We start from the raw sequence: 288,358 nt of genomic DNA, 5'->3' as shown, positions 1-288,358 counted from the left end.
CATCAGCCCTTTGCATCAGAGCACTGAGGCAGCTTTATTGACACAGGGCTCAATTTGTTAAAGGAAAAGGCATGTTTCACATTAACATAGAGCAAGGAGGAATTTTTCACAGCCAAAACCTATTTTTTTTCCTTATTAAATCACAAGTGATACTTTTTCAGCACCCTGAGCATCTTCAGGGGACAAAATTTACAAGACAGGAACAATAAAGAATCAGGACAAGAGAAGCAGAGAAGACCATAATCAAAATCCTTTCCTGCTTTCTATTTGGTGAGATAACCAATAACCAACTATTGGAATCAGTGTAATCTACACACCTACTCCATATTTACAATGACTTGTTGATTCCCATTTCAGCCTTTTCATTTAAAGCTCACCTGTAAAGAAAAGACAATAAACACATATGTGCCCAAATATTACTTTCAAGTAAATAGAGACAGTTTTAGGAGCTTTTGTTGCTAGTTACACACTATTTATGCATTTATAATCATAGCAGTATCAAGACATCTCACAAGTTAGACTCATTCTGAAAAAGCAAGTTCTTTTCCACCTAGCAAGAAAGAAGTGAAACACCAAATAAACCAGCACTAAGAACTTTGGGTCAGCACAAGCCACCCACACAGGAAGACTCCAGGCCAGTAGTTTCAGTCATTACACGTTTACAGGGAATATTGAAACACATATCTGATACATCCTAAGCATTTCATGTGTCCCATCTCACCATTCCTCTGGGCAAAGCAATTCCTCAGGTGAGCTGCTGGTGGGTTTGAAATATAAGCAGCTGTATTTGCTTTGTTTTTCATTGTTCCTGATCCTGACATTATTCACAGCAGTACTGAGCCTAAAAGTTTTCATAGCTAGTATCCTATAAAGTCTGAGGCTCTCACACAAAAATGTGTTCTATGCATCATAAATGTCCCTCCACTTTTTCCACCTATTTTTTAAAAGCTTGCTGCTGAAAAATGAAACAAAAACACTAATGTGTGAGCTGAGTGACGAGGCACACACCATGGAAATTCAAAATGAGCAGCTCCCAAACAATCTAATCATGTAAATGTATTGGCTGAGCTGCCTGGCAAGTGCCTGTAAATTACAAAAAGATCCCTAGAAATCAATAGCCATTTTCAAACAAACAAACCAAAAAAATAAACTAAATTGATAACAACTATTCTGAGCAGACCAACTCTTTCTAACAGTAAGAATACAAATCAACAACAGATGCAAATTCTGTCCAGAAATCTCACATCACTCAACTTCTGAACCCAAAATGACATGCTTTCACACTTCTGTTTTAGTCAAATGGAAGCTGTACTGAGTTAACTGAGGTTTAAGTGATTTTGCTGTGATTTTCCTCATTATCTGCATCAGCCCTTTGCATCAGAGCACTGAGGCAATTTTATTGACACAGGGCTCAATTTGTTAAAGGAAAAGGCATGTTTCACATTAACATAGAGCAAGGAGGAATTTTTCATAGCCAAACCCTATTTTTTTCCTTATTAAATCACAAGTGATACTTTTTCAGCACCCAGAGCATCTTCAGGGGACAAAATTTACAAGACAGGAACAATAAAGAATCAGGACAAGAGGAGCAGAGAAGACCATAATCAAAATCCTTTCCTGCTTTCTATTTGGTAAGATAACCTAGAGACAAAAAATCAAGTATCATGGTACCTCTGCAGTCTTTATCTGAGCAAAATTCTCACTGAAATAAATGGACTTTGCAGCACAGCATGGGTACACCTTTACATTTCTGAGCAGCAAAGCACAAGCCTTGAAGAAATGATTGCTCCATACTGAAGACAATGATTGAAAAAAATTACCTAAATACATCACATGCATCATTAATATGCTACTGATATTCACATGTGCTGATAAAAATGTCATCCATGGTCATGGCCTCCTTTGCAGCTCTGCCCAACACCATTGTGATCAGTAGGCTTCACCATGATTCCTGAGGCACGTGGAGCCCCAGCAATATTACAAAGCCAAGGAACTACCTTCACTTTTCAAAAGCCCTAACAACTTTAACAAAGGAGAAAAGAAGTATAGGCTGAGGGGATTTTTTCATTTGCATGATAGAAGACTTTCATATCCTGTTTGTAATATTTGCAGCACATTCACAACTCTGCTGAATGTTGCTCTCTTGTTATTGGATGTAGGGCCCGACACATCCAAAAATACTTGCAATTAATTGACAGGTTTCTTATTTTTCTGCATGATCTGGCAGCTTCAGTGTTTCTGCACAAGTACATAACCATTTATAACACGTTTTACAAATAAATCATAACAAAATTCTGACCTGAGCATAACAATGGAGATTCATATATGCTACCGCAGGTTACAACCCAGCGCAAATGAAACTGAGACTCCAGAGGGAACAGTGGTATTTCCTAACATCAGTAGCACAGAATGTTAAAACATGAAGGAGACTGTTAATTATCATTTCAGTAGATCACTGCAGGTAGGTATAGGAAAAACCCTAAACCTGCTGGGCCCCTGGTTACATGTCTTTAGGTGGAGAAAACAGATGAAGAAAACAGCTGAAGAACAGCGGAGAAAAGGATGGGACATCTGTTCAGGAAGAGTAGGGGTTAAAGGAAGATAAATGCTTTTATTGAAAGAAAAGGAAGGAACAAGAGAAAAAAATTAAGAGATTACAAAGAGGAGAGAGGACAGGTATGAAAAAAACATGACACAAGGAGGCAATAAAGAAATAAAAGACAAGGTACAGAAAGACAAGGAAAACAACAACAAAAAGGTATAAACTGCAAATTTTAGAGATTGGTATGTTTCTCTGGCAGGAGTTTTATAATGTCATAATTTTAGAGGGTATTAGACAAAATCTAATACCCACTAACCCACATTCCAAGTGTCTGTAGGGCAGAACTAACCTGGTACAGGAACTAAATATATCATCTCAAATGAACTAGCTGTTTTGGTGAACTACAGTGGCACAAGTACAACCATCTTACTGCTAGCCGCAAGCACTTCTACTTGGTATTGACACAGAAACAAAACTGGTTTCTGAAGTTAGACAATATAGGACCTGTAGAGAACTCCATAGACTTTCTTAACTAGAATGTTGAAGAAAGGAAGTGATGTCCTTCTTAATATGCCACAAATGAATACAGCTGAGAATCAGAACACATCTAGTTTTCATACTCATGTAAGCTTTTTCCAAACGAGCTACACAGACAAGTGTAGCAATCTTCCTTTATGTCATCTGTGGTTTGACTACAATGCATGACTTGGAGATCACTGCCAAATACATCTGGCTTCTACAGAACTTTCATCAAATCAAATTTACATTATAAAGCAGCCTTTGTGCAACATTCTAGGGCACTGAATAAATTCACTTTAAAAATAAATGCAATTGAATATTAATAAGTCAGGCCAAACAAGTTATTTTGGTTTATAGTTTGAAATACAAATAGGGATTGCATTTCACAACCAAAGCTCACACTAAACAAAAGTATGTGGGCTCCAGCAAAAGAGATACCCTGGTGAAAAACTGCTTTGGCTGCAGCTCAGGTAGAATGAAGTCAAGCTCTGAGCATACAATGAATTGCCATCAGTCTGGCTGTCGGTCAGTGCTGCTGAAAACCTTAATCCAAGATTTTCAGACACATGACTAACGTAGAATGTAAATTTACTAATCTGAGCTACAGGCTCATATTGAATGTTACCACATGGTAAGGTGAGTTATCACTAAACACCAGGCTATCACGTAATTAACAACACAAGAGAAACCCAAGATGTGAAAAATAGATTTACTGATCGCAGGGCTCTGTTGGTCTGGAATTGATTGTTGGTGTAAAATTTAACATCTGCCACCACACGAATGCAAACAGCTGCTCACTTCTGTAACCCCAACTTATTCCCGTGCCTAGAGATCTTAGCTATCCACAGGTGAAAAATACACAGTCAGGTGTATATACACATGCACATAAACATACTAAAAGGCTTGTGTTTTGAAAGACTCTGAAATGTTACAAGAATGTCTATTCCTAGGAAAGTCAGCTGCTACAAAGGTTACTAGATGTGTTATGAATAAGAAACTTCATTACTGGAATAGAAGAAATACATGTAACCAGCGGGACCTGTGATTTGGTATTTGTGCAGGCAGAAGGATCCCTTGAATTTAAAATCTGCAGCTACAGTCCACCAAAATATTTAAACAGTTTCTTACTGCTATGTGTGAGAGAAACCCTATGAACTTCAAAGGTGCTATTCAAAGCAGGTCTTGAAGAATATAGTCTTACATAGTAGTGGAACACTGGAACAGGTTGCCCAGGGAGGTGGTTAGGGCTCCATCCCTGGAGACATTCAAGGTGAGGCTCAACAGGGCTTGCTCATACAAGTCCCCCAAAGAACTTCAGAGACAGAGTGTGCATCATGCATACTGGCATCTGAGCTTTTCCTCACTCTTTTCTTCCTATTTTCCCCCCTCATGTCTGAGAACATATACTAACCTCCCAGGATTACTGCAGAGAAGAATACGGAAAAATTCATCCTTTTTTTCCAGAACAAAGTCAGAGATGGCTTGCAGACTCGGGGGACCTGAAAAATCAACCCTGCAGGGAACACTGCAGAATCTAATAAAATACTCTTGTCTGTGCTCTCCTCAGCCCTGTCCTGTTACTTAGATGTAACTGAAAATATTTAAAAGCAACCAGCAATGCAGGTAATGTGTGTGAACAGCCACAATTCTTGACTTTCATGAATTCAAAGTAATATCTGCCTCATTTTTTCCAAACATCTTAGCAATTTAAGATTTGAGTGAGGCCTAGAAAGCCACAAACAATCTTACTAAGGCTATACACATTTCCTGGAAGGTAAATGTTACACTTGTGACAACTGACTTCAGGGAAATTTGTTACTAAGAGGAAAGAAAAGCTTCTGAGAAACAAGATTGAACAAGATTTTACAAGAGGAATAATTTGGGATAAACACTGTCATTCAGTAAAAAAACCTCCTGTGAGGTATAACTGTCCTGTAGAAATCAAAACAGAGACAACAACATCCATGCTATGTGATGCTGGTGTTGGAGTCCATGGAGCAGGATTTCGGGTCTCAAATCTGCTAGGAAGTGACAGTAATCTGTACACAAACACATCATTACTAAAGGTCTAGGGTTTTGTATACTGCATATGCAATGCAGTTAAACCCCTTGATTTCCAGCTAGTACTTGAAGAATTAAGACTGTGATTCGGGTAATACTTGTTTAAAGTTACAAAACTATCGCCAGCAAAAGCAATTTATCAGAGCATTTGTCAAGCTATTTGGCTGATTGTTTTTGACATGGGTCTTTTGCAGCCTGAATCATTCAGATCAGTTAAAATGAAAAGCACTCTCATTCACTAAACATTGTTCTGTGGAGGCAAAGTACTTTGTGCTATTTTTCATGCTGTATTTCTGGGTTATTCCTGTAACACCTAGCAGAGTTACAATTATAGGGTTAGATCACAGAGTTCTGGATCTTTGTGGATACAGTGGCACAGCACAACGTTTTCCAGAGCATACCCAATACTTACCCTTTTCACTTAATCTGAAAATCGTGGACTGCTTGCTAATCTCAGTTGAACTAATGACAGAAATGGAGTGTGCACCTACCTAGAATAATCTGTCTTTGCATGTTTTAGAAAAGAAGAAACTCTGCATCTGAGCCTCTGAGAATTAAGTATGATCTCCACATTCTCAAGACAGCTTAGTCAGATAAAGGACAGTTTCTATCAGCCACAATTTGTGTCAGATCCTGGATCAGCAAGGTTTTTTGCTTTTGTTAGTAGCCCAGAGATCCTTAGGCCTTTTTAAGACCTTCAGAAAAATCCTACTTGGCCCACAGTCCTGCTTAAAGTATGCTTAGTGTTCAAAAAACAGGCAGATCTCACTAACAGGGCATGCCTGTCAGATAGGAAGGCAGGCAATAGAGCTAGGACATAAAGAACACTTGTTACAGTTGCATTTTGTTACCACTTTCTTCCGTACTCTCAGACATCTCAAATGTTCATCGAATTTTTGATGGCTTTCACTTGAATACAGACGTCTGATTCACTGAAGCTTGTTTTTATCTACTGCAATGATGAAAACAATTTCTTGAATAAATGTTAGATCAAAACCCCAAAGGTTTAAAATTTAAAAAAAAAAAAAAAGTTTCATCCTCTTTCCATTATGCTCAGTTTTCAAAGAATATATAACACCAAGTGGTACTAGTTTAAGTCCACCTTGTCAGGGGAAATAGTTTTTCATTCTAAATCTATGTCATCTGGCTCATGAAGACTCAGACAGTTCTGCTCCATCTCCCCAAGATTAAACACTACATACTACCTCTGTAGTTTGATCCCCTTTAACACACAGCACTTTTTACCATTTAAATCCAGGTTCTTCAACCTCTCTCAAGATACAGGACCAGCAAAAAGCCACTCTGCTGATTTAAAAGGCAATCAGTGTAGCCCTATCCATCATTTTCATTGTGCTACAACTTCATTGATTAATAATGAGACATATCTACTATTCTAAGAAAACTAAAAGAATTTTAATCACCCAATTTCTATTTGAAGGCTCTGAACTGAGAGATGATGATTAGCTTGTTTTCACTAGGGTCTCCCAAGATACTATTTTCTGCCCTTAAGCATGCTTTTGTCTCATGGCTTATCCATACACTTTGTGCTATTCTGGCTACTGTCTTTTGAGCTGTGACCTATTTTAGCAGCCCTTACCAGAAACATGTTGCATATCAAGGAGTTAGATGTTCACCTCACAGTTAACCTGGGTGGGCACAAGCTTGTGCTGTGCTATGCCACATGTAGAACTGTGCCACCAGGCCTTGGCTGCAGGGTAAGCTCAACCAGCTATTAGCAGCAGAGCAGCCTGTAGGCAGCTCCAGCACCGCCCTGGTGCTTACCGCCTGCATGGCCTCGCATTTCTCCAAAACTGCAGTAACACCATCATCTGAACATCATTTCTGCCTGACAGTAGAAATAATGAATTGTTTTCTTTCCAGACATTTTTTAAAATTAATATTTTGACCAAATCATGGAAAATTACCATAACTTAGGAATGTCTGTTTTGACATTGATATGAGGTGTCTGGCCAGCTAATAGCAAGTAGGACTTCTTCTGTAAACGTGAAAGCACAGTGTATTTCATGTGTAGTTTATTGAGTGGATGAGCTACAGAGCCTTAAGCATATGTTCTCCTTTCCACTTCTGCTTAGAGTCTTCAGGATCTGCATTTTAGATAAAAGCAACAAAAGCCCAGCTCTCTCAGAGCCTGCAGAAGGCCCTGTCACTCACACTCGCCTCACAACACTAAGCCGGCTGCTGTGCTGTCCTTCAGTTCAGTACCGACTGGCTAACAGAGGAGTCGCCTTGCAAAGAAACATTCTGCCAAACAACACAATTTTAAATGGGGAATATGACATGAGAGCTGTTTGGAGAAAATATTAGTCACACAGCACCACTACCAATTTATTCTGTAAGTGTTTGAAAAAAACAAACAAACCAAAACAAACAAACAAACAAACAAACCCCCACACCACACACGCACCAAAAAAAAAACAAACCAACAAAAACCCACCACCTCTTGAAGCTTTTAATTCCAGTGTAATATTAAACTGTTGAAGATGGTATTGCATAATTCAAAAGTAAAAGTGAATGTGCTGTAGAAAGGAAATTGTATAATAGGAGCTAAATGTATGAGAAGTCAGCATTATCTGGACCTTTCTAATCGTAATTTCAGTTGTTAAAGCACCAGGGATTCCATCAGCATAGACACTATATTCTGATTCAATTACATTATGCATTAAAAACTGGTGGTTTACAGCATCCATTAGACTTGTTATTACCCTTGTGCCATAGTCAATTGACCAAAAGAAAAGAAAGCTTTCTCCTAAGAGAGATAAAAACAAGAAAGGGTATTCAGTGAAATGCATAGTAAGTACTCCCCAAGAGAAGTTTCAGTTCATTTCTTCCAGAGATAAGTATTCCTACAAAATGCAAAGTAAACATCATGCTTCATTACCTGTTTACATTTGCTCAGCCCCCACATACATAGGTGTAACATTGATTAATGGAAATCAATTACAACATTCTCTGGCTCAGAATGAGTGACTCCAAAAGCTTAGTAGGACTAATAACAACAACAAAGACTTAAATAAAACAAATTCAGCAGGAAGCTATTACAAGCCTCATCCATAACATCCAGCATCTCATTTTCCTGTTTATCTCAAGCCTCAAAGTAATAAAAATATAATGCTGCCATTCTTAGCATTGCAGGTGATAGCAAAGGCCATAAGCTGATGTTCAGCTTTGCTCAAAGTGACAAGATGCTATTTGCTGTTGTTACTGAATGCAAGGTGCCAGCTTTGCAGTTCACCAATTTAGCTGTCATTTTAACTTCATCTGCAAGACAGCATTTTTTTCTAACTGACCAAAAAAAAAAATCATCTGTTTCCAAAATCTGTGTAGGATTTTTCAGGCATCAGCAACCTTTAACTACCAGCAACTGCTGTGTTAAAGCCACTCCACTTAGTATTCATACTAGATTCAGATTAGATTAGATTCAGATTAAACACTTTTAGAGTAATACAGCTACAAGGTCTTTTTTTATTTGGTTGGTTGGTTGGTTTTTTTTTCAGGTAAGGAAGGTTATGATTGTTCATATATTTATTACTAAATTAACAATTGCATTACTTTGGTTTTCAGGCTTTACTCAATCAACAGGAATGAGCAGAAAACTTCTCCCCAGTCTTCTAAGAGTTTGATATGTAAAACACTTTGCATTAAACAACGAAACAAATTTTTTTTTCTATGCTACTAACTAGGCAAAGCACAAGCTTTAAGGATCAACTGAAATGCTTCCTTTGATAATTTCAAAACGTTGCAATATCTGTTAAGGAATAGCTGGAAAAATAAATTATGTCAAATAACATTCCATGTGAAAACCAAGAAATAAAGAATTAAATTACTGGGCGCGTGTGGGGAAGGAAATATCCTCACCAAAATACCACCTTTTTATGCAGTTTTCTTTTGGGGTAATGTCATAAGTTCAGCTAAAACCAAAATTTCACTACTCCATAAATGCAGAATACATAATGTCTTTTCACTCCTTTGTGGCAGATGCAGAGCCTTAATTCCTCCCTGTTTCTATGAAAAACCTTCCTACCAAAGTCATTCTTGGTCATCAAACACAGACAACTTTATTCAGTAGATAAACATGAACTGGAACCTGTCATTCTGTACAGCCAACACTTACTATGTCTCTTACTGCTTCTCTTCCCCACTGTTGGTTCTGATGGCACTCACCGCTCATTTCACAGCACTACAAGCTGACAGAGCTCTGCCCATCTGTTTCCCTGCTGTAATGGATCCCTTTCAGAGGCATCATGCAGCACAAGGAATTCCTTTTCCAGATTGCTCAGAAAAAACGTCTGCCTGAGAAATGCTGCCTGCTTGACAATACTGAATACTGTTTACAAACTGTAGCTACACTGAATCAACACAATTGTCCCCAATTCCAAGACACAATCATGATTCATTCCAAGTCTGCCACAAAATTCTTGTTGAGATAGACTGTGGTCCATGTAAGCATAGACCCCATTCCTACCGCAAGCTCCACTCAAGTGGGGTCATCTGCCCATTCTCAGATCCCCACCAACAGAACTCCATGCAAATTCTTGGAGTAACTGTTACAATTCACACAATCACAGAAAACATCTGGTTAGAAGAGACCTCCAAGCTCATCCAGTCCAGTAAATTGTAGAGAGCAATGAGGTCTCCCCTCAGCCTCCTCTTCTCCAGACTAAACAACCCCAGATCCCTCAGATGCTCCTCACAGGCCATGTGCCCCAGGCCCTTCACCAGCCTCGCTGCCCCTCTCTGAATTCTCACACTGAAAGAGGACATTAGTGAATAACTCCTCAGTATCAATACATAAGTAGTCCCTTACATATGCATCTTGCTTTCTGCAGCTTATACCAAGGCACACACCCAGCATATCATACGAAGACAGAGTAAAGCAAAAATGCTCTCTTATTTTCAGTGATGTTATGCTGGTATCATTAAGCATCTGATTTGTTACTTGTGTAGGTCCTATTCAGAATCTCCTAAGGCATGCTCTTTAATCTGATTAAAAAACAAACAACAATGACAAAAAAAAATTCATTTTTTAAAATTTGTTTTAAAGATGGACTTTATAGAGGATTTTGATGTCTGATTTTAAGGGATTTATCTTTGGTTGGTTTTGTTGGTTTGGGTTTTTTTTTTTTTTTTTGGGAGGTAGGTACAGCTTCCAAAAAAAGTATTTTTGTCATAACATCCTTAAGAAAGCATTTCTTAATAGCAGGAGTAACCAAAGGTTTGACTATTTTAGCAGGTCATTTTAAGTTTGACACCAACCATTCCTTTGCCAAGGCAATTTGCACAGTACCCAATGGCAGATGCCAATACACTATTCTTCTATGTCATTAGACTATTGCTAGAATAAAAATGCCCAGAATCAAATTAGATGCAAAATAAGACTTGACTCTGGAAAGCTAAAAATGACAAACCATATACTTATTTCATCCCATCAGATACTAAGAATATAAAACAATAGCACCCTTCATATGCCCAAAGATGGCTCAGAGCCATTGGCTCAGGAAAGCAGCAGTGCAGCATTAGCAACAAAGCACACATTATTATAGAACTTGGCATTTCTCTTCCATTCTTACTGTAGAACCCTGGTTATGGTAAGTTTTTTTGGCAAATTGCATCATTATTATCTTCCAGAGCTAGTGCCTCCAGATGTTTAAAATACACAGGTGTGCCTTGCTCTTTCAGTTCCAGCAGTATATTGATTCAAAATCTGGGTCTCAGAACCTGGTGATGATGAATTCTTACTAAAAAAGGAATTATACCACTCCATTGTTCCACAGTACAGAAATTGTGCTGAGCTTTCCACACTCAGATTTAACATATCTAATGCAGAAATAATTTATCTGCCTGTCTGTGAAACAGTATTGTTTAGCAGAGACCCAAGAGCCTATAAACCTTTATGGCCCAGTTAATAAAGGTACATGTTTGTGACCTTTGAAATCCATCTTCTCAATTTATTCAAATGCTTACTCAATTGTTCTCTGAAACTCTCTTTGCATCACCTTCAACAGAAATTCAACTAAGTTCAGATGCAATAAAGCTAGACAAGACTAGAAATCTCATGGGAAAACATTTGTCTAGCAAATGTTAAGGGAAAGTGACGGATTTTTTTTTTAATAGTGTATAAAGATGGGTGAAAATTCCAAACAAAAGTGCTCTGGCAAGAAAGATGCATCCTGTCATTGCAAAGAGCTGCAGGAGAACAAGTCCTTCATCAGCCTGAACCAAACTGTGGCTTTAACTTTGCATTCCTTCCAAACCCCAAATGAATATTCTTTTCAAGAGATGTAATTATTGCAGGACACTTTTGTCATTATGAAATTCTTAAATTCTTGGTTCATGCAGAAGCATGGTGCTATCATGCTGACATTACAGTTATTCTTACAAAGCTTGTTTCTGACCCGTCACAATAAAAACATTACAGAAGCATTGGTTTAAGGAAGTCAAATCAACAAGTAGAGTTAAAGTTCATGGCTAAAAACAAATGGGTTGTTTAATCTTAAGTTTAAGGCAGCATAGAGAAAGAAGGTTGACGTGGCAAAACTACCCACATCACCTTCAGCAGTACTCCACAGATCACCTCCTCATGTATTAATTCTCTCCTTCCATATCTTACTTTGAGTGCATAATCACGCTAATATATTTAAAAAATTATTATTGCTTAGCCACTATCATTACATTTAGATAATAATTTGTTATTGCAGCTTCTATAATACAGCAATGATACTGCCATAACTGGAGGATATTGGTAGCAAGGAGTTACCCACAGCATTGTGCCTCTATCTGTCTGTATGCACATCCGTCTTCTAGTGATCACTTATTTTCAGAATGAACTTATTGACCCGAGAACTGAAACACAAGACTAGCTTGTGCACACAAAGCACAGTTAACCACAGCCTGAGTGACATCTAGAAAAAACAGCTGTTGTAACAGCAGCCCCCAAAAATGCAGGCAGAAAAGTACAACAGAGGCCTTGAAATAGCCAGCACAGGACAGTAACAAAGACCACAGAACTACCAAAATATATCACAAAGATTGATTTGCAGTCACTACATCTACACAAGATTTGGAGCCAGGTAAAATCTATTTTATGAATACCAAAGAACAAATATCCAGCATATGTAAAAGTAAGACAAATAGCAGATCTCAGATATAACATCACAGTATGAATCAATGGAGGAAAAGTTAAGTGTTTAAAGTCATAGAAAAATGCAAAACCACAGAGAAAGAAGCCATTGTTACATTTCCCTTGGTGAAGGATGCTGACAAAATACTGTAAAACCATGTCCTCTTCCTTTCAAGGAAAATCAGTTCACAAAACTTAGGACCCAAAGCAGTAAGGGAATATGGGAATAGATCATAGGATCATAGAATTATTAGGGTTGGAAGGGACCTCAAGGATCATCTAGTTCCAACTGCACCCCCAGTGGCAGGGACACCTCATACTAGATCAGATTGCAGGAGGCTAACACACATTGTTTCTGTTATAATTGCAACTAGCTGTGGTGAATAGATCATTTAGATATCGAGTGTTAGTTTTGTGACTGTACTAATAACTCTTTGATTAGATGGTTAATACTGTACTTTGGTTAACAATAACTTCTTGGCTTCAACAACATGTCTTCAGTCTGCACAAAATAGGGTATTTGGCCTGGTATCCTGTCTTTAAAGGCTGGCTCTTAAATAGGGATGTGACTTCATTATCACATTACCATAATCCTACTAGAACTTAATTTTGTTGGGATTAATTTTGGTCAGTAATGAAGTGGAAACAACTTAAAGCCTTCCACCTTGGCAAAAGTTGCACGGCTATTTTCTTTCCTGCAGATGAAAACATTTCTACTTTTCTGGATGATTAAGAAACTTCTCACCCTGCCCCTTGCTATTATACACACATACACTAATTGCAAGTCATTTATACAAAACTTCTCACAACTAAGTTTCCTCTGATCATTGTCTGTCAATCTAAAACATCACTTTACAATCAACCCACATAAACACTTTTTGAAGTCTAAAATACTTAAAGGACTGGAAAGCTATTTTTGCACATAGTGTTACAAACATTATAGAGAAATGCCATGCTCCCCCAATGTAGTACTCCAATAAAATTACTCTCCTGAACCTAAGAAGAAACAAATACAAAATTAACATTTCAGCTGAGTCACATTTTGTTTGATGCTAGACAACACCATTACTTGTTCTGGAGCAACTCAGCTGAGCTCTTGCACAAAAAATGATATGAAGACAATGCCTCTTCTACTTTCACTTCTCACCACTATAAGCTAATCTAAAAATGATAGAGTATCTCCACTTTAAAAAATATTTGGGGCAGAACTGAGCCCAAGCTGAGCCATTAAACTAAACCACAAGGAAGGACTGACTCAGAGAGCAGAGGAAAGGAGAAGTGGGGGCAAACAGGGAATCCCACATTTTTCCTCCTCTTTCTGTTACCATTTTCAATTGCACTGTCCACAAAGAAATTTCACCTTCACTTTACACCTTATGTCTTTTTTTTTTAATTCACAACACATACTGGGGAAAAAAAAATAGGTCATAATAAAAACAGCCATAAGCCTCCTGTGTCACTTCCCATGCTACTTGTGCTGCACAATGCACTGAGTGCATGCACCAGTGGTTCAGGAATACAAGCTCTTTTGTGGCTTTATCACTTAATTGGCAATTATAATCCTATAATTAACTACAGAAAAAAAGCCTCTGGCAAAAAGAAGCTGGGCAATTAAAATATAAGATATAAAGTTTCTCCTAAAACCAGTCAGCTTATCTGCAAATACATAAACAAACTCCACTAGAGAGCTAGTGCCACCAGCTACTGCACCTACTCAAACCTCCAGCCATCAAGGGGCCACATCAGTTCAAAAGTGACACAAAATTGTTGCAGAGCAGCCATCAGTCTGATACTCGACCAAACTGATTGTCAGACATTCCTCAAAAAAAATCAGAGAAGGCTGAAAAATCCTAACATCTCTTGCTGTAAACACCTTGATATAATCTCTTAGTGGACAATTGCTTATAGAAGTAGTGGTGCAAGAAACAAGCTCATGAAAGTGTCACTTCACAATGAGATGTCAGCAAGCCAAAAGTGAAGCCTGACTGGCATCCTTTCTGCTGCACTTGACTAAATTCTTCATGTCACACTGCAACGATAGTGGTAAGAACATGTGCATCTGCAGCCAACCTATTCTTTTTATGAGAGTAGCAGAAGGGCCAAACCAGTGAGTGACAGAAAATAAAATCTAGTATGATTCTCCTCATCTTCCTTTTCTGATATTCAACATTTCTTCACCCTATCTCCTCACTTTCTAAACCCACCACTGAATTACTTCTCTGGATAGATGACTGCATAGTGGCTCTTATCACATGCTACAGATCTCTTAGAAAAACATGTCTGAGCCCAGTCAGCCTCTTATCAGACCACTGAAAAAACATTTAAGATCAGGTAGCATAAAGCAATGAAATTTTTCCTTAGCTTTTCATTTTACAATCTTGGTAATTGTACTCACCAAGCAGCTAATTCCACGGTTCCTCAGAGAGACTCCAGCCACTGCAGCTAGCTCCAGAAAGACAACACTTACATACCAATTCCCATCTTCTTAAACCATAAATTAAGTAAACCTCACAGCTCCTTCTCTAAAGCAGAATGCATCAGTTTGTATTATTTGTGACATCAAGTGTTTCACTTATCTTTTAAGATAAGGGCTATATATAAACAAACTATTTAAAAGATGATAGAATTGTGAAACAGCAATAAAAATGGTTTGGTACAAAGATTTTGCTTACAAGTTTAACAAAACAAAACACCAACCAAAAACTCAAACCACATGCACCAAAACAAACAAACAAAAAATCACAACAAAACACACAAAAAAACCCCAACTAAAACACATTCTTACTGTGCATTCATAACATTAAATAAGAAAGGTCCCTTTTCTAGTTCAGCAAAAAAAAAAATACAGCATGGGTCTTAATAAATTTTCTGTTTTCTCAATTAAACTGAAAAGAATAAACTTCTATTTTAGTCACATAAATATGTAGTCATGTATAATTCAGTAATGAACGAAGGTAAGGAGAAGATACATGGTGGTATCAGAGATGCACCTTTTCTCTTCAAAGGCCCAAGTCACTTTGCATCTAAAGTACCAATCAGCAAGTCAAGCTGTCCACTGGTCTGAGCTGGGAGCCCAGACCCCCACATTTTGACATATGTAATTTGTCACTGGACAGGAATTCAAGCATCCTTAAAGTAGTACCTCTACTAAAGGCTCCAGGGTTATCTCTGCCCTCTTGCTCTATTTCTCAAATACCAGAAAAAGCAGAAGCATTTCCAAACACATTCTTCTGCTTAGGGCTCTTATAATTAAGATAAGCACCCTAAAAATACTTTTAGAATTAAAACATCTATCTCCCTCATCTGGACACAATAACTACTCACAGGAGTTCAGTAAGACATGCTGTAGCACCTCCAGCAGCATTTTGGCTTCCTCCTTGAGCAGTGTTTCTAGAATTACTCATGTAATTTATCTTCCCTTGCAAACAGGCTCAAGATTAAATTCACCAAAATGTGCAGCTTGTCACCATGGCCAAAATAATACTTAGTCCAACATTATTTAAACCTCCCATTTCTTTCAAATACTAATTCATGCAGCTGCTAAAATAAGATTTCTTGTTGTCATAAATACATTGTAATACCCTGAAAACACAGATTTTTGACGACTAGGAGTTTAATGATCTATACTGATGGTATTCAGTGTTCATTTGTCTTTTTCTTTTCAAAGCCATTACTCTGTATGATGAAATTACAAGTTTCATGCAGGTTTCTGCCTGCTCAGTTTTGTTTTGCTAGCACATGGATATATGGAACTAAGTGAAAGACACAACAGGGGTCACCAGAGACCTTGACACAAACATGTTTCATGTACTCAGCTTCAAAGCAGCTAAGTTAACACTGCTCCATGCAGACCAAAATTAAATACTTTTCCCGAGACCAAGCCTGCAATCAAAGTGAAAAATCTTGGATAACATGGAAGGTTTGGGTAAGCCAAGAGAGCTTTCTGAGGTTTGTCACTGCAAAACTAATATGCTGGGAAGATTCAGAAGAAAAGTGACTTACTGCAATGGACAGTCAAGTTACTTCAAGTTTCTGTAAAGTCAGAGATTGAATGAAGTGGGCCCAGTTCTGTGAGATTTCGCCCTACTGGAAGATGATGCTCAGGTTTCCATTGACTAAATACTGTGAGTCAGAAACTTACAGCTGAAATTAAAGTGACAGAACAAGAGGGACATTTTACTAAAAAAAAAATTTAAACAATGTTTTTTTAAAATCAAACCAGCTTTAAAAAAATGTCTGAAATTAATTTCATTACAAAATAACATTCAAACTGATCTTTTCAACAATGTCAGGCACTCATTTAGAAAGTACTTGTATAGCTGCTGCATAAAAACATTTTCTTAAGCCTACAAAGAAAATTGTTTTAAACTGTTATGGAAATGCAAGCTTTTGTATCCATCTAAAAGATTCTTTACACCTCTTAATTTTTTTTTAATGTGTTGGTTCTATTTTCTCTCCAAATGGAAAAAAGTATCTACTTCCTATCCAGCTCTACAATTTTCCCTGGATTTAGTCCTTTTCACAGCATTCATCTCCTTGCAGTCTCCTCACACGCCATCCCACTGATCAGCTAGGTTACAAATGTGTACTCTTCCATCTTCTCAAAATGCCACCCTGGCTCCCAAAAGGCAAAAGACTCATGTGAGATTGCCAGTAAATTCCAGTTGACTGCAGTGGGAATAACTTGTGCACAACTAAAGAAATGAGGTATTTGCTGTGGAGCACAGCAGACAAAACAACAAAATGTTGGGCTTTGTGGTTTAGTTTTTGTTGGGGGTTTTTTGTTTGTTTTGTTTTTTCACATCAGCTTGGTGATAGAGTCCTGCCATCTACCCAACAGCATCCAAAGATCTCCTTTGCTCACTGTAACAGTCCAAATTCTGCTCTGTGTTGGAATAGCACACATGCAGTAATGCAATCATTTCACCAGTGCCCTGCCAGAATCACAGAGGTATGTATAAGAGAGGAACTTGGCTCGAAGGAACTTTCTTCGTTGTCTTTTTCAGATTATTCCAGTCTAGGAAGAGTATCATATTCAGTGCTGCATCACTGTGATGACCTTAGTAGCACAATTCATCTCCTATAATTCAGTCTTCTCTTTACATTCAGACTGGCTGCTCAGTTCAAAGACCGAAACTCATTTGTTTCTTTTGACATGTGAAGATGTAGAGCGCATCACTCAGGAGGATGCATTACTGGCAGCAGGAGAGGTCACCGAGGCAACTGCCTCTCTGGCAACAGAAAAAGCAGCAGCTGGAGTTAGCTAAGGCACTGTCCTTTCCTCATCTCATAATATGAATCAGATCATTACCAGCTGACAGTGCCGACAAACTGATTTTGTGTGCTTTTGAATATTCTGCAAGGTAACATGTTCCTCAGACCAGGATAATTCAGTAGATACATCGAAGAATTTAGGCACTTTGCATTTAGCTGAACATCAGCTAGATCACAGGAAGACTCAAAGACAGAAAGAACACACAAGTCTCATCCATCCCATGTCCTCCATTTGCCATCTCTGGGACTTATCATCAGCTGCAGTCAAGCAAGATATAAATACCAAGCACAAGTGGAAAATGAGGGGCTTACGCTGAGGAAGACTCAGCTTTTCCCTCCTAGGGGAAAAATGTAAATCATGGAAATGCTTGAAAATTGGGACAGCCCCAGACATGCTTGCCCTGCTCATAGTCCTTAGGTACCAGGTGTGGCCAGTCTTAGGGTCAGAACAATGTATTTGCAGAAACCTTGGTCTGACCCTATACAGCCATACTCATGCCTCTATCACTTAGAAGAGCTGTCTGAGCAACTGAGAGCAGCCATACTCTCTCATTGATGGGAAGAAAAAGGAAGCATGTTCCTTTATCTTTCAGATTACACCTTCAGTTCCCGAAGGTAAGCAAGCTCCTTCCAGGACGTGCGGTTCAGACACACTTGAACTCTGAGCAAGGGCAGGTGTAGACTCATTTTATGGCATGACCTAACTAGCACATTCACACTGACAGTCATACTGATGACACTTTTAGGAAAGCTCAAGACAAAAGGGACAGAATTCCCACCTCCTTTTTCTGAAGAACAGATTACTCCAACTGCAATTAAGGGGCAAGAGGGACCTTCTTCACTCTTTTCATCTGCAAGGTGAGTTTTTCTCTCCTTGCACTCTCTTTCAATTTAGGACAGAGGGTTTGTGAGGATCCTAGAAAATTCAAAACATATCAAGAGATCTCAAAACCCTCACTTGTGGAAGACCAGATGCCCTAGGTAAAGGTAGAAACAGGAAACAATCCTCTGCACTCACAGATGTTAGTACTTGTCAGTAGCACCCAAGACTTATATTTTTCTATTTGAGCTGATAGGTAAGTGAATAACAAACCACATTAGTAAACCTGGGGTTTCAGGTTCTATTTTGCTTATTTCAAGAAGTATTTACTTCCTCCCTTCAGAGGAAAGTAAACTATAACAGGGGACAACAGGATGCATTTAGGTCTTCGTTTAATAATCGATGTCATATAATTAAGCAAAGGCTTCATGTTTACCACAGCACACAAGGGCTTGGCCAGTGCATAACTTTTCTTTTTCTTCCAGAAAAAGGAAGCTATGAAAAGGAATCTATGAAAAGGAAGCTCTGCTGCCATTCTGCCCAGTAACCTTTTCCCTTACATGTTTTCATCACCTGAGCAGTTCACAAAATGAAGTGTAATGACTAGCACCTCTGCAGCAACCTGCAAGAGGCACCAAAATGAATCTGCTGCAGCAGTGTTCACTGGTTGACAGCTCTAATAAATTAAATTGCCTATCCCATTCCAATTCATTATACCTTCCATTAAAAAACCTTAGATGTAAACCAAGCTATTAAAACCCACATTCTGCATTTCTGTTAATCTACCAGAGTTCATTGTTTTCTATACTGTAAAGCTAACAACCCTTGTCTGGCACAGCACTGCATCACAGCATAAAGCTATAGTGCCTGCCCAATGAGAAGGTACAAAGAAATAATGTAGAGACCAAAAAGATGTCATCTTCTAAGGCTGACTTCAAAGCCACCAGACTGTGAAAAATACTGCATTTTTTCAGATGCCTTCATGCACCTGCCATATCTGTGCCATTTAGTTCCTAAATGAATCCAGTAACCTTTCAGTTTCAGCAATGGAAATGATTCTTCACATCAGCAGTGTTCCTATCTCAGACTGTTGCTCACTGCCACCTGCTGGAGTTTGGGGAATGCTATAGTGGAAAAGAAAGAAACAGCAGTGGCCAATGAAGCTGGGGTATGGGCGTGCTTTTATTTACCAAATTCACCAACAGTGTCTGGCTTCTCTTTCAGAAGATGAACTGTTTTCAAATATGTTTTACATAAAAGCTTTGACCTCTCTCACCCCATGAATATCATTACCTGCAGAAGCTGGATGACTTCAACCACCCTGACATTTGCTGGAAAAAGAACACAGTGAGCACAAGGCTCCTGGAGTGCCTTGATGATAACTTACTGAGACAAGAAATAGACACCCCTACCCAAGGGGATGAAATACAGGATCTACTGGTCACCAGTGCAGGTGAGCTGATCAGGGATGTCAAAGCTGGAGGCAGCCTGAGGTACAGCGATAATGCACTGGTGGAATTTGCAGTACTAAGAGAGTCAAATCAGTCAAGGAGCACAGTCAGAAGCGCAAAATTCCATCTCTTCAGGTAGTTAGTCAATAGGACATCCTGTGAAACAGGTCCTGGGAAATAGGGATGAGGGACCAGAACAGAGCTGGCAGATCTCTAAGGATGTTCCACAGAATGCAAGATATGACAATTCCCAGGTACAACAAATCCAGGAAGAATGGGAAGAGAACAGGGTGGCTGGGCTGAGACATGCTAGTCAAGCTAAAAGGCAAGAAGGAGCTACACAGTGGAAGCAGAGACAGGTATCCTGGGAAGAGTATAGAGCTGCTGCCCAGTCATGTAGGAATGAGGTCAAGAAGGCCAGGAGCTGAACTTGGCCAGGAATTAAAAGAATAACAAGGGCTTCTACAGGTACGTCAGTAAAAAAAAGAAGGTTAAATGTGACCATTTTAGGCTGTGCCTTTAAGAAAGGGACAGTTACTGGAACACTCTGGCTGAATGTTCTGGTGTAAGAATGAAAACAAAGATAATTCTAAACAGATTTCATTGGTAGAATGCAACTGTAAATTTTAGCTTTAGTTCAGTTTGAGTCTCAGTCAGTTCAGTCTGTCTGTTTCAGTCTGCCTGGGCAGTGGCTGTCTCTCTGACCTTCAACTAACGAGATAAGAAGCTAATTCTTTGCCTAGCACACACTTTTAACTAACAGAATTTCCTCCTAAATAATTACTTCTCTCTCTCACCCTTTTTGGGAAAAAAGGGAGGAAGGGGGAAAAGGGGGGTTTTGGGGGGACCCTCCTCACTGGAGGATTTCTGCGTTACATTCTTTGCTGTGTATTTTTTTATATATTGTAAATATTGTATATTGTGTATATATATTCACTGCATCTCATCCTGCTTGTAAATATAGTTTTTATCCATTTTTGCTTCTCCAACTGAGTTAGCCTAGGCTGTTTAACTCTTTTGCCAACTCTGGTATCCACAAAACACTGCTAGCACACCCCAAATGTCATGAAACTCCAGTGATTTAGAACAGTATCACAGCCTTCTTGGGAGACTTGAGGAACTGACTCAGTTTGCCCATACAAATAGATGAAGGGTACTGTAAAGTTGTTGCAGCAGTGAGGTGCAAGCTTTCTGCATTACCTGCTTAGTCATGTAAGGATCAGCATATGGAAATTTCCAACATTTTGGCTGCTCACAACAGATTGAATGAGACAGATAAGATCTGATAGCAAAAAATTCATCTAGACAGGAAGTCTTATCAGCTTATGAGGAAGGGCCTAGGCCTCAATACTTCAAGAGATTTGGATTGTATTCTGCAATCTCAAAGATGTTTTCAAGAACCTAGAAAATCACCAGAGAAAGTGGAAATTGAGAGCTGAACCTCTCTGCTGCCTGTCCCTCTAAATCATTAGCACATGAAAAGTACAGCACTGACAGCAAGACCAAACCACTGAAATGACACATAATGAAAAAAAAAAAAAGGTTAATAAACATATTTTTAAGTTAACTGTATATTGCTGTGACAATGCCCAGAGATCAATGGAGAATAATCTTGTGTTGCCCAGAAATGTACAAACATAAAATAAAGTGACAACGACAGGCCTGACAAGTTTATGGGCTAAATAAAAAGCTTACAAGGTTAAAGAGATCTTTTCCATTGACTTCAGTAACCTTTCAGCTGTGCTTTAGGGCATCTGTGATGAGACAGCCACAACAGTCTCCCTAAGCATGCACTCCAGTAGCTTTCTGTGCTTCTACCCTCGAAGATGGAACAGAACAGAGCTAACCAGATAATTTAAACACTATTTGTAAATGCATTCAGACACATGAAGAAACGTAAAAGTGCCTGGATCCAAGACCATAAAAGTTATTTGTGTACACCAAAAGAAATGAACTGGTCCCACAGAAGTTTCAATATCCAAATACCTTTAAAAACAGGGATCTTGGTTAAACAACCACAACTCTCCCTGACAAAGCCGTCAACACGGCAAAATAAAAGCTCTTCCCTAGCTGCTTAAGAACAGCAAGGGATAGATCCTCACTTTCCATTTGAAAACATTGAGAATAAATGCCTATCACTACACCACAGCTCTGCCCACTGAAACACCAAAGATTGTATGCCAAGAGATGCCTCACAGCACAGTACCCAGTTAAAGATCTAACTTTCATAGTCTTTGCATGACTACCTTTACCTGCAGATCACACTAAAAATTCCTGCAACCACTGTTTACACCAGTATCTGCTTTTTCTTGGGAAGTGCCCCTTTGGACTTCAGTGCTGAAGCCTTTACTCAGATAAAAGTCCCACTGAACTCACCTGAATACCTCGATTTAATCACTGGAAAAGAGAGCTCCTTAGCATTAGGATTATAGCACATAGTTCAATATTTATAAAAATGCCTGAAGTTTAAATTAAGGATAGGACTGAAAACATGCTCTTCGACTCCTTTGCTTTACATGGATTATGCCACATGCTCAAAACAACAGCTGAAGTATTTTGCTTTCATTGTAACAGCTTATATTAAACCTGAGCTTCCAGGCTCCAGCTGAAATAATGGCTAATAAAATATGCTGTGTATCTGAGAAGTTTTCAGTAAACAAAGGAAGTGAGGAAGGAAATATTATGCACATTTTACAGATGAGACACTGAAGCTTGGAATAATGAGGACTCCTCAACTGTACTGCAGAGCTCACCACTACCACCAGATCCCTCAATCCTTAGAGCAAGGCTTTACATTCAAGACATCTTTCATTTCCCCTGTTTTCCCTCATTTAATTAATTTGCTTATTCATTTATAATTAGAGATTGGCAAAAATACTGCTTAGTAATGTGAGAGGGTAACCCTAATACTCTCAAATTAAAATAGTGCAGGAAGCTTTTCCATCGTTGTATTCCCAGAGAGCAGTAAAATGCACTTTGTCAGCGTGCGCAGATTAGGAACACTAGAACAGCCTCTGCGGATCAGAATAGAAATTCATTTAGTCACCTCCTCTTCAACAGTAGCCAACAACACATATCCAGAAAAAGCATAAAAGCAGTGTGAAAGTTCAGTGATATTTCCCCTGAATACTCCCTCAACTCCCAAAAATCCATGGTTCTAGGACTTTAATGCTGAGTATCTTGCAATAGGCAGGTTTAACTGTGTTGCGTGGTGACACCGATTACGTGATATGGAAAAATAAGGTCAGAAACTCACTGCAACTTTAAAAAGACATCAATCCAACTTTGAGGCAGTAGCAGAGAATGTCCTTTTTTACCTTGGATAGCTTGTTTTTTATCTGTTGTTTTGTATATTTGTATGAAAATCCAAGGCTAAAACATGCCATTAGTACTGAAAGGCATTACCATCAAGTTGGGTAGCTGTTTTGGCAAGTGTATGTTTATACACCATTAAAGACATCACAATTTTTTAGTACAGGGAACAGACAACTTTCTAGCTGTAAGTATAAATGGAAATAAATGTTCTGAGTACTCTACTAACTCAGAAGAAATGCAAGGGATGGCTAGTGTTTACAGGGAAACAGGAGTTCAACACAGCAAGGAACAGAAAGGAGGTCTAATGACAAGACAGAAAAGAGATGAAACATCCAAGAATGAATTGTGGAATTTCAGCATAAACACACAACATGCAATAATGTGATATTCTTTAACTCCATTACATGTTGCATAGATTATTGTATAGTGATTCAGAAACACCAGCTTTGCATGACAGATAAGATGCGACTCCACAGTTCAGCTAAACAGCTGCAGGTAAGAATTGCAAATGACATTATTATATTAGAAGCATACTTCAATCCTGTCTAAATAATTGCTAGACTTGGGACCAATGGTTAATCTTGTAGGTCATTCCATAAAGCTCTACCTCAAACCACAAAAGAGGTAAGTGAAACAAATACATTCTGAGGAAACAGAATGTTAAACCTTTATTTGAATTCTGCTTTGAAATGTTAATGATGTTTTTGCAGCTTAAGTAACACAGTAAATTATGATTCTCCAAAACCACTCTTGATACTCTTTCAAATCTCCCGAAGCAGCCATTTGCCATGATACCCATCTAAAACCTGGACAACGCACAAGCAGCTGCTGCTCTCTGATCCTCCCAGTGCTGACCACTCTCATTGTTCCATTTTTCCACATCTGCTGTACCCACCTGCTGCCTGTTTATACACAGATTATAAAGTCTTTAGGACAGAGATTGTGTCTTTGTACTATATGTGTACAACATCTGCCACCTAGTAATTGACTACAAACTGAATTACTTCCCACTGAAGAAAAAAAAGAGATAAATATGCAGATGTTGCCTAAAGAGAACTGAGATTTGTTTCCTACTTTTGCTCTCATGGTCAGACACATTCTATAGAAATGTTTCCCAAGTAGATTTGTTAATTAGTTCATTTTATCAAGCCACCATGAGGCAGCTGAGAATGCTATTGTTCCACATGCTATCAAAAAGACTCCTCAAATTACAGCAATTATTTTGCACTGCAACTCTTGGAATTCAAAGAGCTTGTAATGAAAAATAGCATGAATTGGAGTAGCATTTTAGTATCAAAATGCTTCTCACAGTAAAGTGAGATGAACATTGTCTGACATTTCAGAATTCATCATGCATCAGAAACTGGGGGGGAAAGCCCAAAAAGCTACAAAGACTTCTCTCTGCACTTGGCACTCCTGAAAATAAAACAGAGTTCAAGTACTGTGATACTGGATGCTGAGAAATCAAAGCATCCAAACTGCTTCCAAATCTCAGTCTTTGACACTAACTTCTCATAAAATTACCTGTAATTACTGGGAACGCAGCCTGGATTCTTCTATTGTCAGTGTGTCATTCTCCATCCTATTCAAGAATATGTCATCCAGAACAAGCAGGTCAAATTCAAAATGAGGATAATTATGCCTGCTTTTAGCAGCGTCCCATGCTTACACATCCTCTACTGCTGGCACACTTTGGTGTTTGGATTTGTTTGTTTGGGGCATTTGTTTGTTGTTTTGATTTGGTTTTTTTGTGTTGACAGACTTTCCAGAAAGTCCCTAATAGGATGACGGGAGTATAACTCGTAAGTATATTACATCATATGTAGCCTTAAGGTCTTTGCCTTTAAGAATGTACCAAGGCAAAACGCAAGTGGAAGAATTTCACCTGTAATTCAAGGTTCAGGCTGCATATGTTGTTTAGAACAGGTAGATTCTTGGTTCTTCATGTACATATATAGCTTCTATTTCTCTGTAATCTCCTACTCTCTGCTATTTACTAATTAGCACCTTCCATATCAGTAACTATAAATTACTACACAGCACCAATTTGCCATTTTTCAAGCCCACCTTTGAAGACCTGCTATTTCACATTAGAAGACTAGGAAAAGGCATGATACAAAAATCAAGTGAGAGGCACCTGTGTGTCTGTGCTTCAGCATACTACTGTTTTTTCCCACAAACTTCTCAGAGCCATATTGCTTTCATATTACGTTCTTTTCTCCACTTTCTTTCCAGAGATGTTCTTATAATATACTGCTCGACCTCAGAAAAAAAAAAAAGTAGCCTTGCCTGAGAGTGGAGCTGGGGCCTGCTTAGGTTGATACAGGATTACTAGAAAAAGCAGTACAAATGGTGAATCATGGGACCTTCCATTGCTTAAATTATCATTACATGTTTCATGTGACACATTCAGGTCCTTTTCTTCAGTCACATAAAAGTGAAAAAAAATTACTTACAACCTCTCACCACTAACCACAGAGTAACAATGTAAGCTTCTCACATTGGATTTAGTATTTTTTTCCTGTTTTATTAACTTGCATAAACTGTCACAATTAAAAAAACTGAAAGAAGTCACTAAACAAACATTATGTTGTCCTCAACAGGCCTGCCTCAGCACCAAAAAAGATCACCAGACTCCAAAACATCATCTTTGGTGAAGTCTTGAGTTAATAGTTCCATTATTCCAAGGAAGCTGTCATAAGCAATTCTTAAAATACTTGCATGTACCAGAAAATAAACAGTTTAGGAAAAGATAAACACACATTCAATATACTTCCTGTAATGAACCAGCTTTTCCTTCATCTTTGTTTTCCTAGGGGCACCAGCAACTTCTTTAGAAGGACTTGTGAAGTTAAATGTGGAAGTGTGCCATGAGTGTCAGACTAGCTATTTCAGACTGGAAGAGACAACCATAATTCCCTATATGGAATACAATGCCACATGTTCCTTTTATTTTATATTGCAGGAAACCCAGACTCTGGGAATCTCAGCTGAGGTAGGATACCAGAAAAAAAGAGACCATACCTTTTTGGCTTATGTGCTCTGGTATAGCAACAATGCATTTTCAACACTGTTTGGATGTTCTAACAAGCACTACTACATCAGATCTAGCAAGTTCACTCTCTGTCATAAAGAATCATAAGGATGCCTTTGAAGAGGCTTCTTCTTTCAGCAGGTGTCAAAAGGACCGAGTTCCCATTGAAAGTTCCTAAGCAACTGCATGTTTTCATCACAGACTGGGAATAGAGCCATCCTATATTCCTCAAACTCCATCTTAATGGCCTCACATTAATGTGTATCTATATTGTTAAATATATATACATATACATGTGTGTGACTTTGCAAGTAGCTGCATTTCTTTATGGCAAGGAGCAAAGCTGAAGTGATGTTAATTCCCAGTACTGACAGAATGACACATTATCCTGGCAGATACATTTTCCTGGGAGGTGTTATCAACACACATTTCCCATCCATAAGTTTGGTAGTCAATGTGTTAGCTGTGATACATCCTAGCACCTTACATCATACAAGTCTGTGATGACCCTATAAAATTACTTCACATCCGTCTGAAATGTCAATGGCAAGAAATATTTCTGGCGTAACCAAGGGCCTGGCAGCAGGTCTAGTAATATAGCACTAGGTTTAAAATGCTGCAGTTATCAGTTAGTCACACTACAAAGCAGGTCATGCATAGCAAAGAACTGTTTTATTAGCTCAATGGAATATGCAGCATGTATGAAATGACAGAATACAGCTACAGGGTAAAAGTCAAAGCTGATGCATCATGGCCCAGACAACACATACCCTTCACCATGATATTAAAGATCCATTTTAACCCCTGCATGTTAGTTAATGGTAAATGCCTGAAGGATTACAGTTAGGAAGCCATCCAGGCTCAAAACCTAATTTTGTCTTCTTTCTTGAAGTGAAACAAGAAAATGGAACTAGGAGGAGATAACACATTTTTCTGCAAGGTGCAAAACATAACAGATATGAAGATGACTTTTCAGAGGCAAATTTTCACATTAAGTGTACTAGTGATTTGCTCTTGCTCCACTCTCCTTAGGCTCTCTGTCCTCTTCCGTAAGATCAAAATACCCCTCCTCACTTCACCAGCCAAATAGCAGGCCCTCCATGATTCAAAAGGCATGAACCAGTTATTAAGAAAGTGAAAGGAATGCAGCCTATTTAAGGATATAATAGAGAATGACTACAAGCAAGGGACCTCCTTAGCTAGCTAGCAATAAACAATTGTAATTCACTGGCATTAGGCTACTTTGTGCAAACTAGCTAGCTTACCAAAATGCACTGCATACAATGATATGCATTTATGAGATAATCTGCCTCTATAGACAGGCCTGAAAATTGCAGTGTTTTCCTGGGTCTTTGCTATAGATTTCTATTAATCCTGTTACAAAAACTGCAAAGAGGATGGCAAATGTTAGGTGCTGGGATGTTTTTCCTTGCAATTCTCCCTGGTTTATTGGGGAAAAAAAAGAAAAGGAAAAAAAAAAGTATTCAAAAGCCTGCAGGAGTTCTACCAAAACAGTCAACAAAACTTGAAGTTCTGTCTCGCTTGACATATGCCGGATCCAACAGCAAGTTTTCGTCTTGATTTAAAAATATTATCTCACGTTCTGATGTGATACAGAACTTTATTCATAGGAAGCAATTCAAGTTGATAGGTTTTGTACCCTGCTTCTTCCAACATCAGCCCACCAAATCACTGGACTGCACGCTTAATATAAATCAAAAGACTGCATTGGTACAGACACAGGGAACAATCTTCCAATACAAAACTGGAGTCATCACAGAAGGGATGTTAACTGTAATCAAGAAATGCATTAGCACTAAGGGTAGAATTATATAACATTATCAACAGCATCTACCTTTTTTCTTATTCTCTGGTAGAAAAAAAAATACTAGATCACATACATTGCTAAAGCACTGAACACGGCAGTGTATTTGGAGAAGAGACATCCTAACTGAGGAACACACAGAAAGGCTGTGAATGTTGTTTATCTGGACTTTAGTAAAGCCTTTGACACCATTTCCCACAGCATCCTCCTGGAGAAACTGGCTGCTTATAGCTTGAATGGGTCAACAGTTTGCTAGATTAAGAATAGGATGGCTGACCAGGCTCAGATTGGCGGTGAACAGAGTTAAATCCAGTTGGCAGCCAGTCACTGGTGGTGTTCCTCAGTATTGGGGCCACTTCTCTTTAATATTTTTATCAATGATCTGGATGAGGGAATTGAGTGAGTTTGTAGATGACACTAAACTGGGTAGGAGCATTGATCCTCTTGAGGGTAGGAAGGCTCTGCAAAGAGATCTGGACAGGGTGGATCAATGAGCTGAAGTAATTTGTATGAGGTTTAACAAAGCCAAGTGCCAGGTTCCACAGTTGGGTCACAAGAACCCCATGCAAAGTGAGAGGCTTGGGGCAGAATGGCTGGAAAATTGCCTGGAGGAAAAGGACTTGGGGGTGTTGGTTAACAGATGTCTGAACATGAGCCAGCAGTATGCCCAGCCAGCTAAGAAGGCCAACAGCACCCTGGCCTGTATCTGGCATGCAGGAACAGTGTGGCCAGCAGGAGTAGGGAAGTGATGGCACCATCACTCAGCACTGGTGAGGCCACAGCTCTAACACTCCATTCATTTTTGGGCCTCTCACTACAAGACAGACATTGAGATGATGGAGTGTGCCCAGAGAAGGGTCTGGAGAACAGGTCTTACAAGGAGGAGCTGAAGTAACTAGGATTGTGTTGTCAGGAGAGGAGGAGACTGAGGGGAGATCTCATTACTCTCTACAATTCCCCGAATGGAGGTTGTTATGAGGTGGGGGTTGGTCTCTTCTCTCTAGTATCAGGTGATAAGCTGACAGGAAATGGACTGAAACTGTGCCAGGGGAGATTTAGACTGGTGATTAGGGAAAGAATGGTCAGGCATTGGCAGGGAGGTGGTGGAGTCAACATCCCTGGAGGTTCTAAAGAAACATGTGGACATGGCACTCTGGGACATAGTTTAATAGTGTCACAACCCGTTATCCTAAGTCAAACCTGGGCAGCAGGGGAGGTCCTGCTGAGATTCAGAAATTTCCTTGGAGCAAATTAAAGTGAATGCAGTGCAATGTCTGACGTAGGTCTTTTCCAGGGCACTGTTGCAGTGGTTCTAAAACAATGACAGAGGAATTCCCACCTCCTTTCATTGCTAAGCCATTCTGCCAGGCCAGCAGCTCTTCTAGAGAGCTCCTGGAGGGCTATCAAAGCCATCACTCTGTCTATTCAGACCAGCTATGTTACACACAGACAACAGAGTTATTGGGCTCTCACAAATGGCCATGGTGGTGTTAGGTCAGTGGTTGGACTTGATTATCTTAGAGGTCTTTTCCAAGCAAAACAATTCTTTGATTCTGTGATTCTATGAAATTACTACATTTTGCAATCATGAGCTGCATCTCTAAAAGTTGCAGTAAAAGTTGCCCTGGTGAGACTTCACCTGGAGCACTGCAGCCAGCTCTGAGCCCTCAATACAGGAAGGACATGGACCTGATAAAGCGGGTCCAGAGGGGGGCCACAAATAATCAGGGGGTTGGAGCACTACTCATGCAAAGACAGGCTGAGGGAGCTGGGGGTGTTCAGCCTGGAGAAGAAAAGGCTCCAGGCAGACCTAATAGCAACCTTCCAGTACCTGAAGGGGGCTACAAGAAGGATGGAGAGAGACTGTTTACAAAGGCCTGTAGTGATAGGACAAGAGGCAATGGCTTCAAACTAGAGAAGAGCAGATTTAGATCAGATGTTAGGAACAAGTTCTGCACCATGAGGGTGGTGGAACACTGGAACAGGATGCTCACAGAGGTGACCGGGGCCTTGGAAATATTCACACTGAGGTTCGACAGGGCTCTGAGCAGCCTGATCTACTGAAGGATGCCCCTGCTGACTGCAGAGGGGATTGGACAAGATGACCTTTGGAGGTCTCTTCTAACCCTCAGCATTCTATGATTCTATGAATTGTACTACATTGTTGCCAGAAATCATACAAATGAATGCGAGTGACAATTGATTACTGGTATTTTAAACTAAAATTATCTGGTTTTTTTAATTCTCTTCATATCAGAGTGTCAGAATGTCAGAGACCTCACAGCTTAGTCTTGTTTCCTGTGCCCTTTCAAGCATGGCATCTCCTTAATTTTTCCAAAGGGGAAACACGTAAAGCAATTTTCTCAGAGTTGGCTCTGTTTTGTTGCAGCTTTGGGTGATTTTAAGTATTAGGGGTGGAGAGAGTGTTTGTTTTTTGGTTATTTTGCTTTTGTTTTTAAAACCTTTCTGGTCACCCACTTATTCCAAAGACTCATGTTTAGTAAAGTATAAAGATACAGATAAACAGTTTCCAGATCTCTACACCCTAAACCTACAGCAAGAAGTACACCCTGATCTGGAAAATACCTCACTGATACCGTTGCTATGGCGAAGTTTAATACAAGTCTTAGGCATGCAGCCAAGAAGAAAACGGGGAGGGCTGACACATGACATTTCCCCTTTTGTTCTTTTCACTAAATTTGCTTTCTGCAGCTCCTCTCAAGAGCACAAGAATTATTTCAGCTTCAATTATCACCACAGGATCTTCATTCCCCACCAACACCACCCCCCCCTTATTTTTCTCTCTAAAAGGACATTCAGAGCAATTGTGACTTAGATTCCTTTTCCTTGAATTCCCAACAAATTACCTATGTGTTCATAGTAAACAATTCCTGCAAAATTCCTACAAAGTCAAAGCCCCAGTTCTCTACAACAGAATGGAAATTGACCTTTGTACCTGGCAACTATAAACTCATCACACACATTTATTATTCAAAAAGAAATTATTCCAGCCATTTGCCATTTTGTTCTCTCAAAGTTACCAAGATTTCCATTTTGTTCAGATTCCAAACTGAAGTTTCAAGTGCCTTTCAGAGCAAAGAAATTTTCTGTCTCAAATGATTTTAAGAAATCCATGGCAAAAAGGAAAGGTTTGAGCTGTTCCACTTTATTCTGTGCCCTTGCAGTAATTAGTTGTGAACCCAGACTTCAAAACTCTTCCATACAAAGAAGTCTATCAGACATGTCTCTTTCCAGGATTTGTAGCAAACAAGTAAACCCTTTGAGAAGTATCCTAAAACTCCGAAATACTTTATACCTTGCACCAAAGAGGATCAAGAGGAAGAAAGTAATCAATAGCCTAGTGCACAGCAAATAAAATTCTAAAGGAGTTGGAAGGTCCATTGAAACTGGGAGCTCACAATGGCAGTGGATAGAAACAGGAGGTACTTCTGAACTTCAGTGTATAGGACAGTCACTACACTTAATTAAGAGGACAGATGTTTTCCCTGTCACATGAAAGTAAGTAACTGGTTATTCAGCAGCCAAAGTACCTGTAAGGATGCTATAAATAAGGAGTAACTGACCCACAGGCAGGCATTACTGACTAGAGCAGCAGCACTTCAAGATTTAATATTTTAATAGGAATGGTGACAGTGCTCTTCTGAAATGACTGAATGTGGACTTCATTGAAAAAGAGCACTATATACTCTACTGGCTTTATGAACATGATGAAAACATCACAGAGCAGTACAGAAGTGTTTACAATTGCTGCAATCCACTTAGCCAGCTGCCCAGCAAAAGTTCAATGTAATTAACAGTTTAAAGACATGTAATGGAAAAGGCTTTACATAAAAAGAGCATCTAAACCAATAAAATACTTTTATTCAAGAGATAGTACCATTAATTTACTCCTGAAAGACAAATCTATGTCCATAATAAAACACCATAGCAAAAGGTTGCTATGACCCTTTAACAGGTGCTTCAGACTATTAAAAACACCAAGGATGTCAAGCTTAAGACCTAGTTCTGGGACATTAGACCATATTATGCCGCTTACAGTCACACATACATTTCATCAGACACCACAACACATTCATGCAATGGCTCTAAAAAGCCAAGTCTTCTACCCTTTCAACCTCTTTCTAGGTTGCCAACTTGAAAACATCATTTGTATTTTTAGCATATTATTACATCAGATAGATTCAGGAAAACACAGCAAAGGTGATGACAAGAAATTCTGGAAAAAATAAACAGCATTTAAAGGACAAAATGGATAAAGGCCAAGAAAGAGAATTGTTTAGGTTACAAATTCATATAGCTGAAACTACAAGGAAATATTAGACAGAATCACAGAATTACTGAGGCTGGAATAGACCTCTGAGATCAAGTCCTGCCTCTGACCTAACACCACCACATTGGCTAGACCACTAAGTGCCACATCCAATCTTTCCTTAAGCACCCCCAGGGATGGTGACTACACCTCCCTCAGCAGTCCATTCCAGTGCCTAATTACCCCTTCTGTGAGGAAGTGCTTCCTAACATCCAATGTAAACCTCCTCAGCTTCAGGCCATGCCCTCTCATCACATGTTGCCTGGGAGAAGAGCCTGACCCCCACCTTACTACAACTTCCCTTCAGATAGTTAGAGACTTCTAAAGCAGCATTGGTCTACAGAGAGCAAGTGCTCAGACTCACAGTATTCATTCCTCCATTGTTGCTGTCTAGAGTAAATTCCTGTTCTCAAATATTGACAGACAATTGTCTGCCTTGGACAAATTTTAAATAAGGTGCATTTATAGGAAACCTACACATGGCCTCCTGCTCCTGGCTATCAAGCACAGAACACCACATCACATCAAGTGCAGTAGTGCTTGAGAACTGCAACTGGTTTGAAAATACCAACATTACCACCATGTATATGCTTAAAGCATTCAAGCTGTGTGGGCCCCAGACAATTAGAAACTCTTATCAATGCTAAGCAATCTCGAAAATCTACCAAGGTAGAAAAAGCAATCACATCCAGGAAAACTCAGGTGTAAAGGAGCCCCAGGTTAAATGAAAAGTGCATGCACTAGATTGTATTTCCATGTTCACAGTTGCCAAAGGGCTGTTTCCTGGGATCTGCTAAATTTACATCTCCTGGTATTAAAACATGGTGAGCACATACTACTTGCAGCCACACAACATTCAGCACAGGCCCCACTCTATAATTTGCACTGCTGGCCACAGCAACAGACCACACCCTCAGAGACAAAATAGTCCCACCAACCCAAAGAGGCATTTAAGATGTGGAAGAGAAGGCTCAGAGTTTAAACTTCCTCCTTCCAAAAGACCAGAAGGATCAGATCTGTCACAAATTCAGGAAGGCAGCAGCTTCAGTGAGAACAAGTCTGACGCTTCTGATAAGTTCCAGCCAAAGAAAAGCATTCAGACTGCTAAGTGATTGCAAGAATTAATATCCAGTAGGGAATTTCTTAAAATTAAGAAACAAATAAACCAACATCAACAAGAGCAACAAAAATAAAGTTCTTGAAAAGATTAGGCTGCCTAAATTCAATCCTTACTTGGTAGAAATTCAAGTTCACTGACTTTTCTCTGGTTAAATGAAACTTGGGACACAAACAGGTAAGCTCTGTGAAATTTCAAAGGAATTAGGCACACAAACTTCTATAGGAATTTATCTGCAAACCCCCAAAGTCAGAGACTGACTAAGGATCTCTACATAGGGGTTTTGATCAGACACAAATAGCTTTCTCAAATGCCCTGTTATGTTACAAAAATAAAAGAAAGGCATAAAAGCTATGGAGTCAGGCTTGCCTTACCTTTAAAAGGTTTTAGCAACCACACCAAGCAATTAGAAACCTATATTCCACAGGGCTGAATCCATAAACTCTGCTTTGCTACCCATGCAAGAAAAACGAGACCTCAAAATGCTAGGTGACAAAATGGTGCCTTCTTCTGTATGTGAGCAGCTCTTGTTTAGATCTATTTAATACACAGCAAAAAATGAAAAGTTGTGATTTTATGACGGATCCTATCCCACTCCGACTTCCAAAACATTGACAAAATTGTTAGTCAACTCCTACAGCATCAGAACACTCACAACGGTACAGCTAACAGCTGTACAATTCAGCTTTACCCTATTTACTAATGCAGAAAGGCTTCTGCTAAACTGCTCACTTTCAAACTTAATTCATCTACAGGCTGCATCAACAAGTTTTGTTTCTTAACAACATTATCAATTAGTGTAAGTTTTGTTTAAGGACTGCCTGCGTCCCAGGTATTTCAATACCTGTTACTAACAGGTGCTCTATGACAAGTGAAGTTTTCAAGAGGTTTTAGGAAAGCAGAAGAAAACACATTAAAAAATCTCAATGCAGACACCACCATTTTCATTAAGCAATGGGGGAATCTTATTCTGACAGCGCGTGCCGCAACTAACATTTTCTGTAGTAGTATTTTTATTTAAGATTATCAAGCTTATCGTCCTAGAGCCTACCAACTACTGCTCTGTATTTATGTATAGGAGCTCCTTCTACAATGCTCAAATCATCAATCCTACCACCTACCAAGCAGCTTTCCTGGCTTCAGACACTGAAAACAGAACTTAGTTGTCTAAGTATAAGCATGTAGCATTATTTTGGATAACCAAAGTCATCTCAGACAGAGTTATTTTTCATTAGTACCTTATACTACCCATTCAGTGCAACATGCCCTGGAACTCAGAGCAGGGTCTCTGATTTATCACTACTTTTCACTATTTTTCTGCCTTTTGATGCAAAGCCCTAAATAATGAAAGGACTCTAAACCATGCAGAAAGCTGTCATTGCCACACTTTCACAATCCACTTCAGATTTCAGGGGAACTATCCACTCCATTGTCAAATCTACCTTGCCTTATTGATCTAAGCAGTGGTGAAAACTGCACTACAGTCAAAACTGAAGTACAAGAATTTTACTATAGGTTAAACTCTGAGTAAAAAACAAATGGGTCTTCATATCCTGCAGCTATTAATGATGAAAGACTTGTCTGCTGCCATAATCAAGGAAACAGCAGCTCAACTAGTTAAAATACCACAGTAAAAGAATGCTTGTCTGCTACAGTATATTAACTTCAGGTAGTATCCCTGTAATTGACAAAATAGATAGCTATTTCACAGAAAATCCTCAAATTAGCATTTTCTCACTTACTGGATTTATGTGATTTAACATGGAGTCATTTTCTTAGTAAGACTTATATATCCAGTACCTGAACAAGTGATTGCTGCATTTAAACCACAATCAAGCTTTTCTTTCCTGGTACTCTTGCCTGTAGTATCCAGAGCATGCAATCATTTGCTTTTAAAAGCCAACATGCTGTAGGTATCAGCCATCCTTAAATTACTTCACACATCCAGCTGTTGTAGGAAACAGGTACCTACCAGGACCCTGGGCAGAGTGTGTCATTAAACGAGTCAGCTTTTCTACAACTTCCTTAACACAAGCCAAGCAATCTCACTGCAGATATTCTATATCACCCTTGTAAAACCTTTACCCTCAAACTTTTAGACTTTCCTGTGCTGTCTCTGGGTTTGTGTTTACCAGATGACCCTATAGCAATGACAACTGCCCCTCAAGTACACAAATCCTGAGTCTTGGACCTGGTTGCTGCCAAGTGGCATTGCAGCCTTCCTCAGGGCAGCTGGAAACAGCTGTGTGTACATATGCACATGTTGCCACAGCTGAGGAAGGAAACTGATTGTCAGACCTGCTGATAAGATTAGCAAGGACTGCTCTGGAATTAGCTCATGTCACAGAGATAACAAGTGACTTCATTTGCTGAAAGAATTTCTTTTTTCACTTCCACTTTCAGAAAGAAAAATGTTTTGCCTTGCAGTAACAGTAAAGCATTGGAAGTTTTGATTTACAGAGGTGAATCTCTTTACATAGGAGATTCTAAGAGCATCTCGGATGAAAAAAATATCAGAGATAGTAAAGACCAGAATTTGTTCACTTACAGCTCACAAGCGTCACATGATTTGCAAAGCAATTTAGGCTGCTACCATATCAAGCTATCAAACTGCCACTGGAATAAGCAGCTCTTAACAGCATCATACCTCCCCAAACGCAGAATTGTTCTTCTCAAACATCATGTAATAGTCCAGCTTTCAATATAAAGTAGCAGGAAAACAATATCCAGATCTCTTTAAGGATTAGTGTATTCTTAATTTTCATTTGGTAGAGTAGAGCATGACAGGCACATGCCAGGTTGTGTCCCTTGGGAAAAAGGCAGCGCTCTCTGAAGCGTAGAGCTTTCAAGTATGCACAAGTGTTTCTAGCACAACTGGAACCAAGTTTGAAACACATCATAAAAATAAGATGCTTTTAAGAATACCATGTTTCTGTTCCTCATATTCAATTAATTCAGAGGAAATGATGCCACATATATCCAGGCATCAAACAATGCTTATTGCTTGCCTAACAGTAAACCTTAAGTACATTTCATCAAAATGGTGGATATTCATCTATCAGAACTGCCTAGGTAGCATAGAGGTTTTGGGGTGGAGTAGGACAGGACAACACACAACCACACTACTGTGAAGAGCATGATTCAAAAACTGAGGCACTGAAACCCACTAACCACATTTAGAAGTCCAATTCTATATTACTTAGCCAACCAACCATACTTAATGGGAAGGGGAAAAGAAAAAAAAAAAAAAAGGCACTCTGAGTTCCTCCACAAACAGTCTAAAAGTTACCTGTTAGAAGATCTACTCAGTAGTGACCACTGTGTTACAAGAGGATCTACAGAAGCTGGGACTGGTTGGCAATTGCTTTTAAAGTTATGTTAGCAAAGTAATTTGATCAGCTCTAATCTCTATCACATAACGGCCCTGATAATGAAAAGCCTTTTTCCCCTCATTTATAGCAAAATGAGATACAGTATTTCAGTGCTGTTCTCAATAGCTAGTCATTGCTACTACACTGAACAGATGACATAGCTTTCACATTTACAGAAAGGCTATTAGTAGACAAACTAGTAAGGGACCTCTTGACATCAGTCACACTCTGACTTTTCATTTGATTCCCATGTCTTTTGTGGCCTATTCAGTATTTGTGAAAACACCCTAAAGCTTTCAGTAACAGTTCCCAAGTTCCTCAAGGATTTTGAATTATAGAGAATAGAATGCTACTTTATTCAGATATTTGTATCCTTTAATTAAAAGGTATAGCTTTATAGCAAGGAAAAGCTTATCCTTGGGGTCACAGAAACATCTACCTAGCAAATGTGTTTGCAGGTTATGAGGAATGCCAGCAAAGGTGCTGAATGATCATTGTAAACAGCATGTAATGGGTGCTAGAAACAGAAAAGTGAGTTGTGGTTTGGGGTTATTTCACCACAAAATTACTTTAGTGACAAAAATTCTGTGTTGTTAAAAATGACCATTGAAGAAGTCAATAGTCACAAAATCCAAGTGGCACAAATCCTCCAGCTTAGGGTACTTCTACAGCCCTGGAAATAGCCAACCCCCATCTGAGAGCAGGCTTTCATTGACTAAGCTATTGTTACTGTGTTTTGTCTGAACTTACTTGAGGCACTGCTGGTTTCTTCTTTAGTTGCGGGGGGGAGGGGACAGAATTTTCTATACAATGGATTTGATCCTTCACAGCTTTCCACCGAAACCAGTTTCCAACCTAAATGTTCCATAGAAGATTTTTTTTTTCTTTTATATAATTCACAAGCAATGTCTCCCTACAAAATGCTTCCTCCTCCTTGTGTGAGCGATCCAATCAAGCATAATATCATCTCTGAGAGGAAAACAGAAAAAACCAGCACATCCTTCCTCATTTACAACACATGCAAGCACCAACACAATCTCTCTTGAGACTACTTAAATGACAACAAAGCTACACCAAAAAGCCAAAATACTTCTCCTCTACAAATTGTGTATTGCACATTTGGCATTGCTGTATCCAATCATAGAAACATAAAAGCAAGGGTCACTTTCTAGCATCACAGTTGACTTAGCCATGATTCAAAGAGCTTACTGAGGTCAAAGGAGGGAAGAGAGTTTGCTTATGTCTCAAAGTAATGTCCCTGAACTGTGAGAACAATTCTTCAGGCAGATCATATGCCACAATATTGCCTTTTAAACTTCTCTCAGAATATACTAAATTCTCTTCTTACAAAACTACCACAGACTATAATCTATGATGGTTAAGACCACATCTACCACCACATCCTACTACAATTTCAGTGTGTATATACCTTTGGGTTAGCTGCAGCTCCATAGTCATGTCGACACTGGCATGAGAAATCCATTTATGATTGTTCATCCCCACAGTCATCATCAAATGTTTAACTGGAATCAGGCAGAAACACAGCCTTTTTTTAACCCTGTGGGGTTAAAAAGAGAAGTCTTTCAGAAAATGTCAACACAAGGACACATAACCAAGCTACTGCTAATGGAGTGGTTGAGTCACAGAACAGAGGCCCTGCAGATCAAAGAACTGAAGGACACTTGCAAGACAGCCAAGAACAAATCAAAAGACGACAGACTTCTGGCAATGATGAAGCTCCTTGTCAAGGTTACAGAACACAGACAGAATCATCTCCCAGCTGAGAGGCACAGTACATAGGTCAATGAGAACACAGAAATTCCCAAACTGCTCAACTGATCTCAACTGCTACTCCCCTGCTTGATGAACACATGAGCCAGAGGCAGTCTAAACTCTTGGAAACATTTAGTTAAGGGCATTGCACTGCACACTGGGGCAGGAGGGGAGTATTTCATAGCACTGCACTTCACCACAGTATGATGCACAGGCCATAGCACTTCATCCTAGCATTTTAATAAGTGCACTTTATAGCATTTGAACAGAATATTTCAGGCTGCAAAACATATTAAGATGCAGAACAGATTCTTTTGGGAGAACATGATATAGCGGCAATTTGGATTCACATGAGAATTAACAAAAACAGAGACGTATCTCTATGGAGGTATCAAGAGGCTAAGAACACTTAATCCCTCCTGTTCAAAGCATTTCATGCAGAAATTTTACCCCATTTGCCAAAGACATAAAAGAAATTTTAAGAAATGGTGGTTTATAACGATGGTAACAATACAAAGTAGCACTGCCCTGACACCTGCTCTAGACACACAGCTATGCTTTTTCTGCACCTTAGAGGAACTAGTCTGGCAAATTATTTCATTCCACATCTTTTTTTTTTTTTTTATAATATCTAGACAAACTCCAGCCTCCTAGGCACAAAAATAAAGGTGTAATAAATGCTTCAAAATAGGTATCTACACTACTATCAACCCTGCTAATGCAAACTACTAACTCCTTCCCACCCCTATTCTCCCACTTAAAAAGCCTCTCACAGCCCTGCTACCAATCTCAATGCCAGACACAGGCACATGCATGTACACCATATGAAGACAGAAGGAATAAGTTTTACTTCAAACAAAAGCTGCAAGAGAAGATATATTAACAAGCAAAACTTCCAATCTCAACACTGGGGGGAAAGCCATAAGGATGGTAGTGCAATTGCAAGGTGTTGGTCTTTTTTAATCTGTGGTTGAATTTGGAAAGAATAACAACCATCTGCTATTTTCAGTTCTCTTGCGAAACCTGTAGTGAATGAAGCAGAGTTTTGCCATCCCGAGCTTCAGCAGGGGAAGATGAGAGGAGAAGAAAAGAAATGAGACTTTGGGATTAACTTCAGTCAGAGGGCCAGACAGTTCAGCGAGGGACAGCCCTTGGACCTGCCAAGAATGCAGCAAAGTTACTCATCAGGACCCCTCCACAGCCACACACCAATCAGCCCGACTGCTCAACAGCTCCCTCCAGAGAGTCTTACTGTGAACCACCACTCCATGGAAACCATCTATAAGAAGTAGTTCATGAACAAAAAAGCCACTTGACTTGAGATCATGCTCCAGGCAGAGGGGCTCTGCTTCTTCAAGAACAGCATTGTTGCAGACCCCCATCGCTGAAAGCGGCCAGCCCCAGTTTCTGCTTCTGGAAGCCTGAGACCCCTACTACTGCCCAAAGCACCTCTGGTGTCCCAAGCCATGTGTTGGTGCTTACTGCCACAGCTAACCTAGATTCTCTGTAGAAGGCCAAGCTGAAAGGCAGTTACACGGTAGTAACCCCAAGGCTAATTGTAAATGTTTTTGTTTTTTTTCCCCCAAGCTCTGGCATATTCCCGAACTGTATCCAAACATGAATACCCATACTATTTATTTCCAACTTCCGTCATTTTGACTGATGTTGATTAAACTCAGATATTTCCACTTCTATACCAAAGCTTTCACAAAACTCTAATAATTCCATTCAGTAAAGCCAAAAAACAAATACTAATAGCTTTATTGTGTTTGTGTAGGTGCATATATATGTACATATACATATCTGTACTTATGAAAAGGTACTAATGTTTCATTCAAGTTCCATAAAAATCAGGCTTCCCAAACCAGGGCTGGAATTATCAAGCAAGAAAGAGAATATGGAAATTAATATTAAAAATATTTACAAATCATTCCATACCATCATCCTTCACATTTCATTATTTCTGATATTCTGTGAAAATGAAGAGAAAACAATAAATAGAACTTTAATATGGAGTAAGACAACGCAAAACAAATAAGCTGCAACATTTCATGAAGTTAATGAAAAATGTTCACTAAGGACTTACTAGATTACATCCCCATTACCTTTGCAACTTTAATAACTTTTTATTAAAATATAAATGGACAATTAAAAGAGATGAAGTCAGAAGTCTAACAAACTCAGACAAGCTTTTCAGTCAGAAAATGTTTCAGAAAATAGCTCATACTAAATGTCAAATACAATTTTCATGTAAAAAAAATAAAATATTTCTGGTTTCACAAGAATACTCAAGAAATACTATTCCAAAATGCTTTCATGAAACATTGCTGATGTTTTCATTAAATAACTTCCTCAGGCATTAAAGGAGACATGCCATAGCTACAACTCCAGCAGCCACTAAAATCTATGTGCAAGTGTCCTCAGACACTCTTGGTTGGACAAGGCTGTCTCAGCATCTGCTTACAGAGGCCTACCCTCTCCTTAGTCTGCTAATTATTGTCACAGGCTAAAACTGTCCCTCCTCAAGGGCCCAGCACACATCATTATCCTGCAGCAGCTTAGATATGCACGTTTTCTTGCTATGACTGAAATCAGCAGCAAGCAGTGCTGAACTGGATGGTCAGTCTTCCAGAATAACAGGGCTCATGACCATCACTCATATCCCTAGCAGTCAGGGCAACAAACCCATAAACAAGACTATGCTGGACCCCAGAATCCTGAGTCTTCCTTGAAAAAGAAAGCAGCATTTGATCCAAGAGGACTTTATTGCCCAAAAGCTGGTGCTCTGACTTCAAATGTATCTAGAATCATGGTGTTGGAAATGGAGCTCAAGAGGCCATCAAGTATACATATATCAATCCTGACAAATACCTGTCTAATCCAGTCTAAAATAACCTTCAGGAAAGGAGCTCCAGTACATTTTCATGGGTGACAGGTTTCCTCTCTGCTTGGAGAAAAAGGGTCCTCTGGACAGAAGTCAGAGCCAATTAAAAAAAAAGTGATATAACAAGACAGCCAGGAACACATGTAAATACTGATTTACAGATAGAGAAAAGCAATTACAGCAGTGTGATCACTGAAAAGCCCTCACACAAGGGGGATTATCCTGGCACAAAGATACTTTCCTAATCAGTTCAGCTAAGCCTTGAACCCACATTATACTTGCACTTGTTCCTGTGGTATTTATTCATATTCTGCACGCTGACCCTTTCCTAAACTTTAATCTTTCCTTGAAAGCAATAGTAAGTCTTATTCAACCCAGTTATGTCCAGTTCAGCTATGGCAAAGACAGCTTCCTGCTTCACTTGATGTCATATTCATTTATCTTTTCATTCCCATCAGCCCTCAGAGAGGCTCACAAGCAGCCCCTGGCAAATTGCTCAGTCTTTCCTTATCCCTATGCCAACATTTTAAAAAGCTCTCTTTGATCTTAGCTGCAAGTCTAGGACAACTAAAACTCATTAGACTAGCAGAAGCTACAGAAATAAATCACAAGCTTTTTCATTGCTTTACTGTCCTCAAGGACCCTGGCTATTTTCTGGCATATATCTTCTCATAGCCACTCTTCCAACTCTAGCTAGTTCTAAGTTCCAACCCTGTTCAGTACAACAGAAAGTCACATGGGTGACCCAAATACTTGATGTTCCTTGAAGTTAGTGAGATGCTGTCTTGTTTAAGCTCACTGTCTGAAGAAGCACTTCATTCACCTGGAGGAATTACAGACAGCAAGGAATAAACCTTCATTTGGTATCAGCACACCCATTCATCTTGGTATAATTAAACAAAGTCGGAAAGATAATATTTGGTGAAGATGGGACAAATGAAATTGTTTCTCTCTGTCAGACTAAATATTTTCTCTGTGACAATTCTCTGTTAATATTTAGGATTTATTTTTTCCCCAGCATTTGTGTGGAAAGAATTTTACTCAAATGACAGCATGGCTGTCAGGAATTTGCTCTAACAGGGAGGGTTTCCACTGAACTGATTCTATACCACTACTCAATGTGTTATATAAATGAGATGGGTGGTTTTCTTATCTAAAAGACATTCAGAATGCAGCTAAGATTGTGCTCCTGTAGAAATGGAAACAAAGAAAAAAACCTGCAAGCCACCTGAACTCAGAGAAAATTAGTCTCTCCCAGAATTAGGTCTTTGCAAAAGCAATTGTTTTACAGCAACCAGAAAACAAAACACAACACACAATACCTCCCACACTACACCCCACCACACCCCACACACCAATATATTCAGAGAAAGTTCCTAATAGCAGACACCTCTAACACACCCCTCAAGTATGTTCAGAAGGCTAAGGTTATTTATACTATCTTCCATCCAACCAATTTTTCCATTCCTGTTTTTCCTTGTAGTTATTGCGCTTTTCTGGCAGCATAGTTTATTTTGAACTGGTTTAAATTTACATGGCGGGGGGATGAAAACAATGTAACATGAGTGCTTTCAATACAGTGACCCCTGCCCTGTTCCTAGCAAAGCACACGTTACCCGAGCTATCTTGCCAATACCACAAAGTAAAGGTCACCATACCAAGACGCTTGCACGTTTTCTGAACTCTGCTCTTGAAGCCATTTGGAGAGACTTAAAATGTTGAGCTATCACAGCAGAGAAGAAAGAAGGAACACTTTCAAAATCTAGTCCAAAACTCTCTTTGTGCAAACAGCCTATTCTTAATCTCTGGCATGATTTGATCCAATTTAAACAGAATATAGTCTGGCATTTCAAATACCTTTGAAAACTAATTTTATCCCTATTGTCTACTTTTTCATCTCCACAGACAAACTTTTTGAACATAAGAAAAGACCAGTCTAATCTATACAAGCATTAGCACCACCCAGCATTTTAAATTTGTGGTCTGGAGCAATTAACTTGGAGCAACAGTTTAGTTCACAGTGTTTTGGAAATGACACAGTGTGCAGACAGTTTCACAGCTCATCAGTTTTAGAGCATTTTATGAACAATGCTTGCAATTTAAGATCAATTCCGATCTAATTCATGTATGATTTTCCAGTGAAGTCAAATTATTAAATAAAAATGTTAAAGATATTTATTCCCAGTTAGAAAACCAGTAATAAATTAAAACTCTAACATGTTTCCAAAAGTCCTTCATTCTTTGGTGCTTTTGGCTGATTACTGAAGGCAAATTTTTATTTATCTGCAGCCTACACTGTTGTATCTGAAAGTGATGTGCCACGAATGGAAGAAAGTTTATTTTGTTTGGATGTTTAAATCAAGTTTGATTTTTCTGCAAACTTTAGTTATTTGATGAAAATACTTTTAAATTCTGCATAGACCTTTTTAATAGGCAGCATTTATTACCAGCACACTTCTGATTGAAATTGATTTATTTCTAATTTCACACATATTATTGGCAAGTTGTATTTCAGCCTGACCATACTCATATCCTGGGTTAACACAAAGCAACCAGATTTTCTGCATGCACAATTCAACGCAGCATTGTCCTAGTGTTAACACAGTTGGAAGACAGATAGAAAAAATGACTCAGGAATATTCTCAGTAGTGGTAAATAGAAGATAACTGCCAGTGCATGAACAAAGCCAGTTACTTCTCTGTCCCCCTATGATCTGATATTAAAATTGGATAATCACTATGTGACTCTTTTGTCAATGTCAGAATTAAAAGAGTTAAGACAATAGCAGGCATTTCTCCAAAATCATGCTAGGACTACTTCTTTTCCTTGTCCGTTTATGTGCAAAACAACTGTATACTCAAACTGCCACTTCTGGAGCTTACAGGTATCTTCTAGTGGCATCAACGGTGCTTGTTTACATGGACAAAGGGCCCACAAAGACCATTCCCTGCCAAGTGGTGGTCCCATTTAAAACCTATGCATAAAGAAATGTAGTAATGCAGACCTGTGATGTGGCTGAGTAACATCAAGAGAAAATCTTGGAGATGTTGAAAAATTGAGTGACAGTGCTTGGGAGGCAGTGGGGTTTGAGCTGCTTAGTGCATGCTGCCTAGCCTTAAATTACTAGCTGGCACAAGCTTCAGAAAGGAATTGGTGTCATATCCCCTTTCCATTCCCTATAGCAAGTTTTGTTTGGACACTTAACTTCCTCATTAGAGCAGCCAAGATTGTCGGAGCTCTTTGTATGACTTTCTAGCATGCCATGTAGAAGAACAGACATAAAGAAAATAGGGAAAGGCTAAAAACTGTTACATGATGCAATCTAAGTTAAAATAAAAATTTAATTTTTAAAAAAATAATAATTGAGGGCTATCTGCATCTCCAGACTAACAACCATTAGTGAAGAAAAGTTACCAAAGATAGATGTGCTACTAGGCACAGCCCCACAATAATTACAAACAATGAAATCCCACCTGTCATTTACCTGGTTTCCAGTTTCCCTACAAATCTCAGCTGTGGAGGATTTCCCTGGGATATTATCTGGAGTTCACAAACTTTTCAAGAGACTGTAGAATCCATTCCAATAGACTTTTATTTCAGTCCTGCAGAACAAACTAGCTATGTATACCTCTCTACCTTTTAAAAAAATGTCCTTACAAACTGGGCACTCCTGCTATTTGTATCTTTACTGCTGCCAGTGTCATTAAAAAGTCAGGGCTGGCAACATGGAAGAGAAAAACAGCTTTGATTCATTTTTCTTCATCATTTTTTCCTGTTTGTAGAAAGGGTTGGTATGCCAGTGTGTAAGCATAACAGAATAGATTTTTGACTAGATGCAATCTCACAGAGAAGTTTAAAATTCAATAAAAGTTTAGCTTTCTTTCAGAACACCTGATATTTGCATCAGTCCTAAACAAGATCTTAAACGCAGCTCACAGAGAAACTGTGCCATGTGTCTTTCTATTACCATCAAAACGGAAGGCTTTGGCAGGAAGAAAGAAGACTTTGCTCCAAAGCTCCACAGTAAAAGAGTACCTAAACCTATATAGAAGCCTTTTATTCTTTATGTAGCCTGCGCAAATCAAGAATGATTCTGTTTCCTAAGAATAACCCAGACTGACACTGTGATGCAGTCTGAAAGAGACCAACCATCAACCAGAAGAGAAAGAAGTGGTTTACATAACCACTGAAATTTTCACTTTGTTGAGTATTCATCCATATTTTTAAAGAATCAGTGTTCAGCTTATTTGTATCACTGAATACTTTGTAGACCTTTACCACTGGACACAGATGCTTATGTTTTTTTAATCTGATAGCTGGCCTCCATGTAAGGCTAAGGAAGAGGAGGTAATGGCTACTGCCCCTTATTAAAATGTGCTTTTGGTCTGGGTCATGTTTAGCCAAATGCCACAAACTCCACAATGAGGAAGGTCACACCATCTCCTGCTGCACTGGGGTTCAGCAGAGGCCCTTGAGGGGGGAACAGCCTTACACTGCAAGCAGAGCTTTTGTCTCAAATTTACTTATAAGCACAGGACTAAATATACCATAGGGCACATATTGAGGATGTATAGCTCAATGACTCTCAATCAGGCTTACACTGCAGCTAACACTTGCTTTAATCTGTGTCATATCACAGCAGGCTCTGCACAGACAAGTAAGTGGGCTATGGACTTCTTTGTGCCCCTTCTCATCTCTCTGATCATGAGCTGAGCTGCAAACTCCAAAGGCTTTCCCAGAATACGGCAGTGGCTTTAACAGACTGCCTCAAATCCTAATCTGTCAATTCAGATCTGACTAGGTCATTATTTATTAAGTAATAAAGAGTATGTCAAGAATGTTGGTGGGTGCTGAAGCAGGCACCCATACAATGTTGTTATTAACCTGTCTGTGGCAGAGAGACACCGCAGTAAGATCCAGTAGCCAACTCTCAGGCAGGCAGTGTTGGCTAGCAGCATTTGCCCTATCCCCAAAGACACTGGCTTGCTGAATATTTAAATGTCACAGTACTGCTTACTAGCAGGAATTTTTTTTTGAAGGAAAGTTGAGTTACTGTCACATAAAACAAAAATTCACATTTTCTCTAGCTGCTAGTAAGCTTGATTAGGAAAAAACAGGTAACTCTTTCAGTGGTTGCATAATTAAAGACTCACGCTGTTCTTCCTGTGGTTTTTCATACTTGTGATTTTCCATTGTAATCCATTAAGTGCTACAGTATTAGCAGGGATTTAACACACTGGATTTAATCATGAGTACTTCCCATACATCAGAATTGTGCTCAGAGAACTGTACATTAAATAGTAGTTTAAGTGAGTTATCTGACCTTTCCTTCTCAAATCCACACCTCTAATTACAACTTTCCTTGTTTTGGTACAAAATATTGGCAAGGTCAAGCCTTGCCACAGCACTTGCAGATTTTCTCAAGAGGCTCCCAGAAATGGTCTATCTCCTTTTACAAGCCATGTCTGCAAAGGTGTTTGGGCTATCTACATATTTTGTATTCATGAGATTTACAGTTCTAGCTTGCAGCCAGGAAAATTGCTTTGATTTTTTGTAAGTCTCTGAGCAGAAGGCAAATAGAATGTAGAATATGCTTACTACCATACAGAGTTCTTTAAACTCCTGCTGTTTCCCCTGACAATTCCTTTTCTATAAATCCTCCTGTCCTGTAATATCTCCCTGAACTTTGCTAACATGGCAGCAAAGGACATCTTATGATTGACATATTCTAAAATTAATTCTACTGAAGACCATCTCCCCGCTTCTTTTTTATCTAAAAGCAGGTGGATTTAATTCTGGATCAGAGAGAAATAAACAACATGAATGGTCTTCAAGATACTGTTTGTTTGAAACATAGGGGGTAGATTTATCTAATGGTAACTTTACAGTCCAAATATTACCATAAAGTCCAAATACTGAGCCCTGCACAGTCATCAGGCTAGCAGGAGCTGACCAAATACATTCCTCCACTTACACTGATACAGGCTCAAATCAATAAAGTAGAGCTTCATGGAGAATGAACCATGCATCCATTTCCACAAAACCACAGGAAAAAATGAGCCACCAATAGCTCAGGTAGGGCATTCAGACAGGCCATAGAATACCTCCAAGTGCCCATCCTGTTCTGGAGCAATTAGAGATTCTACATAAGGTCTGTAACATTGCTCCTTTGCTCCTGGAGTTTGAGCAGGACTGAAGCTTATGGCAACACTTACAGTCCTACCAGTGGATCTGAACCAAGCTTCAAACATGCAACCAACCACTAGCATTCCCAGCATGTATAAATGCTGTTTGTCCCCTTCTCTGAAAATCAGCTGAAAGGCAGAGATAAAAAAAGCAAACTCCAGTCTAACTGGCTGGTGCTTCACTCACTGTACCTTATGTCTGTGTCACACCCCTACCTTACCTACCTTCCACATCCCCAGCCTCTGACTGCACACTCCTCTCCAGGCCTTTCATCAGGAAAACAGCAAAATAGCATTGGAGGCTTTGCAAGTTTTCTATCCTGTACCACGATTTAGCTTCTGGCATCTCATTTCCAAATACTTCAGTTTTGGCTGGCCAAAGAGTTTTCAAACATAAAGTCTACTACAGGAGCCTGCAACATTATTTTTCTTCTTAAAACCCTCTGCATAGCCAGTTTTATCTAGGAGAATATTAATCTAGTTTGATTAAGAATCCTGAAATCTCCATCCTTCTCCTCCATTTTGAGTCTTCATTTCATATTCTAGCTGTAAATACCTGACCTGAATTTCATTAAGATGCTAGCATGGATCTGAGGCCCCATGAAGAACAAGGCAGTATTTCAACATCACTATTTATGGAATGCTAATATTTCTTTGCTGAGTGTATTCTAGTCCATTTGATAATTACATCCATCACTATGAAGTGCAAAATCCAGGACATAATGCAGAGTATAATTGGTATAATTGCACTTCAGTAAATATCATATATACTACAGTCAAACCCTCACCCTGAGGGTGAATTTTAACAGCTTTTTCTCCATAAAAAGACTCCAATAACATTATACTGTTACTTCATTTTGTCCCTCTATGACATACATCAGTAAACGTGTTTTAATAAAAGAGAGTGCTTGTTTAGGCAGTAAAGGGAAGCTGTTTTCTTGATTTTGCTTATAATTTGGAAAGGCTACAATGAATACAGTACTCCACATGCTTAAGCAAAATTGATTTTAAAAGAGGCCTTCTTTCCATAAAACATGGAATGACCTTTACAGACTTATGTCTACAGAATGCAACACTAAAGATGGTAAGGACAACAGTCTGCTCAGCGTCACCTTTGATCTCATTTGTTCCCTTTGAAGACTTAAGACCTCAATAGACAATGCAGAAGATTGTCTTCTGCTGCTACTTAGTAGCAGCAACAAAGTATTTCAGCAACTAAGGAATATTTTTCTAAAGCTGTAACAAGTAGGTGAGAAGTGTGTGTCCTGGATGCAAAGTGAAAAATTAAGTTAAATGTAGCCATGTTTACTGACTGTTGACATTGCCACCAGAGAAGGCAAGCTGCAAGCTGCCTGTCTTTTCTCCCCCAAATGGTTACAAGGAGCTTGCTTTCTAGGAAGAATCCACAAAGGACTACCACTGTGGCAGCCTCATGAACTATATTTAGAGGAAGTAGCTAAAGGGCAGCAAGCCCACGTTGTCAGCACACAGCAGCACTGCTGCCTGTTCCTCTGTCAGCCAGGAAATCCCCCACAAGCTTCTGTCACAGCTTTGGTATTCAGAGCAAACATTATATACAGAGAAGATGCTGAGAAACAGGCTCAAGGAATAACCACAACTGCTGAGTTTTGAAAGATGCAGGAGAAAGAAACAGTGAGGATCAAAGGTAGCCAAGAAGGCATTGGAAGCATAAGACAACCTGGAACTTGACCATTAAAAAAAATAATTGTTAAAAGTAGTGAAGTGCAAATTTGAAGTGAGATTCATAAGTAATAGAGAAAACAGCTGTATAAAGCGTTTCCCAAAATGTGGAAGCACAAATATGGGAAGACATAAGAAAAATGTGAATATTTGTTCTTTCCAAAAGTAATTTCTTTTAGAGTGACATATAAGCCCATTGAATGCGGACAGGAATGAGATAAACAAACAGTTCCTTTTTTTAAAGAAAAAACTCCCTTCTGTATTACAGCTTCCTTGCAACTCAGTGAGGGTCATTTGAACAACACAAACCAATACACCTAAGTCACTTTCCAGCAGACCAAATGATCTCACGGTTCCTTATGCACTGGGTTTATTGCTCTTTATATGAGCTACCGAACCTGAAGTTCATTCAGACATCTCCATGCTGCACTGCAGTCAGTTCTTACTACAGCATTACCATAACCAAAGTCTGTGAAATATGAGCCCTTGCAGGTACCTGTAACACCTTCAAATCCAGAAGGCCTGTCTTCCCAATAATCTGGTGTACAGGCTACTGTGCTTCACAAAGATGATTTGGTGGAGATGAAAAAAGCTATTTGTTGTCATAGAAACAGTAAGAGTCAGTGCTACTGTGCAGGCCGATAAGTAAGGATATTATTTTTTGGCTTTTTTCCAGGCAACCAGATTGAGAAATGCTAGAAAGCTTTTTAAAGAGCCCCTGAAATTTTGCCAAGCAATCAGATCCACAATTTTCACAAACACATCCAAATATTTACCAATTGTTGTGGATAAATTTGAAAAGCTCTGAGTATGGGGCTGAAACACAAGGGAACGAAATATATTTCTGAGCTAAAAAAACAAACCAAACCAAAGCAGAAAACCCCACAAACAAACCATCACAAAACCACAAACCCCAAGCAAAGCTACAGGAAATGTCCAAAAATAAATTACAAAAATGCCATTAAGACAACAGCAGATTGTCTTCACTTCCCACCAATTAGCTGAGGCTAGTATTTCAAAAGCCTATAGTGAGTACAGTAATCAGGGTCAGTACCACAAAAGGAGCTATCTCAAAGAGCACCACAAACTAAAAGCAAGGCAAAGTGTTCAGGACTTTTCCTGCAGTTTATGTCCTTTGTAACTGGAGAATAACAGCATCAGTAAATCGTTACACAGAACCCGCAGTGTTACCCAACCTCCTAACACTACAGGTAAGCAGCTGCACTCCCTGTTCCTGAGGGAGTATGTTTACACCTGGGTTAGAATTCATGGGCCACAGAAGCATGAGGAAATCAGAAGGGTTTCAGATCACCACATTTATTTTGGACTGTGACCGTTTGACACTGTGCCTTTAAGAACAAGCAGTGCTGAGACACTGGCTAAATGTTTTCGGTACTAGAACCAAAACATTCTGATATTCTAAACGAATTTCATTGGTGGATAAATGAAAATTCAGCTTTAGATTGTAGAGCAGTTGGAATTTTTTTTTCCTCAGTTCAGTTTGGTTTGGGGAGTTGGGGGAGTGTGGAGTTTCAGCCTGTTCTCCCTACCTGCTTCTCTGTGAACTGCTGGAGTTGGCCTTCAGATAAGCAAAAACTAATCCTGCATGGGCTTTTGAAGCTTACTAACAACTCTTTTCCTTAGTAACTTGCCTTTCTCTCTCTCTAACCCCTTTTTGGGGAAAAAGGGAGGTAAGGGGGGAGAGAGGGGGTTCCAAGGAGGGGATCCCTCCCTCAGGGAGGGATTTTTGCTGTGTTTTTTCTCTTTGCTGTATATTTCTGTGTATATATTGTAAATACCTGTATATATTGTGTCATATATAACCTGCTTTCCATATATGCTTGTAAATATATAGCTGTGCTCTTTCGACTGGGCTAGTTGTGGTTTCTTACTCTGTGGAGGAGGGAGAGCTAGGCCCTCTCTCAACCTACCACATGGACAAAAGAAGTTTCCTTTTACCAGACTTTTTTCCTTTTTCTTTCACAATTTCTCATAAAATACCCACATCCTCCACTTGCAGAGCAGTATTTCTCAGTTATGACAGTATGGAAAGATAATTCTGAAGATGAAGGTATTATGGGTTCACAGAAAAGGTGGATTTTTTAACTATTTGATTTAGAAAAAGAATGAGTATGACTAACAGTATGCCAAGCTGGCTGTAGGTTGGACACAGGTGGAAGAAAAAAAGCAATTTAGAATATAAAGGTGACCTCTTATCCATCTGCATTGAAATTTCCCATTCTTATCATAACAGTCCAATTTTCTCTCCATCTGTTCCAAACAGTTCAAAACCCTGTCCCATTTAGCACAGCAATCACTACTCCCTCCCTTGCTGGAAGCTAGACAAAATGATCCAAATGGCCTTACATGTCCTGTGTGGGGAAAAAAAAAAGGCCCTGTCACTTGCAAACAGCCTGTCTCTGTCATAGAATCACAGAATGGTGTGGGTTGGAAGGGACCTGCTAGTCCAACTCCCCTGCAGTGAGCAGGGACATCTTCCATTAGATGAGGCTACCCACAGCGCTGTCAAGCCTCACCTGGAGTATCTCCAGGGATGGGGCCTCAATCACGTCCTTGGGCATCCTGTTCCAGTGTTCCACCACCATCATGGTGTAGAACTTGTTCCTAACATCCAATCTAAATCTACTCTTTTCTAGTTTGAAGCCATTGCCCTTCATCCTATCACTGCAGGCCTCTGTAAACAATCTCTCTCCACCCTTCTTCAAGGCCCCCTTCAGGTACTGCCTGGAGCCTTCTCTTCTCCAGGCTGAACAACCCCAGCTCCCTCAGCCTGTCCTCATAGCAGAGCTGCTCCAACCCCCTGATCATTTTTGTGGCCCTCCTCTGGACCTGCTCCATCAGGCCAATGTCCTTCTTATACTGAGAGCTTCAGAACTGGATGCAGTATTCCAGGTAACATCTTACCAAAGTGCCAGAATCCCCTCTCTCCATCTGCTGGCCACGCTTCTTTTGATGCAGCCCAGGCTGCCATTGGCCTTCTGGGCTGCAAGCTCACATTGTCTGCTCATGTCCAGCTTCTAATCTACCAGAACCCCCAAGTCCTTTTCCTCAGGGCTGCTTTCTATCACCTCCTTCCACAGCCTGTATGGATAATGAGGATTGTTCTGGCCCGGGTACAGCACCCTGCACCACATGAGGCTCACCTGGGCCCACCTCTCCAGCTTGTCCAGTCCCTCTGGATGCCATCCCATCCCTTTAGCATATCAACAGCACCACTCAGCTTGGTGTCCTCTGCACTTGATCCTGCTGTCCTAATTAAACAGTACAAGTCCCAGTACAGACCCCTGAGGGACACCACTTGTCACTGCTCTCCATCTGAACCTCAAGCTATTGAGCACTACCCTCTGGATGCAACTGTCCAGCCAATTCCTTACCAAACAAAGAGTCCACCCATCAAATCTGTATCTCTCCAACTTAGCGAGTAGGATGTTGTGGGGGACTGTGTGTGAAGGTATGACATCATCTGACATCTATGAGTTAATGTCCAACTGCCCATAAAAATATTCACTGTTTTCTTACTGAAGGAATCTGCTTCTATAAGAGAATATATCTTACTTTTCTCCCATCTCCACAGGAACAGTCAGAATGCCTTAGCAATTATAAACACGCAATTATGCAACTTTCAGCTCTCCCAGGCCATGAAACTGGACAGATGTGACACTAAACTGAGCCATGAGGAAAGTGAAGCAAAGCTGGAGAAGCAGTTCAGGTTGGAGTGCTTTTCTTACATTTAATGTCTGTTTTCTCCTTGGACAACAAACAGCCTAGGGCTGCAGCCAGCCAAACGCCTCCTCCTATGCCACATCCAGCATCCATTCTCTAACCCAGCCTCCTTTTGTGGGTTTAGGCCCTTCCTATTCAATGTGATTGCCAGCTCCAGGAGCAACCTAATGCCAGGCAGGAGGGCATAAGCCTCTGGGAAAAGGAATAGCAAGTGAGAGACAAAATTATCAGTCATTTTGACTGCAATTGTTTTTGTATTATGTGTATAAGTACATACAAGAGAACAGCAGGGTAAATGGGAGGAAAAAAAAGCTGCCATTTCCTAGATTCTCTTTCATTGACTATCCAGGCTGATGTCACTTGTTAGAGCTGAACAAAAGAGGGGAACCGAGAAGCCTGTGGTGATACTATTTCTGACCTAACCACAGAGTGTAATTACAGAGTGACTTTTAGCCTGCACTCCCCTTCAATAACAACCCTGTATGACCACCAGCTGTAGAAAATTTCCCTCCATATGCTAAATAAGTACTTTTTAAAAACAAAGGGAGTTTGATTAGATATGCTGCTTTTTTTCTTTTTCTTTTTTCTTCCCCAAAAGAGAAGTTATGACTTTCAAAGCCTTGAGTTTGGGCTACATACTTGATCAGCAAAATAATCCACTTGTCGAAGTCTCTGATTATCCAAGCAAAGTAGCACTGGATGCTATTCATTAACTTAGCCTGTAGTTCTTCACTGGACTACACCAAGGCAGAGATGTCTATGACTGGTATTTGCAGACATTATGATGATATAAATAAATACAGACATCATCATGCAGACATACATGGCAAAATCCAGCTGGTTTTGGAATTAGCCCTCATTTACCAAAACTGCAATAGCTATTAACTGACATAATATACTTTTACTTTGCAGAAAGTAAAACAATTATTTCAATGTGATAAAAGATAGTTTGATCTGGAGTCCCTGGACACTCGGAGATGTGGAATGCAGTGAAAATACAACTATATGGCATCTACAAATTTAAAGACCTGTAAGTCAAGTATCTTTCTTATTCTTGTGATAAACTTAATCTTTCTTAGCTAAAATCCAGCAAGAAATAAAGGTCTATTTCAAATACACAAAATAACAATATAGGCATTCTTAGGTCTCAGAAATTATAGCACATGGCCACTTCAGGACATACAAGGCAAACTACAAAGATATCTTCTTTCTCTGAAGATATTCAAAGCCCAAATCCTGTGCAACCAGCTCTAGGTGAACCCACTCTAGCAGGGGCATTGGACTAGGGACCTCCAGAGGTCCCTTCCAAACCCTGCCATTCTGTGACACAGCAAAAATTACAGTGCTCACATTGTATGCAATTGTGCCATTGTGAAAATGAGCAAATAGAAAACTTATTCAGGCCAACACTTCTTCAGAATATTTTCTTAATGGTAAAAGCACATTCTTGAAGGCTGCATGGTCTTATTACATCACAGGAAAAATGAAGATGGTTTGTAAACAAAAGACCAGGAGCCAGACTGAGACATAAGCAGTAGGTGTCACAGGGCTGAAGTGAACCTCTGAAATTTCTCTACATGAGAATTGCAGGCTTGCAAAATTTCTGCAGCTACATTATCCCCTCCTGTAATGTCCTGAAGAGAGGCTTTCCCTGGCTGCAGAATCAATTTTCTGCAGGAAGCATTCTAATTTCAATGCAAGAGTGACATCCTCCCACTCTCCTAGAAACCTATGTTGGCAGACACCAGGACCTATAGGTCAGCCTGGTGAATTATTGAAAAAGCAGGTCACATAAATTGCTTATAACTAACTGCACTGAAATGCACAGAGATAACTCTGATTTTGATTCCAGAAAAGAAAAGTAATGGGTGACCAAGGGAGAAGCATGTGCTGAGCCTGGCTCACATGATAAGTGCTGCAGTAACAGCTGGAAGAAATCTTATGGGTAACCAGAATCTGCAGCTACAGAAAAATAAAGAGCAGACCTTGCACAACAGAGAACACTGACAGCAGATATAATTTCCCCTTCCTTATGTATCATTAATGTAATGCTAAGAAATTACAGTACTAAGACAGAAACAGGTGATGTCATAAGAGTAAGGTTACAGATATTGAGAGGCTAAGGTTTAAAAAATTACGCCAAAGCATCAACTGAAAAGCTGATGTGGCAAATTTTGGCTCCTCTTTGCGTTTGCTGTTATATGAAACGCTTGGTTTTGATTTTCTCCTTCTTTTTACAAATTCGTAATTTATTGCTGCAATACATAAAACGTGCCGCTCATATTGCTCAGGGAAGCTGCAAAAGGCATCTTTCTGTGCCCTCTGCTGGAAACGGAGAACACTGCACACGGCAAACATGGTTTCTCCTCCACATACAGAAGACCAACTTGAGCTGTGCTATCAGACCAACTGATTCGATAGTGAGACACAGGCTGCACTTTAATTAACCTAGTCAAAATGAACTTTATCTTAATTATCCAGGATTGATTTCACTCTACTGTATACCTGCAGTACTGTGTCCAGCTCAGGAGCCCTCAATACAGGAAGGGCATGGACCTGATGGAGCAGGTCTAGAGGAGGGCCATGAAAATTATCAGGGTCTGGAGCACCTCTGCTATGAGGACAGGATGAGGGAGCTGGGGGTGTTCAGCATGAAGAAGGCTCCAGGCAGACCTAATGGTGGCCTGCCAGTACCTGAAGGAGGCTATAAGAAGGATGGAGAGAGACTGTTTACGAAGGCCTGCAGTGATAGGACAAGGGGCAATGACTTCAAACTCAAAAAGAGTAGATTTAGATTGGATGTTAGGAACAAGTTCTGCCCCATGAGGGTAGTGAAACCCTGGAACAGGATGCCCAGGGAAGCGATCAGGATCCTGGAGATATTCAAAGTAAGGCTGGACAGGGATCTTGGACAACCTGATCTAGTTGAGGATGCCCCTGCTGACTGCAAATGAGGTTAGATTGGATGACCTTTAGAGGTCCCCTCCAACCCAGACCATTCTGTGATCCTGTGATTCTATGGTATAAATGCTAGGGTCCAATCTAATGCAAATTAAAGTGGAGTAAACAAAAAGTATCTCTGTAAAAATCAAAAGAGTTTTTCAATTCTTCTTGTAAAATTTTACAATTGTCTAAACAAAAGCAGAGCTATACTGTTAGAAATGTACTTGGTAAAATATGGATCAGTACATTCACAGATAGCGAGAGGCACTTTACATAAATTATGTATGTGTCTCTGGAAATACAGTACTGATTCCAGTGGATAGAATCCTAAATCACCTGAAATTATCATCATCAACAACACTAATACCAATTATGTTAATAGATAGTATATAACAATAATAGTAAGAACAACAGGCAGAAATCTGATCACTCTTCATAATTTTTTTTAAACTTTCTGCAGACACTATGTGTTTGAGCCCAACCAGCTTGTGCAGAAGTACTTGCCACATACAGAATCATTAGGAATGATTACAGAATCATTAGGAATGACTGATCAATTTAAAGATTAGGATCACAAAGACAGCTTAGTGGAACCACATTCAGAAAGGAACTGACTAGTAGTCTGGAAGCAAAGGACCTGACAAAACCACTGAACACTTCCAGCCCCTTTATCACATCTACCATTCAGAACATGTTATTCCACCTTAAGCATTTATTTGTATTTTAACTTCCATCAATTGCTTTAGCACCTTTTTGTTTTGTTTTGGTTTTGTTTCAAGGGAAGACTCCTACAAAGATTCAAGCATCTGAGTCAAACATGCACTTCTCCAGCAACTCTGGAATAACCTATTAGTGATAGCACTCACAGGACAGATTTTCTTGCAGTATTACTATTTTTTTCACCCAGGTCCAGTTGTGGTATCTGTTAGACCGTCATCCTAATTCAGAATTCTAGTTATAAGAAAAAGCACAGTTAGTTAAAACTAACAGAAACAACCCACTAATTAGCAGGCAGACTGTATTCTAAAAATCACACTGCTTCTTTTGCCTGTTCTAGATTTAGCTCATCTCCTCTTATAAGCTGATTCAGACCAGCCAAACCTCAAACAGCCCAGATGTTTTACCAAAGATGACCTTTAGGATTACAAGGCATAAATGCAGCATTGCTCTTTGTGCTTCACTGTCCTATGCATTTTACATTAATGTGGTTAGTCCATATGTGGTAGCAGAGCTCCAGCATTCAGAGGCTGTATCTTATCAAAATGAACAATGAAAAAAAAAACTGCACTGGCCATCATGCAGCACTTTTTCCTGGGCATAGCCTCATTTAGTGAAAGACTTCACCCTTTGTGGGTTTTTTTCTTACTGATAGAAAACTACACCATATTCAAAACTAACACAATTCTCTCCGAATTTTACTGCTATAGATGATGCTTTGATCCTGCTAGGCTTACATTTATAAAAGATTTTTTTTTAATAGCCTTCCTCAAAGAAATATATCATGCCCTATGGAGGCTTTGACTGAACTGTGTTCTCTGGGCTTCACTTTCATAACACTGGAGAAACACAGGATGGTAAAGACATTTAAATTAAACATCAGCCTGTCCTCTTCTACCTTTCATGCTCTTATTGTAAATTAAACTTTAATCAGTTCGTACCCCAGATACATTCCTCCTTTAAACGTACACTTATCACGTACTGTTAAAAGCATTTCTAAAGGGACAATTCAAACGTGGTGCCAAAGCTGCTTCTTAGAAGCCCTCTAATTCACATTTATCTCTGGTATCAGCTTCAACCACGAAGCTCTTCCCTTTTAACAAGCTTCCAGATGCGTATTCAAGCCGTGCTTTGGATTACAATCCATTTCTGCCTTCTGGGCTTGCTGAAAGGGATTCTGTATTAAACACAGGGGCTTTCAAAGCTACAAAGAGCAGTCAGGAATCCACCTACCACACATATTTTACAAAGTCCCTCCTAACATTTTATTTGTTTTTAGAGATACAAATTTTAAAACAAACAAACAAAACCACTCAAACACACACACACAACAGAAAAAAAAACCACCAACCACCACAAAACAAGCATGCAACTAGCTACACTGCTATGAAGTCTGGGCCTGTTCTGTATGACTGAAGCTTTCTGTTACATAAAAAGGAGAGAATGATTCATAACACACACATGAATAATTACAAAATATACAGACAATGCTGCTTAGCACTTGTCTTTTCATTGTCAACTCTCCTGTTATTTCTCATTTGCCAAACTTTAAGCATTCCGCTTTCATTTACCACGGGGCCATCTGCATCAGAGTAAGGTTTTTGGAGGGGGATGGGAATGAAAAAAAAAAAGAAAAAAAATCCCAAACTGAAATCCATGTTTCTTATCATTGCAGATCTGTCACTTTCACTGAGAAGTTCTAACAGGTTTAGCTTCAAAGTGGGTCCAGCTGAGAAATACACTTTTACCACACTTTGTCACCACCAAAATCTGACTAAATCCTTCAAGAATCTTAACCAATGTTGGATCAGTAGAAATTTAGTGGACTGGAAGCTGAATTACTGAAGTCATTAAGTCATTCCGACTGAGCACTTTCCAGCACTTCATACCAGGGAAACAAAAAACCAACCACCACCACACACATAAAAACACCAGCTTACAGACAAGGCTGCAGCATCCTGCACTTCCCAAGAATCACTTGCTGAAGCTGATGGTCCTAGCTGATGCAAGGAGTACTCTGGGCTTTCTGACTTTGTGAGTGTTTGGCTTTACAAATTTACAATTTCAATATAAAGCAGCATTTCACTATTTCTCACTGTTTCAAAGAGAAAGATTACTTGCTTTCAAGGAAGACAGTGGCCCAATGCAATACTGAGAAACATCAGTAGCAGAAGAATAAAGTTGGTATATGTATTTTCAACAGTTTAATACTGCATCTAGGTACCACATACAAAATCTCCTTAAAAATGCTAGGAATCTGGGAATTACTGTTTCTGATGAGATTGCATAAGATTCAATGTCACATTCTGGTAAATCCAGAAATAGATTTGCAATCATGGCCTCACAGGTCATTTTTTTAGGAACTATTGCCTAATCTTTTCTATTGCCTTTACAAACAAAAGTCTGGTAACAGAATCCCCTCTTCTGTTCACATCTCCCTCTTTTCCTAACTAGTTCAGTTTAGGCAGAATAATATAAATGTTAAATGGTAAAACCCAAGACCAGAAGTCTGAAATCTTGCCCTAATAGAACAGGACTATTCTAAATCCTTTCCCTGTACACATTTGATTTTGTACCACTTTGCTCTCTTTAGCAATATATCACACAGGACCAAGTCACTGCCCTACACAAGCCCTTGCCCCTGGCACTAACAGTAGTGGACTATACGAACAGTGAGGCGGAAAGGTTTGAAGTTTCCGTGTCCCACACCCAATTCAGCAGATGAAGGCGACAGGGCCCAGCTCCGGGCCGCACTCCCTCCCCGCCGCTAGGGGTCGGGCACGCCCCGCCGCAGGAGGGCCGAGGCAAGTCCGCGCCAGCAGCTTCGCCGTTGGCATCTCCGCTGCTCTGCAGCGGCGCCGAGTGCTCAAAAGACAAGCGTCGCTGCAGGCCTTCTCGTAGATAGCTGAGAAGACGAGGTGTACTGGGAAATATCCATAAATACTTCTGGTCCCGCACAGTTCCCTTGGCGAGAGCATCCTCTTGGTCAGCGCCTCGGGGCCGATGCCGCGGCTGCGCAGAGTTAGGCGGGTGCGCGGTGGAGGGTGAAGCTCCCTCTGCGCCCCGGCGCTGCGGCCGCGGCCAGATTTTGTTAAGACTCTCGGCCTAAAGCGAATACGGTCTGCAAGCGATAACAACTTGGAAGTGAACTCATTTATCCATCAATCACGTTACCTCATTACATACTACCTAATCGCAGACTCAAAAATTAACTTTCGCCCTTATCCCGGGTGTATAAATTGGCCAGTTAGTATCTAAGTAAGGTTAAACTGCTTCTCGACAGAACTCAGGGGTGCAGGAGGGTAACAGTGATACAATAGAAACTTGACAAGGACTACTGACAACTCTTTCAGGCTGATAGAAAAATGAACTTTTGGGATAGGAGCATTTTCCCTTTTCCAGGACAGGAATGCACTTCAACTTTTCCCCCAAACCAATGCTCTAAGCATCCCTTCCTGTAAGCTCTCTTCTGCCATACAAAACCAGCACTTTTTAATGGGAAAGAAGAAGAACAGACTAGAAGAAGCGGAGGAGCAAGCACAGTCAGATGGTGAAGGTAGGAGGACCAAGAACATCCCAAAGCAAGTGGGCTTTGCTCTGATGCAGAGTCCCGCAGGAGCCCCGCCCCTGGCTGCTGTGGGAACACTGCGATGTCACGGAGGCCTTAGCAAAGATGACGGTAGCTGAAGGTAGCAAGCATACAGCACACATCCATATTCCTATTGCCTCCTGCAGTCACAGAAGAGTGCGGTTTTAAATTAGATTTGGGGGTATAAAAACAGTGAAGACAGGAACCTGTTTGCTAATTTACCATAAGCTGAGCTGATTGAGCAAATTTTCTAAAATCTTTACAGGTGACAGGCTGTAAGTGCAGTGCCAAACAAGAGCGAAAATTCACTTATACTAGCATAGAATTTCCTAAGTTTTCACTAGCAAGTACCAAGAAGAACCAACGCAAATCCAAATTTATTCAGGAACACTTCTGCTTTTATTAGAAAATTAAGTAACCAGTTTTTCTCATTCACCTGAACTGACAAAAGAGATTTAGGTAAGCTGATGAAAAAGTCTGCAACTGGTAGAACAACCCTGCACACTTCTCGTTGCTATTGCTTGTTAAAAGGGGTCACATTCATTCTAAAGCTAGTTCTAAAGCCAGTAACATACTGTCTTAACATAGACATAGGTATGCACAAAACTTTGGTATGTTCAAAACTTTGTAATGTTCAAAACTTTGTAGTTTATTCTTAAAGCACGCTCACATACTAATATCCAATTTAAGAGTGTCTGGGGCGGGGGGAGGGGGTGTTAGGGTTATCTTTGAGGAACAATTTTATCAACTGGGATCAAGTTAGTCTAAAGACTAAGAGAATGAGGTGGCAGACTGACAGATTTTTAATACCTAAAATTTTTTCACAAGTGCAAATGAAAGTAGGCAGTGTAGACGGAAAAAGAAGTGATGGACGTAAACTGCAAAAAGGCAGTTTTAGAGATTTTAGTGATAAGGCCAGCAAAGTGCTAGGATGGATGGCCTGAAGAACTTTCAAGCCTTCCCCCAGGAAGAGCTTCACAAACAAGTTGAAATTGTTTCTAGGATGACCTTGCATACTTATCATGACTGAAGGTATAACAATATGTTAGATGGCTTTTCTGTTCAGTGATTTCATGCAACATTTAGACTTTTAAGAAATTGCAAGTTTCATAAAATACAGCCTTTCAGACTGATTCCTAATCCAACACATAGCAGTGTTTCCCCTATGTCCAGCCATGCTATAGCCCCAAGGGAACATTCAATTTTATGGACCTTTGCCATTTCTCCTTCCATGCCTGGCAGAAAAAAGAAAGGCAGAGGCAAGTTCCGAGGGAAAAACAAAACAAAAAAAAAAAAAAGTAAAAATTGTAGCCAAGTTCCTGGAATCACCTAAATTTAAGAATGAACAAAACTTTAAGACTCAGAAGTGGTTCATAGTCCCCAAAATCTGAGTTTCAAACAAAGATGCTAGCACATTCTTGGAGATTAAAGAAACCCAAAATATATGTAAGTGGCTATTCCCATCATTCACATGATTTGTGAAGGCTTGAGACAGAAAAACTCCATTTGGCACACAAAATCAGTGGAGTACTGTCACCCACAGGAGAACCTGCAGCTTCACCTCCTAAACTGCAATGAAGTTAGCTGTTTAGGCTCCTACAAGGTGTGAGTTGCAAGCACCTGAACTTACTCCTGTGTTGTTGTTTTTTTTCTTTTTCAGTTCTTTTTTTAACATACATGAAAGGAACACCACATCAGAGTACTGCTCACCCAGACCTTATTAGAACCTATGGTTTTATATGTAAAATGCAGTAATTTGTCTATTTGAAAAATAATCCTGTAATTCTGCAAAATCACAGTAAAACTGTACTCCAGTTGTGTGGATAACGTGGAACGTTTACCTCAGAGCCTGTTCTGAGCCTGCAGCTCTTTCTCCTGATCTTCTTGTAACTTTCAGTTCCCCAGCAGCTGCCTGCCAATCCACCTGTTTCTGGTTACGATTTTGTGCAAGTTAGCCAAGTTAGCTCAGGACTTAATTGTTTAGTATTAGTACTTAACAATTAAGTAATGCATGCAGTACACATTCTATACCATAAACTGGGGCATATGTTATTTCACGAAGTACCTCTATAACTGTGACATGAATTCCATCTAATGGAAAGAAATAAGCACTTGTACATCCACCATTCACTTGTTTTGCACTATTCTAGATTCTCAAGAATGAACAAACAAACCACTTTATTTCCTACTGATGCAGACTTTATGGGTTTGCTCACATAAACTTTCATCCCTGCCTAGTAGGGTGGGGCTGAAGTTTGGGTTTTCTAAACATCTCATATTGTCATTCTGAAATTTACAGTCGTGCTCAGCTTTGCAGGATTTCCCTTTCATGCTGTGAGAAAGGACTGAGCCAGCATGCAAGGGGGAGCACAGGAAAAATTAAGAAGTGCAACAATCATTCATTTTTCACTACAGTTACAACACTGCTCTCGTGATAACTGATGGTAAATCTTTCACTGACAGCGAAAGTTCAAGGTCTGACCCAAAACCAGCATCAATGTATTAGGCTGTGACCACTGAGAGGGTCAGGTGAAGGTCTGGTAGAAGTGGGCTGAACTTTTAACAAATTTGATAGAATTTCCACCACCTTTTGCCAAGAATAAATGTGATCTGAGCATAGGATCTGCATTAAATGAGTGCCCTCCCTGTACAACTCTTGCAGTCTTCTTTCTGCTTTACAATGCTTTCCATTCATAGTCCCATTGCTAATTAACTGTTGTATAATAACAAAGAGCAAGTGTGCCTTTTAGTGACCAAGCAGCAGGATCCTGTGACAGACCACTGAACAAGGAGTAATGGGGAATGATGCCTGACCTGCTTAACAAACCCAAAACAACAAAATAAAACACATAAGAAAAGCATGGATTTTAATCCTTCTCTAGAGAATACAAGTAAACAGTGTAATTTAAGCTTCCTCAATGCTTTACATATAAAAGCTCTCTTGAAATACAGACAGTAACCACAAACCGGAACTGTAGTAATGTCTTTGCAATCAAAACAGTTCTGGGTACATCTGCGTGCCTGGGGGCAGATAAATTAGAGTATCTAAGGCTGGCAAGATGCAAGACAGATCAAGTCCAGACACCAGCTAGCCATGTTAGCACTGCTGAAACTAGTAAACCACACAAAATATGGTACATCTGCTTAGCCTGTCTTGTGGTTAATGCAGCCACACAGCTTTCAGGCTCAGATGCCCAGGTCAAAGCAAAGAGATGTGTCTGCACTCGACCTACCTTCCATGTGAAGGGTAAATTAAAATCACATACAAACCTCCAGAAACATGTAGCTACAAAGAGAAATAAGAAGGGCAGCCTGTTATTCTGGTCTTCTTTGCTTTCCATCTGACTTATTCTCCCAGATTTCACCTTTGCAAACTCTAATACACTCACAGCATGCTGTGGCAGCACTTTAAAGAGTGCTAGGATCGAGACAGATGCAAGTCCAAGCCTTTTTCCTAAATCACTCCCCGGGTCACGCTCATTTAACTCATATGCTAAAGCACACACAGCCATCCAGAATGAGGAGTCAAAGGCAAATGACTGACAATATTTACATTCTCCTCTCATGCTTCATCAGTACAGAAACTGCTGTTCCTCAGCCACAACTAGTCAAACAGGCCAGACATTTCTTTGTAATGGACACAGCTGTAACAATCTTCATGAGTGTGACTGGAACCCCTGAGTATCATTTTGACAACATGGGAAATCTGACCATTAACTCTTTATGAATTGTGTTTGTATGGCCAAAATTTGATTTAAATTGCAGGACTTGTCCGAGTCCTCCACTACATATACATAGAATACATAGAATAAACCAGGTTGGAAGAGACCTTCAAGATCATCGCGTCCAACCCATCAACCAATCCAACTCCGCCCAATCAACTAACCCACAGCACCAAGCACCCTGTCAAGTCTTCTCCTAAAAACCTCCAGTGATGGCGACTCCACCACCTCCCCAGGCAGCCCATTCCAATGTGCAATCACTCTTTCTGTATAGAACTTTTTTCTAACATCCAGCCTGTATCTCCCCTGGCGCAGCCTGAGACTGTGTCCTCTTGTTCTGGTACTGCTTGCCTGGGAGAAGAGACCAACATCCGTCTGTCTACAACCTCCCTTCAGGTAGTTGTAGAGAGTAATAAGGTCACCCCTGAGTCTCCTCTTCTCCAGGCTAAGCAACCCCAGCTCCCTCAGCCTCTCCTCGTAGGGCTTATGTTCCAAACCCCTCACCAACTTTGTTGCTCTTCTCTGGACTCGTTCCAGCAAGTCAACCTCCTTCCTAAACTGAGGGGCCCAGAACTGGACACAGTACTCGAGGTGCGGCCTAACCAGTGCAGTGTACAGGGGCAGAATGACCTCCCTGCTCCTGCTGGCCACACTGTTCCTGATGCAGGCCAGGATGCCATTGGCCCTCTTAGCTGCCTGGGCACACTGCAGGCTCATGTTCAGTCTACCGTCGACCAGCACCCCCAGGTCCCTCTCAGCCTGACTGCTCTCCAGCCACTCTGACCCCAGCCTGTAGCTCTGCATGGGATTGCTGTGGCCAATGTGCAGAACCCGGCACTTGGATGTGTTAAATCTCATGCCGTTGGACTCTGCCCATCTGCCCAGCCTGTCGAGGTCCCTCTGCAGAGCCTCTCTACCCTCCAGCAGATCAACTCCTGCGCCCAGCTTGGTGTCGTCAGCAAATTTACTGATGATGGACTCGATGCCCTCGTCCAGATCATCAATAAAGATGTTAAAGAGCAAGGGGCCCAGTACTGATCCCTGGGGCACACCACTGGTGACTGGCTGCCAGCTGGATGTGGCACCATTCACCACCACTCTCTGGGCTCGGCCCTCCAGCCAGTTCCTAACCCATCGCAGTGTGCTCCCATCCAAGCCATGGGCTGACAGCTTGGCCAGGAGTTTGCTATGGGGAACGGTGTCAAAGGCCTTGCTGAGGTCCAGGTAGACTACATCCACAGGCCTCCCCACATCCACCAGGCGGGTCACCTGATCATAGAAGGAGATCAGGTTGGTCAGGCAGGACCTGCCCTTCCTAAACCCATGCTGGCTGGGCCTGATCCCTTGGCCATCCTCTAAGTGTTGCGTGATTGCACTCAGGATGACCTGCTCCATAATCTTTCCTGGCACTGAGGTCAGGCTGACAGGCCTGTAATTCCCTGGCTCATCCAACCGGCCCTTCTTGTGGATGGGTACCACGTTGGCCAGCTTCCAGTCAGCTGGGATCTCTCCAGTGACATCCACCCTTGTCTAAAATTCCAAGTCTAACAGCAGGCCTAACAACAGAGTATTACCAGTCCTTAAGGGCTGTCAACAAGCCAACTTGCCATGTGCCAGAGAGAGTCACAGAGCAAAGCCAGCTAAGGGAACTAGCCACTGTGGGATAGAACTGGGCAAAAAAAACAAGACATGCTTGTATTTTGACATCCTTTTCACTCCTGTAGCACAAGGGGGCTGTCAATGTTACCTGAAGCTGAATTTTTAAAAAACTGCAAAAGCTGCAATGGGAAGTATGTATCAAACAAAGTCTCACAGGCTTCATTCATTATGTCGTCAAAAATCTGAACACGTTAAAGCTATCGTTGGACTACCTCTAAAACCCAGGCAAACATGGGCCTGCTTGACAATTCCAGGCAATGTTCAAAGGTGACAATCGTTTTTGAGTTCTCTGGCTTTGGTCTCATGCATGCAATTATATCAGTTGAAGTCCTACTTCTGATTTGTGGGAACTCCACTTTCAGTTTCATTAAACTGCTGCCAAATTATGATAACACAAGGAAACACAAGGTATTGCAGCTGATTGAGGGACAGGGGGAGAATTCCTACTACTGGTTAGACTGACTTTATTTTGTGGTTAATATTTGTTTCTTTCCTGACTCACTGTATCCTCACAATGGCATTAATTTTGAAGGGAAAGATTTTTACTAAGTACATTTTCCGTAACAGAGAGGAGAGGCTACACAAAGCTAAGGCTGCAAGTGGCACATACCAAAATGCCTTGAAATACAGTTAAAAATGCTTTGTTATTTGCTCCACTTTGCTCTGAAGTGTGGTTCAGAGCCATGCTAACTTCATTTTGTGCAGGGACACAGTCAAATTGGACAAAAAATATGACCTCTAGGAATACTGCTGCTTTCTCCAGCATAGCTGATCAGATTTGTTTGTTTGCAGTCCCTTCTATCCCAGCAAATAAACGTTCTGATGAAATGAAAAGTCCCAAAGAACATTCTTCAGGAAGAAAGATCAAAACTTCAGTTATTTTATTAATCTACACAAATGTATACAAGATCTGCGGAGACTAGTGTGAAAGATGCTTAATAACCTGTTTGAAAAAGCTGGATGCTCTGACTGAGTAAGCATTACTTTGCATCATAATTCTCATGGTGTCAAACTGGGGTGGTACTGACCTGCTCTGTGCCTTGCATCTTTAAATAGCCTTTTCCCGAGAGGCTGCCCAGATGGACCACAGACAATACTCATGTAGGTTTGGAGGACTGCAGTAGAGACAAGACTGTAGCACTTTGTCTGTGATCTGCACCACAGGTTCTGAATTTGTGTTCAGTGGAGTTTGTAATTAAACTCCACCTACCAAGACTGTATTGTAAGTTCGGGCTTTAATTTCATGTAGTATCATTTACTCTCACTGTACTTCAGCTGGGGAAGTATGTTGTAGCTTAACATACTTATACAAGCACACAACCTCACCTCAACTACTGTAGGTACATCCCCACACAAACACCACAGCCCGCCATACTGGGAGGGGAGAAATCATCCTAGACCCAAGGTCCTCCTTTCTTTTGGGCACAACACCCAAGGGACCCAGGCCTGCTACACCCAGCTTCCCTATGCTGGGCGCCTCAGCCCTACCTGCTCTCCCTCCTTACCGCCCCAGGAAACGAGATTCCCCGCTTTCTCAGCTACCGCCTCCCTCCCGGCAGCGCCTCATGCCAGGCTACCCACAGAGCATGGCATGTTTAGGGGCTTTTCCAGGCAGGCCCTCGGCCATACCACCTCGTACAGCCAGTTGCAGAGCCAGTTCTGCTTCAGCTAAGCGAAAATAAAAACGGCGATTTCAACAAAAATCTTTTCATAAACAAAGACCTGCAAAGCACTTCTGCCAAAACACCCCCTCTCCCCCCCTAAACAAACCCACCCCAAAAAAAATTTATGGCTGCTTTCACCTTACGCTAAACGCTCAGCCAGGGTTGCCTGTAGATATACGCTGACAGGTAGAGCTGGAGGTGTCCGGGGCGGGAGGGGACACGGGACACACCTTGCTGCCACCCGAGGAGCAGCGGGTTAGGACGGGCCACAGGAAACTGCGCCTCAGCTTCTTGCAGAAACACATCTATCCCCTCAGCCCACCGCTTTCCTTACCGCGCTTTAAGGGGTGAATTGGTGTTCAATTGGTGCAATTATCAGCAGTAAATAGAAGTGTTTAAGTACTTAAAACCACTGACTTTGAGAAGGCTTGGCCTGCTTCACAGCTGCTTGCGCCTAAATTCTCACCTTTAAAGTTCAGGCTCAACACCCATTAACGCAGCACTCATGGAGGCTGAGCGGTCCTTCACGCTTTCTGAGCAGCTGGTTCAACCTTCCAGGAGCTGCGAACGCCGGCTGGGGGCTGTGAGGTGAGGAGCGGGGACTGCGGCAGCCCGCAGCTCAGCAGGCAGGGGCACTCGCCGCCGTTGCTTACTGTGGGACTCTTCACACTTACCTCCCCGTTACAGCACGTGCTTTTGATTGATTTACTTACTACCGAGAGAAAAGTGGCTTTCAGGGGCGCTTTGCCCTTTTTTTTTCCTCAATCGGGGGGTGGTTTTGGTTTGTTGTTACTCCCCTGGTGCCGCGTCCCGCGAGCTCGGGGTTCCTTTTCCCGTGGTGCCTCCCGCCCGTCCCTGCCTGCTCGGCCCCGGCAGCAAAGCCGGACAGACCGTGGCGGGAGGGAAGCAAAGAGGAAAGGAAACGCGGCGCAGTAAAAGTCGGGCCGGGCCAGCAGGAAAAGCTGGGCGAGGGCAAGAGTAACACACAGGAAGGGGACCATGGGCGAGGGCACCCGGAGCGGTTTCAGTGGCCTCGTCGGAAAAGGCACAGGGAGGAAGAGAGGGTGGGTTTCGCCCTAGAATAAGCAACTGGAAGCCACCGTCAATCTTTATGAGGGCTGAGAGCCAGCCCTGCCCGCAGGTGTTGCGGCTTGGGGTGGCGGAAGCGCGGCTCCCCCCGGCGCCCCCCGAGGCGGGCAAACACCGCCCGCGGCCATTTTGTGTGGAGGTGGTCTGGGGCCTTGGGTGCCGTCGGAAAGATCGCACGTTCAAGTACAGCAGTCTTATAAAACCGCAGCAATCCCAGCCCTTAATTGTATTCCGAAAGGCTATGGTACTTTGAGTCTTCAAACATCAAGATTCAGGTAAATTGTAATCTGAAATACCTAGCGTGTTTTAACTGGTTCAGGTTCCTATAAACTGAAGCTGCTTTCTGCCTGGCGCTTTAAAAAGTTTTCTTTCTGTATCACCCAGCACACTTCCATGGCGTAGCTGCTAGGCTGAGTATTGTGTTTCCCCATTCTTGTCTCTGCGGTGGGAAAAGGCTTCGCTCACTGAGTCTTTTATGTTAGTTCATCCCATTAAAGCGCCTTGCTTTGTTGTCCTCTGAACCCTCTTTAATGCCCCTGCATTTTTCAGCAACTTTAGTGAAAAGCAGAACTTCACCAGTATCATTAGAGCCCTGAATAGAGCACTTCCACTGATGAACCATTTCAAGTTAAAAGATGAGCATTCACTGTCACCTTGGTTATGCAGACAGGTTCCTCTCCTTACGCCTGTTACTTATTAGGAAAATAAAATGCAGGCACTTTTGCATGGGAAATGGACAGCCTCCGAGCTGAAAGATTTCCTTGAGCAATGTGTGAAGTATGACAAAATCAGTAAGGTAGCTGATAAAATGCAAAAGAGTTTGAATTCTAAGACCGGCGTGGGGGAAAACAACGACAACAACCACAAACAAAAAACCTAAACAAACAACAAAACAAAAGTTACCACTTTTTGGACAAAGTTCTAGGCTGCTTTGAAGTAACATCTTTGTGCCAATGTAAAAGATTTGTTCAAAAGGTACATTGATCAAATAGCCCTGGTCAGAGAGAGAAACTACAGACCAGCTACAAGACATTTCTTATCTTGCATTTGAACCAGATGGAAATAACATCTAAAAGTGCCTGATGTTTGGGAAACCGCTCACGCGTGTTCCTTGTACAACAGACATCTGTATGGTCACCAGATTAGAAGAAAGCGTTAGACCATAGTTGTGTCTTCCCTGAAGGCGAGAAAGATAATAACACAGACTTTGTCAAGTTGTTTTTCAGTAATAGCACCTCTTCAGAATGTGTCTTTCAGCCAAGACCTCGATCCTTCTTCCAGCCACAACGGTGGACCTGCACGTATTTCTAGATACATTTTTTTCTCCTAGTAACTATAATACAGCAGCAGCCAGCTCATCAAAGCACTAGGAAATACTGCGAGTATCTAGGCAGTAAATGAGCTGGAAAACCACCCTCCGTATTCAAAATGCCACAGATACCAGCTCTTTAAATAGTAGCACAACATCCAGAATATTCTCTTGTAAACATTCTTATGTGTATATTATTTATATATCCTTGTGGGAAGGTGGAAATTCATGAGATGTTGCCTAGGAAAGAACTGCAGGTCTAAGGGTAGAGTTCACAAGTTTAAATCTTCAGCTTTGTGTCTGTTACAAGAGAGGATTCCTTCCTTTCATGTCAAGTAGATAATACCAGGACTATTGTCTTGATGCTCCCCCCCACCAATCCCAAACTGTCCCTAAAATCTTGTGCTTCCTTACACTCTCAATCAGCCTTGTGCCAAATCAAATGTTAACATAAAGAGAACTGTTACTGCAATTTCTCAGTAAACACATAAAATCTGTTTCTGTTGCATATAGCAATTCACGTCCCCACTTTCACATTGTACAACTGTAGGTGCTCACTACAGGCAAGAATTTGTCTGAGACAGTATTCCAGCAATTTATACCAGCATCCTGCTAAGTCAAGAAGTCTTGGTTTATGCCAACTGTATCTGTGCTTCAGAAAGCAAAACTACCTTTAGGAGAGAGATCAAGTCAGCACCAGGAAGTGTCAGCTATCAGCTGTGACTCAAACTACAGTTTTCCCAAGTAGCGATATTACTTTCATTAAAGGTTTCTTGGAGCCCATCAGACAGATAATTTTAACCCTGTATTTATTCAGGTATTTACATCTAGCCTGTGTTTTCCAAGTGTTCATTACTTATAAAAACTTGTGGAGCCTGTATTTAGAGCCCACTTTTAGCTGGGAAGACTGATTCTGAATAAACACTGCAAATGTTACCTACACGTGGTAATGTTTTGTGTGGGTCTGGTCACATACCTTTCCGATGAGCCATTTCAATGTATAATTACTGTACCACGTACTTAAAACGGGGTCTTCTCCAGGCAGGCATTTGCCTTTGTATCAGTTTTCCATTAGGCAAGTACTAAACCAGCCTTGGTGGAAGGTTCGCAGAGGGTTGAGGGAGCTTTGTCACTCTGCCTTATTAGGACTTTTCCATGCCAGAGCGTTCCTAGGTGTGGCTGATGGGATTTCCTGCCTTTTTGTCCCATGAAGGTAGCACGGAGTGTCCAAGTGCAAGGAAATGGTTCCTGTTTCACTCCAGTTAAAGATTATTCGGTGAAGTAAGAGACCTGGCTGTGTAGAGCATTGCTGGGGGCTATGGGAGTGGTGTTTATCAGTGGCTGCTTTGATAGGATTTCTCTTAATTTGTGGATCAGCAGGGAGGCACAGGAGGAATTCATCACCCTGTTCCTGCAGGGAGAGGGTCCTTAAGGTTGTAATTCTCTGCAGTGGATGCCATAAACACTAATTTTATTCCTAATTGAAAAAAAACCACACACACAAACCAAACAAAATTTAACTATCTTCATTTCTATTACATGTTTGAGTTTCAGATCTCTCCAGGCACTTATTTCATTGGAAAACTTGTACCAGAACAAGTTAGCTGTACCACATGCTCTTATATCTTAACTCGTGTGCAGAGTAAATTTGATTACTGTTCATTATCACAGAAAATCCTTTGCATGGAGTAATAATTGAAGGGAGATTGCTTGACTCGATGTAATTCTTGAAGACTTATATGGAAGAAAGTTAGTTTTATCAGACCAAATTAGACAATTACGAATGTGCAAACTCTTTCTGACCACAACAATGGAATTAGAAAAGTTTGTGAAAGCAGATTTGGGGAACTGAATTTAAGTGGATTTTGTTAGTTTCTTAAATCTTCACGGGTTCACTTGTAGTTGGAATCATTTTGATTTCCAAGAAAAGCAGAGTGTGGGGAATTACTAAAATACTATAGATGTTTTTCCTGGGAAATTTCAGAACGTTCCAAATGACAAAGCCTATCCCTGGGGAATTTCCAGCATTTCAGAGCTGAGTAGTTTACAAAGGCCTGGTCTACATAGCCACATTTTTTGATGCTTTGTCAATCTGACTCTTTTTACAACATCTGATAATGCCTCAGCCCATACAAAATGTAATCAGCACTGAGGTGTTCCAGGCCAAATTAAGAAATGTCGCAATTAGGCAATCCCTCTATCTCATGGGTGGCAGAGTAAGAGAGGGATGAATACCTCTATTTTTATGGTTTTCATGTCCCTGGTTTGGGTCCTGGCTGCCTGCATTGTACAGCAAGCCCAAGGTTTGTTCCTGCTGAGCTGTCTGTAGGGCACTCTCACCGCATCCCCCCTGTTGCACCAGTGTACGCCCCATTATACCTCAATCTCACACAGGCACACCTAGCCAGGGAGTTGTTGAGAGAGCAACAGACAGATTTGATCATCATTTTCTCTCTCTGGTCTGTTCCTTACACTGGAGGAACAGCTAGGAAACAAAGAACATACATCAAAGGGCCAGGTTACTCCAGATAATTCAGGCTATTTTATTTCAGGTAGGCATTTGGCACAATGCACCTTCTCCATTTTCATTTTATTTTCTCTGCCTGTTTGTCACATGGGCAACAGCAGGACAAAGCTGCACACCCTGTCAATGCATACAGAAGGTAGTTGAGGGCCTGGGAAGGATGCTTCCTACACTGCACACTTAAATACTGTGCGCTGCACTTCTGACCTTATGGTTGTGTTGGTGTATGATCGTGCATGTCTGTGGCCAAGGAGCTGCTGTTTCCCTGTAGTAAGCAAAGAGCAGAATAAATGGCCTGATTTTTTTTATTTTCCCCTTATTTTTATTAGTGCTATTATTATATTATAATTATTGTTCCCTGTCTCAATCTTGTCTACATGCATAGATGTGGCCAGTCTATGGAGGAAACAGATTTCAGTCATCATGATCAAGAGCATAGGAAATGCTTCCCATGGCCCAGTGCCATACTCTGGTGTTTGCTCTTACTGCACCGTGTGACTTACATACAACTTTGAGTGCCTTACCTAAACTGGGCTTCCATCACACAGTCACCTCCATAAGGGAAGCAGGCATTTTCCAAAAAGGCCTGCAGCACAGTTAGATAAGTGAGTGATGCAGAAACAAAGGCAAAGCAAAGGGAAATGACCCACCTGTGGGCTATCAACTATGAATACAGAAAGGCCAGTGGTAGCCAGGAGGGCACAGTGACAGCCTTGCTGTGACACAGCTCATGCTGTCACACAGCTCATCCTGTCAGAGGATATCAGACCAGTGTGGGACAAACAGCCTTAATGATTGTAAGGCTTCAAGAGCAGAAGTGCCCTTGTCTTTTGGGTAAAACCCACCTCTACAAATTCAGATGTCTCTATGCATTGCCTCATCCCTCTTACTTTTCAGTTACTCACTAGTAACTTGTGGGTTTTTTATGGTTTATCTACTTTCGGTGCTTTGCATAGAAGTGACTTCTTCCCTGGGACAAAGCAGTGCTTTCCCTCCTGACTGTCAGCACTTGGTGTAAACCAGCCCTGCCCAAATAAAGGCCTGAGCCAAGAGAGACTTTATCTTGTGCGCAAATACAGATTTGACATTTTTTCCAGCCCTGCTCAGGTCACCAATTAAAAGCCTAGGAAGTGAGCACACATGAAATCATTCCTTCCGTACTGGCAGACAGATGGAGAGAGATTCCAGCCTGCTTCCACTCTTTTGTCTTCAGGGCATTTTTGGAATTTCCTTCAGGAAGTGAGGTTGTGACCCAGAGCCTTCCTCGGTGAGCAGGCTTTCGTTTCCCACAGTAGACCTTGCACAGTGCTGACATAGAGTATGAGAAGGTGAGGTTTATCTCCAGACTCCAACTGCATCCTGTGCGAGTTCTGTGGAACTTAAAAGTAATACTGAGAGGGAATGGCCGCAAGAGAGGAAGTGGAAGTCAAGCCTGTGGAAGTAGTGCAGCACCTATTCAACTACCCTGCCACTTCATAAACTTCCTTGATGTGTGCAGTAAGCTAAGAGTTCCATTTAGGAATTATACTAGTGACAGATGTGAATTTTTTCACTTCTACTCTAGGCAGCCTTTGTAAAAGTGTCAGGCATGGTTTTTCTTTTGTTTGTACTTCATGAGCTGCTGGAGATGCATCGCTGCTGTAGAGATTCCAATGGCAATTCATCAATGGAGCATGCTGATGAAAAATGATATTCTAGTGTGCCTTTTATGTGTGACATCATGATCCTGTAAGTAGCATAATGCATCTTATGTTCCCACAGAATTGGCCTAATCCCAGCATGTACTGAAATCAAGAAATTCTTCCACTGTCTTCTGTCAAGAAGCAACCCCCATAACAGTACAAAATGACTAGTGATCTGATGACAAAATATTTAAAAAAATCAGTTTATTAATGTTTAGAAGTCAATAAAGCTATGTGCAAATTGAACAATAAAAGTCAGAAATGTTTTAAATACTATTTTTTTTTTTTAAACCAGAAAAAAACCCCCAAGAGTTTAATTGCACTGGAAATTTTACTACAAAGGCAATACATTTTCTTTACAAAATACCACTTCTAGGACTTGCCAATAACTGTAAATCAGTCAGTTGCTCTCAGCTATCCCAGATAGACCACTTCTGTTACAGTAATACTCTAGGCGCATGAAGTCTCCCACATCTTATTAACTTATTTACATTATACACATTCAACCCCATTAGCACAGGTTAGAAAAACAGAGGAGTAAAAATGATGCTGTAAAACAAATACATTCAATTTAACAACAGGTACTTCTTCCTGGAACCAATAAAACCTTTGCTGAAATTATTAATAAAATGTGCCAAGATGTATTGCATTTTGTAATGGAAGTGCATTTAGCTATAGTAATTTCACTTCAACTTTCCTTTTATTTTCCTGAAACTCAGGATACTCTCTTCAGACTTTTTCCACCCATCTCTACCCTTGGAAAGGCTGTGAAACTGACACTGAGCTGCCCCTGTGGCTTTTAAGTCTTCTTTACTTAGGCAAAAATTCTGCTGTTGTCAATAGTATCTTATACTATTAGATTTATTTTCAGACATCTTAAAGAGAAATTACCTTTAATTCTACCTTACATTTGTCATAGTGAGTTTGTTTAATGCTATAGAATAACAAGGTGATCAATGTATGGGGCCAAATGCTGCTTTGAGCTACTCCGTGAAATCTGACACAGTCAGTGGAAATGGCTTCCGATGTAATATGGACCAACAGCAAAAATGCATAGCTATGACTTTGCTTAATAAAACCCCAACAGCTTTGGACTCTGCACATAACACCTTAACTAAAAACTCTGAAAAGTGATGCCAAATTATGGTTGTACATTGTCTAAGTTGTATTTGTGTTATCTCTTTCCTTGTTATGTGCTAAACTGACAGTTCAGACCAACTATACCAGAGCAACCACTAAATTCACTACAGAAGGATCTTTGTGTCAGTGGTGCACTGCAAGTAAAGGAGAAATAACTTCACATTCTTCTCACATGGGAAAAAAAAAAAAAGAAAAAAGAAAAAAGATTCATTCTCCCTCCTCCCCCTCTCTCTTTCTCTCACACACACCAGGCATCATTTCACCAAGGCATCAGTCTTTCAGAGTTACTAAGGAGATTTCAGGATATGAATGCGCCTGACAATCCTGAGCTGCCTCAGTGCAAAGACAAAACAAGCCAGAACAGTCTGTCCCATTTCTTGAACTCCAGCCTTGCAAGTGCACCGTGTGCCCCATGAGAACTAAGGCTACTCACTCGCTTAGCCCAACACTGCTGTCATGAGCAGAAGGCGTCTCAGCTCCCCAGTGTCAGAGGAGGACTCTGAAATACCCTCCCCCCAGGTTACTCCTAAGAAGATGAGGTAACATTGCCTGAAGACATGATGGTTTCAGGACGGTCGCCTTCTTCCTTCTGTGGGTGGGAGGAGTTGTCAGACTTACTCCTGCTGAACTCCATCCCTCCGATGATTGGCCTCTTGAATTTGGTCCCCGAGTCTGCTGGGGGACATTTGCAGCAGCACAGAATCTTGATGAAAGCCCTGCGCATCTCTTTGTTTGTCAGGGTGTAGATGATAGGGTTCGTGGCAGAATTGAGCACGGCCAGTACTAAGAAATACTCTGCTTTATAGAGGATTGGACAGGTCTTCACTTTACACCCCACATCCAGTAAAAGCAGAATGAACAAGGGAGCCCAGCAGGCGATGAAGGCACTCAGGACTATGATCACTGTCTTGAGCAAAGCTAAGGACTTTTCTGAGCTCCTAGTAGCTTTGGTAATGTTTTTCCTAAATGTCAGCCTGCGGCTCCTAGTCCTCACCATGGAGTAGATCCTGCAGTAGAGGACGACAATAGATAGCAACAGACCGGTGAAAACTGTGGTGCAAAAGAGAATATAGTGCTTGTGGTAGAGAGGCAACACAGTGGAACAGTTGGATAAGAGGCTGATGCAGTTCCAGCCCATGATCGGGAGTCCCCCAAGTATTGCAGAGATAACCCAGCAAGCACTGATCAACAAGAAGGAGCGGAAGCTGTTGCTGCCATTGTGGAGTTTCATCTTCAGCATGGTGATGTATCTCTCAATGGCAATGGCCAACAAGCTGAACACAGAAGCTGACAAGGCAACAAACATGCTGCCTTCTCTTACAAACCACTGGGAGGGGGTGAGGCTATAGGTTTTGTGTCCAGATAGCAGGAGGTTGGCAGTGTAAGCCACACCAGCCAGCAAGTCAGAAAGAGCCAAGTTCCCAATGAAATAGTACATGGGTCTGTGAAACTTCTTAGTTTTCCAGATGGTGAGCAAGACAAAAATGTTCTCTAATATTATAAAGCAGCAAATGATGATAAAAACCACTGATGTCACTTTTATTCCACTGTCTGCATTCTCATTTAGCTTCCCCGTGTAATTATAATGCTCTTTGATGACATAGTTGACATCCGTGTTGGCAAGGCTGCTGACGACCTTCAGCGGGGTGGTGGTGCTGGAGCTCATGGTGCCCGACTGGGTGCTGTTTTCCCCAGTGGCCACCGGACGGTGACACTGAGCACAAACCCGGTGGTGGTCAGCAGCCACTTGCCCCCGCAGCCTGCCCGGCACTGCTGCAGTCTCAGAAGTCGCAGCCCTGAGAAAAAGAGGCACAAAACCCAGAATTAAAATATGCAAGGCAAACAGTGAAAAATGTTTTAAAACAATCCACTAGTTTAGTTGCGTGTCACAGCCACAAATGTCTTCACATAGGAATCCGTTTAATTCAGCTGCTAAAATACATGTAAAAGATTGTTAGGTGCATTCAGTAGATGAAGCTAATCAAAGTCTGTTATGCAGAGCTGAACAACTAAATTGGAGTCGGCAAGGACTGTTAATGGAACTTCTTCCAATGTGAACGATGTTAAAGCTTCCCAGAAGTAAGTTCTAGTGTACCTTCAGTGGGAAACACACCTTTTAATAAAACAGCAGAGATTTAGAAAGGGAAAGAGGTTGATTTAACTGCAAATGTGTGGAAAGTCTGCACAAGAAATTACTTGACAGGAGCCCTGTCTTTTCCTTCATTAATAAAGCCTGACTATGCCTTGGAAGGGGCAGTTATGCCTTGACGAGTGATGAATTCACAGATCGATCTATCTATCTATAAACAAGAGATGATCTCAAAGCTATAAACACGAACAGGGTGTCCTCACTAAACAGAAGAACATGCTTTACAAAAGTATGCCATGTAAAAACGAGTACAAATTTTAGAAAATCAACAAAATATGGAAAAATCAATGAAATACATAAAAAGCCTATCCCGCGGGTCTGAAACAAAGAATGGCAAAAATCGCCCACCTTGCATTTGAATATTAAGCAATGCAAGCTTTTTAGATCGTTAAGGAAAACAGAGATAGAGAAAACTCCCTTTACACGTAAACATCGTCTAATGAACTTTGCAAAAGAATTAAGGGCATGAAATCCCGCAAGAAAAGAGCCGGCAAAGTTACAGCTTCAGCTGGGCAACGCAGGAGGTACGATGCCAGCAGGCACAGCTCCCCACTCCAGCCCGCACCGCTCTTGTCCCGCACCGCTGCCGGGCTCCAGATCGCACCGGTCCTGTCCCGTACCGGTCTGTAGCGCGCACGGCTCCTGTCCCGTGCCGCTCCCCGGCTCCATTCCGCGCCGCCAAGCCGGGCACGGCGGGCCCCAGACAACTCCCTCGCCTCTTTTGTTTCGGGAGTTCCGAGGGAAGCGCCGAAAGGCGAGCCGCGGCGCCGGTACTTCGCGGTGGCCCCAGGCTCCGCAGAGGCGGCCCCACGGTGCGGTGCCCGCGGTGCGGTGCGCGGCCGCGGCTCCACGAGCCTTACCTCGCTCAAGCGTAGCGCGGAGCCCACATCGGCCCTGCGCATCTTTCGCGTTCTCGCAGAGTAACTCCAGCGCCCGGGCCGGGGGGTCGGTGGTTTTAATGTTTCTGTCGCTGCTGCTCTCCACCCCGTTCCCGACGATTTCCCCTCTAACTCCTCCCTGCCTGCGGCGGCGGGGCGGCTCGTAGTAAGGACCCGCATGCCCAGTCCCACACGGGCTCTCGCAACCGCCCCGTCGGCAGCCGAGGCATCCTCGCCTCGCCGCGCCGCCCCGCCCCACTCCGCCCGGCGCACCGGGGCCGTGCCCGCCGGGAAGGGAGCAGCCGCGGGCGCTGCTGCGCCGGGACTTTTATAGATCCCCCAGAGGCCTGGGGGCGCGGGGAGGGGGCTGCCCCGGCCGGGCTCCAACCCCTCCTGTGCTAGCCACCGCCGCGCCTCACTCACTGGCCCAGCGGTAAGACGGCAGCTAGTACGGGGAATGAAGTGCCGGCTCTAATCGTACCTGTCTTTCATCCCACTTTGAACAGGCACAGAAGGGACAAAGCTCGGGAAGTATCCTATGTGCCACCTCGGGCCTTGCTCACGGGAGACATAAGTAACGTTAAAGAACATAGCTGGAAGAGGCTCTGCCCTTTTCTCACTGAATAAGCTGGGGCCGTGCAGAGCTGTTTTTAACTGGGCAGGCCTGCTGGCTGCAGTAGCAGCCATGAGGAGTCACCTGTACTTGTGGCCCATAGAGTCCTGTGCAGTGATGGACAACTCACCAAGCAGCTTGCCTCCCACAGCACATGCACCAGGCCCTGGGTGCTGCTGGCTGCCGACTAGCAGCCCACTGCAAAGGCAAAAGTCAGCACTGACCCGGGGCCAGGAGAGGACTCAATTCATGCCACTGTCACACATGACCATGTGGTAGTGCTTCCCGCATGCAAGTAAGTCTTTGGATGGTCAGAGGATGCAGTAAGATACCAACATGTTTGCAAAGATGAAGAAAAGTTTAAAATTAATTTTTGAAAACAAAGTGCTGACTGTTTAAAAAACAGTGCTGTGACAGAGAGCGAGTTTAGGTTTTATAATTGTTTCTCTCTTCAAACTTTCAAAAGAAAAAAACCCTCAGTGTAGGTGAGAAGGTTAATCTACAGTTCTACTTACAGAAATTCCCCTCTTCCTTCCTTGCTGTTCTTTCGCTCCACTTCAAAATACAAGGGAGTATCTAAAGCTCAATATATTAGGCCTTTTAGTTCACAGCATCACACCAGTTGTTACGGGGAAGCAGCTTTCCTCTGAAAAGTCTCTCTTATTTATACTAATAGTCACGCTTCGATTGCTCCACGCCTCTCCCAGAATGACTCAGATAAATTACACTGGCAAGCACACGTTACTCTTCTACCACAAAGCTAGAAACTTGAAAAGATGTTTAGCCTCCTGAGAGCCTGGAGGAAAATACAGCCGTTAAACTACAACTGTCAGAAAAGGCACATGAGATAAATCATGCTTGAGGCTGACATATGCATCCCCTGCAACTGCCTGACAGACCCTAGATATCTCAAGCTTTCCCCTTTATTTAGCTAATTTGTAGCAAATACTGAAGTGTATTCAGTAAGCATTTTCCTCTAGGAAATAATTCTCATGTAATTGTAAGTAAGAGAAGCATATTAAAGGGACATGCTTTAATTACAGGACAGAATGACTCAAGGTTTCAACAGCCTGATGCTTTCATGTTTAGGTCATTGGCCTAACCAGCTGAGAGGGCTCCAACTTAGAGATGCGACATCCAGCAAATTATTTGTGAGAGGCTGTGTAAAATAGCTGGGCAATTTCAGTTCCACACCAAACACTTGGGTATTGGTATCACAAAAAGCATCACAAAAGTTAGATGATCACGTACATTTATATATCTATTGACGTCTTGGCTGAGAGAAAACTGAAATACAGTTTCATTCTTAGGCAAATGAAGCCAGACCAGCTGGATTTACACTGAAGGCTAAAACCTCAGCGGTAATAGGTTAATGTGGTTAAGTAGGTTACACAGGCTGAAACTCAGAGGTAAATTCAGGTTGGTCCAGCCAACTCAAAAGTATGTTAGTAAGTGTTTAGTGAGGTGATTTACACCAGGGTTATACTCCATCCCCAGTGACAGAACAGGAACTCTTTCCTCAGTAACTTCCCAGTCACTAGGTCCAGCATTACAGAAGCTTTACTTCAATGCAGAAATCCAAGCTATATAGAGCTCCTTTAAGAACCTGGCTCTGGAACTGCCTGGTAAGAATAAGGAGAAAGGACAGCACAATGTTTCTCATCTATCATTTCAGAAACAACTGTAAGGCAGGCCTCAGATGAACACCAGCAGAAGGGCTGCACGCATCAGAACACCAAACTGATATTAACACAGGAGACACATGACCTGGTAACAAAAAAGTTCCTGCAACTCATCTGCAAGCATAGAGGCAGACACTGTTGTTCACAGGGATCCCAAACATGTGTATGCTCTTGGGGTGAGCAGACTCATGGTTTAGGATCTGGCACCAAAAAAAGAGAAATTTACTGCCTATGACAATCAAAGTTGTTGTGGAACTTCCTATGAGAACTTAGTGTGGTGGTGGTACCCAGAAACCTGGCTAGTCACTGGGCAGTTTTCTTGCAGAACAATGCTTTAATCTCAAAGTAAATTGTAAGTTGGAGTATTCCCAAAGTCTGCATACTAATGGATCAGTGGCCTCTAACACCACCAGCAGACCGCAGCCTCTTAGTGCTAGCACTGCTGACCAGGAGCGTTTGAACATTATCCAAACTGAAAAGATACAGAAACTCTGCAAGGCAGATAAGCAAAGGACTTTTCTCCAACAATTACTCATCAGTACCTTCAAAAATCTTTATCTATATTAGCACAAAATACTTTTATTCATCCTGACACAACTTAGGCTGCAAAGGAAAGCTACGTAAAGAGAGGGGATCCTTGAAGCAGTACCAATGGAATAGGTCTTCTCACCAAGAAAGTATCAAAAGTGCTCTGCAGCATTCCCCAGAACTCTCATTGCTAGAAGAGACATAAATGTCTAAAGTCAGATGCAGATTTGTACAGTAATCCCAGAACAGTCTGTATTTTGAATAACTTGTCAAGGTTTACAGACACTCTAGCATGCCCTAGTCTGTGCCTTTAAGTAACTAGTACTTGTCAAAATCTGTAAGGAAAGACAAACAGCCCCAACTTGCTTGTTCAAATGGGTTAAAACAACACTCCAAGTACATGCAAGCAGAAGAAACTAATATCATGAGATAGCTCAACCCATGCCACAAGAACATGGCCAAGTTTCCAGAAAACAGAGAAAATGCTGAAAGAAAGCAGTTCTGTATCTGTAAGAACAGCAACAAAGAGTGAATTAAATGAGTTTATTAACTTGTTAAGGGTAAACACAAGCCATTGATACCATTTTATAAGCTGTATTTTTCAGGCACTGAGTACCCAAGAGAACAAGGTAGATTTAGCATTCAGTTTAAAATGAAGTCATGTTTCAGTTGGATCACCTTTGCACTACGGAGCATTGTGGTTTAAAATTATTCTTTCCAAAGGATAAGGTAGATGAATTAATTTTTGGTTGATACTTGTAGTGTTCAAAAATTCCATACATTCTTCTTTCAGATTAAAAAAGAGCCTGGTTTGGAGGGGAAAAAAAAAAAGTCATGACAAGATGGCAAAGACTACAGTACACATTTGGTTAGTACTAGCACTCTGTAGTTTGGAGGTCTGGTTTTATTTCAAGTTCTTGATATTGAAAATAACTAAATGGTCCTTTTTGTTTTAAAAGGCTATTGTAAAGTGTTTGCTGTATTTATTTGTACTTTAAGATCACTAATCTGAAAAGTTTAAGTCTAAGTGGAAAGAACTGAAGTAGTTGAGAAGATGACATGCACCCCAAACTGTAACACGCTTCAATAGATGTAATTATGGGTTTATCTTGGGGTGGTTTATTTCTGTTGTTTCTTTTCCTTCCATATGTAGTAAAATGTAGCAGGAGTTCTATAGTAATGAAACTGCATATTGCAGTATCAGAAAACTTTGTGAAGGTTGATTTTTTTTATTCCAGTGATAGGGTTCTGTCAATTAAAATTCTACTGTTTGTTTTCTTCTAGGGTAAGCTGAAGACATTAATGGGGCATAATAACTGACCCAAAGATGCTATTCTGAAGAAATAAAAGTCTTAGATGGAAATCTGCAATTACCTCCTGATTACAGATAGAACTTGTAATATTAGAGAGGAAAAACAAGGAAACAATAGGATGATAATGCTGCTAACATACTCTTGAAATTTCCTATTAGTAGTTCAGCTACAGAACAGTTCTCCAGGGACCCTGGCCAGCAATGCCACTATTAAATTTTCCTCTTGGGCACAGTAATTGAGATTGGTACAATAGATCTGCGCAAAGCTCCTGGGAGAAGCAGATACCTTAATGCTGAGCATGTCTAGAATGACTTAGAAGTGCTATGTGTCATAACACTGGGAAGTAGTATCAGTGTCATTGATTTATATTCATTTCAGGTTTTGTGCTTCTGTACTTCCCCTCCCCCACCATGGGTAGTTGCAAGATTCAGAGATGGTACTTATGCTTTAGAAGCCACTACTATTCTGTAATGTCCTGGCAGTTGTCATTAATCCTAGGTCATGCTACAGATGGATAAGCAGCTACTCAAAAAGACAAAAAGTAAAGCTGCATCAATTATATCCTAAATATAACATAACCTCACTACAGGGTACTGCAAATAATCAACACTTTCTTTCAAAAGTGCAGGTCATTTAATGGGGGCAGTGAAAAGTGCCAAAAAGTTAACTATGGAGTCCCAGCACAGCAGCAGAAAAAATTGCCAAAACATTGGGTTATGTGGTATCTTCTCCCAATACACTATAGTCAGAGACAAGCTCCAAAGCTTTGGAAGGGGTATGGGATCATGGAAAGAGTTAACTACTTGGATTCAGTTACTGCCAACAAGAGTTACTCCATCTATGACCCCATTTTCAAAACCATGGGGCTAGCACCAGCTTTCCTGTCAGAACAGTTCAGCACAGCCATTTAAAAGAGAAAAATCAGCTGGTGTTACCCACAGCACAAGAAGAAGGATGACTATTATGCAGTCCACTTGGCTTTGGTGATTTGTGAACATACTAGTATTGCAGTTTCTTACACATGCCAGTCAGAAAAATAATGTCTTGAAAGTTATGTTGGGGGTCAGGTGCTGTAGAAGTACTTCTGCAGCCTGATTTAAAAAAGATAATAAATCCTAAAGTATGCAGTTTGAAGCTAACAAATTATTTTGGAAATTAAATGCTCTTAAGTGCCTTCATCTGCAGTACTATAAAAAAAATGAAATTCAGAAATAGGTAAGAAAAAGGAAAGGGGGAGCCACTCAGACAGGAAGCTAAGTAACTGCATAGAAAATGACCTTACCCTTTCCACTAGCTTTGAGTTAGTTTCCTTTCTCTATTTGTTTCATGGGAGTTCTCTTCCATTCATGGTTTGTACTTGGGTAGCTGACATTGATAAATTGTATCTTATTTTTAAATAGTGGTTTATCTTACCTAGAAAGAAGTGCCCTAATCAGTCCTACCATAAAAGGCCTACATAACATGGAAGAATGAGTGCTTTCCATTTTCAGGTGTGTTCCCTGCTCCTGTTGGCAAGATGATGGGTGGATTACACTGGATGCATTGCTGTATCTTCAACATACTCATTGTAGAAAGGCAAAAAGTTTTCTCTCAAGAGAAAGCCTGTCTTACAGAAATCTGGACAGAAGGATTTCAGCTTGGGGAAGAACGTGCATGCAATTCCAATTCCATGAATTCTAAGTTTTAAAAGTCTATATATATAAAAATGTAAACAAAGAGCATGGTGTGACTGATCACTGGCAAAGGAAAAAGCTCAAACCTGCATTCACACAACAAGGCTTGGGTCCCAGGAAACATGTCTTCCATCATGCATTCCATTCAGAATTTCAACATCATCTTCTGCTAAGGTAAAATCAAACACCTATAGGGATGCATATATGGTTAACAACATAAACATAATAAAGAGCATTGCTGTTATTTAAACTAACCAAGATTCATTTAAATATAAGGTAGATTTTTTTTTTTTTTTCTGTATTTTTTCCTTCTGGAAATTCTTACATTTTATCATAGACAAATATTCCATTAAGGTGACAGACTTCACTGGCTCCTTTGCTGCTTCTGCTACTCATTTGTATTCGTTAAAATGGTTTGTAGGGCCCTGGCCATAGGCAAAGGTCCAAGGCAATGGTAGTATCAAAACTGTTTCTGATAGCACTTCTTACAGTCACTGCAAGAAGTATATGAATATCCCAACTGCAATCCCTCTGGAAACTTGAACTCAGCATTTCACTTGTATCCCAATGTTAAAGCATTATAGTTCTTAGAACTTTAGCCAAAGAGAATTACTGGAAGTTACCAGGATGGTCACAAAACTAGCAGACCAAAAGCTAGATCTATCTTTTCTAGGTATACTTAGACAAAACACTCATGGATCAGCTAATACACAAAGAGATACAATGCTACAGTGCCTCAGTGTCAACTTCAACACAACCTCCTGTCTTCATGCATAGGTTCTTACAGGCACTAACTTCTCCTATGGCAAGACCTGCAACATGAAGGATGGTGTCAGCATTTGCTTAGAAGGTGTCTTACTCAGTTTCACTTCAGAAATGAAGTTGCTTTAACTTGGTCTGTTGTTTTCATCAGAGCTCCTCCATACTCAATAATAAAGATCCTGCAGAGCCTGAACTACTGCCAAACGAGTTCCTCCCATCCTACATTATCCAGAAGTCAGTGTCTGCTGCAATGACCCTTACAGTCAAACCTCAGTGCTCAAGCTTTTCAAGCCTAAACCAAAGACCAATCACAGAACCAGAAACTATATATTATATTACATTATAATATTATACACTGAGGGCTGTGCTACTTCTACCCTCCTCCTATCCATCCTAAGTGTTTTAAGTTCTGTTGCAATGCATTCCGTCAGTTGTGTGAAACTAATTGTTGGGCCATAAAATAAACTGCAAAACCCAGAATTAATCTGGATTTAAAATACAATTGAGGAAAAGAAAATAAAAGGAAAACGGAAGGATTTAAAATCTGGTTTTGCTCTCTGCTCTGGTTCACAATACAGTAAAAAAAAAGAGCTGTACTTGTACCACAGAAGGCAGCGTGCATGTCAGAATAAAAAGTAGGAGCTATGTAAAAAGGAGAAATCCTCATTATAGCTATGTTGATGTACTTCCACACATACAGTGACTTAAGTAGCAGACATGTCTATCACAAAAAGGATCAAACTACGATCAGACTGAAATATGGTTCAGTCAGCTGAGTAATAAATAAGACCACTAGTAAGGAAAGACCTTTCTGATGATACCTTTTTTTATATACAGTGGTTAACTCTCCAGTTGATTTCTGACATGTGTGAACTATGGTTTTTCTACCACGTTCTAGTAATTTTGTTACTATAATTTGCCAACTTTAATTCAGTTGCCCCAACACAAAACTAGCATAGGAAAAAAGGCAAATCAAAGTATCAACATATCAAACCCAGTAATTTGGATGCTAGTCAGGCTTGAATGCATAAGCAAATCTTACCTTGCAGTTTTCCTGTATCCTTTCTGTGTTTGTGGACTTTGGAATAGTGACAATCCCATTCTGAAAAAACAATGCTTCCCACCATTAAAGTTTAAGCCATTTCAGAGAAAATTCTCTCTCTTCAAAATACTCCAAGACATTGCTTCTGATGTTTTAATTTCATTTTTCAAAGGACACTGACATTTCTCCATGCTATTTTTAATTGCAGTTAATACACTGCATTCAATTCCAACATAGATGACATGGTTTATGTCAATTTAATAGACTATTACATTGTTTAGTACTTTGTGTTGAGTGACAGAAATGGAATGATGCCCCACACTGCTTGTAGCATTTGGTTTGAAAACATCACTTTTACTGATGGTTCTTTTTATTCTTTATGATCACATTGCTTGCATATTTGAGATACAGCCAAGCTAGGTGTACTACCTTCCAGATTTCCAGTACAGTATAGTTCATGAGTATCAACATACTGAAGGCAAAAATACTCTGTGTAAATTCTTGTCTAGTGCACAAAATCCAAAGTACTTGTGAGAGAGAAGGTATTTTTTTATTACCACCCTGCATTACCTGTATGCTCCACCGGATGCAAATCTGTGCGGGAGTCCTGCCGTATTTCCTTGCCAGCTCAATGATACTAGGGTGAGTGAGGGCTTGCCCTTTGGCTAAAGGACAGTAGCCTTCAAAAACAATCTCCCTTCTCCTACAATAATTGACAAGCTCCTGAGGTCTTTGGAAAGGGTGGTATTCAACCTTAGATAAAAAGAAACAAACTTTTAGTAAAATCTTTGAGAGTACATGTAGCAGAAAGCATCGAGGATAAATGAAAATACTTTTTCATTTTAAAAATACCTGAGTGAAAGCACTGCTTCGGGGAGAGACAGATGCAAGCTATCAGTTTCGTAAGACATGTGAAGGGTATTAATCCACAAGCATTTTACCATTAATTGGCACCATAGTTTACTATGTATTTTATACTTCTCCCAGAAGTAAGGTGTATGGTGCACTTATCTGCCCTACCTGCAACTGTAAGTGCACTCCTCTTCTGTGTTTGAGAAATTACCACAAAGATAGTGGCAAATATAGTCCAGCATCAGGTAATTTTTATTGGGGATCTAAGACTACCTTATCTTCCCCAAAATCTGTTTTCTTTCCTGTTTCTTTACTAATGATCTCTGAGTTGCACAGGCAAGGGGAGGGGGCTGGGCAGGGACTGAGTTTGCAAGAGACACAACAAAATGATTTGTCTAGGATGAGGGCTGGACCTTGGAAGCAAAGCCTGTTGGCATGGATTGCACATAAAAATCCTTTATTCTGTGTGGGCTGTGACCAAGAGATTATACAGGGAAGCAATCATGCTGTGGAGTGAAGTGTGAAGGAGACTCTTTGTAGGAAGGAAGATCACAAACTGCCAAGAACCAGTTAAAAGCGGAAAAGTAACAGACGTAGCTGTTGGAAGCAAAAGGAAACAGAAGTTATTGGAAAGTAAAGATCTCGGAAGAACCACATACTTGGGCATGTAGCAAAGGCCAAAAGAGAAGCTTTGAAACATTCCTTAATATGTTACTTAAGTAAGTACTTCAGTTTATGCATTGTAAGCAGCCTACCATCCTCTGCCTTCAGATGAAAATGGGCAGTGCTTAGTTTTAAGAACTACGTAGCCACATGATGTGTTTTTGTGACTGGCCATCACCATTGTTCCAGCAACATAACTCTTGCGCATTTGGAAGAAAAATACTCTTCTGAACGATTACCTCAACACATGGAATCTGGAAAATGTCTTCTGCCACAAAGAGGACAAATGAACATTTCCTGTTTCTCATCTTTAGTACACGTTGTCTTCTCAGACAACAATAGCTGGGAACAATAGGCTGGCAGCCATCCAATATGTGCTAAGAAGAAACTGTACCCCTCAAAGGCTGGGCTAAGTCAGTCTAAAGCTGTTATGATCTGAATTACTAGGTGGACTTGGGAACAAGGTTCGAGCAGCAGACATCCATGTCTTCAACCTTTGATGTTTCTTGACCTTTGCGTAGCTTTTGTATTTCATGTTTATATGTGTAAGACCACTGCTTAGGTCATACTAGTCACTTGTTTGTACCAGAGCTGACTAGAAAATACTCTCACTGTTGTTCTGCAAAACTGTGAGGGGGAAAAAAAGAGCAAGCAGGGTGTATGTCTCTATTACAATAGTAATAAGCAATTTTAGTAGATGTTCTCTACACTAGATGTAACAACTAACATAGCCTAGCAATAGTAAATAAGTAAAAGAATGATGCATTTAGAATCAAACGCTGAAAAGTCTGCAGTACCCCTATGTGGCATTTACTACTAATCTGATTGCAAGTAGAATTTAGCTGCTGGTCTAATAAGATTTCTAGCCAGCACAGTTCCAGGTTACACCAGAAATATTTAAAGTAAGAACAGCATGTTAAGATGTCATCTGCCTGCTTCACAAGCAGAACACAGAGTAACAACTACTTCCCACCTGGGAAGATTATACTTTGTGTCTTCCATGGAATCAAGAGACTTGCAAATTTCAGGCAGTCTTTCGGCCCATGCAGTTGTGTGTTGGTAGCAGCAATACTTCCCTTCCTAAGCATACCTCTAAAATAATCAAATGCATAAAACAAGGACTTCTGAATTTATTTTCTTGTGAAAACTTTCTGGAAGTTTCTAGCAGCACCTCAACGCAAGTGGCATCTTGAGCTAGAAGAGGCATAGGGTGAGTAGCCAACATGTGTTTCCCCTCAAAATAATAATTCCTGCTTCCTGGCTTGCCCCACCCTTTTTATTTTAGTCAAACCTTTCTCAAGCATGGGCTGTCCGTCACAAGGTGGTAGAGTAAGATCTTGATATTTTCTGGCACTCTACCCTGAGTTATTTGTGCATAAAACCCAGCATTTGATGAATAAAACAGTTTGGAGTTCACATTACACAGCTGCTACTTTGTCAGCCACAGGGGAATTCTATGTAAGCACTGCTTTTTACAGCAGTCATGGTGCAACAGGGAAAAGTTGAGCCAAGTTGATCCTGACACACAGACTTAGAAAATCATACCTTGAATGATGGTATACAAAAGTCTCACTCTTTCCACCCTGCTGTGAGTTCTTTTCACCAGGTGAAGTTTCCCTGCCTCTGAACTGCAGGCAGAATCTCAGTGGGAATGCACAGCCTTACAATTACTTCTTTTTACAATATTGGCATACAAGCCTAGCTCTAGAGAGGAACAATTCAGGTGACATTACATACAAAGATGTTTCCTAATGCTTCGAAATATTAAAATACATTTCTACCTTGTACAAATTTACATAATAGAGGTCAATACTGATGCAATTTTAACAACACTACTCAATATCTTTGAGGTCATTGCACAGCAATTTCCACTTTTATAAAAGTAGAAGAAATCCATGTGGATTTGGGAGCAGAACAGCAGATATTTGGGATAAGTGTACTGCTTTATGAAATGAAACTTACCTTAATTAAATTCTTAGAAAATGCAAATTTTTTTTCCTCTCAAGAGAGTTTAAGAGCCTTCAAAGAGACTTCAGTATAAATCCAAACTTATTGCTGCCAAGTCAGTTAGAAATTCTGAAATACAAACCTGTGACTTCGAGGTTTTAGGTTTCATTTTACATAGTGTTCAACAGCATTTTTAACAGTAGGATGCAATTTTAAAAGGTGCTTGCTTACTACTGAATACCATAACAATGCTATATTCCTGAAAAGATGGGCTTTTCCTGCATTTTTTAAAGCTATGATAATATTGCAGGCTGGTTTGTAAAACAGAAGCACTGCTTACGATCTGGTTTGCGAAGACTATAAAAGTATAACAAAGAACCTCCTCTCTTATTCCTTCCTACTTCCTCCATAGGAAAAAAAATAACTTTCCATTTTAACATCACAAGAACTATTGGAATTGTAAGAACACCTTGAATTCTTTATGCAGATACAACACAGCTAAAAAGGAAGTGATTTGCCTTCACTTGTTCCTTAAATATTGTATACAGTATTTGCAGGTTGTTTTGTCTTTAGAAATAAGCTCTTTGGAGTGTATGCTATTTCAAGGGGAAATACAGTGAAGATCTTTTGTGTTATAAACTCTGGACAGCAGAAGATATAACACTTCCATTCCCAATTTAAATTTAGGAATTCATTAATAGCTTGATAATGTTTAAATAATCTCACCATCAGACTCAGTGACATTCCAACACTAAGCAAGAAACACAATAAATACTCTTTTGAGGACAACCTGAGCTATGGTTTTTAAGATTCCTGTCACGCTAAGAAGTGTAAATTAATGCTTTAAGAAAACTGTTCAAAGGGGAGCAGTTTGCAATGGAATGGATTTTTTTGGTGGTGTTTTGGTTTTGTTTTCATTTGGAACAATGCCTGCAACACCTTAAAGAAATAACTACCTGAAAAAAGCAGGGGCACTCTCCCACCTCTCAGTATCATTTCTGTCTTGATTCTGCCTTCACTCTTCCAACCACAAACAAGGAGATGCCATCAAACAGCATCAAGAAACAACTCTTCTCCATGCACACTACTGACACAGTAAGACTGGTAATATTTTGGCATTGTGGCTAAGAGGAAATCTCAAAACAAATCCAGAATTATTTTTTCCTCTTACAGTGACTTAGAGTAGGCTGTTCTTGTTTAACAGACAGTAACAACCTATACCAAATTCCTGTGAGACTTTGAAGATGCATCTTTCTGAAAAGGAGACATAATTGAACCTTAGCAAACTCTCTGATGCTTAAACAGTCATCAACTTGCCCACCTTAATACATATTTCAATGGCTTTTTGGGAATAATCAATTTATACGGTTTCACATTAATTTAACATTACTTATAACTGTCCTTTAGCAACCTTTGGTCTAGTGGACAGCCAAAGTCAGAGATGTTAGGTGCTGACAGCCACATTTTGAGCAACCTTTTGTGGCTGTTTGTAGCATTAAATCATGAACAGCTGCCAGAAGTCCTCATCACCTGTGCAAAGGGGAAAAGCACGAGCCTGCACTTCATCCATTCCAGTTCCCAGTTCTATGTTAACATAAGCACACTTCCACTGGCAGGAGGCGGTAGGAATGGGAGTATGACCTTTCAAGCACAAGCTGTGGGCAGAAAACTGCAACAAGAGAATAGTTCTGAATGGCCTGGAAGTCTGCCAGTATTTAAGTAGCCATTTTTTATATTCCTAGTGCAGCAAAAGGTTTTTTCCAGGGCTCTCACAGCACCTTTCTAAATAAGAAGTTCATTGAATTTAATGTGGCCTTGAAATACGAACTTGAAATTCAAGGGAGCAGTAAGTGAAACAGTACTCTTGCCATGAGTATGTAATTACCTGAGGATTCCAGTGTTGCTTTGAAGAGTTATACATAGTATTTTAACACAGGCTCTCCAAAATGTTGTTCATTGTAGAGATGCTAAACTTTCAATGCTCCTTGAATTTTATTTCTAAACTGTTTTATTATCAAACACGTGGATCATTTGTTTGTGTCTTAAAACCAGCCACAAACATGCAGCCTGGGAGAAACTGGGAAAAGGGAAAGAGGAAGGACTCTTCCCTTCACCTCCCCTTCAGGTCACTTTCCTGACTAGTTTCCAGTATATATATAGGAACAACCGAGAAGAAATTGTACAACTAAGGCTAGTTTGGGCGGAGTCTTTCAAGGCATAGGGAGATTATAAACCAAAATAACCAAAGCAAAACCCCAAACCCAGATACTTTAAATATACTTATCCACTCACCTGATTAACATGTGGAGTAATCTCACAGTCTTCCTTTAGTTGCTCAAGATGACTGATAAGAAAGTTGCTTACACCAACTGATCTACACAAACCTTGTAAGAAACAGGACAAAGAGAAAGTTTTAGGACTATCCTGCCTATTTGGGAGGATTTGAAAAATATCAGGTTCAAGAGACAAACTGATTGTACATATCGTTTATTTGTAGCAAAGTACTGCAAATCAAAAACCAGCACCAAAACCTACTTTGACAGTATTATCTGAAAGCATGATTTGTCACAGTCACACTAGGAAATAATTTTATAATCTAAACATGCTGGAAACTCCCCAGTGTATAAAAACTCCAGGCTAAATTCTGGGAAAAGCTACAGTAGTATAAGCAAAGAACAATTGGACTCCACCAGCATGAAAAGAAGGAAATGGTGTTCCAAGCAGCTTGCCAAAAACTGAAGTGGAACACTTGCTGAAGACTAATAAGGTGGTGTGTGAGCAATACAACACAGGCACACAGCTTAAGTGCACTATGTAGCACTGCTTATATTGCTACTAGACCATTAAGAGACATGACATAAAACACAGCATAAAGAAATGTCAGTTAAGGGAATAATATCTAACAAGCACCAAGTTTAAAAACATGGCTAGATTTCTCAGCTCCTGTTGACATGCAAATAAAGTTAAGTGGCACATAGGTGACATGAAGGTTACGCTTTAAAATAGACCTTAAGTGTGTATGCACATGTATAAATTAAGTGGTGACAGTCCTGAAATCAGATGTGCCTCCTTCAAACCTCAGATACAATAAAGCACAACTCCCAATACTGGACTGCCACCACACCTCAACTCTGACTCATCTTTGATATTTTGGTCCTTGCTCTGTGCTCAGTTAAAGGGGAAATCAACTCTCGTCAGGCTAGTAGAGGTCTCCTTGGGCTGTGATTGCATGGACTATGAATCAGACCCATTTCCTCAGTATATGAACTTTGTCTTGCCTGGCTTGGTTTACATTTTAGTCTAGCTGCAGATCACAGAATCACAAAATACTAGGGTTTGAAAGGGGCCTGTGAAGATCATCTAGTCCAACTCCCCTAGTAGAGCAGGACCACCTTGAGTAAATCCCACAGAAACAAGCCCAGGTGGGTTTTGAATGCCTCCAGAAATGGGGGCTCCACAACTTCTCTGGGCAGTCTGTTCTAGTGCTCTGCCACCCTCAAAGTGAAAAATTTTCTCTTTACGCTTACATGGAATCTCCTGTTCCAGTTTGCGTCCACTGCCCATTGTCCTATCATGAGGCACCACTGAGAAGAGTCTGGCTTCATCTTCCTGACACTCATCCTTTAGATATTGATAAGCATTAATGAGATCCCTCCTCAGTCTCCTCTTCTCCAAACTAAACAGCCCCAGTTCTCTCAACTTCTCCCTCGTAAGACAGAGATGTTCCAGTCCCTTAATCATCTTAGTGGCTTTCCAGTGGACTCTCTCCTGTAATTCCTTGGCCTTCTTGAACTGGGGACCCCAGATGGAAAGTTCTTCTCGAAGTGCTTGAATACAGAAGTTCACTCACCGTTGTTAATTCAGCATTTGTGCAACTTCTATACATATGCATACAAATACTATAGAAAAAAAGAATGGAATTAACCTAAAAGTTACTGTTTCAGAGAAAAAAGTGAAAAAAAAAAGTCATTGGGCAGTTTCAGCTACTTGATATCAGAAGAATGATTTCTGGACTGAAATTGCCCTCATTCCACAGTTAGAATTGCCACTTTCTTGAGGTCAACAGGGAGCTATGTGGAGTAGCCTTGATTTGAACCTGGAAACAAACTTATTAATGCAACTGAGAGATGTGAATACATTAAATGGCAGAATTTAACATGAAATGAAAGCTAACAAAGTGTTGGAGAAAAATGTGCTAACCAAGCAATTATCCCTAAAATGAATGTTTTATGTATTGAAAAAACAAACAACACAAAACAACAACTTGGCACACCAAAAACCTCTCAAGTATACTGTAAATTGGCATGTAAAAATATGAGCTGTACGATGGCAAACTTGAATTTGCAGGTTAGATTTACCTGGATAAAACAAAATTCTCTAGCCTTTTGTGAAACTTTGAAAGTGAAGTTACAGTTTATTGGTAATTATTATAAACAGATTGTTAATGCCTTTAAAAACTGCCAGAAAAATCAGTTTACCATTAGAAAAGCAATAACTGTATAAATACAGGCAATTTGACTGCTGTGCTGCTCTCACTTGTTTTAGCAGCAGAAGCAGACAAAGAAGCACAGCAGCAAAACCTGCACACCTACCAGGGAGAACAATACATCAGCAACTAAAACACCAATTTCCCCTTACAGAAGTTATCACTGTTCAAGTTGTAGAACATAATGAGGTTATAACCTGCACTATAGAGATTTGCCTGAATTCTATGTAGTCTTCCAGAAGGAGCAAAACCTGGGCTTTTGGCTTATATTGACAAACAACGCTGGAGTGCCAACGCTAACAAATCATTACGCCAAAACAAGTCAGAAAAACACTTTCAGTTTTAACACAATGGTCAACCAAAATATTATACTCCATTGTTAAAAGCTAAGGAGTTTCAGAAAACATGCTGCTCTTGCCCTTGAAGAATAAAGCTTTTATTTCAGGCTGAAATAAAACAGCGCTCACAGACGTGAAAGATGAAAGTGCTCATTAAACTTGTCTACTTCCACAGAAAGCTTCAATTTCCCCACCAACCTACAGTATATTTTTAAGATATTTTGCTTCTAGTATACTTCTCATAGGAGATTTTGAAGTTTGTGTCATAGTCCCATTCCATTAATTGTTGAGTTTTCATTAGATTTCCCATCAAGAAATTTCTCATCAGTTATGTTTTGTCTTAAGTCATCTGAGTTATTCTTAGTAAAATCAGTATCGTGGCATTCCTGTGTTAAGAGATGTTGTACAGAGAACTCTAAATTCAAAATTGCCAAGAAAGTAAACATTGTCCCAGACAACAGAGAAAGAATAACTGGAGTTTCCTTTTTCTTTTTTTCCTCCCCAAAAGACAACACTATTAAAACATTTCACTTACATGAATCCATATATTTAATTTTGGTAAAATTAGAACCCCTTATTTCAACTTCATTGCTTTTAAAGTCCTAACTTCTTTTTAATGTAACCAGTTCAACTAGTCTTCTGAGACAAGTTTTCAATGTGTTAACTCCAATCCCTTCAGAAGGTACTGCCTTCTCTGCCCTCAGAAAGCTTTGAGGCAGGGAGCAAAAGCATCCTCCTTATCTGCCTGAGGAAATGAGTGGTTTGGCCCCTACAAAGCACATTTTGAAAAAGTGCCAGGTGCAATAAACAAAGAGTTTGCAATCCCCCATTAGCTCCCAAAGCTTACTGAGGCTTTGTCCTACTCCTTGCGACTCCGACTTCACAGGCTTGAAGGAAAACTTGGCAACCACGCTTCTTTTATGCATGCTAAAAATTGAGTGACCACAATGGTGGAACAGAAACCTCCATCCAGCTTTAAAAAATTATCATGAAACTGCAAGGCACGTTAGAAAACATATTGGCAAAACAATGGTTGATTATAAGGGGGAAAATGTACCATCTTTTATTTTCTATACCAAAAACTCTTGGCCTCCACCACATGGGTAGTTTCACCACACTGTATTACTCCCAGCTGCTGTGCAGCAACACATCATGTTAATAGACTGACTATTAAGTTTAAAGCTTTTTTTTTTTTTTCCAATGGCAATCTAGATTAGCTATTTTTTCTTCTATTTAGTACAATACCAAATTATTCAAAGTTTGATAGGCACTGTTAGTCTTGCAACAACAACAAAAAAAGCATAAACACACTGTTTTGGCACCACAGCACTGTTTTAGTACAATAGTGAACCTTATCTTTCTCTAGCACTGCTATGCACTTTTATCAAACTTCTAAATATCCTCCAGAATATTAAAGGTCCAAAGTTCAGATTATAAAGGTTTTTTAAAATGGCATAAGTGGATGCTAGGTTTGTGGAGCCCACTTTCCTCCCCCTCCCTAATGCTCTACATGAGTCAGAGCAAGGAAGAATTCCCACGTCCAGTGAACAGTGCCCATTCTGTTACATGTTCTATTGAGGCCACAGAATAAAACCAGAAATGGATCCACTTTCACAAGATGTCAGCTGCAGTAACTGTATCATTGTTAAAGAAGGTTACACAGGTTGGAAAGGTCCACATTCTCTCTGATAAGCACACTAAGAACTTCTCTGTGGGTAAATGGTATTACTCACAGAGAGCATGCAAGATTTGATTTCAGCACAGCTTGCTAAATCAAAGCTGTAGGCTGAGTGTGCCTCACATGCAGATTGCAAGCCAAAGCCTTGATAAATAAAACAGGTGACTTTGACAGAGCCAATACAGAATTAAGTTTGAGATCTATGAAATAAGTCATTCCCATCTCACAGACTAAAAGACCATAGATATTAAAAGCCTAAGTGCCCTAAGACACACAGGATACTGTGGCAAAAAATCATTGCTTCCTCCTGCAAAGGGTTTCTTATTATCCTATTCACGACTTCAGTATAGGTACTTATCCACTCTTTAAAATTGCTTTCCTGCTACAGATCACCTGTGAACCATGATAAACAGGAGAAGGGACATGGGTAGAAGTCAGCCTCTGTGATTGAAACATTCAGTTCACACAGCTATTCAAAGACCAACTCAATAGCACAATACAGCCACACTAGCTTAATGTGTCCTGGCTCTTTGACCCTGGCTGCGCCTTCTCACTACTCCAATGCAACACTGTCTTAGTTAATATATTTTTCCCTTGAGCTAACATTACAAGCTAGATTAGATTAACAAAATATCCACCAAAAAGGCTGTTTATCACTTGTTTTCAAAACTGAATCAATGCCCTGTATTCTTACGGATTTTCTCTTATTTTAGTTTTAAGCATGCACAATTACACTGTGAACAGAAAACAGGCTTAAAAAAAGGCTGAAAATACATTTTTGTATCTAGAACTTTATACAGCTGCACCTAAACAGCCAGACAAACAAAACTGCAAAAGCAACACCGTATACAATCAATCCCACCAACCTTAAATAAATATTGCCACCACATGCTATATTGTGAAAATGTGATCAAAATTACCAGCAACCCAGCTAAATACTTAAAGGCCATTAGAATATGTACCCTTAAAACTAGCCTTTTGAAAGCGTTACTGAGATCACAGTTAGAATCTAACTAGTTTGTCCTCACTGCAACTATTGATAGCATAGCTTCCTGAACTGGGACACTTTTTGGACTTCCGCATCAGATGTGACACCAGATTCCCAGCTGGTATGAGTAACAGTGAGCTAGCTGATGTCAATAAAGCAATACTGTTTTACAGTAGCCAAGAATCTACAGCTTGAATTCAACATATGCAAACCAGATAAATGATGACTTTTCCCCCAACCACTGATATGACTTCTTAAGACAAGAGGTTATTTCAGACATGGACTTTACTGTGAAATATACATCAGCACTGCATTCTTCCCAGAAGTTCATATATTCACACTGGGACCTCTAGGCACTTGTGTGGGTACACAAACGTGTACATTTGCTTTAATAAGTTAAGCCAAAAGATTTATCTAACTCTTCGAGAAAAGGGATTCACTTGGTAGCAGAAAAAGCAGAAACCATACACTCCAATAAATCATGAAACAAAGAAGTCTGAGGGCTAATCTTTACATTTGGAACTGATTTTAAAAGAAGAAAACCAAAACAACAACAAAAAAAACAAACCACCAACCAAACCCCAGAGGCAAAACATAACAAATGGGGATAGACAGCCATGCCAGTTCAGATTTGGTCCTGCTTCTACATCTGCACCAAAATGCCTTATTCTACAGCATGTTACAAAGCCTTCTTCATGATCTTCAACATAAATGTGCAGTTGTCTTTTTCTTTTTTTGCATACGTCTTTAACTGCTATCTTATCTGATCAACAGGGTGGGGTGCAACCAACATCCTCACAACTGCAACCACCTTCAACCCATGAAAACACATCTCTGAACTGTGTTTTTGATAATAACAAGTTCAAGGGATGTCTTCATCTGTACAAAGACAATACTACTGTCAATGTGCAAAAGCTGTGTTGCTCAGAAAATTAGTTACTTGCTTTTACTCATCAAAAGTTTGGTGCAACTTAAGTGTGCACACTCACATATGACTTCTACCAACATAAACACCACAGAAATATTTTGTGGAGGTATAACAAATGTTTATGAATTGCCAGCTGCTTATCCTTTGACAATACAAACATAGCTTTATTTTTTCATTAGAATAAAAGCAGAATGTGTCACCTTGGAAAGGATGTACTGGAAGTTTGTGCCACTCACACCGAGCCCTCACTCATATTTTTAACAGCTGATAGAAAATGGAGGAAGAAAAGATGATGCTTGCATTGGTCTGTGCCCAAAGATGAAAAGGACAAGAATGCTATTAAGGTTGATGAAATTTCTTCTTTCATTTTGAACTAGGGAAAACAATTTTTTTTTCCAGTAACATAGTGACATAGCTTCAATTACTGAGTAAAACAGTTTCTGGTCCTTAATGGGACTCTCTTCAAATTATACATGAAGACTATTAAACTAACATATTCATGGAATAATTGTATTTATTTTGAAGAGTGCTTCTCCATGGTTAACAAAATCATAAGTTAACACCTTAAGGAGTTTCTCATCTAAGTATGGGTATTTCATGTAGGCATGAGCTGCACTGCTTGCACTAAAAAGACAAGCAAAAGATTTCACTTCTAGTAAAATGGCACTGAGCGCCAGTGGGACCTGAATCCAGAAGCCTCACCATGTTACTCCTTCATGCAGAAGGTGGCTGGAGGCCCTCATTCTTCCCAGCGTTTTTAGATGGAAAGAGAAGTAATCATGTGCATGTGTGTACAAAAAGCTTGCCAAGATGATGGGCTAGCCACAAAATCACGGTCATTAAAGACACTGCATATGGAAAGGGTCATTTTGCCAGGAACAGACCAATTACCAGTGAGCATATATAATGACTATTCATGATGTCAAAGCAGCTTGCCACACTGCTTTCATCTGCCAGCAGACAAATGCCTATACAAGAATGTTGCAGCTGTCAAGGGAATATTTGACTCAATGTATGTATCTTGGAATGAGTTCTGTAGGCAGTCTGGCCTCTGTCCCGAGTTATTTGAGAGGCTAGTTCTACAAAATTACAATGTATGAGACCACAAAAATTCAAACCATAGCCTTGATATTACAAGAATCCTAGTTGATTTCAGCTGTTACAACAGAAAGAGCCAGTTATTATACACCAATGTGTCACTGACCAAAACTTTTCTCCCTTTTCCCTCAGAATTGTTTATCCCATAACTCCTTAAAGGAAAACACATATGCAGGGTGTTGAACAAACACACATATAGAATTCTCCACCTTTCAGCACTGCAGTACAGAGAGACTTCTTTACTCTTACTGCAGTCTTAAGACAGATGGACATACAGCAATGGAGTCACTCAGCTCCTGTGAAAACAGCTCCAAACTGGAGCAGATTAACAAGTTAGATAACAAAGCAATAAACAAAACAAATAAACAAACAAAACAACAAACAACAACAAAAAACCCAAACAACCCCCCCCAAGCCAACAAGAATGACAACAAAACCCCTACACCAACCAAAAAACAGAGCAGCAGCTCAGGCATAACAGCATTTAAAGAAACTAATTCTTAAAACTGTTGTCTTCAGCTACTAGAAATCAGCTTAACAATAAGATCTTTCCTGCTGCGAACAAAGAGCTATCACTTGGCCTACCATCCAGCAATTTTACATAGGAGTTTTTCATGCAGGTAGTGCCTTTATCATATACTATCAGGTACATACTACAATTCTGAAAAAACAGTGAAGAAAAATAGTAATCACCTTCCCCTATTAATTTGTTCCTAATTCTCTACATAAAGGAGATGCAATGATTTTCTGTTAGAAAAATCTTCTGATCATCTGGGCTGACTACCAAGACCAGATGCAGAATTCTGATCGCCAAGCTACTGTAAGAGATGGCAGTTTCCCCACTGAAAAGCAAGGCTGGGCCTAAATGCATGCATACCCCAACGTTTGAAGACTTATGGAAGACAGACTGTAAGACAAACTAGAACTCTCCACACCAGATCATTTCTCACCCAGCATGTGAATCTCACAAATGAAGCAGTGTTACATTTCACTAACACAAAGAGTGAGTGTTCCAAATGGACTTTTTGTAGGACTTGGGAGAAATGCACATACTATTTATACATTTTGGTTCATCTTTTGGAATGAACCAACTGTTGTAGGTTTGTATACCACTGTAAATGTATCTGCCTTTGTTGACCAGGGCTGTATGACATTTTTCCTTGGAAGAATATGAAGGGAAGCCAGAAGATTTTATGTCTGGGCTCTGGCTATACAACTGAAATACTAAAAAAAGCAAGCTAGCCTTGCCTCATTTGTAGGGAACAGAGGGCAGAGGGTAAAAATACACAAATTTCAGGTTGAAGAGGGAAAGATGTAGGCAGGACTTTTAGTAGACTCTAGAGCATAGTGCAAAATTTACGTAAGAGAAAACAAAAGATGAACATATTTAGCAAAAAAAAAAGCATCTGTATCTCAAGGGCAAACCAGAAAGACACAGCATCACATTCCAGATACAGCCCAGAGGGATTAAAACACCTGAAAAGGTAAAAACTTCCATAGATAATAAACGTATTAGTCATACTGTTGCACTAAAGGACAACAGTGGCTTCAAATCCCTGTGAGTGTTTTTGGGGATGCACTCCCATGTATCACAATCTCCCTCATGAAAAATCGTAAGACAAATGGCCATGATTCTGGGAAATTTTTAACCTGAAGGGAGATCTTGAGATAGCTGCTCAGTTGCATTATACAATTGAACAGTGAATAAGGGTGAAAATAGTGCTAAAATACGAATCTTTCTTTCAAGTGCGATCCTAAACCTTGGGACAGTAACCAGATTCAGTTTAGTTTCCAAAGATACAATGCACACTGGATCCAAGAAGTGCAGCTCAAAACTTCAGTATGGTAAGTAATCAAATGGAGATCTCCAGAAGATTCTGTTCAGATTCTTATTTTAAATTGTTCATGTTTTCAGTTCAAATTATATCAGGACAAAAGAGTCTTTTGAAAAATGTTAACCTCAAATTCCTTTTGATGAAACACAAACCCGGTATAGTGTAAGCCACGAGGGATTTTTCAGTGATTGCAAAGCATCTCTCTCATCATCCCAACCTATTATTTTCTATTTACGATAGCATTCTGTGTTACAGCTCAATTCCAAACCTTCATTAAGAGCACAGATAGCAAGCCATTTCTTCTACAACCAGAGGGACTCAGTAGTTCACTAAAACTGGATCATTACAATCTGAGGAAGTTTTAACTTTTTCATGCAAGTCTTCTGCTCCCCAAGATACATACTTAATAATGTTGAAAACTAATTCAGATTTATTCTATTTTTTTCCCCCGTCATGCAGTTTTTATTATCCGAGGACTGAGTCTTAACAAATACTGCATGCTGACCTAGAGAGGGGCACAGACTCAAAAAAATCTCTGGTCTTTCCTCAGCTGGGTGAGGAGACACCTCAGGCCTGAAGCCTGCAAGTTGTGCTAATGCAGCCCTGTGTCTTAGCTGCTATGTGCTGGATCTCACATGAACCTAGTTGAATCTATCTTTGTAGACATGACACAAGAACCCCCCAGCATTCTGTCAAAGCTATGAATGCTGATGCTAGGATTTCTCTTATGTTCTTGTACCAGCTTGTGGCCATCGTAACCAATTTAAAACTTCGTACAGTCTTTAACAAAAAAATCTTTATCAAAGACTTTCACAGTCATAGAATCATAGAATTGTCAGGGTTGGAAAGAACCTCAAAGATCATCTAGTTCCAACTACCTGCCATGGGCAGGGACACCTCCCACTAGATCAGATTGCTCAGAACCACATCCAGCCTGGCCTTAAAAACCTCCAGGGATGGGGCTTCTACCACCTCCCTGGGCAATCTGTTTCAATATCTCATGACGCTCATGGTGAAGAACTTCTTCCTAACATCCAATCTGAATCTACCCATCTCTTGGGTGCCAACAGTTTATTTGCACTCCTCCTAGGGTAATCAATAGTAACAATTTTGAAAAATAATATCAATAATTTGCATTATTTTAAAATGTTGCTTGCCCCAGCTAAGTGGAATTTTGCAGAATAAATATCAACCTGTATTTAAATTGAAGTTGAAAGAATGAGATTTTCAAATACCTGCACTCAAATGACCTGTGAATATAGAGAAATGATTAAAAAGACCATTTGAATAGCTCACTGTCTTTCTCATTAGGAAGATAAAGAGAGGAAAGTTACGCAAGACAGGCAAGATCAAACACACATGTGAAAGCAGAATAAAGCTACTATGATAGGAATAGTAATGAAAGGTGAAAATACCTTTTGGCAAGTTAGGACAACGTACCTACACACAAATGATATGCACTAACTTAAACACTCATCAGGGAAAAAATTATCAAAGATGAAGTACCTTGTTGAATCCTTGGACTTAAAAGTCCTTGATGCCTTAAAACATTCAGTCAGTGAAGTGCTTCTTAAACCCCAGAATGCTGTAATCTCTTACATAGCAGAAAATGCTCGTTTGCAATTTCCTTTATGTTTACCATATAGAGCAAGAACAAAAGATGTATCAAAGATAATTTACTTCTGTGTTTCCAGAGGCAGACCAAAAGCAACTGAAGTTGGAAATGTAAGAGAACAGGTTTATCTACGGCTCTGATAAAACCGGGAGTGGCACAGCCTGTCATTGCTGCAGTGATTGTAGCAGGACAGTTGCACAATTTCAGGTCTGGGTTAGCAGGTAGACTCCTTAATCCAATGAGTGTTCTCCCTGTCTGTAGAGCTCTGAAGCCGCAAACAGGGTGGTCCACATTGCCTGAGAGAATCTTACCTTACAACGCTATTTCTAGTAATGATGCATACTTGAGGTACAAAATCTTCCTCTTAAATCTACATGATAAATTTTGACTGAGGCCGTCTACTCTGCCATTTGTTCTGAATATAAACTGCAGTTCACAGTGCACCAAGAAGCTGTGAAGGGCAACAAAGCTGGTGAGGGGTTTGGCGCACAAGCCCTGTGAGGAGAGGCTGAGGGAGCTGGGGTTGCTTAGCCTGGAGAAGAGGAGGCTCAGGGGAGACCTTGCTGTCTACAACTACCTGAAGGGAGGTTGTAGCCAGGTGGGGGTTGGTCTCTTCTCCCAGGCAACCAGCACCAGAACAAGAGGACACAGTCTCAAGCTGCACCAGAGGAGGTTTAGGCTGGATGTTAGGAAGAAGTTCTTCACGGAAAGAGTGATTGGCCATTGGAATGGGCTGCCCAGGGAGGTGGTGGAGTCACCATCATTGGAGGTGTTTAGGAGGAGACTGGATGGGGCACTTTATGGCATGGTTTAGTTGATTAGATAGTGTTGGATGATAGGTTGGATGTGATGATCTCAAAGGTCTCTTCCAACCTGGTTAATTCTATTCTATTAGCTCTTTTCTTGGATTTTTTTGTTTTTCAAAATTTAGCACCAAAGAATCTGCAGTTGAGTATTTGTTCCTCATTTAGTCATTATGTTTTGTTGGCCTTTTTAAAAGCACAAATGGATCTGCAAAATATCACTGCATATGGTAGACTGGAAAATGACATCAAAAAACATCTGAAAGAAGTAAAACTTAGCACGATTTATACTTAAAACAGAGGAGGCTACTACAAAGACGTTCTGTAGTGGCATACACATTTCAATGTTATCCACAAATTTCCTCAAGAAAGTATGCACAACACTGTTAGTCTCATGGGCAGAACTTGACAATGTTTTGCGTACAAGCAACAGAAAGTTCTCATTTAAACTTACCAAAATGCTAATGCTGTGATTTCAGAGATTCACATAATTCATACACCCAAATCCCACTGAAACATGAGCATCCAGTTCAAATTACATTTTTGAACATCTCTCGCTATCAACTCCCTACATCCCCAAATGTCCTACAAATCCTTCTGCCAAGACAGGGTTTCATTATGATATCACCTTGCTCATAGAGCTCCTCCATAGCTCTCCAGGTTTCAGCTCGGACCTCTCGGTTGCTTTTGCCCAGAACATGTGTGTCAGGCCAGTGCATTAAATAAAGATCTAAAAGAGAAACAGAACCAGACTACTCATTACAGTGTCCAGAAAAAACAGATACCAAACCACGTGAAGCAACATTTTCCATCCATAATGGTCCCTAACATATTATGATGAAAATAGTTACAATTACTACCCCATGATCACTACCATACACATCCATTCAAATTTAATAACTAAAACATTTAATTAACAGCTAAGGTATCAGAAGCTGCACACAGGTTTACATCACTGCAAACAGAATTTCTGAGTCACAGATGGACTTAATAAACTTTTAACAGTAACAAGCCTCATATAAACCAAAGGGAGCTAACGGGGGATTTTGGTCACTGGAATTAAAATTGGACTAGTTCTGAACTGTAGTGGATCTGTTTTTTTCCTTTCTAAAGAATACCTCCATTTGTTAATTTCCATTGAAAATTACAGCCCAATCTTGCATGCAGGTTTTTGTTGTTTCTTTTTTTCCCCCTCTCTCTCTACAATTGTGTGGCAGCATTTGTGGTTTTTTTTTCCTCCTTTTTATATTTTAAGGGAAAAAAATTATGCTTTACAACATTTTATGAGATATCAGCACAATTTCAAACACAATTAAGGTTTACTGCTGATTAAATTATCTAGGCAATCACTTAAACTGGCTTATCAGGAAAGGTTTTTTTGTGTGTTGTCTCCATGCAAGAAAACGATCCTTCTGTTCCAAAAAAAGGAAGCATTTCCAACACAAATTGTTTAAAAACAAAAGATTTACATGTCTTAGACCCAGAGTTCCAAATTCAAAAATTATAGGTTCAGTAACTCCCTTGTAAGTTTGTAGGCACTGCTTGACATTCAGAAGGAGAAACAATTCCATTCCATTTAAATTCTAACTGCAGATTAAACTGCAAGCATCCTGGTCAAAGAGGCGGTGGCTTTTGCCACACTCATTAGTCCAACATGAAACAGGAAAAGGAAATAAACGCACAACTGATGTGCTCATTGTCTTTGTGTTCTGTAATATTCCTTTTTGGGCAGTTCAAAGATACAGTTAAATAAGGAAAAAAAAAATAGAGCAGATTTTTTTGTTCTTTGAATGCACCACACAATTCATATACAGCACTACTTTCTGGAAACACAGATCCCTTGGCATATTTTTTTTTTCCCTATTCACTTTTAAGTACTGCACTAATGATTACTATACCACTGGGCTGCTATATTAGTTTTCCACCTCTATAAATACAAATTCAACTTCATTTAAGAGGAAAAAGTAAAAGTTAAATTCACTGTAATAGAGCATTTCCCATTAGTGTGCGTTACTGTTGAATACAGTATTTTGCTTACACAAAGAATCCCATAAGAACAGTACTGAATTTTGAACAGTAAGGTACACTACGGATATATTAAAGAAAACAAATATTTTGGGTCTGTCACAAAAATCATGAGCCAACTGTGCACTTTTTGATATCAGTAACTCATGAGACTTTTAAACAATTGCACATAGATCACTCTGGTCTGTGGCCTTCCAATATCTTAAGGGGGCCTACAAGAAATCTGGGGAGGGACTTTTCAGGGTGTCAGGTAATTGTAGGACTAGCAGGAATGGGAAAAAAGTAGAAATAGGTAGATTCAGATTGGATGCTAGGAACAAGTTCTTCACCATGAGGGTGATGAGACACTGGAACAGATTGGCCAGGGAGGTGGTAGAGGCCCCATCCCTGGAGGTTTTTAAGGCCAGGCTGGATGTGGTTCTGAGCAACCTGATCTAGTGTGAGCTGTCCCTGCACATGGCAGGGGGGTTGGAACTAGATGATGTGATGGCTCAGGAAACAATTCACATGCAGTTCACTGATCTGTCAGTGAGGATGGTGACCTGCAAGAAGGATAGGATAGCAAGAAGACTAACAGTTTTGGCTGCTGGCGTTTAATCCCTCTTGGATCAGCTCTATTGACCATTTTTGTTGTTACAATCTGCAGTCGTGGAAGAGGGATGGTTGAGTACTAGGTTTGTGTCCTTGCCCATGGCAGGGGGGTTGGAACTAGATGATCCTTGAGGTCCCTTCCAACCCTAACAATTCTAGGATTAAAAAAAAAAATCCAAAAACCATGATGTCTGAGACCTCCTCACTGTGAACATCATTAGCCATTGGTCCTTCATTTTAGAAAGCTGCTATCAGGTATGTCATGCTCCTATCAATCTTGTGTCTTTTGAAATAAAAATTACTTCACAGAAATGCACACACTAGGGCTAAAAAGCATCTACTGGATCACAAAGTGCAGAAAGAGTTTGCAAAAAATGTGGGGCAAAGGTACCTTATCTTGGAGATAAAGAGTAGAATAGTCTTTCTTCCAGTCATCCATAAATCACCACAGCACAGCTAGAAGCAGAAGCAATACAATGTACCTTGCAACAAGCAATGGAGCTGCCACTCTATTTAGATAAACTAAGCATAGTTCTTTTTAAATTAGGATCTGCTTACCACTATTGCAGGTTAGAAAACTTTCCATAGTACCTGGCCAATAGAACCAGTAAGCAACTCACAAACCAAGGTCTGTGATTGCATCTTCATTTATAAACGCATTCACACGTCCACAGGATTTTTAACTTAAAATATTTCCCCTCCTGGGGGATTACAAGAACATTCCTTATTTCATTTTGGAGGCAAGAAATTAGTTTTAAATTATTTCTCAAAATAGCTTAAGGTTCTAGTAATTATGACAGACATTATTTATCACTGGAGATGTTTAAAAACTGACTACCTTTTTATCTGTTAAGAATGACAGTGTCATGCCTTGTAGCTACATCAGTACTTTGAGGTATTTTTAAAATACATGATTGGAATACAATTTTAACTCAAAACCAAAAAAGGTCCAATGATTTGAAGTACCAGGATGCACTTAAGAGACAACAAAACTCTCCAAACATTCACAATCAGATTTTGTCTTTACCTGCATTTTAAAGCATCCTTTACAGACAACCAAGCAGCAGTGGTGCAGTGGCAAGTCAGCACGTGAAGTTCAAATGTCAAAACGCAACGCTGCAGGAAAGCTAAAATGAACATGTGAACTGCTTTCACAGAGACTTAAAATAGGAGTGGCTTATTACATCTTAGTGGTTGCAGCACCTACAATCAACACATTTCCTTTAAACTCAGAAGCACAGGGACATTTGACACATTTAAAGCCAACTCCATGTTGTCATGGAAATAAGAGTTCGCAATTCATTGAAATTACTAGTGCAACACTAAAAAAACCACCAAATATTCAGGGTCAAAATTCACTAGAAAACCCACAGCTGTTAAGAGCAGCCCTGGCTCATGAACCCTAAAAGCACAAGTATACTTTTCAATGTTTTGCATACTTATCTTACTGCAATATTTGTGTTTTCCCTGCTTTTTTTATTCAGCACCGCACTTAGTATGCACATGATGTAGTTCTCTCTCCTGGCCAATCTTTTAAAATGCTCATAATTAAGAGACAATCTGAACTGGGTGTACTCTCATATTTCACAGGATTCATCAGTTCCATTGAATATGCTGGCAGAACATTTGTCCAACTCCAGTTGTGGATTTGTGATAGGTTTATTTGCCTGAATGTGGCAGATACGGAACACTCAAAAGGAAACCAGAATTGTTTATGAATTCAGTAACCCATACATCACATTCAGGAAGTTACTCTGGAGGTCTGATCCAAATCCCAAGGAATGTATTCTGCTACTGCCAAACCTTCAAGATTTGCTGCCATTTCATATGGGTTTACTGTGACTGCTAGTTGAGGACCAGATTTAGAAAAGGCAGAGTATGTTACAACCACTGCCCACATACAATACCAACTCGTGGCTTTATAACCTACCGATTCAAATAACAATCCTGGAACACTGATCTCCTCATACCACTTGCCCCAGAAATGGCTATCAGAAACATTTCCTGTGTTTTACATGGAACACTTTCTCTTAGAAAGCTGTGATTGTGTTCAACAGTTTATCTGTTTCAACAGCTGGCATTCTATATACTGCTAGTATTGATAATTACAGTTAGATTATTTCCCATCTCTAATGCAGCCTGAATGGATGTCTATATAGTCCATTACAGAATCACAGAATGCCAGGTCAGAAAGGACCCCAAGTATAACCTGGTCCATTCTTTTTGGCTAATGGTATAGATAAAATGAGATGGCCCAGCACCCTGTCAAGCTGAGTCTTCAAACTGTCCAATGGAGGGGAATCCACCACTTCCCTTGGAAGATGATTCCAGTGTCCACCATAAAATTAACACTACCTTCCTTGGAACAAAGAGCCTAGTTGCACACACTGTTTTTACTTTTTGCAGTCTTCCGAATTACTAACTTTCCCTCCAACATAAAGGTCTAATGTCACAGATGTATTATTTTAGGTCTATCCATTTTCTGTATGAATCAGGGATCTTTACAGAAATGCTGCGAACACCAACATATTTAGTTAACATCATATAATGAAACCAGGCAATTCTGATTTCATTACATTTCATTTACCTTTATTTAACATTCTTGTTTCACAGAAGAGCTGCCAGCTTTGCACAATTGTAACTAAAGAATTTACTTGCCTGAATAAGCTTAGACAAAAATGTCACTTATTACCAAATCTTTTCTTGTCATGGATTTCATGGCCTCTCTATGGTATTGACTAACCCACAGCAAAGGGACACAAAATGCAGGTATGAATAAAAACAGAGCTAGGATATCTACAGCTTAGTTCAACAAGCTTGTAGCCAGATTTTCAAAGCAATCTTCTGCACTTCAGCTACTTCTGTTAGACTTGTAATAAGCCTCAATTTACAATAAAAAGCTCTTACTCTAAGCATTCTTGAAACAGCTGAAAAAACTTTATTTCATAATACTGCCACTTTTTGCCTGAAAATCCTTTAACAGCACCTTCCAGCTCAGTGCTTTCAAGCAGGACTCCCTAAAGCACAATGTTTTCTACAAACTCCATGACACACAGCATGTATTGTACCTCCTCTAAGGGTCCACTTCACTAGAGTGTGTGTGTGTGTGTATATATATATATATTTATATCTCCCTATAATAGAATCCTATAATTGTTAGGATTGGAAGGGGCCTCAAGGATCATCTAGTTCCAACACCCCTGCCATGGGCAGGGACACAAACATAGTACCCAACCATACCTCTTCCATGAGTGCAGACTGTAACAACAAAAATGGTCAATAGAGCTGATCCAAGAGGGATTAAATGCAAGCAGCCAAAACTGTTAGTCTTCTTGCTATCCTATCCTTCTTGCAGGTCACCATCCTCACTGACAGATCAGTGAACTGCATGTGAATTGTTTCCTGAGCCATCACAGTTTACAAATCATCAAGTCAAAGCAAGCTGAAGCCAGCATTGATTTAGGTCACTATGTCAGATTAAGTGGTGGTTCAGGAAGAGCTTTATACATTTTTCAGACATTTCCACATCAGTAGAAGAAAGGTGAAGAAGTAGGGAAGACAGGTGAGGGTATAAAAAACCCCAAACCAACAGAACACAAAAAACTCCCACAAACAATAACAAAATGGTGTGACAGAAAACTGCACAGGCACTTGTACTACTCCTTATTTTGTCTTAGTTAACACTTTTTATTCATATATACTAAATCTATCTCATGAACTCATGTTCTGTTTATGCTATTTCAAGGATTCACTCACACGTTGACAGCATTTGTGCATTTTTTGCTCTCAGATACGTTTTTTCCCCCTTGTTTCATGTATTTCTGCTAGCAGCAATGTGCAAGCAGAGTATCTGTTTAAGTGCCTACTTTAACCACTGGCTGAGAAAATAAAAGCAAATTACAGTACCAGAAGGAATCAGCAAAAATTACTTCCTGGAAGTGAGTCAAATTTTCATCTCATCAACATTCAGGACCAGTGCCATAGCAAGCAGATGAAAAAAAGAAAGCAAGCAAAACATAAGGAAACAGCAGACAGGGGGAAAGATGTTTTGGTTAAAGAAGAAAGTCAGGGCTTGAAGCATTATGAAGTATCCTTGCAGAGACCTGTTTTTGCACAGGACAGACAAAAGGAGAGTTGAATTAGTTTTGTATTGTTCTGTACCCATGCAAAAAGTTAAGGGATAAATTCCCAGAAAGAACGGAGCCAAAGATGTACACACATTAAATACCTTAGTCTTTAACTGCTACAGTTTTTTTTCCCCCCTTTAATCTTGAAAAGTACCCAAGCAAAGCACCTCTATTGCTGCATTAATAGTCCATCCAATTAATTCTGGAAAATCTGTACTTCACCAAAGCCATTCATTTCCTCATTAAAGTTTATTTCATTGGTAACAGAGGGACAGGGTGAGGGTTTTCAGAACACTGACTACCAGATAATGTTTGATAGTGTATATGCTGATAACCAAGGAATGCTTGATCTAACTATCTCCACCAGTGTCATTATTTTAGATTATTACTTTGATCTTCCTTTACCTCTACTTCATTTTCATTGCTACAGCTAGAAAAGAAGCAGCAAAAGCATTAAAAGAAAAAAGGCATCAGGTACCTCCTCTTCTATGATCCATTGCAAAGAATTACTTGGTGTCATTATTGCAGCTCTTTGCCTATCTAATAAGGGAGTAACAACTAAGTTACAAGTGCATTAAGTCTAACTCAATCTTTTAAAGCCTTAAGGAAGCTTCAAGTGTTTTCCACAAAATATATTGCACCAGACTGGCAAAACCAAAGGCAGTTCAGAGTTTTTAAAAGTTAATTGACCTACAAGTAAGAGATGCACCAGATCACAGAAGAAATTAGGCATTTGTGTCACTCTGCTACCAATAATTTACTGTAAAGTTTATGAATTCTTGTTTCATAGGTTTCAGGTGTTTTCATTAAACTAGATGAAACTCACATAGTAGTTTCTCAAATCAATTTAACAATGATATCTGCCATTTAAAAAAAAAGAAAAAAGTATCCCGACCTCCTAAAAAATTTACAAGAAGGCAAAATCTGTGCTCTCAAATATATGCATGTCAACTTCCTAGAGAACAAAGCGGACATGAAAACTGCAAATGTGCGAATAAAGGCAGAAATTGGTTTCTGTGATCTATCTTTTCTTTCAGGAATTCATCCATCCTTGCAAAAACTCACATGGCAGGCACAATAAATGAGCTATGAAGACTCATACCAAGATACTCAACACCAAGTCTCTCACATGAATCCAAGCAGGCCTTTTTTGTGTTTTCATAGCCATAATCACTATGCCATAGTTTTGTAGTTATCCAGAGGTCCTCTCGCTTCACACCACTCTCTTTGATAGCCTTTTGGAGAAGAGATTCACAGCCGTATCTTTTTGCTGTGTCAATATGACGAATGCCACAGTTTTTCAATGCATGGACCACAGCATCATGGGAATAGCCACCTTGATGGGAGGTACCTGAACAAACAAAATCAGAAGGGAACTGTCAGCAGTGGGTTATGAGGGACACATTTTATCCTTCTTTACTTTCTGTTTTGCTTTTCTTGTATACTGTCACTGAATCTTCTCAGTCAATTTTCATTCCCTAATAGCAAAGAAATGTGAAAATATGTAAAAAGCTAGAATGTTGACACTGATCAGAAATAAATCAAAGAGAAAGCACATACTTCATGGAAAATTAGTATATGGCACTTAATTTTCATATAGGAATATAACATCTACAGATTAAAATATTGACAACAAGAAACAAAATACAAATTATTTACTTTCCAGACACACATCCCGAGACCTCTGCTCTGAAGTCCTCATAGCTTCAAGCTATTATTGCATTATACAAGCCCAGACTGGGCCATAGCACAGGTGCAATTCACATAATGCCAAGCTCAGCAGTAAACAAAACAATGGAATCCTGAATAGGCATACAGAGGTTTTCAGAGACAAAGTACTGTAACTCTCACTGTGTAGGTATTCACTGGATGTGTATTTTGCATGTCAAGAGGACGGAAGAAGGAGGAGACTCAGCAGGAAAAGCAACCGGCAGGAGGACTGTCAGATAAAGAACTGGGTAAGAGAAAGGAGGATGATGTTTCTACTTACTCTTTCCTGTTAGTTGTTTTTCCTGCCATGAGCCACTCACCCTCATTCACACAATTCCCACACAGTATTTTCTACAGTTTGTTGGAGGAGATGCTCGGTCAATTCCAGTCAGCTACCAAAGCCACCTTCTGAGATGATGATTAGCAAAGGCCCCATTGCTACAAAGTAGAGTCATCATGCAAATGGCTACATCACTAAGTCAAGGCAGAAGGGCCGTGGTGCAGCTGTGACAGCAACAGGGTCTTCAGCTACTGCTGAATCTAAACAAAGGACTCCAGGTCAAAGAAGACTAGTGAAATTTATATCTGCTGTTACCTTCCTCTATCATGCCAAACATAACATGTCTTTCTACATCAAATGCTATCTGCATGTTATGAAATTAACATGGCCATCCAGACTGACAGACACATGAAACAAATGAAAACACAGTTACTTTCACAGCTCATTCTTAGAACCTCCCATACCTAAACTGGATACAGAGCACCCATGTAGTCTTTCTCACACAATGCATGGAAAACCAAGAACTTAAAAAAGTCCTACTTGCAAGCCAGGTTCTCCTAAATGCTTATCATTTCTGCTCATCCCTAATCTCAGAAGGAAAGCCAATGACACCTCTTCAATCTTCCTCAGTACTTCAATTAATTTAAAGTAAAATGTAACATGAACCGGAATCTCACACATACATCTGAGGATTATGGCATACTACTCATCACAATGGGACAATTCCCATTTTATAAACCACAAACTACAGAGTACTGAATTCCTGATTTCACTTGATTTATCCTCTTCATGGATTTTAGAGCGATGGGATGATAATATATACATATTTCTACAATTTTGATAGATTTATAATAAGTATTTTACCTTCCAAACATAAACAAAGTTTTAATGTTTGAAGAGACAAATCTTCAAACCTTGTTTCTCCATAGCCACTAATTATGATTTGTATGTCACTAAATTACTGAGTCACGGCCCTATACCATCTTTCACATCAAGGTAAGTCAAGCTAGATCAACTTATGTTTTTAAAACAGCTATTTGAATATCTTCACAAACATTTAAGAATTTTAGATCAATGCAATGTTACTACAGTGCAAATAACACATATGCAATTCTTACACTGTTCAGATAACAAATAAATCCTTTTAAAGAATTACATAACTAGCATAGAAAAGTTACTATGCTTTTTCATAACAATCCCTTCACTTTTAATAAGCTGATACTGGTGCCAAATAAACAAGGTTGTAACTATTGTGTCTGTTTCTGGCTGAATGGACATTTCTAAGCACAGAATGAATGGAGTTCATTTAGAGGTCTTGCAAATGGACTCGCACTCTTTTCATACATAATGGATTTCAGTAAGAACATTTAGGACAAACAACTTTTTTTCCCCCTCTCTTTTAAACATTTAACCCTTTTAAGTTAGAGGGAGAGAGTGGAAGAAGGAAAATGCAGAATAGTTTTCTCATTGTTCCTCATTCAGTGATGGCACACACACCTATTTCACAAGAAACAAGAGACCAAGATCAGTCTGGAGAGAATTATCTCAATTTCTGTGCCTAGAAATGAACTACAACAGTCCTGATGCACAAAATAATAATTAAAATGAAAGCATAACAACAATGCAATGCTATCACTTTGCAAGTCAACTTAATCATGAGCAATGGGTTTCTAAGTTAATTATGCCACCAATGTAACAGTTCCTAGACTTTAGGAATCACTGTTTTCTTGTGTTTACTCATGTGACTAAATGTTAAAATTCACAGTCACAGAAGGGTGACAAAAGGAGGAGTGACTTCAATTTCTGGAGTTTTTTACATTTTAAGTTCAGACAACGTTATTTGAACACATTAACATTCTTACATGTCTGGGATTTCCTCTTTGTTCACAGTGTACACATTTATAGACAAAATCCAATTTCACATTTGGTTGGGAGGCACGAGGATATTGTAGTGGGAACATGTATATAGGTCAGAGGACACAAATCCGTTGAAAATCAGGCTTAATTGGTTATGTTGGGGGTTTTTGTCATGATTATTCATCTGTCTTGATATCCTGAAGAACACTGCTATCAAAACTGGGATGAGAAACATGCTCTAGTAAGCCATAAAAGCTTCCAGAAATTATTAGGAATGCAGCATCCTATTCACACTGCAGTTGCTCCAGGGGAAACAAACAAAACCAACTAGCGACCCAAGACAAACAAGACAAAAATCAGCATGCCCCCTTCCTTTGAAACACCAAAACGTAATACAGCTACCAAACCACAACACTATTCTGCCTCGCCTAGTTTATGAACCATCTCAGCTGATTTTCAGCCTCATTAAGCTTTCTGCTCTCCTTCACAGAAGCTGTAGAACTACACACAGATCCAAAGCACCAATAGCTTTTCAAAAGCGAATCAGGGCCTACTTTCTCTCCTTTTCTCTCTTTGTGCAGGAGTTTGGCTTCATGGACTTTGTGGAAATGTGAAAGTATTATTTATCTGAATATACAAAAATGTTCTGCATCATGAATAACCTTGGCTTCTTAAAATTATCAGTATCACTTATATTAGAATAATTCCTGTTAATGAAAGCACAGCCTGGATATTTAGAGATCATATCCAAGATTAATGATCTGACATCAGTACTCAGGTAGAACAAAGTCAATGATAATAGGAATATACTGAACAGACTTGTATTATGTAACCAGTGCTTTGGTCAGAACTGAAGCAACATACAGGTTTATCTAAATCTTGGTCGCCCAAGGCCACTGAAACTGTTTAAAAGTTGCAGGAATTATTGTAATTTGTGATGCTACGACACAAATGCCACTGCAGTGCTGTAACTCAGGTGCCAAATGGGGCTGTTGGGCACACATACAGTGCAATCTGAGCTACAGAAGTTGAAATATGGACATGAATTCACTTCTCCAAATCTGAGGACAGCAAGAACCACCCTGCCAGCATCACAGTAAGGAAGGTACTTACATACAACAACACGTTGGTATAAGATTCACCAGAGAATTCCTAATAGAGGTCTTTGTAGCATTTACATACAGTACAGCTGTAATGCCAGAAAATGTGGGTATGTGGTATTTTCACCTTCCTAAATAACACCACTGTACTAACAAAACAATGTTAATAGACCTAGCCTATGTAGTCTAAAGATTACACCATGAAGTTTCTTTTGCCTCTGTATGGATTATGGATATAATTTTTTTTAATAAAAAAAGCTTTTATTTGGTAATTTTTTTTCATTCATTTTGCAAAGTATGATCCATTATTAGTGCAAAGGGATCTCTCTGGGACTATTTTTCTCCTGGGTGACTCAGAACAAGCTGATGAGAGTTCAGTAACAGGGGAAGAAAAGCAGGCAAGCACAATTTTAAGGTCTGCGATTGTACTCGGGCAACTCTACACAGCACCAAAGAACAGAAGGCAGGAATACAGCTTTGCTGCAATGCAAAAGAGTAAGAGAGAGCCCTTACATGCTTATTATGTATCCAGGGAAAGGGAAGACAGAACTGCTAGATTTCTCTCTTCCTGAGAGGAAGGAAAAAATGGCAATGGGCCATTGTTGACAGAAGCACGCTATTCCCTCCATCTCAAAGAGGCTCTGACCATAAAGGTTATTCAGATGATCTACTGTAAAATGATCATACATCTTTGGTCACTGACCTACAATTATGTCATCAGAACTTTAGAGAAGGAGGTACTAAACAAACTTTTCAGAATGTATCACTAAATTCTGCAAAGTACCATCCATCATCAGTAGGGTGCTATGCTATTTAACTAGTTCACTAATGTGAACAAAAATACATAATCAGTATAAAAATTCAGTATTTTTTTTCTGTAGGAGTAAAGAGATTCATGCTGGAAAGAGCTATTTAAATTATTCAGCTGTTGCACACAACTATGTTTATCACGCAGACCTTCTCAGTTAAAGGACAACTCTGGAAAGTGATCTATACATTTGAAAAGCAGTTACGAATGTGTAATTCACGTTAAAATTTCATAAGCAGAGCAGCAGCACACATTTATTTAAATGCTTTTACAGATAGACTGCCAAATCTTGAAGGCTTTTATTTTGCTCCACACTTTCCCACCACCGTGAGAACTATTTCTCATTAACAACCAAATTGGTTTCAGATGCTCTGCTATAAGATGTTACCTTAGAAACCATTTGGTAAAAGACTGTGGCTTCCTTCCATAGAAATCTCAAGCAGTGAAAAGGCAGATTTTCTGGCATAAATCAAATCCAATTTCTAGGGTTCACTAAACCTTTTCTCCTCAGAATAATGTTTTGTGACTAGATCTTAGCAGTTAATAGTGTACAAAGAATTGCTGGTGTGAACCAGTTTTAAATGATTTTCTTTCTATTCCCTTTAACTCGATTGAAATGACGATCACTACTTATCATACCTTGCTAGAATTTTTAACTTAGTAACAAATCAGGATACTACTATGCACAGCAAATAAGCAGACAGGAAAAAAAGTACTACATTTATTTTTCTGCCCTTTAATATACCTCCTTAAACTGTTCTATCTGATAAACACTATGTTACTTGTTTAACAACATTAGACATTTGTAAATACCTCACAATAAATGAGACAGTCCTATGACAATATTTCTAACAACTTCTGCAAAAAAAAAAAATAATCAAAGACTGTAACATCCTACTGAAATACAGAGTATCAAAATCATTCCTGCTGTGAAAGTTTGGCTTATTTTTAAGTTACATCAATAATTTACAATTAAGCATAATCAGCATACAATTAAGCAGAGGGACAGAAATTTAAAAGAATATAGTTTACCATGAGCCAAGAAATTCAAAATAATTGTAAAGATGATATTATAGGGAGAAAGAAAGAGAATTTCAATTTATAGTGACTTAGAAGATGAAAATATATGTACAGTAACTTGTGATTGTAAGATCCTAGTTCAAGATGATATTCAAACTGATGACTAATCTTTGACATCGTAACAGTGCCCTTTATACCTACCAGACTACTTACAGAATTAAGTGCAATTGTGAATTGTGTCAAGATCCTACTCCTGCAGTATCATGTGATGCTGCAAGGTATGAGACTTGCAGTGTCTCATTGCTAATTAATTGCATTCATGAATTCAAAGGACAGTAGCAACCAAGCTATCCATAGTGCAAACTAAACCTGAACAATAAAGAAGGTTTCTGGTCAAATGCCTTTATTTTTTTTTCTCCCCCAAATCATCTAAGAATTTAAAATGCATTTTCTGAAGGTTTCCAAGACAAACAAGGTATCTTGTAGCCCCTCCTCTCACATGGCACACACAACCTTAGAATAGTACCTATTAGAATGCAAAGCACTTCCTTCCATTCAGGCGTTCAGCCTGGGGAACCGACTTCACAATTATAAAACATTTAAAGGCACCAAATGGCTTTCCCTTGCTCTCCCCTCTCCCCCCAACCCTCTAACAAGCATTTTATATCACAGTTTGTGCTGGAGGCACTCAATTTAAACATAAGGAAAGTTTAGGAATCAGTACCTCCTTCCTGCCCATTTGCAGGCATAAGGAATTACTGCAGTTTAGGTTACAGCAACATGTGACATCACCCCACAACGCTGCCAAAACTATGCTAGGGACCTCTGGCAAAGAAAAAGTATACTAACTAAAGTCTGCCACACGAAGCTTCAAAGCTTTTATTTCCCTCCCTCAGTCTGGTATCATTTTCCTGCACTACAGAAACACGGTGAAAGTTAAATGCAGCTTGCTTCTCTGTTCAAGTGCAAATAATTTGTTAATCTAGTGGGCAATTAAGCTTGCAATAAGTATTAATAGCAGCAGGAAATTTAAAATCATACACAAAGCGCCTCTGCTGATACTTGATAATGGTTTTAATTATTAAACAGTGATAGAAACATAAATGTATTACTTAGTTTTGTTTCTCATGCTGGATTCTGTTTGGTAATCACCCTGTTGCTGAAGTGACACAAATGAAGTTCAAATGCCCATTGCTATCTTACTGCTATTACATCACAGATCATATACTGAAATACAATTAAGATAAAATTCCCCACAAAAATACAAAAAGTGGACTTCAGATTCGTAGGTGTACAAAGACAGCAGAGACAAAACAACAATATCCCACAGGAAAAACCCAAACATTTCTGTACTGTGGGTACATTCCAAGTAAAAATTGGCCCAGCATTTTGCCTTAAATGCATCCACTATCATCCTTTAAAACAACATTTGTACAGTAATCAGTCTCTTTTTAAGGAATAAAACACCACTAGACTGGAAGAAGGAAAAGTTAGAAGAAAGCAAAGAAGGTAGGAGCTCAGCAGGTTCAGTCGGGTTAGCAGAGGATATGGCTTTGATCGACAGTGTACAAATACACAGCTGACTGGGATATAGCTGCATTTTCACATGAGAGCTGGGGCCCCTCAAAGCTCAAGTACAGCTTCTCAAGGTCAGATCTACTGAAACAGTGGATGAATTGAGACAGAAAGATTTATAGATGTGGCATTTTGTTTATCACAAGAGGCTATTAAGGCAACTTGGTAACCATGGGTGAGAAGTACAGAATAAAATTTTAAAAAAGAAATGGCTGAAACATAAAACAAAGGGGAGAAATAAACAGCTGAGTCTTATTAAAGGGAAAGATTAATAGGGTGGAGTGCCATAGGTCTTGGTATCAGGACCACTGTTACATAAATTTCCTGAACAACTAAAGCCATGAAGAAACAAGAGCCATGAATAAAAAAAAAAACAACAAACCCTTCCAGCGCCCCCCCCAAAAAAGGAAAAAAAAAAGAGAAAATAAGGAAGCAACAGTGGAGAATGACAAAAAGTGAAGGATTGACTCTGCTGTCATTGAATTGAAAAGCAAAATCTCCTTTCATTCCAATCCCAACAGGACTAGGTCTCTTTTGGACCCCAGCTAGGTTTAAGAATGAGAAACTCTAGGAAGTAGGTAACTGCATTAGTAGTATGTAATGAAAGTAAAGGTTAAAAAATTCCATGGAGCACTGTTTCAAGTAATGTGTAGCATTTTGATGAAAAAAGTAGAGCAATCTGATTCTATGTTTTTCTCCAGAAAAATCCCACTTGTTGTGAAAAGGACTGGGAACAAGACAGTAAGTCTTATATGGTTGCAATGCAAATGATACAATGTCTCCAGGAATGCAGACAGTAAAAACTTTTACTATTTCTTCACTTAGATAAAGCTACATCTGAGTATCGGAAATCTTATCTAAGGAACATTCATAAATGACGATTTTAATGGTTTCCCTTGAGCATGCAGGATTCTCTCTGGGTGTGTCTGTATTATTTTACTTTGTTAGTAGTGCAATATGCTGACAAACACAGTAAAAATGGAATTTAAGCAAGAGAGTAGTGTTAACTGACATAATAGTATTTATTCAGATTGACTTTTATTCCTCTCAGGCTTTGCCAATTGGACTAGAAGCTGCTAGAGCATTAAGTGCCTGCTTTCCCAGTTACAGTGCCTAGCATAATGGCACTGTCCATTCTTGAATGATCTCCATAAAGAACATCATTACTACTAATAAAATGCTCACTGTGTGAGACATGGGTAAGGCAAAAAAGAGTATAAAGACTTTATTATTTTGCTTAGTAATTGTCTGTCCTCAAGCCCAAAACAAGCCTGCAGTTAGTTTTATACTTTAACAGGAAGGGATCACTAAAGAATTTTTTATCTCATTTTGTTGTTACTAGTTCTAGCTACCCATAGAAAGCAACTTTACACAAAAACATTCTATTAATTTTTTTGTATCACCAGTACATCTTGTCAGGAATCACTAGCCACTCCATGCCCCCTGCCCCTCAATTTTCATTCTTACTGTCCCTAAAAAACCCACCCAACTAAACCAACCAAAAAAAACCCCCAACCAAATAAGCACACATCCCCCACCCCTACCAAATCAAGGGGATGAAGACAGTTTCATTACAGACAGACAGAACAAGCCTGAAGAGGGTCTACAATAGGTGTTCTGGGGACCTATCCTAATAAAGTTACATATATATTTTAAATAAAGCATTCAGAATGTGTTTGTAAGAGACTTTATCAAGTTTCCCTCATATCACAAAGCCCTCCACAAAGAGTGATGCTATGCTGAATTTCACCATTTCATCTTGAAAAAGCATTCTAATGTTTGAGTTACAGGAAGAAAAGCTTTTATGCTATTGAATGATATCCTTTACAGGGTAGGGTGTTTATCCATCAGACTTCAAATTAAAAAATAAGAAGAAAATAAGGGGAGGGGTGCGAATGAACACAGAAAAACGAAGCAACAACTTTCTAAGTGGAAGAGAAACAAGGATGCACATTACAAACTGCATGCATTTTTCTTCCAAAGCCTGAAGAGATGACATCGTGTGTATCATTTCAACAAGTGATTAATTTTTGAGGATGCCTTTTTAGATAAGCACCAAGTATCTTCTAGTTAAATTAAAACAACATAAGTATACTTAATTCTTTACTATAGTACAAAGATTCTCAAAGTATGCAATTCTTTGATACATAACTCCTACAAAAATATGTAACTGCATTAACTTCAAAACAATATAATTTTATATTAGTTATTTGCCCTATATTTCTAGAACACTGACAAAGTGTAGAATTATAGCTATCTTATTAGCAAGATAGGGAATGTATTAAATTTCTAAAGCAATCTAAAGTCATTATGAGGTAATGTACTCTCTGGCAAATAGCTTTACACTTGTATCAACTATGAGGGCCAAAATGTCAATTAATTTTAGACTTAAGCCTACTCTAGCTGAAAGCAGCCATTGTAATGAAAATTATCATTGACCGTAAACATGCCTACGCCTCTCTAGAGGGATAACATTGGCTAACACAATTGTCAGAATCCAACTGCAAGACATAGAAAGTTATCAGCAGGTTTTATAATCATAGAATAAACAAGATGCAGATTGCTTTTAAAATAAAAATTTTGCTACACAGCACAGGCTGCCTTATAATAATCAGCAGGCATGTCAGGAAAGTCAGCTTGTTTTACCACTGCTGGCAGACTTGTCTTTCAGCTGGCAGAAGATAGATAAAGCACAGTATGAACATGCATTCATGCACTCATGATTTTGGATGTACAGAATTTGGCATGTTATTCCAAGTAACCTTTCAGACTGATCATGAATTTTGTTCACTGTATAGTCTCTCCAGTGTACAGATCCATCTTTCTCACAAGATCTTTAAATGCAAATGGATTCTCCTCACTAAGAACAGTTTGGAGTGAGCAAATGCAGAGCATCAGAAAGGGAATGGTAGCCTAATGAAAACACACTTAACTTACTTCCTTCCTGTCTCCCCTTTTGCATCAAACCTCAACCAACTTACTGAATTTTGGCTATACAAATATGGAAGGACAAGTCAGTTGTGACATGGAAACCCATAAAACAAACAAACAAAATTATTCAAAAAGTACCACTACCACACCTTCTGGCAACTGAAGCTTGAACAGAAAGAACAGATATTTTTGACAGAATTCTATCCTAAGCTCCTGTTGCACACCTATGTAACATGTTCTGTCTGAGAAACACATTACATGTCTCCTGCTCCAGCTCTCAGCAGATACAAAACCAGTTTCATCACTTGGAAATAACCCACATACCTATCTGAGCCGCCTTCCAGTTGACATGACTGGATAGCTGCAACCCGCTTGACACAGAGTATTTATCTCTGTGAAGCTTTTATCTAGCAACAGAGACAACACACACATCTGTCCTCTCAAAGGCGATTTTTCATAGATAATCATTATGTCTGCATGTTTAAAGGGATAAGAAATGATAAAGAAACAATGAAATCATAAAGGCTGCAGAACATGGCCTTTCAGAAAATGCATCCTCTTTGAAGAAAGTTCTCCTGTACTTACTAGCAGAGTCTTTTTTCCCCTCTTTTTGTGCTGCCAACATTAGTTAATGCAGTCAGACTGCAACAAATAGAAGCCATTAATTTTTAAGAGCACATAAGTGGCAACACCTACCATAGATAAAGATCCCATTGTGTTAGGCTGCATGATAGTATTTACAGCTTGACCACAAGTGCCAGCGCAGTGAGTCTTGAGCTACTCTTACACCATAACCCAGCCCCAGTATTTCTTAAATGAGGGCAGTAAGGGCAGCTATCAACATTTTATAGATTGTAAGTACTACTTTTTTTTTTTTTTTTAAATCTTTTGGCTAATGTTGCCAAATTGCTAAGACTTTGTAACTAATATGTGCAGATCGGATCATGACTTTGGGTACTTAGTTTGCAGTGCTTGTTTCAGTCTGTTCACTTACTGCTTCTGGATGAGAAAACAGACCTATTAAAGACCCACTACTAGTAAGTTAGGTGGTTTCTTATGCTCTAAGATCCACATCTCACATTTTACCCTCCTTTACACTAATGAAAATCCTAAATAATTGCTCTGAAGTCAGTATACACTCATAGGATAATGATGAAAAGAGCATAAGGGTTATTTTATTTCACAGCTTAGCTTGGTAACTTGTGTGACTGATTAACTCCAGTGACACAAAGAATGTTAAGTGCCTTTGATTTGTATATTTATGTAAAATAATGGAAAATCTGGGAAACTGATTTGACCCATGATAATATGGTGTCCTGGAAGACTTATTGGAAAGGGTATTCATGTTTTAGAATACGTTATGAATATGTTAATCAAGAGATAAATTAACTCCTTATTTTTACAAGAAATAAAAACTAATTAATGTTTGCAATATAAAAAGACAAAAAAACCCCACCACAAACTAGAAGATGTGGTCAAGTACACAATGGTCATTTTTATCTGTGTGGTCTGAATTTGCCTTTTTGAGGCTCATCTTCCAAGCACTCTGCAACTCCTATTTTTGGGAGAGTAAAAGATCTCTGTTACATGTACAGCACAGACACCACAGAATCACTGGTATTAACCCTTCTACACTGACTTGGAAAAATGTCTTCTAACCATTTAATAGTTTGGCTCGTTCAAACTGTTAGCACATCCACCACTTAGCTGGATTTGGAGTTCAGAATAGCATAACCCTGATATTCCTATATACAGCTAAGAGGAGTATTCTGCTGCAAGCCAGTCTTGGGTTTACACCATACACAGCTCAACAAAAAAGAAAATCCCTTTCTCCTTTTCTCAAAGAGCTGAGGGAAAACAAATGCTTTGCTTGCCTTGTGAGGAAAAAAAAGAAATGTTTCAAATTTCATAGGTACTTTCATGCCCGAGTTCACACTGCAGAAGCATATTCTGGTTAGCCTGTAGTCTTGTTTCAGGAACTGAATGAGATTGCTTTTCTGAGCTACCACTAGCATTAACTCAGATGACTAATATGGTCTTATAAGGACATAATCTTTTCCCTGTCTTCACATTTTATAAAACGAGTTTAAAGAGTTTGATCAGCTCTACTGCAGAACTTCTCACTGCACAACCAACAATCAAGGGTGAATTATAAAGAAGTCAATTTCCCTTTGCATTTTCTTATTTTCAGGTAGAGCTTTTTCTCTGGAAAAGGTATTAACAATGCCATACACAATTGTTTAAAAAACAGAAAAAGCCATGTGCTTGTTAAACTTCAATATAATGTCACCAAACCTCGGTTTTCAGGAATAACAAACAAACAAATGTGTAACACAGCCCCCAGATTCTGACACCCTGTCAGGGTTTAACAGCGTTTGAGTTCTTTCAGCACACATATGAGCCATCTCTTCCTGTAAGCAAAGCAGAGGCCTTCTTGACTCTGAGGGTGCTGAAATTCCTAGAGGCTTGTGGCTGTAACAGGTGCAGCTGACCAAAAAAAAAAAAAATAATCCGACAACTTCCAATAAGATTAATTCAGGCTTGAAAGTCTGCTTTAAAAAAAACCCATCTGTGCTATGAAGTAAGTAAAAAAAAAAAAAAAAAAAAAATCCACCAAACCACCACATAAAACCTTAGGGATGATAGAAAACCGGATTTGTAGTCCCAAGCAGGAAAGCACCTGCTTGCCTTGGGGCAGGGCAGCAGTTGGGGCCCCAGAAGGTTCCATTTAACAGGGCCACGAAGATTCACCCAGTAATATGCCTCTGGAGGAGCACAGACGAGCTCCGCACCAGCGGGAGACTCAAGCACAAGCTTCCCCAAGGCGAGTCCGGGTGAGGCACAACAGCAGAGCGAAACTCCGAGGGGCCGGCTAGGCCTGACCTGACGATGACCGCCACCGTCTGACAACGGTTGTCGCGGGGAGGCGTCTCCGGCGCGAGTTTTGGCCAGACCTGGCGCGAGCCCCGGCACTTACCGAGCCCCAGTACCGGGATGCTCCGGCCGCTGGCGAGCAGGAGCGTAGGGCAACCACGGGCCCCAGCCCCCCGCGCCGCTGCCATACTTAACCGCTGCCCGCGCGCGCCCTACAACGAGGACCACAGCTCCCGGCAGCCCCCGCGCCGCCGGGCGCCGCAGAGCGCGCAGGGGGCGTGGCCACTCGCGACGGCGCGGCCGGTGGGAAGCAGGCGGGAGGTGGGCTGCTGGCGGCGGTTCGTGCCCGGGCGAGCTGTGTGGGGCTGGAGTGTGTCCTGGCGTAAAGGGGCGGGTGAGAGGAGGGGGGAGACGTGGGGCGAGCTCTCGGTGGCCGGCGGGGGTGGTGGAGTTGCGTGGCGTGGGGCTCACCGGCTGACCCTCGTTCCCCTCCTGTGATAGGTAGCCGCGACGGCATTTTCGCACCCCTCTCGCAAAGATGCTGTATATAGTCGGGCTGGGCTTGGGAGATGCCAAGGACATCACAGTGAAGGGGTTGGAGACGGTGAAGCGGTGTCACAAGGTGTACCTGGAGGCCTACACGTCCATCCTCACGGTGGGCAAGGAAGCGCTGGTAGGTGTGGCCGCCGCAGTCGCACGGAGCCTTAACGCCAAGGGGTGAGGAGGGTGCTGGGCTGGCGGGTCGGTAACGGCAGCTGGGGAAATCAGCAGTGAGGTTGTCGGGGAAAAGGACGCACGGGACCTTCGGAGGCTATATTTTATGGGAGAATTTGTTTTGCTGCTGTGGGAAGCCTGGGAGCACCTTCCTGCAAGCGGTGATGATAATTTTCCTGTCAAAATCTGACAACGTATAGAGATCCTGAAAGATTGAATGATTTGTTTAGAAAAATGTCTGATGGTTAAAAAACCAAACAAAAAGTAATCAAAAGACAGACCAGAAAAACACGTGGTTTGGAACCTTGAACCTCTGCGTATGTCTGAAGTAAAATGACTATCCATGTTTCCTTGTGGGCCAGGCAGTCTCAACAGGTTGGAGACTTCCAGACTCAGTCAGAGATGTTCTGTTAAGCAATGTGGCAATAAGTCATACTTGTTTGGGGTTTTATTGATTTAGTTCTTTTAGAAACTTTGATGTCCCAAAGATGGCATAATTGGGAAAAGCAATCAGTCAAAACAAACTAAAAGAAGTGTCAAAGTGCAGTTTGCACACAAGTGACAATACTAAATGCAGTAATCTGAAAGTCAACCTCCTCTAAGCAACATGAAAAGCTGTGGGAAAGCTGTCAAGAGATAAAGAACAAATTCTTTCCTGCAGGGATTTTTTTAGACATCCTCCTGTGCTGATGCTTTTTAAATCAGATTGTTAAGTTCAAATGACATAACTTGCTTAGTTTATCTCGTTAGATGAAAATGTACATTAAAAGCTGTTTGATGTTGACCATCTAAATTGGCCCTCAATTTGATGAAAGAACTGTTTGTACCCAGTGATGTTTTAGTGAGTCTGCAGTTTTGGTTTGGTTTTTTTGTCAGAAGAATGCCTGTTATATATTCTCTAATTAATGTGCTTTGATATGCATTGTGGAGCAGTCTCAAAGCATACAAATAGATTCCATTAGATGAAAACAAACTGAAAGGGGTGCTTCTGGGAATGCACTTTTCTGCACCGTAGTGTGTATCTGCTTACTATACTGGACTAAAGTTGGTTTGGTCCAGTGGTAGACCCACCAAAATGTATGTAGAATTTGTAGAACAAGAGGACACAGTCTCAGGCTGCACCAGGGGAGGTTCAGGCTAGATGTTAGGAAAAAGTTCTATACAGAAAGAGTGATTGCCCATTGGAATGGGCTGCCTGGGGAGGTGGTGGAGTCGCCATCACTGGAGGTTTTCAGGAGGAGACTTGATGGGGTGCTTGGTGCCGTGGGTTAGTTGTTTGGGTGGTGTTGGATTGGTTGATGGGTTGGACGCGGTGATCTTGAAGGTCTCTTCCAACCTGGTTTATTCTATGTATTCTATGTATTCTATGTCAGCATCAAGTGCTTTGCATTATAGACTGGCTGCTGTCATGCTGGGCCACTTGCTAATGAGCATCTAGTGGAAGATACTTAAAACAAATGGGGTGTCAACATTTGTTATTAGTTGGAGTATAGACCTGAGCAGTACTTCAGGGTGGCCATCTACCATTCTGAATCACAGATACAAGATTTGCTTACACATATATTTGGTCCCCTTTCTATCAAATCTGTGGGTTGCAGTCTTTCTCAAGGAAAGTAATATCCACATTTTACAGAGGTAGAGAAACTTATCTAAGAATGGTGAGCAAGTAATCTTTAGAACTGAACCCAGTAATGGAGATTCCATATTTATTATTCTAACTGTGGGATGGATTTTTGTGGAAGCTTCTCTACAAGTATGAAGGCTCTCTTGTCAATTCACTGTTCTTTGTAGGTGAATCTTTCTGGATCGTAACTCACTTAATAGTTTTGCCAGTTGATTAATGTTTGTAATACCACCCACATTTCCCAAATACTATTTAGAACAAAACTGCCTTGTTTTGGTCTATGTCCTGGGAAAAACCCTTTATCTAATTGTGTCATGAACATGTGAAATGTGTGGTGATACATGATGCCGATGTGCTCAGGAAGGTCAGACAACATGTTCTAGAACTAGCTAATGTTTTGTTACACGAGTTCTATTCTGGCAATAAAGGCATTTAAAACATACTGAGAGACATGATGATTACCGAGCTACTGAAGAAAAGTAAAGGACATGATCAAATACATGTTTATCTGTTTAGATAGTAAATTGTTTCTTGTAGAGAACAGAAGATGAATGATTAATGTGAAATCATTCCTTAATTGAGGAAAAACCTGAAAAAATAGGTTGTGGTACAGCTATTGTTGCATCTCTCTTGGTTCAATGTCAGTATTATAAAAGCTAATGCCTTCCAGTAGGGTAACAGCTTAAATTAACCATGCCTGGAATCCACCCATGTACCTTCAGTATGCAGGCGTGATTGAGCTACTTTTGGAGCAGCTCCTTAACTGACACAGAAGGCATAAAAACCCAGGTCAATATCAGAGTAATGTGCTTGACTAGTTTTTTTCAGCTTGGGAGATGCTTTATGGGAAGCTCAGGTGTTCCTGCAAGGGGTGGCTGGTTTCTCTAAGAAGTGAGTTGGACTTCTGGAGAGAATAATAAAATTGGTCTTTTCCAGTGTCCATTGCCTGTGTTCCTGAGTGAGCAGTCAGAGAGATACACAGTCTGAAGTGTCTTATTTTGGTATTTCTTATTAATTTCAATTTCTAGGAAGAGTTTTATGGAAAAGAATTGATTTTGGCTGACAGAGAAACAGTGGAACAAGAAGCAGACAGCATTTTAAAAGAAGCTGATGTTTGTGATGTCGCATTTCTTGTAGTTGGTGATCCTTTTGGGTAAGGCAAAGCAACTTCTTAATTGTTGCTGTAGCTTGATCAGTCTCTTTTTTCAATAGGAAAGAGACATGCTTCATATCTGTAATTTTTTATGAAGAAGTTGATTTTCAGTCCAGAAGCACTTTGTGCATTTTTTAATGGCATTAAAAATATACTCATGATTATCTACACTTTATCTTGCTTTGGACTTTCCTTACCTGGATATCCCTTATAGATAGGAATATTGATCCTCCAGAATGTATAAATCTTTCCTTCAGCAGTCACTTGTAATTTCATTCTCTATGCCAGCTTTTATGGAGAATATTTTGTTCCAGGTTTTACCTGCTAACAGAAGACATTCTAGGCTGTCACATAATTCAGAAAGGTGCTGTGTTTTGAGCCATGTTCTTTTAGTTGCTATTTGTACTTGCAAACTGCCGCTTTTATGTTCAGTTGTTTTAGAATGAATGCTGTTTGTTGGTTGTACAATGTTCCTGTTTTGATATATGATAGTTTTTAGAATCATTTAGGTCATTATGAATGTCTTATTATTTTGGTTTATTAAAGCCTTTTGTTTCCACTTTTTACTCCCGCTGAGGTGTATAGTCTTTTCCTATCACCGGAAGGATCCCCTTCTGTCTTTTCAGTCAGGCATCATCAATCTGTAATGTCAAGCCATACAGAGGACCTTTTAAGTCTCCAGCTGGTGATTCAAGATTCATACCACAGTGTTAAGCGGCACAAGAGAAATTGAGTCACTGGGCACCCTATTTGTGAGTGAAAAAAATGAGAGAGTTTATGAAAAAGAGGAGCAGTGTGCCCATCTGTCAAAAGCAGAAAATTTATGTAAATACAGGTTGGAAAGGAACTGGCAAGAGAATGCTTGATGCAACAATTACTACTTATAGGCAGATGATACTGCATTTCAGAAACATTAATTATACTTTCAACACATTAACATTAAAATTAGGATTCCTGTTGAGCGTGGAACCATGTTACCTATACCCTTGTGCTCAGACCCAGTGACTGATACAAGTACACAGATGGAATAAACCACAACACACATGCATTGACATGTAATTCCTACTTGTAAGCAGTATCTTGATCTTCCTCATTGGTTTTGGTGTCAAAATACTTCCATTCTGATTAGCATAGCACATCACTGCAGAGAGCTACCCTTTTTTTGAATGAATTGCTTCTCTATAAATGTTTATGTTCTTGGCTCTTTATATTGCAGCTGGAACTGCTCCTATGCCTACACAGAGCCCTAAGGATTTAGGGGTTCATGAGGTTACTGGATGTTTCTGCCCTAAGAGAAGATGGTATTATCTGAGTGCTCATGGACGTGCTTCTGCTTTTAGCTCCAGTCATTATCGACAGATCTATTAGGAGAAAATAATGGCTGGAGCAAATTTGAGTTAATGACGCCAGCTGATCCCCTGCTCAGTGTTAGCATAACCACAAAATCCTCCATTTCTCCTTGTCCTGTAAATGTGAAAGGAATATACAAGGCCATAAATGAGTCCCCTCACCTGTTAGAACAGGCATTCTTACATCTTCTCTGCTTATCTAAGTCAGGACCATAGTTTGTTTACTAACCAAAGTGTTGCATTCTCCTGCATCTGGGAGTCTTTATGTGTCAGGGTCTGTGATTTCCCAAATTCAGATTCAGAATTCCTTTATTTTCCTTTGCTCCAGTCAAACCGATTTCTTTTTCATTATTGAAAGACTTGTCAAAGTCTTTTTAAAAGTCATAATTGTGTTGGTGCTACACTTTTAGTGATGTCAGAAAATGGTAAACAACTGTGACGTACTAAGGATGCCTGTCTTTTCAACTCGGGAAGATGACATGTGGAAGCCTTACTGGACTTTTCCACAGCAATTAGTCAAGTCATTGTTGCCCTCTTGGCACTTCTGCATTGCCCTAGTTGTGAAGAGTTTCATACTACTTTCAAAACAAAGTGTAACACTAGTGATGCTTGGTCACTTCATTGCTTGAATGTTTTTAATTCCTTTCTCATCTTAACACAGGGCCACAACACACAGTGATTTAGTACTACGTGCAGTAAAATTGGGGATTCCATATGAGGTCGTTCATAACGCTTCGATATTGAATGCAGTGGGTTGCTGTGGTTTACAGGTAACGTTTTTGTTTATATTCTCTTCCACTACTGCTGAACTCTTCTATCCCTTTGGCAGAGCATGCTGTAATCTGAAGTTTGAAGATCTGCAGCAACTGTACGTTTCTTCTGCAGAATTTAACACTTCCCTTTCATCATGCCACATGTCAGCAAAAGTCCCTTTTGATGAGCACATGAATAGCAGTGTTTCTATTCTCTCTAACTTCCCTCTGTCCCAAGAGACTTTGGTATTTGAGTTACTTTACAACTAAAGCTTTGCTCATGTTGGCTTCCGTCTACTACTGATGGTCAGCTGAAAAGTTTATTCTTAAATTAGGTTGATACCCTGTTGAGAAATATGCTGGTCTTGTCATAAAAAGGAACATGCAGAAGCCTGTCTAAATGCCAAGTCTGTGTATGGGCACCCCCAAACCAAAACTGAAGCAAGTATAGGAATGTCAGCATATTACATACTAGATCTGTAGACTTGAACAGTAAGTTTTCAGCAGTGAAGGAGGAAGCATTCCTTCCTAGCTTAGTATAAAATAGCACCATATTTAATAATTTCAACAACTGACACCTTCAGATGTACAGACAAACACCAGTAGCCTTATTTCAGTGCTGCCCAGCAGCAGAAAATGTGTTGCATTAAGCTGGGTATTATCTCTGTCTCTGATCACATCTGAATGGTTTAGAAACCTGAGAGCCATCTGGTCTGGCATTTCAGCAGTGTTGCATTGACACCTGTTCTGAGACATGAATGCTAATGCTAAAGGGAATGCAGCACAGGATTCGCTCTGTGATTCTTCCCATGAGTACTTTCTTAGTGGTACCTGCCTATTGCTATAAGACTTGGGCAAAATTAGCTTTTAGGAAGGAAATAGGCTCCTTGGTATCAAACGTAGATGTACAGCAGCATGACAGATGTCACACAGCTGCGCTTACTGGGGCAGATAACACAAGAGTTGGGGCTGACACTCACCTTTTCCCCTTTTGGCAGTTTGTTTCTGCTGCCAAGCTGTTGACAAGCAGCTTCTGCTGCCCGCTATCTTTTTATTGTTCTTTTACATTCATTAGGAAGAACGATGTAAGGCTCATATTCACAAAGAGAACAGACTAAGTTTGCTTCCTCCACAACTCCAGCTGGGCACAGAAAGAAGGAACATAGAGCTTCTAGATGAATTGCAAACAAAGGAGCAGAAAGCTAACAGGGAATAAACTGCAAACAGTCCATCAGGTTTTTCACATATGCAGAGTTTTGGACATCAGTTTACCATTTCCTTATCCCATACTGAAGGGAACTGACCACAAAGGAAATGTGATGTTACTCACTCTGGCATTAGTCTCCTTTTCCATTCTAGCTTGGGGGTGGGCTGCCTTCTCACAAGTCAGCATTCCTCTTGTATAAAGCATTTTAGGAAATAGTGATCCTAGTGTATCACCAGACAGACCATAAACAGCAATTCATTGCTCCTTACGGGCAGAAACAGCAAGTGAGGGGTATTGTACAAAACAATTAGCCTGTGATTTAGTTAGAGTTGTGGTGGAAGTTTATAATCTCAACAGTCTTTACATTCATGGCTGTCTCCTGCCACCAATTTACTTTTGGGGTTATTGTGTTTCAAACTGCTGTCAAGTATAGCAGGGATTCCTCTTTTGCTTCACCACAGAAAAGGCTTGGCTTTTTTCCCTGTTTTAATCTGATTGTGATACAAAACCTCTTTCTTTCTTACTAGAGAAAAACAGGAAACACCTTTATACGCTATTCTGAAAGCCATGTGCGTAGTGAGCTGTAACTGCTGATTAGGCCTTCAGTAAACTGCAGCTACAGCCCAGTGTTCACAAAAGAACACGTCTCTTGTCATCAGAGCAGTGCTTCTGTGCAGCCAACAACATTCTGAGAGTTTCACAGTTATCCTGCACAGTAGTGAGTCACTGAAGTCAAAGTGATGGCTTTTCACATTCAATTCATGGATGTATTTCTTGCTAACTAGTAAAGAAGGTTGAATATCTTATTTTCAGATGCTTGTATGTTTTCTACTCTCTTGCCCAGTGTTTTGAAGGCTGCACAGGTGACTGTATTTGTACAAAGAAATACTGGGTTGTTTTAGGTTTGAAAACTAACTTTTTTTTTAACTTCTAGGAAGCTCCAATAGATTAATACAATGAGCCACAGCTACTGAAAGCAATACAACTTTATGACTTGCTGTGTGGCTTGCTCACACACTGTTCTCATTGTGCTTCGCTGTATCAGGTTGGGTTTTTTGTTTTGTTTTTTTTTCAAGACTGAGGAACATCTTTTCCCTCAAACACAAATGAATATGGCTGGGGGGAAAAGCCAGGAAAAGTGCCTCTATGTGAGTGCCTCTTAGCATGTTCTCTGTAGGTTCACTGCTCTTGTCTGACATGTAGACATGTTGATCACTTTGATTCCTGTTGTACTGGGGAATAATCACCGGTAAAAAGTCATGCAGTTTGCACACGACCAGGGAAATCAGGGCAAGGGAACAGAAGCCCCCAGAGGAGGACTGAAATTCTCAGCACTTCTAGTGGGTGGTAACAACTGAGACATTTCAGCTTTTCTCAGCAACAGCTGCACAGCAGTTACGTAGCTTGGGAAAGTGCTGTGGTTTTGGGTAAAGGCTTACCTCTGTTTCTACCACTGCCCAGCTACCCTGTGAGCAAGATATTGCCTTGGATCTATCCAACTGGGATTCTCTATACCCACACTCAGTTTTTCAGAATAGGGCTGATTGGTAAGGATTTAGCCCCAGAACAAAAAGGCAGGGTATCTCACAGGGTATCTAATTTACACCTTTTTCATTGCTTCCTAATCTGCATGACATCTGGGTTAGTTTGAGAATGTCACTGGCCAGAGTAGTGCTCAGAACAGAATTCTTTCTGATCCCATGCTGGTAACATATCTTTGAGGTAGCAGTATGGATGGTCGGACAAATTAGGTCTGCATCGTACAGACCTATGATGCACGTAAAGGAATGATGCAGCTTGAAGTGGCTTGAGGTAATGGCATTACTGTGAAAAAAGCAGAAACCTGGAGGCAGGCCATGGGATGAGACAAATGACTAAAACAGGCCACATTTCTGGAAGAGTGGTGTTGCTAGTTTTGAAAGCATTTACTTTACATTTTGGTAGGGCAGCTGGGAAAAAAACATGTTATGGCAAAGACCTGCCTTTATTTTGAGACATACCCACTTTCCACCTGAATAGCTTCTGAACAAACATCTTGTATGTCCCCTTGTTTCTTTCAGTGATTCATCTTAATCTGATTTTTTTGGTTTGCAATCCAGTTAGTTCTTGTAAGATAATTCCAGTCATAAAATAGCTTCATCTTTTCACGATTAGCAGGTCACTTAAATGCAAAACCGGTGCTTACTGTGTTACTTTTGAGTCTTTACTGAATAGTGAGTACATTTTCAGCATCAAGTAGGAAAATATTTATAGATAAGGAAGCTGAAGACTGCTGTCATTACTCACTGTGCTCATAGTCAAATAGAGAACCTGTAGTAGCTGCAGGAGCAGAACCTTATGGGTTCCACCCTCTTTCTGTGCTCTAATCTTCAAAAATGCTGTGTTCTAACAGGAGAGTCTCTACACAAAATGTATTTTATTCACTGCCAGTGAGTAAACTGTTTACCATCACTGGTTGTTTTTCTCACTTACTACTAACTCCCACCTGTGTACAACCTCCTTTCAGGTAGTTGTAGAGAACAATAAGGTCTCCCCTGAGCCTCCTCTTCTCCAGGCTAAACAACCCCAGCTCCCTCAGCCTCTCCTCATAGGGCTTGTGCTTGAGACCTCTCACCAGCCTCGTTGCCCTTTTCTGGACACGTTCAAGTGTCTCAATGTCCTTAAATTGAGGGGTCCAGAACTGGACACAGTACTCAAGGTGTGGCCTAACCAGTGCTTTGTACAGGGGCACAATGATTTCCCTGCTCCTGCTGGCCACACTATTCCTGATAACAGGCCAGGATGCCATTGGCCTTCTTGACCATGTGGGCACACTGCTGGCTCATACTCAGCTGGCTGTCAACCAGTACCCTCAGGTCCCTTTCTGCCTGGCTGCTTTCCAGCCACTCTGTCCCCATCCTGTAGCACTGAATGGGGGTATTGTGGCCAAAGTGTGGAAGACGAGGTGAAAAATGTAACTTGTGAAGTCCTTCTTGGGACTTGAAAGCCTCTTGGTATCTGTCAGTGGGATGTTATCAGGCTGTGCAGCATCTTCATTTGCAGAACACACCTGTCACGGGAGAACGACCTGCAGTGTAACCTGAGACCAACTGAACACAGAACATAGCTGAGGAGCATTTGGGTCCTGCCACCTTAAAGGCATTTGCATGTGTATACAGCTGTCAGGTCTGAAAAATGTAATGATAAGACTCTTTTTCACCTTCTTTCTCTGACATGTCCAGTTCTTTTTGGAAGGGAGGTAGGCTCATAAGTGAAGAATTGCTTTGTCACCATTGCAGCTGATACAGCAATAATTCTGGGAAAGATGCTATAAAAATAAATGCCTGCATTTTGAAATGTTTACTTCTTGGTCTCTCTGCAGCTGTTGCCCTACTGACCTTTAATATAATCTCACATCTTCTCTTCTGCTTGCTTTAGTACTTGACAGAGGGAATGGAGAATCTTCATTTTTCAATTTCCCCATTTAGTCTGTCAGCTTGTTCCTTATTTTTATGCTCCATATCTTTGTGGTGATTAGCCACACCAGTATTTTAAGTGAGGACTGTTGATGTGAACCACTTCAGGTATCTGGTGTTGTTCAGACTGGCCATAAACAAAGCTGCTCAGTAGTTTCATTGAAATTCCACTTGCATGCAGGCTTTTCAAGCTGAAATCATGGTACAGCACTTCTTTTACAGTTGATGCTGCCCTCTCAGCAGTCAATTCTGCTTATATAAACAAGTTAAACAAAGGATATAATCTGCAGAAGCATTAAAGATACTAACTGAAAACAGACACCTCAAAACCAAAAGCTGCCAGATATTATTTCATATTGTATTTGTAAATAAGATAGGAAGTTATAGCTTGTTCTGAGGTGAAGGAAGTGAAGAGTGAAGGGAAGAACAGCTTTGAGCAGTATTTTATGAGAAGCTTAAAACTGAGGCAGATAGAGCATTGCCTTGGAGCAGAGTGTTCTGGCTTCCTTTCCTGACTTTAGCTATTGCATTGCAAAATTTAAGCGCACAAGGCTTTGCTTAAGCCAATTACTGCTTGGGCGGGGGGAAGAGTATTTCCAAAGACTGAGGTCTTTCAAAATGACCTTTTGAAATTTTTCTGTGAAGTGTTTGGGCATTAGAGAGAAGGTAAGGTTAGTTTGCAGGCTGAGAGCGTGAAATATCTGTCCAACCATTTCACTGATCCCTTTGAAATTCTGGCACTTTTGTGCCTGAGCAGAATGTAGGCACTCTTACAAATCTGATGATGAGTGCAAATGTGATGCTTGAGATGTTTTAGCTTGTGCAGAACAGATCATGCCCACTCCTAAACCCCAGCTGCTTGTTGTAGAGTGCAGCACACAGAAGACCACTGTGAAACTTCATTTGTTGTTGCCTCTCTTTAAAGTGGTGCTGGCAGCTGTTCAGCATGATGGTTTCACTGCAAATACACAGAGCTCTTCGTTGTCCTATGAAACATCTTCTTAATAATCTCAAAGCATGACATTAATCCTCAGGTGTGTTGTACTTCATCTCAATTAACAAACCATGTGTTACAGTTTTATTGTTAAATGTCAGTGGGTTCTAGCTCTAGTGGGCCTTCTGTTCTCTGTAACTGCTGAGTCCTTAGAACAGTAGTGAAATTTTTGGTGTTTACTGCTCTCTCTTCAGTGAGTCTTTCCTTGAAAGCCTGGTACTACATGCTAGATTTAAAGAGGTAGAAATTAGAATGCAGCACAGGAAACTGTATTAGGGACAAACCAAGTCTGCAGGAGGTACAGGGAGAGAGTTAAAACTGTAATTGTGAGACAGTTAAGTGTTGCTTCTTTAATGCAGCTTTACTGTGGTGGGAAGAACAGTGCCTGTGTTCACATAAATGTCACACCTCTACGGACATCAAATACAGAAAGAAATACTTGTGTCTGTAGAAGAGCTTGTAAGGTAATTGGTTACAGCTAGTCCAGCACAATAGAGGTATCCATTTATTGTTACAGTTTCAGGGATTCAGAGATCACTGGTGGACTAGAAAGTTCCCAAAGCAGTATTTCCACTGTTTTTATTGTAAAGTATATATGCATTGATGTTAGGAAATCTATTCTTCAGCAGTTCAGTTAGTAGAGGGGTGTAAGTTGCAAAGACATTTCTGGGAGGTTAATAAAATATGTCTCATTCCATCTTGTTGGTGTAGAAGCCACTTCTTGTCCAGGTGTGGAGAAAGGAAATGTATTGTTGTGAGACTAGAAGCACAGTTTTGTATGATTGTATGAAATTTCAGTTTGAATGCAAAACCTACTAGACAAAGGACAGATTCAATGATTGTTGCTGGCAGTGCTTGCACAAAAGGGATAACTTGCTTAACTTCTTGCTGGCAGAGATGATGGAGAGTCTTTATAATGATCAATGGAAAAGAGAAAAATAAGCATCAGAACAAATGCTGTAGGGTATAAAGCTGAATGCCCAGCTTGTTTTTAGTATGTGGCAGGGTGGTTTAAAAGATTTAATTTCCAGATAGTAACAGTTTGCCCATTTCTGCATTTCTTTTTCTTTGGTAAAAGTTAAAAGGGGACATTTCTCTCCTTCAGGTCATTAGAATGCCAAAGGGACTGGGGTAAGATGTGAGGTTAATTGAGGTCACTTTCTGTTCTGAAGGAGGACTGCTGCTCTTTGGGAGGTAGCTGCAGTGGCTTTCAGGTGGCAGATGGGGTAAGCTAGTTATGTTGGTACTGGAGATTTCAGTGGTTGTCGATGACTGAAGGAAATTAAAGGTTAACTTGCTCTCAGATGCTCTAACAGTGAAAAGGAGAAACTTCTTGCTGGAATGTTTTTTCTTCAGATTTGCTTAAAAATGGAAAGAGTTCTAGCTAGCCCCATGAAAAACAGACAAAACAAAGCTGGGTTTATTTATTTTTCTAGAGCACAGCCTTGAAATAGTTAACAAGTTACATCAGGAGCAATTAATTTGGTTCAACCTATATTTAGTTTACTGTAAGAACCTTTAGGTTGTGAAATGTACACTGTGTGTTCTTGTCCTTGTGCTAGAAAGAAATGTTGAGAAGAGGAAATGTTTTCAGCAATATTCCAGGAATCTTTGAATCAAACAAGTGTAAATGGTTAAAAACTGAGCTTGTGGTCTCTTGAACAAAACAAACATGTTTCTGCTTTGATTCACATTCTGCTCTGCCAGCTTAAATGAGTTAAAACCACAACCTAATGCCACAGTAAAGTAAGTATGCATAGGGGAATCCCCAGATGGCACAGACCTGCTTCTACAGTTCTCTGCTAACAGCGCAGACAATGTCTCCTGTAGTAAGCTTGGAGAAGCAGTTTTTCCTTCCAGGTTTATAGAGAAAGTGGGGAGGTTAGTCTGGATAGCTGTTGTTTCTCTGGTGGGTTTGAGCAGAGTATTGGCAAACTGTAAAATTCATTTGGGATGGATCCATTCCAGAGATGAATTGACCAAAACTGATGAATGGTTTTACCCTTTCTCAAGTTGGTTGCAAAAACTTCTAGGCCAAATGCTGCCTTAGCTTACATACAGCTTTACTTTTGCAGCACTGGAATGATTGGCAAGACCATTGCTTCAAATGTCTTCACTGAGATCAGAGACTAATAAATGATAAGGCTGAGAATAAAATCAGTGAGTTTGTTTGACACAGAGTCCACTAGCAATAGTCTTCTTACCTTATATGCATAAAAAATGTTTCACCTCTCTGCTCCATGCACAATCTGTGCCTGTTTTCATATCCACAGTCTCTTTGGACTGGTACAACTTTCATCTGGTGAATGTGCTGCTTCAATGCAAATACTACTGTGCCAATAGAATCAATACATTGCAAGTATTATGGCTTTATTAGTGGATCCCTATCCTTAGCCTAAATAAGGAATAATAAGCATGAATTTTCATGCTAGTTTGCAAAGGTTTGCCTTTAAAAGGACTTCAGAATTATGTACAATAGAAGTTAGATTGAAAGTTAGTCAATATATATTGGAAAGGAGAGTGCAGAGATAGATAAAAGCTTTACAGGTAGTTAATTAGTCATTCTGTAACATGCTTTACTGTTTGCTGTGTAAAAGAACAACAGTACCATCTCCATTATGAGGAAGAGGAAACAGTTCAGTAATTACAGATTGTGTTAAAAAGAAAGGAGAGAGAATGCACTAGAACTAGTCGAGAGATACAGAGAAGCACAGGGCAGCTTTCTGAGAAGGAAGCATTATTTTAAATGCAATGGTTTGTCATGCATTTGTGGAGGAGCAAGCCATATGTGTCACTTAGTAGGGTACCCTCCCTGAGGTATCGAACTTCTTTAGGAAGTAGGCTCAGAACATTTCAGTGTTGCCAATTATTCATGATTTCTATAGCTTTTTTTTTTAATGCTGTGCTACTTTTTTCTTTCTTATTTTGTGTGTTATTGCATTTGCTTTGTTTTACAGTTGTACAATTTTGGAGAGACAGTGTCCATAGTTTTCTGGACAGACACGTGGAAGCCAGAGAGCTTTTTTGACAAGATCGAGAGGAACAGGCAGAATGGAATGCACACTCTGTGCTTACTTGGTGAGCAGCAGCTACCCTGCTTCTTTAGCTACCATCTCCTGCAGCGTCCAGAAGCAGTTGTGATAGGCATTAGATGATGGCTGTGATTAAACAGATCATAGAATCACAGTGGCCAGTTTGGGTTAGAAGGCTCCTCTGAAGGCCATCCAGTCCAACCCTCTCTGCAGTCAGCAGGGGCATCCTCAACTAGATCAGGTTGCCCAGAGCTCTGTCAAGCCTCACTTTGAATATCTCCAGGGGTGGGGCCTCAACCACTTCCCTGGGCAACCTGTTCCAGAGATTCTTAGCCAACATGTGTCTTTGGAAATACACCAGAAATTGGAATGTTTATGCATACTTAGAGTCAGTTCAGCCATTGTGCTGCAGCAGCCACAATTTCTTAATTCCTCTTCAAAAAACCCACAAGAAACCCTGTCTTTCTAGAAGTCAGATAGAAGCAGGAGGCCCATATTTGATCTAAAGATCAGTGTGTTTTTAAGCTAGATCAAGCTCAGGTTGCAGTGACTAGCAGCTATCTTTTATTGACTTAATTAGGTTAGAGCTCAGCACAATTGACTTTCTGGGGATAAATTGTGTATGTAACCCTGCTTGTTTTGCCAGGTGATACTCCCTTTCCTAAATGACCTCATCTAAGGATGTTTTGGTAAAAGGTGATTGTCATGTGAGAAGTTCCAGTGCTGTTAAAAATCCTTGCTGATCATGGAGCTGCAATGGAATGCTGCTCCCAGCTGAGCCCTGGCCCCAGGCTCTCCCATGGTGCTATCTGATTTTTATCCTACCCAACAATCCTCATCTGAAAGCCGCTGAGTAACTCTGCTAGTCTGGGTAACTTCTGAAATATTATGGAACTGCCAGCATATAAACTTAATAAGACCCTTGCAAATTTGTATATATAATTACATACCTTTCTGTATATAACTGGGATCTCTCACTGCTAAATAAATTAGTATTTTAAGTAAAAACAAGTTCTGTGGTAAGTGGAGGAATCCTGACCAGGAAACAATTTAAATGTGCAAGCATCATTGCACATAAAACTTTCCAATGCCTTCAAAGTTGTTTGTTTTCAACACTGGCTAAAAATCAGAATTCTAATGATTTATTTTAAAGACGATTTCATACGGATTGTGACAACTACAGTAAGTTTAAACAAAGTCTTTTTTAAGATATTTTGTATCATAAAAGTGGCACTTGAATGATCTCCCTCTTTCTGTTTGATTTTTGTAATGTGGTAGTGAGAAAGTTAAAATTTTGAAACAGTAAAATCAAATAATAAATCTCATGTTTGTGGGACAGTTGTGGTACCCACCTCTCATTGTAGATTCCCTGCTGAAGACTACCAATTTCCAAATTAATGATTCTCTTACTACTGCTTGGTGATGCTGGTCTGTGTATCAATTGTTTATCAAACTGAATGAGGTCACCAGATAAGCAAATGTGACATTAAAAGGGTTAGTGCTGATAAATTTCTGAATGCAAAGTGACTGCATGGGCCTGTAAGGAATTTGGGAAACTGTGCACTAATAGCCTTGCAGTCTCACTTTGGTTTAACTTAAGCAATGCTTTTAAAAAAATAAAATATATCCAGCTTTCACTGTGATAGTATTGGGGGGCATTTGAATACAGGTAGCACTTGATTGCCTCTTGGAGAGGCTGTGGGCCTCTCTACTATTGCAGAAGTACAGAATCTTACCTGACTCCTCCTGTGTTTTTGGCTTTCTGGTTTTTTCTTCCCCCTCTTACCAGAAGATTGTTCTAAACTTTGACTGGGACAGGAAGGAAATGCTAACAAAAGGCAGGTTGCTGCACAGCAGTGGTGTAATGGCTGTCGATCAGTCACACTGTTTTACCTTTTGTAACCAAGAACAGTCCCAATACCCTGAGGTGCTTAAGCGTGCTGGCATTTTGCTGCCCTGTGGTAAATACAACTGTGTGGTGGGTTGAAATTACTCCCCCAAAATAAGATTGCCAGACTAGCTCAGTTAGAAAGCAAATGAAGCTGTATTTACAAGCCCACTAAAGTCTAGAAATATGGAATGCAACAAATATGTACAAAATATACAATATTTACAATTTATTTACAACAGCACAAGAACCCCCTGGACAAAACCAGGGGGTTACCAACAGCTTCCTCCTCTTCCCTCCCCCCCAGACATGGGACAAGAGAAAGAAGAGCAAAGAGTAGCTTATTATTACCTAGCCATAACAAAGGAACACCGGCAAGGTCGGCAAGCTAGCAGAAGCACCAGCTAGGGCAAAGAAACAAAAAAAGAGTTAATTTACACACCTAACTTTATGTTAGTTTTCAGACTAATAGGATTATTTAGACCTTATCATTATTTTCCTCTTTACAGCCAATGGTAATTTATTTACATTCTACCACATTTTGCTCAAAATCTGTGGAAAATTTTCTAGGCATCAGCCTAAAAACTACCACAGACTGCTAGTTGTGTATTTAGCAGTATTTTTAGTCATCTGTGAAATTTGCTCCATCTTTGGGTGAACCCACATACATAACACCCCAGCACTTCGTGATTCATTTACACATGAAACAGTCAAATGTAATCTATGTTTCTTTTTCCTGTAATAACTAGAATGCTGTTATGAAGTTTATAGAATCTGCTAATTAAATTACACTTTACCTAAAAAGAAAACTAAGCAGGCTGTTTGTAGGGAATTCATGTTTTAATATGTTTTGTTCTACAGATATTAAAGTGAAGGAGCAGTCTCTGGAGAATCTAATGAAGTGAGTCACCGTTTTGAAAATACAGAGAAACACACAGTGTGTCTACAAAGGGCTTTTTTGTACAAAGAACAAAGGTGCTTTGCCCATATTCTAATACTGAACTTACCTGCCTTCTCCTCTTGTACTTCTCACTGGCCACATTCTTTTGTTTCTTACAAGGAGTGGCACTTTTTTGTTCATTACAACAGGACCTGGCTTTATTTTCAGTAATGGAATGAAGTTGCAGCAGAACATAGTCTTTTTTTTCCCCCAGCTTCTGTGAGAAGCAGCAGGTCATAATGGGGTGAGTTTGCCGCTTAGCAAGTGAAGTGTTATTTTCCTACTGTTCTGCCCCATCCTGAAATAGATTTCATAGCTGAAACAGCATTCTGAATGCATTCCTCCTTACACTGGCTAGAAGTAGTGCAAAGTGCTGAACACATACCACCATTTTTAATCAGTTAAATGGAAAATGCTCTCAAGTTCATTTAACTGTCTTCAAAAAGGCCCTTGCTGCATCTCAGTCATCTCTCTGCAGTCTGTCTGTTTTGCCAGTGGTGAATATAAATGGTTACTTTATACACATGCTGCAGCTCTGGTCTAAATTAACATTTGTGAAGGCTCATAGTATCATTGAGGTTTGTTTTTTCTGGAGTTGCAAAATAATATATGTTTGACTGAATCCAGCTGGCAAAGAAAGCTGCATTTCATTTAAGAATGTCTCCCTAGTCTGTAATCATCTGTCTACAGGGCATTTGACAGAAAAGCAGTACTTTGCCCTTGAATTAGTCTAATGCATCTTTCAGGAATAGCTGCAAAACCTGCATATTGCTTCCAGCAGATGAATTTGCTTTTAAGACTCAAATATCTGCCAGATGGAGGTCCTGCTGTTTCACAGGTGTGGTGAGAACACAAAGAGACTTCTGTCTTCCTTAAAATTTTGTTTCACTCTTGTCTGAAAGGCCAATTCTGAGATCATGGACTTGTTTAATTTCAGATTTGCTGGTCTAGAGGTTTCTTGAAATAAACTGCAAGAACACTAGGGATAATAAAATGGGTCATATGTGAAATTTCTCTACTTTTCTTTCCCTGCAGAGGTAGAAAGATTTATGAGCCACCACGCTATATGAGTGTCAATCAAGCTGCAGAACAGCTTCTTGCTGTTATTCAGAAAAGAAGGCTCCAAGGAGAAGGAGCAGGTACTATTACGCAAACATTTCTCTCTGCTACTACCCCTCTCAAATGAGCCTCTGAATTCTGTTGCCTTCCTAAACATAGCATTCTCTTGCTGTGCAGTGGTGTTGGGCTGCCTTAAACCTTAGTGATGAGATGGATTTAGCAGAGCTTGAACATAAGTGTTGTTCAGTGAGCATGGATGAACAAGCACTGGTGGCTCCTGGGGGTTTAGTCAGCGCCTCCGTTTGGTAACCCTGTACTGTTTCTATCCATCTTCAATTCTGAGGTCTTTGATCCATTGAAGTTGTGGGAGATGTGAGGATTCTGAGCATTTTAGATCATTTTAGAGGAATCTCTGCTACGTTTTCTTTAGACTGGTCACACTCTGCTCTGCATGAATAGCAGTATGAATCTAGGTTAGCTCAGCCATGTGGAACTATGATTTTGACCTTGAATTCTTAATACTAGCCAAGAGCAAACTATGAAAGATGTTTATGGAGACAGTAGCTATAAAGATGAGTCAGTTGTTTTGTCTAGCTATGTGCCTCCTTTTAAAGTTCATTCCTCAAATACTGTTAAAATGGAAGTCCTTTCATTTTATCTTTGATACAGAATCGATCAGAAGCAGCAGCTTTCTCAAAGTGAACACAATTCCTGAATGAATTCGTGTTCCCATTCTTGCTCAAAAACATCCCCAAGATACAGTTTCATTTCCTTTAAAGAACAAGCTTCTTTCTGTGCCACTCCAATTTCTTAATTGGAGGTTGAAGAAAGCAGCATTAAAAGTTTAAGCATTTTGAGTGCTTTTTATAAGATGACCATGAAGTCAATAAAAGAAGCATTTAATCTTCTTTCAAACTTGTTTCTTACAGAAATGACTGAAAGTACCATTTGTGTTGGCCTTGCACGTGTGGGTGCTGCAGACCAGAAGATTGTTTCAGGCACACTGTATCAGATGTCCACAGTGGAGTTAGGCGGGCCACTACATTCCTTGATTGTTACTGGCACTATGCATCCTCTGGAACTGGAAATGCTTAAGCTTTTTTCTGTAGATAGTTCTAGCTTTGAAAATAATGCATTTCAACAGACCAAAAAATAAAATGTTATTCCATCTTTATTTCCTGAAAGCATGAAGTTCCTCCTGTGAGTATTGCAAGCTTGGCCAAGTGCAGTCAGAGTGTATATTTTTCACAAGACAACACTGTAGGAACACAAACTCATTTTATCTGCACCTGCTGGCATCATCTTCTAACATGTGGAAGCTCTCAGAAACCTTTAAAACTTAAAAACTTTGTGTCTGATTCAGTTCATTGACAGCTGCATGTTGAGGATTATGATAGTACATGCCATCAGAGATCTGAAGCAGCACACCGGGTATCCTGTCTGCCATCGCGTGCTGTAATACATGACCCAAGCCCACCACCTATGTCATCGTAAGTGCATTTTACATGTTCGGTTCTGCTTTGCACCGTTCCAGAAATGTGGTATTCACCAACAGAAACCAGCAGCGTGCAAAACCTGTTGGGTCCGTATCCATCTTCACACTTGGGAGAGTATCTCACAGACAGGTGAGAAAGTTCTTATGTCTGAAGGAAGAAAACCAAGTGCTTACCTTTCGGCCTGTTGGTGAAACAGTTTCACATTTCAGAAGGCTGCAACACAAACTGGATTTCTTCACCTGTTAATGCTGGACTCAAACTGCAGCAGCCACAATTCACTTCAGCCAAGACTGCAAGAATTCTCACACTCTCTTGTAGATCAGCTAATGGGTTACTGTGGTTGCTAATTCAACGAGTTAATCTTCACACTATGTATGAGAACAAAGCACACCTGTATGCATATACAATTTTTTTTAACTGAAGATTTATTGGAAAGAAATTTTCATCCCTTATCTTTTCAGAAATAGAGGACACTTAACATTTTATATTCAAGTAGAAAAGATTACATTAAAAATCTAATATTGCACTTGGGACAAGTCATAGCTAAGCTACTAAACATTAGCATTCTAGACCGGAATCATATGCAACCTTCAGAATTTTAGTGAGCTGCGCTTCCCAGGTATTTGGATAGACTGCACTGTTCCACGGAAGATCACTGCTAAGAGCAATCCCTGTACTTTAAAGGTAAAGGCAATATGCTGTACGCTACCATGAATGACTGGTAGTTTCCTTAGTCACAATATTTCATACTTCAGCCAAAATAGTGTAGTGATTCATTTAACTCTTGTAGAAGATCCCAGCATACACAAGTGGGACAGGAAAGGCACAACAGATGTGTAAAAACACATTTTCTGCCACATTACCACATAGGTAGGAATCTTTTGTGAGTCGCTGAAACAGACAGGTAGACAAATCAACATTTGCACAGAGTGCAATACATGGTCTTCACAGGCCAGGCACAGCAGAAGCACGACTGGAAGCCTTTTCCCATTAGAGCAGTCTCTGGCCAATGAAGTCCCAGCAGTTACGGTCATGGCAACAAAGCCTGAATGGGGAAGAAATCCAAAAGGGAATCCTGGCAAGATGCAGATAGGGCTTTTCATAGGCATGTAAAGTAGGAATTAACCTCTGAGTCAGCCTTAGGGATCAGAGAAATGGATTACTAAAAAAATAATAATAAAAATTCAACCCAAATCCCTCTATACTCATTCCCAAACATGCTTACAAGGGGTGGGATTGTCAAGAATGATAGGAACAGGACCCTGATGGCTGCTGGGGAAAACAGGACAGGGCTTAACTAGTAACTTAAGCTGCTGCACTGAACTGATACTTAAAGATCTTTTTAGATGAGTATTGATCAGGGTTTGCATGTTATAGAAGCATGAAATCTGTACTGTGAGAGAAAAGCCCTGAACATGAAAATGTGATTGCACAGTGGGTGCAAAGAGTGGAAAACTAGTTCAGCAGCAGTTTCTCATGCCTCTTGTATTTTGTTTACATTCCCAAAAGAGCTTTACTTAAAACAGTTTGAGAGATACCATTTCTTTCCTTCACCTTTAAACATAAGCTTTACTTCTTCAGGGAAAAAAAATATGGCTGTTAAGAGCCAGTTAATGTTCATTTTATTAGTAGCAGCAGCTTCAATTTTTATATAAAAATAGTGTCAGCAGCTCTTACTAAGAATGCAATTAAACTTTCATTTGAGTAAGCAGTATTACACGTGAAGCAGAGTAATATTATTTGGACTAGCACTTTCTGTCTTAGTCCAGCAAATCACACAAGTCATGTAGCTGGCTGTAGGGGCCCTGTTGGTCTCAGGAGCAAGACTATGCCTATGCAGAGACCTACAAACTTAGCATGACCAGTTTTCTTCTACTGTAACACTTGGTTTTATCTTCTTACTGTGTTGTAGGTCCTTTAAAAATCATACTGTTTGCAGGCTTGGTGTTTGGGATAATGTGGTTCTAAGTTACTGTTTCCAGTCACAGAAAAGAAACAACACACAAAGACAGACCAGGAACCCCACAGTAAGCTTCAGCTACGTGAAAACATGAGAAAATCATACTTGGAAAACTTGGTTCAAAATTTAGTACTGGATACCAGGAAGCTGAGTTTTAGCAGATGATCTGCAGATGTTCATCCATCTCTGGATATCTTCATTCACATAAGTCTTTCTTCAAATAATGGCATCTCCAATGAAGTATTAAAAGCAAAGTGTTACATAAGCAGCAAAGTATTAGGTTATTAGCAAAACAAACTAATGGTGCTTTGACTCTCAGGACAAAAGAAGGTGCCCTTTCAATTGCCTGATCTGTACTTTCTCAGCAAGTATCCCCTTAGTAGGTGAAAAGAAATAAAAATCAGATGTCATTCCTTTTACTGACATACTAGATGTGACTGTACCTTACTGCATATATATCATCTACTGTCTTTTGTAGAATTTTGTGATGCTTACTTATCTTTTTCAGAAAGTCTTAAATGACTTCAAGTCTACTTTAAATATGACTTCTCTACACTATCCTCTATTACATTTAGCATATGATACATTTATTACTATAAAAGCATAATGTTGTCCTTAAAAATAGTGCAGAAAGTGCTGCCTTGGTTAGAAAACTCAAGACTTGTAAATAGGCTTCTGACAGTGGTGTAAGTCATAAGCAACAAAATGATGTCAAAAGTTACTAAAATCAGTATTGTGTAGTTCTAGCCAGCTTACAGACTTTGTAACTATGGGGAACTGAGTGCAAAAGTCTGTAGATGTAAATCTTAAAAAAACAAACAAACAAAAAAGCACCACACCACCATCAAACCGACCCAGCGCCACTTGGGCAGATTCTCAGCTGGAAGCAAATTGCAGAAGTTGGGTTTTTAGTAAGAAAACTGCAACAATGGCCAAGCTCAGCAGCTTGCACAGCACTTGAGTATTTCAGCAAGTTCAGGAATACTCAGTCCAGTCCCAAAACATGCTGGTATAGAAATTAGTTTAACCAAAGCCTGCTTGCCCAGTGCTTGCCTTTAACGTTATGAGTTCTCTAGCTTCAAATAGTAGTAACATTAACACCAAAAAAACCATAATGAAGAAATCATGCAGTGAACAAACATGAAGCAGTCTACGTGCAACATACTACAAACCAATACAAGGTACCCTTGCTCTATAATCGCCACCATATTTAGCTATTCTGTGCACATACATGCAAATGGTATCTCAAACTGCAATACTCAAATCTGTTCAACAAATTCTTGCACCCTACATGCAGTTTGTCTTTCAGATGCCAACTCCCAACCTGCAAGGTGTGACAGAGAGGGAGCCTGACAGGGTGCCATGCAGAAGACCAGAAGAGAAATATGTGGAATAGTTCAGCCAGCTTAAAGGGCACTCTGCACCTGCATCCTTAAGAAAAGCAAACAAGATTGGAAACCAGCAACAGGAATAAAGAAGGCTCCAAAGATTAGAGGAGACTGGAAAGCTTAGAAGCTTTTTACTTCTATTTTTTAATTACACTCAGTTTTCAGTTCCAAGCACAAGAGTACATGCCCAAGCTTTGTAGAAAACCGACATTCATATTGCAGTATCTCATCTGAAAAATTCAGGAACCACCTATCAGTTTGGCAATGTCGTGCTCTCAGCTGGGACAGATAATTTTCTTCCTAGAAGCTGGTGCAGTGCTGTGTTTTGGATTTAGCATGAAAATAATGCAGATAACACACTGATGTTTTAGTTGTTGCTGAGCAGCGCTTATCCTACATTACAGACTTTATCAGTTTCTCATGCTCTGCCAATGAGCAGGTGCACAAGAAGCTGGGAAGCAGCATGGCCAAGACAGCTGACTAGGTCACCACTAAACCATGTCCCTCAGCACAACATCTATACACCTTTTAAGTATCTCCAAGGATGGTGTCTCCACAACTTCCCTGGGCAGCCTGTTCCAATGACATTCCAAACCACAGAATATCAAGCTCAGTACATAAACTGGAGGGAGGTGGCAGTAGGGTAGGGGATTTGGGGGAAGCCAAAGGTGGCAGCTTGATGCGCAGGCATTCAGTCAGTGGGTGGTGTCCTGTGCGTCACTTGCCTTTTCTTAGGTTTTCTCTTTCTGTTACCTTCCTGGTTATTACAACTATAGTAATATTTCAATTACTAAGCTGGTTGATTTACTACAAGTTTGACTTTTCCTTTCCTGATTTTTCTCCCATTCCCACCAGGGGAGGGGATGAAGAAGCAAGTGAGCAGCCGCACGGTGCTTGGAGGCTGGTTGGTGTTAAACCGTGAAAGACAACCACCATGTTCTCATGTTAAGAGATGAAAATAGGAACACCAGAATGAATGCAAGAAACTCTTCATCTCTGTCATGAATTCAGCAGCATCAGTGGCAAACAAACCATTTCTTTGAAGGACTTTTCAGAACTCTCGTGGTGCCTAGCTATTGCTACACAGATAACATCAGCTTCAGAGGGCCTTGATTTCAGTATCACCAAAGATCAGGTATCAGAATACTGAAACACCATACCAGCAGTATCAGCCATGATTTATCAGAAACATGCCTGTCTTGTTTATTACTCCACAATGTTCTGCTAGTAAAACATAAATTTTCATTACTAAGTTAACTACTATAGCATAGTGGAATTATCATCTCTAATACCGTACAGCAGATTGTCTTTGAAAACAAATCAGAAAGAGTAAAATGATTATAAATGCTAGAAAAACATGACAGACTAATGTTTCTGGGGACAAAAAAGAAAAAACCCAAACCCAAAAAACTTACTGCACTACAAAGTTGTTATTTTTTTTTTTGCCCTCACAAAATACAGGAGGCTGCAGTAAGATAGTCAAAAGTATCACACTTGCCAGACTGGAAACAGCATCATCTTAAACAGCATGAACCATGGTCCTTATTTCCATTTCAGGTATAACCACTGGGAACTGCCACTTTCAGTACTGGGAAAGGCAAAAGTTACCTTGTCCATCACTTCAATAAAAATTATTGCAATCTATTAAAATCAAGGAGATTTCAGCTTTGATAAACAAATTAAGGATTTAATTCTTCCTGCCATGCAACTTAGAAGACAAAAAACTTCACATATTGCCGCTACCATCATCATCTTCCCTCAGCTACCGGTTGTTTCAGTGATTACAAGTTGATCATGTAATGTCTCATTACTCTCAACAGTATGAAGAGATAAATCTAACATTCTGACCAAAATAATTGCCACAAGACATGTGCAACAAAATACCCAGCTTGTTTCATAAGCAAACCTCTCCAAGACAGCTTTGCCTTTTACATTTAGAATTCTTCTGCCCATTTGGTAAGCTGCAGCTGTAAAGGAAGTCTAACATCTACAGTTATGCAAGTACACAACCCCCCCACATACATCACCAGTAAATAATCAGACTGTGTACAAGATACTTGTCAAAGTAAAAAAACCCCTTTGATGCTCCATATTTATGCTGGCAAATACCTCTCCTGATATAAAAGGCACTTTGAAAACCCAATATGGTTTGGTTCATTAAGTTTGCAAAGTACAAACAATTCTACAGACATACAATGACATCGAAGCATGTCAGCTGTAGTGACATTATCTACAAACCAAGTTTCCAATTGTTGGTAACACTGGGTTTATGGGAATCAGCAGTGGTTTCAGCAGCTTGACTGAAGACATGACAGTTTGCAGTACCACAATCTCGGTAAGTAAAAAACTTCTCAAAACCGTACAAGTTTAGGGGCTACAAAAAGACAAGACCCAGAGTTCATAACATTCATTCAATATTTACTCCTTTGAAGGGAACTTCACTCATAGCCCGAGGGCAGAAATCTATTCAGTCAATTCCAGAACAGCGGTGGAGGCAGGCTCTGTCTTGAGAAGTACTTTTGTTGTAACATTACAGTACAGAAAACTTTGGTCCAACAGCACAATTTCAGAGATGCACTACATGGCTGCGACATCAATCTGTATGTAAAGCTGTCTTACTCCTGCCTGTAGAAAAGAAAAGGAGAGTTAAAAAAACACCACCTGTAAAGCCAAAACAATTTAATCATCCGCAACACTCATCCACAAAAACTCAGTGTCTTCTTTTCCTGTAATTTATCTTCCACTTTAGCACATCACTCACTGAGATACTGGCAATTTGGAAACCTCCAGACTTTGAGGAGCTGTATGAAGGTACACAGGGAAGTGCACAGACGTAATTACACAATTAACAGTAGCTCTGCTACACTGCCTTTTCTGAGACATTCTAAATAACTGTCACAAAAGCTCTGTGAAAAGCAAGCTGCTTGAAGAGCTGTCAGTTTGAAATGGAGCTAAGCACAAGGGCATAACATGGAATTTGTTGTCTGAACCAGTTCTACCACCAGATTTTAGCAAGAAACAACAGCTACAGTGAATTTACATGACATCATAATCCCTTCATCTCAAGTTATTTTAGTGTCTGCAAATTGTACTGAAAGCATTTATCTCCTCAGAACTCTTACTAAGCTAGGCTAGAAAGATTTGGGTTTATCCTCATTCAGTATAAAATTACATTAAAAAAAAAAAAAAACCCAAACAAGTGATTCATTTTCACCTCAGCAGCAGGCCAGCAACGATGTCACTGGTTACGCAATGCCATCCTGAAGCACTACACTGAACACTGCTGCAGATCAGGTTGTGCTCAACTATCGTCAACTTTTAGCTTGGCGAGTGGCAAAACCAACTATCAATTAGATTAAGATTCATGAGGGCAAATATTACTGAAGAGAAAAGTCTCTACTTGCTTCAACTGTTCCTCCACTTATTATCATAGGTCAGAAAAGACCAATGATAAACCTCATTCTCTGAATTCCCTTCCCAGACCCATGGCTCTTGATACCGGCACAGCTACAGCAATTGTTTGGAGACTTGAGATCCCTGTCAAACTACAAAGAGCACAGAATAAGCCATGCAGATTTCTGCCTACTCAGTCTAGAACTCTACATGATGGAATCTCTCAAAAAGTATCTAACTTTCTGAACAAAGCTTTATTTTAGAACATTTGTAACCATAAATCCTCCTTCCCTACATCTCTAACACAATAAATATGAAAGAATGTGTTTATTTTTACTGAGTTCCCCATGACTGACTACTTACAAATTCCTTAAACTTTAAGGAGTTCAAAAGAATTCATGCACTCAGACAGAACGTCGGAGGGTTGGGTTCAGTAGTGCTTCTCCTGAGTCCAAAAAAAGGAGTATGCACAAGAAAATCTCAAACAAAATAATCCAGTCTGGAACTTCTAATAAATGTTATCAAACTGGGGGACGTGGGGGTGTGGGCTTATCAGATGCATAAACGATTCACTACACCATCACAGACACAAGCTGCCATGAGAGCAGGGAAAGAACATGCATGTAAGCACACAAGGGCTTTCCCCACTGCAGAAAGCATTGCAAAGAAGGTTTATGCAAGCACTAATTAAACTGCTGACAGAAGCATTTGGTATTTACAGTATTAAACATACCCGACCAGAAGCCTGCTTTCTTTACTGTCCAACTAACTTAGTGATTTTATGCATCCAAAATATTACCCTTTAGCTGACAATATTTTGTTACCTAAAACACTGATTATAAACTGGAGTATTTGTCTCCTGTTCAGCCACAGAATTCTCCTTTACTCAAAAGCAGAGAAAGGACATTATGGAAAGATAGAAAAGTTTTTTCAAATGCTGCTCTCCAATGTCAGGACTAACACCAGCATACTTAGCTCTGGATGGTCTAAGAGCACAGATGTTACTCTAAGACAAGAAAATATACAGCGCCCGTGGTTTCTTAGAGGAATAGAAATGAATGACAAAAATACAGCAACAGCACCATGGAAAACTTCAGTAGGTCCAGTCTGTAGCTGAAAGCCCTATCTTGAGGGAAGCCTCATCTTTTTTCATGCTTCCTTATAAGTCCATATGGAGCTTCAACTTCATCTGATACACTTCAGAGAACTACAGCTGTTATTTCCATTAAGCAGCATCAAAACCTAAAGCAGAGAGCTACAGTAATTCCATTTAAAAATTGTTGCAAACCACTGGAGCACAGAAGCACTTTAAAACTGATACCAAAACCAGAAACATTTAATTTTTCTTGGTAAGAATTACAATATTACATCACATGACAGCCAATTTACACTTTGGGATGTACTTTCCACTAATGAGACATACCTGAGTAAAAATATTGTGAGTTTGGCTTAGAATCCATCTTCCATCAGCATCAGGAGCCACTAATAATTTCAAAGTTCCTATGTAAACATCAGTACAGAGGGTCCAGAAGTGTGGATCATGTAAACTGTAAACTCCTTGCAATTGCTGTACCTAAAAATACAGGAAAAATCGAAAGGCACATCATTTCAGAAGAATGTTTGTTCATAACACATTGTGGGTTGGGGTAGGCTTGCTTGCTTTGTTTAGTTTACAGAAGCAAATTAACTCCTACTTGTAGCTTACTGCTCAACTGATGATGTTTCACTTGTACTCCTTATTACCACATTTCAGTAATTGTAAGGAAGGTGAAACCAGACAGATTGTATGGATATGTCACGATCTGGTACCTTGCTGTATTTACACTCTACATATATTTGACTTCTGAAAACAGTGATGTCCAAGACAGAAAATCTGGGGTTACTAGATTTGAGAGAGCATTCCATTAAAATAGCCATTTTTGCAATTGAAAGTATTTTTTCATAAAGCAGTCTGAGAGAGACTCCAACTATTAACAGAAATATAGTAATATTTCTGTAAGTATTTCATGAGGGTTTAGGTTTGCTCTGTCAAAATCCATTTTCTGCCCCCCCCCCCATTTTAGCAAACCCGCCATACAATTATTAAAATCTTGTAACATCCCAAGGGAAGACAATGCTCCTGCAAGTGCTTTGAATTACACTTGAAAAGGTGCTTCCATGTTCAGGTCATGACACAGTAATAGGAAAGTTAAACAGGAGTAGTGGAAGAGGCACTCAAATACATATTCTCGTAAATACAATTGCAATGTTAGTCCACCTCACTTTACTGAGAGCTAGATCCTAAGGGAGATAAAAACTGAACAAGACAGAGAATCATTACACACCTTGTATCTGCACAAAGTACTTGGAGAGAAAAAGTCTCAATACATTTTTCTAAACCAACATGGTGCATTTTAAAACACAAACACAGCTCAAGCTACAAAGAGTTCAGGGATTTGGAAAGATGAGAATCAAATTGCTGTCTCCATTTGTACGAGCTAGGGAACCTTTTACAGGCAGTACTGGAAAAACATCACAAAATATCATGATACACACAGCTGAGGCTCCTTCAGTCTAAAGCAAAACTGGCCTAAGAGCTCACCCTCTGGTAGCACTGAGGCAGGGCATTTTCCAGGGAAGGAGGAGTTCGCTGCATCAAAATCCCAATGGATTCTTTTAAAAGCGGAACAATACTGGAAAGAAAAAAGGAAGTTAGCTGCTATTACACTTCCAAAATGCAGAACAAAGAGCAGCGTAACATGCTTTCTGTGCTCTTGAATTGTTCTTCAATTGCTTCACCAGAAGCTGAGGAAGTTGCCATGTAAATCTGGTACAGAAAACAAAAGTGTTGACAAAATTGCTGTGCTGTCTTACTAAAGGCAGGATTACTTCTCCCCTATTTTCCAACAGAGACCACTGGTGGGCAGTTACAAAAGACTGGCAGCTTAATCACGGGATTGGAGATGAATTCTCTTCGTGTCTTAAAAGCAACCAAGCAGTTGAGAACTGTACCTCAAAATCAAAACCTACTTCAACAGCAACCACTCACAACTAACCATAAAAACTGAAATGGTTTTTGGGTTTGTGTTTGGCTTAAGGCATGTTTCTCTTATGAACTAAGATAATAATGGAGAGATCATAAAACACAATTAGCATGGACCAGTCCAGCTATAACAAAGCCATTTTGTTAGAAACAGACAACTTAGCATATTCTTGAAGTGAACTAAGTGTAGGGTCTCATCCAAGCTCAAGGATAAAACATTTGGAAGCAATCAGAGATACCCTTCCTGCCAAATGGTCTTGTTTAATCAGCAAACTAAGATGAAACTTAGTACACTTCAAAAAATTATTACTACCTTTTTAAAATAAAACCAGGAGACCCACAAAAGCCTCTACTCTGAAACTAACACTAAAAATTTATACTCTATTCAGTACTCAGTGTGGTGATTTTTTTATTTGTTTAGGAGTAGTGCATCAAACCTGGCTCAGTAAAGCATCCTAAAATTTCCAAGAGGATAACAAGTACCTAAAGCCCAATACTAGAGCTTCAATAGTAATCTCATTTCAAGAGCATGTGTCAACTAACAAACTAGACCAAAAATAATGATCTATTTCAAAATGTACAAGCTGAATTTCAGTGTTCAACACTGGTGTACCTAGTGACAGGGTAAAAAGCATCCAGAACACATTGGTAAGAAATTAATTGGGACACCTGTTAAAAGGAAAATGCAGCAGCTTTGTTTCAAATCTCATGAAGTGATGTAGAACACAGTGCACAACCCAGCTGTATGCTTGCAGAAAATGAACAGTATGACCTAACCGCTTCCATTTTTAAAGAGATAGCTCCATTTGTATGTGGAGGCAGCACTGGCTGACCAACTACTCAGCTCACTGCTGGGTTCATCCTTAGCCAGGGGTGGGAGGGAATCAGAGGGTGTATGACTCTTGTCTAATGAACTCCTGGAAAAACCACCACCCTAAAATTAAGTGTCCTTGCAGGCACACTGGTTATTCCAGCCAAATTGGCTGTCTGATGCACTCTCCATTGCATGCCCTCGTACAGCTGCACTGCTACCGAGGAATCAGCTCCGAAATAGGAAGATGCAATTAGAGGCAGGCAAGAGTTGCCTAAGCTGGACCCATCACCAAGACAATTAAACATTTAGCAATGCAATAACTGTCAATCTATCTAAAGGAAGATTAATTGAAATGTCAGTTTCTACAGAGAGTGGATTATAGTAGTTTAGGGGAAAAGGTTCCCTTATCAATGAACCCATCTCACTAAATAATGTCCGTGTCACAAGCATTAAATCAAAGGGAGCTGAAGCTGCCAAAATACTCCATTGCTGAATTGATTTCAGTTTAACTCATTATTTAAAATGCAGGTTTGCTTCTTAAAAAAAAACACCTTGAAAGACCAACACACAAGTTCAGAATGCAAACTGAATACAGAATTTTTGAACAGTGATTCCACCCCAATAAATTTAACAAAGGCCTTCTAACAGATGCATCCAAAGGCTTCAGAAAGCACAGGTGTATCAGGCTGCATGATTTTTTCCAGGACTAAAGGGATAGGGAATGTAGGAGCTTGCCACTAAGAGTGAAAAAAAGCACTGTGAAAGAAATCTAACAAAGAGAAAAAGACTGATTGGCAGAAATTATTTACATCAAATTTGCTTGATGGAATGGAAATGAGTTGACAAGTAGGAGATTTGGAGAAACTGCCTATGGCCATTTAAGACTAGCAGGCTGGGCATGTTAACCAATTCTAAAAAAGCATTTGGTCATGAACTTGTTGATTCCTTCTGGCACAGGATGCACATTGAAAAGAGGAAGTTAAAACCCTACTAGAGAGCTCTTCATTTGAAGGTGCATTTGACATTAAGATCTGTTTCATTCTGAAAACCTTGTTGCCTAAGAAAATGATCTTCCAAGGTTAAGTCTATGCAATCAACAAGGTGTGTTCAAGCATCAGAGAGTCTCTCTACTCACCAGGTAATAGGCTGCAGCTTTAAGCAGCAGGTGTTGGAACTATAAGCTCAAAATCAACTAATATACAAAAGACACACTACTCCTATTATAGGTGGCTCCACACTAAAGCTCCAAGAGAAAAACCTCCTGTGCAAGTTTTTGGCATTAATGCTACACAAGTTATGCCTGTATCCAAAATACACAAAGAAGCTAAAGTTAAGGTGTTGAGCTGAAACACTAACATCTTACTAGAGGTAAATCAGGATGTGGCTTGATACAGTAGTGAAAGTTGAAGTCTATCACAGGTCACACCTCCCTCCTCTAGTTTAGACACAGTGTTCAGCTACAAAGTTTTCTTCTGCAAATCTGAAAAGGCCAAAAGACAGCTAAATTGGTGTGATATGCCCTCAAAAATGCTGTTAGAACACAGAAGCCCGTGCATACAGTTCTACATCCAAAGGGGTACTACCTTACAAGGTAGTCTTTTATTGCAAGGCAAACTCATGTGACAAACTATAAAAATCCTTTTTTCTGATGTCTCAGGTATTCCACTGTTTCATGACTATTACTGAACTCCAAAACCTTTAATTAACAACCCAAACTCCAACAGTATGCTCTTTTCTCAAACATTAGCTAAGACCCAGTATTATTTAATCACCACGAGGCACTTAAAGTATATGTTCCATCTCATGTGACTGAAGAAAACACTAGGAAAGATGGCAATACCAAACAGGCTGAAAATGTGGTTAGAGAATTTGACCGAGCTCTCAGTTTTTGAGGGCTTAGTCATTAGTGCAAAATACACTTGCTTATCTTTGCAGCAGCTAGTGTGCTGGTACTTCCCCTTTGTTTAATTATTTACAAGAAACATTATTGAGGAAAATAAATAAATGCTGAGTTCTCACCAAGTGGAGAGTTTTTTCCAAACTCTGCTGCTGAAGCAGACACAATTTTCCAGTAGTCTCTGGTTACCAAGCCAACAATCTAAAATACTACACTCTCTTGCAAGACAGTGGAATTTCAAAGTGGTGCTAACCTAAAGCAGAACTTGGGACATAAACATATCCTCTCCAAAACCACAATAGCAAAAGTGGCTATGTGTGCTGAATGAGTTAGCAGCATATCACACTTTCACTTACATTATTACAGAAGTGAGAGATGTTCAAGTAGATAAAAGCTACTGACATGAACCTGATACAATCCATGCCACTACTACACATGGCTTCACTAACAAGGAAGAGTGAAAGTATCAGACTCCTAACTAATTTGTATCACGTTCAGGTAACTCTCATACCTATTCTGGTCCTATCCTGTTAATGCCTATGCTTTCTTCACACAGCCAGCAAGGCTCTGAAACTGTCATCCTCTTGGACAGAAAGGCTTAAAACAAATCCTAGGTAAAGAACCCTTGACAGTCATAGTCAGAGCACAGCAGGAAGTTAATTTAGTGCTCTCATCATTATAGAAAATAGAGGACACTTGTGGTAGCAGTGTTTGTTTACCTTCCACAATCTTAAGACTCACAGTATCACAGTAACTAAGGTTGGAAGAGACCCCAAGGATCATCAAGTCCAACCTGTTCCAACAGACCTCACAACTAGACCATGGCACCAAGTGCCACGTCCAATCTCCCCTTGAACACCTCTAGGGACGGCGACTCCACCACCTCCCTGGGCAGCCCATTCCAATGACGAATGACTCGCTCAGTGAAGAACTTTTTCCTCACCTCCAGTCTAAACCTCCCCTGGCACAGCTTGAGACTGTGTCCCCTTGTTCTGGTGCTGGTTGCCTGGCATATTCAATCCCCACAACTCAAGAGTAGCTCTGCCCCTTCAAATACCATAGCTGAAAATCTACAGCCAGTTCAGTTCTGAGCCCCTCACTACAGAGGCACATTGAGGTTCTGGAGCATGTTCAGAGAAGGGCAATGAGGCTCATGAATGGCCTGGTGCACCTGGCCTATGAGGAGCATCTGAGGGAGCTGAGGTTGTTCAGTCTGGAGAAGAGGAGGCTGAGGGGAGACCTTATGGCTCTCTACAACTCCCTAAAGGGAGATTGGAGCGAGGAGGGGGCAGCCTCCTCTTAGTCTCAGGAGACAAGACAACAGGAAATGGTCTCAAGCTGCACCAGGGGAGGATCAGGCTGGATCTCAGGAAATATTTTTGCACTGGAAGTGTTCTTGGACATTGGAACAGGCTGCCCAGGGCAGTGCTGGATTCACCATCCCTGGGGGCATTTAAGTAGTGCGTAGAGCTGGTGCTTAGGGACATGGTTTAGTGTTAATCCTGCAGTGCTGGGTTGAGGGTTTGACTGGATGAGCTTGGAGGTCTCTTCCAACCGGATGTTTTCTGTGACTTCAAAATACTTCTTTTTCCAGCCACCATCCACATCTGCAGTGCCAAGATTGTCAGCTTGTTTCAGAACTTTAATGATTTTTTTTTTATACCAGGCAATGGCTATTTTAATCACACTGCAGACTTAAGACAAGGAACACAGGTTTAATATTTACTTTTCCAATTTTAAATTGCCTGTTTTCATAACAATGTAGTACTCTGGTTCTCAAGCAAGCCTGCCAAGTACCCTGTAAATGAAAGCAGTGCAGGCTATTTAGCAACGAGGGCTTAAAGCACCACCAATGACCATATGCTAGTTTGGGGGAGTTCTGCTACAGAACATCCCTTCAAAGTCCTTCATCTTGAAAAGTAATTTTTTTAAATACTTTTATGCCCCAAACTCTACAGGTATGGCCTCCCCCAAAGCTCTTTCATATTATACCATGTTCAAGCAGCCCTACACTTTATTTAGAAATTATGTAACCCATGGAAAAATCTTCCCTACATGACTAAATTGCCTTATTTCGTTGTCCACTTAATATGTAGCCTGCATGCCCTATCCACTCTAGTATCATATTTAGTGTACAGTGCCTTTCTAGAAACATCTGCCTCCAATAGTGGTTTTGGACAAACTTTTTGCTCTATATGGGAATTGTGGCTTTTGCTTGATGACTGATCTCACATAGCTGGTTAAAATACTAAAGCTGCTTCACCATTTTATAATACAGCTTAGACTCCTAAGGCTAAAAAGAAATGAACATTCAGTTTTAAATATTAAATGCTGTTTGGAGATTTGAGAAATGACTTATTGATCTAGGCACATTAAATTATGAGGAAAACAACTTACGAAAACCTTAAAAAGCATCATCCTGAATAGCTACTGAACAGCCATGCATTTAAAAAAACATGAGACTTGAAACAAAATGCCAGTAAAACAGACTCATCCATTTTAAGTATGCCCTATTTATGCTTCATAATTAAAAAGACAATTGCAAGAGCACAGAAAGCAATCAAAGAAAGAATCACCAGATATCACTGGTAGCATCCAGGACTACTCAAGAGCTACAAACTCCCATCCACACCAGCTTCACCTTTCAGAACAGGCCATAGATTTATGATGCAGGGATTCTAAAAGGTAATCATCTGATGGAGAAACCCACAAACTACCAACTCCCCTGCTTGTCAAGACTCAACAGATAAATACATAAATGAAAAAAAACCAACTTTCTACAGCAAGTAAAAGAATAACAAAACTTGCCAAGTGTCTGACTTCATGCCTTTACGTCTCCAAATCAGAACAGTAATATGTGGGCTATTTTTCTTCCTCCAAAAAGGTAAATTTTAAAGCACAAGATGCAAAAGGTACTAACGCTATTTCTGTAGAATTCTACTGAAGACAGGCTTTTACTGTGATGCAGACAGTCAGTCTCTAGTAAGAGCCACCCTATTTCTGCTTCCACTAAGCTTTCAAGTGTATGTATTTGTCAGTGAAGACAACCTCAGAAGAATTTCACCCTCTATTTTCACTGTGCAGCCAGAATGTTCTGTGCAAGGAGTTCGGCAGAGAGTATGTCACCTCAGAGTTGCCTTAGTGAAGGATCACAGAAGCAACACAGAGCAACAGTCAGTAGGTCAGTCAGTTCCTCCCAACTCTGGCCTATAAACAGTTTTATTATAAAACCTTTATTATGGGAGATAGTCTTCTTCCAACCTCTACAAATGGAAGGAAAAGAAAAAACCCTAATTCTCATTTGCATGGTATTTTCTGACCAACACTCCACGTGTTCTTTGCTGCACACAAAGCCAGACACACAGTTAAAGTAAAAAGTGTATGTAAACTCATGTTTTACTCAACTGTGATCTCAGCAAATTTCTTCCTGCTTGGCCACCTGCACATTTTCTTTGCCCCTTTTTGAGATTTCAGTAATGGGATTTGTTTGTAATAATTTGTCCTTTACGAAATGACAGGAGGTTTAAATGAAAATACTATGCTTACATATTAAAGGAGTAACTTCACAGTAATCTCTAGCACATGTATTTTTTTGGACATATTAGTGCCTGAAGCATGTTGCCTTACTGTAATGAACAGGGAGATTCACATCACTAACTCTGTGTCACCATGCACATGATATAAACATACCATATACAGTGCAAGCATCAGTAGCTGGAGTGAATTAGTTGACATTCACTGCTGCTGCAGAGACAAAGGTGTTTGGTTATTTGGTTGTAACTGGAGTCGTGGCACTCTGCCCTATGCCACCATTGAAACTGCTGCCAGAAAAGCCTCAGTACCAGCCATCACTGAATGAAATGCCTGCTTGTCCAGTCTAGTCCAAATAGCTTTGCATTTACAGGGATCTTGGTAAGCAACGACCAGGAAAGCCTAGACCTACTCAGAGTGTTTCCATCAAATCTTACAAAGGAATAACGAAGCATCAGAATACAAATAGAAAAGACAGTTCTCACTAAGGAAAAAAAAAAAACAAATATGAAGTTTACCAGCCTTGATTTGTCAAGGACAAGGAGACACATCCTTTGCCAGCAGGCTCAACTCCGCTGCCCTGAAGCCATTCTGCTCCATTTACTGGAGTACATTGGTTTATATAAGCGTGTACTAAATACAGAGGGGAAGCTTTCTTGTTTGAACTCAAAAGACATTTCTGTAGTATTATGCAAACAGGGTAAAATTTAAGTTTTAAGAACAAAAATTGTAACTGTAGAAAAGGAAAAGAAAGATAGCTCAGGTAAGAATATACCAGAATATACAGAGCAAACATAACATACTGCTCTTGGAAGAAAAGCAAACATCCCAAATCATTCACATCACAAATGAAATTCTTCTTCTAACCTGTAAGTTGAGCTCTGCCTAGCAGCAAGAATACTACCAAACATCAGTGACAGCACTGCTTACCTTACACCTATAAGTAGTGCTATCAGCATTGAACAAATAGGATCTGCTATCATTAGACCGTAGTTCTGCATCAGTATTGCAGATATGATTACACCAATACTTCCGAGCGTGTCTGCAACGATGTGTAGAAATACACCTGCAAGAGATTAATTGAGATCACTACAACAGTGTACTCTTCAGGCTAAGGGAGTAGTTCACAGTTTACAGAGAAGGGCTGCAAGAACCAGGTAATACAATTTATGCTTGTTAAATTTATGGTCAGTTTTTGGTCAAATACACAGAAAGTAATGGCAGGATTTCAACAGATTTATAGTATATAGAGCATCTGAAGAATTTCTATTCTGAGCAGCAGTAAGGGGTATTTCATCACATGGCTATCAACTGAAGCAGTGGTAAAGGGATGTAGCTAATTTTCCCCCGCCTCTATTAAATACCCACCTGTATTACAGCAAAGAAACTCATGTTCTTTGATGCCCACAATGATAAAGACTGTATAAAATGGAAAGACTGTTACCAGAAATGGCTCTGTAAAGCTTTCTAAGATGGTAATTTTTGGGGAATGGTATCTTGTAGAAGTTATTTGCCAAAGGAATTCTAGACAAATAATTGAAATTTAAACACTACTGCAAACATTAACAGCTTTACTCTTATTTTGAAGAGCAACAGACTACTTTAAAAGATGCAGAAACAGGCACTTTGCAGATAGCTAAAATTTAGGCTTTGGAGCTCTCTACTGGCAATGACAGGAACAGTCATTCAGAAACAGCTTTTTTGATTACAATTCTCCAGACTAAGATAATCCTTTCTCACACACAACTACAAATCAACTCCTTCATGATTTTTACAAGTCTACATTTGTACTGGGTGTGGCTGGAAGAGAGGTCAACTTTCTGTATAGCAGCCTGCATGATGCTATGTTTCATATTTGAGACTAAAACTGTGTTGATAACGTACTGCCGTTTTAGCTATTGTCAAACTGCTTGCACAGCACCAAGGTCTTGTTTCTCACTGACCCCACAGCAAGCAGGCTGAGGTGGGCAAGATGCTGAAGGGCACAATGCTGGAAGAGCAAACAGCCAGGCCAGCTGATCCAAATGGACCAGAGGGAATGTTCCATACCATGTAATACCACACAAAGGAATAAAACTGGGGCATTGTTCTCCCAAATTAGTTGCTGCTCCAAGATTTCCTGGGTAGTGACCTGCTGGTGGGAGGTGGTGAGCATCACTTTGCAGGGGTGTGTCTGGGGTGTTTGTTTTGTCTGGGGTGTTTGGTTGGTCTGGGAGTTTTGTTCTGGTGATGGTAGGGTCTGATTTTTTTGGGTGATGTTTTGGTGTATTTATGGTGGATTTTTTTTTCCTTTATTTACTAAACCATCTTTATCTCAATCCAAGAGTAGTTCCTAAGTTTTTATTCTAATTCTCTTCCTTGTCCCACTGCAGAAGTGAGTGAGCAGCTTATATGTATTTAGTAGCCCGACAGAGCCAAACCACCACAGTATTGAAAAATTGTAACTATACAAAATTGAGTCTTCTTCCTATGGTTCAATCAGTATGGGCCTTTCATGGAAAGACCGACTTTCCAACATTTTTCACTGAAGTATTGAACATGTATGTAATATGGCATACTATACATTCTGAGAGGTCAGAAATGTTCCTTTTTGAGGACTACAAACAAGCCAGGAAGTCATGCAGAAAGAGACAACAGCATAGACATTTGGGTATGCCAAATAATTACTTAGATAATTTTCCCCCTTTAACTTCCGAACTCTTAGAAAAATTTAAAAAACCAACAACAACAAAACCACAACAGAAAACAAAACAAAAACCCAAGCTCAAAAATTACATCTAAATTACCAGTAATTTATTTACACTAATGTCCAGGAGATCATGGATTCTAACACTCCTTCATCAAGCAATTTAGAGTGAACTCCCATCTGGCCTAGATCAACTGTGATAGCTCGATGAAATACAAGTTTTAAGCTCAGGTACCCTTTAACAGTTATACCAACCCATATTTTCCAAATACACTCTACCTTAATAATACAATTTCTCAGTTTCCAGAGCATACACTGCAATTAGGCTCCTTAGGTTTCTGCTTTTAACTATTCTTTCTTAGATTTCCATTATTTGACTTTTTCAGCACCAGTAACAGAAGCTGAACCCCAGCTATTCCGATCTCCCTTTTACACTTTTACTCATTTACACTTCAGTGTGTGTCTCAATGCCTAGCCATGCAATGGGCATGGCACTGCTCTGTTTACAGTGGAAGTGGAAGAAAAATTTCATGTCTTTCTAATGCTAAACCCCAAGGCATCCTCTAAACCACCTGTGTGACAACAGTCCCAGGCAGGCAGACTATGGTAAAACCAGAAAACTTATTGTCATCATACCTTGTAAAATCTGTTTGCTGGATCCAGCCATCCCCTCAAGAGAATGGTCATCTGTGAAAACAATTATTGGCATATTAACCCACACAATGTTTTCTCTAATGGTATATTCCACAATCTTTCTTTCTGAAATGTCTTGAACAGAAAAACTGTTCACAAATGACTACCTTTTACTCTAGTTAATAAACAATATAAATACAAATACATTTGCTAAGCAGAAATGTTTCACTTAAGCAAGGATTTATACCTCGTATAAAACAACAAGGGTAAGACCTGGAGAAGGAAAAACTAAGAAAAAAACCCCAAGCAGATTAGTGCCTCTGTGGAATACATCAGAAAGATATTTTAAGAGTTAAAGGATAGCAAATGAATTGTAGTGAAGATGCATAATAATTCATACAAAAGTTGATTTGAATATAACATTGCACAAAACAGTTATATTCCTTGTCCCACTGACATGGTGGGGCATGGAGATACTTTTCCAACCAAACTTCCAGGAGAACACTTGGAAAACAAGCACTAATATTTTACTAAATAGCAAGGAAGGGACAAGCAAATATTTTCATATTCTTTTGTCACCTTCTGTCTGCAATTTACCACATTATTCTCCATTCAGAATGTGTGTATTTTCAATTACATTAGATTCTACTTTTTAGCTTAGGCAGAGAGGAGTGACAACTCTGCATTACAATAAGGCTTTGATCTGCATTGTTTCAAATAGGCAATGACCACACTGCTACTTCTCCCATAGTGAAGGCTACTGATGGTGTTTTTCATGGATGTCTCTTCACAGATTGACCACCTTTACAGAAAAGATTGAAGCGTAGCTCGGATACCAAGTATCTTTTTTCATAACCCGCTTTAAAGCAGATTATGACGGCACAAGACAGGGAAAAATCTTGTATTTGAGACCATAAACCATTGCTTCTTAACCTTCCCTAATATCTTGATCTGTAAAACTATTCAGAGGACACCAGCAAAGCAACTGAACTTTGTATATTGATTGTAATGGAAGACTGAAACAGAACATGAAGTAACTCATCATGTTGCTACAGCATACATCTGTTTCATCTTTTGGCAACACATAACACTGTGGTGAACATTAAAAAACACAACATAGGTAAAACAAAACCTTTAAAAACTAACTGTGAACACACTGCAAGTGAAACAGCACGTACCCAAAGGAGCTGCAGAGCATGGCGGTGGTGTAGCATACCATACCATACGTCTAGTGAAACTACTTCCACGTATGCTTGCGAGGAGCTGCCAGCACCCTCTCTTCTTTTTTCAGTAAATCATTAAGAGCAGATTGAAGTTAAAATGCTCTATGATGTTAGTTAAGTACTTACCATGACAATAATTCTGACCATGAGAGTGTCCGTGGCTGTGATCATGATCATGAGTGTGCCCGTGGGCATGTTTGTGTTCATGGCTGTGACCATGACTTCCATGACTGTGTCCATGGCTGAGACCACCATTAAATAGAGAATGACTGTGTTCATGCCCTATAAACAAATATCATTGTCAGAGGATAAATTCAAGCGTTGAATGAAAGTATGCTTACATCTCTTGCAAAGCTACTTGACATCTATTCATCTTTTGGGTGATCCTTAAGTATGGCTTTAAGTAAGTTAAGAAAATTAAAACAAGCTGCTTCTCACTTAAGCCTATGATGTGATGCTACATAAAATATATACCAGATTTGAGAAGTCAAGTGGTTTTTTACATTCCCACTTCCAAGACAAGTTGAGCTGCTCTCTCAGTACACATAATTAGGTAAGAGCACATAAAAAATATCTAAGAAACTACCGACTGGACAGATGGGCGGAGTCCAATGGGATGGCATTTAACAAGTCCAAGTGCCAAGTGCTGCACTTGGGCCACAACAACCCCATGCAGAGCTACAGGCTGGGGTCAGAGTGGCTGGAGAGTTCCCAAACAGAGAGGGACCTGGGGGTGCTCATTGACACCTGCCTAAACATGAGCCAGCAGTGTGCCCAGGTGACCAAGAGGGCCAATGGCATCCTGGCCTGCACTAGGAATAGTGTGGCCAGCAGGAGCAGGGAAGTCATTCTGCCCCTGTACTCTGCATTGGTTAGGCCACACCTTGAGTACTGTGTCCAGTTCTGGGGCCCTCAGTTTAAGAAGGACCTTGAGACACTTGAACGTGTCCAGAGAAGGGCAACAAGGCTGGTGAGAGGCCTTGAGCACAAGCCCTGTGAGGAGAGGCTGAGGGAGCTGGGATTGTTTAGCCTGGAGAAGAGGAGGCTCAGGGGTGACCTCATTGCTCTCTACAACTACCTGAAAGGTGGTTGTAGCCAGGAAGGGGTTGGTCTCTTCTCCCAGGCAACCAGCACCAGAACAAGGGGACACAGTCTCAAGCTGCACCAGGGGAAGTTTAGGCTTGAGGTGAGGAGAAAGTTCTTCACTGAGAGAGTCATTCGTCATTGGAATGGGCTGCCCAGGGAGGTGGTGGAGTCACCATCCCTGGAGGTGTTCAAGAGGGGATTGGACATGGCACTTGGTGCCATGGTCTAGTTATGAGGTCTGTGGTGACAGGTTGGACTTGATGATCTTTGGTGATTCTATGAAATTGGCTGTTGCTCACACATTGACAATTCAAGCTTAAATTGCTGCTTAAAGGCCAAAGACTATTTTCTTCAACCAGTCTATACCAGTTTCTGTGTTAAGCTGAAAGAGATAGCAATTCACTTTGCAAGAAAAAAAACAAACCACCCCAATATTTACTGAATATATTTAAGGCAAATAAATTCTTCACTTAAATTCAAAAGATACTAAGCTGAGAAGCACCTGAAGCTGAACCATCCCATACTTAGAATTTGGTTCAGACACAGTTTTGTAAATTTTCCAACCAAGACCTCACTTAACTCCAGCTTAATTTTGGCCAAAAGACACTCTGTAAATCTTTCCAATAAGGTGCAGAAGACTGCATATTGCAGAAAGCAAATTCTGTACTTCTAGGACTTCCAAATAATGGACACTAACATGACAAGTGCCACAGTAACATATTTGGGCTAGTAATAAAACACAGAACTCAATACAGCAATGAGTCAAATACACATTTGGTTAGGACTGCCACCAAAAAGATATTAAAATTTAATCCTGGGGTTCCCATTGGAGCCTTTTAAGGTCCTGGAACACAGGGTACCAAGAAAGGAAACAGTACTGAAAATTATAGCCATCCTACCAGAGCCATGTGAATGCCCATGACCTCCATGTTGAAAAACAAATATTCCTATAAGATTTACTATGAATCCTAGTATAGAAACAGGAAGAAGTCTCTCATGATGCACATCAGGAGGCTCAAGAGCTCTCTAAAAAAAACAAAACCAAAAAAACATCAAAACCCAACAAACCAAGAAGCAAATGTAGTTTTACAATCTCTTTACATTACTAAAAGGCACTGAAAAAACTGCTTAGATCCAGGAGTGTTCTCATACAGACACAATTAGAAATTAACTCAGGACTTCCAGGTTTTGGGATGATACACAGACTACTTCTTACCATCTGAAGTTGAAATTTGGTTATTCCAATCCTGAAAGTGTCATAGACCATTCTGATAGCCTAGCTTACTTTTCCCCTAAGATTTCATGGGATGTGCTCAACCCCATATAAAAACACTCAAGTTTGTTGTACTGTGTAGATTGCTGGAGTCATCTATAATGCCAGTTCTTCCTTTCTCCTCAGAAGGGTGGGAGGTAAAGGAAATGAAGACTGAGAAGAAATTGTAGCATTTTTCAGTACTTCTAAACCAGAGATTGATTTTTAAAAATGCTTTTCCCCTGACTTTCTTTGGAAGTTGTTTTTTTAATAACATATTGTAGGCCTAACATTTTGCATCTGAAGTTATGTGTTGAACAGTGTAAATTACTGTGGGTACTGGAGAGAAATATTAATCATCTGGCCTCAGGGATGAAAGGTACAGGCAACAGTCAAACAACTAAACTTCTACCACATGCAAAAATTTTAAGTGACAGAGGGAAAAGAAGTCACCATACAAGCAAAGGGTATATTCAGCATGGGAACTAAAACCAGCAGGAAAAGAACGAACTTTCAACATTAACCTTGACCCTGCCAGTAGTAGTTTTAATTTTTCTAGTAAGTTTTGTTGCTGTTTCTAGAATTGAAGTTTCCCTGAGCTTTCACACAATTTCAGCCCAGCATATAGATGTATTTGTGAAAGGTATTCCCAGATCTCTATTAAGAAAAACTCACTGGAATGTACTCTGAACTACGAGTCTAAATAAATGTTATCTCCCATTAAAAAGTAAAAGCAAACTGATCGGAGTCAGTTAGGAACCATACTCTTAGTCCTACCTCATTTTAGTGCAGGTGCATTTGATGCCTGAATTTTTGTCTTGAAATTATTACCTGAATCATCTGGTTAAAAAAATTGCAAAAAGTGCCCTTTAAATGTTAAAGCTATTACTAATTCCTATTTACATCAGCCTTCAAGATTTGGAAGATAAGACGCTTTCTTTAATGAGAAGGTTCAGCTTTTCATTTCTTGTGACTAACTTTGCTCCTCTGAATGACTAGTTTTAGACATTGTTTTTTGGCCTCATCTGTCCTTTAACAATGAGAAGATCTTTCTATGACATACTTAGCTGGCAGAAAATAAGACAGAGTAAATCTCACAAAACACACAATCAAAATGCACTATTTAAGAAGCTAATGCAGATATACTGAAAAATCTGGGCTTTTGTGTCATAAACCAGCAATTTCAGGAGCCTATTCACTGTTCAAATCAGATTTGTAACCAATTTTGAACACAATTTCAATAATTTTATCCCTATTAAATATGCTCCACAAATAGAAATATGACAATTGATAGTGCAGTTGATTTCATAACATACCTCAACACCTTCAGAAAAAATAAAGAATGCTGTGAAGATGAGGAATAAACCATTTACAAAACCAGCAAGTACTTCTGCTCGAACATACCTGCAAGAAAGAGAATGGCAACAGCAGGTATTACCACTTCCATTTAAATGCTGCAAATTAGAAGTGGAACTTAGCGACTAGAGTACAATCTTCCAGTTTTCCAGTACATGTATTACAGAAGGATTTGCTAAATTGAACATGCAGTATATAAACTACAGGTATGTACATGAAATTCATTATGTTGTATTTTGACAGAAATCCAGATCAGACATTACCTAATCTAGACGAAAGCAAACATCCAAATCTTCCCATTTAAGATCACCTCTACTGACAGTTATGGCACGTTTGGAAGACGCAAAGATGAGCACACAAAACGTAACCAGTGTCCGCTAGTGCAAAGTTCTGTTTAACATCAAACTGCCATACAGCAGTTTGATTTTCCTCTAGCAGGGGGGGTTAAAATAAAAGTTTGAAGTAGAAATTAATTATTTTAGCTGGTAATTTTTTAAAAACCAGAAACAGCTGGGTTAGCATCACATGTAATTCCAGTGCAGCACACATCAGACTGAACTGTGGCTGTTCTTTAATAAATGGAACTGCAGCTCTTTTAAGCCAGAGCAATAATTAATACAAATGCTGCTTTCACTGCAATGGTGCAATCAATTCTTCCTAAACTGGTTTCTAGGCACAGTAAGTTTCCACCTTAACTACATGATCCATGCTTAGGCAAGACAGCTGAAGCTAAAGGCTGACATTCAGGTCAGTAATGCAGCAACCCATGTTACAGATAATTTGTCATTAATTAATCAGTGTTAGCAATTAACAACATGGTACCATCAATACTGTTTTACAGGGTTCAACTGCAATGTGCAACAGAACCAAGTGCCCTTCAAACAGAACCAGATGCAGCAGCTATAGCCAAGAAAGGTGGCATGGGATGACATACCTCAGCCTTGAGGATCTGCCCACAGCTGTTGAATCCTGCTGGTTCTGAGAAGCATGATTTACAACCCCAGGCACAGCATCACTGAGACTTAGCTCCTTTCAGTTGTAACCTTCTACTCCAAAACAGGTATGAGGCACCAGCAGACTGAGGTTCCCTGCAAGGCATCTCACTGCACTGTGAGGACAAACTCATAATGCAGCTGCTCTTACTCAGCTGGTGCCCAGACAATACAGGACAACTTTCTGCTGCGCATCTTGTTTCCACTTGTATGATCACAGAGACCTCAGATGTTATAAACCTGTTCCCCAAATGCAATCTCTTCATAGTTTCACTATTTCTAAGGGGATATTAAAGGTTTATACAACTCACCTTAAAAAAACACACTTTCAACATAGCTTTTCCATGTTCTGCAAAAAAAGGTTTTATTCATACAGTGAAAAATTACCACCTAAACATTTGCTAAAATATGTTAAGTTAACAGCCTAAAGTTTCTTACCCATATGAGAAAGCATCGTTTGACCTCCATTTTGAAATAACGGAAGCTGCTAATCCAGCCAATAAAGCAGTACAGTCAAAAAACATGTGAAAAGAATCTGATATTAGACCTAAACTGGAAAAGAACAGAAAAGAAAAAATATTAAAAATTGTTATGTTCTATATGCTACATGCTGAGTATGAAAAACCCCAGCACTTCACTTTTTACACATTAGCAGAATATGCTGTGTGTCTAAGCTGTCCACACTAGATCACCACTAAAAGTAAGATGACAGAAATGCTTTTGCCAGCTTAGGGAAGGCACTTTAGAAGAGTGGCAAAAAACCTCTCTCCGAGCATAAGATTTTGGTGGTAGCAGCAGGTGGTTTCCATTGACACAAACCAAAGTCCCTGGAGTATATACCCACAGATGCATGTCTTGCCAACATCATTCTAGTGGCAGGTATAGGTTCTTATATTTCTAATTATCCTTTAATTGTGTAAGCAAATCCAGCAGGAAAAGCATATACACAGAAGTTGCCTTTAAATATCAACCCCACATAAGTTTGTAGAAACCATATTTCACATTGTCAAGGGTTGAGTTAAACCTGCTGCTGTGCGTTCAATACCATGATGCTGTCATGCCAGCTCTGAAGCGAAAGTGCTGGCTGAAGCAAGGTATCATGGGGCTTGAAGTTCACATTGTAACATGAGAGACTTCCTGTTCAGCTGCAGCTTCTGGTTTCTGGTTTTGTGGTGTTGGTCTTTTACACTGGGTTGGCTTTTGTGTGCTTGGGTGGGGGAAACCATTTTATTGCTGGCTTTTGCTGCTGCTGCTTCTTTTGCTAAGGTAACTGCAGCATATTATCTCATTGAACTCCTCATCTCAACTCTGAGGGTTTCTGTGTTATTTCCCCACCTGTCTGTGTGGACAGAGAGGGGCTTGAGAGAGCAGGCTGTGTTAACCCAGGACACACAACTAGTTAAAGAGATTGTGTTAAATACGTGTTACTTTTGAGCACATCTTACACGCATCATATATATATTATTTTTGTCATTTATGTGAGTTCAGGAAACAACTTAACTGGCAAACAAAATCTAAGGAGAATTAAGAAGAATTTAAACAAACAAAAAACACCCTGAAGATTTGTAGAACTTGTTGATAAAATTTCAGGGGCTGAAATCAGATATTCTTGTTTTTAAATCAAATCTTTGTCAAAGAACTGACAGCCACCTGCTTAAATTTAAATGAATAAAAGTGCAGTTTTCAGGACCATAATTAAAAAGTCTGTGGAAGCCATTGGAAGAATCACCTAAATAATCACAGCAGCCAGTTAGCCTTGCTACCTTATGCTCACTGACATTATCTAGAACACTAAAGATAATTCAAGATCATGCCTCTAATGCTTGCACCATCAGGCACTGGCCATACCCAAAACAGGCCACAGTGCAATGAAGAAGTGCTCCAAGATAATACAGCAAATCCCCTTTAAAAATATTCTATTTCTGCATCTCTCGTGTGGAGAGCAAAGGAGCTGTTGTCTTCAAACCCAAGAAACCATTTTTATAGAATGCTTTGGCTTGGAAGGGACCTTTAAAGATCATCTACTCCCCTGCAATGACTGGGACATCTTTAACTGATCAGGTTGCTAAGAGCCCTGTCCAGCCTGACTTTGAATGTTTCTAGAGATGAAGCTTCTGCCATGTATCTGAGCAATCAGTTCTAGAATTTCGCACCTCTCACATAAAGATTTTCTCCATAATATCTAATCTACATCTACATTCTTTCAGTGTAAAACTGTTAACCCTTGCCCCATCACTGTACTCCCTGATAAAGAGTCCCTTTTCATCTTTCCTGTGAGTCCTCATTAAGTACTGGAAGGCCACCAAGAATCTCCTTGGAGCCTTCTCTGCACCAGACTGAATAAACCCATCTCTCAGCCTGTCCTCATACAGGAGGTGCTCCAGCACCCTGATCATCTTTATGGCCCTTCTTTGAACCTGCTCCAACAGGTTCATGTATTAGTGTTGGGGTCCCCAGATCTGGACACTGTGCTCCAGGTGAGTTCTAACCAGAGCAGATTAGGGCAGCAGAATCACCACCGTGTCTTCTGGGTTATAAGTACATATCGTTGGCTTGTGCCCAGCTTTTTGCCCACCAGTACCCCTGAGTCCTATTCTGTAGAGCTGCTCATGATGATCTCTTCATCCCTCAGCCTGTACTGATACCAGGGATTGCTCCAACCCAAGCACAGGACCTTTCATTGACCTTGTTTAGCCTCATGAGGTTCACATGGGCTCATTTCTCAAGTTTGCACAGGTCCCTCTGGATGACATCCCTTCCCTCTGGTGTGTCAACTGCACCACTCAGCTTAATGCTGTCTGAACACTTCCCAAGCGTACATTCACTCCCACTATCTATGCCATTGATGAAGATACTTAACACTATTGGTCCTTTAAGCCTAACTCTTCAGTGACAAACTTCCAGCAAGCATCACTCCTGTTTCTGATTTTAATTATCTCTGATTCTGATTTTCTTCTGATTTTAATTATCTCATATACAGGACTTTTTCTAATACAGATTTAATTTCTGGTCACTATAAGTGAAAATTATGATGCTTAAAATGAAGATATTAAAACTCACACAAACATAAAGCTCTACCTGAACCACTGAGAAAAACATTTGCATCTTCTGAGCTACTAAAAAAATACATATACTTGAATAAATAGGCTACACATTCAATAATCCTCATACAATTGCAAAGTGAATCACATCAAAGCCAAACCAAAGCACATCCCAGATGATCTGCACATGACTGCCAGGACAGTGTGCTTTTTCCAGTGCTGCAACAATTACTGTAATCAAGGTTAAGAACTTTTATAGTACTTTGAGAGATTTAGAGAAAAATTATAAACAGCAGTATGCAACTATTTCCAAATCCACATTGCTGCTTTCGCTGAAGACTCTTAAGAGTCCCAGTAGTGTGTGTCCATAATCCACCTTTTGATAAAGGCTTCTTTAAGGCTACAGTGGAAGGACACGCTGTTGGGCTTAAAAGGCATATCCATGCCTGTCCACTTCAAACTTCAGTATTAACTTCGACTGAAATACCACCTTAAAATAATTCTATCAAGAATGATTGAAGTACAACTACCATTGTCTGGTTTCTACCTGTATGTACACCACACATCAATACTAAAGTTATTTTGCACTTCTGCTTAAATTTACTACAAAATTTTCAGTAACAATTTAGTCAAGTTCCCCATCTTTTTCCACCATTTACGTTTATGTGCTACCTAATGTACCACTCAGCTACATCATGATGTGTAATTACTGTTTACTACTCGGACACATGGATGTCTGGTGCAGTGCTGGATTTTGTGATCCCACAAACGAAGCAAAGGATCTCTGTGGCATGCAACAGGATGAAACGGTTAAAGCCACCAGGTCTGTAACTCACGCAAAAGGCAAGCTTTCTCCTCAGCAAAGAGGCGAGCAGCACCAGTTTCAAAGATCATTCCCTAAATGAGCCGAGCTGAGTGGCCAAGCCGAAGCGCCTCCCCTCTGAGTTGTCGGGGTCTGGATGAAGGGATAACTGAGCCGGTCACTATCGAGAGAGCGCTCCTAGTCTGGGGAAGCTCTCCCGCAACCCTCAAGGCTCTGCCGACAGGCCCCTCTGGATGGCGGGCAAGGAGACCGGGATGCACGGCCCCAGCCCGCAGCGGTCCGGCCCCGTCTAAAGGGAGACGTGGCACTGGCCGCGGCGGGAGCTGCCGCTTCCTGCGCGCTCCGAGTTGCTCCCGCCCCGTAGCCCCCGCCCCGGTACCTGTTACTCCAGATGCCGTAGAGCAGCTCCACGAAGGCGAAGGAGAGATTGAGGCAGAGGAAGAAGAAGAGGTTGCGAGAGGTCTTGTCCGCCAGGATGGACCTGCGCACGGAGCACACAGCGAGTCACCGGCCGCCGGTACGGCAGCGGCGGAAGGCCGGACGCGCTCGCCGGGCAGCCCAGGCACCCTCGGCATCAGCCTTCCCTAGTCCCTCCGCGAGGACTCGGCCTCGGCCCCGGCCCCTGCTGCTCCCGTCCGGTCTCCCCTTGGGCCGCTCACCTGAACCAGCCCGACACCTTCCTGAACAGGTTGAGCCTGGGCGGCTTATACTCATCGTCCTTGATGGAAAGGGGTAACATCTTCCCGGCACCGAGGCCGCGGCGTGCGCCGCCGGCAGAGCAGGCAAGCGAGGCGGGCCGGGAACGCTCCCCCGTGGCCGGCCCACACGCCAATCACACTTCCGGCCTGCGCCGTGACGGCACACGGGCCGTGGAGGCGCGGCGTTTGGGTCCCGTGGCGCGGAGGAGGCAGGGCTGGGGTGGTGGGGGTGTGGCGTCCGGGTGCCGTGGCGCGGAGGAGGCAGGGCTGGGGTGGTGGGGGTGTGGCGTCCGGGTGCCGTGGCGCGGAGGAGGCAGGGCTGGGGTCGTAGACGGGTGCTGCCTGCGCTTTGCTCACGCGGAGCTGAATGGGAGCTGCCCGTTGCAAACACAAACCAAAGCACACCCTAGAGTGTGAATTCCCGTCTGTTCTGGGCCTGCCGCCAGCGTTCTGTTTGCGATGCCTGGTGCTCCTAGGGCTGCTGCGGCAGCCCTCAGTGCGGGGGTGGGGTGGTGGCCCAGCCCCCGCGGCCGGCTGTGGTGCAATGCCACGCTCGAGGGAGCTGTGTGCTGGGTACAGATGCCGGAACCGCGCGGTGGGGCAAGCCCCCCTGCCCGCGGTAGGACCCCGAACTACAAACCGGGGCCTGCTGGGAGGAAACGGAGGGACGCCCCACAGGAAGCGGGGTACGGCAGCGCCGCTGTAGCGCTGTGGCGGTCCTCTCTGAGCCGCCCCTGAGTCACTGGAGCGGCCTGCGCGGGCGGGCCAAGCCGCGGGGTGCCGGGTAGGCATCTCCTCTCCCCTGCGCTGCCTTGCCGTGCGTCCTGCAGCCTCGCTCGCTACTAGCGGCGCCTCGGAAGGTCAGCCCAGCGCTGGGGAAGCGAGGGACTCTACTGGCCCCCTCCTGAACGTGAGCAAAATCGTGCGTGAGGGGCAGCTGGTGTGGGCGGTGTGCGGGGGCACGGCGTGCCCTGCCCGGGAGGGGAGCCTGAGCGCTTCTGCTGCGTGGCTCCATGTGATTGCTGCTAAGTGTTGCGATGAGGTGCTGCTCGCGAAAAGAGAGGATCCTGTTCAGAAGACTTTTTCTTGGAATGAGGTTTAAAATTATGTATTTTGACATCGTGTTTTTATTTTCATCTATTTTGTTTTGAAGAACTGATTTCTACAGGCGGTACTGTAAGAATTGTTGGGTCAATCTTGCGTTTCAATTTGATAACTTTATTGGCAAAAGTAGTGGGCACTTGCTTACTGGAAAGATTTGTGTGGGTATTTATATTAAATAAAATTATAATATCATTTTTATTTGTCATCACAGCCTATTGTACACAATTGAGTAAATGCAAGAATGTATGGCAAGCCAGGAAGTCATATTTCCACAGTAACACATAGGTATTTTCATCTTAATAGCTAGATATTTTCATCTTAAGTGGGCTTTTAAATTTTAACTAGGTTAATATTAGGGTAGTAGTGATAAGTATCGTTGCAACTAGGGAAGGAAAATCTAAGGTCGACCTTTTTAAAAGCACATGTGACCAAGATATGGCAGACCTCTGAAATACTGAACAGCTACTACTCCCCATTACTTTTAAAAGTCAGGCATGATTGTTTGCAACTGTAAAACCAAAACAAGTGATTCGTTTGTAGAAATAGTTTCAATGATCTCTCCAGCCTCACAAGATAAGGCAGTAGTAAAATCAGAACTCAGATTTGGGAAGACATGTATGTGTGGACATATTCTGATTGGTATATACACAAACCGTCAGTTCTGTACTTTTAATAAATAATTTTAAACTAATTACTTACAATTTGTGTAGATTCAATTATTAAATACCAGTTTCTTTCTAAACTTTTATATTACCATTCCTCAACAATAAAAAAATCCTTTCTTTGTTCAACAAGTTTTAATGGAACAAAAATCTCTCCAACAACTTAGGAGCTTTAACAGAAACCAATTTCTTAAGTTTCTGACCTGCATCTTGTGCCTTGTTCCTTTATGTGCTTACACTTGTATTTGCTTTCCTTTCTGCCAAGCTGCCAAACAAGATGAGAAGAACAAAATGCTGTGTCTTAAAACCTCTAACACAACTGGTAAGCTTAGTGAAAAGACAGTGTGAAAGGCAGGAGCCAGAAAAAAAAATAAATTACTTGGGACCAATTACCTGGCTGTGGTAGCCAAATATATATTTCAGTAGTGCTTAGTGAACAAAAGAATAGACTGAGATTCTGTAGACCTACTTTTATCTTTGTAGTTGACCTTAAGTATGGAAGACCTAGACATTGCATTGGTACAAAGCAGCAGTCTTACAAGCAGAAAAACATGCTGTGTTTTCCTTTCTAACCAATAATAAAGTCTAATAATTTCTTTCCAGAGTGTTCATTGAAAAGTAAAGACAATTATTCAACTGAGCAAAAGGAAAAGGGATTGGATAATTGCTGAGACTGTGTACATTGGTCAGTGATTGAGAGGAACATTTTCTTGAATGCTGGATAGCATATGGGGTAACTGTTGGTCTTCGGTTACAAAGTCCCTTTAATTTCCAGAAGATTCAAAGACCACAAACAACTGTCCTGTAAAAACAAAGGGGGAAATACAGTTCTACTTGGCAACAATGAGGTGAGTTGAGAGGGTTTGTAGACTAAAATAATTTATATTAATGTTTTTAAGCATGGTGTATGTACTGTGAGGAAAAAAAATTATCAAAAGTTCTGTGAAAAATATGCAGTCTCTCAAACAAAATGTAATTGGAGCTGTCCTGGATCAGTTATTTTGATCAGAATTCCAAAATTACTAATGGAGTAATATAAATAATGTGTGCAAACAAGTAATTGTTTAGTAGTAAGCTTAGAATATTCATCTTGTATTCATGCTAATCTTGCAGGAAAAGTGGGAAGAACAGATGTGGATGACACATCATTCGAGATGCAAACTATGGAATGCAGTGGCTGCTGGATCTTGCTGAGTTTACAATTTTTAAGTATCTGGAGAACTGGGAATGCTACCTACCTTTGTAGGATCTGCTTTTTAAGCAGATCTGTTTAGGTCCAAAATCAGGAGGATCCAGAAATTTATGCTAAGGCTGCTTCCCGAGTTAGCTGATACATAGCACCTAGCATTTCCAGTTTCTGCTGAGCTTTGGGTTTAGCAGACCAGTTGTTACTGATGTTGCTGTACCCCTACCTTACTCAATTTGGCATGTTTCTTTTGCTCCACTTGTCTTGCAGTATCAGTATAATCAGGATTGTATTTTCCATGTTAAGAACTATTATCAAGCCAATATACAAGCTATTGACAAAATGTCCAGCACATTGGTGATAATGATTGTTCCATCTATGTATGGTCCTTGGGCAATGGAAAAATGAAGAGTGTTTTACTTCTTCCCTTCTGCCAGAACTCTTGAGAGGCACTTTCTCGCTCTTTTACTTCCCAGCTAAGGCATAGCTTCTGCATTGAAAAATATACTTTATACAAACTTGCTTTCTATTTTAAGATGGGTAGGTTTGGTGAGATATGTATGAGAAAATAAGAGATAATGAACAATCTAGAGTCGGAGAATTCACTCTAAATTAATTTTCACAAAGCAAAATTCAAAGTTAACCCAAAAAAGTAAACATTAGAAGCAGACTACCGTAAAGTGTGTGTTGACAGTTGAAAGTAATTGGCCCAAATCCTAAAGTCCTCTTTATTTGTTTACTTAAGCTACTTGTGGGAGCATGGCTCAAGTAAGGGAGATACCTATATGTGGGATTAATGACTTTCCCTTTCCTGTTACTTATTTTAAAGGTATTTTCACTTGTGTAAGCTTCCAGGAAGAGTTATGGGAATCCGCCTACTACGCTTCACTTCTGTGGTGATCGTTGTCTTGCTTCTTGTGGCAGGTGCTTTAACAGCTTTGCTTCCCAATATCAAAGATGACAAAATGCCCAATCTGAGAAGGGAACCAAAATCCCAGAGTCAGTCTCTCTTGGATTCATTTACTCTTATTATGCAGACATATAATAGAACTGACTTGCTGCTAAAACTTCTAAATCATTATCAAGCCATCCCCCACCTACATAAAGTAATTGTTGTATGGAACAACATTGGTGAGAAGATACCAGAGGAAATGTGGAATTCCTTGGGGCCTCATCCTGTCCCTGTTGTGTTTAAAGTTCAAACTGTAAATCGCATGAGGAATAGACTTCAGAATTTCCCTGAGCTGGAAACAAAAGGTAATCATCTGTTTGTATTTCTACTAACACTATTTTCACACCTAAAATGTGAATATTAAAAGAGATGGCTTGCGTTAATATTACATAATGAATCCATGGATCTGCAGAGCCACTTAATAGAATGTAGGCAATGCAAAAGAAACCTATGCTATGATATCGGAGGCACACTACCACCAGCAGGGCTGAGGCTGTGAATTAAGAGTAAGGGGGAAAAAAGAGGGATGTCAAATGCATTTGGCTTTTGCAGCTGTCTGTTCTGAATTTCCTTTGTCAGGCAAACACAGGTAGTTCAGCTTCTCTTTATAAACTGAAATTCACAGTGCATGTATTTTTTCAGTCTCTGCAATAATATGGACTTAAGTTGTCTGATAAAGAGTTGATTTAATAATTCATTTCAAGACTAAGTTCTCAAGCATGTTTTTCTCTTCAGAGAAACTCCTCTGCCTCACTGTCTGGCTTTCTATCTCAAATTGTACATCCTTTTTAAGAGTATTTTCCCCAGTCTTTCGGCTATTCATCTAAAGATTCTTCCTAAGCTCTTTGCAGGAGAAGCACAACAATAAGTCCTGTTTGTTTCAAGTGGAAAAAAACCCCATATGTTGCATTACAGACCTGACCTTACTCATTGATTAGTGAAGGTAATTCTGTTTACTGCCCCCTTCCTAACATGCCTTGCTTCTCATATCCCATGACTTTGAGGAAGACACTAGAAAATTCAACTTCCCAAGTCTTTTATTTATTGTAATAGGATTTATGCTGACTTAAAAAGCTTTAATGCATTTGGAGTTTTGGTCTAAGAATATCCTTTTTCCACTTCTAGATAGTCTTGCCTAAAGATTCTGTAGTTAATCATACTGAGTGTTGCCTGTGCAGTTTATTCAGCTTGCTTATTTAAAACTTGCATGTCTTGAGGAGATGGGTAAAAATTGGTACTAAGAATCCTTCATACATCTCATACACTAAAGAATGGTATCTAACTCTATTTTGGTTGTTTCCACACAAGGTTAGGAGAAATTGAAGTAGCTTTGCCAAACTGTCCTAAATTTTCCAACACATATCCAGATGGTCAAAGGTTGCCGAATTCTGTTGCAACCTGGCAAATAATCTAAAATGTAGGTTTGCTTCTGGTTACCACAAAGCTGTGAACTTTCTTTAGCTTTAAAATCTAAATATGTGTTCTCAGTTGGAATTGAGTTGTGCAATTCAGCTTCACAGTTACAGAAATGTGACAGCTAACTTGTCAAATACTGTGCCTCACCTGTTTATTCTTTCGATAAGTTGCTCTTTTTTTTTCCTTTTTCTTCCTTCAGCTGTGTTAATGATGGATGATGATACACTAGTCAGTGCTCATGACCTTGCTTTTGCCTTTTCCGTTTGGCAGGTAATGTTTTGCACCCCAGCAAGCAGCATTTGTGAGTTACAATTCAGATTAATATTTTTGACAACAGCAATATGAAATCATCATGTTTTACCACTGATTTTCTAGCTGCATAGTTATTTTAGAATTGAAGCATTGAACAGTAGAAATTGCAAAAATATTCTTCAGTAGTAGCTATACCTGCAAACTGTAACTTCCAAGTTTTTAACCCTTGTACTTAACACTGAAGTTGCAGACTACTGAATTTATTTAACTTGATAATGGACTGCAAAACAAAAGTGTATGGGGGTTTTCTTTCTAAGAGGGGTTGTCTGCAAACTTCTAGTGCCTGATTCACAGCTGCAAATTGTGAATAAATGTTTCTTGGGACTACATGATGTGGAATGTGGCATGTTTCGTCAGTTTTGTAAAACTGTTATTTCACTGCAGTATCTATGCTGATACAGTTTCATCTTTCCTGCCAATCTTGTACTCCTAAAAAAGCATAAAACTCTTTTATGAAATACTTAACAGACATTTTTGTTTCATCTTATGGGCTGGGCTCAATTTGATTTTTAAAATTTCTTTTTTCTCTTTCAGCAATTTCCAGAGCATATAGTTGGATTTGTTCCAAGAAAGCACATTTCTACTCCTTCAGGTGTATACAGTTATGGCAGCTTCGAATTGCAGAACCCTGGATTTGGAAATGGAGATCAGTATTCTATGGTTCTTATTGGTGCAGCATTTTTTCATAGTGGGTATTTAGAAGACTTTCAAAGACAGCCAGAAGCTGTTTACACCTTAATAGATGAAACTCAAAATTGTGATGATATCGCCATGAATTTTCTGGTATCAAAGCATACTGGAAAGCCTTCAGGAGTGTTTGTGAAGCCAGTTGATATTAGAAATTTAGAAAAAGACACGAACAGTGGCTATTCTGGAATGTGGCACCGAGCAGAGCATTTGTTACAGAGATCTTACTGTGTAAATAAACTGGTTAATATTTATGATGGCATGCCTTTAAAATATTCTAATATCATGATTTCTCAGTTTGGTTTCCCTAATTATGCCAATCACAAAAATAAAATGTAAGCCAATGAATTGGAGGAGTTAGATTGTTAAACAAAACTCAAGTGAATTGTACTGAGTTCAAGGAGAGAAGAAGGCTGCATCTTGGCCATCCTGAATTTTTTCCATATTGCGTTTTATGGGCATTTTATGGTTGGGTGGTTGTTTTTGTTGCCTTTTCCCCCCCTCCCCTTTCCTTTCCTTACTAGTTCCCCAAGGTAAGTTTTGAGAAAACTTAAAGAATATATGTTAATGGTAAAGAATATATGCTAAAGAATATATGCTAATGTTAGCTGTGATAAAATCATCCTCTTTCCTTAAAACCTGAAAAATCTGTATTATTACTAATTAGGCAGAAATGTGCAGACAAAAATGCACTCCTCCCTTTCAGTGCTTATGTTTTGAGTTGGTTTTGTTTCTTTGTTTTTTTAAAATACATGTATCTAGTCAAATGAAGTCTAAGCATATTTTTGAATAGCTATGTGTTGAGATGCCTCCTTGCCTTCCCCCACCTCTCCTCATCTCCTCCTAGCCAGTTCCCAATGAAACTATAGAAGCACTACAGTAAACTGTTGGCCAGACTTCTAGGCTCCTGTACAGAACCCCTCTGAAGTTTGTATATAAGCTATTCTGTATACCGAGATGTTCCTGAAGCTGCCGTGAAAGCAAGCTAGAAAAAGAGTACCTCACCATTGCCTACAATGTCTACTACTGCTGAGACAGTGGAAAATGAGATGGCTTTTTTTCCTGTTACTAATATGCCTAGACTTGCCAAAACACTGCAAGCAGCTGAAAGGTAAAAGCTATTGGGAAAGTAAGAAACACAAACACAGAAAATAGGAAACTTGCCTAAGCAACCAGAAGAAATGGATGTGATGTTGCTACTCTCTTAAGTACTTCTATAATTAGTTTTATTTTGATATTTTGCATGTGCATTGTTACAAAAACATGCCTAAGAAAATCCTCACTTAAAAAAATGTCTTATTTACAATTCCTAGCAAGAGCAACCTATTCTACATTTATTATAGAATGTACATTTTGTAATATTACAGGTCTGCTGGTTTTTAACTGCTCTTTCACCTGAGTATTTACTTGACTTTTTGGTTCCTTTCATCTTCATTTTTGGTGGCTATGTCAACAGAATTAAAATGTGCAGCGAACAGGTAGAGCATTATAAAAGAAGTGTTTTTAAAAGCAGTGGTATTTGTCAGGGTTTGGATTGTTACCAATCTTTGAATTCCCTAGCTTCATCTACAGCAAGAAATAGCTATTACTAACAGCTTGTGTTAGATCAGGACTCTAGTTCTGGAAACATGTTAACACCAGACATACTTTTGCCTTTGCAGTTACAGAACTTTTGTGGTATAGAGGAAGGTACAAAAGACAGTGGTTTTCCTGCATCACACAGAGGAATCAAATCTGGCATCCACAGCAGATTGTTTCATCTACGTCAGTTTTTAATTGATTCTTAGTATCAGTTCAAAACCATCTACTGATAATCAATAATAGCTAGTACCTATAACACAAATAGCATCTGCACAAATGGTGTATATTTTTGGTAGTTAAGTTAGCTAAACAAAAAGTGATTGAAAAATGATGTATTCATTGCAGCAGGGCTGATTCTGAGTGTGAGTTTCTGCTCAGTGAAGTCTTCCTGCTCATTTTGTAAAATGTAAAGAGCAAAATATTAACATGGCGATGTAAAGTCTGTTTAATTGTGTTGTAATAGTGAAAAGTAGATTTTAATTACTGTGCTCTAGTGATAAGTAGTATACAAACAGGTCTGTGATCTTTCCAGAAATGCAACTTCCCTAGTGGTCATTTACAGCATTTCATTTACTTACTGGTCTGCAACTTCTGTTCTGTGCAGTATTAACTAGAATTGTGAAGAGTCACAGATGTTATTTAATGTCTAAAATGTGAAATGAACTGTCAGCTGGGCCAGATCGTTGTTTGGGTTCTTGTGGGGGGAGGAGTTGCCTTTGGGTTGCTGTTTTTTGGTCTGGTTGTTTTGTTTGTGTTTTGATGGGGTTTTTGTTGTTGTTCCTCTGTATCAGTGAAAGAACTAACAGAACAAGTTTTTATTATACTGGTAAATTAAAAATAAATAAATTACAAATGTGTTACATGTATTTTATTTGACAAGTTATTGACCAGGTTTTTCAGTGTTGGATCTTTAATGTGACCTCACAGTTTGCAAACAGATGACCAGCAATAAAAAAAAAAACACCACAAAAGTACTTGTCACATACATTCACTTGATTTAGGTAAGGCCCACTTATGCAGGGGAGAAAAAAAAAGACAAAAAACATCCAAAACCACAGACTTAAGCAGTTAGTCTTATATTGCAAAGAAAAGTCAAAAGGGAACCAAAAGGGTTTTGTTTATTTTTAAAAGCCTGCTGTTTATTCCTTGATGGTTATGACAGTGCCTCAAGATTATTTAATGAAATGTATTACTGAGGATTTATATTAAATAATACTCATGATGATTTCTTCTAAAAGATAACATAGGTGTCATTTTGGAGTCTAAACAGATTCATCACCACCTCTTAATGCTCTATATGTAAAAGATACATTTCCAAATTCTTGTTGAAAAAAAAAAATCAGGAAATAGTTGTAAGGAAGCACTCTTATTACAGTCCTATTGCATCATTTTACCTGCAGTTAAAAACGCCACAAGATGTCACTATAGGCCTGATACTTCATATCTAAAGTTAAGAACAGTAACTGGGATTGTAAAACCAAAATTGTATGAGGTGAAAAAACATTCTTAAAGCTAACATAATGTGAAATTTATTAGATAATTGTACTAAAGGCTATAACATGCAATATTAGAACTGAAAAAAAAAAGGTTATTTTGTACATTTTTCTTACAGAGAAGCAGCAAAAGGTTACTTCGTTTTTGTGCTTACAAAGGCTGTAGTTAATTGCCACCAAGAAGAACTCGTGTAAAACAAAACCACTATTTGTAATTTTCCAAAAGGTATAGAAGTGTACAAACAACATTTGACAGCTTCAGTTTCTAGTCATGTTTGCCTCCTAGACTCATCAGCTTAGCACAAACTATTTAGGGACCTAGATACTCATGAGAGCTAGCCTGTTACACTGCTCCATCTTTGCTTCTGTTGCCCAGGATGGCTTTGTTAAAGCTAAGAATAAAGATAGTATTTTCTTCAGAACAATAGTGGGGCTTAACACAACTTTCTACTCAAACTTTCACTACAGTTAAATGTAACATATTTCTAGTCTGTGCTGCACTCGAGGAGAATTTGCATGAGATCTCCTGCAAGCATCTTGTATGAAATAGTACTTACTACTGAGAATGAGATTTCTTACAGGACCAGGGAGTTGTATTTAGGAATATTATTTTCGGAGCTATGAAGAAAAGGGGGAAAGAGCAATGTAAGAACACGAGTACACATTAGAACCTATACTAAAAATAAGCAGATAGAAAACAATAGCACAAGAGAAATATTTTCTGTATAATTCATACTGTTTATAAGGCCAATCCATATTAGAAATTAAAGTCACAAGTGTTTTACTCTCTTATTTAATCTCAGCTGCAAACACAGTATAATTAATTATATGAACTGGTAGCTACAGTAGGTAGTTTATAACGTTAGGAAAAGAGTGATAATAATGTGGACCTGAGGGCTACTTACTGCTTTTTGTTACAATGTCTTCTTAAGGTGTTTCACGGCTGAGATTTGTTTGGTTTTGGAAAGAATTCTTGTTTTCTGTATCCTCAATGTACCTCTTCTTTGCATCCTTTTGCTTGTTTAGCTGTAAAAATTAGGTGGAGTGTCTGCTCAATCTGGCTCCAATTCTTTCGGAAAGGAGGGGTGGTAGAAGGAAGGCATTTCTAACACTTTTAATGCTTCATTTCTTTAAGTTAATTTCAAACTACAAGCTAATACAGCTTTTGCAAATGAACCACCAGAAAGTCAGTCTTTAACTTTTTAAAAGCATCAGTCTAAAAGTAATTTCGTATAGTTTTACAATAGCCTTAGAAGCATACATGAAATTCTTAATCGCTAGGGGAATTCTCAGCGAGAGGCCATAGCCCAAATTAGTGCATTAAAAGTTTCATGCAGTGAGAGGTGCAAATCGTCCTTTTCTGTTCTCAAGTGGCTTCCCCGAGATCCTGCTCCCCTCAGGCGACGCTGCCGAGCAGATACTCCTCGTCTGAGGGAGGTAGGTCCCAGCAGGTGACAAACACGGGCGGGCGCAAAGGAGGCGCTTGCGAGTGTCCGTAGGGCACCGCAGCCTGGGCTCGAAGGGAGTACCCGGCAGCAACCCTCTCTTCAGCAGGCGCCGCTTGCTCATTGGCTGCAGACGTAAGGCGACAGCTTTTCATTGGAGAATCGCTTTGTCTGTCACGGTGAATGATGGTGCAGGCCAGGCCAGGCCTGGCCTCAGGCAGTTAAGTGCTCCAGGTAGTGGAGAGAGAACAATGCTGGGGCAGCGCTTCCTTTTTCCTTTCAGGCTGCCTCCGACCCAGCTTGTGCGGCTCGCTCATCTGCATCCTGAGCTGGATCTACCCTGATGAGATACTAGTTCCGGCTCAGGTCTGCTTCACGCTGCTTCACGCCCTGCGAGCTGTACCTCAAGACCCCCTGTTTCCGTGAGGCATTTTGCTACGGGCCGCCCTCGGGTCGAGGAAGAGTAGAGAAACAAAGCGCCTCTAGGGCGCACATGGACTCACGCTCCACCGGCCGGTGGGCGTGAGAGTAAGGCTAAGGCGGAGGACGGAGCTGTGCCGGGTGCAAAGCCGCTGCCTGGCGGATCAGGGGCGCTGGCGCACTGCCTGCTTGGTGGCTAGGCGCTGTGCGGCGGAGGGCGGGGTTGCCGGATCAGGGAGCGACGTGGGGGGTGGGGGGTGCTGGTCACTAGCTCCTCTCGGCCCCGTGCCGGGCGAAACAAAGGCTCGGTAACGCAGTTGCTACGGCGCCGTCGGTCGCCTGGTAACCGCCCGCTGCCTCTTTATCCGGGGGCGTCTCCTGGCTGGGGGCGGGGTGGAGCTGAAGTCCCTATGGGCATCCGCTTGCTCTCTCGGCTGCTCGCCGAGTCTCGGAGCTAGTGCTGGTATCCGCTCCCATGCGGGCTTGTGGCAGTGGCGCTGCCAACGGCGTGGCTCCTGGTGGGCGGCCTCTCCGGGCAACGGGTCGCTTCCCAGCGAGCGCGCCCCGGCCCCGCCGGCGTTGCCCGGGAGCACCATGAGTTCGGAACCGCCTCGCGCCTCGCTCCTCCGCGCCCTCTTTAAGATGGAGCCGGCAGCAGCCGCCTCCGAAGTGCTTGGGGGAGCCTCGGAGTTCGTGAAAGGTGAGAACAGGCAGGGGATCCCTCCCCGTCCCCTGGCCGCGGAACTCCCGCTCGCTGGAGCCTCCCTCTAAAAGGAACCTCTCCTGGCTTTTTTTCCGTCCTCCCCCCCGTATTCCCTCGGCTCCGGGGGGTTTGCTGCGCTCCTAGCTCGACTTCGGCCCCTTTTGCTTTGCGGTTTTTGCGAGCTGCCTCTGTCGGCTGCCGCGGGGCACGCCTGAGCGGTTCCTTCCTCTTCTCTTTTCCGGTACGAAGGAAGGCCGACACCTGTTGCTATGTGTTGCTGCGTTGTAGGTCAGAAATTCTCCCGCCCTCCTAAAGTTGCTCCCGGGGGTTGCCCAGTCGGTCAAAGAGGTGCGGGTGGAGCGGGTGCCTGCGGCACGGCTCACGCAGGAGTGAAAAAAGACCCTCGGTGCCACTTCCTGGCCAGGATGGAGCCGCAGGGCGCGGTGGCCACCGACGGCGTGACAGGCGGGCCGTGGGGGAGCGGCGGTCTGCGCTGTCCATCCGACGCTGATGCCTTAATCTGTCTTTTCAGATCGATTGTACTTTGCTACTTTAAGAAATAAACCGAAAAGTACCGCCAATACACACTACTTTTGTACTGATGAGGAACTGGTCTATGAAAAGTAAGTGTTGTGATCAGTTTTGCTTTGGATATTCAAAGGGATCGCCTGAGATTCCTTCCCAACACACTTTAATACTAACTATACAGAATATTTTTGCCCCATTTAGCTACTAGCACAAAACATGAGCGTAGAGTTAGTCTGAATATATTTATACATTAGCTAAAACTAGTTTGACAAGATTACTACTATTAAAAAATCCCCCCAAAACAGCTGCAAGGCCATTTAAATGGCTTGAATTGTGGTTGAGCTGGGGGAAGGTTATCTGAGCTCTGTAAGATTTGTTTGTACGATGGAGACTATCTCTCTAAGACTAATTACTTCTTATTCAATGGAAGACTTAAACGGGAGATTGTTGTTTGCTACTAATACACGAAACAATAGTTCTATTATAGAGTAGAGTATGAGATTATCACCTCTTATACCGAGTCATAAGGATGCAAAACTTAAATGTGTTTGTGAAGAACATCTGCAACTTTTTTTATAAGTCTGCAGAGGGTTTTAAGATAATACTTCCTGTTGGCTTTTGTGGCTTTAGAACAGCAGAAAAAGTGTTTTCTGTGAAGTGAAAGCTTCCTATATTTGGAAGAAACAGCACATAGAAGTTCAAAAGTAAAATTTATATAGTTGTGAAATACTTTTAAAGGATATGAAATGCATTAAATAAAATAATTGCTGTGTGGTTAAAAATCAGTTGCTCTACCTTGTCTTCTAAGCTTAGCTGTTTCCTGTGTTACAGCTAGCCACTTGATAAGGTATTTGCTTACAGCACAAGGGAAACAAAAAATGTGGTCTTACTTTAAATATACCTTTCTGTCTGTATGAGTAGAACCTGTGAGCATCAGCCATTCCTTCATACTGCTTCTGTGAAGGTGTAAACCCCTCTTCCTTGGTTTGTAGCTTACTTTCTATATACAGCATATGGTTTTAGTGCTTCTTTTCTACACATGCTTTTGAGTCTTTTTTATTTTAGGCTGTGTCTTCTCTTGCAATTCTCAATGATTTGTTCCCAAAGTTAACTTTTGTAATTTACTATTTGGACTGGGAGTAGGTTCTGTAATGATCATTAATTAATGTAGCTTGGAAGGGACCTCAGTAGCACCCTAAGGCAAGGCTGACTTAATATTAAAAGCAAGATTCAACTGGAGATCTTAAGCAATTTGTTTTGTGTTTCATTAATTAAAGAAAAAATGTTTTTTCTATCTCCTTTTGTTTCTAATTCTTAATAGACTTGTAGAAAGGGTGAAGGAATCATATGTAGGATTTGATCTTGGGGGTAGAAAGGTTACAGCACAGTTCTTTACTATTAGTTACAGATTACTATACTAATCCAGGACTGTAACTGATTTTGTGTGAGGGCAGTTGTGAGTTTGTGGCTGGTTTGTGTTGGTTGGTTTGGTTTTGTTTTTTAAGGAGAAGTACTGAGAAATTTAAGGGGGAGAAGTAATGTTCTTTAATGTGTGTAATGGGAATGCAGTAAATGTAGTCCGTAACCCAATTATTTGTTAACTACATACCAGGGTATAACTTGATAAGAGATACTATGACAGGGTAATGGAAAGAAGCAAAGTTTCCTTTATATTCTATAATAATACACCTGCAGATTTTTGCACATGTAATTAATAATCTGTTTCCTGAATTGATAGTTCCTGATCTATTTGGCCTTTTTTAATGGTGTCATCCTGTATCTGATACTGTAATAGTGCTCTCTCTTTTGTGCTCTAGATTAGAATACTAAAACAGTAGAAATTAAGTGACACTTACCAGGTGGCATGAATGAATTTTGGGTAATAACCCAACTCTTTTACATAACAGTGCTAAACTTTCCACTGATACTTGTATTGCAGCACCCATCAGTGTATGCAATATTTGTTAGTAAAATGATGCCTTATTTTATTGATTTGTTTTTAATGTCTCTCTTCTCCCTCTAATCTCTAGGAGGTTTATATTGTTTCAGGGAAATAAAAGCAGGTATCAGTAAGATTTTTTTTTTTCTTTTCTTTAGTATCTTCCTGAAATGATTTGGCTAGAGGCAAAATGAGGAATAGATGCAAGTCTCTTGGTTCTTGAACATACTAATTTTACTATAGCTTCTCTTTTCCTTGTGCTCATCGGAGCTTGACATCAGTCTGTTATGTTTCACAGGCTGCAAAGTGAGGGGCCTGACATTGGGTTTTGGTTGTAAGTAGTAGTGGAGTCTAGATCCTTGTTTTCTCAAAAATGCAGCTGCCTTCCTGAGAAAGTGCTTAGAAATATTTGTTCTGTGATAGCAAAATAAATATTTGGAGGTGGGTTTTGAAGTCCTGCATCTCAGAACAATGGGGGTTTTTTGAGTTTTCATTCAAAATGGCCTGCCTATGCTGTTCTTGCTGATCAGAATTTCATGGCCACTTCTGCTTTTCAATCAAAAGATTGTTGCAAGGCAGAGAATGGATTTCTGCTGGGGACCAGAATCCTCAGCACCTGTGAAATATGTAAGTAGCTTTGATACTGTGACTGTTTATTGACTGAATTTTCTTGAAGTGCATTCTAATGACAAGACAAAGGTACTTCACTGTCAATGGAATTAAACTGCTTTTCTTTGGGCTGTTAGTCTGTTAACTTCAGTGATAAATATGAGTATTACAGGAATCTGTTTAGCTGAATTTACTGAGGAGGTATCATTACTGAAGCATATATGATCTGAAAACCTCATGAATATGTAGGCTGCTGATTAGAAAGCATGGTACTTAAAATGTCACCACCTTGCTTTCCCCCCCCCTTCTTAAAGAGACATGGGAAATAGTGTACATTAAGAGTCTACCCCATTCATTTAACAAAACAGCTGTATTGCTAGAAGTTTTATTCTGATAAATGTTGACTTTCTCTTGCAGCTTGTCATAGGTTTTATCACAAAATTGTAAACAGTGTGGTTATGTAATCTTGAGTGCTTTAGCCTTCAGATTTCACTTGAAGTTGACAACTGTTCTAATACATTCCTATCACAGTCTTAGTTAAACATTCACACTTTTGAGAGGAAGAGAGAGGCTTAAACACTTTTAAGAACATCTCAAATGTGCTCTGACTAGGAACCTGCTTCTGGAACTGTCACTATTCTAGTTTGCTGTAATTTAACCTTGAACTTATTATGCTAGGGAAATGGTGTGTAAATTCCTCAGTTGAGGGAACGAGAGACATGAATGAATTTTTCCACTTCTGAATTCTCTTTCTTGATTGTGCTGTTTCTGTAAGATTTTGTCAGCCTCTCTTGGAAATTCTCTGAGGTCCCTCCTGAGAGTGCATGCTACTGCCTGTAAGGGAATACAGTCTTTCAGGGTAATGTAGTGCGGGTAGGTACTACTGCAGGAAAAATGGAGTTAATGAGAAATAATCCAGCTTGATGAAGACTGTCATTTGGCAAATAGTCAAGCCTTGACTTGGCAAGACCTCAATTAATGAGTTAGGCACTAGTAAGAAGCTTTTTATTCTCTAAGAATAGCGTCTTTCATGTTTCACCTTTCAGTAAACAAATCTGGGTTGAGAATACCACACTTGACTGGTTAACTTGGCTTTCACGTATCTTTATCAGAGCAACTTTTTACTTCATTTTTATTGAGTAATTTTCTCAAATGAAATTACCATTTAGGTAATTTATCAGTAAGAGATCCCTGTTTCTCATTACAGTTGCAGCCTTCAAAATCATAATGTTTTTATTCAGTCATTTGTTCTTTGGATCTCTTGTATAAACAGCTTTTACAAATCTAGTCTCTGACATCTTGTGAGCAGCTGTAAAAATAAGCAATAGGATGGACAAAGCATATTATATGTTTTACACTAAAACTTTATTTCAAGCCATGGTATGTTACTTGCCCATCTATTATTTCAACTTTCTGAACCTGTGTCAGTGCAAGCCCTTATTAGGGCTTTATCAAATAATTTCAGTAAGAATTCTGGAGCTCTGAGGCAGGCAGATGTTGGGATCTTACCTGTAATGAGACATTCAGCAGTCTTAATGTTAGCTATGTTGAGTCCTAGCAGCAGTAGAGTAAGACTCTTTAAATGCTTAGCTACAGCATTATTAAATGAGTACTGTTTAAACTTTAGCTTGTAGGATTCCACCCCCCCACCCCCCCCCGACTGTGTATATGCAAAGAAGAGTTTCTCTTTATTGTGAGAAGAGTAAGGGTTAACGTGTTTATTTTCACTTTGGCTTCTTTTCTGTGGCTATCCAGTAACAGCACTTGCATAGGAAACCTGAACTTCTCTATCATTCTGTGGCTTATACTGTTTGAAAGGAAAAAGAAAACTTACACTTACCCTCCTTACGACAAACAGAGCTGTTGCTTCACACAGAGAACAGGGAGTTCCTTGTTCACTTTTAGCTTTCCTTAGTAGCTTTTGAAGACTTGAACTTGGCTATTGGATGACCAAGAACTTAGTAAAAATAATTAAAAAAAAACCCCAAATTTAAATCCTGACTTTTAACTTCTATCAATGTGAATATAAATACAGAGCAGGGAAACTTGATATACTAACACCACTTTTTGTATGTCTAATTCTTACACATTAACATTAAGAATAGTACTCCAACTTTATCTTGTTTCCCATCTTAAAATGACAGACTTAAATTCACTGCAAACAAAATTAAAAGATCTGCAAACTGGGACCCTTGATTTTTTTTTTTTTTTTTTTCTTTCAGACACAATCTACTGACATAGGTTTACATTTTCAACTTGCCAAATGCTGTTGACATCTGTGGCATTCTCTCCAGTTCAATAGTTTAATAAATGTTTCAAAGAATAAACTAGCACATTGCTTTGCCATATCCATCTTCACTTCTTTGTCTAGAAAAGATAAAAGCAATTGTTGAGTTCTAAAGTAATTGCTAAGGGTTTTTTTTGTGTTGTGTGGGTTTTGGGTTTTTTGTTTTGTTGTTATTAGCAGTAAAAGAGCACTGGGATAAAACAGAGCTGCTTCCGAGGCTCCAGTTTTACATTGGACAGGAGTGTATCTTAATATTGGAAACCCTGTATGAGAAACTTGGCCTCTGTCAAGATAACTTTTTCCCCAGGGAGAGCAGGTTTTTAGTACATCCTGAAGATTCTTTTGCAGGGAAAGTTTTTACAGGAGAACCTTTTCACTGATACTTTGTTCTTGATGTCAGTGCAATAAAAATGCATATATCTGGAACAGTGGTTTAATTGTAGTTGGGATCTGTGAGTTTTTGTTGAAATTTTAAGAATTGGGATCTTAAGGAGGATTTCATAGAATCGTAGAATTGTTAGGGTTGGAAGGGACCTCAAGGATCATCCAGTTCCACCCCCCCCTGCTATGGGCAGGGATCTGAAACATTGAAGGTGAAATGGAACAAAGGCCTGATGTTTTACATAATCAAGAACCTATGCATAATTTCTACCCTCAGTTGCAAGCAGTGAGGTGACAGATCATTTCTAGGGTTATATTTGCTGTATTATCCTTTGTCTGTTCAGAAGTGTGCAATCCCTAAGCAGTATTAAGTGTTAGGGATTGCATCTCACCCCAGATAAGAAAGCTCTTAGCAATTCACGTGTTACTGGAACTGGTGAGGCTATAGCAGGGAGACAGTGCACTGAACATCTGAAGTGCATGGAAAAAGGTGGGAAGTAAGAAGTAGAAACATGCTAGGAAACAGATCTTGGAGGATGAAGAATACATAAGAATACATAATATTTCCTGACCAGGAGTTAAGTTGTAAAGAATGTATGGACTGATTGCCCATTGGAATAGGCTGCCCAGGGAGGTGGTGGGCTCGATGTCCCTGAGGGTGTTTAAGAAAAGACTGGATGAGGCACTTAGTGCCATGGTCTAGTTGATTAGTTAGGGTTGGGTGATTGGTTGGACTTGATCTTGGAGGTCTCTTCCAACCTGGTTGATTCTGTGATGCACTTGACTTTCATCCAGAAACATTGTTGCATGTAAGATGTGTTCATTTTATGATTTGAATCATTTTCCTATAGTAGCTAGTTGGCCACTTCTGCAGTAGCAGATTCTTGTACTGCTTAACAGCTAGATTCACGGTATACATAGTAAGGGCCATACGGTGCAGTAACCTGAATCTTCCAGTCATCCATTAGAGGAAAGGGAAAGAGAACCTTGGCCATAAATAGGTTGTGTTGTCAGTATGGAGTTATCAATTGACTTCAGAATCTGTCTTTGACCACAACCACGTTCCATTCAATAGTTCAAAATATGAAAGTTGTTTATCTGCTATACTAGGCTCAATGGTATTCAAATGCTTAGTGAAAAAGTGAACTGAGCATTCACAAGAGGTGCCCAAGGCTTGACTTGATTCATGGAACCTTCATGTGGCATCCCATGGAACTGCAATGAGAAACAACTCTTGCTGTCCTGTGGAACAGTGGACTATACTTCTTTCTCCATTAAATTCCCTGGAAGAATGTACGGTAACTAAAATTAGACCAATCTGCTCTTTATGGGCTGGTGTTTCTAGGTGGGTGACCATTCCTGTAACACAATGCAGCAAATACCTTGGGTCTAATGCTATGAGAATGGATAGGAAGGAGTGGTTCCAGGTGTCTGTTCTAAGGAGAATGCAAATACAATACACATACTCCTGCTTTTAAGTAACATTGATAGTTATTTTGAAGCAGAGTATTTAAATATTCATCTTAGTGTATTGTGAGATTTTGCTCCTGTTTAGTTTGAGAAGCATAAGGATAGCAAGCTTCCATGGGATGAGGGGGAAGAATAATTTAAACTATCATCTAAGTACTCAATTAAAACAAAATACAATTAAATGTAGATTAATACCATACCTGTTTCCCACCTCCATTGTAAAGGACTGTCTCTCTTAACTGGCTTAAGCTTCAGAGGCATTCTGATTTTTCATTGTGTGTAAATGCTTATTAAAACATTTAGATACAAATGAAGTCTATTACGTGTAGAAGAGATGGAAGTAAAATAATATTAGGTAGAATGTTATCAGTGGCTGTAATAATATGATTTGAGTTCCTTTTACTCTTCACTATTGCAAGATAAAATTTATTATTCAGGTCATGGAATGGTTTGGGTTGGAGACTTTCAAGATCATCCATTTCAACACCCCTGCCATGGAGCTGCAAATGCACATTGACAGAATTTCAGAATGGTAGGAGTGGAAGGGACCTCTGAAGATCAAGTCCAGCCCTCTTGCCAGGATCATCTAAAGCAGATTGCATAGAAACACATGCAGGTGGGCTTTGATAGTCTCCAGAGACAGATACTCCACTATCTTTCTGGGCAGCTTCTTCCAGTGCTCTGCCACCCTCAAAGAAGCTCCTCTCATGTTTAGATGTTCAAGTTTATGCCCATTTTTCTCACTGAGGACCACTGAGAAAAGTCTGGCCTCATCTTCCTGACACCTACCTCTTAGATATTTGTGAGTATTAATAAGATCCCTCCTCAGCCTCATCTTCTCCAAGCTAAACAGACCCATCTCTCTCAGCCTCTCCTCATATGATAGGTGTTCCAGTCCCCTAATTACCTCAGTGGCCCCCAGTAGTTCTTTGCCCTTGTTGAGCTGGGGTCATATTGAGGTTCTCATCAGTTCTTTCCCTGCCGGGCTGTTCTTGGTCCATTCTTTGCCCAGCCAGTATTTCTGCTTTGCATTGCTCTGACCCAGGTGTGGGACTTTGAACTTACCTTGTTGAACTTCATGAGGTTGGCTTGGGCCCACATCTCAGGGCTGTTGAGGTCCCACTTGAAGGTATCCTGTCCATCCAGCATGTTGATTGCACTACAGTTTGGTGTCTTCAGCAAACTTGCTGAGAGTGCTCTCCACTGATACCGACTTGGTGTGTCATTTTTTCATTGTAGTTCCCACTTCGTATCTTCTGCTTACGTTTAACTCTGTTGAAACTGTTTTCTGAAGAAAATCCTCTGGGTGAGTTGGGATCAAGTGTCTCTAACTGAAGTGGGGGGAAAAAAACAAACCTGAAAGTAGTGACGGGTGTGCAAGGTTAATTCCTTCAGTTTCAACATATTGGTAACTAGTTAGTCCTAAGGATGTACAGTGAAGAATGGGGTTTTTTCACAGTATCACCAAGGCTGGAAGAGACCCCAAGGATCATCAAGTCCAACCTGTCCCAACAGACCTCACAACTAGACCATGGCACCAAGTGCCATGTCCAATCTCCCCTTGAACACCTCCAAGGACAGTGACTCCACCACCTCCCTGGGCAGCCCATTCCAATGATGAATGACTCGCTCAGTGAAGAACTTTTTCCTCACCTCGAGTTTAAACCTCCCCTGGCACAGCTTGAGACTGTGTCCCCTTGTTCTGGTGCTGGTTGCCTGGGAGAAGAGACCAACCCCTTCCTGGCTACAACCATCTTTCAGGTAGTTGTATAGGGCAATGAGGTCACCCCTGAGCCTCCTCTTCTCCAGGCTAAACAATCCCAGCTCCCTCAGCCTCTCCTCATAGGGCTTGTACTCAAGGCCTCTCAGCAGCCTTGTTGCCCTTCTCTGGACACGTTCAAGTGTCTCAATATCCTTAAATTGAGTGGCCCAGAACTGGACACAGGACTCAAGGTGTGGCCTAACCAATGCAGAGTACAGAGGCACAATGACCTCCCTGCTCCTGCTGGCCACACTATTCCTAATACAGGCCAGGATGCCATTGGTGACTGGCCGCCAGCTGGATGTGGCACCATTCACCACCACTCTCTGGGCTCGGCCCTCCAGCCAGTTCCCAACCCAGCACAGAGTGTTGTGGTCCAAACCACAAGCTGACAGCTTAGCCAGAAGTTTGCTGTGGGGGACGGTGTCAAAGGCCTTGCTGAAGTCCAGGTAGACTACATCCACAGGCCTCCCCACGTCCACCAGACGGGTCACCTGATCACAGAAGATGATCAGGTTGGAGAGGCAGGACCTGCCCTTCCTAAATCCATGTTGGCTGGACCTGAGCCCTTGGCCATCCTTCAGGTGCGCAGTTATTGCCTCCAGGTTAGTGTTCGCTGACTTTAGTACAGAGCCTTGTATTGTCTGTCAGAAACTCTTTGATTTGGAGATTTTCTTAAAGCTTTTGTTTCATTTGTCTTTTAATAGCCCAATTAAAAAATACATACTCCAATTTAGAGGTATTACATGGAGAAAGTTAGAATTACACAAATGACAGCCTTGCTCCTGCATGTATCTACCACAGTCAATGAAGCCAGTGGCTACCCAGTATTATGTCAATAACTTGGAAATTGCCAGTGTTTGAAGTATGGATAATAATGCTGATGCAACAGTCACCAAAAGTACTTTTCCTTCATGATTGTTTGCATTCTGAGAAAAAGGTTGTTTCTGCAATGTCGATAAACAGTCATAGTACCAGAATCTTAAACACAGATGCTTCTCCTACCTGCCCCATGTTAAGAGAAGCACAGCATACTTCATAGTAATAAGTGATGGAGAAATACTGCAAGATTGACATTGGTAACAGAACCTGAATAGCTTTTTTAATTGAAATATAATTAGTTCATGGATAGACTCAAATGTATTTTATCTTTGTCCCCACCAAAATACAGCAATTGGCTTTTTGTGGATAAATGGACTTCAAATTAATTTCAAATGTGCTTTTCCTACACATCCGCTCATATCATTAAGCACTTTTCCACAGTGCTTTTAAAAGTATTTTTCACAGAATCTTACAATCCTACATTATATTCTTCTGTAATGTTTAAATGACAGAACAAAGTTAATGGAGCAAGATAGGGTTCTGGGGTTTTATGATTTAGAGAAGGTGTTAATGCAGCAGAATGGGAAGAGATGTTAGTAAGTTACTGTTTTTTTAGAAATTACCTTCACTCTAGAGCTCCACTTTTAACTTATTACTTGTCCTACTTTGAACATTAAAAAAAAAATGACAACCATCTCTATTAAAAACTTTGTGGAGGGTTTTGTTTTAAAAATAACCAACCCTTGGCCATGTCTGGCAGACTTATACTGTGACTTACGTAAGACAAGATGAGAAGTTCTAAAGTTAATCCCTGCTTTGCTACTACTACAACTTTCCCTTGAGTTAGTTAACTTCTGTGCAAACTACAAATAAAGTCCTAATAGTTAGACAGCTTAGTCTTTGACCCAGCTAACAAGCTTCTGTAACTAAGCATTATGTCATAATAATTAGTACTGAAGGGTTGATCTGAATCTGAACAAACACTTACGTTTTTATTCACTATCATAAAGTAGATGATATTACAATAGCATTGGTGTAGCAGGGGGACTACTTGTCCTAGACAGAGATCAAACTAATGAAGCAGTCTCTTTTTTTGCACTGGGCTTGTCTATTTCATTTGAGACAATGTGGGGAGGAGGATGCTAGTAAAGTTACAAGCACCAAAAAGATAGTGCACTTACACTGTGTTGTGTGTCCACTTAAAATAGCAGAATACCTGAAGCTTGGAAGGCAACTCTGAAGATCTTCTAATCCAAACACCACACGCACACACTTCCCCCTCCTTCTGACCCCGGTTCAAAACAAGGTCAACAAGAGCAGGTTGCTCAGAGCCTTGTACAGTTGTGCTGTGACTCAGCCTCTCTGAGCAACGTCTTCCCATTTTCTTAACATTCAACTGGAACATAATTAATTTTCCTGAAAACCAAACCTCCTTCCATGGAGAAGAAAGCTTGAAAGGTACTTCCACCTATCTGATTACCTGATTTGAGTGAGTTTTCATTCCTTGAAGTCTGGTAGTTACTTTCTTCTCTTGTCATTCCTCAAGTAATGTGTGTTCAGATGGCGATGGCCAGTTTTGTTTGTCAATAGACAAGAAGTGACCGGTCTCTTTTATCAAAACACTTAAAGCAGATTACAATAGTTTATAGTCCCATTCTCACTGTAATTTATATTGTGTGCATAAAGACAGAGTTCTGTATATAAAAAGGAAATGGAGAAAGCTTTCAACTGACCTTTTGAGCAATTTTACAGGGTGGGGAGGGGGCAGGCTCTAGAAGGTGTCATTATAAATTGCATAGGTAAAGGCTGTTACCACTTGTAGAAGTGCCTATATGAAGGATTAGCTAGGAAAAGCACTGCTACTTTTCTTGTACAACAGTTTTTATATGCAAGCTATTGTTACTAGTTCTTAGCAATGATTGCTGTTTCAAAGGTAATATGAATGTTTAAGAAGAATCTAGGAAAATAATCAGAAGACATGAAATACATTGAAAGAACAGCCTAGAAATGAGAGGATTTGGGGCACAATGGGATATAATTATATGTAAAGTGTATATATAATCTCTGGAACAGTGGAGGATGGAATAAAAATAAATAAGCTTACATTTCAGTCCTATCAAGACATTTATGGATAAAATTTATTACCCATGAATTACCGTAGTATCTAATGATATATTCTCATCTTATGCAATTGTAGAACTTTTATCTAGGATACCATCAGTATGGCTTAAAGGGGAGTAGATCATGTTGTGAAGTTCTTCACTTGGTAGTTTTGTCCAAAACCCAATCATGGAATTAAAAAAACCAAAACAATCTTTTTGTAGTGTATATATAATGGAGCATCTTAAACTGAAGCTACAAATATTTTCACATTAAATGTTACTGTTGTTCTCTTAAATGAATCAGTAAAGGACTAATTTCTTGTATTGTTGCAGCTTTAACTATCAATAAGATGCACATTAACATTTCCTTAGTTCTTTTTTTATAAATAACACTTTTTTTTTTTTTAATTCTTTTTCTCCCAGTTTCTATGGAGATTTTGGACCTTTAAACTTGGCAATGTTATACAGATACTGCTGTAAACTGAATAAGAAATTAAAGGTAAGCTTTGTTTAAAAAAAAAAAGGTTCCTAAATTTTTTTTTGTTAAAATGCAGTATCCAGTTTGAAAGTGGTTGTTAGGTGTTTATTATCTAGATGGTTACTCCTAAGGTTTAAGGTTATTCTTTGTTCTGAATTCTTTTTCCTCTGAAGAGTGGAGTGAATGTTGCTTAACAGGTAAGGCATGAACTAAAGGCTGTGTTCACCTTTTTTCATAGCCTTGCAGTTTAAAGACATTATTATCAAAAAGCAGCTAGGTATTTCACAGGTTTGCAGCTAATGAAATGTGTATGGTAACTGAAAAAAGAACCAACCAAAACCCCATCTCCATGAACGCGACCAAAACCCAGGCCCTAAAATCACACTGTTTAAGCTAAATCATGTTCAGTGGAAAAGTTAAAAACTTTTAAATCTCATTCAATTTAATTAAATGTTGTTTTTAATAAATATTATAGGAATGTGTTTTGCCCCACATAAAAATGAGTCCTTTTTCTTTGCATTATTTGCAGAATTATCATTCCTTGTGTTAATTTGTCAAAGCATTCTAATTTTCCTGTTTCCATGGAACAGTTGCTGATTCAAGATAATTTTGAGTTGCTCTTCATTAGTGAGGAAAATTTTTTGGCATCTTTGGATACCATGGTGGTTTTTCCTTTTAACTACACAATGTTGGTCCTTTCTTTATAAAGTTGTCTAGAATCTGGAAACCCAGCAGTTAATTCTGAAGATCACCACAACTGAATTTTGTTCCAGCAACACTGTCCTGTCATAAAACACATCCTTGATATGGGATGGTATTAGTCAAAAACTGAACACCTAGCAGGTGCTCATTCACTCCTGCCTTAACCCCAGTGAAAGAGATTCAGAAGAACAAAATTAAGAAAAACTTCTGAGTTGAAATAAAGACAGTTGCAATGGAGAAATTAGAGGAGATGGGATAGGGGTAGCAAAACAAGCAGTATAAATGCATTCACCACCTCCCACCAGCAGACTGATGTGTGATGAGTCTCTGAGAAACTTGTAATTGAGAAAGACCACTCCTCAGTTTTACTGCTGAATGTTGATGTGCTATGGTATGGAATATCCCTATAGTCGTCTGTCCTGACTGTTTGCCTTCCCATCATTGTGTCCTTCCAGCATCTTGCCCAGATCAGCCTGCTTGCTGTGGGGACAAACTGAGAAACAGGAGACCCTGGTGCTGTGCAAGCAGTTTGGCAATAGCTGAAACAGTAGTGCATTGTTAGCACAGTTTTAGTCACAAATCTAAAACATAGCATCATGCAGTCTGCTAGGGAGAAAGCTGAACTCTCTCCCAGCCAGACCCAGTACACTGAGCACATAGCTGTGTAGATTTAACCTGGTCCTGTGAAGAAGTAATTTGTGGTGTGTATATATAGGAAATGTATCAACTACTAGAAATGAAACAGAGCAGAACATGACATTATATATTGGGACTAATGTTTGCTGCACAAATTAAACCATTAGGCAGGTTGACGTATATCCAGGAGCATGCTGACTTAGTCAGCCAGCCTTAAGAGGCCTGCAAATCAAGGGGTTTGTAGAGTTGCTGTAACCTTTTTGCTACAAAGTACTTCTAGTGAAAATTTACATTGCTCCTTAATGTAGAAACTTAGTTATAAATAAAATCAAACTCTAGTTATTTCTGTTTTCTAATGCCTGTGTTCATAGTAGGATAACATTTTGCCATTTTTGTGTTAACACTAAACAGAGCTTATAAATACCTTAACACCCAATTTTCCAGTGCCATTATCCCATTCAAACACATGACCAATCATGTTCACTCACTAGGAATGTTCTTTTTATTTTTTTTTTTTTCCTTTTTAAACTTAATGCTGTGGTTTGTGACCTTACATTTAAGTTATTAAAGACTCTAGAGGATACTTGCTCTGTGAAGAAGAGCAAAGAACCACTAATAAGCCTATGCAAATTTTCACCGCGGTTATGAGAGCTAGAAAGATAAGTTCTGGGTTTTTTTCATCTTCAAATTGATACTGTGATCAGTACCTTCATACAATGAACTAGAACACCTTCAGATGTTACACCTAAAGTACACAGCGTTTCACACAGAAAATACAAGAACTCAAATAATAAATACCTCAGGACATGGGGTGGTGGTTGTTGTTGTTGTTGTTTTTTAATGATTCAACATTAAACAAATTTCTGAAGTCTTTAGTCATGTTATAAAACCATCATCTGCATTGAATGAGGCAAAGTGTTCACCATAAGTGCCTTGTAATCAGTATGATGCAAAGATGATCTATTATAACAGAAAACGTACACAAAGGAGCCAAATTAAAACTGAATTAGTAGATGTTTACAGGATTGGCTTATCAAACTGTGATATTATTTTAATGTAACTTTTGTCTTAAAAACAATAGCAACCACAGACACACTTGCAGTGCTAGGTGAGGAGTACACAGGGTCAGGAATAGGGCAAAGAAATCTCATGAGATCAAGTGCGTATTCCTGCTGCCTTAACCAGAGGCTAATTCCAAATAGGTTGATTCGAACTGGTGCATTATAGAGAAGGGTTACCTGATAGTCCATACATTTGAAAGTAAGAGCTGAAATCCAACATCTAATGCTTGGTCATTTAGGAACTTGCACATGAATAGCTTCCAGACAGTCTACTTGGTACTATTCCTGAAGTAGGCCAGTACCTGCTAATGTAAGCTTTGGTTTTCTAACCATTAAAACACACTATGGACTTCGTCCTAATTTAGATACTATCTGCAGTGGGCAAGTAGGCTTATAAGACTGAAGCGTGCATCTGATATGTATTGCAGGCCTAGCTACAGAAGTCTGCTGCTCAACTTCACTGGTTGAGAATGATGAATTTGCAGATTCTGTCCTCCTACTTCTCACCTTCTCATGCCTGTCATTCACAAGTGTTGCCAATCCCTGAGGCTTGAAAAAGTTGTAAAACAGAAGTTCATGGCCTATGACTGACTTGCTAGCAAAGCATTGGTGCAATGAGCAACTGCAAAGCAGGAGTGTGATAATTCCCATGGGGCAATAGGGGACATATAGGAAGCCTGTGGTCAGTGTTTGAGAGATGGGAAGTGCTGATTGCACTAACAACACGGAGAAAGCTTGCATGCTATTGCAGTAAGAGTGACCATACCCATAACCAACAGTAGGAGTTGGCTGAGAGGAAGTAAAAGGCACTACAGGTTATAATTCTCTGGAAATTCAGCCTCTGCTCTTGGATGGTTGCCATACTGAAACACTTTTGGGATCCTGAGGCAATCACAGTGCCTAAGCCCAGGTACCTTCTGCCGTGATTTGATACATACTTGATTGGGTATGCACTTCATATACTTTTCTTATGAAAAGGGTCTTTAAAAGTAGTTTATCACAAGACATGGTAGTTTTTGTGTGGATATAGTGCCTTGAAAGGAATTTAAGACTTAAACTTTTATTAAGTTCATAACTTCTATGAATAGGAACAGGAGAAATGAGAGTGTAAGATTTCATTAAAACAAACCAACCACACAAATTCTGTCCCTCTTTTTGAGGGACAGAGAAGGCTACCAGTTTGAAATGTGCTAGTGGCAGACCAATATTTTAAAATAAAGTATTGCAACTTTATATTTACTGATTTTTAAAACAGTAAGTAGTTCTGTTCTGAAATGAAGGATTTATTTGGACACCAATTTGCTGAGGAAACTGCAGCTAAATTCTTGGTTATGCTGTACAGGAAAACCTTTCTGACTTTGTTATGTTAGTAATGTTTTGATTGCTGATTTCTATAAAGATGATCCTGACTAGCCAAGACAAAAGCCAGCAAAAATGCTTGACCATTCTACCTACATATTTGTTCTTCAAATTCTGTTTGGGGAAGAAAATGTTCTACTAGGCAACCCCAATTCATTTATGAAACTTTTTTTTCTTCTATTTAAATAAGTCTGTTTTAATTAAAGTAGCTTTAAAAAAATTGCTGTGTTTTATGTGTTTAGCCTTATGCAATACATTCAGAAAGCAAGGTTAATCAGAGGGGGAGTGTTGCTGAGATAAGTGATACAAGTATGAAGGATCAAAGGCAGGAGAAGGAAGGTTCTTGCAGGCTTATGAGCTGTAGGGTTAACATTTTTTGTGTGATAATTGTATTGCTGCTGAGGGGTTTGCTTTTGTTTTAATATACTTAAACTTCTGGGCATATACATGACTCTGCAGGAACTGCAAGTGAGGCAGGTTGGGTACGCATGTATACATACATTATTTGTGTACATACATGTGTGTACATCATTGTCTATTAAGAGCTTGGCAGCCTTGTGTTCACTGCTGTTCATATTACAGATAACTACAGAGTCACCCTGGTTGGAAGGGACCTCTAAAGCTCATCTAGTCCAACCCCCTCTGTAGTGAGCAGGTGCATCTCCCACTAGATCAGGTTACCCAGAGCCCCGTCGAGCCTCACCTTGAGTATCTCCAGGCATGGGGCCTCAACCGCCTCTCTGGGCAACCAGTGCTCAACCACCCTTACTGTAAAGAACTTTTTCCCAATGTCCAGTGCGTGTGTACATATATAAAAATAGTATCTGCACTGATCTGGACTTACTAAACCCATCACAGTAATTTCTTGCTTCAATAATGAAAGTGTAATAAACCATATCCTTTGAATAAAATACTTCCAAGTTATCTGGTGATTCTAAACAGATTATCACTCTAGTCCACAGTGGCTCCTTCTAAGCTTATCATCAAATTTCTGTGGAAGTAAACCTCTTTTTGAGCTCTTCAAGAAACAAGAACTAATCTTAAAAATAAATAATGTAATTTCACAACAAAAATAACACATTCTGGAACATTTTCATGCATCCAATGAATTGGTTTTATTGCCTAAACCGGAAGTGCACACTTCTTGTGCAATCTCTGCTCTTAGTTCAAAAGATTGCCTTTAAAGATACTACTCTGGGGTATATCTTTTGACAGAGGCTGAACCGTTGTATTGTTACAGTCTGTTTTCCAACGGGATGTGTAACTGCTTAAACTTTCATACTGTTTCTGCACAAACTGGTCTTATTACATAGAACTTACTTCTAGCTAGCTAGCAGAATGTGCTTTTTTGCAGTTTAAGGTAATGTTTCAGGTGAACTGTAAACTGTTGCAAAGAACTTCACTTTTAAGTCAACAAGTTATAATTGAAGTTCTGTCACTGTTGCATAACTACTCTAATCTTATCCCACCTACACATCATGGGTGGAATTGTAGTTAGGGAACACTAAAATTAAAAAATTGAGGAGGGGAAGAAAGAAGAGATCTTAAAAATACTGAAATCAATTTTGTCAAGTTTCGATAGTAGTTGAATGCTTCACTAATTAAATAAATGCTTGTGCTTTGTGTGTTTGCATATATGCTGAGGGAGAAGTTGCTGTTGGTTCTCAAGGTACAACCTCTTCCACTTAAGAGGAAGAGGCTATCTTAGGAATCACAGTCCTGTTTAGATATACTCACTTGCATTAACTAGCACTCCTTACACCAATGGAAGTTGTGGACAGTAAGATCAGACAGGAATGGATAGTTAGAACTGCTATTAAAGGTGGAGTGGGAATAGCATACTTGCTGTGATACATGCATCACTTTTCTCTGGAGTTTATCAGCAATTTGGGGCTTTCTGCAAAATTTGAGTCTGTGGTTAAAGTTGTCCTAAAACTCAAAACAAGATTTAGGATGAGAGTTGATGTTTACAGATTTGTGGAAGTGAAATAAAGCTGGCAGCACTTCAATAAAACACACTTCTGTGGCAGTTACCTTACCCAAGTGTTATCAGTGCCAACATTAGAAAAAGACAGTATGTTAGAATTGTCAAATTGGAGTTAAAACCTGGAGATGGGTAACAGCAGGACTGGTATAAAGGTAGTTTATAAAATGTGCCACTTCTAAAAAGAGAAATGCACTTCAAATGTTTAGAAGCAAAATCCAGTATGTCTGTGGATGACTTCCTCCAAAGTAATTGTGTTGTAGAAACCTGTCAGGAGAAACAGGATATATTGGAAATGTAGTAAATCACTAAGCTAAAAAATAAAGCACTAGACTGTCCAACTCATCATTTGTAAGTCACAATTTTATCTCTATGGCTTCAGTTTTGCTGCAGTTTGTCATTAGTGCTCTTTTCTGGTGTGTGTTGGTCTTGTTTTCAATGGGAGTTTTGTCCACAGGATTCTGACAAAGGTGTCTTTCTTTTCTAAAGAAAGAATTGCAAGTGTTACTAGTTTTACCTCTGCCTAGCTTTTGGGGGGGCTTTTCAGTTGTGCAATCATTCAATCTTTTTTAAAAATACATTCTTGCTGTTGAAGCTTTCTAAAGATGTCTGTCACTCCATTTTTAGGTAGTATATATAGAAGAGTAGTGTTTAACTTATAAAATGCCTATAAGATAGATTGCTTCAGTTTTTGTTCTGTCTTCTCCACAGAATTATGTGCTGAAAAGATTTGACATACAGGAAGGTGTTTTAGTCTGAAAATTTCAATGTCTTTAGTCGGTGTTCATAAGATATTGTTCAATTATTTAAACTTGGGGGGAAAAAAAAATCCAGTATCTTGTATTGAACGTTTTGGTTCAACTGCATTTTATAGGATATTATCACACGTCAAACTAAGAGATCTGCCCTGGTACACTGGTTGTTTCCCTGCACTCTTATCTACAATGTAAGAAGATTGTTCATGGTATCGGTAAATTTTTCTCCTTTAATTTTAAGAATATCTCTACAAATAGATTTTTTAATTTTTTTTTTCTGATTTATTTTTCAGTTTTGGAAAAGTGACTTTTAAAATACTTTCTTAAAGTATATATGCTGTCTGATCTTGTTTGGTTTGTTTTGGTTTTTTGCCAGTATTTCAGCCTATCAAGAAAGAAGATAGTATACTATACCAGTTTTGACCAGCGGAAACGAGCCAATGCAGCATTTTTGATAGGTGCATATGCTGTAAGTATTACTTACCACATGGATACTTCTAGCCTTCCTTTACAAGACATTGGCTATGTGTAAAAGTTAATCTCAAGGGATCCTCCTTTAGGGAAGCAGGCAGAATGTCTTTCGATTCTTGAAGTTGTCTGAAAATTCTGATTTATCAGTTTTAGGGAAGCCCTTGTTTTGATACTTAATCCCATATACTACATGGGAAATGGCTTGGCATATCACATTCATGTTTGCCATCGTCATGATGTCAAAAAGGCAAACCACAAACTTAATCTCTAAACCTTGCTGTCTTAGCCTGTGGCAGTAGGGAGATTCATAGCAGAATGGAGACAGCTCTTTCTGACAGCTGTTCTTAAAGTTAGATCAAAGGCACAGTGATTACTGCATGGATTTCTCAGTAAATTTTCATAGCCTGCCCAGAATCATGGAGAAACTGAGGTATTTCAGCCTTCTGATATGACATATAATATGCAATATACAGAGCTACCTTAGTGACAAGAACCTAATTTATCATGATAGCACGTAAGTTTTGTAGTTCCTAGCTGACACTGGCACAGCCACTTGTGTGCCAGCCACATGGCTGAGTTCTAGAAGCCCCTTAAGCCAGGCTTTATGCTATGTGAAAGCTGGTGGGTTTTTTTCAGGACTGAGGTCATGCTGAAAGCAAAGCATGAAAGTAAATGAAGATTGTTGTCATTAAATAGAGTATTTTACTACAAATATGGGAATAGTGTGTGAATGCTCCTGGAGAAGGTCTGTTTAAATTTAAAAATAAGTTCAAATTTTAAAAACCTTTGGGTTAGATTTTTAACCCTTAGGTATAGCCCTGATGGAACAAAAAAATGACCTGATGTTCCAAGTTTTTTGATGTTTTTGACATTAACATACGAGGCCTTATGCCTGGAATTAATTTCCAATTCTGTGGTTTATATTCTGTTTAAGGAGCCTCCAAATTTGATGGTATATCTTTATAAGCTTTACTATCCCTTCACATCCAAAATCTATTGGAATTGTAGTGTCTTCAGTAATGCTTCACTTCCTGTAGTTTATAAAGAAACTTCAGTCATTCTGTTCAGACTGCTTTTTGTTTTGCCTGCATTGCTTTGTCTCCAGTTCTATGTTTAGAAAGATTCGCTGGTCTGATGAAGCCTATAGTCAGGGAGCATTCATCTAGCACATACATAGATTACAGCATGCAATTGCCTTCACTGGATCATTGATCCTACTTTCACCTTTTGATCCCTCTTAGAAGCCTCAGAAAGCACAGAACACTGGTATTTTGAAGGGGATGTGGTTATCTTTTTATTCCCCTGTCCAATCCTTGTTATATGACTACCTCCAGTAGCTGTTGATTAGCTATTCTTTGTGCTTAAGGCATTAAAAGGCCCATATTACTATTAGCTAGACTCAAGAAGAAACTGGTACTGTCCTTGAAGAGAGAACTTCTTGCAAAGCCAGACTGTAGGAACAGGACAGAGACCTGTAAAGTGCAAGACAAAACTCCCAACCAGAGGATTCATCAGCGAAGTATGACTATGCCATATTTACAGTATTTAAGACTTAAACATGGAAACAGTCCAGTATATTTGCTAGTCCTTATTTGAAGGAGTTGCTTAGGAGTCAAAGTGAGGATAAGGGGAGGGCAGCAGAAACTCCTCAGAAGAAAGTAGAGGGGAAGAGTACACAGTATGTATGCCATAGTGTAACTCTGTATATATGCCAGGTGCCCAGGTGGCACATTACATGAAGAGTTAGTAGCTTATGTGTACAATAAGGTAAATTAGTGTGCCACAACTGCACATACATTTAACTCTCGCCTAGCCTGTTTTAAGATGCTTATAGTTCTGCATTGCTAGAATGTGGGAGTATTCTACATCTGCATTTGATACTGTTACTCTTGTGTCAGACTAGAAGAGGTTTTAACTATCTTCTGATTATTGAAGCTACTATTTAGCAAGAATAATTCGTAACTGATGCTGCTACATTACAAAAAAATCTATTTTGTCTCTTGTTGAAAACACCACATAGTAACTTTCCAATTCATCACTATTTAGTACAAGGTTGGAAAACAATTTGCACAAAGGTTTCCAATATGTTCCATACATATGTCATCCCAGAACTATTTCTATCGATGCGTATTCCTAAGCGCTAAGTCTTACAGGAATTCCTTCACCATCTTCTATAGTGATTAATACTAATGCAAGTAGATTGATAAAATAAGTGTTTATTCTAAAAAGGTGTTTACAGTCCATCTAATTATCTGATGTTTGTTTTTAACTGCAGCAGCTTAGTTTTTTATATTCCAGGCATAGTAATTTTACACTCAAGAAATAATATATGCATTTTTGGAGTCTTTTACCTATAAATGCTATGTTCAGTCAGATGCAGAAGATGTGCACTCTTAGTATATGTGATAGGGTGATTACTGACCTGAAGAAATCTAATCATACTCTTCTGTGAAAGAACTGTTTCTAACTGGTAATTTGATCTGTCACATTTTGAATATCCAAATATTCAGACAGAATATATGTACTCTGTAAGGCCTTCTGGATTTTGTCTTCAATTATACAAGCTTCTCGAGATCAGAAAGTCTTATAGGTATGAACTGTACCAAGGTGTGAAAGTTAATTGAGAAGGCTTGTTTCATTTGTCTTAGTGTTAAAATATTAAGTGTAAAATGAAACATGGAAAACAGTGGATCAGGTTCTAGGAATGGGTTTTCAGTGGTGATTATGCAACTTGGATTGTTCCGTTAAACAACTTCTTAAACATGTTGTACTGTACACCCTATAGCTCTTAAAGCATTTTAATAAGAGAGTCACAAGTTTAAGCAAGAGTTAAGTCTTTAAATTTTTTTGGCAATAGCTTGCCTACTTGCATGTTGCATCTCAGGAAGAGGTTTTGTAAATTTCAGTTTTTACAATGAACTTTCAATATATTAGGGCTAATTATGTCCAATTGATAAATTATTGCCCTTGCCCTTAAGAATTCTGCAAAAGTTACTTCTGTGATAAAATCAACATTAAGAGGGGAAAAAAGTATTTGAAGTGTTGCAAGAACAGAAGAAGATGCAGACTTCTCTGATGATACAGACATTATATCAAAATGACTGATCTCCAAAAAAAAAATTATTTCTAGTGAAATTATTTGTGTTCAGGGTTCCTCCTAAATGGCCAAGACTACAGCACAGGCTGTCCAGTGATCAGAAACAGGGTGCTTCTAGGTTTTGTGGAGTCTTACCAGAAGCTACAGAGAATGTTTAGAAGCTAGTAAGCTTTTCATACTGGTCTATTTGTACCAGGGACTGGTCAAACGTTGAATAAAGCTTTTAGATAAGGAACTGACCTACGTCTTGGTTAAGAAAGATGATTAGAGTACTTTATATTCAACAGTAAAGTGTGTGTAGAGCTAAAAAGCAGCCATGTAGGTGCTGGTTGTAAGGTGGGGTAGGAAAATGGTGTGGCTTTGTTAACAAAACATGTTTGTATGCATGAACTATGCCAGTCTAGGTATTTTTTGTAAATAATGCACTTGCTTAGTTAGGTTGATTTTGTGACCAGTTTTACTATACACATAGGAACGGAAGTGCAGCAGGATGTGATGGTATTCTAATCTCTTGCTTAAGCCAGTGCAGCTGATGGTATTCAGCAATAGCAGAATGAGCCTTGTCTTAGGGTGTTACATTATATGTTGGTCTCATAATAACAGGTTCAGCTTGTTGAATTGGGTATTTTTGTTAATTAGCAGTTTGATACTGGCAATTAGGAATCAAAACAAATTTGTGTTGGAAAATCTTCATTGAGCCGTGGTAGATAAATGTTTCCTTTCTCAGTTATTGTGATAATATTTGTACTCATTTGAAGTTGGACAGAGAACTCCTAGTGTAGGTGTCTTTTTCAGCTGTCATAAAGACTCTGATTTGTTTGGGGGTTTTTGTAATTTTTTTTAAGGAGGGCAATAACACAAAAGAAATCTTAGTTTCTGATGACTTGTGTTGATTTCTGAATCTTTTACTTTGTGTAGGTCTTTTCTGGCCTTTAAATGTCATAGGAGCATAGTATACATTCTTGGGAGTTTATTGAGGGGAAAGTTTACATATGGATGACTGTTCGGCCTCAGAGATGATTTTTTAATTATTTTTTTTTTCTTTCCCTCACCCTCCATCACTTTTAGGTAATATACTTGAAGAAGACACCAGAAGAAGCTTACAGAACACTTCTGTCTGGATCTAATCCACCCTACCTTCCATTTAGGTATGTGAGCATGATAAATGGGCCTTTGGTTTTTTGGAATTTGTTAAATACCATTTTTTTTATTATCTTCCCAGAAATAGGTTTCTTGTATGATACAGACATTGTATCGAAATGACTGATCTCCAGAAAAAAAACCCAAAAAACTATTTCTAGTGAAACTATTTGCTGTATGTTGGAATGATAAAGCCCTTTACATTAGTTTAAGTTTTAAGTAAGACTCAGACTTGCAAGCTGTCAGGTTTTAAAAATAGTTCTTAGCAGATTTGTCATTTAGCAATTGCAACTCTTCTTCATTGTGTTTTACTGTTTTAAAGTAATTAAAATATTTTCAATTACATAGGACCTAACCAGCTAGACTTACATGAAAGAGTTTTTATGCTGATATGTTTTCTGTTTCACAGAACAAGTACTGATATTCAAGTTACTAAATTGCTTTGACTTTCTGTTCTCAGTGAATCGTTGATAATTTCTACCAATCTGTCTTTATTCTCTGTACTAAGGTCATACTGAGATTTGAATCTGAGGAGTTTTAACTATCAGGCCTATCTAATAAAGAGACTTCCAAGTTTTTTTCATGTTGTGGACCGTGAAATGCCCTTGTGCTTTATGAATGACAATACCTCATGCTATTCTTATGCAAACGCTTGCCATAAAAGGCAAATGCAATGAGGTCAATATCCTCTTTTTAGGGGAGTTAGGCAATGCGTTTGTAAATGCAGACCTACCTTGTCTGTATCAAATTCATCTGATCCCACAGCCCCTTGGAAAGATGAGATTGTCTCTTTTCTCATAGCTTCTACAGGAGCCAGATAAAGCAGAGACTGGTAGGGTGGTAGCTTTATATGTAAAGACCAGTTTGATTACGAATATTAAACCATCAAACACTTTTTATAAAAAAGGTATCAGATCAGTGATACCTTTTATTGGCAGAGAGTTTATACATTGACCTGGTCATCAACAGCACTCCAAAGCCCAAGAAGAACTGGATGTTGCCTGGTTGTGTGGGAATGAGGTCAGAAAGGCCAAGGCACAGCTGGAGCTTGGCAAGGGTAATACTGGTACCTAAACCAGAAAAGGAAGGGTAAAGAAAGGATCCCCCAATGGTGAGCAGCAGTGAACTATTAACAGTGGAGGAGAAGGCTGAGTTTCTCGACAACTTTTTTGTTGTCTTCACCAGCAACCCCTCTCTTCATGGCTCTCATGTTGATAACCCACAAGATGGAGACTAGGGAGGCAAAGTTCCTCCCACTGTAATTGAAGACAAGGTTTGTGACCATCTGAGGAACCTGAATAAGCACTTAAGTTTCTTCTGGAGGTCTTGACACTGGATTAGAACCTAAGCAGATTTTGTTACCTGTATAAGTTGTCCTGCTGAGAAAGAAGACTCTGTGATCTAGCTGTACAGGAGAGTCTGGAAATATGCTAAAGGATTCTGACAAGATAGGAGGCTAGATGAGAAATGGGGAAGTTTGATAGTTAGGGAGGGGACATTTGGCAGTTGAATTCATAGGAAGAGGCTGGAATAGATATATAAGGAGCTCAAGAACTACTCGGTCTTAGAGAAGTGTAAGTAGATCTGCAGTGGGACAATCTAGAGTAGCTCAGAATGGGGAAGCAATAATTTATTCCTCCTTCCTTGGTTCTCAAAGGCCTTCAAGATTATTTTCTCCCACTGTCTAATCCAACACATTTGAGACTTCTCTGGTGCAAAATACAGCATGACACAGAGACTGAAACAAATGAAGCTATGCTGGAAGCAGTAGCATTGCCTTAGGTGATACGTCTGCTTGTCATCAAGCTTATGTGGTAAATAAACAAATTCGTCCTGTGAGAAAGTTCACATTCCTTCCACATCTTTAGTGTCTTGAAAAGGACTAAAATAAATCTTAAGTACTATGAAAAAACAAGCCCTTTTCCTCCTACTCTAAGGTCTAGGAAGGAAATAATTTGAGATATTAATAGTTGGTATTCAGTACTTACTGACTTGAACTTATTCTTGTATCCTGGAATATTATATAACTTCTGTAGGATAGGTCGTGTCAATAATGTCAAACACAAGAGTTTTTCAGCTGGATTTCAGATCTCATTACAGCCAGAGCATTTAACCAATTTGTTAATTTGATATCTGAAATGTCTTGTATTTGGGAAAAAAAAATAGACAACCTTCAATAGGTAGAGGCTGCAGGGTTGTTAGATTTCTTTTTTTAATAGAGTACTGAGGTGAGTCTACATGAAGTGATCCCTGGGAAACTATCTACTTTCATCTAGCTCAGTGACCTCAAAAACCCATAATCGGCTTAGATCGTCAGCTGGTATTTCATTTAAAGACAGCTTCAGCAAATATTGTTCAAGGGTGGAAAGAAATCAGAATACCTCTCTTATGAGACACAAGGAAATTTTGTTGGTTTTGATTTTATAATATAAAATTTAAAGACAAAGCAGGAGGGTAAAGTACTGTTGTCATTGAGACACTTTCATCCTGGTTTTGACTGATTCCCTGTCACTTGGTGATGCTCTAGTCTTGAAGACCTTTTACTGTATCTTTTCACTTTCATTTAAGAAAACAGCACTAAGGCCATCTAAGATCATCATAAATAGCAGTTTCCTACGGTGAAACTTAAGTTTTGTATTTTTACATCAAGCTACTCTAATTGGCTTCATACAAAAGAGTAAAACCAAATACATTTCACCATTATTGTGTCTCTAGATCTGACACAAATTTCAGAGCTAGATTTTAGGTTGTAGGTTTTGAGGTTTTGGCAAGTACTAGGTAAACAAACTATTTTGTTACTGACAGCAGTTAGAGGTTTGGTGAAAGGGAAAGCATTCCGCAGTATTGAGGTCAGCTGCAGTGACTAGGAAATCGGATGTGGGATTTGCATCTCTGTAATGCCAGCTCAGATTCATACTACATCTGCATCTTGTAGAAATACTCATATTTTTCTCATTCTGAAAGCAATTAAAATACTATCAGATAAAACACTGCTTGGAAATCAAGGTGGTTATACATTTGGCCATAAGACTGGAAGAATACCGTAATGAAACCCTGTGACCAGCAACAGAAATCAGAGCACCCACACTGCAAACCTCTGCAGGAGATGTCTGTACATACTCTGTTCTATTATTCTGGTAGGAATTGAAGTCTTATTTACTCTTCTATGTCTTTTTAAACAGAAATTTTAGAGCTGAGCAAAAAAGGTACAGCATTTGAAATCCAAATGGCTTGGTTTCCACTAGTGAAAATACCTAAGTTTTTTTGTGTACACATAAGTAAGTTACAAATAGTTACTGTCTTGAATGTAAGCACAAACATCGGTTTTCTGTAGTATAGGATGCTGTGTGTAGTGGACAAAGAAAGAGAATAAGAATGTCTGGAAATATTTACAATTTTGTCTAAAATTAGGTTTCTTCAGGGTAGTAAAGGTATTTTTTTTCTTTGGAATGCTCCTAACTTCCTCATAACTATTAGTGCCTGAATTTGGTTTTACTATGGTACAACGTATGGCCAATACAAAATCTGTCACATTTTATGCAAACTAAAATTAGTGTTAGTAATTATTACTCTGAAACTCAAAATATGTCATTGGTAGAAAGAAAATGCCTGCTGGTGAGACTAGTACTAGATAATTGACTTCTAGACACTATGGTGTGAGAATCTAAAATCTACAAAGGATTTTTATGTTAGTACTAGTTCTAACAGTATCCAATTTTTTATCTTATGGTCTGGAAATTTATACAAAATCAGTAGGAAGACAAGATGACACAAAGAAAGGTGAAACTGAAGTAGTTGTTGTGCATTTGTTTTAAATTAGTTTTCTCAAAAGCATGCATTAATTCAGGAGGATTCAAAAAATCAGATTGAATTTGTTTAATAAATATTTGCAAAGCTTCTTAGTGATTTGCTGTGACTTCTGACTGTTTGTTCTCGGTCAGAAAAAAACTTGATAACTCAGCCTCAGCCTGGAGGAAGCCATCTAAGAGACTCCAGGGAAGATTTGGTTTTGGTTTTGCTTTTAACAGAGAATGAATTTGGAGACTTAGTGACTTGAAATACCTTAGACAAGTCCCTCTAGACAAAAAGATATTTTACTCAAGGAATTTATTGAAAACATTCAGGAAACTGGGTCATTATAAATTCTTAATCTTTTCCTGTTTTTGAGTATTTCAAGGCCTTTCTAGACATGTCGCTAGCATTAAGATGGGCATTAAATATCTGTCCTCTCTAATACTTCTGCTAAATGCTCTTTGACTAAACTAGAAATTGGTTTGATATTTAAAACAAGTCTGTAAAGTGCATTTTGTTGCTTGCTCTGTGTTCTGCATGTAGTAACGTAGGTTTCACCTCCTAATACTTAATTCACAAGCACTTGCCTTATCTGTACTTCACATGTTGCTCTACGATATTAATGGATCCAGCATGCAAAGTCCTCATGGATTATACATATAATTTCTATCAGATTAATTTGTTCTTATAACTAAAACTTAGTACCTTGTAGAAAGTTTAGCTTAAAATTCTGGAGCATATGAGTAAAGTTTCAGAAAAGGTTTTGTGTCTGGAATTGATTGTAACCAGCCAGTTGTACTATGGGAAAGTAGAGGGGGGAGGAAAAGAAGTTTTAAAATAAAATATATATTTATTTCTGGATTTACCTTGAAAAGGGTTGGGAGTGCTAAAATAAGTATGGCTATGGCTTTAAGGGGGTGGGAAAAAGTGTTTAGATTTTGTTCCATTTTCTTGTTTTCCAAATTATGATAGAAGGAACTTTTATGATCTGCTTGTGTTTTCTTACCAGAAGATACTTGAGGGGCAAAGGGAGGAAAAAAAAAGAGAGATTCTGGCAAGGTCTGGTGTAATACACTCAGTATTTCCATGGCTCATCAAACATCATGCTTTGCCTTGAAGCATTAGGTAATATTAAGCCACCACTTCCAGGTGTTATTTCACTACCATGCTGTGCTGTCATTCATATTTAGTGTTTGTGGTTTCATTACATTATCACATTCTGCCGCAGAAGCATAATGTGATAGATGGGGGGGGTGAGTTTTTCAGATGTTAACTCACAGTGTTGTGTTTCTTTAAAAGAAACATTGGAACATGGCTGTTCTTGGAATTTCTGGGAATTTGGGATTAGATTTAAACAGCATTTTATTTGTTCATTCCAAAACTTTGCCTGTTTGGAATTTTCCTGTCTTTCAGCCTTTCTGTTATTTCACTGTGTGTGGATGGCAAGTGTCAGAAGAGCTGTTTTCTCCAGTCAGAGTACGCCTACTTTAATGATTAGGTGCACCAGGACAGAAACAAGATGTTTGAGGCATGGATGATGTAGGCAATAGACATTATCTGCCAGCATCCATGTGCGCTCCAGCAGTAATAGCTGTCTGTGGGAACTGTAACTAAGAATACACCTGGCATTGTGATAGGTTTATCTGGTACATCTAGGTGAAGTTCAGTGTCCTTCCTCCCTTCTCGCTCACTCTCATAATGCTTCTTATAATGGATTAGAGATTATGTGACTTTTTCCCCCCAGTATTATTCTGATGTATTGCAGTATCAGATGCCTTACCAGTTGAAAAGGTAGTTGTATACCTATAGATAAAATAAAAACATATTCTTGTTATAGCAAAGTAAGGTGATATAGATCGTCTCTTCCACTCATATTTCTCTAAATACCTAATTTTGTGGTTTGCATTTCCATAGATTTTGGTGTTTCTGTCAGCCCTTTCATAAAACTGTTACAGCTTTTAAAGATTTTCTGCTATGTATGTGTTCCCACTGGGACCTTAAGATTTTTTGCTCTGAAGACCTTTTCTGTTTGCTAAAAGGATTTTGTGCTAAAATGATTTGTTATCCAAATTTTCCCTGTCAAAAATGGGTTATCTGTAAAGCTTATATTTTACGGCTTTGGTATGTTTTGCTTATCTAATGTAATGAATATACGCTATGGCTTTTCGTTTTCAAAAACATCTTTGCATTTGGATAGTGAAGGTTTATTCACACTTTAAAGTTCCCATTCTAAAACATTGTGGCTAAGTGTTTTTTAATACTCTAACTTAAAAGCTTTTCTAGAGTATCCTGCTTTGCAATATGACACTCCCAAAATCATAGCTTTTAATTTTCTTAAATGCATTTTCTGTGAACACAGCTTGCTCAAAATTGCTGTACTTACCCTGTTTTTAAAGTATGTGAGACTATTCCACTCTTGATGTGACTGAGATTGAAGCAGCATATCATAGCAAGTCAGACTATGAAAAAAAGGAAAATTTTTAATGAAAGTGAAATTTTTAATCAATTATTGATTAAAGATGTATCTAGCTGAAACCTAAAACTTTGCTCTTCTAATAAATTGCAGTTCTTAGTACTCTGGATAAGATAGCTTGGAGCAAAAGTATAAAAGATATCTTTAGTGAGTTATTACAAAATAATCAGCCCAGGCAGAATATTTTAAAATACAAACTGGTCTGAAACACACTTTGAAAAGTACTTTTTTTTCTTTTCTTTTTTTTTTTTTTTTATTCACGATGCATTTGTTGCTGTTATTTTTTGGTGGTGTTACTTGTTTTTATGTTGGTGTCTCCTACCACCTGAATATGTTTCGTTTGGGGGTATCCTATCTTTTAAAGAGGAATTGTTTTCGTGGTGGTAGCACTGAGGCTAAGTAATTTTAGATTTGATTATATCTGGATAATTTTTAATTGCATCTGAATTCAGGCATCAAAATAAGAGCCTGCAGATTAAATCCAAACTAATACAGTATTTGCCTTTCCCTGTTTAGAGAGTGTAACTCAATTAAGACTTGAATAATGGTTAAAGCAAGTTTTGCTTTATTTGCTGTCCTTACTATCCTTACACAGTTGACAGGGGATGTCTGTTCCAGGACAGAATAAATAATTTAGTAAAGGACATATATTTATGTGATATAAAATAATTTGCATTATCTAACTGCACTACACTGAACTACATCTTTGGTAGGGGACTGCTTTAGCATGAGCAAGCTTTTAAAAAGATGCTGTCTCTAGACTTTAATTCGGAGTTGTTAGTGGGGATTCAATGGCTCGATTATGTTCTGTTGCGTGCTGCTTTCCTCTGTGCACTTAAAATAATTGTGTGTGTTTTAAATTGATTTGTGTTGAATCTGTAGGGATGCTTCATTTGGGAACTGCACGTACAATCTTACGATCTTGGACTGTTTACAGGGAATAAACAAGGTAATAACACTTCTCCTGAGCAAAACACATTTCAGCAAATTTTGAAAAAATGTGAAGGAAACTACTATCACAATGTATTAGAAAATCTCATTTCAAAGAAAAATGCATGCAAATGAGTAGTATGTTGTCACAAAGCCAAAGTTACTGAGGGCAGTTTGAGTAGCAGCAGTGGAGAAAGGTTCCACAATTACCTGGCTGGCCTGGACTTGGACAGCTTTCTGAATTGGAATGTGTGAATATGCACCAGTCCTATCTGGGGACAGTTCTTAACAGAGCAAGGCAGTGCACTAGAATTGCATGTGTATTAATCTAAGCAGTTTTTATGTGTACTTGGCCCCAACTTTCCCCCGACACACTTGGTTCAGTATTTAATACTATTTTTATTTCTTTGGAATTGTTTAAAAAAGAATGAAAATGAACATCTCTTATTAGGGTTTTGATGTGTCACTTTCAGCAGTCCTGCTACAATATTTTTTAAAAAAAAACAACCTGTTCTCACATCTTAACTGGCTACCCTGTGCTACAGTATACACATCATACTATAAGCAAAGATTACATTTTGTTCATCATCTCCGAGTGATCTTGCTGAAGGGAACAGGCTATTTGAACAGTTCTGTGCAGACACTTTATAGACTATTTGTAGTTCTTAAAAGTATGGCAAAACAAGTGGAGCTGAAAAATTGAAAAATAGAGATCGGGCTTGATATTTTTAGTTCTGTGGGGGTGGGAAAGGAGTTGTCAGTTAGCTGCAAGACTCTAATTTGTATGGCATTCTATGGATCCTGGAGCTCTGTGAGGCAGTCATTGCAGTCACTGTCATTTATCTGCAACAAACATGACTTTGAGAATCAGTTTTTCTTTCTTTGTTTCCCACATTTTTTTCATTGCATTTTCATCCAATTCATCCAAAAGAGGTAAAAACACTTTGAGCAGAAACATATACTTTCTCTGAAGGAAAATCTTAGTCTTTCTGGGTAAATTTGGTGTTAGTGTCCACATATATCCATGTAATTCAGAGGGCCTACAGGTTCTGGAGTGCAGCCAGCCAGCCATGCTTAAATGAAATACATTTTTCAAAAGCAGCTGTTCAGACAAACTTGTTGCTATCTTAGGCTTCATGACAAGTCCAGTCACTGAGCCCATATTGTCTGTAGCAGAGCTGGGTTTGTTTCATGTTTTTAAAAACATAAATGCTCTCTATATGTAGCAAATAATGGCAGACTGATGAATGTTGGGTTTTAAATCATATCTCTGTGGTGTGTTTCTTACCACCCCTTAATCTCAAAATGCTCTGTAATATCTCTGTTTCTCAGAATGCAGTAGAGTCCATGTAAATACATGCTGCAGAAACATCTTCCACCTGTTCTTGGTAGAAATTTGGGCTATAAATTCCTTTTTCATAGAACTGGGTTTAATATGGTAGTATACACAAATACTTAGTACAAAACTGGCATATTTAATAGTAGTGCAGTAACTAAATATAAAATTTAACTTATTTCAGTCCTGTAATAAATACTGTCTAATGTAGTCTAGTGAAGTTTATTCTGTCAGTGGAATGTGTATTAAAAGGAAAACATAAAATACATGCAATACTGTACGGTTTTGCCTGGGTATTAGGGTGATAAAATCAGAGTACTATATGAAGCAGAGAAAATACATTTCTTAATGTTCTATATTTCATTATGTCCTCCTACATAAAAATGTATTTAGCATGGAAATAATTGAATGAGTGAATAACAAAAAGGAAATTGCTTTTTAATTTCTTGTCTGCCTTACAGAAAAAAACCAAACATACATAGTGTAGTGGGGACAATCAGTTTTATGATTTAAGTGATAAGCCACAACCTTATGTCCCATCGTAATCTTTTGAAGGGGAAATAATGAGCCTGACATACTTTAGTGCTGCTGTTCTTGTTGTCTGTGTTGTTCAGCTGTGCAGAGTGTAATAATGTCTTAACACGGCGGCTTCAAGAAGACAAAAACACAGACCTTTAGTGCCTTAGTTTTGATTCTCAAAAACTGTTATAAAAGGAGATTATATGCCCTGTTTCAGTGTAAACTAACACCTTGTTACCTTTTAGGCCTTGCAGCATGGTTTTTTTGACTTTAAGACGTTTGATGTGGATGAGTATGAACACTATGAGGTTTGTACATTTCATAACATGTTGAATATGTTTGCTTTGCCTAAGTTAGACTATACAGTATGCCACAACTTAAGAATGCTGAAAACACACTAAGTCAAGTAAAACCCCCATGTTCATATGTGATGTATGTACTTCCAAACATGTTTTCTGTGTGTTGGAAACATGCAAGATGAGTGTCTTTGCAATTTAAGTATCAAATATATTATAATACATTGATAAGTAACTATTTTATTTTAGAAGCAATAAGATATGGGTGCCTCAGTACATAAGTGAAGTACATACAGATATAGAAAATGCTTCATAAATGTGCAAGCAAAGATGAAGTCAGGAGAGGAATAAACTGGAAAAACTTAATTTACAACAAATACATATACAGTAGATATTGGCTGCTGTAGCCATGCTCTAACATGCAGAAAACTTAAAAGATTTCTCTATACTTCAATGTTCCATAATGATTAGACTGAGAAATTGGTGTAGCTTCTGCGGTATTACTGACATTAAGTGAACAGTAGTTAAAATCTAAACTATGAATTTGGTGGTTTTTTGCTTACTCTGTTTACAAAAGGAAAATACTTGTTCTGAAACAAAAAAATGGTTGGGAATTCTTAGGATTATGTATATACACACACACACAGTAGGTGTAAATCTGTCTGAAAAAAAGCTAGAATATTTGACTAAAGCTATCCCATTATCTTGTTTAACACTTTAAAACTGTAAAGGTTCCAGATTTTTGCTACATTAGGTCTTCAAAGGCATGGTTACGTGGAGGAAAGTTGTGCAAGACTTAAAGAGAGCAGGCTAAAGGAAATTCTATTTCACTTTTGTAGTTGTTTCATCATACTATAATATTAAGGCAGCTAAAACCCCTTTGGTTGGACTACATGTAAAATACTCAAACTCTCTTTTTCTAATAATAATGCTTGATAATATTTGCATATAGTGCTGAGTATATGCACACAGATATATCTGTAGTTCATGTTGGTTAAAATTTAAATTATTCCCAATGGCCCATGTAACTCCAAGGAACTACTTAAAGTCACAAATAAAACTGCTAATACAGAATCTAAAATGCTTTTAACTTCTTGAAGAGGACTTCTTCCTTAAAGGAAGTGGAACTGTTACAATAGTGACACAAACTGGAGGGCCAGACTGGCTCACTACTCCTTATGCAATCTTTTCACTGTGTGATGATGTTTGGAGTAAGCCTAATGGGCTTAGCTAAGCAAACAGTTGATGAATTGATTACAGTGATGTCCATTATCAGAACTTTTCACTCATTAGTGTGTTCTGAGGAGCTGAGAGCTAAAAAAACAAGCTTAATAATGCAGTTGAAATGAGTGCCATGTCCTTAAAAGTCACGCTGAGAATAGCTGTGCTGCCAAATGAGGAATGAGCACTCTTCTATTAAAACAAAAAGAAGGCAGTTTTGAACTCTAGTTCTGCATTTCCAAAGAAGCTTCTAATTTTGGCACCGATAGAATTTGCAGAGCTTTTTTTAAGTTTTCATTTTAAAGTGAGCAAGAAATGCAAAATTTCAGTTTGCAAGTTGGGGGGAGGGGGTGTAATTTAATGTTTTTTTAATTTGGTTTACACTTTGCTTCCACGCTCATCAGAGCTTAAGCCAATATGTAAACTTCAATTTATTAATTTCAAGGATAATTGGTTTTGAAGGCTAATTGGTTTTTAATTTGTTTTCTGTGAACTGGGCTTTTTAGCCAGTGCCTTACAGAGAAGAATTTTTTTATATTTTGATAAAAACATGCAAGAATGTTGGTGTTTGTTGTTACAAGTAGGTGTCTTGAAACACTAAACCCGCTAAGGGACACATATCTCAGATACAGACTTTTTGTGGTTCTGCTGAGAAATTTCAGCAAAAAACTTTTGTTTCATTTTATGAAGAGGTTTCTGAGAAGCAGCTTATGGTTAGTTAGTTTGTTTCATACAGGTGAGCTGGGTAATTACAGTTGAAATGGAGTTTCTTTACTGCATCAAGAACATAGTAAAAAGTAAAATAATATTTTACATATATATGTAGAGTGTGTGCAGATATTAAAATATTTTTCTCTTTCATTTTGGAAATTTTCATAGCGAGTGGAGAATGGTGACTTCAACTGGATTGTTCCTGGAAAATTTTTGGCATTCAGTGGACCTCACCCAAAAAGCAAACTTGAAAATGGTATGGTGTATATTTCAAGGCTATTTTATTACCTTGTATTTTCCAGCAAGTTAAACAGTCATAGCAAATGAGCAGAAGATAAGACATGCTTTATGTATAAACCCCTACTTGTAGAGAAGAAAGGGCTAAATAGGAGACAGTATACTGTTTCACAAACAGCTTTTTAAAACATTTTTCTGATCCTTTTTTCATTGTAGTGGTCTTTATTAGCATTTTGTGGACAATTTTTTGTAGCACTTAATGTGTTTTTTCTGAATACAATATTAAAACATTTTCAGTATCGGCACATTTACCATTCAAAAAAGATTTGGGGGCCAATTTTGTTTGCTTTGTTTTTTTATAGGTTATCCTCTTCATGCACCTGAGGCCTACTTTCCCTATTTCAAGAAACATAATGTCACATCAATCATAAGACTAAACAAAAAAATGTATGAGGCAAAGCGCTTCACTGATGCTGGTTTTGAGCACTATGACCTGTTCTTCATAGATGGAAGCACACCAAGTGACAGTATAGTTCAGAGGTTCCTCAACATTTGTGAAAATGCTGATGGTGCCATTGCTGTACATTGTAAAGGTATGGGCACTTCTTTGTTTCTCAGATTAAAGTTCAAAATAAATGTTCATTCACAGAGTTTATTCCGGAAGTGAAGCATTTAAAAAGCAACCTTTTCTGGTTGTGAAGGTAAGATTACTTTATGATACTTGACTAAACAGGCAACAAATATTTATTTTCATGTGCATATTAAGTTCTTCCATCCTACACTTCTGCTTACAGTAACACAGAATCTGTTCTTCATTGTTCCATTTTTTCCTTAATATCACTTGAAGGCGTGAGTTTTAGTTGGTGGAGTTTTCTCTTTTCTATAATGCTTTCACAGCATTATGATAATTGGCTAGGAAACATAAAAGACTGAAAAGTTTTCTTTGTGATTTTGGACTGTTCTGCACTTTCCTGTGGATTATGACTTCCACATTTCCAGCATTTCAACCAGCCTATATCAGCAAATCAGCCAGAAAATACACAAAACATGCTTAGTCAAGAACAATTAACAACAGCTTTGAAGGGTTTGGCTTGGTTTATGTTTAGAGTTCTCTAAGGACATTTTGAAGACAAATGTCTTGCTGATCAGTAACAAGAATAGTGCCATTCATAATTTTCCCCAGAACAATAAACATACATATCACAGATAAATAAGTTTATTTGCTAGCAAGTTGTTCCTGTAGCTAGAAACCAGAAATTCTGGCATTAATAAGCTAGGCATTTGTTAATTGACTAAATAATAGTTTAGAGTCTCTACTAGCAGGGGTAGATTATCATTCTGCAGGCTCAGTTGCTAAAGCAATACAATGTATTTATCTAGTGACTTAGATACACACTTGCTAAAGGAAGTATTTTTGGTCTTTAATCTGACTACTTGCTAAGCAAATCAAGAGTCACCATTTTAGTTTTTTTTACACCTTCCTGAATAAGCCTAGATGAAATTAAATCAACAGTTACTGCAGAGTTAATGTATTGCCTGCAGTTTTCTTTTACTGCAGAAATATTCCAAGCATACCTTCCACACTAGAAATTGTTTGTCCCAGAAGTCATACAATGGTTTAATGCAAACAATTGCCATAGAGAGTTTGTGTATTAGCAAGAACTTGAAGAACTGAAGTCCTAGTGATGTAGGCAGCTGGTAGTTGTCACCTGCCATTTTCTTAGTCAGATGTGTTTAGTATAGTACAGCTCTCGGTTATCTATTTGTGTGTTGCATTCCTTTTGCATTTAAAAAACAAACAAAAAAAGAAACCCAAAATCCCAAGCCCAAAACACTTTAGTCTTCCAGTGTGTACTTACGGAATCTCACTATTTGTGAACCTTTATCTTCTTCCTTTTGCCTGAATCATCTGAACTTTCCAAAAAGTCACAGCAAGATGTAGTTACTGGTTAAATGTCAAGAGCTTGTAGTCATGCATATAATTGTCAGCAAGGACGTCTGCATGCTTAGAGAGCTTTTGTTCAGGTAGATGGTGGTGCATAAACAATAGCTAGTCACTGTGAGACTGTAAATTGCAAATCCTGCATTTGCAGGGAAAATAAAGTTTAGATGGGGAGACACTCTACTAATGCATAAGACACAGGGCTAGAAAGATTAATTCTTACTTTTTAGTTAGCTTCTACTATGAAAAAAATCTCTAATTTTTCTGTCTATTCTTCACTTAAAAACAGGATTATTTTGTGGTTTGAGAGTCAGTGGGTTTAATTATTTTAAAGCTATCGATGTATAAAATTATATGCTGGTCAACATTCATTGCTGCTTATACAGATAGCAGTGAATAGTTCTCTAGGTCAGTTTTACAACAAACCTGATTCAAAACAAAAAAGCCTCTGGCTGAGAGAACACACACTACTATCTTTTGTGATATACACATGTATTTGCACAGATTGGAACCTTAATTTACAATGAATGTGCATTAATCTCCCAAAGATACTTTCTCTGATTTTGTTTTTCACTTGTTTTATAAATAGGAACTTTGTACCCAGCTTAATCATAGCTTTTTTTCTTAAAATACCAGCCTGTTACTGTTTGGTTTTTTGCTATTTTTCTGCCTTTTTTTAAAAAACAAACCAAAATCAAACAGCAGCAGCAAACCCCGAACAATTGGAAGTAGAATTGTACAAATACCAAGGGCAATCACAGTTACATGTGCTTTTGAACGCTGATAACTTTTTAGAAGTGTGATGTATTTGTTCTTATATCTAGAGCACTGAATCATGGAACGTTAGGGGTTGGAAAGAACCTCTGAAGATTAAGTCCAACACCCCCACCAGAGCAGGATCACTTAAAACAGATCACATAAGAACATAGGAAGGCCAATGTTACGATAACCAGGACAGTGAATCAGGAATTCTTTCTTCAAATTTTAAGGCACTGAATAACACTGTAAAGAAGTTCTCTTATATCCCATACTTTAATAATTGTGAAATGATTATAGCATCTTCTGCGGGTGTTACTGTTTGTCTTTCTGTAGCTGGCCTGGGGAGAACAGGAACGCTGATTGCCTGTTACATAATGAAACACTACAAGTTCACACATGCTGAAGCCATTGCTTGGATAAGAATATGTCGACCAGGCTCTATTATTGGACCCCAGCAACACTTCTTGGAAGAGTATGTATACCTTCTTTGCTACTAAAAATCAACTGCTTCTTTATGTACTTACCCATCTTGCACTGCTAATAGGATCAACTTTCTCTCTACTGATGACATATGTGTTACTGTATATTGCAATCTATTTAAGGTTAGTTAATTTCAATGGAAATCAAACTTGCTGAGTAGCAATCGTCTTCTCTGAAGTACTTCAGATTTTGTAACCTTAAAGGGCAGAGGGTCTCAAGACTCTGTGTGGTTTTATCCTGAGGCATTTAGGAGTTAAATATAAGCGTGTTGGAAGTGTAAAGTCCAGATGTGGACAGAAAATGTAATCAACAATAAGGATTTATTGAAATACTAGCATAGAGAGTATAGACTTTATATACTTTTTAAATAGCCTGTGATGACACTGAAAATGAGTCTTGCAGTTGTATGATACGATTTTTTTCTTTCTTGTAACTGAAAAGTAAGTATGTATGTGATGAACAGCTTATGATGATAATGTATGACCAGTTTCTGATTTGGAGCTAATAGTCACTAGCAAAACCAATGCATCCTACAGCTCCTTCTCAAAAGTCACTGTATACTTGGGGTTGAGGACATTTCATGTAGAAATCGTTTGCATGGGTGATTCACGATTTGATCTTGAGTGGAAATGAATGACAAAATTGCACTGGCTTCAGTGATGGAGACATTAAGTTTTAGTTCATAGTGGTTTCCATATTGTGCACGAGTCCACGATGGTATTTACGTGGAGGCATTTTCACCATTATGAGGGGGGAAAAAAGGCATTTTGAGAAAACTCACCACAAATTTGTCTTTCAAACAAAAAGAGAGTGCAACAATGCTGCTAGATACTATATAAATACAGTGAAATGTGCTGATCTTGCATCTTAAAATCCATAGGCTAGCAGAAAGAAAGAAGGAGCATTACTGTAATTCATAATAGAAATTGAGCATGAATTAGATTCCTATGTATTTTCCAGTACCACTTACAGGCTCTCCTTTATTTGAGAGGTCTCCCACCATTATTCAAAGTACTGGGAAGCTTTCACAAGCCACAAGTGCTCACTGGAGACAGATTAAAGTTCTCCACACCATACTGATGCCTGCATGATGCACTCTTAATCACTTCCACTGTAGAACAAAATTAAGAGAGAAAGGCAGTAGGCAGTATGACTATTAAGTACTTTTCACTTGAAAGGCAGGAAAAACAGGGCCCATGTGTTTTCTGCAGTGGTGTGTAAATACTTGAGTTGATTTTATAGATAGGCAAAGATTCTTTTTCATTCATGCCTATGTTACTCACACCTAAGATCTGTAGTATTTTTCAGTAATAATTTTTTGTTGTCTTAATGGCAATGGATACCTGTTTTGACAGTTAGGCAAAATTCAAGCAGCATCACCAGTAGTGTCAAAATGGGACTGAACAAAAAAGGAGCTAACATTACTTGCATTCTTCTAATATACTTTATAGTCTAACATAAAGTATCATGTCCTCAGGGCTAAAATGTTGCAGCTGACAAAAAGGTAAAATCCTGTAACTTTGATCTCCCAGCCTTTACTTCATCTTTTAAGTTCTTTGAGGTTTAATAAGGGAGGTTTGAGGGTTTGGGTTGGGTTTTTTTTTCTCTAGACACTCTGCCACCTGAGTATGTGTTGGATCAGTTTGTTACTGTGAACACAATGAATCTTGAAAACTGTTGAGGGTTTTTAATTCAAGCATGTTTTCTATATAACTGATACAAGTGGCATTCCCGCTCCCCTTGCCCTCTCATGCTGCTTCTGTTGATATTTTCTTGGGATGTAGTGAAGTTTTTCTGGCAGTGCTTTCCTTTCTCATTTATTATTGAACAAGTTTAGGCAGGTGGCTCTGCCCTCTTAAGTTTTGCCATAATACTGTGTTTTCAAAAAAGAAAAGTTGCCACTGAAAGTATATTCTGATATAATTCCTCATTCTTGTTTATTTTTTTTTCAATTGTTCCTGTTCAATATAGGAATTAAATTTTGTAACAATAATATCTACTGGGGTCTCAGTTCTTGGATGGAACTAGCATGACCAGTACCTACCCAGCAAACTTCCTTATGGAGGAATACTGCAGTCTCATCAACAAAAAGCCTGCTCAGTCTATGCATGTTGTAGCAATTTATTTATTTTTGTGACACCTATCTGAAGGATATAGTATTTCATTTTTTGAACACTGATAATAGAATCCTGTTCAACTTCACATGACTGACTGCTTCCACTGTGCAAGTCAGCTGTAGTTTTACTGCGTGATATCTATATACACAGAACTCATGCTAGGAAGTAGTTAGAAAGTGTTGCATCATCATTTACTCTGCATGGATTTAAAAGCAGTACCTTGTAGGAATTTTTAAGTTTTGTTTTAAAAGCCTTTAAAGTGCCATTTTAGATTCCTGTGTAGTTAATCTCTTTTCCCAGTAGGATTTTGTAAAATGAAATTTCAGTACCTGTAATATTTCTGTGATGGCTGCAGCCTTGTTTGGTGATTCTGGGTTGGTTTTGTTGTTGTTTTGGTGGATGTGTGTATGTTTGGTTTTTAACATTGAAAATTATACAGTTTTGGGGTTGGCTTTTGAGGGGGTTTTGATGATGGACACTTGGACATTTTTTTTCCAGATGTACAGAAGACTCGCATGTTGGCAACCTGTAAGAGCAGCATGCTCTCATACTGATTTTTGTGTTTATGCAAGTTTGTTGATATGAATTAATTTGGTTTTGTATCCTAAAGGAAACAAGAAATGTTATGGCTGGAGGGAGATCTCATCCGATCAAAGCAGAAACAACGAGTAGTTGATGGAAACATTAACAGAGTTCTTTGTGGTTTGAATGACATGTCAATCAATGACAGCCTGAATAAAGTACAAGACTTGGGTCAATTCAGGGAGGTAAAGGAAGTCTATTTATTGCAAGTTTCTAGCTAATAATTTATGAGATATAATTGTTCATTGCTTTATCACAGTGCTGTGGATAAACTGATGCAATGTATACATTTAGGGTGAGGACCTTACAACTTATTTCTTGGAAGCACAGACATAAAGTGTGAACTCAAGTCAACATCCTTCTGCTTCTGGGCTAGTAAAAGTCTTAAATTCCAGTGTCCTACAGCATCTGTGATATGCAGTTTAGAAGAACTATGCACTTGGTTAATCCTGTCTGAGCTCCATAATAAGTAAAGAGCTTTTTCATCGCTTTACTTGATGGAGAAGACCAGGGATGTGGTGGACAATTCTTCAGATAGTTATTAGTATAAATTAAAATAATAATCTGTCATCTGATCCATCATAATCTGGAAGTGCACCTTGAATCCATTTTTGTTAAGGTACTGTCTCCCATTTGGAAGTTTAATTTGCAGCTTGGAATGTGTAAAGATGTATCATATTGCCGATAACTTAGGAAGAAAGGAGTTGGAGCTTCTGCTCTATAAAACCAGACTTGTTTAAAGTGAATACATACTGGTGTTTAGACTCAAGCATCTTAAACTGACTTTGCAGTTAGACTGCTGCAAAAAGTCTCTGTGAAGGTGCATTTGTACAGTGACACATTTAATTTACTGGAACTATGCAAAGACAGAATTGTGTCCCACATATGCAGAAAATTAGCCTTTAAAATTATAATCTTTGTGAGGGAGATGTTTGATACTTTGAAACTACATTACTACAAAGAATCTGATATATTTCTTTGTTTGCATACTTCGAATTTCCTAGAATGATTTTGAAGACAAAGCAGGTGTGGAAACTCAGAATGGCATAACACAGGGAGATAGGCTTAATGCCCTAAAAAATCGGAGACAGCAGTGTTCTGCTGCAACCGGAGCTTTGAGGTAAGGAATTAATTCTGAGGTAATTTGCAATTTTAAATTCAGTCTACGCTTGCTATGGCAAGCTAGTAATTACAGATGTGGCAAGCTGGTAATTGTATATAAGGAGAAGGCCAAGGTACTCAATACATTTTTTTGCTTTGGTCCTTACTAGTAACCTCTCTCCTCATATCTGTCATGCTGGTGTACCACAAGATGAGGAAATGAGGCAAGGGGGTCAAAGTTCCTCCCACTGTAAGAGAAGACCACATTCGTGACTGCCTGAGGAACTTGAACATACATAAGTTCATGGGACCTGATGGGATACATCCCAGCGTCCTGAGGGAATTAGCTGATGTAGTTGCCAAGCCCCTTTCTATATCTGAAAAGTCCTGGCAGTCAGGTGAAGCCCCTGGTAACTGGAAGAAGGGAAATATTGCACCCGTTTTTAAAAAGGTTAGAAAGGAGACCCCAGGAATTACTAACCTGTCAGCTTCACCTGTGTACTGGGATGATTGTGGAACAGATCCTCTAGCCATGATAAGTCATGTGGAAGACAGAGAGATGATTCCAGACAGCTGGCACGGCTTCACCAAAGGCAAGTCCTGCCTTTCCAACCTTGGGTCTTTCCATGATGTAGTTACTAAATCATTGGATAAGGGAAGAGCTATGTATGTCATCTATCCGGGTTTCTTTGAGGCCTTTGACATGGTCCACCCCCAACATCCTTTTCTCTAAGTTGGAGAGATACAGATTTAATGAGTGGAATGTTTTGTGGATAATGAATTGGTTGGATGGTTACATGAAGAGGGTAGTGGTCATCAATTCAAGGGTGAGTTGGGTGACAAGTGGTATCCCAAGGGTATCCCAAGGGTCTGTACTGGGACCAGTGCTGTTCAATATCTTCATCAGTCATATGGACAGTGGGATTGAGTGTACCTTCAGGAAGTTTGCAGATGATACCAAGCTGAGTGGTGTGGTCAGTATCCAAGAGGGGCAGGATGTTATCCAGAAGGACCTGGAGAGGTGGGTCAAGGTGAACCTAATGAGGTTCAAAAAGAGCAAGTGCAGGGTTCTGCTCCTGGGCCATCAGTGCTATCAGTGCAGGCTGGGGGATGATGTGAATGAAAGCAGACGTGCGGGGGAGGACTTTGGATCATTGATGGATGAACAGCTGGATGTAAGCTGGCAATATGCACTCACAGCCCAGAAGGCCAGTTGCGTCCTGGTCTGCATCAAAAGAATTGTGTCCAACAGGTCAAGAGAGGTGATTTTTGCCCCTCTGCTCCACTCTGGTGAGACCTCAGCATTGGGGCCCTCACTGGCCCAGGGCATTAATGTGAGCAGGTCCAGAGAAGGGCCACAAAAATGATCCAAGGGCTGGAGCACCTCTCCTATGAAGAAAGGTGGAGAGTTGGGGTTGTTCAGCCTGAAAAAAAAGGCTGCAAGGGGCCTTGCTGCAGGATTTCAGTACTCAAAGGAGGTCTATAAGAAAGAAGTGCACAGTCTTTTTATCTGGGCCTGTTGCAACAGGACAAGAGGTAATGGTTTTAAAGTAAAAGAAAGGAGATTTAGATTCTGTACTCATCAAAATTGTAAAAATGTGGTTTGAAAATAAACCTGATGTACTTCCCTGTTTTTCATCTATAAATTAAAATAATGACTGTCAATAATTCTTAATTCTTGTTGTCTTGTACTTTAAAGCCAGTATGAGACATATAAGTATGTTTTGGGGGAGGGGAAAAGTGTTTTGTCCTTTATTAAGGGTTGCTGCTTTTGGGTTTTTTTTTAGGATGCAAGACATGAAACTGCACACGAGGTCAATATCACAACCTTTCAGGTATTAATTTAAAAATTATAGTTCTAAATATATACTACTCAGGTCTTAAATACAATTCAAATCAGTGAAAAATTATCAATTGATTGGCAATTTCAGGCTTCCAAGAAGTGACACGTAGCAAACTTAAATGGTGGGAGGGGAATCTAATGGACAGAAAGGTACAGCTCTACTTTGGGGATACCTTGAATTCTTATTAATAAATAATTAGCACATACAAGTAATTTCCTCAGTCACTTTTTTTTTTAAATGTCTATGCTGTTAAGCAATGAAGAGTCACTATTTAACTAATAACCACTTTATCTGTGTAAAGTGAAATACTTGTCCTCACTCTACACATTACTACATGCTTTGTTCAGAAACTTCTGTGGGGCTAAGAAAGCCAGTAATTTCTACTAATTTTCTACATGTTTCATTTATGACCTCCAAATCAGAGCTGACAGTGCCCCTGCAAGAAAATGAAACATAGACTGAAAGTCGACTTGATTTTAAGTTACAAGTATGGCTGAATTGAGTCTTTTGGGTTTGTAACCATTGAATCCTTTACCCCATTGCATCTAAAATACAATGTTCTAAAGAACTAATACTGAAAAGAAGATATTCTCTTCAGTTTTGTGGCTATGTGGGATTTTGAAGTGGATTATTCCACGTGTCTAACCTTTATGTCTGTTTACCCTTTCTTGATGTGGAATTAAAGCTATTTCTACTCAACATCATTCCTACTGTGCTTGCGGTTAGAAACATGTACCCAAGTTCATTCCTCCTTTAAGAGCTGATCATGACAATATCCCCTGGTCTGAAGGTGAAAAGAATATCATAGTACTGTGAGGGTGTTAGCTTATTAGTTTTTAATAAACTGATATGGACAGCTATAATGTTAACCTTGTTGAGTAGTCCAGTGTACTATACTTACAGCTCATTATCAAAATAGGAAGAATTTGGTCATTAAGAGTCTCACCCTAGAAAGAGCTGTATGTTCTGTGCAACATCATAGCAGTGTTCTTGCCGTCATGTGGAATCGATGCTGTGCTTCTCATGAAAGCTGCAATGCTGGTATGAGTTTTCTGCTCATACTTGCTTTATAAGCACAAGAAGCACTCATTCTCAAATTTACAGTATTTAAAACATATAACCAAATTTACAATAAAGTTGATACAAAACGGACACTTAGCTTCCACAGATTATCAAGGTGACAAGTAGCCTCTGTGTAATATGGTACAGCAGGGAAAAGACTTAGAATCATAGAATCAGTCAGGGTTGGAAGGGACCACAAGGATCATCTAGTTCCAACCCCTCTGCCATGGGCAGGGATACCTCACACAGTGGGAATGGAAGATTTGAAAGTTTGAAAAAAAAGGTATTTGAAAATAAGCAAACATTTTTACTTTGGAGTTCTCAGTGCTCAAGCTTGAGAATTCCTCCTTACTGAAAGACAGGATGTGTTTCTGAGATGTCTATTTCAGTTATTAAAATACTACTTCTCACTAAAACTCTGCACTCCTTTTAGACTGAATACTTCAGGTAGCACAGAAGTATCCATGTCTCCTCTGAAGGCCTCCAAAGTGATGGCAGTTAATTCACCATCTGCAGAAAGAATAAGCAGAATTCCCACATCCTTGGCCTCTAACCTTAAAAGGTTTTTTTTCTTCTTCTCATTTTGTTACAAATACTTACTGTATACTACAGTGGCTTTCAACACATATATAGTCTATGAAGTGCTTGGTACTCTCGGGTTTGGGAAGGCTTACATTTATTTACAAAGTGATTTTCTGCTTCACTAGCCAAATTTTAGTGGCCTGCAGATATGAAAAACAAACAAAACCCCAAACCTACTAGTGCTGTAAGAGTTTTGATGGGATTATGTCAAGTCAGGGACAGTGCTATGCTCAGTTGTTTGGGAGTATTTTAACCCATCTGAGTTTATAGAAGCTCTGCAAAATTCCCATGTTTATATACCAAAAGAATACTGGGTGGTAATTAATAGGATCTTTATGACCCCTTGATTTATTGCTATTTAATTCCATTACTATTATACTAAGTCATTATGGATGTTTAATGAAATGCAGAATGATTGATAAATTCTTAATAACTTCTGGGCACAAATATTTACTTGAAGAAAATTGCTAACTTAAATATTTCAGGACACCCTATTTTTATTCTTAATTTTTATCATATTACTCCTTGGTTACTTGACTTGTGTCATGTTGCTGATTACAAGAAACAGGAGTTCTTAATCTGCTACATGAATGCCAAGTACTTAAATACAGGTCAGGCACTGCCTAAACATTTTAACACAATATCCTGCATGTGTATATGATTTGATAGAGGTGACAGCTGGCTTGTGGTAGTGTTGAATGGACAAAGTTTGGGAACTCCTGACAAAGAATTCTTGTTTTCAGTCTTTGAAAGCTAGAAGACTAGCCCATGTGCAAACACAAATGATTTCAGAATGGTTTGTGTTATTCACCTAGAGTCTGGATTGTTTGATAATTTTTTTTGTATCTGTACATACCTTGTGTGTATTTTTCCCCCCCATATGTTTTCCATTCAGCGTTTCCATAAACTCCAGACTAGCCAGTTCTCTAGGGAACCTGTATGCTGCTTCAGATGACGATGAAAGCAAAATGACATCATTGTCCTCTAGGACAGGTTTTTCTGTAAGCCATATCTCCAGCCACTTGAACAGTAGCTTGCAGCTGCCTCACAGAAATAACCATGAACTGAACAACAACTTATACAACAGAAGCAGCAGTAGTGGCAACAACCTGAGCAGCCAAACCAGTTTTCACAGCACCGTGACAGATGAGTATGCAGCAGCCTTCCTTTATGGGCCCTACAACTCCTCCAGCACCCTGCCAGAGTCAGTCAATTCCCGTAAGTTCATAGGCACAACAGCACTTTCAGGCATCTAACCAATGCTTACCTTCCTTGCTTCTGTGAGCAAAACCATCTCAAAAAAAACCCAGCATAATTCTCTGGCTTCCTTTAATGTTTCTGAATGGCATCTTTATCTGGTTTTGATTATCATTTCAGCTGCTTTTTTTCCATCTCTTTCAAGTACCTAAATCATGGAGGGTTCATGAAAATGTATCACTCCTGAATTTAAACCCCTAAACTAACACCTTTTCTTATGTCTCTTTTTATGGACCTTCTCACCCTTTAGATTTTTCTGTTTCAAATAATTGATTACATAGTTTCTGAGTTTATTATGTATTGTAATTTTCATGCAACAAAGCTTTCAGCCTAGCCATTGTATGTATCACAAACATCAAACTGGATGTTCTGATTAAACAGAATCTCATAATTACAATTTGAAGAAATATTTTTCTTGAGGACTATCGCATTTAAGGTACCACAATAAGATTATTTTACTTCAGTCTTACAATAGTTAAAAGATTGTTCTTTGAAATGTGTTTTTATTGAGGAGTATGTAACTGGGTAGTCTTAAGATGAGTCACCTTTTGCATCTATAGCTGTCATGGGAACCGGTAAGATGGAAAATTTTTTACAAGTGGAGAAGTTTAACAGTATTTTTAAATTCATATACATGAGCTTTATATTTGTAGAGTGGCTTTTCTTAATAAGAACTTCCCATTAATGAATATAGGACAGCCTTTGCAAAGGCTCGCTTAGAGTGATTTATTTTAGGGGATCTTGTGTACTCACAGTAATTCTTGCCTTCTGCAACATTGCTGTTCCAACAGTGTTTTGGGAGAGTTGAGGCACAATTGAAAGAACTTAGATTACTTCTTGCAATTCTTTTGGGAAAGTGCATGTTTTGAGTTCTAAAAAGTAGCCCTGAAATGATGTAGAGGTATTTCCTCTTCAACTTGCTGCCAAAGCTGGATGCATATGAACATGGCTCCAGTGCCAAGATCTATCTGTGGCTTGTTTTCTCTTCTAGTAGGCATCCCATGCCTCTTACCAAAGAAGATGGTAATTTAAGCAGTTGCTTCAGCATGAACTTCATTAGCTCTCATTAACTGTGATTAAACTAACCATTTCTTAGTTCTTCTTTAAATGTCTGATATTTGGGTATCAGACACTCCATGGGACCATTGTGGGAGTACACATGGGGATTTCTACTCTGTTAACTGATTTTGTATGCTCAGCATTGCAGTTCAGCAGGCAATTCTTCTTTAGGCTTCTTTCCTTAATTTTTTATCTCTGTTTTAAATAAGATTTTGTTAAATACAAAATCATGACTTGTTAATGGTATATTTGCGCTTTTTGGTTTTGATAAAGCTTTCAGCATAACAAGCCATACTTTTGAGTCAATGCAAAAAGGAGGTAGGAATGTAAATTTTAAATTAGAAAACTCCTCAAAAGATTTTGAAAATAAAATAAAATTAGAAAGTCACCATTACATGCTTTGAAACATTACAGTCAGTGTCTTTGGACAATGTGAAGATTTAAGAGCACAACTGACTCAACTGCAAAAAAAACCAAAAACAAACCAACAAGCAAAACCAAAATCAACCAACCAACCAGAAAACAAAACAAAATCAAACCAAAAATGCCCCCACAAATTTAATGTATCATTTTTCAAACTCAAATGTCAGTCTGGATAGTTTACACCAGCTCAGTTGTTATGACTATCACTGTGTTTTTACAAATAGGGACTTTATAGGAAGTCACATCAATTAATCTGGGAAAAGACATTAGGAAGAAGTCATTGCTATGCAAAGTAGAGCTATGGTGAGGGTGGGAACACACCAAAAAACCAGATTTCTCAATTTGGAAATAAATAAAATAAACCCTGCCTACCCATCTGTAATGAAAATTAACAAAGCATGCTGCCTTGTTTCCAAGCAGTCCGTGCTACATGGAGATTTCTTCTTTTTAGATGTTGCCATTATTTTTTTCCGTATTTTTTGCAGCTTGGATTCCAGGCAATTTTAAGAATTTTGGTTTCAGCTTCAGAACCTTTAATTTATGGTTTGCTTGTTTGTTTAAGTAATGATGTGGTTCTTTGTCAGCTAATACTAGCTGTTCCCCAAATCACCAGGAGCGTACGGTGCTTTCTGGTTACCCTCTGTCTGTCCAGCTTATTACTGTACAACATATGAGAGTACATAATTACTAATGCATTTTTTAAATGTTTGTTCATCAACTTTAATAGGAATTCATCTTTGAAGCATCCATTTCAAATATTACTCTAATTAAGTGTAACCATTTTTTAAAAATTATTTTAAAAATACAGGTCCTTGAGGATCATTAAGAGAGCAGAAGTTTCAAGTGCTCATTAATGAATGGCTATTCCTTCTGACTCACACTTACAGATGTAATAAATTGACAAATGCTTTTACCAAGGCTAATAACCCAGAATGATTATTTGAGAGTGGAGTGGGGGAAAATAAGCTCCTATGATTATGTATTCCATGGTGATTCAAAGTCTATAATGAAAAAATACTTGTTAGAGCTGTTTAATCTCACTGATACCCTTCATGTTGAACCCATTCCATAGTAAAACCAGACCCTTTTTAGTCAGTGGTATTCAAATCTTTACTTGCTGACAGCAGGTTTTTTTCAGCCTAGGGAAGAATATGCAGATGGTCTCAGATCTTCAAGAAGTGAAAATGCATTTAAAAGACAGCTTTGAAAATATACACTGAGACTTGAGACAGAAAAAATGAGCGTTTGTGATATTAAAGCTCTAAAGGCTTATCTATGCTATGCACTTTAAGTAATAGGTTTAACTATGGTTGGAAAAGAGTATTTCTGTAGTGAGCAGGTAGGAGTAGCATGAAAAGACTCCAAGGCTCTGAGCTTTCTTGGTATTCATGTTGTTCTGTAGTGGGTCTCTTAATTCTGATGAATTGATGCAGTTTTAAAATGGCTGGGGTTTTTTTATTTGCTATTTGTTTATAACCATACTAGCATAGTGAGGAACTCAAGTAAGATTTGATTCATCAGAATGACTTCCTGAACACACCTGTGTAGCAGGTAATCAAATGTTTGTACACTGTCTAAACTGATTACTGTATTATAAAATCTTAGATGTCAGTAGAACCAAAAAGGGAAATAAATACAGTAGACCAGGTTATGCTTTCCTCTCAGTTACACTGACTGCTAGCTAATCCAGATGAGCCATTTGCAGTGCTTCATCTGGTTTTACTAATCATACTTTAATTGATTCATACGCATAGTTGTGCTCTTGTAGCTTTTTTTCCCCAGTACTTAGCTATGCTGTGTATGTCATTACCTGAATGAGCATCTAAAGTATGCTGTATTTTTTTTTAAAGAGTAGCACTTAGATTCTCATTCAGGACAAAAGTATTTCAGCTGGAGTGACTGCAATCACATGTCTTCCTAACACATTTTTAAGTGATTGTTTCAAGGTGGTGTTTTAAAGGACTTGCAACACTTTCTTCAAGAATCTCTAGAATTTGGGTTGAAAAGTGTAGATACAGGAAAGGTGATGGACTGTAGGCAGGTTTTGAGTTTTTACCTGTGCAGTGGTTGGTATCTCCCTCCAACTCTCTATTCTTCTTCCTGTCCCTCCTCTACTCATGACCTTTAAGTGCAAAATGCATATTATATACAAATATAACCTCCTCAGGAAGTTTTAATCAGTTTTTCTTCTCTGCAGTCCCTTCGGTCTGAGTTTTTTCAGTACTAAAGCCTTGCTGCTTTGGTGAAACCTGATGAGCTCTTAAATTTGAAGTCCTTCATGAAGAACTACTTATGGAAGCTGCTCACTCTGAGGAGGAATCTTCAATACAAGACACGTTAAAACATTCACACCAAGGAGAGACTTCTGAACAGGCAGATATTTCTTATTAATAACTACTGCAGATGCACTGATGTTGAATTTATGGAAATTATTATCCCATGTTATATACAGATTTAAATTTTTAATATTGAGACAGCTTGAATATATTTCTAATGAGTTTCATTAGGACATTTATTAACTTGTGTACAGTGTTAACATATGTATTAAGAGAATATTTTGGTATGCAATATATATAAAAATTATGTGAAAATTAGAATATTTTAATTTAGTATCCACTTTGCTACAAAAATGTTTATTTTAAAATTTTTTTACATGTTTATCAAAGATATGCAAATTTTTCAATGAACAAGATGTTTTTCTTGTTCTATGGGTCCATCATCATTGCTTAGAGCCTAATGTAATTGCTTTTTCACTAATTGGCCTTCTAGTAACTTAATGGAAGTCTAACTAGTGAGACTAGTTATTACACGATCAACTGAAAGCACTTGATACATAGTCTGCTTTCCACTTAGAGCTGCTAATGGAAACACTATGAAAGAAAAAGGGAAAATATTTGTTGAAATGTAACTTTGATCTTTCACTGCAAAGAGAGAAAGTAATTTATCTGATGATTCAGTTGTACATTAATGCTTTTTTTTCAACTTGTTTTAACTTTTAAATGTAGACTGTTAAAATTTTGCTATGCAATATATACTGCAAAAAGGCAGACCAAATTTAAGCTGCTAAGGATATGCATTGTACTATGAATTTGGCAGTGCTGCCTACTTACATGTTTTCAACCTACATTTGACGTGTCCAGTTTCATTATCACAGCACATTAAAGTAAATGTTGGAAATACGTTAAACTTTCGTTTATCCATTGGATGTTTCAGAAACCTTTTCATTTGAAAACTGCTGTTAAATGTATAGCTAATGTAACCTATACCACAGAATATTTTGGTCACTAGTAAAGATAGTTTTTAAAGTATGGTTTAATCAGGTGATTAAGAATCAGAATTACAATTAAGTGGTGTTACGGTGAAGTACTAGAGACCTCATATAAAATTTCAGAACTCCGCAAGTGCATTGTAAGCAAAGAAATGTAAGGAGATGTGAGGACTAGATTTGCCACTAATTTAGGAAACCAAAACAGGTTTGTTACCTATGAGCTTTTTTCCCAAGGTCCACAGAAACTGGGTTGAATTATCAGTCTTTGTTCCTGAAGCCCTGTAAATGCCCTGTATTAGCTTTACAACCAAAGTGCCACATTATTTTCCAAAAAGACCAGATCACAAATTGCTATGGAAAGTTGTAGTCCAAGCCCTAATAAGCAATACTAAGAGCAGCTGTATAAATGACTAAAATTTGCATACAATGCTGTACTTTTTTTCACAACTGTGTATATGTAAGATATACACACACAAAATAGCACATGTGTGTGAATATATATACAACATAGCTGTACATGAATTATAGGAGAATGGTAATTCTACCTCTTATAAATAATTTTGGCATGTATTTTGATATAAATAATTTTCCTTAATAAAATATTGTTTAATTTTGAAATGTAGATATATATCTTTATATACATACTGCTAATTGATAATAAAATGCCTGTATCAGACAGCTTCCTTGTTTCTTGGCTTTTTTTAGTTAGATCTTTTGATGTAAACTAATACAAATTAAATGCCTAATTGAAGAGTAGCTCTTCAAAATCACCTTCTTTCTTCTAAACCGTGTATTTTTAATAAGATATGACAAGTAGACATTAGTATGATCAATATCTTTGGTATCTGCTAACTCTAGATAAACTTTTTGCGTGGTATAACATCAAGCATTTAATCAGTGTGTTGATATTGTGATGTAGAGGTTATATTTCAAAATACCATAATTTAAAAGCTGAGGAAACTTCTACACAGGCAAGGACCCTTGTTAAAGGTTAACATACCTTGTCTTTTTTGCATGTGCAATGGGTGTCTTAGTCTTGCTAACAGCAGGGTCTTTGTCCATAAGAATGTAAAAGATCATGCTTTTATTTTAGCTTTTTATCCTTCCTTTAATTAAAAAGTGGTCACAAATGGTTCTAACATTAACTCTGCTGCTAATTTTTGCCACTTGGTTTTGTGGCATGATTATTTATCCACAGGTTTAATACCCCTGTCAGGTACACCTGTACTGCAATACAGGATGTCAGTGGTATGTGACTGTTACTTTATCACTCTAAGGGACTGGCAAAGTGAGGAATACAGCAGATGCTTTAGAAGTTGCACAAATTCTAGTGACAGTCTAATCTAAAAATCACAGTAAAAGGCAATGGATGGTGATTTAGATATGTAGAGTAAATATGAAAGAAGAACAGCTTATTAAAACATTTCTTGTACATAGGAATCAACCTCTGAGCCTTTTCCTAAACTTGTTGATTTATTATATGAAATTTGTGAATGTCAGCTAATGCAAATACTTAATTCTTAAAAACTAATTATACAGTATTCTGTAACAACTAGCTTAACAACCAATCTGGGGACAGTGAAAGGTAATGGAGTTCTTTAGAACCTTGTAGGTTTTAAGAAATACCCTAAAATTTGTTCCATATCATCCATTCACTTAGCCTTGAACTTTGCCATTTCTGTTGCTTCATATATCAGTATTTTGTTCTGGGAGAACAAGCTGTAGCACATGAGATCTTTAAAAGGAAGTTTGATAAACACATAAAAATAGTCCAGAGGTCTACTGGGCCTATGATTCTGTGGCTGATGCCTTCTGAAACAATCGTCTCTTTACAGGGTGCTTTAGGAAGCTTTTTGGTTAGGGAGGTATTTCATGTAACAGATTTAGAGAATATTTTTCAATTACAGTACTGCAGAAAGAGGAGGATTTTCGTTTTTGTAATAACTGTTCTCTACTGACAGCTAAACAATGAAAGGCCTCAAAAGGTTTGACACTTGATTAGATCTACACTGTAAAGTGCAGCAGGCAAAAAATATGGTAATTAAGGGCCCGATCAAGGAAATTAGTCAGGTATGTCTTTAACCTTAAGCACATGAGCAATCTAATTAATTTTAAAAGAACACAGGTATTCATGTTTGTACCAAATCCACATTTGGATCAATAGTTCTGTCAATTGCAAACATGAGCCTTTCTGTCAAATAAAAGATGTGCTGTGCTGCAACAAAATAATCCATTATTTTTAACACAAATTAACTTCATTATCTGTTTGTTAGCATCGTGCATTTTAACAAAAACACCTTATAAAATTATGCTTGGTCAATATATGGATCATACCTCTTGCACTAAGATTGCTTAACTCAGTAGCCTACATAAAAGCCAGCTGTGAAAACAGCTTTTCTGCTAAACTTGCCACAAAATTAGCCTTCATTCCTTTTCTGAAAGTTTTGTATTAAATCTTGTCCAGGATGAGGACTGTTAGTACTTTGTCTTTCTTTGGGTACAGCACTGTAGAATTCCTGGGAGAACTCCAATACTAACTCTTCTCTATTTAGGAAGGGATTGTTAAGCCCAGTTCATTTCAACCAGTTTTTAGTCTGCCTGAGAACCTGTCATTCACCTCTGAGGAAGCTTGTGCTCTGAAATAATTTTGGTTTCAAACACTATTGCTGATTGTGTTTTGTTTGTGTATTTGCTGACACCAGTGTTCACCTGCTGTTTGGTGATGCACGATTTCCTGCAGGCTAAGACAGGCTGAATTTTTTGGGACCAGCCTGTTCCTCAGATAAATACTGTCTTAACAAGGATCTGTGTGTATATTCTGTTTGAAAGACTTGATTTGGAAAGTATATTGTTGTTATAGACCAGTTCTACAATTAACTTCAAGCTTGCAGAGCATAGCATGCTCTCTTAGCAAAAAAATCAGTCTGAGTATTCAGCAGGGGAGTTTATAATATAGATTGGATTTCAGACAGAAGTGACTGACACCGTTTTGAAAGCCTGCTGCACATCGAAGGTGCATAAACAGGTTAGGATCAGGAAACTGGCAAAGCAGAAAGATTGTAGCTGCAGTATTTCTGGAGCACAAGATTCGGTGGTGTGGTTTTGGGTTCCTTTTTTTTTTTTTTTCTTTCCTTCTTCTTGATTTAACAAGTTGAAAATCTGCTGAATAATTCATGAAGAGTGGAAGGGATGAATCTTCCTGGAATGATATACAGTGTACGTACTGTGGCACAGGAGAAACTGCAAAGCTTTGTATCAGTTGCTGCCGTTACTGCTGCTGATTGCAAGGTGCTGCTGCTGCTTTTGGTGTCTTCACAATTACAGAATCCTCAGTCATGCTCTGATCTGCTAACAGCTACCTGCTCCCTATGGACCCACCTTGGTTAGCTACAATTTGTGGGATCACTTGCTACCTACCTGCCTTGGACACTGCTGTTCTCTGGATCGTAACTGCAAATACCTTTTTCTGGACCTTGCAGCTTGTATGACTGAAGCCTGCCTTAAGAGTCTCTCAGCCACACATCCTCCGATGTGCTTGGTGGGGGACTCCTGCAGCAGGATCTTCTGACCCAAGTAAGGATGGGATTTACAGGGAGCAGTCAAAACTGAGCTGCATTCAGCGAGATGCCCAACGCCTCTTCCTGGAGTGCTAGCTCGCCTCTGCTGCTGCTCTGGGAGGACTCCTCTGGGACCCGCATCTTCTTATCACTGCTCTATGCAGTCTTAGCTATCTCAGGGACTTTATCCAATGTGATGGTCATTTATTTAGTCTTCTCCTTCAAGAAGCTGCAGACAACCAGCAATGCCTTCATCGTGAACGGCTGTGCGGCAGACCTAAGTGTGTGTGCCCTGTGGATGCCCCAGGAGGCTGTGCTGGGGCTGTTGCCTCCCAACTCCTCCTCCCTTCGCTCAGCAGAGTACCGGCTGCTCCGAGGGGGACTCCTCGGCCTCGGCCTCACCGTCTCCCTGGCTTCTCACCTTCTGGTGGCCTTCAACAGGTACGTGCTCATCACCAAGCTGCCCAGCGTGTACCAGGCCCTCTACCAGCGGAGGCACACGGGCTGCATGATCGGGCTCTCCTGGGCCCTCGCCCTGCTGCTGGTCCCGCTGCTGCCCGGGCTCTGGACCCCGGGCTCTGCCCAGCAGCCGCCCCTGCGGCAGACGGACAGCAGCTCTCGCTACACCGCCCTGCTTCTCGCCCTGGCCGTGCTGGGCCAGACTGCTCTGCTGCTCCACTGCTACCTCGGCATCGTGCGGCGGGTGCGGGGCAGCGCCAAGCGAGTCAGCGTCCTCAACTTCCACCTCCTCCATCAGCTGCCCTTCCCCGCCGCCCCGCCACCGCCGCGCCGCGCCCAGCGGCGCCTCAGCAGCGTCTCCGTCCTCCTGCTCTGCTGTGTCTTCCTCCTGGGCACCCAGCCCTTAGTGTGGGTGAGCCTCCTGGGATTTTTCCTGCGACCGGCGCCGCCGGCGCTGCAGGCCGCCAGCTGGCTGCTGCTTTGCTCCCTTTCGGCCCTCAACCCTCTGCTCTACACGTGGCGCAGCGAGGAATTCCGCCGGGCGGCCCGCTCCGTCCTGCCCCGCGCCGAAGGCCCCGCCGCCGCCCCGCGCCCCGCCACTGCCGCCGGCCCCGCCGCCGCCCCACCGTGCCCGCAGCTGCCGCGGCGCCGAAGCACAGCGGGCAGCGCCAGCGCCGCCGCCGCGCCGCGCTGAGGGGTCGCGGCTGAGCGCGGGCGGAGGGCAAGGGCCCCCGAGCAGCCCGCGGCTCTCCCGCCGGGGGGCGCCCAGGGGCCCGTCGCGCGCTGGTCGGGCGGGAATAGCCTCGTTCCTGAGCGCCGCGCCGCCGCCCTCTCGCCAGTGGTCGCCTCAGGTCGGGGACCCGAGCTGCCTGCCTGTCCCTCCATCGCGCCCGGTGGCGAGGCCCCGTGCCGTGGCAGCTGCCGACCCGGCCCCCTCCCCGATAGCGCTCCTTTCTTTGTACATTCTCCTGTTGCTCCTTTGGGGCCCCACGCATCTCTTCCCCGCTTCCTCTTTCACCGTACTGACAGGCGGCCTGAGGCTCCGACTGCCCCGAGGCCCTGGGACGGGGGCTGGGGCGTTCTTCAGCGTGCCTGCCCGCAGCGAAGCCCTCACTGGCCCCTTAGCTCCGCTCCCAATCCCAGCAGCTGCCAGCGCCCGGCTGCCGGCCAGGACTCCGGCCAAGAGCGGAAAAGAAATCTGGGATTACTGGTAAATACGGCAACGTGTTATTAGCTGTCGTAGTGCTTTAAAGATTTCAGTATGAGACAGCTTTTTTTGAGACTTGCTGCAAGTTTGTTTTTATAAAATCTGTAATTCTTTCAGCATTTGAAGTAATTTTTTGAAGCGATCTCTTTGAACACAGGGCTCATTTGTGAAGAACTGACAAGTGTCTCACACCCCCACACAAATTCATGCACACATGCACCAGCAACTGCTTCCTTTCCCCCCCCAGGTTACTTACTCTCTGCTCCCTGCAAGACCCTTCATCGGCTTTCCCCAGCAAACTTCCAGGTGATGCTATCAGTGGAAAATGTTAAAAACAGGAACACATCTGCCTTTGTAGTGATCTGGTTTAGATATTTTGCTTCAAATTTCTGTCCTGACAGAGGTTTCTGCCTATGGTATTGATAAATTGCAATGTAATATGGAGACCAGTATTGTCCATCTAACCTTGTCACCTGTTCAGTTACTGGTTTATGATATTTGTATTAAGGTACATTACTGCTGATGCCTGAATTCACAGTCTCTGCTTAATATAAAAAGACAGATTATATGTGGCATTTATAAGATGACACCTCAGGCAGCGTGGTGAGGGAAACAAACTCTGGCGGTGAGTGCTGCAGCCTCATTCCTCCCAGGAATGGACCTAAAATACTTGTGTTTCATTCTCTGTTGTTTGACCACCTCCTCCTTCTTTTCCAACACAGCTGCTGTTGTTTTCTTGGTGATGATACTTAAATAAGCACTCTCTTTGCTTTTGGCACAAAAGACTAGAAGGAGGTAGTTGTTTTCTGAATCACCTAAATCATGGTAACTTGAGAAGAGTGGACACATGGGAACATAGAGAAATTCTTCACAACAAGAGTTTGTTGCATTGGGTGACAGGTATTCATAGGACTTTGGCAGCTCTTGTGAGGATATTTGAATGATTGGACAACAGCAAGAGATAAGCATGATGAGTGTAACATAAAAGGCCTTATGGGTGATATGTTATAATGCTCTATGCTTTGCTTGCTCTACCTGATGGGATTTGAGTTTCAATAAGAGCTGCTTTAAAAGGAAGAAAATAGTTGGTTTTTTTTTTCCAAGTCTAAGGCCTATTGTTAGGCATCTGTGCCACACATCAATATTTTACTTCTCTAAATGAAAAAAAAAAAAAAATCACTCTCATCAAAGAAAAGATTCTTGAGGACAGGATTTGACAAAGGCAAAGAGCCAAAGCCTCACATGGAAAATTAAAAAAATGAAAATTACTGTGACATGCTGAAAATATTACCGTCTTGAAAACAGCTTCAGCGCCTTGCAAGGACTTGCGGAAAAGTAAGAGAAGTTTCCTCGTGTCTGAGGCTTACAGAGAGCATGCTCACTGAGTGACAGTGTTAGAAAAACGGGGAGGGCTAGCAAGAAAACATGAACACATGAGATATGCAAAATTTATTTTATCAACACTGTGCACATATCTTGGAGAGTGGAGGAGCCACTAGATCCTCGTTATAATCTCTCATCTTAATCACAGTGACTGTGCTTTTGCTAGCCTTGGGCAGCAAATGGTGAAGGAAAACTGTTCCAACCACACCTGTACCAATTCTGGAAAACACTCTGGATCACTGCCAAAATAAAGCTAAACCAAGGGCTGTCTTGGTTCATGAACTATAAAGTAATCCTTACACCGGAATCTGCAAAAGGATGCACAGCACCGCTTCTTAACTATGGCAAAAGGAACTGAAGACACTGGGTGGAGCTCAGTACTGGGTCCATAAGCAAAAGAACAAACTTTAAAATAAAAAACTAGATAATGTCCCCCTCATTTTTTGGCTATGGAACATGTTAGTCTGGAATTAAAGCAATAACCTGTTTCAGAATTCAGTGTCCAAGCATCAGCTAACTGGAACTTCTGGGCTTCTTCCCTTGTAAAATAGCATGCAAGGTAAATCTGAAATGCCTGTATTTTATATAGAATACATTTTAAATGCAAACACGTTTGAAAGATGCTATCATGTACAAAACTCCAGTCAGCTATCCTTATGCTATGCATTAATTCCAGAGAACAGCTGGAAATCCCTTGTAAAATTTGATGTAATTACATCTGACTGTAAATCTTTGACTCTTTAAAAATACTCAGGTGACTTTAAATAGCATTACACAGAAATAATTTTAATTTAAGGTAATTAAGAAATAGTAATTGTCTCAAGATGAGTTTCTCTGGGAAATTACTGCTCAGAAAAGTCCTGTATGCCTTGTTCTACAGCCATATTCTTTGTATTTCTGCGTTGTAAATACTCCATGGTAAACTGCAACGGGAGCGCAGCTTAGCTCAACTTCTGACTCTGTGGTACTGCTTCTTGGTTGAGAAAATTGATCTGACTCAATTTTTGGCATCTATGCTTTACTTTTACAGCTGATTAAAATTTGTCCACTGCTAGTTAAATGATGACTTTTCTTCAGTATGAATGTCTGCCATGCTCAAACAACTAATTTGCAGATGCAGGGAGCGTGTTGCCAGCTGTCGTTTAAAATTCTTCAAGCAAACAACCTTTCAAGATGGTGGGAATCCTGTCAGCAGGTTAAGTAAGGTTTGCTTCAATTGACTGCATCCTTTGCTCTGGTGTTATGCCAAGCAAGCTGTCTGAGCACAGCCTAAAGCTGCTCTTCCTAGAATGGCTGGTCAGCTGGCTTCACATGTAGTAGATGAGGGCTGTGATCTCATTAAAGCACTGGAGTGATTAGACAGCAGTGCGGATCAGCCATGTTGTTGATGTGCAGTAGGTGCCTATTCCTTTGCTATTTTCTCAGGGCATCTGGAAACAAGCAGCTACAAGTTAGTAATAGGCTGTTTGTAGCCATTTGCACTAATGCGGCTTGGAAACAACTTTTTGGTATATAATGACCAAAGTAAAGCTGTCACTCAGTTTGCAGTGCAGAAATACACGTGGGACCTGCTTCCTGAAAGTAAAGTTGTGATGCCTCAGAATAACACCCCAAAGCAGAAATACGGTTGTTTGTGAAAACTGCTTGCAGAGGGGTTTTGTGAAGCTGTCATTTGGAGTAAATCTTTTGTAGTTATCCTTAGTTTAAAACACTCATGAAAAGCCATTGAGCTGGTTTATGGAATCAGGCAGCTATAATATGAGCCTCCACCAAAACTGGACAATCATTGTCTTAAACAATGTGCATAGAAAAGAACAGGCAGCAAAGTGAACCTGGAAAAATATAACTAGAAGAGATTAAGATAGCAGGACAGAGGCACTGACAGTGTGATCCTGAGAAACAGCGCACAGAAAAGTCTGAATACCTAAAAGAGGCTTGGGATTATGCTGAAACAAACCATCTCAGATTATTCAGTTCTTTATATATGTAAGAAAAATGAACTCTCTGCTTTTCTTAATAAAGAAAACATTGTAATTGTATTCACAATTTCTTCTTCTAACAAAGAACATTCAATACACTGGCAAATATTCCTTTAACCTCTGGAATCAAAATTCTGAAGCTGTGCATTGTGTCAGCATTCTTATGGTGGCTGCATTCAACAGCATTGCTGGACTTGCAAGAAAGGGTAACGTCTTAGCTAACCTCCATATTCAGTCAGCCATAAAAGCACACTGTGAACCTTTTCTTTTTTCCCTAACTACAAAATTGATGCTATTTTTAAAAAAACCCACATACAGATTATTTTCAAATGAAGACATTTAAGTGTAGCATTTCATTAAAGAAAAAAGTGACAACATATACTTTAGCTTTCTAGTTCATCTTAAATCACATCACTGGATTGTTGCAGTATTCTTTAAATTCAGAAGTCCCTTTCCCAAACGGCAGCGAAAATAGCTTTTCTCGTGACTGTTTAAATTCTAAGAAAGCTACTTTTTTTTGCTCTTTTGTGTCAATCCATCCCATGCACTGTCATCATTTTACCAGGGTAATAATCTGTCTTCTTTCCTTCTTTTTCCCTATCTTCAGTAATTTCTGTAATTTCCTTCACTAAGGGAAAAGTACTTGATCCTGTGGATCAGGGCATGACTCCTTCAGTAGTTTAAGTCTTGGAGACAACTGTAAACTAGGACCAAAGAACTGAGGGATAAATCCCACATACTTCTATTTCTGCTTACGACTGAGTAGGTTTTGAAGGTGAATTTTTCCTGTGTAGAGTAGTGGACAAATGCTGTGTCTATATTTACAGATACTTGCATTTCATTAGGGCTATGTGTAGCATAGTAAAAGAGTCACAAATAATTTGAAGGCTGGAGAAAAAATACTTTTTAACTCATTATGATTAACTTGTCAAAACTGACCTCATCCCAGCATAGAAACTTTTGTGCAAGTATTCAAACCAATCTGTTACCATACAAGGTGATCTGATGATCTGGCTTGGAAAACAAGGCCTTATAAGGGAAAATAGCTCTCTTTTAAGAGTGTGGAACACCTTGTTTGTTTATTGTCAATGAGTTCAATATATCAAGGCTTCCTGTGTAGTCTGCCCTACACTTAGGCTGGGCAGGTAGTCATGAAATTAAAAGAACTGGGGGGAAAAAAAAAAATCCTGAAGAAAAACACTTGTGACTGCTTTGTGATGAAACATAGTCACTTTTCCAGGAAGGTTAACTCTTTGGTGTTTAGGGCAAACTATGGGATATCTAACTTGCAATCCCACACCAAGCCTATTGTAAGTACAGAGCCAGGCTATTAAGGATTGTTTGTAAGAAAAGCAACGGCCTGTTGGAGGGGGAGCTGAAGCCAGACAAGGAAGCTGTGTGGCACTGTAGGCTTCACCGTGCTGGACTATGCTTGTATGGGACAATGCGTTAAAATAATGAATTACAAAAATGTGCCTCTGCCAAAAGTTTTAATTGTTTCTTAAATGCCTTTTTTTCTTTGTACTTCGGTGAGATCATCTTCTGCTTCAAATGTGTGCCTGCTGTTTTAGAGCTGACAGCAGATGAAAACCATATTTATTATTAATTATAAAGGAAACATGAAGAAACAGTAATTCACATTCTCAGTGGAGAGAAGCAGCTCCCATGGTTCAAGAATCAAGAGAGAAGGAACAAACATGGAACTGCTGTTATTGAAAAACTTCACTTGAGACCAAAGACAGCTTGTGTTTGGGAGCAGTCCTACAAAGTGCTGCTGGTGAAAAATGCTACCATAGATCTGTCACATTTGCTGTTTTCTGAATGGGCATCCTAGTGGTGTTTGCTTGTGATAGAGAGGTATTAATATTTGTTGAAAACAGCTATACAGCTTTGGTTTCTCAGTAAATTTTGCTTACTGCAGCAGGACTTGGCTTTTCTGTTCCCTCTCTTCCTGAGAGTTCAAAGAGCAGCTGAGTGAGGAAAGTGGAAGAGTACTCCTAGGGTGAGAAACAGAAGGACATAACATATGTGGGAGGGATATCTTTGATATCTCACTATTTTACTTATAGCTTCATGGATTTGCCATCTCAGATGGAAATTTCTCAATTGATGTCTTCAGGATGACTGCAATCTTCAACAGTCCAGTGACATTCTCGGGGCAGAACTGAAAATGCAGGTAGGCTTCAGGCATGAGCTGCATCCATCCTGATTGGTTCTGAAGCTAATAAACGTGATGGAGATCCTGTGTCAGTCTGAAGGCATCAAAGTGAGCATTAGAGACAGAAGGAAACTCTGAAAGAGAGAGCTTGAGAGACAAAGTTGATGATCTGAACAACAGTCAGAGTTCTGCAGAGCACTTTGATTTATGTGTGTTCTGCTGAGCTGAGATAGTGAAGTATCTCCTTTGATTTCTTTCGCCTTCTTTGTCTTCCTTGCCTGTAATGACCACTTTCTTATTTTCTGACACTGACTTTGATGTAATTTCTTAAAATACCTTTTCTGTGATTCCTTATAAACTCTGCATCTTTCATTCTAAGGCTCAGTGAAGTGGCTGTAGCTGTGGAGACAGAAGCAGCAAGGTTTGAACAGAGCTAGTAGCCAGAAATATTATGAAGCGATGTAAGTAGTACTACATCCTGTCTATGTTTGTGTATTACTGCTTTGTCTTCTGTTGCATTTAATCTGTTGCTATCTACACATATTGAAATAGCTTCTTTGCAGTAGTAGGAGCATCCTCCATAAATAAAATCTCTTTCCATTAACCCTTTTTTATAAAGGTAGTGGTAAAATCTTGCAGGCTTTGAAATGAGCAGCCATGTTAGCATTATTGTCCCTCTTCCGTACAACAGAGCATCTTCCTTTGCTCTAGATTAGGGTGTAGGTTTTTTTAAATTGTGGCATAATTTCTCTAAGGCTGATTAAATGCAGGAGCTGGTAGTCTGTAACCTGGGGAAACAAAAGAACAGCCTCACTACTGCTTCTGTTTGATTCCAAGGCAAAGGCACTTGTCATAGCTTTTGCTGTGGTTATCAGCTTCGCTTTTATTTAATGTTATTAAAACAATGCAATAGAACTGGCTATTCTGTTGTTGTTTTTTTTAAAGAAGAGATACATAGGAACACAACAATTATTTATTGTATATGATGGGTAAATGTAAGGTCTCTGGATGCCACAATAGATACCTTGCTTGTTTCTTCGCTGTTTATTGTAACTGTTACGTACATGCTAACAGGATTAGGAAAGTCATAAATATAACAAATACTGGCTCTGAGCTGAATTAAATGCATGAGTTAATTTTCTTCTCTCTCATGCATCATTAAATATTGCTATTGTACTGTCTACTGATTATCTATATTATACCTGTCACCTGATAGCAACCATGGTCGTTATGGTAATGTCAAGATTATAATTATAGTCCCTTCAGCAGTGTAGTCACACTCTGCTAAAAAATCTATCTTTGAAATGGTAGTGTCCCTTATTTGGTCTCGGCCCAAACATGAATATATTTTCAGATTTTTGAGCAGAAAAATAGTTTCTGAGTTATTAACATTCAAGGAAAATTATGTATGTATATATATGTGTATATGTTGAAATAGATACCACCTTTTATTAGCATTCAAGGAAAACTATATACTTTATGTACATACATGTGTGTATACTTCAGAAATACATGGCCTTTTTGAACTATGGTTTTACCTCATTTAATGCTGACTAAACTTGCCTGAACATCTTGCCCCTTGCCAAGCATCCTTTCAGCTGAGTTTGGGAATTTAAAAGTATAGAGAACCATGCAGGTATTACTCAGAGCTCAGAGAACCCATGTGAAAGCCTACTTGGCAGCATGTGCCAGTGTGGTAGTCCACACCCTTTTTGCAGTATAATACATAGTTTATGGATATACCACTCAAGGTCTCTCAGATGGCAGAGACTGGTGATCTCTAAGGCCCAGAACCACAGCCAGGACTCCTGGGATATGTGTGTTTACAGGACCACAGATTGTGGGTGGCAGGCAGAAGGTGACTTCCCAGATAATAAAATAGTGCTTTCAGAGAGTCATCTGATTTCTGCAGAATGTAGGGGCAGAACTCTGAGAATGAATTTTAAGTCATTATCTGCTATCCTGTTCAGATTTTATTACTATTACTGGTCTGTTTTCTTTTACATTTGGGAGAAAATTGTTCATTTAATACTGAAGATAAAAAAAAATATAGTCTCAAAAGTATAAAACAATTCTCTTTCCAAATGTGAAAAAGTTCCAAGGAAACTATATTGAGATATCTGTGTGAGTGGGACTTGGGGATTAAAACCTACCGTATCACATATGTAACTTGTAACTATTATTTCATTCAGTAACATCTAACAGTATAAATATTATGTTAACCTAATGGATAAAATAGTTGATTATATGTTAATTGTACCTGTAATTTAAAAATAATTATAGGCACCATAATCAGGATAGATAGGCACATGAAAGTTTTTATCTTTAAGTGAGAGATCTGTAGAAATACTGCAGTGTTGTTTCATTTCTTGTTCTCATCACTGACACAGTGCTACATTGAAATGCTGCTTTTATTAATCAATTTTGAGAACAAAATTAATGCTTTGTAATATATTGTTGGTAATATTTTCACATCAGTATTAAGTTTCAAGCACAAGTGTGCAAAGTTGTCTGTGTGCCAGCCATTCCTAGGTTGGCATAGGTACCTGAAATAAATAAAATAATTTTATTCAGATAGCCAATGAACAAACTATTGCCAAGAATGTTCATTAAAACAAGCAGAAGTGGATGCTGTGGGCAGTAAGGATAGCTGTGTCTGTATGCTCTTTAGGAACAAGAAAGATTCTAGTCTGCAGCCTACTTTTTTTCAATGGCCAGCTAGGGATCTGATTGAATTTTTCTCTCATACAATAATCTGCAGAAGATCACAATTACTGCATCCCTCTACCAGCTGCATGTATATGCCACCATTTCACACTCAGTAGATCCTCTATCCTTAAATCTTTACACGCTTAAAGTGATTTAAGTAAAAAGGAGTAAGGGCAGCAGAATCACAGTCTGTTAATTATTTAGAGATTAAGGCATTATTATACTCTAATCATTTAAGAAATTTGATTGATTAGTAGAATGTAATGGAAAATATTTTTTCTTGCCATTGAGTCTGAAGTGAGTTTGAAGACTGCTTTACTACTAGGCATTAACACTGAGAGGTTTGTGTAGTGATGCCACTCAATGGAAGTGAACTGTGCTCATGAGACAGAATAGGAAATATCCCTCCTAGCTGTAAAGAGTGCATCAGTGAATTAGACAGAAGGATTCAGGAAACTAGATTGTGTACCTGGCTCACTAGAAGCTTCCAAGGATGAGCCAGACCCAGGTGTGAAAGAGATTGAGCTGGTTGTCTTCTTCGTTATGAGATACACCTTTGTTAAGGGGACTGGATTTGTTGTATGCTTGCATATAGGTAGGTCCTGCATTTATTGCAAAAGCAAATGAAACCCAGGCAACTTTGAGTGGATCTCAAATTCCAGGTGTGTACAAAGAAATACATTACCCAAAAAGGGTTCCCATTTCACACAGCCTCTTTCAAGGATTTTTGGTGAACCATTTTGTGTCTGCCCTGATGCACTCATGATGAATTCTTTCTTCATGTGAATGAAAACTGTATTTCTCTAGAATTTTTCCTTGTTTGGCACCTAAGGGAATCCTCCAGGTCTTTTCAAATATGGCTTCTTTGAAAGCAGGAGTTTTCTTTAAGAGACAAATGCCTTCAGCAATGTGAGAGGGTTTAGCTACATTGCCCTTGATGTCCTGTGAAGTCTGTATTAGTACTGCTCTGGTGCCAGAGTTTTCTCAAAGGCACGGGTAACTTGTCCAGAGCATCAGTAAGGATCTTAATTTTCCATTTTGGAGGGAGGTAGTAAGACCTATTCCAAGGGAAAATGCATAATTTTTACCCATTTTTGAATGGATGATCAAATACTGGTAATTTCTTTCCCTTATTGAGCTGTGTGTCTAGATGAATAGTCAAGACTAGATTGACAATTATATTAATAATAGCTCCTTGGACTTCCTTTTGCTGCATCAGACAATCATCTTCAGCACACAGAATTAACTGAGGTCAGGAAAAGAGAAGCTAGATGGCACTATGGTCCAAAGAGATCATGCCTGTGAACAGGATGAAGTTGTGCAAGCCTCTCTGATCTAAAAAACATCTGAAATTTAATGGGTATCAGCAAACTCAAGGTCAGAATGCCTGAATTGGGATTAGGGGGAGGAACAAGTTTCCCAGTGATACAATTATTTTGCTTTTAGTTTTCATAACAGTAACAGGCTTATACTTCAGCATATAGACAGGAAAGAGAAGATTACAGATGTAAAATACCTTTAAGATTGTCTACACAGATAAAACTGTGAAAATAGGTTGTGTATCATTGCCTCAATATAACTCACACATTTGTGTTTTTAAACATACACTCAGGTATTTCTGCTCTTAATATGTTAATATATATGGAAGTAGATAAGCAATGCACCACAGGTATACAGTTAAAGGACACCAACACATACATTTTATTTGGTCCAGCAAGATAGGAAAAAAATCCACCTTGATACATTCATTAAACATCTTTGATGATTTTTGCAGGGATGGAGATAAAGGGACCTGTACTGCCAAAGTGTAAGTTTTGTACTACCAAATGTCTGGAGTAGTGACTGTAAGGCATTCATTACACACACACACACTTACTTTTTTTTTTTCACACTTTCATATGTCATATTTCCTAATCTCTATTTTAAGAACACTTTTTTTTTTAGTAAATTTTGCTACTTCCTAGGTATGTAATATATGTAATTCCATTTGTATTTTTGTCAGAAATTGAAGTCAGATAATAATATAGTTTTTATTAAAATTATAAGGTTAACCAAAGCTTTCACCTAACTTGTAGTTAGTATTTAAGAGTAGAAGGAGGCAGTGTAAGCTTAAGAATTCTTTAGGAGATGTAGAAGTTATTAAAACACAAAATAAACAAACAAAAATATCCCTAAGCTTTGGAAGTCCAGGGAGGTCTTATTTAATAAGTTTACAGAAGGTCTCAGCATTTGAAAGCAAATGAAATCCAGGCATCTGAAAAACTGCATTTGTAGTAAATTACATTTTGCTTATGCAACAAAGGGGTTTGCATTGTGGCATGCTATATTTGACCCAAGGTCTTTTGACAAAGGAAGATTTTTTGTTTGTTTGTTTGTTTTTCTTTTTAAAGGAGTTCAATAGTTATTTGACTTAGAGGTAAGGTATGGTTATGCAAACTGGCAAGTTGCACAAACATGTATTTGCCACAAAACAGGTTCAATACTTGACTGATTTTGTAGTATTTTATCATGGCAGAAGGTAACTGCAGAATACCATACTGTTCCTTCTAAGTTCAGTATGTCACTAGTGTGACAGTAAGGGGTGTGAATGGGCATGTAACTAATTTGGAAAGGTAGCAATGTTAGTATTTGCTAAGGAGGTGCCTGAGGAACTTCTGGGAAGCCAGAACTAGAAAAATGAAGCTACAAGCTTAATATAATCACAGAATTATAATGCTTACACAGTTGCAGAACTGCATATCAAGGTCAGTGGAGCAGTTCCTAAATTGCAGTCATATAAGGACAATGTTAAGGAACTAGCTGCTGGAAAATAGAGCCAAGGAGTAGGAATGAAGAAGAGAAAATGGGGTCAGAAGGAACAGGAGAACAAGACACCTTCTTGAGAATGAAAATGAGACAATGGGCACAGCTATACTGGCAAGGATCTATGAAGTTTATCAAAGATGCTTCAAAGGAGGCTAGAAGGGAGAGAATTATCTGTAGACAGAAGGCATAGTGAAAGAAGGTGGCCAAAAGTTTTGTAAAATGTTTGCAGAGAAGTAGGTCTGTATTAATTGGCAGTGGGATTGGAAATTTGAAGAATTTGGGTATGAGAATAAGCAGAGCCTGGAGTAGCAAAACAAATTTCACTTGGGCTAGCAAAGAGCAAAGACTCAGTTACTTATGACACTTAGTTTAAAAATAAGAACAACAACAAAATAATAGTTGCACATCAATTGCTTTTAAGATCTTCCTTCCATTTCAAGACACACTGAATTTGTCACCTCCTGCTTTATTGTGTATTTGATGATTCAGGAGTCCTCTTTAGCTCCTGTGCTTAGTATGTCAGGAGGATATACTTCACATTTATATGAGAAAAATGGTGCTTTCCAAGAGATTGAAAACATAAAAGCCCTTTGTGACAAAAAAGGGTTGACTGGAGGGATTTAGGAAGAAAACTCAGAGTAAATTACCAAAAATTACAAAATCTTGCCCTTGCCTCTATTTCCTGATAGAACCTTTTAGAAACATCACTTACTTGCTGATCTGCCCATTGGCACTGAATACATGGCTTCCATAGGTTACCCAGAAAAATGAGCATCACCCAGTAAGTAGTATCACTTCTCCAGCTTACATTAAGACATGGCAAGTCATGAGCCTTATCTCTAATTAACTATGGGCTACTGCTGTTTTATTAAACACCAGCCTTAATTTTTAATATATTTTTAACCTTCTGGGAATCAGTCGTTCCTTGATGAGGAGCTTACCATCCAGTTTGTCAGAGAACTGACTGCAGGTTTCAGCCTCTAAAAGAAACCCAGTAGTGTTGATACAGTGCTTGCATAGCTGTGAGCCTTGCTTTGTGCTGTCTCAGCAGCAAGGACTGTCTACAGAGTACTGTCTGACTTAGCAATGTTGGTTTGTTAGTTTTTTTGGCCATTCAAGTACTTTCCCCCTAGAATTGAAGGAAACTCACATGTTCTTTTTTCTGATGATGTGTCAAATCCTTCTAAAGTGGTGTGGATGTTGGCTGAACCTTCTGCATGTTCAGTCCATAATGGCTAAACTGAATAGCTAAGAAGTTCTCTAATGTCTATTACAAGTCAAGGGTCATGTTGTATATGGAGCAAAATGCATGTATAGTGACAGGAAACAGTGTTTCCCCTATGTTTTAAATAAACAATAGCAGGTCCAATTTCGAGTTATTTGGGATAGGAAGATCGCTTTGTTCTATCAGATTTCTGTTTCCTGTGACACTCTATAAGGTACATCTCCTTCATGGTTGGTGGCATTATTTGTGTTTTCTAAATGTGTGATGCAGCAAATTCTTAAAAAAAACATCAACTTTGTATTTGTTTTCAAGAAAGTGCTGATGCTAAATAAAGTACTAATTTTGGCTTGCAGCAACTGCCCTAAAATGAGCATAATCAGCAAGAAAACCAACATGACTGTTTTTTAGGTTTAGTGTCATAGGTGAACTGAAGGAAGCACAAGTTGATAAAGTCAGTGTACTTGAAATCCATGGAAATGTTTAAAAATAATTGTTCTCAAAATTAATTATATTTTTAATTGCTTACCTTCAGTTGAAGCCACTAATTTTACTTCACTGTCCTTGAATGTATTTATCCACAAGATGGTATAGCCACAAAGAGTGTAGAATAGAATAGAATAAATCAGGTTGGACGAGACCTTCAAGATCATCGTGTCCAACCTATCGTCCAACACTACCTAATCAACTAAACCATGCAACCAAGCACCCTATCGAGTCTCCTTCTGAACAACTCCAGTGATGGTGACTCCACCACCTTCTTGGGCAGCCCATTCCAATAGGCAATCACTCTCTCTGTGTAAAACTTCCTCCTAACCTCCAGCCTAAACCTCCCCTGGCGCATCCTGGGACTGTGTCCTCTTGTTCTGGTGCTGGTTGCCTGGGAGAAGAGACCAACCTCTGTCTGTCTACAACCTCCCTTAAGGTAGTTGTAGAGAGCAATAAGGTCACCCCTGAGTCTCCTCTTCTGCAGGCTAAGCAACCCCAGCTCCCTCAGCCTCTCCTCATAGGGCTTATGTTCCAAGCCCCTTACCAACTTTGTTGCCCTTCTCTGGACACTCTCCAGCAAGTCAACATCCTTCCTAAACTGAGGGGCCCAGAACCTGGACACAGTACTCGAGGTGTGGCCTAACCAGTGCAGTGTAGAGGGGCAGAATGACCTCCCTGCTCCTGCTGGCCATACTGTTCCTGATGCAGGCCAGGATGCCATTGGCCCTCTTGGCTGCCTGGGCACACTGCAGGCTCACGTTCAGCCTATTATCGACCAGCACCCCCAGGTCCCTCTCTGCCTGGCCGTATCTCAAGGGAAAACTGCAATCTATTTGTAAAATACTAAAAGTAATAGGATAATTAAATTTTGTCTGGTGACTGTACCTAAGCCTAGGACATTTTGAGTCTTCTCACAGAAGATGGGAACAGTAGAAGAAGATATTAAAGTTTCTTAAAGGTGTTAATTGCTCTTAATTAATGAGCAATTATTTATTACAATGAAAGTCGTTTCTGAGCAATATTAGGAATGTATTAGAAATATGACATTATAATGGGCTGTTGAATAGGCTCTTCACTGACATAGCATTTTGTATCACACTGATTTGAAAAGCAAATTAGAATTTCAGGTAATTATTATAAATGCATTTATGCTGCAAGAGTCCCTTGGAAATAATTATTCTGTTTCAAAACCTGTTTGTGGTAAACTAATTTCTTTAACATTCTTGGAAGGTGCCAAATTAATTATATTTTATTTCAATCCTCTGTGAATATTTGCTGCAAGATTCCATTGCAAATTACATGACAGATTCCCAGCCCTGCCTCAGTATTTCCAGAAATACTCTGACTTAGTTGCATTAATTCAGCTATGACGTGTTTTCCAGGCTACCTGCTGAAGAAGGCAGGATAGAGAACAGAGAAAAAGCTGAGACTGAAAGACAGTTTTTCTGTTTGCCCCATTTAGCATGTGGATCTAAAGCATGCTACTGCATTTGTAGATCGAGCATGAGGAAAGCCACACATCTTTGTTTTCATCTCTACTCTGCCCTAGTGAGGCCTTATCTGGTGTACTATGTCCATTTCTGGGCTTTCCAGTTCAAGAAGGATAGGGAGCTGATTGAGAGGGTACAGCAAAGGGCTATAATGATGATTAGAGGACTAGAACATCTCTCTTATGAAGAAAGGCTGAGGCATGTGGGGCTTTTTAGCCTGCAGAAGAGAAGACTGAGAGGGGTATCGGTGCTTGTAAATACTTAAAGGGTGGGTGTCAGGAGGATGAGGCCAGTCTTTTTTTCAGTGATGCCCAGTGACAGGACAAACTTGAACATAGGAAGTTCCATTTAAATATGAGAAGGACTTCTGAAGGCAGTAGAGCACTGGAACAGACTGCTCAGAAAGGTAGTGGAGTCTTCTTCTCTGGAGTCATTCAAAACCCACTTGGGTGCCATATTGTGCAACCTGCTCTAGGTGATCCTGCTCTGGCAGGGGGGTTGGACTAGGTGATCTCAGAGGTCCCCTCTAATCCCTACCATTCTGTGGTTCTGTGATTTTCTGTTGGAACTCTTGATTTTCTTGGCTGTGGTAATGGCTTAAAAGCAAGTGACTCCAGTCTTATTTGCCCAAGCATCTTCTTCCTTACAGCTTTCAAAGTAACTACAGTTTCTTCAATTGCTCCCCACCCACAATGCACCTTCCCAGGAGCAGCAGCCTTCCTTCTGGGGCCTGCTGCTTGGAGGAAGGACAGAGATTCCCACTTGCTTCTCACTTCCGCATTGTTCTCTTTTGCTTCTTTCTTTTTGAGTGTAAGCTTTGAGCTCTACAGCACAATATTTCTACTAGGAGGACAATATCTAAGAGCAACTTCCTGCAGCACAGCTAAGATATAAAGAAAAGAAGAGGAGAGCGTTCAGCCAGATAACAGATCCCCACCTTCATGCATCTGCTCTGCTGTCTGCAGCATTTGGGTGAAGCGGGTGTTAGCCTGACCATGTGTGTTCCTTCTCCCTTATATGTTAGTCTAGTCTTGCAAAAGACAAGAGTGCTTCCATCTATACAGAGATGAGGTTTTTACTGAGAATATGAGCAGATTTTTGGAACAATGTAGGCCTCTGTGGATCTCTGCAAGAGATCAAGAATGCAGGAATATTTTTCCACAATCCTAAACAGTCAACTGAATCTATGATTGATATTAATTTTGCATGAATACATTTTTGAAGTAATAGTGGTTGAGAGGGAATTTCCATTTCCTCTTTTTCACAAGGGTATTTCCACTGCTTTCAAATCCCCACTAAACTGCTGTCTGCTCTTAGTACAGATGTACAAACTGTATTCAGAGCAAGTAAGATGTGATTGCTATAGCAAAAATTTGTTGAAGTGTTTTTACACAAAGCCTACAAGCCTCTCAGTTCATTGGTTAACACTCTACTAATTAAGGGGTAGCATTTTTATACCTTCATTTAAAATTCTTATATAATGATAGTTCTCTTTTAGCAAAACTCTTATGCATACATGAGACTTTAGTTCTGTAGTTAGCAGGAACTAATGCCTTCACTGATGTTATCTATATATTCCAGTATTTTGAAGAGCTGCTAACCAGAAATACTTACATGCAGAGCCTCCAATGTGCTGAGAACCTATGCTGAACTTAGTGCACAATATTAAGAGAGGTTTTTTAATCCTCTTCTGTTCTGTGAAAGGAATTTTAATCATTTAAGATTTTTTTTTCTTTCTTTTTTTTTTATTCTTCTGTAAAGGGTTTCAGTTTCAGTATCTCAGAAAATTTCCAAGTCGGTAGGGCATTTCCAAGAAGATAACTGAAATAAAGAATAGTAGGAAATCTTAATTAATTGAATTCTACTGTTTTGAGCTGGAATGACACAGCAGGAATCTGTTGGGAAAAGAACAGTAGCATGTTTAGGCAACATTAGCAAGTAGTATGGGACTGGGTTTGGAAAGTATTTGGAAGCAAACAGTTTGAGAATTCAGGTAGTATTGGGAATTATAAGAAATATAAACAGGTTAAATGCCTGCAAATATGATGCTAAAAATATCTTACAGTTCTGCTGGCTTTAGCTATCTGAATAATTGCAGACTACATTAAATAGTGGCTTGAACCATTAATGGCTTGTGAAAAAGTAGTCAGCTGAGTGCTCTTGCTAACACTTTTCAGGTAAAAATGAAGAAATGGCTAAAAAGGAGTAAGAGGTGTTCAGCACACTGAACGATAGATTAGTCAAAATATTTTAAATTGACTTTTGTATGGGGTATTGGAAAATAAATTACAACATTTATCCTGTGATCTTGAGATGACTGAAAAAAGGCAAAAGAACAGTTATGGTGGTAGAAAATGTGAGAACTGTCAGTGTAAAAGAGAGTGTTTAAAGAAAACAACAGCAGGTTTTTAAGTTGCCCTCAGCAGAACTGTGAACAGAAAATAATTATGCAGAGGGAAACTAGATGTGCTGAAACTGGTATATAAAGTTACAGATGACTTCATAATTAAGGATAAAGACAGTCAAATTGAAATCCTGAAAATAAGATGGAAAATTAATTACCAGCCAGAAGAATCTCCAAACAACTCTGAACTTACTGATAACTGAAAGGACATGGAAAGAAGAGATACTTAAAGATACACATCTGGAAGAAAGGTTCATATAACTGGTGTGAATGTAAATGCTAGCACTTTCAACTATTTTGTCACAGGAGACTAGTCAAGGTTTGGTATTGTGCAGACTCCTAAGGACAGAATGACAAAGCAAATTCTCTTTGTCAGCAGATTGTCTTCAACATTCTAGGTTATTGCTGTTTGCTTTAACAAAGTGGAGAACAGTTGCAGGGAACCAAAGGCTAAGCCATGCAATAATCAAGAAGGAAGTATAGGCATGTGATGGTGAAAAGGAAATATTTTGAGTTCCTTTGGGTCTGAGAACATTTCTGTAGACATGGAGAACTATATTCTTGTGAGAAGTAGATATTACAGATACTATTCAGACTGCAGTGTTTAAAGTGTTTCAGTGCTTTGCACAGTGGAGCTTCCCTAATTTCAAACTCACCAAAATAACTGCTTGCTTGGCAGAGAAGCAGCTTTCTTCCCAAGGGCAAATTTCTCTTTGTGGCTACCTTTTCATAAGATACTGATTCTTGGCATATTTTGCCTGTTAGATATTTATGCCGTGACTTACTATTCCACAGGTTGCCCAGGGACGTGGTGGAAGCCCCATCCCTGGAGATTTTTAAGGCCAGACTGGATGAGGCTATGAGCAACCTGATCTAGTGTGAGGTATCCCTCCCTGCCCATGGCAGGGGTTTGTAACTAGATGATCCTTGAGGTCCTTTCTAATGCTGACAGTTCTATGATTTCCCACTGTATGCAGCCATCAGCATACTCTGAAGGAGTTTGCATGACTTCTGACTGTCCAAAATGAAAAGAAGAAAGAGGAAATTACTGTGAGAATGTGACCTGCAACTTCCTGTCTGTGAGTAAGAAAGGCTACATACATATTCACACTGTGACAAAGAAGTCATTGAAGGTCAGTCCTTGGTATTTTTATCATGAAGGAGGTCTCTTAATGTTCATTGATCTATTCATGAGTTCTTAGTGAATGTATTACTGTGAGCCTTTTTACTTTTGATGGGTGTAGTTAGAGGATTTAAGAGAAAAGGAAATTTAGAAAATACTATGTTGAGCCTCTGTAAACTAGTGAGAAAGCATGCTATTATGTAGAAAATTCTAGAAATAGCAGCAAATTGAGTATGTTTTGCACAGAAACATCCAGGTTGGAAAAGACCCTCAGGATCATCAAGTCCAACCAATAACCCTACAGTACTAAGTTCACCCCTAAACCATATCCCCAAGCACCACATCCAAACGACCTTTGACTCAGCCACCTCCCAGGGCAGCCTATTCCAATGCCTGACCACTCTTTCTGTGAAAAAATTCTTCCTAATGTCCAGTCTAAACCTACCCTGTGGCAGTTTGAGGCCATTGCCTCTTTTTCTATTGCTAATTAACTGTGAGAAAAGACCAGCACCAACGTCCTTTCAGGTAGCTGTAGAGAGCAATGAGGTCTCCCCTCAGCCTTCTCTTTTTTGTTGCTTTTCATTAGATTTATTCTGCAGGCCCTTCATCAGGTTTGTTGCTCTCCTCTGCACTTGCTCCAGCACCTCGATACCTCTCTTGTGTGAACATGTGAAAAAGTAGACTATTCTTTTTGCCATTGTATAATGTAGGCTCTTGCACATGGGACATCTAGCTAGGAATGATTTATGCCACGGCTAGTCTAAGCACATGATTTTAAGATGAACAGAGGTTTCCCTTGCAGCATTGGCATATCCATGTTTGAAAATGGAGATGATAACAGTAATGTTCTGAAACTTGTGAGGCTTCTAGAGCATATAGTTTTATATGTCGGTTGCAAATAAATCTTTTAAAGGTTACAAGTAACATAAAATAATCTGATATTAAACAAGCTCAACTGCACTAATTTTTCCATTGTAACTCCCTACTACACGTGTTGCACAAAATCCTCCAGTGTCTGTGGTAGTTTTAGGCGTAGTTTGAACGTTGTTCTTTGGTCCATGAGTTCCCTGGATAGATTGTTCATGGTCAGTTGTAAGAGCGCTGTAGGAACCCAGAGGAGCCTGTGCTGTGGAGAGGCTCACAGCAGACACTGCTGGATGCTTGCCACCAGCTGCCAAGTGCTGTGAGTTTCTTCTCCGCCACGCTTCACCGATCTCAAGTTTATTGTTTTATAAGATGGACTGTCACAAAGCAAGCTCTTTATCAGGCCCATTTCTGAGAAAGAAGTGTTTTACCTGGAAAGGAAGGCTACGTCATTAGTAGCTTGAACCATTAATGGCTTGTGAAAAAACAGTCAGCTAAGCGCTCCTGCTTTTCAGATACAAATGAAGAAATGCCTACAAAGGACTTGGTGATCTTGAAGGTCTTTTCCAACCTGGTTAATTCTGTATTGTGTGAGTAAGAGAACAATAGATTAGCTGTAAGCCTTTCCTGAAGGACTCTGCCTGTGCCATACTCCAGGGATGAAGTTCCCCTTGTCTTTGCAGGGGTGTTATTTCTCTTGAGTTTTCTGGAATTTGGACATGCTTAGTACAGAAAAACAAAAAACCAAAAGAAAGTGTTGTGAGGATCAGGGTCTTGCTTGGTGTTCTTTCCTTGTAGAAATGGATGTGTGTGTAGGAAATGGGACAAATGTATGTTACTTCCCGTGTGAAAACTGTCTTGAAGCTGGATGTAGCCTAAAGCTATTTTTTCAGTTGCTTGGTTATGATACCTTCTTTTTCTTTGTCTGTAATCTCAAAGCATTTCCTGATAATCATGAGGAGATTACAACAATTTCCATTAGTAACAGGATTTAAAAACTTTCCCTTCCCTTGCAGCTTATTCAGAGGACAGTAGATGTACTGAACTGAACATGTTTTTCTTGTACCTATGCCCACATGGTTGATGTAGATTGCCAAAACATGGCTTTTTTCCGTAGACTTCTCTGGAACACCTCAGCCCTGTTAACTTTGAATGCCTAATTTGAGCACCTGAAGTTTCAGAGTAATAATCATCTCCTACTACTTTCATTAGGCAAAAGACATTTTTCACTAACTTTAATTCTGACTAAATAAGGCAAAGTTCAGGTTCAAAGAGTCTCCCTTGTCCTCTATCTCCTCATCTATTCCCACAGTCAGTCTCCTACAGTAAAAGAATGGAAGGTTTCCTGGGAAATGTGAACACGTAAGTAAACTTTAATTCTCTTTCCCATTTTATAGCATATGTACATTTGCAACCTTAATAGTATTTAAAAATGTAGTATCTGGTTGCAGAAATTCCATCATAATGTGTGATATTGACAGAGACCATGGGGAATGCCTTAAACCTACAGCCTCACCACATCAGCTGTGCTGTTGAGCTGTGATGTATTGGCATTCAGGACTATCCTGAGTGCATGAAAGGTTTTTTTATTATTGCTATAGCACCTCAGAAGTGCGAGGTACTCCACAGTGAAAATGAAAAGTCTTAATTGAAGTATGTTCACATCAGGTTCCGATCTGGCATGTGCACATTGGTCCATCAGCCCAGAATTCACATCTATAAAGATTAATTTCAGTGATTGACAAGGTTTGCAAGCAGTACATAGGGTCTGTAATGAGATGAACTGCATCAAGGTAAAATGCATTTAGCATTTACCATCTGTAGCTGAAGTTTTGAAAAACAGGAAACTGTTTTAGGGTGGAGACTTCTGAAGTACCTACTGTTCTTTAATTATGTGAAATGTAACATTTCTGTAACTACTTTGTGGGCACTTGGAGTTCATTTTTCTTCTCTTTGCTTCCTCAATATTTTTAAGCTTCTGCTGACATGACCAACTAAATGCCTCATATGATCTTGGAAATAGACACCAAAAAGAAATGAAAGCTTGGAAATTGCCTTTAACAAAATATTTGGAAAAAACATAGCCATAGCAGAGGGAGGGATTTTGCCCTGCTTCCATCACAGAGCTGGTTCTCAGTACAGCCATTACAAAGCAAGACTAACTTAAGGAAGATATTTAAAAATTATTGATCAAAAAATCTGTGCTGAAAACCAAGATGAAAATTCTTCTACATCTCAGAACTGGCTATGTATTAGCTCGATGTGTAAAAAGTAAAAAGTAATGCAAAACCAACCTAACTGCCAAAGTAGCACCACAATAGATTGACTTGCCCCTAAAAGTAACAGCCCTCTAACTAAAAAATTCTACAAAGGCCACATGCTATGGCACAGCATGGTCTTGCAAATTATAGAGTCTTGCAACATGTGTAAATGTTACCATATATTTTGTTAAAATGTGTCCTACCTGTTACCACATGCTATGTATTTTACCAAAGCCATTGTTTCTGTTTATTTCATATGAAACAGCTCATTCTGCCACAGCATTCTCCTTCAGCCCCATAGCATTCTCCTTCAGAAAGTCATGGCACAAGGCTTGGCTCAGTGCCCTCTGCTCTGGCTAAAAAACTGGCTGGATGTCTGGGCCCAAAGAGTGGTAGTGAATGGAGCTAAGTCTGGCCGGTGCCCAGTCACTGGTGGTGTATCCCAGGGTTCAGTACTGAGGCTTGTCCTCTTTGGTATCTTTATCAATGATCTGGATGAGGGGATTGAGTGCACCCTCAGTAGGTTTGCAGGTGACACCAAGCTGGGTGGCTGTGTCAATCTGCTAGAGAGTAAGGGAGCTTTACAGTGGGAACTGGACAGGTTAGACTGATAGGCCAAGGGTAACTGTATGAAGGTCAACAAGGCCAAGTGTCACCATGATAAGCTACAGACATGGGGATGTGTGGTTGGAAAGCTGCAACTTGGGGAAGAACCTGTGAGTATTGGTTGACAGTCAGTTGAACATGAGTCAGTAGTGTGCTCAGGTGGCCGAGAAAGCCAATGGCATCCTGGCTTGTGTTAGAAACACTGTGGCCAGCAGGAGCATGGAAAGATCATCTCCCTGTACTCAGCACTAATGAGGGCACACTTCAAGTATTGTGTTCAGTTCTGGGCCCCTCACTATAAGAAGGACATTCTGGTGCTGGAGCGTGTCCAGAGAAGGGCAACAAGGCTCATGAAGAGCCTGGCCTACAAGGAGCATCTGAGGGAGCTGGGGATGTTCAGTCTGGAGAAGAGGAGGTTGAGGGGAGACCTCATCATCCTCCACAACTACCTGAAGGGAGGCTGGAGCAAGGAGGGGCAGCCTCTTCTCCTTGGTGGCAAGTGACAGGACTAGAGGAAATGGTCACAAGCTGTGCCAAGGGAGGTTTAGACTGGTTGTTAGGAAATAACTTCTTCACTGAAAGGGTTCTCAAACACTGGAATGGTCTGCCCAGGGCAGCGGTGGAGTCACCATCCCTGGGAGTGTTAATCTGGCATGTGGACCTGGTACTTAGGGACATGGTTTAATGTTGACCCTTCAGTGCTGGGTCTAAGGTTGGACTGGATGATCTTCAAGGTCTCTTCTAACAGGATATTATTCTGTGGTTCTGTAATCCTGAATTGTCTAGAGCACATCCAGGGGCATGGTACAAGCCCCAGTGCATACGCTTACAGCTGACCCAAATATTGCCTGCCCTCCATAAAGAAGAAAGAAGTAATTCTTCACTACTGTTGCTCAAGCTGTGTTGATCCTGGAATATTTTGTCAGTTACAGACAAGCAACATAGTTGATTGGAGTAATACTGTTTGTGAATTCAGAGAACAGATTCTGCAGAACACTGCAGCCCATTACTACACAACAGTTAGTTTTCAATGTCCAAAGAATATTTCTCCTTTTAAAAGATAATGTAAATAATATTTAGTTGGGGATATTTTTTCACATGAAAGACCCTATCTCCCTCTGCTACCCAAAAGGATGCATATGAAAAAAATTAGAGGGAAACCTTGCTGTGACCTATTGCATTGTTTTAACATTTCCTAGCAAAGGCTGCTTCCCTTGGCAGTCATTCATCATTTTGAAGTCCATCCAAAGGAGGACAAGTCTCCATCCTCTTTGAATTGGTCCAAAATAATCAAAATTCACTTTCTGAAGTTATTACAAATAAAGAACTTGCAATGCCTGATTAGTGGCAAGATTTAAAGGGGCCTACATGTAGAAAATCTCGTGAATGTTTATATGGCCAAGTTACCCTGGTCACATATTTCTTGGTAGAGAGGCGAATAAAAAAGTATTAGTGTCTCTAAATTGCCTTGGTTTTTTTTCAGCTAACTGCCATCTCTATTCTTTTTGTTGTTGTTACCATCATATCAATGTGGTGCTTTACTGCATAACAATGCTGGATGGACATTTATAAAATACATGACTAGAGTGTCAAATCAAAAAACCTGTAATAATATAATAAGGAATAGAATGTATTACACAGGAGGAAAAGACCAATCAAGAAATTGAAAGCAAATGTGTATCTGCATTGAGGTGATTACTTCTGTGTTCTGCTGGTGAGCACATGACAATGATGTCAAAACCAAAGCAAGATATGGGTTTTTCAAAAACTTTTGAAACAAAACTAGAACTGAGTTTGAGACACCTGTCTGCTTGTATCCACACACTTTATGTGCCCTGTAGAGAATACAGCACTTCTGATGACTGACATAATTCAACATGTTTCTACAACATGGTTCATTGTTTGTCTAGAAGGATTCCAATGGAGCTTGTAATCACAGAAGAAATCCGGTTGGAGAAGACCTCCAAGCTCATCCAGTCCAACCTTTGACCCAGCACTGAAGGGTCAACACTAAACCATGTCCCTAAGCTCCAGCTCCATGCACTGCTTAGACTCTTCCAGGGACAGTGACTCCACCACTGCCCTGGCCAGACTATGTTGCATAATTCTCTGTCCCTATACTAGTACAGTTAGGTACATGCTTTTTCTCTTTTTTATTCAGTATGTATGTCACTTAGACCTTAATAACTTATTATATTGATGCATCTGCATATGTCTCACATAGCACAGGACTTTGTAATAGTTTTAGTATTTAGGCCATAACATTTTGAGTTCTAAGGAGTTTTAAACTATAACTGGGAAAAATATCCATTCAAAGGGACATAAAAGGGTGGGATTAAATGGTGGATATAAACAGCTAAATGTAGGATAACTACAAGGTAATCTGTAGATGTGTGTGTAGAAGTGTAGCAAAGCTTGTCTAAGTCCCATAGCTAGGTGGAATGTATAAAATATAAAAATAGAATATCAGGTTTTGCATGGCAATGATTTTAATTTCTAGACCATCATAAACCATAAGTTTCTTTTTTTCTTTCCACATTTTTTCATCTGTCTTCCTATAATTCATTTTGATTAAAGGTAGAATACAGAGCTCATAGCCTAAATGCAGGTAACTACAATGTTAGAAATATCACAGGACAGATGAAACAAGGAAGATTACTTTTCTTATCTGAAGAACAGTAAGCACCGTGCTTTGATAAATGGGAACTCCTCTCATTTCCAGTAAAATGATTTGCATTTCCTTGAATTAAGCAGGTTTGATTTCAGGCAATGATCCTGTCTGATTATCTGATACTTTTTAGCTGGGAAAGTTTAAGGAAGTTTCTTGCTGTTTTCAGAGATAAAATGCTGGCATTTTATACAAATTTACACGCTTCAGTATTTGCCACTCTTTGTATGTATTGTTCTTTCTGCATGGATTTTGACTTAAAAAGAAAAAAGGTTATGTTTTTTCACTGTTGAAGGAATAGTATGTGCATTAAAGAAAGGCAGGCTAATGAAAGAAGTCAAGCTTCTAGTAAGGAGCAAATACTCTGAGCAAATGAAGAAAGAATTTAGAGCAGTGCACAATGAACTTGGCCTGTTATGTGCAGTCTTCATCTTCTGCTGAGGCACCCACTGTTGACCACTGCTGTAAGTTAGAAAGTGAACCAATAGTAAATGCTGCTAATGAAGGAGATTATTTGTTCTTCGTGCAGATTTTGCCAGAATACACTGTAGTCTTGCATTTATGGCCTGAGAATGATGGGTCTCTCTGTCCAGGTGGCCAACTTTGTCAGGACAATAAATTGATGTTCTTTCTTCTCTGTCCTGGAGGAAGTGTGGGGGAGGGTAGATGGTCTTCATTCCAAAGGATAGTTGCCTTTGCCATAGTGATAGAAAAAAGAGGTGAATAAATCAACCAGGAAAACAAAACAAAAGGGTCAGAAAACTTATACAACATTCTCAATGTTTTTTCCTCTGCCATATGTCAGGACTCTGGTTGCCATTTCGTAAACAAAATTCTTCCTATTTTTGTGTATTTTACTCGGATATCCTGTTTCTTTCTTTATGCCCTGTGTGACATTGGGGTTTTGAAAAAGACTGAAGCCACAGAAAGTTTTCATCCATGGTATTTTTGGACAAGGTAGAGGTTTTTCTGCTAAAATTGAGAAATGTTTGAAGAGTGATAATAGATGCTACTAAAATGTTAAATGCCAGTTTTCTCCCAAGAGGAGAAGGGAAAGAAACACATCACAAAATAAACTGATTTTGACTATATGCATTAGAGATTTACTAGATCAGATGTTTCCTTTGAAATTTCTTTGTACTTTGAAATCACTTTTGACATGGATTTTCAAGTAGTGTTGCAAAGCCAACTTTTACTCTTTAGATAAAGATTGTTCTTTGTGATGAAGTTTGCAAATGTTTGTGTTATGGCAAATATATCCTTCTAATCTCAGGTTTCTTTCCATTTGCTTATAGGATTTTTCTGGTATTGAATTATGTACTCAAAAGCACAAAGTAAATGCATAGAAACCATCTCTCTCCAAGTCACTCTGTAAGCAACTGTGTTCACAGAATCACAGAAACATTCAGGTTGGAAAAGATCCCCAGGATCACCAAGTCCAACCAAGAACCCTACTCTATAAGAGTTCACCCCTAAACCATATTCCCAAGCACCATGTCCAAATGAGCTTTAAACACATCCAGAGTTGGTGACTCAACCACCTCCCTGGTCAACACATTCTAATGCCTGCCCACTCTTTCTGTGAAATTTTTTTTGGAATGTCCAGTCTAAACCTATCCAGTCATAGTTTTAGGGCATTCCCTTGTGATTTATCACTAATTACCTGTGAGAAGAGTCCAGCACCAGCCTCTCCACAGTGTCCTTTCAGGTAGTTGTACAGAGCAATGAGGTCTCCCCTCAGCCTTCTCTTTTCCAAACTAAACAGCCCCAGCTCCTTCAGTGGCTCCTCATAAGCCTTACTCTCCAGGCCCTTCACCAGCTTAGTTGCCCTTCTCTGCACTGGCTGCAGCACTTCCATGTCTCTCCTGTACTGAGGTGCCCAAAACTGGACACAATACTTGAGGTGTGGCTTCACCAGAACTGAGTACAAGGGGACAATCACCTCCCTACTCCTACTGGACACATCATTTTTCATACAAGCTGGGATACCATTTGCTTTCCTAGCCACCTGGGCACAGTGCTCATATTCAGTTGCCTGTCTATTAGAACCCCCAGGTCCCTTTCTGCCAGACCACTCTCCAGCCACACTTCCCCACTTCCCCAAGCCTGTTGTGACCCAAGTGCAGGACCTGGCATTTGGCCTTGTTGAAGATTATCCCATTAACACTGGCCTCCTGCACTTGCACTGCCTCTGTTCTGAAGCTTTTATCTTTTCATAGTTTTGGTCAGTGTCAAAGATGGGATTCTGACTCAATAAAATTCACACTGATCCCCTGCAGGTATTTATATGTTCTGACAAAAATCTAAGTTTGATAACAGAAAACCTCTGTGACGTGGCAAAGTCTGGAAAATGCCATTTCTGTCTCCTTATAAAAACTGCACTGATGAGCACATTTACACAGGATTTGAGTTCAGAAACGCTGTAAGCAGGGGAAGAGTGAGATCTGGGGTACTAGCTATCTCCTTGCCTACTTTCCATGATTCTGAGAAGGATTCAGAGGAATATTCAATTAACTGGAAATACTCTTTTTCTCTTATAAAAGTAGACCTTTATGTCAAAAGTTTTGGAGTAGAGTTGCATTTCTTTTAAAATATGATGTAGAAGATGAAAAGCAAATACTTCTAGGTGAGAAATGGCAGCAGCAGAATTTGTGGATGAAAAATATTCATTCTGGTGTAAGAGCATAAAAAGCATAACCTCCAACTCAAAACATCATGTGTTTTATAATACATTAAAATAAGGGAATATTCTCTATAATGCTGTATTTTATTTGAACTGTACTTGATGGCACCGCTTGTCCTCCCATTTCAACTATTCGAGAAGACAAAAGTGTTTTTTCTTAAAATGTGTGAGAAACTGAAGACTTCAGACCATTTAATAATGGTTCCAGAAGACCTTTTTTTCTTAACATCAATTTCCTGTTTTCCCTTTTTTCTTTTTTTTCTTCTGTTGCTTATTTGGTTGGTTTGTTTGTTGGAATTTTTTCCTTCTATTTGCATTGTTTATTGTGTTCTGTGGAGCAATTGTGATTCCTGAGATGAAGCTGGGGTTTGTCAGGAAGGGTTTTATATCTTAGAGTAAGAAGAAATGATGATGTTCATAAGAATTTTACTGCTCTTTCAATTAACCTCTCACTGTGTGGATACTGGAAGTTTTATATAAAAGTTTGTGGCTGTGTCTGGCATTCCTGCATACACTGAGTAGTAAATTTCTCATCTGAGTAGTAAATTTCTCATAGAAGAGCCTGTGAAATTAAGATGTGTGTAAAGCACTATTACATTGGCAGGAATGGCAGATTTCATTCCACTCTTTAACAACAAGATTTTAAAGCTCCCTGGGGCTCCTGGGCACTTGCTGCATATTCATTTGGGAAGTACAAAGCTGTGTTCACTGTTACTGAACACTGATGTGTGTTGTAAACCCAGATGTGACAATGCAGGCTATATGCCGCTCCAGGCTCTTGACATTCCATGTACTTGAGAGAGCTTTTTGAATAATGTAGACATTTCTCTTTGGAGACACAGCAAACAATTGCAGCCAAGATAAAACTGGACGTTCTCTATCACATATCAGGTTAGACCTCCATAGCGTTTCACCTTCGATGACCTTAAAGAGTAGTTACGAACTTGTTACAACTGATGCAACATGGTTATTATGATGTGACCGAGAAATTACAGATTATTTCATGCTTGTTTTAATGTCCTATTTCTTCTAATTAGATCCTCCCAGGATTTCCAGTTATTCACAATGGTTTCTTTTATATCTATGTGCCAGAAAAGGGCTATTCTCTGTCAAGTCCAATGGATAATTTGGATAATTTTGTCTGCCAGTCAAAGCACTGAACTTGGCTGTCTGAGTTTTGCTTGTCTGAAACAGGATTGGAAGGACAAAGTGAGTTTTTAAATAAGCAAATACCGTTGTATGGTATGTATTAATTAAAACATTAACTCTTATGAAGAAGAGTGAGAAAATAAAGATCAATGTAAGTTTGCAGATAATTCACAAAAATGAAACTAACTTCACAAAAGACTGTTATGCAAAAATTTGAATTAATAATTTATTAATATTGATAATCATCTGCAGATTTAGAATCAATGAATGGTCTCTTTTGGCTGTATTGTCCAAATCCTTTGAAAACTGAGAAAGCAGTGTTATCACTTGCATTTAAAAAAAGTAACAGGATGATCTAGTAGACACTAGGAAATAGTGCACATTAATTTAGTAATTGCTTTCTCCCAGGTAGTTATGGATTTTTAAACACTGTTTGTTTTTGAACCTTATGATAAATTTCTGTTCATTCTTGTAATTGTACTGCTACAAAGTCTACCTGAAAATTTGTCTTCCTTTACATTAAATATGAAAACCCCTCTAATAATATTTTAGAATAAATTTAATTTATTAATTTTCCAATTAATAAGCCACATGTAAAATAAAAAGTAACATTCCAATTAATAAATACAATATGGAGGATAAAGGGAATCAGTTTTTCTCAAATTGTCTGAGATCCTGAGTTGGTAACAGAATATATTTGCTATGTACGAACACATTTTCTGAAGCCATAAACTACAGCAAGGTCCATATGCTGACCTTGGAGGCAGAATGAACATCTCTTGATGCCTCAAAATTCAATACAGTTGTGACACAAGACATCTGAAAATGCAAGAAAAGCAAAGTCAGCAGCCGGCTCTTGGCACTATAGCAGATGAATCAGTGTAATGAAATGTAATAACAAATCTTTTAATGGCCGGTAGTTTTATATCAAACATTTGAAATCAGTAATAGAGAACTACAAGAGAGTATTTCTTTTCAGTGTGATATAATTGTGTGCATTCATTCAGAATCTAGAAAACTGAGTGTAAGATAATTTCCTCAAAATCCTGGTGAATTCACCATTGAACCTGCCCCTGGATATTCTATTGCCCTGATCCTGATGGTCTTGCAGATACCAACTCGCCATGCTCCTTGATATCCAGAATACAGAAAGACATTGCAGAGGTAAAACTCATCTCAAGCTCAATGAGCCTACCAGGATTTAAATGGATTTGTTTCTTGATCTACAAAAGAATTCAGCACCACATATGTCACATTTATGTATCTCCCTTATCTTTTAGAACCTGTGGGCTGCACAGAAATGCTTTGTTTTCTTTAGGATGTCTCAGCTTCCAAATGAAAAGTCCTAGCAGTAGCTACATGGTTGTCTGACCCAGTCAGCAGGGAAAGAACCTTGGCCAGAAAATCCTATAGATAGAGCATTTGTCTGGAGCTGAACTATTGGGAGAGAGGTACTTGTATCTCTTCTTCATAGCGTGGAGATAATTATAGTCAGAAATTAAGCAAATGGAGGCAAAATTTATCCAACCAAAAGAGCTGTTAAACTATCTGTTCCTTATGAATTGTTATTCGCATGTAATTCTGGGAAATTTCAGGAGGATCCCTACCTAAGAAGCATGGGAATGTTGAAAGTCAGACATTTCTCAAGCTAATACAGCACAGACCTTTATCCTGCCTGACAGCAATTTCAAACATGCATCACATTTCTCAAGTTGCCTCTCTTATCACCAGGGAGTAATGTTGTCTGTGATAGAGGGTGACACAACTATGAAAGTCATTCTTGCTCAGTTGGCCATATCAGACAACAAGGACCAAGGCTTTGATGCCTAGCCAAGTAATTGCCTTTAAAGGAGACATAAATCCAGCAATGCACATCTTTCTTACCTTTGTTTGTCTAGAAAAATTTGGCTGTCCATTGTCTTTATCCTACATTAGCATATTCCCTCCAGGAAAGTATTAACAAAGCAAGTAGTTAAGATGATACTTAACTTCGGGGGGGGGGCAGGAAATAAAGAGAGAAATTGTTTAAGTATCAAACTAGCATATTGTTCATTTATGGTAGACCACATTCAAGAGATAAAGGAAAGGCACCAGATCCTTTAACAGACCTGCAGCTGGCTTTAAGTGTCACTGAGTTTATTTGTCTGTGGACACACACAAACACACATATTTTGCTACTGCAAAATGCTTCGCCTTGGATACGTGTCATTGTGGCTTGACAGAAGTAAAAATCAGTTCATTCATTCTTGTTTCCCTTTGGAGGGTCATTTTCTTTAGAACTCCCAATCCCTTTAATCCTTACCCACATGGAAGGTTCAGAAATTATGAAATGTTAAGTCATTTAATTCCTTTCTGGTATTTGTGTAATATTTGTGTTAGTGAGCCAGTCCACTGTGGGACTACAGAGATAACATTTGCGTAATGCAATGCAGCAAAAATAACACCTGCAGAGCTGGGCACAACTCTTCAGAATATGAACCCTCATAAGAGAGTAAAGAATATAGTGTATGATAGACAAGATGAAGGCTAAGCAATTAGAAGCATTACACTTATCAGTAGCCTGTCTAGGAGAATCTGATTTCTGTGTTTGTTTCAGCTGGAATGGTCTGTTGCAGACTTTTCTCTTATCATTCCCCTTTGTATTCCTAGATCCATAGGGATATACATACCTCATGACGGAAGAGCAAGAATGGGGTAGGAAATAGGGAAGTGACTGACCTCCATTTTCCCACAGTCGAGAATCTAGAAGTCCCTTGAAGAGCAGCTGCTGCTGCAAGCTTGGTCAAGAAGTTCTCCACTCTTCATGGTTAACTTAATCTGATCATGTTAAATGCTGGCCTTAATGAGGTACTGTGCTAGCATAACACAGTCTTTTCCCTGCAACAAAGAAGTGAGGGAAAAGTAACATATGAAAAAACTCTGGGTTGAGACAAAGGGTTGAGATAAGATTTTATTGAATAAATGAGGTGATAATAATCGCAATTACCTTAACCTATCTGCAGAAAAAGCACAGCAGAAAGCAGCAGTGAGCAGAAGGAAACAAGCTAAAAACCCAAGCTACTCACCCATCCCTCCCTGTTCTGCTGCCATCCCAGCAGAAGAGAGCCACCTCCCAAAAACATGGAACCCAAAAGCAGCAGCCAGAACAAGAAGCCTCTCATGTTGCAATCCATACTTCAAGCCCCATCATACTTTGCTCCAACCAGCACTCTTATTTTGAAGCTGGCATGAGGCAGGATGGTTTTGAGTAACAGCAGCAAATGTTCAACTTAACCCATGACAGGCACACAATATTTCCAATACCACTGGTATTGGAATTTCATGTGAATTGTTGGAGGAATGAAGTAAATTGGTCGTATCCCTTGTTAAATGTTTTCAACTGACTTTATCTTGCCTTATCCCAGGTCCCAGCCAGCAGCTGCACTTGGACCAAAATTCTGTTTTGTTACTTTACTCTGACCATTTCGAATGCCTTTGTCTGAAAAACTCTTAATTCCAATGAGAACAAATGACTTTGACATGTTTCAGTATTTTTGGCTCAAAAGAAAAGTGGATCTGGACTCTTACTTCAAAATTCCCAAAGAGATTCTGAATATTCCAAGGCTCATGTTTGAATTTGGCTCTTGATATACACTAGAGAATATTGCAAAAAATAGATATTTTTAAAAAATAACTTATGTCACTGAAGACAGCAGGAGCTCAGCTACCCAAACTAGCATAGTCTGACTTACAGGAGAACACATGGCACCCTGAGTATGGGAATTCAAAGACTATTCAACAGTTTCACTTTTGCGTGCATCACTATTAAAATCATACTTTCTTTTTCCTCCAAGTATGATTTGGAATTTCCACAGCTTGTTTTTGCCAGATTAAACTTAAGGATTTCTTTCTCTGGTGGCTTCTATTTCTTTTTTAGATTAACTTATTGTTCCTTCTATGAAGTGAAACAGTCAATGCCTCTGAATAGAAGAAAATAAGAAATTAACTGTTTTGTAGTCTATTCAAGTTACCATACTTCTGTATTATTTTATCTGGCATCTTTTGTGGAATATTAATGCCTTCTGGCTAACCAAACAGGAAGTGTCATAGCTGGGAAATTGGTGCCTGAGAAAGACAATGGAGGAAGCATTTATTTTTATATATAGTATTTCAGAAATTCCAGAAAAAGGAAAGAAGCAGATGACAAAACTTTCTTAAGCTGTTTCTTTTTTTCCTTTTTTTCAAGAGATGACAAGTGAGATGTGGTGTACAATTGTAAGGTGTGATGTGGGTTACAGGGTAACGCGTTGGTGTTCTTTTTGTAGCTAGGAACAAAGTTACAATTCCTGAAAGAGACACAACCCCTTAAATAGATCTGCATGTAGAGCTCATCCTTCCCATCCAGAGATGAAAATTATAGGTAGTCAGTGGTGCTCTCCTCCCCCTCTTGGAGTATCTACAGAGGTTGTACTATTGTCAAGTGATGAGAAAGAAGGTTGAGGGAGTTAGAGAATGCAAAGGGTCAGGGAATCTCTGGGAGCCAAAAAGCCAGTAGGCACTGAGGAAAAAAAGACAGTATATAACCCATGAAGCAGGCTGTTGAGGTTGCTGAGAACTGGAAGTTTTGAGGCTGGCAGGTCATTGTTGTATAAATCACATAATCAGCAATATTCATCCATATCCTCCAGTTTCATGTTGGATTATAGGGCCTGATGAGAACCCTCTTTGTTGAAACAGATATGTTTTCTCTCCAAGAATAGTTCTCATTTTAGTTCCAACACATTCTTTTTGCTTTTATTCTTTAGGCATGGTCATACTGTGGAGGTATCAGATACTTTTTGTGTATTGTGAAGACTCTTCATTCCTCTGCTTCCGTAAAGCATCAGAAGCTCTGTTAAAAGGCTTACTTAAACTCAGACGTCCAGTGTGCCTCCCAAGGAGCTCTTCCATGAGATGGATGAGGGATGCAGTTTGAAGGAGGAGACCTAAAGTATGAGCTTTTTGTAACATCCCTATAATCTGAGGCTGAAGAAGTGTTAAATCAGACTTAGCTGAATCTTCTCCCCTGAATTATAGAATCATAGAATCAATAAGGTTGGAAAAGACCTCAAAGATCATCAAGTCCAATCTGTCACCCAGCACCTCATGACTATTAAACCATGGCACCAAGTGCCATGTCCAGTCCCCTCTTGAACACCTCCAGGGACTGTGACTCCACCACCTCCCTGGGGAGCCCATTCCAACGGCTCACAGCTCTCTCTGTGAAGAACTTTCTCCTCACCTTGAGCCTAAACTTCCCCTGGCGCAGCTTGAGACTGTGTCCTCTTGTTCTGGTGCTGGTTGCCTGGGAGAAGAGACCAACCTCCTCCTGGCTACAACCACCCTTCAGGTAGTTGTAGACAGCAATAAGGTCTTCCCTGAGCCTTCTCTTCTCCAGGCTAAACAATCCCAGCTCCCTCAGCCTTTGATTGTAGGGCTTGTGCTCAAGCCCTCTCACCAGCCTCATTGCCCTTCTCTGGACACATTCAAGAGTCTCAATGTCCTTAAACTGAGGGGCCCAGAACTGGACACAGGACTCAAGGTGTGGCCTAACCAGTGCTGAGTACAGGGGCAGAATGACTTCCCTGCTCCAGCTGGCCACACCATTCCTGATACAGGCCAGGATGGCACTGGTCTTCTTGGCCACCTAGGCACACTGCTGGCTCATGTTCAGCTGGCTGATTAGTACCCCCAAGTCCCTTTCTGTTTGGCAGCTTTCCAGCCACTCCTACCCCAGCCTGTAGCACTGCAAGGATGTCATGACTTCCACAGAAGGATTCTGTCCTGTCAGGCTGACAGGACACAAAGATGCATATGCATGCATGTTGCATACGTTTTTCTGTTGGAGCTCTGTATAGAAGTTTTTATTCTAACACTGGCTATTTTTAGCAGAAATCCCCAACGGTGGTTCTAGATGCAGGTAATGGGGATGAAATGCCATGAGGCATTTGACTGCTGACACAGAAAACAGAATGTTGAATCAAATGAGTTTCCTTCTACTTTTTTTTTTTAAACATCTGCCCTGCCAAAAGAGAAAGATAGCCCTCTTCTCCATAGGTCCTGGGCCATGTATCACAAACCCAGTGGTGAATGTTTTAAGAGGCCAAATTCTGCTTTAGCCTTTCAGCTTTCCCCTGCTAGTCTCCCTGATAGAGTGTAGTACATTAAAAATGCAGGGAAAGAGTTAGAAATGTTCAGTAACTAGCGTGTGCATTTTGTTCAATTGATTCATTATGACATCAAGAACTTACTCTTTCATCTAGAGGAAATTCATTGAGATTCATTGTATAGATATTTAGCAGGGTTGTAGAAGTATGACTTAAACTAAAGGTGTAGCACAGTTCTGAATGCTTTCCTTTTCTAACATTCCAAAAAAGTAACTGAAAGTAAATCTTCATTTCCTGAAGGATGCCAGGCCAAAAATTATGTGTTCAGTATTTCCACAGTCCATTCTGGGACACAATTTTTTTAATCTTTGTTTATCCATCAAAGCCCAAGAAAAGTCTCTTTTGATTACTAGATGTTCTGGAAAACAAATATTTACACCCCAGTGCTTAATTCTTTTAATCTCTTTTGCCTTGAGCAATATTTTTGTAATATGTATTACATTACTGTTTTCATTTACTCTCTGCCTGTGATAGGAGTTCTTCCAGATGACTCTTTAATACTCAGTCTCACTGTGAATCCAGTGTGTCCTCTATTTTTATCCCTAACATCCTTCTCTGTGGATTTGAATGAAAAACTGGATTATTCCAACTCTTAAGGTCAACTACTAACATTTGTCAGCTGACCTCTGTTTTCAGACAGAACAGCCAGTTCTGAAAATAAGCAAACTTAACATTAATTTTTCTATTTGCAGACTGATGCTGAGAGTAATAGAAGCACCAGTAACGTACAGATTTTTAAAAAAATACGTGTAAGGCTCACATTTGTAACTGGACATCTGAAGGTGGGTAAAGAGCAAGCTTTAAGAGGTTGGGGGGAGGTGTATTATTTTTTGGCAGCACTTCCTGTAATAGTATTTGTTGGCTAACCGTGCTCTTACCTATACTGTCTGAGTTAAATCTGTCTGATCACTCAGTATAGTAGTTCCTGTAGAAGGGATCCAACTCCAGTAAAGTTAATGGCAGCTATCCAGTTTAATTTACTGGATCACAGTTACTTCCTATTTCACGTTATCTGATGAAGGACCTGATTACAATTTTTCCAGCATGCGGATATGGCCTCCTGTATTTATATCTTCTTGTGTCTAGAAACCAATTTCCCAGAAAAAAAGGAAATTTTGCCTCTTCTTCTTCAGTGTCGCTTATGATTACTTAAGCAGTCAAAGCAGAAGAGTTTCATTTCTCTCTGCCTGTGATTTAAAAGTATTTATTTACAACATAACTAAGAGAGTTCAATTTTCTTCAGCAAAACCCTTTTATGTGAGTAAAATCATGTTTTGTAGCCATTGTTACCTACCTTGGGTAGATTTTGGATTTCTGGTACTTCAGGAACATTTCACTGAATTTCATGACACTTAGGATTTTTTTTTCTCTTGTTCTAATAAAACCAATTATGATGATGGTAATAGAAATAATATGAAATTCAGTGAATTTCAGCATTTGCTTAGGCATTGCTAGGTGCTCCAGATTTTCCTGTTTGTTTTATCTTCCAGCTGATTCTTGGATTGTTCTGGTTTTTCATATTCCTGAATATTGTTTTTTGTTATTATTATTTTGAAGGCATACTTTTACCTGAGTTCACCATCTTACCTTCATACAATCATGACATTCCTTTTGTATTGATGACTTTATGACAAGTGTATAATGATCATATTATATGATGAATTGTATGATAAAAGTATTATGATAAGTGGTTGATGCTTTGTATTTTACCTAGTGTGTTTCTGCAGCAGCTTGTGCTGTGCAGTTATCCTTTGATGAGGATGCAAATCTAGGGTCAGCTGCAGTCAAGGAAAATGGAGAAAATAGTTGTTCCTTGAAGAAGACACACTGCTTATAGACCCTTGTGTCCCCTGGTACTGCTCTCACCTGAACGTGGCATTTTATAGCTGGTATTATGTTATTAACCATAAGATCTGCTAGACTCAGAGAACGATACGTTGGGGTTGTGACAGCTTTTCAGCAATTCTCTTTCTTTGGCATTTACAACATTGTTGCTTCAGCCTTTATGTTTCCAAATTATTACTGATGCATTAGATATTTGAATCTGCACTATTTAAAAAATATACTATATGATGACAATATTTCATAGACATCGAATGACCAAACTATTACATGCCAAATTATTTGCCAGATATTTTGAAGACATACATGTTTTGTTTTGAATTTCATGCTGTTTTTATTTGGTGGTTCATAATTGACTAACGTGAGCTACTCAAGTGGTTGAATACATAAAAAATCGAGATTTGGAAACCTTTAACTCTTGTTTGCATTCATAACATTTCCCAATTGAAAATAAAATACTGAAAATGTCATCTTTTTTCATGATGTTGTCACTATTTTAGCCAGTAATATTCCAAATGGTATTCTTGTTCCTACTGGAAGCCAAAGGCCCAGAGCTGTATTATCAATTGTTGTACTTAAATGATGCATAAAAAGGGCCTAGGAGGTCTGAACGGCATATGAGTAATGTAATGCATACCAGCAGCATTTTGAAAGAGGGACATTTTAGAGACATTTTTTAAGCAGAGTTGGGAAAATTAGTTCAGTTAATCCAAACAGGATGAGCCTAAATCGAGCTTATCGAGTCTTATCTAACTTATTTCTTCATTTGTAGGGATCAAAAATACTTAGGAGCGTGAGTAATGTCTCCTCTTAAACTGGCGGCACAATTTTCAAAGGGAACACTGAGTTAGATAAAGCTTCCTACAAAGAACTGAGTATCGTTGGTAGTATTTCAGGACTCAGCCTTGCAAAAATAGTTGCACTGAAAGTAAACGAGTAACTTTTCTGTCTGAGATATAGTGCCATTCAGTTCTTTGGAATTACCCACATTCTTTCATTTTATCAGTTGCTTGCAGGATCAGATCTTAACTTAGTGTCTCCAAGCCTGGTCATGCCCTTGTTGCCGTAGTTCCTGCCCCGTCTCCTAGGTTCTCCGCTCCGTGCTGCCAGGAGCAGCAGAGGGCGCCGAGACCGGCGGCACCACCCGGCAAGGTTCGCTTTCTCTCTGCGCTGGATTTCCCCGTCCCGGGATTTCCCGCTCCACCGCCAGGAGGGCCTTTATAAAGAGCAGGCTGGAGCCATTCTGATAAAGCGTTGCAAAGCAGCAGGATCCCGATGTGCTTCTTCACCGAGAACAGAAAGCAAGGCTTTTGAATTTACTTTCTTTACCTAGTAACAACAATTACAAATGTTAAAAGAGATGGGAAGAACCAGCCAAGCTGTGGTAATAATTTTGTGTTTGTTAATGACTGGTAAGTTGGGGGTTGTTGTTTGCTTAATTTGGTTTTAATTTTGTTATGTCTTAACTGACCTACAGTTTACTGTTTGATCTTTATTTCTCTTTGTTCCTGTTTCTTTTACATTTCAGTGAATACAACTGTCAATTAAGTAGCTCTGTCAAAATGTCAGAAAGCTTTTTTTCCCCTGACATTTACTTTGAGCTTTTCTGTACTCTGAAATGACACAACCATTTTTTAATCGAGTTTGTTAAGAGACAGTCTAGGAGACAACTGCAGTATATCACTGCATATTTGATTGTTACTCATTCCTGACAGCATCGTTCAAGTTTGGTACTAAGTGTCCATTTGAAAATGATTCCACAATTATCCTTGCTATGTTCCTCTCAAATGTTACAAAATTTTCAGTATCAGATCTACCTGACCAAAAAAAAAAACAAACCAAACCAACCAAAAACCCAATACATTTATCTTCTCTACATTAGATTTATGCCATGTTATACCTGAGAACTGTCTGTTAAAGTCATCTGAGTCTGTATTATCTTAGACAAAAAATAGCAATGTTTATAGGGTATTTTTGAGATGTAAACCACTGTGTGAGCTTTGTTAGTTTAACCTCTACATACTGTGGAGTCAGCTTGCAAAGTAGTGTCCTCATGTCATAGTAAAATAATGAAAGAAATTGGAAAGTAAATATTGAGACTGCTGCTGAGCTTATGTATGTTCTCCCTATTGTAGTTAAAGCTTTTGAAATGGAGATTGTGCCTGCTAACAGAATTGTTGCACAGATTGGAGAAACACTCACACTCACATGCAATACTACTGGCTGCGCATCACCAAGTTTTTCCTGGAGGACCCAGATGGACAACCCCCTCGGAGGAACAGTGAACAACCATAAGACATACTCTACCTTGACTATGAATCCAGTTACAGTTGTGAATTCTCATGATTATCTGTGCACTGTCTTCTGTGGTGAGAAAGACAAAAAAGAGAAGAGTATCAAAGTAGAAATTTACTGTAAGTAAAAATGTAAAATTCTTCTTAAAAGCCCCAGCGTGGTTGAGATGCAGAGAACCTAATTGAAGCCTTTGCAATTTGCAGGGTAGTGGTATTTAAACTTAGCAACACAGAAAATGGGATATATGGATTACTCTGGATGCCTGTATTTAGGCAGCTGTATCATTGTCTGTATCATTGCCCTGCTGGATCTTATTAGATAATTTGTGATTATATTTGAACAAATGTACAAATATAATTCTTGTTAGTATATGAAGTGCTTGTAAAAGACTTGTATGTCTTTATATCAAGACATGTTTTGTGATAAAGTTGCTATAAGGTCATGTTCTAAAAGTCTCTAAAGATTTTTGATGTCTGTGTCTTAGTCTCATGTTGATCCTAGAGCTCATCTCTACTAAACTAAAGAAATTTATTTTATTCTTATAGCTTTCCCCAGTGATCCTGTCATTGAGATCAGCCCATCCTTAGTTTCTGGAGAACTAGCTACTGTCATCTGTAAAATTCCTAATGTGTACCCTTCTGATCACCTGGAAGTACTCCTAATGAAAGGGGAACATGTTCTTTTTGAGAAGACATTTCATGAAGAGGTCAGCACAAATATGGAGACCAAAACTGTGCCATATTCATTTAATCTCAAAGCTGACGATATTGGGAAAGAGATTACCTGTGTAGCCAAGTTACCAATTGCTGATATGGACTTTGAACCCAAAGAAAGAGTAACTTCTAAGAAACTGAATGCAGACTGTAAGTACTTTTATTCTGGGGCTTTCGCACCAAGTACTGTTTCACAGAATGGTTTCAAGAAGTGTGTGCTATAAATAATTTATAATCTACACTTCTCTATTATTTTTGTAGATAATCTGCTGTAATCAGTAGAATTCTGTTGTACTCAATAACAGTAACTGAGTCATTAAATATCCACTGCTGCTCCTGACAGAAGTTAGGTAATGCTTTAGTAAATCCTCTCTCGCTCTCCTGCCTGGTGCTCAGAGAGTAAGGCCAGAATTGAAATGGCAGCATGAAGATATATGATTGCTTTTAAAATTGCCATTGTATGCTTAGCAGTTATAAGTTTATAGTCCTAAACAATGGGGAGACAAATTTAAGAGTAAAAAATAAATACATCTGTACACATTTTGTCTGGTTCAGCTTTCAATGCTGCAAACTAAATGTCTGCTCAAGTCTGGAAAATTTGTCCTGCTGTGTCACTGGAACACAGTGTGAAATCTCCCTCTAGAGAAGCTAAAGATGTGTATGCCATTCCTCATTAACTACCATTCCTCATTCCTACCTTGTCACTCTTTTGTTCTCTTCCAGTTGGTCCACGAAATACTATCATTACTGCTTTTCCAGGCAACTCACCAATGGAAGGAGACCCTCTAAAACTCACATGTGTGACTGAAAGTAATCCTCCAGCACAAATAGTTTGGAGAAAGCATCTGGCTGATGAAAGTATTCAGCATCTGATAGAAAACAGTACCCTTTTTATTCCCCAAGTCCATTTCACTGATTCAGGACTGTACCTCTGTGAAGTAAACAATCTGATAACTAATAAAACAGAGAAAGCAGCTGTGAATGTTGCTGTACAAGGTACAAGTCTGCTTGAATTGTGCTTGCATTATTCAGGTGCCTCTGGGTTGGAGGATGCTGAAACTGACAATTAAGAAATTAAGGGGCTGCCTTTGTTATGCATTCAGGATTTAGCTTTCAATTTACTGCTGCTCTTTATGGGCTGTGCTTTTAATTTCTCTGCTTAATTTTCAGCTCATTTTCTCTGTACTGCTGCTGTATGTGCACACCTTCGTACATTTCCTGCAGTGCCACACTTAGAGTGATAAAAGAATCTGAGAAAGTGGTGAAGTGGGGGGCATTGTTATTTGCTTACAATGCTAATGTCCATAGCAATTTTAGAGGGACAGCACAGCTTCCTTCTCTGAACTAGTAGTTTTGGGCATTAGTAATAAAGGTAGTAGTAATTTAATAATAAAACCATTGGGGATATTATTGTTATTGTTGCTACCAGTTCAGTAAAGCCAAGAGTCTCAGGTGGGACCAAAACCAAAATGAACAGATCCTTGAGCAAGCAATTCCTGGTTTCTTATAACCCTCTCCATCTTTAGCACTTTTGCATTAGATCAACTTTTTACAGCCTGTTATAGTATTGGTATAACCTTATATAGCCTTTTCTTCTGTCATGCAGGTGCTCCAAAATTCACAGAACTCTCCATCGAGCCTTCTACAACAGTTCAAGAAGGAGAAAATGTTTCAATACAATGTTCTGCTGAGGGCAACCCTCCTCCCAAGATTATTTTAAGGAGAAAATCTGACAGTGCAGACACAAGGCCTTACAGTGAGGGGAGAATTCTCCTTCCATCTGTGACGTTCCTAAGTGGAGGAAACTATGAATGTGTAGCAAAAAATAAGTTTGGGGAAAGTGAAAGTGAAATAACACTTAATGTGGAGTGTAAGTATGTGTAATGTTTTCCTGATCATTTTAGAAGTAACCAGTTAATTCTCCACCCACTTCAGTGATAAATGTAACCATCAAACTAAGCAAAATCCTCTGAGTATAAAAAAATCAGCATAGTCCTGTGCTCTTGCCTGAGGAGCAGTGCTGATAAGCAAAACAAAGACATGAAATCTTTAATGTAATGACAATCTTTACTCAGAAAAAAAAGCTCTGCCTTAACATTCTTGGTTGGAAGGACTTGGTTGATACCATTAAGCTATAGACAGTTTGTGTGGAAGCTCTGATACTGAGGGCTTTACTTATTCTGAAAAAGAAAAGTAAATCAACTTTGGGAGGCTGATAACCTGGCATCCAGTAGGACATGTTAGGTCCATATCTAAAACATTCAATAATGATTCACTACAGAGTTCTTCCTTTCAGATGGACCAAGGAATACGATGATCTCCATTATCCCTGCTACTGCTGTTAAAGAAGGAGAAACTGTGACAATGGAATGTACTAGTTCTGGCAATCCAGCTCCTTTGATCTCTTGGAAGAAAAAAGCATCCAGTGGGGAGTCTGAGAAAATTTTTAAAGAAGCAACATTAACTATACAGAACATTAAAATTCAAGATCTGGGGCTTTATGAATGTGAAGCTTATAATAAATTTGGCAAAGAAGAAAAAGCTGTGAAATTACTTGTTCAAGGTATGTAGAACAACAGAGAACACATTTTTTGTTGTTGTTTTGTTTATACCAGATCTCATTCTGTGAAGTATGGGGAAATTGTGTCTTTGTTATCATTTGAGTTAAAACATGACTTTAATGTCATTAAGTCATTTAGGAATCATTTAACAATGAAGGGGGAAATCTGCCTTAGCACAGGAAGCTTATGCAAAGCTCTCACATCCCTTGAGCTCCCATCACCCATTCCAATTGGCAAATGTAAGCACAAGGCACAAAAGCTACGCAGGGCCTGTACTTTCTTCCAAATAGGTCTCAGCAGAGGATCCAGACACCACATACAAAAGATTCAAAGAGAAACTACATGCTGAAACTTCTCTGCGGAGGGACTGTATTACAGCCCCTTGGCTCTCCCTTGAGTTACAACCATCCATCCTATTCTCACAAGCTGCGTTTAAGACATACCAAATGCTGATTTCCTCAGCATACCTGTCTTGACTCTGCTCCATTGCACAGTTTTAATTTCAGTAGCCAGCAAACGTCTCTGATTTTAGCCCTGCTACTTCTGTTTATTGCATAGCAACAATGTGTTGCTTAATGATCTCTTCTGCCACCAATCCATCTCTCTTCCTTATTCCTTGCTAGTTTTGCTGCTGCACCCAAAAATACACTGTTTTCCCTTCAAGTACAGTAACAAGAGGAGAAAGTGTTACCATCTTATGCAAGTCTTCATATGTTGCATCTGTTAAGATTACCCTGTGAAAGAAGATAGGTGATGGGATCACAACCATCTACTGCTATCTTGCCATCTACTGTTTCAAGGATGACAAATATACAATAGACAGGATTCAGCTAAAGGATGCAGGAACATATGGGCAGGTAGAATAATGAACTGAGAAAGCACACAGTGCTTTATGGCAAAGGTTAGGTAAAATAACAGCTGTACCCAGTTACTATCTCCAGTCCCACTAAGAATGAATAGTCTTTAAAAAACTGAGATGACTTACACGGATTCTTGTCACATATGGTAAGATCTTAGTATTAATAAAAGCTTCTGTCCAAAACTGTAGATGCACAAAATAATTGCTGCTTCACAATTTTTCATAGTTCTGCCTTTGAAAACGAGATGTAAAATTGTGGAACCTAGTGAAAAAAACATACTGTTATAGGACTTCTGCCTTTGCCTTTTCTATTTCTCTTCTCTTGAAAGAAGGCCTCTGAATCTTTGGTCTGTGTCCTTTCATGAACTCAAATGAATAAACAATGAATGGAAAATAAGAAAATACTAATTATAATATAGAAAGATAAGAACATACTCCATCAGCTGATAAAATGTTCTTTCTGACAGTGTCTGTTGACTGCAGTGTGAAATTTAGTGACAATAACATCTAAAACTATGTGCTCAAATAGTATGGTGAATCCATTAACTGGGTTAGTACTTTGTGTGTACAAGCTGCTGGACGCCTCAGGATTTTTTTGCTTCTGTTTGTTGCATTTCTTTTCTTCGCAGTTCCTCCCCAAAATATTACAGCATTAGTATATCCATCAGAAAATGTTAAGGGAAGAGAAATGTCACTATAGCATGTAGAACACAGAGTAACTCACCATCACAGATGGACCTGAAAAACATCCATTGGGAGAAAGAAATAATTCTGCCATCAGTGAATGGAACCTTTATACTCTAGAATGTCACAAAAAATTATACAGACAGATACTTGTTTGATGTTTTCAATAAGATTGGAAACAACATTGAAGTGATTGATATAGCTGTTGTAGGTAGGTTTATTACCATAAGCTTATTTTGCTCATACTTTCTGATGAATTTTGTGTCAAGGTGAGCACAACTAGCTCATGACTGATCCTTGCACAACAATACTGCAGTTAACCTGAAAAAAAAACAGAACAGCTGGTGAAAATAAGATGTATTTAACCTCCTTTCACTACTGATGTTACTGTCTCTTTTACCTGAGTTTGTGCCGTAGCTTTAAGGATGGAGCCAGAAAAATGTGGATCCTGCTTTTCTGTCCATATGCATGAATGGTGTGACTAAGCCAGACAAAGTTCTGTTTCACAGAAAGATCTAAAGACTCCTGAAGTGTCCCATATGTTTCCTGGGAAAAATATGTGATATTCTTCTTGCACTCTTCATGAACTGCTTGGCATTCTACATCATAGATGATACCAGATAGATGGGTTTGAACTTGCATGGCAAGTTCAGAACCAAGACAGTGACTAGGAAATTAAGTGTGCAATAAGTTACTAACGACAAAAGCATAAGGAAAATACTTTGAAATGTGCTTTGTGCATGAAAACAGAAATAAAGTTCCAAGGGAATGTCATTAACAACATTGCTTTTACAGTAATATACCTACATCTGTTTCAATCAGGTTTCACACAACTTTTTTCTCCTTTTGTCTCCATTTATAGGGAAGTTGGAAGGAACAGATCAAATGATACCACTGATTATTGCATTCTCCAGTGCAGCGGCAACAGCAGTACCCGTAGTTGCAATTTTGATCTATCTGTCAAGAAAAGCAAAGATAAATGGGTCCTACAGCCTTGTAAAAGCACTCAGACTGAAAGTGTGATTGTATCAGTATAAGTCTATGTTTATAATAAGCAATGTTATTTATTGTTGTGACTGGTTCTCTTCTATGACATATGGTAACAAACAAGTGACTTAAGAACACTGCCATATGATATCAAATAGATTCTTCATGTTTCAATAAGTATTTCAGTATTTAAATTCCAGGGAAAGCTAGCATACTCTCCTAGAAACTGGTAAACACTTCTGTGTTGAAGCATGCTGAACAAAGAGTTCCTTGGAGAACTAGGTTTGTACATAGTGTATAAATTGTGTTATAAATATATTCAAGTGAATATCAGTTTGTAAAATTACAGCCTTACTGCAACTGTACAGAGAAACGTTGTTAATTCAGAGATATGGATCATGATGACAATATTTTATTTTGTATTGCTGGACAGAATGAATGTTTTGAATATAATTTGTCCTCTCATAGTCATGTTTTGAAAATATTCTCTTTTTCGTATTGCCATAAACTCTGTACCTTCACTGAAGTTACATAATCACTGGGCTATGCATTCCTAATTAACTTAAATTAAGATCTCAAGGCTCCTTTCTGAAACATTTTCTTTTAAATATTATTCAGAAAGAGTATGGGATTATAGTCTAGTTAGTTTTACGACAGCCAAGGTATATTTGCAGGGCTTAATCATTCTCAAATCAATGTCAGAATTAGGTTGTTTTGTGATGAGCCAAATTAGACCCTTCATCTAGAATATAAGCTGCCAATAAATGTGCTTTACAGACTTCCACCACAAAATAAACTACCAGTAGGTTTCTTTGCCTAGATCTCCCTAGTGATTCTTGCTTAAGATTATGTTAGAATACCCACTTCTGTGAAGGAACCAGTAAAAACTATTGTCCTTAGCAACAGCAGATTTTAGTGTCATGGGAAGCCCTAGCTGTAAAGACACAAGCAAAGCAGGCAGAGGCTTAAAGACAGGTGAGGGGGAGAGGCAAGATCTATGAATCCTCAGCAATGGTGGTTCAGTTGTTTCCTGAATAAATGCCCTTCCCAAGCTGCTCACTGTGGAAAATGAAACCGTAGACAACTGATGCCTGCATGCTTCACCCTGATTTGAGTCTTTTTCCACCATACACTCCCTCTAGTATTCCAAAATGGCTGTGAAAATAGTGAGCTTTCTGTGCAGAGGCAAAGAAGAGGGGGAAGGAGAGGTGGTGTTTGGTGTTTTTCTCCCTTACATTCCTTCTTCTGGCTAGCAATGATGCTTTGACTAATATGGTTGGTGATGTTCAGCCCAGAAGGCAAGGCTGTGGGAGGTGCAGGCACTGAAACAGAGGTGTTGAAGTGCATCTAGTCTTGGCAGCCTTGAGACACTGTTAGGAAGGTGGACTTGGCTGCCCCAAAATTGCACATAGAAGGTCAAGCATATAAGGTCAAACAGAGACATGTGAAAAGAGTTGTACATTATACAAATGGTAATAACTACCCTCAACACCAGTACATAAGCAGATATCTCTTGGAAGCCAGCTTCAGGATGAGGCAGTGATGTAGATGTCCCATATCTTGCTCATAGCATGTTCAGCAGTGTTTTGTGCACAGTAAATTAGTGCATGCATGGTCCTGCATTTATCTACATTTGGAAAGGGAGGCTTGGAAAGTGGAGGTGTAGCATTAAAATTGGAGAGCAGTGTGGACTTGGCTTGGAGGAATGTGAGCATGCAGTAGGAGGGTGAAGAAAAGATTGAAGACAGAGGAGGAGGAGAGCTTTGACAGGCCTATGACATAGATTTTTTTGGAGGTGGTGCCAGGCAGATTTATTCAGAATAATGCCAGGCCTGTCTCATTGCTGTCTTGTGAGCAAACCAGAAAGCCTGATTTATTTATATTTTTTCCACTGTGCAAAAGTTTGGTGCACACATTTTCCTACCAGATAGTTCTGGTATTTGTATCACAGGAAGGATAGTTAGAAAAGATACAGAGGAGTACTGGAAAACAGGAAAAATGAAAATGCCTGGGACTTTCCAGTTTGGAGAGGGAATTCTGGAGGAGAAAGGGGTGAGAGTGATGTTTTCCAAATTGTTAAGGCAGTTGATAATGAACAACAGAAGCAGAACTGCTGTTTGCAATGCCAGAAC

At 39.5% G+C, this 288,358-nt stretch overlaps 8 protein-coding genes and 1 non-coding gene across 21 annotated transcripts in view; 6 read left to right on the top strand and 3 right to left on the bottom strand.

Annotated features, from left to right (window-relative positions):
* Positions 1-75,097: 75,097 nt before the first annotated feature.
* On the bottom strand, positions 75,098-78,410 carry S1PR1 (sphingosine-1-phosphate receptor 1). The gene is made up of 2 exons (XM_054165616.1): positions 78,132-78,410; positions 75,098-76,918 (listed from the first exon to the last, which is right to left on the bottom strand). Exon 2 carries the CDS (start codon positions 76,786-76,788, stop codon positions 75,649-75,651), a length of 1,140 nt encoding a protein of 379 aa, XP_054021591.1. The 5' UTR covers positions 76,789-76,918; positions 78,132-78,410; the 3' UTR covers positions 75,098-75,648.
* A 3,038-nt stretch (positions 78,411-81,448) lies between these two features.
* On the bottom strand, positions 81,449-112,096 carry LOC104304618 (uncharacterized oxidoreductase ZK1290.5). The gene is made up of 8 exons (XM_054164959.1): positions 112,042-112,096; positions 110,839-111,087; positions 103,622-103,723; positions 91,517-91,608; positions 86,333-86,515; positions 85,763-85,822; positions 84,045-84,146; positions 81,449-81,479 (listed from the first exon to the last, which is right to left on the bottom strand). Exons 1-7 carry the CDS (start codon positions 112,094-112,096, stop codon positions 84,051-84,053), a joined length of 837 nt encoding a protein of 278 aa, XP_054020934.1. The 3' UTR covers positions 81,449-81,479; positions 84,045-84,050.
* A 12,012-nt stretch (positions 112,097-124,108) lies between these two features.
* DPH5 (diphthamide biosynthesis 5) lies at positions 124,109-143,498 on the top strand. 3 transcript variants are annotated; one of them, XM_054165615.1, is made up of 8 exons: positions 124,109-124,194; positions 124,393-124,564; positions 127,258-127,382; positions 129,393-129,501; positions 138,097-138,217; positions 140,921-140,960; positions 142,035-142,138; positions 142,988-143,498. In XM_054165615.1, the coding sequence occupies exons 2-8, from the start codon at positions 124,430-124,432 to the stop codon at positions 143,212-143,214; spliced, it is 861 nt and encodes a 286-aa protein (XP_054021590.1). In that variant the 5' UTR covers positions 124,109-124,194; positions 124,393-124,429; the 3' UTR covers positions 143,215-143,498. The 3 variants fall into 3 exon arrangements, with proteins under 3 accessions (XP_054021590.1, XP_054021588.1, XP_054021589.1); XM_054165613.1 differs by having other exon boundaries at positions 124,183-124,212; XM_054165614.1 differs by lacking the exon at positions 124,109-124,194 and adding an exon at positions 124,207-124,285.
* A 4,849-nt stretch (positions 143,499-148,347) lies between these two features.
* SLC30A7 (solute carrier family 30 member 7) lies at positions 148,348-173,550 on the bottom strand. The gene is made up of 11 exons (XM_054165416.1): positions 173,311-173,550; positions 173,031-173,132; positions 169,226-169,339; positions 167,756-167,843; positions 166,087-166,213; positions 164,228-164,383; positions 162,882-162,932; positions 160,490-160,625; positions 152,877-152,967; positions 151,719-151,868; positions 148,348-149,527 (listed from the first exon to the last, which is right to left on the bottom strand). Exons 1-11 carry the CDS (start codon positions 173,388-173,390, stop codon positions 149,480-149,482), a joined length of 1,143 nt encoding a protein of 380 aa, XP_054021391.1. The 5' UTR covers positions 173,391-173,550; the 3' UTR covers positions 148,348-149,479.
* Positions 173,551-173,935: 385 nt separating this feature from the next.
* On the top strand, positions 173,936-180,145 carry EXTL2 (exostosin like glycosyltransferase 2). Of its 6 annotated transcripts, XR_008462436.1 has the most exons (6): positions 175,220-175,437; positions 175,894-175,963; positions 177,131-177,558; positions 178,095-178,196; positions 178,869-178,939; positions 179,516-179,534. XR_008462436.1 is itself a non-coding variant. In XM_054165247.1 (5 exons), the coding sequence occupies exons 2-5, from the start codon at positions 175,959-175,961 to the stop codon at positions 180,005-180,007; spliced, it is 996 nt and encodes a 331-aa protein (XP_054021222.1). In that variant the 5' UTR covers positions 173,936-174,259; positions 175,894-175,958; the 3' UTR covers positions 180,008-180,145. The 6 variants fall into 6 exon arrangements, 5 of the variants coding, with proteins under 5 accessions (XP_054021222.1, XP_009903665.2, XP_054021220.1 ...); XM_054165247.1 differs by lacking the exons at positions 175,220-175,437; positions 178,095-178,196 and adding an exon at positions 173,936-174,259 and having other exon boundaries at positions 179,516-180,145; XM_009905363.2 differs by lacking the exons at positions 175,220-175,437; positions 178,095-178,196 and adding an exon at positions 173,936-174,259 and having other exon boundaries at positions 175,719-175,963; positions 179,516-180,145.
* Positions 180,146-184,390: 4,245 nt separating this feature from the next.
* CDC14A (cell division cycle 14A) lies at positions 184,391-237,555 on the top strand. Of its 6 annotated transcripts, XM_054165718.1 has the most exons (17): positions 184,566-185,307; positions 185,843-185,933; positions 197,634-197,709; positions 204,305-204,376; positions 204,562-204,654; positions 208,822-208,901; positions 216,041-216,107; positions 218,189-218,251; positions 220,340-220,427; positions 220,771-221,001; positions 223,443-223,581; positions 226,317-226,473; positions 227,293-227,408; positions 229,177-229,224; positions 230,729-230,857; positions 231,773-232,095; positions 235,814-237,555. In XM_054165718.1, exons 1-17 carry the CDS (start codon positions 185,202-185,204, stop codon positions 235,825-235,827), a joined length of 1,893 nt encoding a protein of 630 aa, XP_054021693.1. In that variant the 5' UTR covers positions 184,566-185,201; the 3' UTR covers positions 235,828-237,555. The 6 variants fall into 6 exon arrangements, with proteins under 6 accessions (XP_054021696.1, XP_054021693.1, XP_054021697.1 ...); XM_054165721.1 differs by lacking the exons at positions 184,566-185,307; positions 235,814-237,555 and adding an exon at positions 184,391-184,553 and having other exon boundaries at positions 231,773-232,838; XM_054165722.1 differs by lacking the exon at positions 231,773-232,095.
* Positions 237,556-240,042: 2,487 nt separating this feature from the next.
* GPR88 (G protein-coupled receptor 88) lies at positions 240,043-241,594 on the top strand. Its single transcript, XM_054165408.1, has one exon. It carries the CDS (start codon positions 240,509-240,511, stop codon positions 241,592-241,594), a length of 1,086 nt encoding a protein of 361 aa, XP_054021383.1. The 5' UTR covers positions 240,043-240,508.
* Positions 241,595-241,792: 198 nt separating this feature from the next.
* Positions 241,793-259,853, top strand: LOC104304615 (uncharacterized). The gene is made up of 3 exons (XR_008462454.1): positions 241,793-242,110; positions 248,007-248,088; positions 259,724-259,853. It is a non-coding gene; the product is annotated as an uncharacterized LOC104304615 (transcript).
* Positions 259,854-279,096: 19,243 nt separating this feature from the next.
* Positions 279,097-288,358, top strand: part of VCAM1 (vascular cell adhesion molecule 1) — a 9,529-nt gene continuing 267 nt past the window's right edge. The window contains exons 1-7 of the mRNA XM_009905377.2: positions 279,097-279,539; positions 280,263-280,541; positions 280,968-281,285; positions 281,859-282,131; positions 282,742-283,005; positions 283,432-283,698; positions 286,102-288,358. The exon at positions 286,102-288,358 is cut by the window's right edge and continues 267 nt beyond it. Coding sequence (XP_009903679.2) covers positions 279,476-279,539; positions 280,263-280,541; positions 280,968-281,285; positions 281,859-282,131; positions 282,742-283,005; positions 283,432-283,698; positions 286,102-286,262 — 1,626 coding nt within the window. The 5' untranslated portion in view covers positions 279,097-279,475 and the 3' untranslated portion in view covers positions 286,263-288,358. The remainder of the gene's footprint in view (positions 279,540-280,262; positions 280,542-280,967; positions 281,286-281,858; positions 282,132-282,741; positions 283,006-283,431; positions 283,699-286,101) is intronic.

Source organism: Dryobates pubescens, chromosome 11, assembly GCF_014839835.1.
Source record: "Dryobates pubescens isolate bDryPub1 chromosome 11, bDryPub1.pri, whole genome shotgun sequence".
NCBI classification, from domain to species: domain Eukaryota; kingdom Metazoa; phylum Chordata; class Aves; order Piciformes; family Picidae; genus Dryobates; species Dryobates pubescens.
Note: the sequence above shows the minus strand (reverse complement) of the source record. Positions and strands in the feature narration are given on the sequence as shown.

Bases quoted from the DNA above. Each gene is read 5' to 3' on its own strand.
- S1PR1 (XM_054165616.1), bottom strand. From the start codon at position 76,788: ATGAGCTCCAGCACCACCACCCCGCTGAAGGTCGTCAGCAGCCTTGCC.
- LOC104304618 (XM_054164959.1), bottom strand. From the start codon at position 112,096: ATGCAGATAGCATTTGATGTAGAAAGACATGTTATGTTTGGCATGATA. The intron at 85,823-86,332 runs GTAATGCAGGGT...TTGTTTTTTCAG, and splicing joins GCATCCGGTGGAGCATACAG to AATGGGATTGTCACTATTCC. The intron at 84,147-85,762 runs GTAAGATTTGCT...GCATCCCTATAG, and splicing joins GGATACAGGAAAACTGCAAG to GTGTTTGATTTTACCTTAGC.
- DPH5 (XM_054165615.1), top strand. From the start codon at position 124,430: ATGCTGTATATAGTCGGGCTGGGCTTGGGAGATGCCAAGGACATCACA. The intron at 127,383-129,392 runs GTAAGGCAAAGC...ATCTTAACACAG, and splicing joins GTAGTTGGTGATCCTTTTGG to GGCCACAACACACAGTGATT. The intron at 129,502-138,096 runs GTAACGTTTTTG...TTTGTTTTACAG, and splicing joins TGGGTTGCTGTGGTTTACAG to TTGTACAATTTTGGAGAGAC.
- SLC30A7 (XM_054165416.1), bottom strand. From the start codon at position 173,390: ATGTTACCCCTTTCCATCAAGGACGATGAGTATAAGCCGCCCAGGCTC. The intron at 164,384-166,086 runs GTAGGATGGCTA...ATTTGTTTATAG, and splicing joins TGGGCATTCACATGGCTCTG to GGCATGAACACAGTCATTCT. The intron at 152,968-160,489 runs GTAAGCAGTGCT...TTTTCTTTCCAG, and splicing joins GCACTACTTATAGGTGTAAG to TATTGTTCCGCTTTTAAAAG.
- EXTL2 (XM_054165245.1), top strand. From the start codon at position 175,254: ATGGAACAAAAATCTCTCCAACAACTTAGGAGCTTTAACAGAAACCAA. The intron at 177,559-178,868 runs GTAATCATCTGT...TTCTTCCTTCAG, and splicing joins CCCTGAGCTGGAAACAAAAG to CTGTGTTAATGATGGATGAT. The intron at 178,940-179,515 runs GTAATGTTTTGC...TTTCTCTTTCAG, and splicing joins TTGCCTTTTCCGTTTGGCAG to CAATTTCCAGAGCATATAGT.
- CDC14A (XM_054165717.1), top strand. From the start codon at position 185,202: ATGAGTTCGGAACCGCCTCGCGCCTCGCTCCTCCGCGCCCTCTTTAAG. The intron at 216,108-218,188 runs GTAATAACACTT...GTTACCTTTTAG, and splicing joins GTTTACAGGGAATAAACAAG to GCCTTGCAGCATGGTTTTTT. The intron at 226,474-227,292 runs GTAAAGGAAGTC...CGAATTTCCTAG, and splicing joins ACTTGGGTCAATTCAGGGAG to AATGATTTTGAAGACAAAGC.
- GPR88 (XM_054165408.1), top strand. From the start codon at position 240,509: ATGCCCAACGCCTCTTCCTGGAGTGCTAGCTCGCCTCTGCTGCTGCTC.